The sequence below is a fragment of the Myxocyprinus asiaticus genome, chromosome 16 (assembly GCF_019703515.2).
Source record: "Myxocyprinus asiaticus isolate MX2 ecotype Aquarium Trade chromosome 16, UBuf_Myxa_2, whole genome shotgun sequence".
NCBI lineage: Eukaryota > Metazoa > Chordata > Actinopteri > Cypriniformes > Catostomidae > Myxocyprinus > Myxocyprinus asiaticus.
The window spans coordinates 35,473,317-35,735,448 of NC_059359.1; the positions used below are offsets into that span (position 1 = coordinate 35,473,317).

Consider the following 262,132-nt stretch of genomic DNA (forward strand, 5'->3'; position numbering starts at 1 on the left):
TTAAGTGTACTACAAGACACTTTTAATTGATTTATAAGGTGTGTTTTGTCTCTCTCTATATCTCCTGATGTCAAATCTGAAATGATAACTTAATACGTTCAAATAACAAATTTAATTCAAATACTCCACATAATGTCATCAAAATGAATATTATGAACACTCTGACTTCAATCCTTAATTCAGTCCAACTAAACAGCCAATAATTTTAGATTAAAAATGTCAGCATTACCATAGGAAACAGTGGCAAGCAGCCAGCCAACACCTGGAAAGCGCCCCATCAGTAACAAAATCTCCACATACTGTAGTTCCGGGCAGAAATGTAGCGAACTATCTGCACTTGAAACACAATAAATGATTGAATGTTTGCATGCACACAGAGGTGTATAATAACGAAGTACAAATACATCATTACTGTACTTAAGTACAGTTTTTTTATATTTGTACTTTACTTGAGTATAAATATTTCTTTGGACTTTACCTTCCCTTTCCTTTCCTGAAGAGAAAATTTATACTTTTACTCCGATAAACTTCTACAGACCCTTTTGTTACATTTACTACTGAGCACCGCAAAAAAATAAATAACAGCCGTACATGCAAAAATGCATGCAGATTGGGGATAGTGATGTGTGATTGGTTGAAAGAATTATTTGAGTCGAATCTTTTAAATTTGATTCATTTGAACTGAACAAAATGATTCAAAATGTGGTCTGAATGATTTGTTTTGCGAATCACGAATCTGAATCAAAATCACAAGCGAAGCGCGCGCCAGATTACGTGTTCCGTCGTCTCCACTTGGGAAGACAAGAAACTGCTCATATGAGTTTATTTATTTATTTATTGGACTAATTAATTTGACAAGTTTAGGCTTAAACATGATGAAAGATGTTAAATAATGAAGTTATGTTCGATCAGTCTCCCGCCTTTCCAGGAGACTTCTTCATATAAAAGTCAATCACATGCGTTTACATTTTACATTTAAACAAGGTATGATGTGTATGAATAAATTACCAGCACTCATGAAAATGTCCAACAATATTTATTTTTATATTTTATGAAGATGGATGAATGGTCTTTGCGTAAGCAAAACTAGTTTTCTGGTGGTTGCTAAAGTGTTATATTTGCATTGTAGCACATTTATGCTACAGTATGTGGTAACTAGGGTTTTCTGGATGGTTGCTAGGGCATGCTATGCAGTTGTCAAGGTGATTTCTGCTGTGTGTTTTGGCGCATTGCTACAGTGTGTGGTTGCCAGGTTGTTACCTGTAGACACAGGTTGCTGTGTTTTAACTGTGTTTCAGCACATTGCTGTGCAGTTGCCAGGGTGTTCTTGGTGGTTGCTGGGTGGTTGCTTATTGGCCCAAATGAAAAGAGCTCACCCCCACAAGTCTCTGTTCTGGTCACTAATATGACTCAACTCCCTCCATCAGTGTTCCAATTTTTATGGACTGTGGTGTTCATTTACACTTATTCCATATATATGATCATTCTGATGTGACTTGAGTGCACCATTAAAGGGATAGTTCATTTAAAAATGAAAATTCTAATAATTTTCTCACCCTCATTCGATCCAAGATGTGTGTCTTTCTTTTTCTTTTTTTTTCTTCTGCAGAACACAAACAAAAAAAGATTTTCAGAAGAATATCGCCGTTATGAAGGTCAATTCAATGTAAGTGAATGGTGGCCAGACCTTTGAAGCTCCAAAAAGCACATAAACACAGCATAAGAGTAATCCATAAGACTCCTGTGGTTTCACCAATGTCTTCTGAATGGATCCAGTTGGTTTTGGGTGAGAACAGACCAAAATAGAATTAATTTTTCATTTATAAATCTTGACATTAGCCGTCTCCTTGGCGATCAGGATTTCAAGCTCGATTACACTTCTTATAGCGCCATCTAGGGCTCTGCGCATGTTTCAAGCACTAGAAAGTGAAATTAAGCTTTAAGTCATGATCATGCCTAGAGATTGCAATGGCAAGATATACAGTGAAAATGAGTTACAATTTGGTTTGTTCTCACCCAAAACCAACTGAATCGCTTCAGAGGACATGGATTTAACCACTGTAGTAGTATGGATAACTTTATGCTCCCTTAATGTGTTTTTGTAGCTTGAAATGTCTGGCCACCATTCACTTGCATTGAATTGACCTATTGAGCTGAAATATTCTTCTAAAAATCTTTGTATGTGTTCTGCAGATGAAAGAAAGTCATTCACATCTGGGATGGCATGAGGGTGAGTAAATGATGAGCACCACCAATCAAATAAGCTGCTATGAGTTTAATGAACTGTTCCGTAATTTATGCAATTTACTTGTACTTTAATACTTAATTAAATTTAATATCAGTTACTTTAATACTTTTACTTAAGTCATTTTCTCATGAGCTACTTTAACTTTTACTTGAGTCAATTTCCATGAAGGTATCTTTACTTTTGCAACACTGCATGCACAAATGTCCACGAAAAAAAAAAAAAGAAAAAAAAAGAAATATATATATATATATATATATATATATATATATATATTATTAACAACAATGTTGAAGAAGAAGATGATGATGATGATGATGATGACCCAATCAATATCATCATTTTGAATTTTTATTATGAGTTCTGATGAAACTCACAAGGTAACCATGAAAAATATTGAGAAATATATATATATATATATATTAAAATGGCGGAATTATACTGTCACTCAATGACATTTGTGGCAAAAATGCAGACAGCTAAATGCATAAAATATTTAAATTATGTCAACATTAAATATGCATGTTTAATTCAAGGTTGAAATACTTCACATTCTTTCTAATAATGATTTAGTTTATTCCCTAATGTTAATTAATGCATTAACTATCAAACATATACTAACAAGTAATTAAGGTGGCTGTTATTAATGCATTAATTCATATAAGTCATTTTGTAGTTAATGTTAGCTCTTCATTAGTTCCTGGTTAGTCCTTTCCTTAACTCATCATTAATTTATGCAGAAGTAACTATTAATTCAGGGATTAATTTATGATTATTCATGTACTGTAATTATAAAGTGTTACCAAAGTTTTTCACATCGTAAAAATTACACACTTCAACTTTAAAAAATGAGGCTGAACGTGACATAAAATTAAACTCATAAATACATGAATTAAATGAAAATGAAATTGTAAATTTATTTTCTTATCATATTTGAATTTTTTTTAAAAAAATAAACAAATTCATTCAGCTAATCAATTCTTGCTTAATTTGAAACTCCTGCAATAAAAAATGTCAATGCAGAATTACGTTTTACAAAATGGTCTGCTACTAATACCAAAATTGTGACCATGTGGTTGCTCTAATGTATTCTCACAGTTTTGTTTGTGCAAATCTCACATTCATAATAGCAGCACTAATCCATCCTCTGTTCTCACTCATCTGCCCAGTGATTTTTTTTTTCTTCTCAAAGTGAGAAAGGCTCAGTGCTGTTTCAGTGTATGGGAATTTCACTAAGTGTTAAGTTGCCACCCCTGACCTTATTAGCAATTGTCACCAGCTCCTCTCCAGCTCCTACAAGCCTAGCTGGGCTCACCGGCTAATGATTTACTATCTTTTCTCAACACAAACGGCAATTACTGCAGTGGAATTATGGTGCTATTGATTGTGGAGACGGCTGGCTTTTTACTGGAAGCAGCAAAGTCTAGCACTCAGCCAAAGGAAGACTCCCTCTTCATTAGATGTGTTGTGCTCATCTCTTCTTCCCCTCCCTCTCTGAACATTTCTCTCCTTTTATATTCTCTCTAGTCCTTGCTTTTATTGTGTTAGTCCTTTGATAAGATGCCATTAGCTTTATTTAGCACTCTGAAATCCTTCAGTGGCTCGTTTGGAGCATTTTGGCTGCAGTAGTGTATAAGGTTGTACAGAGTCTGATGGTATTGACAGAAGGTGAAGAATTGCTGTGAGGTTTCACAGTTTTAGCATCTATTACAATCAGTGTTGTGTGAATGAACTGACCTAGTAAGGTTTTATTTATTTTTTTCACCCAGGCCACAATGTACACTGTAAAATGTGGAAACATGCACTTGTTACCTTAAAGAGCTATTTGTGCCTGGTCTAACCCTTAAAAAGGACACTGGTGTAGCCTAATATAGTCAGGTGGATTCAGTCATGAATAAAACCAATTTAATTTATATGTTGCCACATGAAACACATAGTCACCTTTGGTGCATGTACATTTCAGATGTAAGTTTTTTTGTATACAAAGTATACACTAACATGAATAGCCACATGTGTTGCTTAATCTTAATAATAGTGTATTATTGCACTCTTGAAAACTGAGATTTTGACATTATGCTGGTAACACTTTAAAGTAAGGTTCCATTTGTTAGCATTAGTTAACATAAGTTAACACGATCTAACAATGAACAACCCTTTTACAGCATTTATTAATCTTGGTTAATGATAATTTCAACATATACTAACACATTTTTAAAATCAAATGTTGTATATGTTAACATTAGTTAATGCACTATGAACGTGAACTAACAATGAACAATTGTATTTTTATTAATTACCATTAACAAAAATGTATATATACTGTAAAAAATATATTGTCCATTGTTAGTTCATGATACCTAATGCATTTACTAATGGTAACAAATGTAACCTTATTATAAAATGCTACCTTATTGCTATATTGTAAATAAATAGAGATACATGTTTTAACATTACTTTAAACATACTTTGGAGCTTTGTTTTGTTAGACAAAAAAAAAAAAGAAAAAATAGCTTAAAACCATATGACCCAAATTTGGTTTTCAACCATAGAAAAGGGTTATAACTGAGCAATTTATGCATGGAGACACATTGAGAGCCCCATATATCTGGTCATTTTCCATATAGAGCCTTGAAAATTAAGATACATAAAGATTCATAACCAGAATGTAAAAGTACATTAATACTTCTTGAGCTACAGTATAGGCGTGTGAAGTCAACTGATTTTAGTAATAGACAACCCATCTATGTGTAAAAATGAAATAATGCTACCTTTCTTAGGCTGAATGGCCGATGTCACCTCCAGTGTGTGTGATTTCTTTTTTATAACATAGATATTCAATTAAAGGTCACAGTATCATGACGTAATAGGGTGGATATTAAATCAAGGGACACACAAAAATCCTCCATTATAAGTGTTAACATGACACATTTACCACAAATGAATACATGTTAGTGAGAGAATGTAATACAAAACACTTAATTGTATGAAAATAAAAACATTTGAGATCCAATGATGTAGCACTTATTTTTGTCAAAGATGTTTGAAGTGCAGCTCTGGGGACATTTGGAAATTACACTGGTGCAATAATTGAAAATTATTTATAATCAGACGTTTAGGCCCACATGTAACGATGCTGGCAGTGACAGGCAGATGATGATGATGAAGTGTAGAACCCAAGGGTAGTGTTTATTTACATCAACGTGAAATCCAGAAACCGTGAACAGAAAACCTGGACTGGACTGGACTGGACTGGACTGGACTGGACTGGACTGGACTGGACTGGACTGGACTGGACTGGACTGCCAAACAACATTACATACACAATACCTGACAAAGAACCATGGCAAATATGAGGGTTTAAATACAAGGACATGGGTAACCACATGACATAAACAACCAATGACGAGACTGAACTAATAACAAGATAACTAGATACTAAAACATGAACCAATGACATGACAAGACTGATAATGAGTTAACAATACAATAAACCAATGAAAACAAGACACATGAACATGGAGGGAAAACAGGAAATCACATGACATCAAACCACATGACCTGAACAGGAACTAAACTTAAAAATAAAAGACATGAAAACAAGAACAAAACACATAAACATGACACCACAGCAGTGTGTAGCACTATAAATAATCTTTATTCTTTTTACCAAGCCTATTAAAATTGTAATCGGGTGAAATTAAACATTATAATTATCACAACTTGTACTGGGGATTCTGAAAACTGAAAAATTCTCTCATTATTTACTCACCCTCATGCCATCCCAGATGTCTATAACTTTTTTCTTCTGTGGAACACAAATGAAGATTTTAAGATGAATATTTCAGCTTTGTAGGTCCATATAATGCAAGTTATTGGTAACCAAAATTTTGAAACTCCAAAAAGCACATTAAGGCATCATAAAACTAATCCATACTACTCCTGTGTTTAAATACATGTCTTTTCAAGCGATATGAAAAATGCAGATGTAAATCACATCAATATTTAAGTCCTTTTTAACTATAAATTCTCTTCCCTGCCCAGGTGGCGATATGCACGAAGAATGCAAATCACCAAAAAACAAAAGAAGAATGTGAAAGTGAAAGTGGAGATTTATGGTAAAAAAAGGACTTAAATATTGATCTGTTTCTCACCCACACCAATTAACCGCTTCTGAAGGCATGGATTTAATGCTTTTATGCTGCCTTTATATGCATTTTGGAGCTTCAAAATTCTGGTACCCATTCATTTGCATTGTATGGACCTACAGAGCTGAAATATTCTTCTAAAAACCTTTGTGTTCAGCAGAAGAAGGAAAGTCATACACATCTGGAATGGCATGAGGGTGAGTAAACTATGAGAAAATTGTCATTTTCAACTTTCCCTTTAAAAGGAAACAAAACCAGGTTTTGTTTTTATTTGTTTGAAAAAGTCCCAAGAGTGTCCTGAAATGTTCAAATCACATTTTACAATACATTAGGGTTGCCCAAATACCACTTAAATGGGTGAAACTGTGTGAGACCCCAGTTTACCACAAAAGCCAGATAGGAACTGATTGGCTGTACCCACACACTATTGTATAATGCAAAGAAGCTGTGGGAAAAAAATGTGCCGAAGTAATTATCTCATCAGTCACGATGTGCCTAAATCATCTCTCAGATTCTCTCTTACACTCTCCACATTTCCCTCTTCAAATCTCTCATCTTCTAGTCTGCCCCCGTCTCTGTCTCTAAAACCCTCTTTCCTCATCTTGTGTATCTCTTCCTCGCCCATTCTATAATTCTATATATCCCTACATAAATTTCTTTGTGCCTCTTTCTTCTCTTAACTCTTCTTTCTTGCTTATTTTCTCCCTCAACCCTGAATTACTCCATTACCGTCCTCATGCACCCTCTCCCATGAAACTTCAACAGATGCATTTCCGCCCTCAGTAATGCAGTAATGCACCGATTTACCTTGCGAGTGCCGTGGGTGTGGCAGCTTGTCTGAGGGCCGTCTAAAGGAGTGCCGTTAGCTGATAACTCAATACCCCCTCCCCCCCCTCCCCCTTCCTGAAAATGCACTCTTACCAGCTATAATTGCATTGGGGAGATTAGAGGCTTGGTTTGGGACAGGATGCTGCGTGTGTTTGCAAGTGGTGGGGCTGGTCCGGTCCAGCTTCTTAGCTCTAAATCAATGAGCCCATCCAGACCTAATGCAGAGCTGGACAGCTCCTCCGGAAGCATTAGCCCTATTATTGCTGGCTTGGCAGGAACAACCCCCCCTCCCCCCCCCCACACACACACACAGTTGCACACTCTTGAACTAGAATTTATAGTGGCAAAGGGGTGTTCAAACTCAAGATAGTAGACACATGTGAACTGTATAAAGGTACAGTTTCTACACTGCAAAATTATATTCTTAACAAGTATTTTTGTCTTGTCCAAATATCGTTAAAACAACATAAATTCATCTAAATAGTAAAACTGCATATTTAAGGGACAGTTCACCCAAAAATGAAAATTCTGTAATCATTTACTCACCCTCGTGTCATTCCAAACCTATATTACGTTCTTTCTTCCATGGAACACAAAAAGAGATTTTAGGCACAATGTTAGAGACTGACAGCTTCAGTGAAAAAATTATATTCATAGACTTAATAATCATATTCTTAATGATACACTTGCAGTGTAGAGCTGCAAACATATACACACTTGCACACTAAAATCCCACCTGTCAGTAGGGGGTACCTGGGGGTTAGTAGCCAAATCAGCAGTTCAGTCTGTTCCGTACAGTGAGGTCAGCACAGCCAAAAAAGGAAAAAAGGAAATATTCAGCCTCTCTGTCTCTCTGCTGTCTCTAGTCCTGTAGCTGTTTCACAGTAGCTCTAACTCAGAGCGGCCTAACCAGCACAGGCAGAGCCAAGACCTTTTAATTTAAATTAAAATTTGAAGGATGTGGCCAGTGCTGAGACTGCTGGTTTATTTGCCGAAGTACAGTATCCAAGAGCAATGTGCACATTGGCCATGACATGTACCAACTGATGATCCAAATGCAGATTTCAAATTTTCTGATGTAAAATCAGAGTCTTATCATAAATCAAATGAAGCGTAATTAGAATTATAACTATTGTTAGGGATTTGAGTGATTCCCTACATCGAGAAGCTTGCTGTAGAGAGGTGTGCTAAAACTTTTCACTTAAATGACTGGACTTACAGTTTTCTCCTGGCAGACGATAGACAAAACAATCCCTTAGATTTACACTGAAGTAAAGACCCAAGCCATATCTTGGGACCAGTATAGAGGCTTGGGGGTGAGCTCTTTTGACTTAAGCCAGTATGTACACTAAACACCTAAAAACGTATTGGATGTAACTGTACTCTGATAGGGTTAGTAGTAGTAAAACACTGAAATCATGTTAACATGTATACAGTTTACATATTGTGGCTACACTTTTGAAACTATGTGTATTTTCCAGCCTGGTCTCTCACATTACTTGACTATGGCAACATTTTGCAAAATGAAATTATGTGCTTCATTACACGTTTTGCTGCATTTTCCAAGTGAAATTTCCGGGGGGGGGGGGGGGTGTTAAAAGCAAGTGAAATGGTGTCGTAATCAGATAAGGTTTTTTGAAAAGGATATTGATGCAGCCAGAGCACCAAAAAGGGGCAGGAGCTCGTAACCGCCAGCAAAGATATAGGGAGCCCTTAACTGAACACTGCGTTTCCACTGGTACAGAAGTTATCCGCTCAAAGCCACTCACAACACTAGAGAACAGCTTGCTCCGCACTGCTGTCAATCCCACAATCCACCTCGAGAGCGAGGCGTTCGACTTTCATAGGAGTTAATTGAAAACGCTTGCTCACCTTCGCTTACCACACGCCAGTAGAAACGTATGGTAACCCTTTCCCTAACGCTAACCGTGAGTGGAAGTGACGCCCCCCTTTTGGAGTTGGCACAACCCCCTTTTGGAGTAACCCTACCCGCTAATGGGGTAACCCCACCCTTTTTTGGAGATTCCACCCCCATTTGGAGGTCTCCGGCCTGTAGCTATACCTAGTTGGGTTTTTCAGGTGAATATTAGTTGGAGGTTTTAATGAGTAAAACAAACCTCCTTAATGTAAAACTTTAACCTAAACCTAACCAATATTATTTAAAAAAAGCAAATGAGAGGTAAAAAAACAAAAACAAACAGACATCCTTACCCTAAACCTAACCGATAGTGTCCAAAAATCAAATGCGATATGAAAAGCACATTTTCTGAAGCAACCATGTCATTTCCGTTGCTTTCATGACGCTTTCATTTCACGTGTAAGCTTGCGTGCTTGACTGGGCTTGAACCACAGTCTTCTGAGTGAGCTACCACAGAAGTTAATCACATTGAAATACAGTAAGTGTGTAAATGTAGGTGGGTCTGTAATACAAGTTTTTTTCAAATGATGCACTATAGTAAAAGTGTTTTGAAATAACACATAGCAGTGTGTGAGTAAAAGAGCGAAAAATAAGTGTTCATAAAGTCATAATCAGCCGTTGTAGTCGTCACTTGTGTGAAAGTGAATAAAACACACAGTTGTTACAGCCAGGGGCGTAGATTCCAGGGGGGATGAGGGCGAGGTAACCCCCCAAATAATCAAAACAAGTAAGTACAACCCCTCCCCAATATTTATACCATGATTAATGGAAACAAGTAAATGCTTCATGCTGCAACCCCCACAATGTTCAAGCCAAATCTACGCCCTTGGTTATAGCGCCTCTACAGTTAATTTCCCCAGGAAACTGCAGCAAAACGTAGAATTCGGCACGTAAAATGTAGTTTGCAAAAATTGAGTTATAGTAACGTTCATTCTGTGAGACTAAGTTGGTAATTTCCTGTTTATGGACTGGCCCCATTCACAACTACTTTTTTAAATAGCTTTTGGTTTTATTTGTTAGAAAAAGTCCTAAAAGACTGTAATGTAAAATCAGTTTATGTCACACTGAGTGAAGTTTTAGCACAGCAGGGATGCAGTGAGCGAGTGTTAGGTCATGGTCACCATGGCGACGGTTGTGCTGTTGTCTCACCTGAGTGGTTTCAGGCAGTTAGCAGTCGTGCAGCATTTCAGAAGAAGCATGCGTGACTTGTGTACTGTATACTGCCTAACCATAGGAATATGACCAAAAAACAACAGCAGCTGGAATCGAACACACATACAGTCCACACACTCATCAGCCATCATGTTTTATAGATTTTCTCTTTCTTTGCACGGATATATTTTTAGTGCATTTCCAGCCAGTCCAGAGGCTGACAACAAGCATGAAGGAAAGAGAGAATGCAGATGGGAACGACAGTGAGAGAGAAACGGTAGATTGATTCCTCCGCTGTCAGTTGCTCCAGCTGTGGCCTGCTGAGTATCATGTGCTGAACAGGAAGTGGTGGCACATTGACGGAGAGAGATGGCTGTGCCCGGGGGTCTGATCACCCTCTCTTTCTAAAATTATTTTATTCTCTCTCTCTCTATGGCCACGTACACACTGCAGCTAAATAATTTCAGTTCACCTTTGAGTGCTTAATCCTAGTGATATCCGCATTTTCAGAAATTCCACATAGTGTGTACCAAACCGGACTGAACAACTTTGTTAATGTGATTATTAGTGTGTGTGAGATGTGTCTGTATTCTTGTGCATGTGTCTTCACTCATTCGTATATTCCAGTTTCTCTCTCCACTGTAGATTCTCTCATCAGCCCTGCGGTCTCGGGGTAACCCATACATTACAGTCCAGAGAGAGTGTGCTGTTTAACAGCAGCCGCTTAGATGCGCATAAAGAAAACAATGACAAAGTCGACAACAGATAACTAAACATTGCCCGATGATAATACGTCTCTGCCGGATAATCTCTTTGCACAAATATAGCAAATACAAAACGGGTTAAACTGGTGGCATTCATGTTTCTTGTTCGCAGGTGCAAGACACATTGCTATGGTTATCTTGTCAATCACTGCAATTGCGTGAGTAACTCCTGTATACCGTACACACATGGAATGAAAATTAGGGGATTCACTGCAGCAATTAAATGCGGTTGTCACTCCTGAAATTTTATAGTGGGTACATGGCATATACTGTATATATATATATATATATATATATATATATATATATATATATATATATATATATATATATATATATTTGCAATTATTTAATCATTATATATTATATTATTGTTATTTGAAGGACTTTCTCAGCAAATATGTATATATGCGAATAATTTAATTAATCGGCATACCATGTAATTAAAAATTGTAATCGATTGACAGCCCTAATTAATAAATAAGTATTAGTACTAAGTACTGCAGCTGCGCAGAAACGGCGCTTTGAAGTGACACATGAGTGAGCAGGACATTCCAATTTACAAATACATCTTGCGTCAGTTCCTCCATCTTTGTTTCCTTTCCTTCCATCCTTTCCTCGTTTCCTAAGAGGGTGGAGCTTGGGAACGAGGAAAGGAAGCAAGGAAAGGAAACAAGGATGCACAGTTTAAGAAATGAGAAGCACGCCAGCAATGCTGGTCTTTTCAGCAGGGATGGCATTACTGTATTAATGTACTCTTCGATAACGGTCTCGAGGAAGGGACCTTCGTGAAAAGATTAATTTTCTAGTGGTGACTTCCAATAAAACAGCATATTAATACAAGGATAACCACTATAATTACCAAAAACAATGATTTATATTCACTGTATCAGAATCAGAAACATAGCTAAAAGTAATCAGAAAGCACTATTACACTATATACAGACTTTTCAAAACCAAATGAATTTTATCATTGTTGAAATAGTGTACTGACTTTCTGCACAATTATGGTTCTGTTTCTATTAGCCATGCAGTCATTTGTCATTTAACAGTACCTGAGAGACAAGATGTTATTTATTTATAATGGCACTGTGAAAGTGTAATGACCTGTCATCCATGTTGCTGTCTTGTTGAAACCAAACTAATAAGAACAAACTGCTCTGTAGTTGTGTGATTTATAAATGCATGTACTGTATTTTTTGACATGTAAAAGCAGCAGCTATGATTCTAAATTCATTCTCTTGAATTGGGAATGACAACTCCTTCTACTGCTACAAATACACAATACACTTTATGGGGTAAAGTGTATCTGTATGTTTAAGGAAATTCAATTTACTTTTTTAATCCTTTAATGCAAATAATAAAAAGTATAATCTTATATTAAGTCATAAAATGGTGAGGTTTAAAAAGATCTAATGCAAGAGCTAAAATACTCAAAGTATGTAGTTATGTCAAGGTATATCTAGTTATATTAAGATATGTTTTCAACATAGTTTTTCTCAAAACAAGTGCATGGTGGAGTAATATTTAATCATAGTTATATTTATTTATATTTGTATTTATATTTATATTTATATTTATATAAATACCCTGCTGACAAATTCCCCCAGCTAAAACCAGCCTAAGCTGGTTTAAGTTGGTTTCCATGCCTGGACAGCTGAAAAATGCCCCAAGCTGAACAACCTGACAAACCTGGTTGGAGACCAGCTTGTCAGCCTTGGCTGATTTGAGCTGTTTTTTAGCAGGGTACACATGAATAAAAAGCTTTATTTACCTGTACAAATTAAACTAAACTTTTAAATTCCCATAATTTAACACCTCTACAAACCACATCTCACAACATTTTTTCATATCAAACAGTATACAGTATATAAAACCTCTTTTTTTTTAACTGACTTTTAGTGTTCTTTAATTTTGATAAGTGAATTTAAGACATTTGAGTACTATTTAAGGACCGTTGACACCTTGTCCCACTATGTTACTAATGGCTGCTGTGTTTGAGAAGATGATTTTCAAAAATGTTGACATTTATTGCCTGTAATTTGCCTTGATCATGCATGGAGAGATGACAGGCAAAGATAAAAACAGACTCTACTTTGCATTCATTATTTCATTAATAAGAAAACAAACTCCCTGTGAACTCAAAGACACACAATAGTAAGAACAAAGAGACTGCTCTCTTTATGAAATATTATAGCTGTTATCCATATATTTTTTTTTTTTAAAACCCCTCACCTGACTCCACATTCTGTCCTTTCCTGTCTGTGATGCCTAATAATTGGCTCCTTGTGGACCACAGGATGCAATCACTGAGGCATTAACTAATGAGGAGCTAAATAAATGAATGAACACGAATACTGAAAAATTCCCAAACTCTCACATACTGTATACTCTGTCATCCATCTCATCACTCCCATGATCTTACTTTACATACATTTTATCTAATTAAAATGTTTTAAGTAAAAAAAATATTTCTTTTTTAGCAAGAAAATTGTGGCCATTTTTGTTAGTGGTGCACAGATTAGGAAATCTGAGGCAGATAACGATCACAGATATTTTAACACTGTGATCGGCCACACTGATCACACAATGAATTCGTAAAAAGTAGGTTAACTTTTCTAGCTAAAATCGGCCTGTGCTTACCGAAATTTTAAACACTGCCCCCAGTGGCCAAAGCATTACGTATCGTTGGGCGTTTTGGACATGTGAGCTAAATTGTCAGGGTGAAATGTCCACAGAGGGGCCCCAAAATCGAGTTGTTTTCAGCTGTACAGGATGTAATACAGTGAAGAGGAATGTATATTTTATAAACTGTACCCCCCAACCCAAACCTCTGAATTGTGCTTGTTGTCAATTACAAACATGATTACTTCCTGGTTTCAATGCAGGATCCAAACCCAGGTCTCCCACACTGCTGACGCAAGACGTTTCCGGTCGCACCACAGGGGAATGTAAACCTGCTTGAGCCAGTGCAATAATGTCTGATAGGAGATGGCGCTTGTCAGTGAGCCGGCATAATGTGGCCAATCCTAGGGTACTGGAACTTTCGGAAACAACATGCCGACTTCCCATGTGATCACACTGGATCGGCCGATACCGATGCAATCACTGATATTAGTTTTTAAAGTGCCCCTTGCCACGTTTTTGCAAGTTATATGCTGCAGCTACATATTTATGCCCCACACTGTAAAATTATATTAAATGTACATTAATTGTGAAATGCTAACATTTATTTGAATTGAAAACAGTTATGAATAGTTCTGTACCACTGTTAGTGGAGAGACCACTCGGGACACCATGGCAGTTACAGTCGGTAAGTTGTCATCGCTAACTCTTTCGAGGAATGAAACACCCGAGGAGACTTTTCCCTTGTTGCATTGACATTCACAAAAGTAACCCCCGTAATGACGTAATCTAGTATCGACCATTTTTCTTCTGATGCTGTTTGCACGTGATTCAATAGCAACAACATCAACAAAATCAACAACACCAATGGAGGAAGTCAGGATCATTTCACTTTTGATAGGGATTTTTTTACAAACTCATGCCATTCCAGATGTGAATGAATTTATTTCTTCTGATGAACACAAACAAAGATTTTTAGAAGAATATTTCAGCTCTATAGGTACATACAGTGCAAGTGAATGGTGACTAAAATTTTTAAGCTCTAAAAGGACATAAAGCAGGCTTCAAAAGCAATATGATCTGTGGGTGAGAAACAAATATTTAAGTCCTTTTTTTATTATAAATCTCCACTTTCACTTTCATTCTTCGTGCATATCGCCACCTACTGGGCAGGGAGGAGAATTTATAGTAAAAACTGACTTAAATATTGATTTGTCAAGTCTTTTGGATTACTTTTATGCTGTGTTTATGTGCATTTTGGAGCTTCAAAATTTTGGTCACCATTCACTTGCATTGTATGAACCTACAGAGCTGAAATATTCTTCTACAAATCTTCATTTGTGTTCTGCAGATTTTAAGCATTATGATATGGGCACTGGAGCCCGAGGGATCAGGGATATAGATTGAGTTCCTTTTAGGGGTAAACAACAAAGAATCTTTGCTGATAGTAGAGATGTATGAGTTTGTTAAAAACAGATGACTTAACACGGGCTTCCATATTAAGAATGTTTTACGTAAGTCTTTCTTTTGCTGCATAATTTTGTAAAAAAAAAAAACACAGGACATTTTAACATGGGTTTCCATCACAAGAATATTATAATGACAGCAACATGATTGCAAAGTTAACCTTGCATTTAAGGATGCACTTTTCTCATTCAAGATGGCTAAGGTGAGATCCATATACTGGGCATACGTTTCATATGGTGACCCCTAAACAAGCACAGTTCTTCCTGGCTTGACCTCATAAGGGGTTCCAGTCCCAGGCCTGTGTTGGTGGTATAGTGGTGAGCATAGCTGCCTTTATAATTAAAAGGCAACAAGCCACATAATTTAAGATATTATTCATGTCCATAGCACAAGTGTTGCAAGACAATTTACAATGTTTTTACACTTAGGGTTAGGGGTTTGTTCAGATCCCTAAAGCTAAGTACTGTATAAGCAATAGTTATAGTGATGCTTTAATCAATATCATAATTTGTTCTGCATGCACTTTACAGTATGTACAGTACAAATATAAAATGTAGCTTGCAATACTCTAAAAACTTGCGGAAGTTTGTATGTGAATTATTTTTCATGGCGGTGCAATACTGTTGCAGTTCTGTGTATGCTGTGTGTCTCTTTTTTCTCAGCCTATGCGGAGAAAAAGAGAGAGAGAGAGAGAGAGAAAGAAAGAGAGAGAGAGAAAGAGAGAGAGAGAGAGAATGCCTGAAAAGATAGTGAGAAAGCGTCTTGAGAGAAGGGGGAATTTAATAAATTAGATCTAATGTAGGTGCCGGGCTGGTCTCCTAGCAACCCAACAGAGCACTGTCTGCCAAGGGCTGTGTGAAGACCTCCTCTGGCCGTATGCTGAGACGACCCATGGAGCACTGCGCCTCCTCCCTCCCTGTTGCGCTCTCATAGATGTAGTTCTGCACCTCACAAAGCAAAACACACTCCTGGTCTCATATCTGTGTGTGTTGTAATGTAATGAACTCACAAGGTTGAGAAATTTGCAGTGTCTATGTGTATGACGCATCTCAGCTGCTTAAAAGTAAATAGTTCAACACCTTATAATATTGAAATCACCCCCAAAAGAGAGGTGCTATACGTGGAACAGTTGCAAGCAATGGCTATCTAAACAAGGGTGTTCAGACAAACACTTCTAACACAGAGAAAAAAGGTATTGCTCAGAAGTTGTGCTTTCAAAGCACAGGAGACTCAAATGAAATATTAACATTGTCTCAGATCTTTCTCCTAAAATTCCTTAGGTGGAAAAAAAAAAACTGAACAAATGAGACAACAGCTGACATACAGAAAGAGTAAAAATAATGAAGGAAACAATGAAAGCATACAGTAGTTCAAATAATTTAGTGGTTTGAGCTCATATTTAAATGTATGACTTTTGATTGTAGATCTTGATATCTTGGCAAAAAATGTCTGCACAGTTTGAGGCATTTCACTGTAAAAAGATAAAATAAAAATAGGTTGCATTTACAATTTCTAAATTAGTTCTGATTTGGTTTGGTGACAATACTGGGCTAAAATAGATATCTGCATTTTTTAAACAGATTTTGAAGTGGAAACAGCAAAGTAGTGTTTACATTTGTGCATTTAGCAACTTACATTCATGGAATACATTTGATGAATTTATGTGTTCTTAGGGAATCAAACCCATGATCTTGACATTGCTACCAGTTAAAGAAATATTCCAGGTTCAATACAAGTTAAGCTCAATCGACCGCCATTGTGTTTTTATTTATTTATTTATTTATTTTACCACAAAAATCTATCTTGACTTGTCCCTCCTTTAAAAAAAAAAATTAAATTGAGGTTACATCGAGGCACTTACAATGGAAGTGAATGGCGGCCAATACATAAATGTTAAAATACTCACTGTTTCAAAAGTATAGCCACAAAACGTAAACAATATGCATGTTAACATAATTTTAGAGTGATAGAATTGCTTACTAACTCTTTTCTGTTTAAAGTTAAATGCAGTTTTAAACTTTGTTGCCATGACTACATAACGCCATAAAAACCCCAATTCCCAATTTAAACAACTTTACAGCTCAAATCATACAAAATATGTTTTAACAGAAGAATTAATGTGTTTTTATAAAATTATAAGCTTCACATTTCTGCCTTTATACCCTCCAAAAATTCCATTCACTGCCCCATAAATTTCCATTGTAAGTGCCTCACTGTTACCTTGATTTTTGCCATTTTTTAAAGGAACGATTTTAAATAATTTTTTGTAATAAACGACATTATGCCGCAAATGCTGTCAATTGAGCATAACATCTATTATCCCAGAATATTCCTTTAAAACATAATAAGCATTATAGTACTACACTGTCACCAAAGTCAGATTTGCTGAGAAGTCTTTAAGTAAACCATTGTTCATTTGGAGAGTGAATCTGTATAGAGTTTTGCTCTCAAATATAGATTTTTGAGCTGAATTTACAATGTTGACTCAGCAAAGTAATTATAATGAACTGAATATAACCTCAGTACTTAAGTAGCAAAAATGACACAATGATTGGCAAAAAAAAAAAAAAAAAACATTGGCCAAAAATGTCTTTATTATTTTTGTCAACATAGATTATTACAATGTTGTTGATATTTCTTCTGAAACTCTAGAGGAGACACATTTTTTAGAAGACTTCAGCAGAAGTCTCCATTTGCTTTCCATTTAATCTCATTATAGTGATTTTTTTTCCAATGGATAGTGGAGTGGGCTGCTTTGGAAGTCTATATATCTCTATAACTGTGTGTAATCCAAAACCCTCTTTCAGATATGGACTTGTTCTTCTCATACAGTACTCCGACTGTCCATACACACATACAGTACATACAGTGTAGTGGGACTGAACCATACTGCAGACTAATCTGAGCTGAAATGCACTACTGAGGATAAAGCTGTTCTATCTAAACAGTGCTTTCACAGATGTCCGTATAATCAGATTCTTTATTAATACATAGTTAAAGAGACTTACAAATACGTTTTTTGTGCACATATCCTGTATGTACACCGATGAGCCAATAAATTATGACCACCTGCCTAATATACTGTTGGTCCTCCACATGCCACCAAAAACAGCGCCAACCTGTTGAGGCATGGACTTTACAAGACCCCTGAAGGTGTCCTGTGATATCTGGCACCAAGACATTAGCAGCAGATCCTTCAAGTCCTGTGGTGAGGTGGAGCCGCCGTGGATCAAGACTTGTTTGTCCAGCACATCCCATAGATGCTCAATCGCATTGAGATCTGGGGAATGTGGAGGCCAGGGCAACACCATGAACTCTTCGTCATGTTCCTCAAACCATTCCCGAACAATGTGTGCAGTGTGGCAGGGCGCATTATCCTGCTGAAAGAGGCCACTGCCATCAGGGAATACCGTTGTCATGAAGGGGTGTACCTGGTCTGCAACAATGTTTAGGTAGGTGGCACGTGTCAAATTGACGTTCACATGAATGGCCGGACCCAGGGTTTCCCAGCAGAACATTGCCCAGAGCATCACACTCCCTCCACCGGCTTGTCGTGTTCCCACAGTGCATCCTGGTGCCATCACTTCCCCAGGTAAATGGCATACACATACATGGCCATCCACGTGATTTAAAAGAAAACAGGACTCATTGGACCAGGCGACCTTCTTCCACTGCTCCGAGGTCCAGTTTCGATGCTCGTGTGCCCATTGTAGTTGCTTTCGATGGTGGAAAGGGGTCATCATAGGCACTCTGACCGGTCTGTGGCTACGCAGCCCCATATGCAGCAGGGTGCAATGCACCGTGCGTTGTGACAAATTCCTCCTGTAAACATCATTAACATTTTTTTGTGACGTGCCACAGTAGACCTTCTGTCGGTTCGGACAAGACTGGACAGCCTTCGTTGCCCTCGCTCATCGATAAGTCTTGGGTGCCCAACACCCTGTCACCGGTTTGTCCCTCCTCTGACCACTATCGGTAGGTACTCACCACTGCTGACTGGGAGTACCCCACAAGCCTTGCCGTTTCAGAGATGCTCTGACCCAGTCATCTGGCCATAACAATGTGGCCCTTGTCAGAGTTGCTCAGGTCTTTACTCCTGACTATTTCTCCTGCATTCAACATGTTGACTATGAGAACTGATTGTTTGCTTACCATCTAATCTACCCAGACCTTGTTATGTGGCCATGCTAGGAGATGATCAACGTTATTCGCTTCACCTGTGAGTGGTCATAACGTTCTAGCTCATCAGTGTATATGCATGTGCACTTTTCTGCGTACTGCACTTACCACACAGGGCCTGTTCACTTATGATACGTAGGGAAACAATTTCCAATATCTGCTATACAGAGGTTATTTGCAATATCTACTCTTTGTTTCTCTCATATAACATCTATTTTCATGACAGTCTGTCTGAAAACAGCCATTACCGTGCACACAGTTTGAATTCTCCAGTGTTAGAAATGCTAGATTTCTAAATTTTCTGAAGAAATTTTGGCTAAACTTTCCCCCACGGTGCTAGGGTGTTGCCAGGGCATTGATATGCAATTGATAAGCATTCTCATGGCTTTTTAGCTCTCTGCTACAGTATGCAGTAGCAATGTGTGATTACTGGTTGGTTACTGGCCCAAGTCTCTATGATATTCTGGTCCCTATATATTGCTTGGGTCTCTCTTTCAAAGTCAGTCTAAGGTATTTTTTCCACCAGTTTTATCGTCCACCAGACTGGTTTGAAAGTGATAGTACATCTCTCCTCAGCAAGCTGCGTGAACATACACTCACTGAGAACTTTATTAGGAACACTATGGTCCTAATAAAGTGCCTGACGTGGTCTTCTACTGTTGTAGCTCATTTGCCTCAAGGTTCGATGTGTTGTGCATTCTGAGATGCTGTTCTGCTCTCTACAATTGTACAGAGGGGTTACCTGAGTTACCAATCTGATCTCATGAAAAGTCGTACATAATTTACGAGTTGGCTATTTCGTATTGTTTCGCACGATGTTGTTCACATAAACCTATACGACTTCATCACGTGCAAATTCCCGGATGTCCAATGCGGAAGTAAGCGCGAGTTCTGAGCACGAGGCGTTAAGGACATACTTATTAATATTATGCCCTTACCCAAACACCTTATCTAAAATTAACCAATCAGTAGAGTGTGTAAATATGATAGGAAGCTGTTGTGTGTGACAAAAGCAAGTAATTGTCACGTATTAGATGGAAATGATGTCCAGCGATGTCATTGGCTGTAGTGAAAGTCGTAGGAATTCAAACGAGTGAAGTCGCACGATATCATATGAATTAGCCAAATTTAGAAAAGTCATACGAATCCTGACGATTTCGCCGTGAGAGTGCGTTGGAGTTACCGTTGCCTTTCTGTCAGCTCAAACCAGCCTGGCCACTCTCCGTTGTTCTCTCGCATCAACAAGGCGTTTGCGTGCGCAGAACTGCCGCTCACTGGATGTTTTATGTTTCTGGCACCATTCTGAGTAAATTCTAGAGACTGTTGTGTGTGAAAATCCCAGGAGATCAGCAGTTACAGAAATACTCAAACCGTCCCGTCTGGCACCAATCATCATACCACGGTCTAAATCACTTAGATCACATTTATTTCCCATTCTGATGGTTAATGTGAACATTATCTGAAGCCCCTGACCCATATCTGCATGATTTTATGCATTGCACTGCTGCCACATGATTGGTTGATTAAATTATCATATGAATAAGTAGGTGTACAGGTGTTCCTAATAAAGTGCTCAGTAAGTGCATCATTCATGTCCATAGCACAAATGGTGCAAGTTACATGCCAAAGTTCAATGCCTAGCCGGATTTGAATAAACCCCTTATGCTAAGTATGTGCAATAATAACAGTAGTGCTTTTCTGGGAAAAGTTTCCCAGAAAATGTTTACCAAGTCCTCCAATTATCACCAGTTATTTGTGATGCAGTTTAATGTATCTGAAACCTTATACTCCAAGCATCAAAGTGAAACCATTGAGTACATTCAGGTCTAAAATGTGCTTTTTACTTGATTTCAGCATTCTTGGTCATTCAGCATTACCACACGCACAGGAAGTTAAGTTGTAAAGTGCTTCCTGTGGGCTGTGGCTGGGAGTCATAATATTAATGTAGCGGATGTTATGAAGGCTTAACATTGCCCTTGATGCTTAACTGCATTGACTCTATAGTCTGTGTAAGTTAACTCCATGAACTCTATAGTGAATGTGTGTGTATGTGTGTGTTGGTGGAGGGTGGTGCAGGGCGGTGACATCCCTGCAGTGTAACATTGTGCCCTCTTGTGGATATGAATAGACATTACCTTCAGAACAGCTACACCTTGTGTCCTTCAGCTGAATTCTTATTAAGAACATATTGCACTCTGTGTTCATATTTTTTGTAGTCTAAGAAATATTTCATTAAACAGAGTCTACAAAAGAAGTGTTATGAATACTTCAACATTTATCATGTCATGAAAGACTGAAGCAAAAAATACCTTAAATGTAAACTGAAAATATGGAATAATGTAGATTATGACCTGAAAATCATAAGAGCATTCTCCGCCTGCTCTGTCATGTTGGTCTCCAGGCAACGTTTTGGCCAAAATGCGTCATATGACGAGGGCATTTGAAATGGCCTTTAGGACAGGGGACAGCTGTATTCAGAAGACTCAAAAAGAAGTTTATTATTATTATTAAAATTAACAATAATCATCTGATTTACACATGAAAAATAGATTTGTCAAAGGAGGAATAATGTTTTTCACAGACCATAAAATCTCACAAATGATATTTACAAATTATTTTTGACAGCCTCAATTTAATTTCAAATAATAATGATATTAAAATGCCTACTAAAAATGCCCATTAGCACTGAATGATTTAACAAGATATTGACTTAGTCCTGAGGCACGTGACAGTATTTACTCAGGCTTAACAGACTGTGACTTGAGACTCTGTACAATCTTCATATAAAATGTGTTAAAACGTAACCTCAGGCTGTGGGTGAAGATGAGGACAAGACCATTTTTACATTTATACAAATATAGGGGAATGTTTTAAAAATTGGGGCTCTTCTAAAAAAAAAAAAAAAAAAAAAATGTAAGCACTTAAGGAATTGTAATCTTACATGTAAATGTTACAGTAAACTGCTACCTGTGAACTGCATGACCAGAGAACATACAAGCTTGCTATGGCTCCACCCATCAGCCTCCCTTCTCAATCTCAATCTCTGTTACAATCTCATGAGGTAGAAAATAACAAAAACCTAAAAACAAATCCTCTGTTGTCTCAGATACTGATAATTGTTCATAAACATCTGGAAAATAAATAACCATTAACAAGTTATTTAATTTTTTTTTTTTTTTTTTAAATCCACATGGTTACTTGTGTGAGAAAATTAATTAAAATGCCTAATAGCTCTCACTTATTGCATTATGTCCATGGCTTCAACTTTAATGTTGTACATTAATAGTTTCATTTAAATAAAGCAAGCATGCATAAAATAACTGTCTATATGTGGAACAAAATATATTATTTAATCTGATGTTAATTTAAAACAATAAAATATACATAGGGCTTACTCATTTTATGGATGTTCTGTCTGCTCTCGGTAAGTGTGGTTTGGCAATGCTAGTTGCCTAATCCACTAAATGCCAGCTTGCAAAAGAATGAAGGTAGTACTTCAAGCTTTAATTGCTTTGATACTAGGAAAATTCCTTTTTACGGGATATACATACGGATGACGGGGCATGATAAATTGCTTTTTTTTTTCCTGCATAATTTTCTTTATAATTAATCACACTAAGATAACAAGTTAAATTGAAAGCCCTAATGTATCAAAATCTAAATCATAATATTTTTCACATTTAGTTTGCTTGCTTTCACCTCATCATTTTATCATCACAATTATGTGACATTCAGACTTATGAGTCACAAAAGTGGTTTAAAACATTAAGTAGTGGTGCAAAACAAACATCTGGTTTCCAAATCCAGCGGCTTCCAAACTGCTCAGGATGCAACATAGATGATTTGGTTGACATGATCCTAGCATCATAAAGAAGGCCATGAATGCCAAGTTTGGGATGATATGATTCCAGAAGGGAATGGACCTTTCATCATCAACCTTCAGCTAAGTGTTTCACAGACATGAAGAACCTTCTGGTTGAAGTCTTCTGGCTGGTCAGCATACACATAGTGCCCTGCACCTCGTATGGCCTAAAACCAATATAAGTCAATGGGAAGTTTAACATGAGAAAGGTACAGGTACACACTGACCAAGAATATCAAGTAAACAATCTATGTTTAAACTTTGGGTGTTTATTTTATCACCACCATTAATTATGTAAAATGTTAAAAGATATTTACTGGACTCTTTTCATTGCGTATATTAGCTTCCTTAATTACTCAAAAAGCAACAAGGGTTACACAACCGATTAGAATAACTTGACCAACTAGCTCAGTTTTTTTTGTGTTAAGAGGAGTCAATCTGAAAGGCAAGGACATTTTTTAAACACAGACCTCTGTTGGACTGCCTGCAAATTCAAGCAAGTTGAATCAATTGGAATTTATACAAATCTCTTATTCCCACTGGGAGTAAGAGGTTACTTCGGATACATCTTCTACAAGGAAAGCTCCCAGTATCTGTGAAAACCCATCACTACCATGCCATTTATTCTAAAAGGGTTAGTAAAAAAAACCAAAAAACAAATACATCTGTCATTTGCTCAACCTCATGCCAATCTGTGTGACTTTCTTTCTTGCGAAAAGGAGAAATTTAGCAGAATGTGCCATGTGCCACTTATGGGGACGGCTGCTATCAAGCTCCAAAAAAAGCGTCAAACGTCATTATTTCTTGTGTGCCTTGTAAAAAAACAAGCAGTGTGCCAGTTTGAATAAGTGAAAGTGTGCATGAGATTTGAGAGCTGTGGCAGAGCGGATTTTTCAGGAGCTAATGACTTCAATTGTGGACTTTTTTTCACACAAAGCAACTGTATGGTTTCAGAAGACTTGGAATATAACGCAAAATCATATGAACTTTTAATGATACTTCTATAGTGATTTTTTTGGGTCATTTTTTCATTCACTTTCAGTCTACAAAATAACAGCCAGGACATTCTGCAATATTATTGTCTTTTTGTTTAACACAGAAGACAAAATATGGGTTTGGAATGACACGAGGGTGAGTAAATGATAACAAAATTCCTTTTTGGGTAAACTAAACCTTTAAGCAATGCAAAACATTTCTTGAGAAGTCCTGTGTCAGTGGCAGTGTGTGGCAAGCAGTGAATGGAGAACTCACAATGATCTCTACATGGGAGTTTGGCCTCATTTCTTTGATTGAATTGCCAGAGTGGCCATCTATGCTGGAGCGTGAGCCATAGATCACCGTAATGGGGATGTCGCTGTGAATCAGGCCAATTCTCTGCAGCATGGGCCTCTTTGCCCAGCCATACGGTATGGTCATGTTTTTAAAGGCTGTTTCACCACTGAAACATTATAATAATAAAACAAAAACAGTTAGGAGATGGGTTTAAGAGTGAGCATTTCAAGATTCAAAAATGATCTTATATGATATAATTCATCAGAAAAGGAATGAGACAGACAGACAGATAGATAGATAGATAGATTGATATGGTGGTACCTTGGACTTTGGACATTAAGATGGTAGATATATTCTGTGACTCTATTGTCATTAAACATAGTGGCAAATTTCTTTTTGAAGTCTGGTCTCACAGTCTGCACAAGAGTAGGACCTTAAGGGATATACAAACACATATACAGTATAAAAAAAATTAAAAATACAAAAGTGAAAATCCACCGGAAATCGATCTATCCAAAAATGATGGATCACCCATAAATATTTAATCCTGTCATCAATTCTTTTCTGATATGTCACGTTCCCATAGTCAGAGAGATTAATGTCTGGTCATCTCTATTTTAAAACACTCGAGAGCCAGGGGACTTCTGGCTATGAAGGTACTGTATGCACTCAATTACCATTGGGCACTTTCTGCCCCGTGTTAAGTCTTGCACTCACCAAAGGATGCAGTACATACAGTATTACACCAACAACTGGCATTAATGGGAACAAATAAGACATCGTTTTTGGACATATCTGGCATTAAAAACAAACAAATGTATGCAATTAGTGTGAAAAATAGGAAAAATTAGAAATAGATATGAAATATCACAACAGATCAGTTATAAATATGGTTGGAACACACTTACAAAAATTATCATGGTACAAAAATATGGTTGTGGAGGTGGAGGCGTGGCAGAGCGCCATGCTGTTGAGAGTGAAGCAGAGGAGATGAGTGGTGAATGATTTCCACCTGTGCTTAACACCTGTCTTGTATTTCAGTGAGGAGTGATTGGGTCTTTTAAGGAGAGGAGAAAGCGGCAGTCAGGAGACAGCGGCCGACTGAGAAGCTGCTTGTGTGTTGGCTGCTGCTGTGTTGCAACTTTTTGAGTTTGTGAATTGAAGCTGCACCGTTGCGCTTTAAGTGAACGTGTTTATTTTTGTGAATAAAAGAGTTACATTCCTTAGTTGTAATTACCGTCTACAGCTTCCTCATTCCTGAACCTCGCTACACTGGTGCCGAAACCCGAGATTGAGGGAGATACGTTGTCGTGGAGTCCTCGCCATCGGCGGACATCATCAAGACCCTTCCTGGCTTCCACCAGACTCAACACCAGGACCTCCTGGAGCTTCGAGCGGAACAGGAGCAACATTTTGAGGTGCTCCTACAAGCCCAGGAGCTACTCCAGCAGTGACACCAGCCGTGGGACCCCCACCTCAGATCACTCTGGCCAAGATGGGTCCCCAGGACAACTCCAAAGCTTTCATTGAGCTGTTAGAGCAGGCCGCTGCGGGGTTGGGCCGGCCCCAGACGCAGTGGGTGGTTCGCCTGCTGCCGGCGGAGGCTCAGCTCGCGGCCCAACAACTGCCGGGGGCTAACCTGCTGGAGTACCTGAATCTGAAGCGGGCTATCCTACAGCGGGTCAGCCAGAACCCCAAGCATCATCGTCAGTGCATTTGGGCGCTGACCTATGGGGAACTTGCCAGCCCACGTGCTTTCGCCCAGCTGTTCCTGGATGCCTGCCGGAGGTGATTGCTAGCGGAGGGCCGCGATGCCGGGGGAATTGTCAACTTGGTGGTGCTGGAACAGTTCATTGACCAGCTGCCCAAAAGGTCCGTGGAATGGGTCTGGTGCCACCACCTGACATCGCTGGGGGATGCAGTCCACCTGGCTAAGGAACACTAGATGGGGTATCTGGGAGACGGCCAAGCTTTTTCTCTCTCCCTCTTCTCCTGCTGTCTCTTCCCTTCCCCTACCTTGCCCTGTTCCCATCCCTGCTCCCCGGAGATGGGGGTTTATTCCCCCAAACCATGCTCTGTGGTTCCGGGCACCTCTACCCCACTTTCTGTGTCGCTGCAGGTGCAGGGGGAAAGTATGGGCTGGTGTGCTGGCACTGCGAGGAGCCGGGCCACTTCCAGGACCAATATTCAGTGATTGATGTGGGCATGTCGGTCTGGGTCCCCGACGCGCCGCATACTGCCCCCGACCGAGTACGGACGTACAAGATACCTGTGAGTATTCAAGGGGAGGCATACAGAGCCTTAGTGGATTCGGGTTGTAATCAAACCTTGATTCACCAATTCTTGGTTCAACGGGAGCTTTGGGTACAGCACGTATGGTGAAGGTGAAGCGTGTCCATCGGGACGTTCACAAATATCCCTTTGTGCCTTTGGCTATTAAATTTCATGGGCAAAAATATAGAATAGAGGCAGCGGTTAGTCTTCATCTCACCCATCTGCTGATTTTGGGTACGAATTGGCCAGCATTTCAGTCATTATTGGGGAGATTATGTGCGGATGGGTCCGGCACCAAAGTGTCTCGGTGTGTGGTTTTTGATTCGCTGGCTGGGGAGTCGGAACTGGGGCCGTCTGTGTCAGTTCCGCATCAGGATGACGCAAGAAGGGGAAGTCCCGGCTTCCCCAGCCTTTAGAAGTTTCCCTGCTGGGGATTTCCCTCTGGAGCAGATGCGAGACGAGACCCATAGGCATGCCTTTGATCAAGTGAAAATTATTGATGGTCAATACCTCTGGCCAGACACTGCACTCGCATATCCGTACTTTCCTATTATAAATGATTGTTTGTATCGAGTGATGTAGGACGCTCAGACAAAAGAGGATACAACCCAGTTGTTCATACCGAAAAGCCGTCGGGAAATGTTATTCCAGACGGCTCATCAAAATCTGATGGCAGGACACTTAGGGCGAGAAAAAACACTAACCCGTCTAATGGCCCGTTTCTATCGGCCGGGCATTCACTGACATGTTCGCAGGTGGTGTGCGGCATGCCGTGAATGTCAGCTGGTGAATCCGCCGGCCACCCCAAGGGCGCCTTTGCGGCCACTTCTTTTTATCGATGTCCCCTTCGAAAGAATTGGAATGAACCTCATTGGGCCATTAGAGTGGACGCCATGCAGACATAACTTTGTGTTGGTTCTGGTGGACTACGCAACGCGATATCCAGAAGCAGTGACTCTATGCAACATTTCAGCATGTAGTGTTAAGGAGAATAATCTCCCGAGTGGGGATTCCGAAAGAAATCCTCAATGATCAAGGCACTACTTTCATGTCACGTACACTACGCGAACTGTACAAATTATTGGGTATTAAATAGATTCGGACAAGCGTGTACCACAAACAGACGGCTTGGTCAAACGGATTAATCAAACCTTGGTAGAGGTGTGACAAGCCACGAGATCTCGCGATATTAAAACGTGATGATATTTCTCGTTGAGGTGAAAAGCTGTCTCATGACATCAGCATGACGGAGTGTGAGGGTGCAATTAGCATAGAAGATGCCCCCGCCACATTTAAATCGTTTGTGTGGCAGCATTTTAGGTACCTGGTGGAAACAATAAAAGGTGACAGAGTGACAGACAATACACGAACAAAGGCTGTGTCTCATTTGGAAGGCTGCATCCTCCGGAGGTCGCATTTGTCGGCCGCATACGTCATCGAGGCTATCTCATTTAATTTTTTTTAAATTATTTTTTATCTATTGTCAATGCCTTTTATGTATATGCACTTACATTTATACAATTGTTAACCTTTTTTGCATTCCCAATCAAAAAATAAATAAAATAAAAAATGAAACGAGACAGCCTTGATGACGTATGCAGCTGACAAATGCGACCTCCAGAGGATGCAGCCTTCCAAACGAGACACAGCCAATATGTAAGCACTGTAAGAAAATAGTGCCGTACACTGAGGCTAACACAAGCACTATGCAAAGACACCTACAGAATCACCGCAGCTCTCAACTAAAATCAACCAGGTCTGAAGAGATTTATGTGAAATCATACACGAGAGAAGCCAGTCAGTTGAGTTTGTGGCAAAACATTTTACAGTGCTTACATATTGTTCTGTCTTTTACTGCATATGATCATTCATACTCAGAAAGCAGAACTGAAGTGACATTCATTACAAGATGATTAGTTAAAACATTTCAAAATGCACCTGCATTGTTTTGCATTTTGTGACATTCAGTCGAATAAAAGACATATACACTACCGGTCAAAAGTTTTGAAACACTTGCCTGAAATGTTTCATGATCTTAAAAATCTTTTGATCTGAAGGCGTATGCTTAAATGTTTGAAATTAGTTTTGTAGACAAAAATATAATTGTGCCACCATATTAATTTATTTCATTACAAAACTAAAATTTAATAAAATAAAAAAAAGTTTTTGAAATTGATGACTAATAAAGAAAAGCAGCCAATAAGTGCCCAACATAGATGGGAACTCCTTCAGTACTGTTTAAAAAGCATCCCAGGGTGATACCTCAAGAAGTTGGTCAAGAAAATGTCAAGAGTACATTTCGGCAAATTCTTGGCAAAGGGTGACTACTTTGAAGATGCTAAAATATAACACAGTTTTTATTTATTTTGGATTTTGGTTAGTCACAACATAATTCCCATAGTTCCATTTATGTTATTCCATAGTTCTGATGACTTTACTATTATTCTAAAATGTGAAAAAAAAAAAAAAAAAATTATAATAAAGAATGAGTGTTTCAAAGCTTTTGACTGGTAGTGTATATAGTGTTAAAATATCATCTCGTGAACCCAGTATCGTGTATCGTCTCGTCTCGTGAGCTAAGTGTATTGTCACACCCCGAAACCTTGGAAAACATGATTCGTAAGTTCGTGCACGAAGATGCTCAGAATTGGGATAAGTGGCTTTAACCCTTTTATTCACAGTGCGAGAGGTCCCATAAGCCTCCACAGGGTTCTCCCCGTTTGAATTATTGTATGGGCGTAAGTCTCGTGGTGTCTTAGACATCGTGAGGGAAAATTGGGAGGAGGGACCTTCAACCAGCAAAAACTAAATTCAATAAGTTCTTGGCCTGAGACCAAAACTCCACAGATTGGGGCAGTTATCAAAGGAGAATTTGCTACAGGCTCAAGAAGGTCAATCCCGGCTGTATAACATGGGCGCTCGGCTACGGGAATTTACACAGGGAGATAAAGTCCTTGTATTACTACCCACATCAAGCTCCAAATTACTTGCAAAGTGGCAAGGGCCCTTTGAGGTCACACGGCGAGTTGGGGAAGTCGATTATGAGGTGACATGTACGAACAGAGGCAGAACACGTCAGATTTACTACCTCAACCTCCTAAAACTATGGAGAGAGGCGGTCCCTGTGACATTGGCTATGGTGGTCCCGGAGAGGGAGGAGCTCGGTCCGGAGGTGAATTTAAAAATCACCGATTGAGTCACCCTGGTTCCCTGTGGAGACCACCTCTCACCGTCCCAAATCACGTAGGTTGCCAGGTTGCAAGGAGAATTCTCCGATGTGTTCTCGCCTCTTCCTGGACGTACGAATCTCATACAGCACCATATCGAAACGACCCCAGGGGTAGTGGTAAACAGTCATCCCTACCGTTTACCCGAACACAAAAAAAGGTAGTGCAGGAGGAATTGAGGGCTATGCTTGACATGGGGGTAATAGAAGAACCCCACTGTGATTGGGCCAGTCTGGTAGTCTTAGTCCCTAAGAGTGACATATCGGTCTGGTTTTGTGTGGATTATAGAAAAGTGAATGCGGTGTCTAAATTTTATGTGTACCCAATGCCTCGCATTGATGAACTGCTCGATCAGTTGGGTGTGGCTCATTTTTATGCGACACTGGATTTAACAAAGGGATATTGGCAGATTCCCTTGACTCCCATGTCTCGAGAAAAAAATTGACTTTTCCACTCCGTTCCACACCAATTCATTATTCTTCCGTTCGGTGTGTTTGGGGCCCTGGCGATGTTTCAGTGACTCATGGACAAAGTCCTTCACCCACACGCTGCCTATCTGGATGATATCATCATCTATAGCAGTGATTGCCAGCGGCACATCCAGCATCTGAGGGCTGTCTTGAGGTTGATGAGGCGGGCAGGACTCACGGTAAATCCGAAGTAGTGTGCAACTGGGTGGGTGGAAGTATGGTATTTGGGCTTCCACTTGGGTCATGGACAAGTGCGTCCCCAAATTGATAAGACAGCAGCCATTGCGGCTTGTTTGAGGCCCAAGTACAAAAAGGGGGTGAGATAGTTCCTGGGGTTGGCTGGCTATTATCGGAGGTTTTTGCATAATTTTTCAGACGTCACCAGCCCGCTGACTGATCACTAAAAAGGGAGTGCCCGACCCGGTCCAGTGGATGGAGCCGTGCCAACAGGCTTTCTTACAAGTAAAAGCCACATTCTCTTCCCCTGACTTTTTTAATTTAAAGCTGAACCATTGTGCTTTAAACAAATATGTTTATTTTTCTGAATAAAAGAGTGACATTACTGAGTTGTAATTGCTGTCTCTTGCTTCCTCATTCCTGAACCTCATTACAATGGTATTTTAGACTGTATTCTTTGCTGTACGTTGGAGTACCATGTAAATACTGTGGTACTGTATGAACATAATCCTTCTTTACCGTCTTTTGAGACCTTCTTTTGTTATATTGGTATATAACAAGGTATCATGGTATTACCATCTAAACCATGGTAAAGTTTAAGTGATTCTTGAGAGAGTATCATCATTATTAATCTATAAACTTAAAATGGAAACATGCATCGCATTTATACTTTTATCAGGTCTGATTAAGACTCAGATTAGAGTAAATCTTACCTAATGGACCAGCCAGTCTGAGACCAGCGAGGGGGTTGAATGGGCTCAGCATGGCCCCCAGAGCTTTGATCCACACTGGAATGGGTCGGTCTTGGTCTCCCGGGTCGGGCCGCTCTGGAAAACCCCACGGTTCCACCAGAATCAGGTGCTTTACTCTACAAAATCAGCAACGAGAAACGCTGTAATAGCAACACCTGTTAAATTAATAGAAAATATGTGTAGACTTTGTGATGTGAATTTCTGCCTGCCCAGAAGTATTAAGTAGATTATTAGGTAGAATACAGTATTTCACAGACCTAAATCTGAAAACAAAAAATTTTTTTGTCCTTCTTGACAATCTTTGCTACTTCCTCTTTGTTTATTTGCTATTAAGTGCATCAGAAAAATCTCTGAATACCTATGCCAAACTCAAAACTATGGTGCGAAATCTACATCACGGCTGTGCCACAACTCAACAGGAAATCTGACACAGTTTAGCATTGAATTCTGAGGCCAAACTGCCTCAGTTAAAGGAAATTGAGAAACCAAGGGAAAAAAACAAACAGGAAGGCTAAAGAAGGATGTTGAAAACAGTGGCCTGCTTCTAGAGTCCACATACAGTATAAGTCAACAGTGAGATTTTATGAATATGCATGAAAAGTAGGAAAACAGAAATGCAATATAAATGTACTGACCTCTAATCTACATGGATATCAATGTGTGCTGCAGTTACACATTTTTCATTATTTTCCCATACATTTAAATATAGAATTATAACAAACCATGTTTTCAACTGGACAAATACTGTGAATCTAAATGAAATATCTCAATATACTAAGTACCTAACATTTACTAACTAATAAAGAACATGTATCTTTATTTGCAAACCTGGTAGGGTATTTTATTGCATAGGAGGCTGCCAGATATCCTCCCAGGTTATGACCCAGCATAATCATACTCTCCAGGCCCAGTTTCTTCCTCCATTGCTCAATGGACTCCACAAACTGGAGCTCAGCCTCTTGGGTGTCTGTGCTGAAGTGAGGTCTGCTGCTCTGACCGAAGCCCAGCAGGTCAAAGGCATAGACGGGCCTCTGCTGAGACAGAGAGTCCAGGTTCAGGGCCCAAAGACCGACGCCGCCCCCAAATCCATGCAGCAGCACCAGAGGGGTCTTACTTTCCATGGGCCCCTTAAACACCAATGTCCATAGCATTTTGTTGTCTGATATGTGGACAAACTGCTTGAAGAACTTGCTTTTGATGTCTGATAGGAGTTAAGGGGTAAAGAGAGGGGAGACATTAACAGCATCAGCTTACATTTCTGCATTAGTAAACTTCAATTACACCTTTTAAGAACTTCATACTTCTACTAACAGACTTAGCAAAATAGTACTCATACAATTGTTATGATGTACACTACCGGTCAAATGTTTTGAAACACTTACTCATTCTTTATTATAAATTTTTTTATTTTTTTTTCACATTTTAGAATAATAGTAAAGTCATTAAAACTATGGAATAACATAAATGGAACTATGGGAATTATGTTGTGACTAAACAAAATCCAAAATAAATCAAAACTGTGTTATATTTTAGCATCTTCAAAGTAGTCACCCTTTGCCTAGAATTTTCAGAAATGTATTCTTGACATTTTCTTGACCAACTTCTTGAGGTATCACCCTGGGATGCTTTTTAAACAGTATTGGGAGTTCCCATCTATATGCTGGGCGCTCATTGGCTGCTTTTCTTTATTATTTGGTCCAAGTCATCAATTTCAAAAAAATTTTTTTTTTTTTTTTATTACATTTTAGATTTATAATGAAATAAATTAATATGGTGGCACAAATATATATAATTTTTTAATAAAACTAATTTCAAACATTTAAGCATATGCCCCCATGTCAAGCATAGCCCTCAATTCCTCCCGCACTACCTTTTTTTGTGTTCGGGTAAACGGTAGGGATGACTGTTTACCACTACCCCTGGGGTCGTTTCGACATGGTGCTGTATGAGATTCGTACGTCCAGGAAGAGGCGAGAACACATCGGAGAATTCTCCTTGCAACCTGGCAACCTACGTGATTTGGGACAGTGAGAGGTGGTCTCCACAGGGAACCAGGGTGACTCGATCGGTGATTTTTAAATTCACCTCCGGACCGAGCTCCTCCCTCTCCGGGACCACCATAGCCAATGTCACAGGGACCAACTCTCTCCATAGTTTTAGGAGGTTGAGGTAGTAAATCTGACGTGCTCCGCCTCTGTTCGTACATGTCACCTCATAATCGACTTCCCCAACTCGCCGTGTGACCTCAAAGGGCCCTTGCCACTTTGCAAGTAATTTAGAGCTTGATGTGGGTAGTAATACAAGACTTTATCTCCCTGCGTAAATTCCCGTAGCCGAGCTCCCATGTTATACAGCCGGGATTGACCTTCTTGAGCCTGTAGCATATTCTCCTTTGATAGCTGCCCCAATCTGTGGAGTTTTGGTCTCAGGCCAAGAACTTATTGAATTTAGTTTTTGCTGGTTGAAGGTCCCTCCTCCCAATTTTCCCTCACGATGTCTAAGACACCACGAGACTTACGCCCATACAATAATTCAAACGGGGAGAACCCTGTGGAGGCTTATGGGACCTCTCGCACTGTGAATAAAAGGGTTAAAGCCACTTATCCCAATTCTGAGCATCTTCGTGCACGAACTTACGAATCATGTTTTCCAAGGTTTAGGGGTGTGACGATACACTTAGCTCACGAGATGAGACGATACATGATACTGGGTTCACGAGACGATATTTTAACACTATATACACTACCAGTCAAAAGTTTTGAAACACACTCATTCTTTATTATAATTTTATTTTTTATTTTTTTCACATTTTAGAATAATAGTAAAGTCATCAGAACTATGGAATAACATAAATGGAACTATGGGAATTATGCTGTGACTAACCAAAGTCCAAAATAAATAAAAACTGTGTTATATTTCAGCATCTTCAAAGTAGTCACCCTTTGCCTAGAATTTTCAGAAATGTATTCTTGACATTTTCTTGACCAACTTCTTGAGGTATCACCCTGGGATGCTTTTTAAACAGTATAGGAGTTCCCATTTATATGCTGGGCACTTATTGGCTGCTTTTCTTTATTATTTGGTCTTTATTTTTATTTTTTTTTATTACATTTTAGATTTATAATGAAATAAATTAATATGGTGGCACAATTATATATATTTTTTTCTATAAAACTAATTTCAAACATTTAAGCATACGCCTTCAGATCAAAAGATTTTTAAGATCATGAGAAACATTTCGGTCAAGTGTTTCAAAACTTTTGACCGGTAGTGTACTTAAAAGGTGCACCCTGTAAAATTAGCAATATGTATTTGCATTTTATTTTCGTTTCAGTTTCCTATGTCATTGTACAATTGCGCTATTTGCAGTCAGCCATGACATGCAGTCAGAATTTATTACGCAAATAAAAGCGTCAAATTATAGGGGATTATTGAGGTAAAGCAAGTAATATCTGGCTGGTCATATGATCTCAACATGGCAACATGTTCATATATATATTATATATATATATATATATATATATATATACACAGTGCACAGGGTATCTTCTGTTTTTGTGTATATCTCATACTAAATTGTTTCAAAAATTCAAACAAAATCTACAGTTTTAAAATGATAATGTTATTTACTGAAGCAAAAACGTTATCCAATACCAACTGGTCCTGTGTGAAAAAGTATTCGCCCCCTTATTTACTAAATCTACGAAACTACATTCATAATGGAGTCCAGCTGGACAAGACACACCCAGGCCTGATTACTGCCAGCCAAATCAATCAAATCAACACCTAAATAGAACTTTTTCAGCAGCATGAAGTTGGCTAAAAGGTCTCACCCAGTAGCACACTATGCCAAAGTCAAAAGAAATTCCAGAAATTATGAGGGAAAAGGTGATTGAAATACATCAGTCTGGGAAGGGTTTCAAAGCTATTTTAAAGGCTCTGGGACTCCAAAGAACCACAGTAAGAGCCATTATCTCCATATGGAGAAAACTTGGCACAGTAGTGAACCTTCCCAAAAGTGGCCATCCTTCCAAAATTCCTTCGAGCACAGCGACGACTCATCCAGGAAGTCACAAAAAAGCCAAGGACAACATCCAAGGAACTGCAGGCCTCTTTCACATCATTAAAGGTCACTGTTCATGACTCCACTATCAGAAAGACACTGGCCAAAAATGGCATCCAGTGGAGAGGCGAAAACCACTACAAACCCAGAAGAACATTAATGCTTGTCTTAATTTTGCCAAAACACACCTTGATGATCCTCAAATCTTTTGGAGAATGTTTTGTGAACTGATGGGTTGAAAGTGGAACTGTTTGGAAGACAGGGGTCCCGTTACATCTGGCTTAAATCAAACACAGAATTCCACAAAAAGAACATCACATGGTGTAGGGATGCTTTGCTTCATAGCCAGGGTGACTTGCAATATTTGTGGGAAACATTAATTCTGCTCTCTACCAGAAAATCCTAAAGGAGAACGTCCAGTCATCAGTCCATGAGCTGAAGCGCAACTGGATTATGCAGCAAGACAATGATCCAAAGCATAGGAGTAAGTCCACCCCTGAATGGCTCAAAGAAGCTAAATTAAAATTTTGGAGTGGCCCAGTCAAAGTCCTGATGTGAACCCGATTGAGATGCTGTGGCAGGACCTTAAACAGGCAGCATGCTCGAAAACCCTCCAATGTGGCTGAACTAAAGCAGTTCTGCAAAGAAGAATGGGCCAAAATTCCACCACAGCGTTGTGAATGACTGATCTCCAGTTATCAGAAGCGTTTGGTTGTAGTTGTTGCTAGTAAAGGTGGCACAACCAGCTATTAAGTTTAAGGGGGCAGTTAGCTTTTCACATGGGTGATATAGGTGTTGGATAACTTTTTTGCCTCAAAACTACTTCAAAGAGTTCTCATCAAAAAAATCCTCCACGTGCAGCAATGACAGCTTTGCAGATCCTTAGCATTCCAGGTGTCAGTTTGTCCAGATACTCAGGTGACATTTCACCCCACACTTCCTGTAGCACTTGCCATAGATGTGGCTGTCTTGTCAGGCACCTCTCATGCACCTTACAGTCTAGCTGATCCCACAAAAGCTCAATGGGGTTAAGATCCATAACACTCATTTCCAAATATCTGTTGTCCAATGTCTGTGTTTCTTTGCCTACTCTAACCTTTTCTCTTTTTTTCTGTTTCAAAAGTGGCTTTTTCTTTGCAATTTTTCCCATAAGGCCTGCACCCCTGAGTCTTCTCTTTGCTGTTTGTGGAGCGGGATGTGGTCATGTGTCTGTCACTGGGGAAAGAGGAAGTGGTAAGGGCCATCACCTGGTGATTAATGATTCGTAACACCTGTGTCTCGTTACAGTGATGACGGAGATGGGCTTGAAAAGGCTGCCGAGAACACCAGTGAGGGAGAGGCAGTCGGGACCAAGGAAACCTTGAAGTAGTGAAGCTGAAGTATATTAAGTTGTGAAGCTAAAGCATATTAAGTTGAAGCTGAAGTGTATTCAGTTGTGAAGCTGAAGTGTATTTAGTTGTGAAGCTGAAGTGTATTATGCTGTGAAGCTAAAGTGCATGAAAACCATTAAACCTTGACTTACTTGGACTGCCACCCTGCTTCACGCTCCCTTCCTTATTCCTGGAACCTTCTACACTGGTGCCGAAACCTGGGAAAAATTCTGCGAAGACTGGTCACCATGGACACCTCACTGCTGGGCGAAGTCATCCCTGCCCTGGCTAGCATCCAGGAGACCCATCACCAAGCCCTGCTCGCCCAGGAGTGTCGTTTCCAGGAGCTCCTCCAGGCCCAGGCAGAGGATCAGCAGGCTCTACGGAGCTGGCTAGCTCCAGGCAGATCCTCCGGCACGACCCCGGAGGCAGCGATGAAGCCGCACCTTCTCCTCACGAAGATGGGCCCCCAGGACGATCCGGAGGCATTCGTGGGCCTCTTTGAACACTACGCCACCACCTCCGGCTGGCCTCAAGCCCAATGGGCCCTCCACTTGCTACCGCTGCTTTCCAGGGAGGCCCGACTCGTGGCACAACTGCCAGCTGAGGACCGCCTAGACTACACAAAGCTGAAGACCACTGTCCTGCAATGGGTGGGCCGCACCCCCGAACAGCACCGCCATTGGTTCCGCTCCCTTACGCTGAGTGACGTCAGTCGCCCGTTTGCATTTGCCCAACAGCTCTGGGACGCCTGCCGAAAATGGGTGCTAGACCGTTGTATCGAGTGACACAGAACACTCAAACCCATGAAAAAACAAGCCAGTTATTAGTCCCAAGGAGCCATCGGGAAACACTTTTCCAGGCGGCTCACCATAATCCTATGGCAGGTCACTTAGGACAAGAGAGAACATTACACCATTTAATGGTCCGCTTTTATTGGCTGGGCATTCATGGGGATGTACGCAGATGGTGTGCGGCATGCTGTGAATGTCAGCTGGTGAATCCACCCGCCACCCCAAGAGCACCATTGCATCCATTACCGTTAATCAAGGCCCCCTTCGAAAGAATCTGTATGGACCTTGTTGGGCCATTAGAATGGTCAGCACGCAGATACCGCTTTGTATTAGTCCTGGTGGATTATGCAACACGATATCCGGAAGCAGTGGGGATTCCGAAACAAATCTTCACCGACCAAGGCATGTTTATGTCATGAACACTATGCAAACTTTATGAATTGCTGGGGATTAAATCGATCCGCACCAGCGTTTATCACCCGCAAACTGGTGCTGGTTTAACGGTTTAATCGCACCCTGAAAAACATGATACGTAAGTTCGTACACGAGGACGCTAGAAAAAGTGCGCAATTGGGCGGGTGGAAGTACAGTATCTGGGCTTCAACTTGGGACATGGGCAGGTACAACCCCAAATTGATAAAACTGCAGCGATAGCGGCCTGCCCACGTTGGACGGAGGGGTGCCAACAGGCTTTCACAAGAGTGAAATCTGCACTCTGTGGTGGGCCGCTCCTACATGCTCTTAACTTCTCTCTCCCCTGACAGATGCATCAGAGAGGGGGTTGGGGGCCGTGCTCTCTCAGGAGGTGGAGGGGGTGGAGCGCCCCTTGCTGTACATTAGTCGTAAGCTCTCTTTGAGAGAGACTAAGTACAGCATGATCGAAAAAGAGTGTCTTGGGCGGTCCTAACCCTCCACTATTACCTGCTGGGGCGGGCCTTCATCCTCCACTCGGATCACGCCCTGCTTCGGTGGCTCCACCGCATGAAGGATACCAGTGTGTGGATCACTCGTTGGTACCTGGCACTTCAGCCCTTCAAATTCAAGGTGGTCCACAGGCCGGGGCCGCAGATGGTTGTGGGTGATTTCCTCTCCAGGAATGGGGGGTGGGGGGTGTTAGCAGGGTGGACGTTGCCCGGGCCTGAGTCGGGCAGTGGGGGTATGTGGAGTGGGACGTGGTCATGTGTCTGTCACTGGGGAGAGAGGAAGCGGTAAGGGCCATCACCTGGTGATTAATGATACGTAACACCTGTGTCTCATTACAGTGACGATGGAGATGGGCTTGAAAAGGCCGCCGAGAACACCAGTGAAGGAGAGACATTCGGGAACAAGGAAACCCCAAAGTAGAGAAGCTGAAGTATATTAAGTTGTGAAGCTGAAATATATTTAGTTGTGAAGCTGAAGTGTATTATGCTGTGAAGCTAAAGTGCATGAACTGTTGTCAAGCTGAAAAACCATTAAACCTTGACTTACTTGGACTGAAACTAGGCTTCACGCTCAGTTACTTATTCTTGGAACCTTCTACACTGTTGTACATGAAACTGGTGTTGAGCGGGTATTATTCAATGAAGCTGTCAGCTGAGGAAATGTGAGGCGTCTATTTCTCAAACTAGAGACTCTGATGTACTTATCCTCTTGTTTAGTTGTACATCTGGCCTTCCACATCTCTTTCTGTCCTTGTTAGAGCCAGTTGTCCTTTGACTTTAAGACTGTAGTGTACACCTTTGTATGAAATCTTCAGTTTTTTGTCAATTTCAAGCATTGTATAGCCTTCATTCTTCAAAACAATGATTGACTGATGAGTTTCTAGAGAAAGCTGCTTCTTTTTTGCCATTTTTGACCTACAATATTGACCTTAAGACATGCCAGTCTATTGCATACTGTGTCAACTCAAAAACAAACACAAAGACAATGTTAAGCTTCATTTAACGAACCAAAAAGCTTTCAGCAGTGTTTGATATAATGGCAAGTGATTTTCTAGTACCAAATTAGCAATTTAGCATGATAACTCAAGGATAAGGTGTTGGAGTGATGGCTGCTGGAAATGGGGCCTGTCTAGATTTGATCAAAAATGACTTTTTTCAAATAGTGATGGTGCTGTTTTTTACATCAGTAATGTCCTGACTATACTTTGTGATCAGCTGAATGCCACTTTGGTGAATTAAAGTACCGATTTCCTTCTGAAACAGCTAAATCTGTACATTATTCCAAACTTTTGGACGCCAGTGTATATGTACAGTATATACTGGATATATTAAGTGTACATTGAACTTGTTTATTATTTTGCCTAATTAAAACCCAAGGTAATTAAGAATAAAAAGACTTGTTTTTTAGTTAATTTTCAGTTTTAAAGGAATAAAAGTTGTTTCTGTGGTTCTTATACACATTGAGGGAAGAGTTGAAATGATTGCCAGTGGTAATTGACATCATCGCACAAATGTGTTACATAGATGTTAGATTGAAAATAATCTTCTACCACATGCCATTTATTAATGTTTCCCTGAATCAAAAGCAAATTCAGCATGGCAAATATCAACATTTCCTCACCAAAATTAAGAAAGGTCAGCTTAACTATATTTGCAAAGGTTATGGATAATCACAGGAATTCAAAATAACAATGCTCATGTTTCATCTTCATAAATAAAGAGTAATTTCAGAACAAGTTGGGTCTCTTATTCAGAACAGTCTGGATAGTATTCAGGATAATTTTGAATTGATTTGTCTTAACAAACTTTGCTAATAGTGATGAGCACTTAAACACTCACTGCCTTAATATAGAGATAAATCAAAGACAAAAACAATCAGGCATTCATTAATCAACAGAGAAAGTCCCATCAGGAACTGTGATTTGTAACATAATGACTCATATTGCTTTTTATATAGTTGAGCTGTATAAGGGCAGGGTGAAGCCAAACCTGAGTGAACTTTACAAACTTATACAAGAGAAGGACACAATGGTGGTTACTCACACTGCAGCATCCTCTCCTCTGCCTCCTTGAGTTGTCTTTGAGATGTCGGGCACCAGGAGGGCAGCCAGCTGGTGATCCACCATGACCTACAACACAACTTGTGAGCATCATTCTTCACTCATATCACTTAATTTTAATTAATTAATTTTAATTCACACACATACAGTGAAATTCTTTTTTTTTCACATATCCCAGCTAAGCTGGGGTCAGAGTGCAGGGTCAGCCATGATATGGCACCCCTGGAGCAGATAGGGTCAAGGGCCGTGCTCAAGGGCCCAACAGTGGCATCTTGGCAGTGCTGGGGTTTGAACCCCCAACCTTCTGATCAGTAACCCACATAACCATAACCACTGAGCCACCACTTACAGCAGATGACAGGCAGCCGTGGAAGACATGGCAGGAAGACGTGGGTGAGAAACAGATCAATATTTATGCCCTATATTACTATAAATCACTACTGTACAGCCCTCCTACAGTAAGAGTTCTTCTTTTTTTGTTTTTGGAGATTTGCATTCTTCGTGCATATCGCCACCTACAAGGTAGGGAGGAGAATTTATAGTAAAAAAAAGGAAATAAATACTGTATTAATCTGTTTCTCACCCACACCTATCATATCGCTTCAGAAGACCACTGGAGTCTTATGGATTACTTTTATGCTGTCTTTATGTGATTTTTGGAGTTTCAAAGTTTTGGTCACCATTCACTTGCATTGTGAGGACCTACAAAGCTGAAAAACTTCTAAAACTCTTCACTTGTGTTCTGCAGAAGAAAGAAAGTCACACATCTGGGATGGCATGAGGTTGAGTAAATGATGAGAGAATTTGCAATTTTGGTTAAACTATTCCTTTAACTTTAAGAGGACACAACAACCCTCAACCCTTCATGAGAAATGACCTTATAAACAGTTCAAAAATGAGGTAAAACATTACATTACAGTGTTCTTGTTACATATAATTCATGTTATTATTACTAACAGCAGAGTATTAAGTAGAACAATGTGCATTACATAATAAGTACATGTAGATGTTGTTCATTAGTATGACTAAGTGTTTACTATGTACTGACATAGTAACATGAACAGTAATGTGACCAAAACAGAACCTAAATTATACAGTGCATTGTAATGGTAAGAGTTCAGCTCAAGCAGGGATACATTTGAGTAAGTAGAGGTATGAGTAGTCTGTTAAGCACAGGTTTAAACTGCTGGACACAGATTACCTCGCTGTCTTGTCCAAGAAACAGACAACATTGTTGAAGAAACTATAAATACCGAAGAACATCAGTACACGCTGTGCCAGTCTAAAGTCAAGAGAATATGAGAGAGAGAGAGATCTGTCAATCAAACGACTGTCAATCAAATAATTAACCGTGTTAGATATTAGTTTAGTGTATTATTAAAGTATGTTATTACTAAACGTATCTATTAGTAGAGGGACGTTTTGTGCTCATTAAGACACACAAATATCTTAAGAAGTAACACAACACATTGTAACAACAGTGTCATGTTTTCTTGATCTACACCTACTATACACAAACAGTTCACTAACAGCGTGCCAACGACAACTGTTCACAACAATACGACTCACTAAAACAACAACATCAGTAACAATGAACAGACTGATAACACATAACATTATTATTGTACTAATAAAGCAGAGGGGATTTTTTAAGCAAATGTGTGTTTTGAGGGTGAATCTCACCCCGTGTCCGCTGACAGTGTATGCTCTGCCATGTTTCTGTCGGTTATTGCTCGGATCCATTTAATGAGCCAGTGAGTCAGTCATCCGTTCGATTCAGACTGATTCGCGAATCATTTCAGGACGAATATGCGCGGGTTGCAGCTAAACTGATTCGCGATTCAACTCCGAACCGGTTCAAAAGAGATTCACTCACAGTTCGGACAACCGTACCACTGATCATGTGACCCTGAACGTCATCCATGGACTATGATCCAGACATCCTACCTGATTCTATCAGCGCTGAATGTACAGTTCAGAAGTCATGTTCACTGCACACGTCTTGTTTAAATGCACAAATAACTGTATTTTCTTTCATGTTATAAACGCATTTATGTCATAAATAGCGATTATATATATATATATATATATATATATATATATATATATATATATATATATATTTAAAGCGTATTTGGGTTCATAGATGTCCATATGGTTAAATGACTCTCGATAAATGACTCACAATTGCATGAACATACTTCTCAGTTGTTCATTGTGGGTGGGTTTGGCCAGAGATTGTTTAGCATAGAAATTGGAACGCTCAACCAAGAAGCTCTGAGCGCCCAACGGTCAACGGATGTACAAAAGAAGTCCCGCCTTACAATTAAAAGAGCCAATCACCTTTCAGATACAGACATCGCCTGCCAATCATCTCGAAAATGCGCATGCGCATTAGCTATACAAGCCGGAAAAATTGCGTTTTTTAGCGCAATATGAGTTAAGCAAGCAAAAAAGTTTGATTCCAGTATTGTCATATTGTTTTTCTGATTTGAAATATATTCTTTGTACTTAATCTTGACCAACCGTTTTTGAGATTTTGGTCTTTCTGTATTCAAAAGGATAGGAGCTGCACTGGCATGACTGGAAATAGCCTCCCGATAGCGTTCCAAAGATGGCCGCCAGTGGACTGACTTGCTTGAAAGACTTTGGTGTGATCTAGCTGTGTCGTCTCGATGACGTGGAGGATCTCAAATCAAGGCTTAACTTTACACATCTCCGGCTCATTCGCTTGCATTAGAGGTCTATACATTCAATAAATCAATTTGCTTCAAATAGTCGGCCTCATATGGGCATTTAAACAGCAGGGCTGACATTTCTTTCGCTTTCCGGACAGCTGATCGACCGTGCAACTCTGTGAGTAGACAGTTTACATGTCAGTGGGGTTTTCAGGCCACGAATACGGCATGTATCATATATGCCATTTTATAAGCATTTAGGCTTTGCTAAGTGACAGTAAGAGTGTTCTTTGTTGGTTATTTATCCGTAAAAGTGTAAAAACTGGGATCACATATCGCACGTCTTTCGTGTGTTTTCTTAGCTGGGAGTGCATGTTAAGCTCCGCCCAGTGACGTGTCAATCAAACTCCTGTCAAACCCTTTTTATTAGTCAGGGCATAAACACGGAAATATGTTTACTGTAATGAGTATCACATACTGTGTTTATTGAGTTAATTACTGTATTGTTTTACATAGTCCTTTTGTAAAACAGGCTTTGTTATCCCCATGTTTACTTTGATATTAGCCTTCTTACCACACCTTTTTATGCAATGTTACTTTTCAGGTTTGTTTCTCAGTGGCACACATTTCAGGATTCATGCATCTTATTCAGATTGTTTATGTTATGTATAACATATACAGTACTACTTAATACATATTAGAAGATGAAGAGACAGGATGGGCTTCCATGTTATTGATGGATGGATGAATTTCTGTATAGCTGCACATCTTAAAGTATTAGCTACAAAAAACAAACAAACAAACAAACAAAAAAACTATTGAACATATGCCGCTGTCATCCCCTACCACCACTGTAACAAAATCTACATCTCTCTTTAAATCTACACAGGCTTTAAACAGCCTATAGACTAAACAGCAAAACATAATAAGTGAAACAATTATGAAGTGCAAAACAATTCATGAAACAGCAAAAAGTGAAAAGGTAATGTACAAAAATATCAAACCTTGACTGATAAATTGTATACATTTAAACCATAATAAAAATATGACAACTTGCTCCGACCTGATTTGTATGAAAAATACCCTTGTTCTGTGTTCTTCGTTTAAACTTTCGTTAAGATGTATTCAACTTTCATTTGGATAGTAGAATTCACAATTTTTTTTTTTTTTTTTTGAGTTTTGAGAAAGCACACATTGTGTAATTGGACTTTTGAATCACAACCTTATAGGCACCGACATATAACCCTTGTGACAACATCCATTTGTGACAACTAGCCCCGGTCTCCCCTATTTATTTATTTTTTCTTTTATAACATTTGACTGGGATATATTGGGAAAGAGATTCATTATTATATTTTACACACTGTAAAAATTAAATTGCATTTTATCCAGCTTATGGGGGTTTTTGATCACAGTTACATTATTTAAATTTCTTTTATCTACATAAAAACACATGTTAGTCCAACTATTTTCTCCCAAATGTTGTCCCAACTAGCCTAGCAGAGTTGTCTGAACAAATTATTTCATTTTAAACAATTTTGCTGATTTGAGAATTCCCAGAATGCGTTGCAACATGAATAAATTATGCGGTTTCATATTATAGGCTTCTGTTTTGCTGTTTATTTATTTTTATCCCCTTTTCTCCCCAATTTGGAATGCCCAATTCCCACTACTTAGTAGGTCTTGGTGGTGGCGCGGTTACTCACCTCAATCCGGGTGGGACAGCATTCTGAGACCGTCAATCTGCGCATCTTATCACGTGGCTCGTTGTACATGACACTGTGGAGACTCCCAGCATGTGGAGGCTCATGCGACTCTCCATGATCCACGCACAACTTACCACGTGCCCCATTGAGAGCGAGAACCACTAATCGCGACCACGAGGAGGTTACCCCATGTGACTCTACCATCCCCAGCGACCGGGCCAATTTGGTTGCTTAGGAGACCTGGCTGGAGTCACTCAGCACACCCTGGATTCAAGCTCGTGACTCCAGGGGTGGTGGTCAGCGTCAATACTCACTGAGCTACCCAAGCACCTATTTTTTGCTGTTTGATTACTTTATTTATGCTGTTATTGTTGTTGTTTTTTTGTTGTCACTGTTAGTCAGTTGTTGTGTGGTGATGTTAGGAGCTCATCTTTTACCTTAATGAGGTTTGTTGATTGTCACCTTTATTGAGGTTTGTGTGTTAAGGGTTGAGGTCTGTTGTGTGTCTATGTCAATCAACCATACCTTGCCTTGCAAGACGTAGCTTTCTTCAGAGGCAAAGATTGCAGTTTACTTCATGTAAAAGTAATTGAAATGGTGACAAAATGAAAGTTCTCGTGTAGTGAATTGATAATTGGCTGAACAAGTAATTAGTAGTTCTCTCAACAAGAATGTTTGCATTTAGTGAAGAAACAAATTTACATTGACTAAACAAAGCAATGCTACGGAGCACAGTTGTTGAGAGAACTCAAAAGACTAACTGCATCATGTTGCATTGATTTGTTTTTTAATTTTGCTCAACAGTTCTTTTTTACAGTGCATTGGATTTCATATAAAATATAATTGTATGCCTAGTAGGTATACAGAATTAAATAACATAATTATAAAGTCCTTATTCTTTTCAGTCAGCCCTATTAGAACTGTTATAAAGTGAAATATTGCATTATAAATGTTTTGCGGTAGCTTACTCATTTGCATAAGTCAACAGAAAACATTTTCATAAGCAGTTATGGATGCAAATAAGGTTTGATCTTTAAAATGTAAAAGGTTTGGTGTAACTTGAGCTTTTTCATCTGAGGCTTGAAGAGAGTGATATGTTTTATTTATGATTTGTTTCCCCTTTGCTTCTCTTCGTCTCTGTGTTACAAAGGGATCAGGAAAAATGCAAAGCGGCTTGTCGGTTTCTGACAGTGATGTCTTCTCGTTCACCCCTCTGGTGGTCCTGGAACTGGCTCATGACACTAAAGCAGAGGCCATCACATGGTTACTTAACAGGATCAGAGAAAAACAGCAGAATGGAGGTGAGACCCCTTGCATGTTACATCCAGGGATAGAGGTTGACAGGAACTGAACATTTTGTGAAATATCTACTTGCCTTTTGAGGTTGTCTCTGTCTGAAGTCCATTCTTTGTCCTTTGTGCCTCTGTCAGTGTTACTCAACCACTGATCCAACAATGTTTATGAACCCAGTCCTTCTGTATACTTCTTGCTTGCACCACTTGCCACTGATAAAAATGAACAACTTCATGTCAAAGGCAAGCTACACACTTCTATAAAGTCAAAGTCATTAGTCTAAGGCCATTTGGAAAAGATTGAGCACTTGGTACCCTAATTCTTTAAATAGTTCTAACAATACAGTGTTAAATAGAGACTGTAACTCACTCTATTTTTATTGTATTCAAACAATGAAACTTCCTAAAATGAAAAAAATACTTCTGTAAAGGTTCCTTCACCGAAAACGGAGACTTTTGAAAACACTCTCTATTACAGCACACTTTGAAAAACGATGATGTTAGGAAACTGAAAACGGAGTTTTCAGACAAAAATGGATTAGTGTGGATGTGGTCTTAGTCTACTATTTCATGCATACTTACTATACTATACTTTTTAGCTTGAAGTATTTACTTTAATTCAGAAAAGGATACTTTTTAATGCCAAATGTATGTAAGGATATCATTTATTAGTCAAATAAACCCATTCTTAGAGGTCAGTGAGGCTTTGCTAACATGTATGCTGTAATCTTTGACAGGAGCTGAGTTGTTGGTTGAGCAGCTCTTGTTTCCAGCTCAGGATGGTCAGAAGCCTAATCCAAATGTCTTTGTGGTGGGCTCCACGTTACAAAGGCTTTTAAATGGGGCTGAAGATGTAGGGATGTTTAAGGAGTTTCAAGATGGCACAATGCGAGGATTCACCTATGCCAACAGAGAAAGCTTCAAAGACTTTGAAGGTGAAGTTCAGTGATAACTGAATATGAAAACTGTTTTGTGTCTGGCTATATTGTTCATTTCACAATATAAAAAGCCATTTCTTTTGCGTTCTCAACTGCATATAAGAGATCCTCATAGCAGCTTTTAACAGATTTTTCTGACATAGGATATAGTATTCTGAATGAATTGGACAGTGCTGAACTCAGATGTGGTCCTGATTGTTGTATATCACTGTTGCTGTGCTCCCTGAGCTGTTGTTTTTTAATGTGTCTGCATTTAGGAGATGGTGATGGATTTCTCAGTGTTGCGGAGTGTCAATACATTATCAAACATGGGCTGGACACACTTAGGGCTAAGAGTGAAGAACATGTTCCAGGATACCCTAAACTAAAGCTGTACCCTGGAAAATCAGTTGGTATGCCAAGTCAAGTCAAGTCATTTTTATTTGTATAGCACTTTTCACAACACACATCATTTCAAAGCAGCTTTACAGAAGATCAGGCATTAACAGAAGATAAGTGTAATATCTATAATGTCTCAGAGTCATCATTGTGTAGTTTGATAAAATACGATTGTGTATTGTTTAAAAATAAGTAATTAAATAATAATTGTATTTATAACCCCAGTGAGCAAGCCGAAGTCGACGGTGGCAAGGAACACAAAACTCCATAAGATGTTGGTTAATGGAGAAAAATAACCTTGGGAGAAACCAGACTCACTGTGGGGGCCAGCTCCCCTCTAACTAACATCATGAATATAATGCCAATATTACTTATGTATAGTGCAAGTCATGGTTTAAAATTTGTAATCTAAGTGTTAAGGGCAAAAAAGATTTTGTTTGAACTGTAAGATTAATGACTAATGTCTTTGAAGTTCATCCTGGATTAACTGCAGAAGTTCACATAGATGCAATTGTCCTTGTTAGTTGGCTGATGAAAGGTTTTGTTGGCAATTAATTGATAGTCTATGTATTCCATTTCAAGAGTGTAGTCCATCATTAGACCGAGGTGATGTAGGCAGAGATCAGTTAGGCCCATTGCAGTTCAACCTGGCCAGTAATTTCGGTGAGGTCTATCCTAAGTCCAAGGTTCAGGCAATGGCATATGAAGTATTCCATGTTTTATGGTTGGAGTTGGCATCAGTTCATCCTCTGAAGTCCATCGTAATAGATTGAAGTGATGTTTGGCGGGCACCGGATGCTATTAGTCATCATCACAAAGCGACACGTAGCAGTGGAGTCCAACACGAAGCTGGATGGAGCTGGATTCAGCCGGTTCTGCTGACCTCAGGATAGGAGTCCTGAGGTTGAGACAAGGAAACAGATAGAATAATATTAGCATAGATGCCATTCAATTTATTGCAGAGTTATAGAATATTATCAATGTTTCTGGTTCCAGCAGACCTAACTAAAGCAGCCTAATTGTGAGTTGAAGGATAAATTAGGTGTAAGCCTGGCTAAATAGATGAGTCTTTAGTCAAGACTTAAACTGAGTGAGTGTGTCTGCATCTCGGACAGTGTTAGGGAGACTATTCCATAGTTTAGGAGCCAAATATGAAAAGGATCTCCTTTTGTGGATTTAAAGCGATTGGTAAGCGTGTTGTTGTAACCAACTGCATTAGGTCAATACATTAACTGCACAAAAATATTAACGTTCAAAAATATGCTTTTATTTGTATTGCTAAGTATCTAATGTTTGAAAACTAGTGCTCGACCGATATATAGGTCAGGACAATTAATCGGCCAATATTTGGCAATTATATAGCAATGATATTAACAAAACTGTTAGATTATTATTTCCAGTTCCAAAATGGACCAGAAAGTGTACTAAATCATCTTATTTATATTGATATAAAAGATTTTACACATTTTTGATTACTTGTGAAAAGGTTTACATTTATGATTTACTTAATTCAAAAAATCTGGGATTTAGATAAACAATATAAATATTGCTTTTGGTAATTTTAAAGTAATTGTTTGTTTGCTGGCTGATATGACAACCGAAAATGCCTGATAATACTGACATAAGATGAATAGGACACTGAGGAAAAAAAAAAGGAAAGCAGCTCTATTGAAAATACTAAACCGGTACCCTTGAAATCAACTTAATAAATGTATGTTTGAGATGGGAACATAATTATATTGCGTAAAGTCCAAGTAATATTCAACACAGTCATCTAAAAGTGATATGATCACATTGCAATGAAATGTTCAAATGGATTCAGACTTCTAACAGATGGTGTTCACTCAAAGTGATTTGTACTACATGCTCAGTTAACTTATTTAAAATGAGCTGATGCAACACAATTCTTTAGCATTTGTTCTCAACTTAATTTCATTGTGAACAATTCATCTATGTTCACTTAATCCAATTGTGTTTGGACTGTGTGAATAATATTTGTTGCAACAATGTATTGCTGAAACCAGGCAGGAGATTTCCAGTTCCCAGCATGCTTTGCACAGGACTGGATTAGGAGAGTACATTTAAAAATCAAGTGTTATTTTAATGTATTTCTACACAAAATGAAACAAGTAGGAGACTTGTTAGTGTTTAATGTTCTGTTATGTTGGGATTTTGAGGAGTTTCTGTCATGTTTATTTTTTTGGAGGTTACAATTGTGGAGAAGATTGGAGCTAATGGTTAGGTCAAGGTTGGATACATTACAATGGAAAATCATTGTGTATTGCTTTTCTCATAAATACTGAGTAATCACTAGTATAATGACTGATTTGTGATCTGAAAACTCTCAGCAGCACCATACCTGTCATACAGTACAAAAATATATACCATGTATAATATGCTAATGTGTTTGTTACTAGCTAGCTAGCTTCAAGTTTCAATAGAGTTATTTGAACAGATCAAATTTAAGTTAGGTTAACTCAGTTCATTTAGGTTATTCATTTAAGTATTTGAGTAGAGCCTAAATTTTAATTACATGTCAAATGAACTAATTCTCATTGTGTAGAACCATTGTCCATAGTTGAATGAAGTTAAACCAACAAAAACGAAATTTTCAGTATATTTGTTGTTAACAATAGTTCTGCTTTATTCACGTTTTTAAATGATTTTTAATTTTAAAGTGCAAGTTTAATGTTTGATTTAACTCTTTTCCAGTGCGGAGATTGCAGTCCAAAGGTGTCTTAGTCCAATATTTCCCTCTCCATGACAAAGAAGAGCTTAAGAGACTTTCTTTCTCTTGGTACAAAAAGATCAAATTGTCCCTCCAGCCACTGGGTGAGTCACTGTCTCTGTGTATGCTGGCAGCATGAACTTTAAACCCAACACTAGATCTTGTATCAGTTCTCTTGAGGTAATTTGCTGTTAAAAGAGTTTCACAAGAATTGTGGTTAAATAAGCAAGGATAAATAGATATTTGCCATATTTGGTTGATAGATATCATTTGTAGCAGTTCTTTTCTTGAATAAATGGGGGATTTCAAAGAATACTGTTGTCTTCTCTTTTGAATGCAAATTTTAAAAGCATAGGAGAGATGAACCTAAACCATACATTTGTTTTTGATTGCTAAAACCATGCAATACCATGATGCCCTGTAATATACTGAAGGTGTTCTCTTTGTGTCCATGATGTAGATGACATCAGGCATTACTTTGGTGAGGGTCTGGCACTCTACTTTGGGTTTCTGGAGTATTTCACGTTTGCCTTGGTACCCATGGCCTTTATTGGTATCCCTTACTACCTCTTTGACTGGGAGGACTATGATAAGTATGTACTGTTTGCTGTTTTCAACCTGGTGTGGTCTACGGTTTTCCTGGAAGTGTGGAAAAGATGCAGCGCTACATTAGCGTACGGTTGGGGGACGCTGAGCCGCAAGAAAGCGTTTGAAGAACCGAGGTCTGGATTTCATGGAGCTCTGGGCTTTAATCCAGTCACGGGCCGAGAGGAACCAGTCTACCCCAGCTCCAGGTACAATGTTGTGTTGTCAAAGTGTTGTCACAATGTATACTGGCAGAACAAATGGCATAGCTTCATTAAGACTGTATTAAAGGAATAGTTAACCCAAAAGTGAACATTTTGTAATCATTTACTCACTCTCAGGTCTCTCCAAACCTGATTTACTACAACTTTTGAACTCACAAGCAGAAATGTTGAAAAATGTGTAATAAAAGTGAATGGGGATTTGGGGGTTATTGAAAAAAAAAAAAAAAAAACTGTAATTAAAGCATCATAAATGCAGTCCTTACAGCTTGTGCACTATATTCCAAGTCTTTGTGTTCATCACGTAAAGCTATTGTAGAGACTCTTAGGAATATAGAGCATGAGTCTTATGCACTACTTTAATGATACGTTTATGTCCTTTTTTGTCATTTTAGACAGCCCTTAAAGGGGTCATGACATACCTTTTTTATAATTCTAATGTCACTTTTAATATTAGTATGTTTTTTGCACAAAAAACAGTGATATATTTGTAAAACATGATCATTTTCCACCCTCATTCTGACCCTCTGTCAGAGTGCTGCTTCTCCTTTAAGACTTGACAGTAAATGCCCACTGTTATGATTGGCTCTCTGCTCTTGACTGACCTGCTCTCTCTACTTGCCATCTCACTGCTTACTGCCACTGAGCAGGCTACGGAAGTGATTAAAAGTAAAGTAGGCATTGATGTGTTGTTGTGGAGGCGGTCAAATCCAATTGTCTACCACAGTGTGACATCACAAAATGGAGGATGTAGAGAACGAGTCATTTTGGCATCTTAGTTTCAACAAATGCTTTTTTTTTTCCGTGAAGAGGAAGTCTTGAGTTCTGAAACTTACCGTGTTTTTATAGTACAATGTCCTCTTATATGTCAAAAGATTCTTCATGTCATGACACATTTTAAGCTGAAGTATGTAACTTTTCCAGTGTTAAAATACTTTCTTCTATTCCAGCTTAAGCAGAGACAACTACAAGTAAGCCATTAAGTGGTGAATTTTTATCGAAAACTGTAAACAATGTCTTTGTGGCGCTATAAAAATGTGTGTGTTTGTTTTGAGTGACCCGCTTAGACCAGCCCCAACAACGTTACTCAACCAATGGTGTGAGTTGTGGGCAGCACTATCTGACTGTCTGAACAACAGCAGACGTGTGGAATATTCGAAATGCTGTTTTAAAAACATTGTTTATTTTTGCAATTCCGTCACCGAAATTACATACTTGAGCTTTAAACTCCATTTAGGTCCATTATATGCAAAAGAGTAGCCAGTACATTCTTCAACATTTCTCATTTTGTGTTCCTCAAGAAAGATATTCCAGGGATAGTTCACCCAAAAATGAACATTCTCTCATAATTTACTCGCCCTCATGCCATCCCAGATGTGTATGACTTTCTTTGTTCTGCTGAAGACAAACGAAAATGTTAAGAAGAACATTTCAACTCTGTAGGTCCATACAATGCAAGTGAATGGTGACCCAAATTTTGAAGCTCCAAAAAACAAACAAAGGCAGCATAAAAGTAATCAATATGACCCCAGTGGTTTAATCCATGTCTTCAGAAGTGATCTAATAAATGTTTTGTGAGAACAGACAAAAATATACTCCTTTTTTTACTGTATATTTTGCCCATTGCAGTCTCTAGGCATGATCATGATTTCAGGCTTGATTACACTTCTTAGTGCTTGACACATGAGCAGAGCGCTAGATGGCTCTAGGAAGTGTAATCAAGCTTGAAATCATGATCACCAAAGATTCAGGTTTTGTAGTGAAAAGGAGTTATATTTTGGTCTGTTCTCACCCAAAACAGATTGGATCTGTTCAGGAGGATTGGATTAAAACACTGGATTCTTATTATTAAGAGGGATTACATTTATGTGCTTTTTTGGAGCTTCAAAATTTGGGTCACCATTTACTTTCATTGTAAGGACCTACAGAGCTGAGATATTCTTCTAAAAATCTTAGTTTGTGTTCTGCAGGAGAAAGTAAGTCATACACATCTGGGATGGCATGAGGGTGAGTAAATGATGAGAGAATTTTTATTTTTGGGTGAACTATTCCTTTAAGCACATCTCTATTACTTTGGTTTGCTTGTTTTGTTGGCCTTCGGGATGCCATGATGGAGACTCATTTGATGTGTTCAGGTTTATTAAATTGACTGATAATCCATAGAAATACCTAGATTCAATCAACATTAGGAAACATGAGCATCACAGAAAATGAGTACATGCTAAGCTTGTTTTGACTGTGTTTGTGTTCCCACGACAGGCGTCAGTTGAGGATATATTTGGCATCGGTTCCTTTCGTACTGCTGTGCCTGTATTTGTCCTTTTACGTGATGATGGTCTACTTTGACATGGAGAACTGGGCCATAAGTATATACAATGAAAACCCAAACTTCGCGACCACCATTCTGCTGTTTGTTCCCAGTATCATCTACGCTGTTGTCATCGAGATCATGAACTTATTGTATCGCTATGCAGCGGAGTTTCTCACAAATTGGGGTGAGAATGGAATTCTGTAATTGTCTATAAATCATTTTTGTATGTGATTTTGCTGTAATATCATGTAAGTGCTATAAATGGCTCACAACAATTGTTATGTAACACTTAAAATTCATTTAAGATGTTGCATCTCATCATAGTGCTTAATTCATGTTTTTTTGTACTTCAGAAAACCACAGACTTGAGTCATCATTTCAAAATCACCTCGTGCTCAAGGTTTTAGTGGTATGCTATAAAGGTTTCTTTAGTGTCTTCATACTTTACATAGTCTTTTTAACGGCATGTGATGATAATTATTGTTGTTAATTAACTGAAGGTTCAGCTATTGAAGAATGATTTCCAAACATTTTGTTGGGTTTGGGAGATTGTCTTATAATTTAGCATAAAAATGTATAGTTTATTTTACCTTGTTCTTTGCTGAGATAGTTCACAGAGAACTTATTTCTGTCTGCAATATGAAAATTATGCTTTTTTTCAATGTGCACATTTAATCTAAATTTTTTTAATATCATCTCTTGTTTCCAGTTTAACTTCGTAAACTGCTTTGCCTCTCTTTTCTATATTGCTTTCGTCATGCAAGACATGGTGCTTTTGAGACAGGTAAGTGTTTCAGTCAGAGCGCAACTGCTTAGATGAGCAACAAATCACATGTAGCTTTAAACAGTGATTCATAAGAAGCCTTACTTGTGCTTTGGAAGTAATGTACTCTTGGATTTGGCCTGTGTTTGTGGACTTAGAGTTTGGCCACCCTGCTCATCACCTCTCAAATCCTGAACCAAGTGATGGAGGCCTTCCTGCCATACTGGTTGCAGAGGAGGAGGAACAAGAAGGTTCATAAGAGGATGAGGAGGCTGATGGGTGATAAAGAGCTCCCCCTCCTGGAACAAGTTCAGCTGGAGACTGACATGAACACATATCTGGTAAATTCCTGCTGAATGTCTTGACTTTCTCGACGTTTGAAATATGTTGAGGATATATTGTGCAATGAATGGGTAGTATCACCAAGAATAGATAGCTTACATATTATAGATGGAAGATTAAGAATTTGTGTGTAAACTCTTATGATATTCGCATATTTTTAGAATATTTATCTTCTCTTGGCTCATTGAAAGGCTGTGTTTTCTAAATGGACTCTACAGATGGTTTTTGTTCCCCTGAAGTTCTCAGATAATGTTAGTCAAGGTTTCTTGGACCAAAACAGTCATTTAGTTGTACATAACCATTTTCCACTAACTCTAACACTTAGATTAAAACCATCTATTTTCCCAATGTACGTTTAAGACTATACGTCTTATCCTTCACATGCTATCGGAATTATCTTAAATACGAGTTTCCCACTCGGAAGTTGAACATGAACAACCCCGCAAGTCCTAGTTACGACTGGGAAACTCTGAGATAATTTGGATACTCGAGTTTCCGATTTTGGAGGAGTCTTAAACTTTCAACATGGCGGAGGAGAGTACGGTTTCTGTAGAGAATGGCAGCTTTTATTCATTTTTCTACAAACAGCTCATTTTAAGCGCTTGCCATTTCGGTGATATTCATTTATGGTTTGGATGGATTTGGGAGGAGGCTTTGTGTTATGAACTTTGGACTACAGTGTGTACATAAAACTCTAATTTCAAAAGGGCAAGAAAAAAACTGTTTTACAAACTAAGTATATGATTTACTCACATATTGATATTCTGTGAGTGAACTGTTAGGATATTCATGGCATGGGTCAATTACATGACACTCATATTTTTGTGCTGATATATTACATTATTAGACTACAAATTCAATTTATACAAAAATGACTTAAATACACCTTCTATGATGAACATGTTTTCAATTTCAATTTAATAATAATTAATTTCGATATTTTTTGTGGGGCTTAATGTAAATAATTGTTTAGGTGATTTAACTGTACAGAGATAGGGGAAAAAATCAGATTAAAAATCTTAAATTATTGGACAAATAAAAGTAGGAATAAGTAGTTTTGCATAATTTATTGATTTATTTATTAAACAATGGAAAAATATATTTTTTAAATATTATACCCTTATATACAGTAATACCCTCATGACTGTGTATCTCAAGGTCATAATGTTTTTTTTAATTTTTTATCATATATTTTAACCTTTTTATTAAAAAGCACATTTTGTTCAGGTAAAATGAAGTAACCCTAAGAAAACGTCCTGATATTCATGACACCAAAATTCTTTATATACTTGTAAAAAAATATATATATATATATATTTGAATACTTTTTATTTATTTTTAAATAATGATTACATTGTTCACAGTCATGTACACAAGTCATCATGAATCATGTATTTAAGGTGCAAGTATTTCATTACTCTTTACTTGATGGTTACACCCAGGGCCATTTCTGAGCATATGGGGGCCCTATACGAATTCCTACAAGGGAGTCATTTATAAATGACTGTAAATGACAATAAATAACTATTTAAAAAAATAAAATAATAATATATATATATATTCTTTGTGGGGCCCCCTGGTGACTCGGGGGTCCTGAGCAGCCGCTTATATCGCTCGAAATGGCCCTGGTTACAAAAAATGATATTTGCATTTTTTTATAAATATAAAAAATTTAAACATTTGATGAAACGAACGATTACATTTCTAAGAACTTGGTACATGTGTTTTAAACTAGATTTGTAAAAGTTTTCTCCTATAAGCATTACAGACATACTTATTTGTCATTGAATCTCATACATTTGTTGAAGAATAATTGTGTTCTCTTTGCTCAATGAAAGGGCATTGTGTTTATTAAAGGCAAACCTGCTAATCCGTCTGAAATAACTTTGACCATCAGGGAACATTTGATGATTACCTCGAGCAGTTCCTGCTGTTCGGCTATGTGAGTCTGTTCTCCTGTGTGTACCCCCTGGCTGCTGTGCTGGTGGTGCTGAATAACATTACTGAGGTTTACTCTGACGGCTTCAAGATGTGCCACGTCTTCAAGCGTCCCTTCTCTGAACCAGCCTCAGACATCGGAGTGTGGCAGGTGAGAAAACCTCATGTGAAAGTCTCACATCCAGAAGAGCCGATAATGTATTGTGCTTTAAAGAAAGAGAAACGAACCAAAATAGAGAAAAAGAAAGAGAAACAGAAAGAAAGAAATAGAGAAATGTATAATTCTGTAAAACATGGTATAATCTGATAGACTTCACTAATTGTACAGAGGAAAAAAAAGCTTTGTTGAATCATAATAATAATGGGATTTGTCATCTGGATTTTTGTATTAATAAAAATCAATGGTAAAATAAAAGAAATATTTGGACACATCCAGAAAAGACCAAAGTGCTTTATAAAACTGTATTAATATCCAGTACCAGTAAAAGTTTGCACAGACTTACTCATTCCTTATTATTTAAGAAATAATGAATCCAAATATTAAAATGGTCATTTATTTATTCATCCTTATTTTATTCCTGTAGTATGTTCCACATTTAGAGTAAATGTCATCAAAACTATGAAATGACACAAATACAAGTGTAGAAATTATGTATTGACCAAAACAACCAAACATAATATCTTATAGACTTATATACAGTTGTGCTCAAAAGTTTGCATACCCTTGGAGAATTGGTAATATATGTACCATTTTTAAAGAAAACATGAGTGAGCAGGCAAAACACATTTCTTTTATTTCTTATGGGATTCATATTCAACTGTAGGTTATAACAGAATGGCACAATCATGAAACAAAACATGGCAACAATGAAAAAAATGAAATGACCCCTGTTCAAAAGTCTGCATACCCTTAGTTCTTAATACTGTGTATTGCCCCCTTTAGAATCAATGACAGCGTTCAGTCTTTTGTAATAGTTGTCTATGAGGCCCCACATTCTTGCAGGTGGTATAGCTGCCCATTCGTCTTGGCAAAATGCCTCCAGGTCATGCAAAGTCTTTGGTCGTCTTGCATGAACCGCACGTTTGAGATCTCCCCAGAGTGGCTCGATGATATTAAGGTCAGGAGACTGTGATGGCCACTCCAGAATCTTCACCTTTTTCTGCTGTAACCACTGGAGGGTCAACTTGGCCTTGTGCTTAGTGTCATTGTCGTGCTGGAAAGTCCAAGAGCGTCCCATGCGCAGCTTTCGTGCAGAAGAATGCAAATTGTCTGCCAGTATTTTCTGATAACATGCTGCATTCATCTTGCTATCAATTTTCACAAGGTTCCCCGTGCCTTTAGAGCTCACACACCCCCAAAACATCAGTGAGCCACCACCATGTTTCACAGTGGGGATGGTATTCTTTTCACCATAGGCCTTGTTGACCCCTCTCCAAACATAGCGCTTACGGTTGTGACCATAAAGCTCTGTTTTGGTCTTGTCACTCCAAATTACAATGTGCCAGAAGCTGTGTCAAGGTGTTGTCAGGCATATTGTAACCGGGCTTTTTTGTGGCATTGGCGCAGTAAAGGCTTTTTTCTGGCAACTCAACAATGCAGCTAATTTTTGTTCAAGTATCGTCGTATTGTGCTCCTTGAAACAACCACACCGTCTTGTTCCAGAGCAGCCTGTATTTTGCCTGAGGTTACCTATGGGTTTTTCTTTGTATCCACAACAATTCTTCTGGCAGTTGTGGCTGAAATCTTTCTTGGTCTACCTGACCTTGGCTTGGTATCAAGAGATCCCCGAATTCTCCACTTCTTAATAAGTGATTGAACATTACTGACTGGCATTTTCAAGGCTTTGGATATCTTTTTAAATCCTTTTCCATCTTTATAAAGTTCCATTACCTTGTTACGCAGGTCTTTTGACAGGTCTTTTCTGCTCCGCATGGTTCAGTATCTAGCCTGCTCAGTGCATCCACATGAGAGATAACAAACTCATTGACTATTTATACACAGACACTAATTGCAATTTAAAAAGCCACAGGTGTGGGGAATTAACATTTAATTGCCATTTAAACCTGTGTGTGTCACCTTGTGTGTCTGTAACAAAGCCAAACATTCAAGGGTATGTAAACTTTTGATCAGGGCCATTTGGATGATTTCTGTTATCATTATGATTTAAAAAGGAGCCAAACTACTATGTGTTAATAAATGGCTTCATATGATCACTATCCTTAAATAAAAGACTAAAGTTTTTTTGCATGATCAGTCATATTTTCAAAAACAAAGCCAAAATTTCACAATTTCTGCCAGGATATGCAAACTTTTGAGCACAACTGTATCTTATCTTTTATTGGTTTACAAAACTAATTTCAAGCATTTCAAGGGATAGTTCACCAAAAAATTTTCTATCATTATTTACTAACCATCATGTTGTTCCAAATCCATATGACTTGGAATCATGGAACATACAAGTTGAATGAAAGGGGAAACAAAAAAAAAAAGGAGATGTTAGGCAGAATATTAGACATCTTTAGACACCATTCAATTGTATTGAACATTGGGTCAAAAGGTCTTTAAGATCATAAGAAAGATGCAGTCAAGTCTGTCCAAACTTTTACATGGTAATGTATACAATAAAAATTCTTTAACATTTGGACTTTTTTTCTTTCAGCTGGCATTCGAGACGATGAGCATTATTGCTGTGGTGACCAACTGTGCCTTAATTGGTTTGTCCCCACAAGTCAAAGCATACTTCCCTGAATCAGAGACCCAGCTGATCCTCATTGTGGTGGCTATAGAGGTAATGATATGTTCTCTTTTCTCACACCCTTGAACTTATGGCTCCCTTATGCAATGGACTATTTGGTCCATAAGGTGGCATGAGTGAGCTGTTTGTCTGCTGTTTATGAGTATTAAAGAGTGCTAGCCTTGGCTGTAGTCCTTGTTTCCTTTACCACCATCCTGATGGTTTGGATAATGCAGGAAACCGAGAGTGTTGGACCTTGTCAGTTTGTGTAACTAAGTAAAACCCAGAACCTCACCACCGTGTAGATCCAGTCCATATGGGTTAACGTCAGAAGGAAACAGGAGGTTTAGTAAAGCTTTTCTGCTGGCCTTAGGAGACCCACTCAAAATAACTGACCCAAACACACACTCACGCACAAACACACTAGAGACTTGTGTTTTGGAGAGAGACAAACTAGAACTGCTGATATTCTGTGTGAATCTGGTGGGGATCTGGGGAGGAATTCATTGTGCCGTGTCTTGTTTTCCGCTAATTAAACTTCACAGTAATCACTGGAGTTGTAATTAGGCCGTTTATTATTATTATTATTATTATTTGCGCACAGCATTAGTGTTCCATGACAGAATTTTAAATAAAACTGAAAACCAGGAGTGTTGTGGGAATATGAAGGAATCAAGAAGAAGCAGAGGCTGTGGTCTTTCTGGTTAGTGTCTAGTTTTTATTTGCATTCTACAAAATTACTTCTACCAGAAAGACTCAGAAAACAAAAGTGAAACCTGTTTATTTTGTGACAGTATAATGAAGCGTTCTTGCTTAAACCGTTAGATCCTGCTGGAGTAAATTGGCCGGGGTGAGAAGCTTACCCCAGATCATTGGGACAGGGACCCAAACTGGTGGCCCTGGGGCAGTGGAGGGTGAATGTAAACGTTGGCACACAGAAAGCAGTAAAATTGCAGGCTGTTAGTGGATTTTTAAAACGGAAGCTACATTCAGGGTTCCCATGGACATGGAAAACCTAGAAATACCAGGGACTTTTTAAAATAGTTCATTACAGGCAAGGAAAAGTCATGGAAATTTCAATAGCAAATAGATATTCTTCTAGTTTTGCTCAGCTAAAAAAAATGTAATTGGCTAGAAATTGCTCATTGCTTGTCCAATCCCTGTAAAATTATTTGTAAAAATCCTAATCCATTAGTCACGAATGACTGGAAAAGTCACGGAAATTATTTATTAATTGGTCAAAAGGTGTAGGAACACTGTATATTATAATTGATTGAGAATGAATGAACGAATGGCTGGATCTATCCCAAAAATGATATTAATTACTTTTTTTCTTCCATTGAATACAATAGTAAATGTTAGGCAGAATGTTAGCCTCAGTCAACATTAACTTTCAAAGTAAGGAGAAAAGCTGCATTCAAAGTTAATGGTGACTAAGGCTTTCTTTTATGTTCCACAGAACAGAGGTTTGAAACAACATGGGTGAATAATCACAAAATTGTTATTTGTGGATGAAGTACTTTTTTTTTTTTTTTCATTGCATAGCTTATTTAAACACAAAACATCTCAGTTTTGTGTTTATATAAGCAGTTTCTTTATATGTCAGACTGAAGGTTATCTGGGCACAGTGGATATGGTCAGTGGAAGGATGTCCTACCTGCGATTTGAACCGGCAACATTTGAGTCCCTGAAGATGAGCAGTTATCTTGAGCTTCAAGACTTGGCCCCAATTACACCTTTCGTTAACATGTGTTTTATATCTGGGTAGTATCTGGATATATTGTAACTGGATTGCAGTCAAATGTGTCTCCACTGTGAATGGTAAGAGATCCAATCAAAGTTACACTTGCAAAATGGAAAACGCTACATACATATTACATCCATGGCTGTAGTAACAGAAAATACTCCATCTTTTAGTGACTTTTTAAAACTTTGATGGATAACTCAAATGCTTTGCATCACTTTGACAGTCAGGGTTTCTCCTTCATTGAAAATATTTTGGCGGCTACCAAAGCAAAATTTTGGGTCGGTGAAAGCAAATATAATAATATTAATTTTGCGTTCGGCACTTTGCAAGTGCTAAATATGCTTCTCATCTGAAACGCGTGAGTGAAGCCTGGTTTCACGTGAATGTTGCACATTCAATAAATAATTAAACTTTGCACAAGCCACGTAGTGATTAGAAAACAGGAGAGAGATGCGAGTGAGTGGAATTTGAGAAGAGAGACCATATGTTCCAAGTGTATTCCAGTGGAATAATCCATGGGATATTGTTCAATGTTGGGTGACAAGATTGCAGAATGGCTGTGTCTGTTGTGTTCTTCACATTGCGATGGCAGAATAAACAGAAAAAGGCAAGAAACAGCAATACAGCACTTTAGCAACAGATGACTGTAGCGTTAATAATGAACACTACTTAAATTTAACACCTTCTTTGAATGTGGTCAGAATCCGTTCCTCACCACCTCTGAATGTGGTTTCAGTGATTCAGTCACAATTCGATCACAATGCATTTGAGTGCATTTACACCTGTCATTTAATGCGGTCAAGTGCTACCCGATAACGCTTGATAAATCTTTAAGCTCTGAGGGTGTTTTTAAAGATTTCTTGTTCCAGTGGCATACCCAAAATTAAAGGCTTATAACTCGACAAAAAAACAAACAAAACAAAAACAAGGAGGCTCAAGTGTTGGCACCACTGTAAAGAAAACTTTAAAAAAGTTAAAGATATAGATTATGATATTCTGAGACTCTCAGCCTATGAAAGAAAAATCACACACAAAAAAACTTATTCCAAATACTTTTTTTTTATTATTATTTTTCTTATTTGACATTATATACCACTGGGTGTAAATAAGGTGGCTGCTTTTGTTTTGTTCCAAATCATGTCAGCTGTAAAATATACAATTTTCAGGTTGATATGACAAAGCAATAAAAAAAAAAAAGTTCTAGCATTGCAAAAATTTATCCTTGTGTACAAAAACATCTCCATGTGTCCAAAAGCCTCTCCAAACAATCAAAACATAATAATTGTAAGAACTAATTACACATGCAAAGACAACAATGTCTAAAGTTTTGCATAGCATGCAGACATGATTTTAGTAATGAGATTTCACAGAATGAGTGCCATTTGACTCTATGAATCTGCATCATTGAGTCTGTGTCATGTACTTTGCGCCATCTCCTGGTGGCCATATGTAACAGTCACCAATCACATGTCTCTCAGCCCAAATATGGATGATTTTTTGAAATGATCTGACCCCAATCTGATTGGTTTAGCGTCCATGACGCTACATCATTTCCGATGACATCATCTGATCCAGGAAAGCTAACGGGTTTTCAGCCAGATTGCCAGATAGCCAGATGCTGTGTGCACTTTGTGCTTTGTGTGGATTATCTAATGATCTATGCATCCGATTACCTTGTGTGGGCTCGTTTGAAAGATAATCGCCTCCTCTAAGTAATATGTGATCTTTTATGTTCTGTTTATTTTTTATGCCCATCTGAGCTTAAAGGTTAAATGCAAGATTAAATGGGGCCACATTGTGCCAATATATGGAGATTCTCTGTTATTAACACACTGTACTGTCTGTGAGTGTATGTTCACATTATTGTGTCTGTTAAATTTAGCTCACATTTTGAGTAGCAGATCACATTCTCTGTCTGTTATTCAGTGCTTCTCAAGGCTGTCTTTATACTTTGTATTGATCTGTTAGTTCATTAAGTGGAGTGAGCAGGGATTAGCATTGAAGAGTTGAGAGTGTTTGAGTATGGATCACTTCCAGAATCAGTAAAACAACATTACAGAGTCTTATCCATGACAACGTGATGTATAACAACAGAGGAGGTCAGGACAAACAATTAAATAGTTTATATTATTGCACAATATGGCAGGATGTTGATAATGTCTGATTAAAAACAAATGTCAGTTTAAAGATTTTTTGAAGATGATTCAAGGGGGTTTGGGATGGTTGCAATGTGTTGCTAAGTGGCTGGGAGGGTGTTCTTTGTGGTTACTAAGCCCAAGTCTAAAGAGCCACCCCCAAGTCTCTATGATGTTCTGGTCTCTAGATATGGCTCGTTCATATCATCATTTACTCACTCTCATGTTTTTCAAAACCCGTATGATTTTTTTTCTTCAATGGAACACAAAAGGAGATGTTAGGCAGAATGATAGCCTCAGTCAACATTCAATTTCACTTTTTCATAATGTACAATGAAAGTGAATGGTGAATGAGGCACACCAATGAACATTCTGCCTCCTTTGGTGTTCCACGTAACACAATTATTTTGGGTGTACTATCCCTTAAAATAGAGAGAAATATGAATTTGTTGTTTTTGTTGCATAAGTAAGCAAATGATCCAAAAAACAAATACAAAAATAATCTCTGTGATTTCAAAGGTCATCTTTGGATGATGGTTAATGCAAATGTCTCGACGCTTTGTTATCTCTGCTTTACTTTGCCTTTATGTGCACTGTCATGGGATAACGGCAGAATGAATCAGAGAGGTTTGTGATTGCACATGTGTGTGTGTGTCTTTGCTGGTATTTCTCAGAGCCGTGACTGCTGCCTATTTTTGGGCCATTCAATACTCAGGTAATTACATGATGACTTGCCTCAGAGAGCAGTAACTAGGCAACAGTGTAGCCACGGTGACAGAAGACGTTGAAGGATCAGGAAGAACTGAAAAGCTTGATAGAAGGGAGGCTGACTGTGACCTCAGAGAGAGAGAGAGAGAGAGAGAGAGAGAGAGAGACTTGTCTATTGGTTTAGTTGCACACTAAGGGGCAAATTCACTAAACAGTTGTCCTACTTTTGCGAGCCAAATTTCAGCACAGAAACCTGTCTTATTCACTAGCCACCCACAATACAGTTTAACTAGGCACTAAATGTGCTGAAAAGCGCTGTGCTGTATATAAGTCATTGTGATTCTTTTCAATGCAAATTCTGTGTAAATTGGGCTTGTTATATATTGCGCTTTATTCACAAAATTCTGTGCTGTTTTCCTGAACCAAATAAACTTGAGCTTATACCATCCGCAGAAAGCAGGTGGTACACAGAATTTAAATAATAAGATGTTTGTGTTGATCTTGGCAGCAGTAATTCATCAAATATTGAGTGTTTTAATGGCCATATATCCTTCTTTAATTTGTATGTTCACAGGAAATGCAGAACTACCCTCAAAAAAGGATTTTTACTGCTTGCTCAATTTACTTAATTAAAATTAACTAAAGCAATTACAGCACTGATGAAACTGAGTATTTCCATTTCCTAGCATGCTAAGCATGGGAATCGAGAGGGAGAGTAAATGTTAAATTTTAGTGTTATTTAATGTGTTTTTGTGCAAGATGAGTATGAAGGGGGATACTTGTTAGGGTTTAATGTTTTACTATGTTGAGATATAGAAGAGTTTCTGTTATTTTGGAGTTTTGGGGGTTATTGTAATGGTGAAGAGTGGAGCTTGAGCTAACGATGAGGATAGGTAGATGTCTTAAAAAATTGATTGATTGCTTCTGTGATCAAATATTGTGCTTACCATTACCATACAGTAGCATAGTTTCTAAACTTCACTCTGTAGTGCTTCCAACCAGTATGTATTTAGCATGCTAACATTCACTTTCACTAGTTGGTACATAAAAGAGATTTATTTGAGTTACATTGACATGTCTAATTTTGTTGGGTTTACCCAATTCAACTAGGTTTTTTCTACACAATGTTTTTGTGTTGAGATTACATAGTAATTTTAAGTTAAGAAAACTCATTTCAAACACGTGGAGCCACAAATTTTTAATGTACTGTAATATGGAGTGTGATTTTGTGCCAATGAGATTTTATAGTGGGTGGAGGTACCCAGTTCGACACCACAAAAATAGAAACTAAACCACTCCCAAAATGTCCTGTTGCTTCATTGAGTCACACCTGGTAAATACATAGTGTTATAGGGGACGAATCTCAGTTGCCTCCGCATCTGAGACCGTCAATCGACGCATTTTATCACGTGGCTTGTTGATCGCGTTACCGCGGAGACATAGCGCGTGTGGAGGCTTCATGCTATTCTCAAAGTCTCATCATTTGGCAATATCTGCAGCATGGCTTTGTACTGGTTATGTAAAGAACAAATATAGTTTTCATATAATCTGCCAAATAAGCAATTGGTCACCATGGCATGATTTTTGGTGCCAGACTGGCTGGTTTGAGTATTTCTGTAACTGCTGATCTCCTGGGATTTTCACGCACAACAGTCTTTAGAGTGAGAAAGGCTACGGTAACTCAGATCAACCTTGGGATTGTAAGAATAGATATCGAGATTGTTTAAATGAAGATCGTGATTAATCAGGAAATCTATATTTTTACCCAGCCCTAATTTATTTGAATCATACATTTTGTTTTATAGGTTAAACAAATAAAAATCCAATTCTTTTCGTGTACCCCCTGGAGCTGCTTAAGTACCCCCTGGGGTATGCATACCCCTGACTGGGAATCACGGCTCTATTTTATTCTATTTTGTTGTGTTATTCTATTCTATTCTATTTGGTAGTTGTTGTTTATTCCGTTCTGTTCTATTCCATTTTGTTATGTGTTTTTTATTTTTTATTTTTTGTATTGTTTCTCCATTTTGTTCTAATCTGTTGGTGTGCTCTATTCTATTTATTTTGCATTCTATTCAATTCTAAACTATTAAAATATGTTCTATTAAATTATATTCAATTGTGTTGTGATATTCTATTGTGTTGTTCTATTCTGTTGCTCTGTTTATTTTATTCATTTCTATTCTATTGTGTTGTTCTATTCTATTCTTTCATTTGTGTTTTTGAGTTTCTTTTCTGTCGGTGCACTTATATTTTATTTTAATTGATTTTATTTATTTTTTATTTTATTTTCTTATTACATTTTGTTGTTTTATTTTGTTGTTCTGTTTTTTTTTTGTTGTTGTTGTTGTTGTTTTTTCCATTCTGTTCTATTCTAATCTGTTGTTATTGTTTTTATTCTGTTGTTGTTTTTCTGTTTTGTTCTATTTTGTCATTGTGCTCTATTCTATTCTATTCTGTTCTGTTTTTTTTCTTTTTTTTTCTTTTGTTGTTTTTTCATTCAGTTCTAATCTGTTGGTATGGTCTATTCTATTTTGTTCTGTTTTATTCTATTCTTTTCTATTCTGTTTTGATGTTTTTTTTTTATTTATTATTATTATTATTATTGTTTTCCCGTTCTGTTCTATTCTGTCAGTGTGTTCTATTCTATTCCACTGTAATCAAAACGAGTCTCTGGATGCTTTTTGATACATTATAGCACCTTTAATAAAATATATATATATATATATATATATATATATATATATATATATATATATATTATTATTATTATTATTATATATTATATATATATATATATATATATATATATATATATATATATATATAATATTTATTTATTTATTTATTTTTTTGGAGCATTTTTGGATCTATTTTCAGAGTATCAGTATTTCCTTTTGGTCCATTTATTTACCTGTTTGATCAATTCTGTATTCGTCTGTATTTGTGGTGTGGCTACCCTTTGATGTACATCAGCAGTCTTTTATTTATTTAGCTGTTATGCTAACACTGGAGAGAAATGTGACAACACGAACAATAAGTGTGGTTTGTTCTCCCATTATATCAGAACTGTGATTCTCAGTCTCTGCATCACACTACGCTCTCTCTCAAGCAGCAATCACACTGAAGAGAGGCTGGCATCTAGCACAGTTTATGCTCAAATGCAACATCACTTTGAGTCACACTTCTGCACATGTTCTCAGTTTGTTTTAGGCAGCACCCTGCAGGAGAGAGTGCTTTGAAAGCTTGTCTATTGTCACTGAGGTACTGGTGTGAAAAATTACAGATGAATCATTCCAATCTTTCAGTCAGTATTGCGCTGTAATCTCACTGCAGTACTAAGTGTAGAACATTTCTCCAGGATTGCTAATGGGAATTTGATATTCATTTCATGTAAACACAGTTATGTTCCAAGAACTACTTTGCTATTTTAAAGCATTTTAAAAGCATCATTGATATGCTCCCAATGTGAAGGCTGCTACAAAAATGTTTCATCACATATGCCCTTCACAAAGAAGGCAATCCTTGAATACATTGCGGCAAGCTCAGTTAATAAAAAAATCCAAGATGTTAGACAAGTCGAAATGATACGTACATTTCATTCAATACTGGAAAATATGATTACAAAATGTATCTGTAAATGTCTCTTGTGTGCCTCACATGAGGAGCACAGCTTGCTTTGAAATAAGACTTATACTGCTGCCTAAGTAGAGCGTTTCAAAGCAATCACTTATGAGGCTTCATTTCAGTTAGGATGCTGCCCTAGAAGGTAGCTTGCAGTAAAACAGCTCACTAGGTTTTGGAACGGAACGAGTGTCTCTATAGCCTTGTGATCATTTGTTTTTTGTCAGTGTTATTGTGTAAGTGCATTATGTGATTGCTGCAATGAAATGAAGATAAACGAGTATAGGATTTCATATTTTAAAACTGTTGAGATCCATGCCAAGAGTCTTTAAGATTTACCACTTGTGTTTACTTGTCCTCTACTGTTGTAGCGGCTTTCTCTGCCGCTACAACAGGCCACACTAAACCTAATGCCCTGAACTGTAACCTCAACTCATAGAGAGCCAATTTTGGAAGTGTGTTACAATGCAGTGAGCGAGTCTTTAATAATTACTGTATTTTTTGTCTAGCAGGGTTTGTTGAGTTAATTTAACCTGTATGGTTTAGTCGTGCTATCTTCACCAGCTGGGCTGGAAAATGCCTGTGTATTTTAATGAAGTCTGGAATGCAAAAATTAAGTCAACCCGTGTGGTATTACTTGTGGGAAGGATAGAGCCAGACAGGCAAATTTGGAAGGAATTGAAGTAAATGGGTTCTTTATAGTGGTGGGAATTGACAGAGACCTGGTGATACAATATCATATCAAAACAGTTATATATTGCACTCTTTACTCTCTTGATTCTTGTTCATCTTCATTGGACTTTGGTGCTTTGTGCAATAAGTGCTAAACTTCCTGCCTTACTTTCATTGTAAAGCCATTGAAACGATGTGCATGATTAGCGTACACTGGATCCAGCATGTTTATCCTTACAGAAAAACCTCTGCAGTCTAGCTGTTCAGAGTATCTGTAAGGACATCCTTACAAATAAAACAAGCTATTGACTTTGACTTTGAGTGTGCATTTTGGTTGAATATAAAAAAAATTGTGTTCGGTGACAGCAATATGTTTAATCTCCTTAGACACTTGCTCTTAGTGGTGATCAGTGTCTTTTTTTATTTTACCAAAAATTTTATTTAATATTAAATATTGAAAAATTTAACTACATATATTGATTCTTGTCATTAGAATATTCATACAGATAAAATATGTGAAATATTATTGTTGTTTATTAGCAAAACAACTGGAGTAGCTTTTACACTCATGCATCATGGATGTAATTATTACTGACCATTAAATATTGGCATGCAATTCATATTTGGGTAATTGAAGTTCAGATTATGCATTATGTGACAGTTTGTGCATTATTTCTAGGAATGGGCATTTCTAATAATTTTGTAGTCGAGTACTATAACACATGACTTGAAATTAAGAATTTAAGTTCAAACTTCAACTTTTTAACTTTTTTTCTTTTGAAAAAATGAGCACTGTGCATAAACAACAAGATCTAGATTGAAAAATGCAACAACAAAACAAAAAATAAAACATTTGCACTCACACATGAAAACTTACTTTCCAAGTCTTCTGAAGCGATACAATCACTTAATGGCAGAATGTTTTTTATGGGAAAACTAACAGCAAGATTTAAGTGTGATAAGCAGTTTTATGTTGCCCAAGCAGGCAAAGGCACAAATGAAAATGAAATTGAAATATTCAAGTATGTTTTTATTATTGTTGTCAGTTGATTAAAATGTTTTATCGCGATTAATCGCATAATTTTTTGGTAGTTCATCGTGATTAATCGCAGATTTTAAAAGAGCTGAAATTTGACTAGATATACTTATTTTCCTTTCAAAATGCATTTATTTCCTTCTTAGGAAAGAAGACAAAACAATATGTAGCAATATAATGCTTTATTAACATTTCCTAAACAAAGTCTTCCACAGTATAAAGATAGAAATGCACTAAAATATCACCAATTCAAGTAACATTAAACATTTCCCAAAGTCTAAATGGGAGTTTGACTAATTGAAAGAACTAGTCCCCACAAAGGTGGCATATTCATTGCAATAGGCATCAAATCTCTTAAACTCTCATTCTCCACAACATTACTCTGCCGGTAGACTGTAGCTATCTGCTTTGTTACAGCAATTGTGAAGCCGCATTTATGATTTGTGTCAGGGCATCAGCGCAGCTTTGAACTAGATATGAAAAGCGCTTGCAGACAAAAACGTCTCATTCTGTGTTTTGGTGATAGTTAAGACTTGCCGTGCTTCTGCGGTCATTAAAATACACCTTACTTAGGCTGAAAAATACTTGTTTTCTGTCACAAGTTCCATTTGGGCTTGTTTTGTAGAACAAATAGTGTCGAGCTCCTTTCTCCATCATTTTATCACTGACACGGCTGTTGTGTGTGTTTGTGGTGAGGACACATCAGCACATTACAAAGGTTCGGCTCTTTCAACCAGTGTTTATGCTGGTTTATGCTGTATTAATGGTAAATGCGTTAATCGCAATTAAGAAAAATTATTGTGTTAAACCTTTAAAGTAATCACAAGCATTAATGCGTTAATTTTGACTGCTCTAGTTTTTACTAGTCAAATATTTAAAGCTGAACGAGTACTCGATTAATCGATTACTTGTGCACATCCCTTATTCTTTACCAACCAATGTCAAGAGGTCAAGAGTTTCAGCCTTTCACTACAACCTAAATTTTTATAGTTTATAATGTAATTTAAACTCTTGTAGGAATGAATCCTATGTGATTTACAGAAGTGGAGCAGATTGTGATTTAGTTTTCACAGAAATCTTCTCTCATGAGTCCCTGGGGTGCCTTTGTCTCCATCAGTCACAGCTTTGGCAAATGTCTCTGCCTCTCTCACTGACATTCAGAAGCGTTCAAACTGACAACTGTTCATTGATATCTGAGCTAAACTACTGCATCCAAAGCAGAGCTGGGACATTTTCCGCATTACACACCAATAACTGACTAACAGGGATGCTGAGATGGATACAATACTATATTGAATTTTGTAGACTCTCATCCAAATATTGCATGCTCATAAGTGCATGTTGTCACTGGCACTGCTTTACAACTCACATCCATCCACAGATAAATGATTAAGAAATGTTAAACAGCAACATGAAACAAAATTAACAAATCAAAATGTCCCTTTTATTATTGTGCATTAACATTTCAACAAAATTATAAATTATAGATCAACTAGATTTTTACATATTCTGGTTTAAATGTGAGTTTGGGATGGTTGCCAGAGCATTTGCTAGGTAGTTGCTTGCCTAGGTGTTCTAAGTGTTTTTTGTGTGTTGCTACAGTACAGTATGTGGTTTTAAGGTGTTCTGGGTGCTTGTTAGGTGGTTGCTAGATGTTCTGGGTGGTTGCTAGGTGGTTATGTCTTAAGGAGCCCAACTCCAAATCATTCTGACATTCTGCTCCACAGATATGGCTTGGGTCCCTCCTTTAATGTAAATCTGTTGGATTTTTCACCCATGTTATTGTCCACCAGGCAAATATCATAAGTAAAATTGCTTGGAAAAGTGCTGGACAAGTTAGTTCTTTGGGTTAGGGAATTTTAGCAAGCACCACTAATAATACCATATACTAACTAATAATACCATATACTAACCATATACAGAAATGCAAATGAAAATGCCATTTCATGTTTTCTTTAAAGCCAGAATACATAAATAGTGAGAACATCCAAATCTTTAATGGGTAAATGTGTGAGATATGCAGTTCTTCATTTTTACATTCACTTAAATTGTCAATAGTTCTCTCTAGTCAACACAGAGATGAATAGTGAGCCAATTTCAGAGGCATTGGTTATGTGGCTATCTAATACATTAGAGATAGTAGCAATGACAGCTGGCACTGTGCCAGCTACATATATCTCACTAATGTAGCCTTTGAACAAATAGAGAGTCATAAAGATCAACCAGCCATTAAATATTGCTGAAATATATTCCCTTTCTATTTTATATGTCTCATTTTGTAAGAGTGCATGTGGATTTGAGAGAGGTTAGGTGGATTGAAACTTTCACGTTGTAAAAAGCCTTTCCAATGACATTGAGCAATCTAGAATGTGCTTGAAAGTATAGACAAGACTTTTTTGCCAAAATATAACCTTATACACATAATAAAAAAATATATAATTTCATAGTGCAGTGGCTCTCAAACGGTAGGTCTTTACGCAAAAACTTATGAGAGGGTCATGGATAGCAAGGAAAAATCAATGTTACACTGCCAGAATTTTTTTTTTATCCTTAGGAGAACAACAGCTTGTCACTGGGGCAGTACCCTTAAAGGTACACCTACTGTACACTCTACATGTCAGCCGGTATGTATTTAAAAACACCACTTATCTGTTCCTAAAAGGTACATACTATTACCTTAAGGGTACTGCCCCAGTAACAAGCTGTCTAAAGGTAAAATGTTTCTGACAGTGTGAATGAAAATAAGAAAATTCAACTGACTGTATAATAAGTCATACAGTGGCAAGAAAATGTATGTGAATCCTTTGGAATTACCTGCATTTATGTATAAAGATTTGATGTCTTAAAATCTGATTTGATCTTCATCTAAGTTATATTTAATAAACAAACAATCTGTGTTAACTAATAATACACAAATTATTGTATTGTTCTTGTGCATATTGAATACATCATTAAAACATTCACAGTGTAGGTTGGAAAAAGTATGTGAACCCCTAAGCTAAAGACATCAACAAAAGCTCATTAGAGTCAGCAGTTGGCAAACCTGTCATCCAGTTAATGAAACGAGATTGGAGGTGTGGGTTACAGCTACTTTGACTTATAAAAAATGCTCAAATATTTTGAGTTTTCTATTCACAAGAAGCATCTGCTGACATGGACCATGCCTCGCAAAAAATAGATCTCAGAAGAACTATGATCAAGAATTGCTGCTTTGAATAAAGTTATCTCAAAGAGCTTAGCTATTCATCTGTCCATAGTTAGATCAATTATCTATAAATTGAGATGATTTAGTACTGTGGCTACTCTCCCTAGAAGTGGCCGTCCAGCCAAGATGACTCATAGGGCACACTGCAGAATGTTCAATGAGGTAAAAAAGAAACCTAGAGTGACAGCTAAAGACTTGAAGGATTTATTGGAACTGGTTAACATCTCTGTTAATGAGTCTGCTAACCGGAAAACATTAAACAGTCATGGTGTCCATGGCAGGACAACACGAAGGAAGCTGCTGCTTTCCAACAAAAACATTGCTGCATGCCTCAAGTTTGCCAAAGACCACCCTGACACTCCACAGTGCTACTGAGAAAATGTTTTGTGGACTTATTAAACTAAGATTGAATTGTTTGGGAAGAACACACAGCACTAAGTACAGTATGACGTAAAAAGTGCACTGCATACCAACATGAAAACATCATTCCAACTGTGAAGTACGGTGGAGAGAGCATCATGATTTGGGGCTGCTTCGGGGCCTGGACAGCTTGCCATCATCGAAAGAAAAATGAATTCCCAAATTTATCAAGATATCCTAAAGGATAATGTCATGGTGGTTGTGCACCAGCTAAAGCTCAGTAGAAGTTGGGTGATGCAGCAGGACAATGACCCTAAAAATCTATGTAAATTCACTACAGAAAGTTTTAAAAAAATAAAAACCATCTTTTGGAGTGGCACAGTAAGAGCACAGACCTTAACCCAATAGAGATGCTGTGAAATGACCTCAAGAGAGCCATTCACACCAGACATCCTAAGAATATGGCTGAGCTGAAGCAGTTCTATAAGGAAGAATGTTCCAAAATTCCTTCTGAATGTTGTGCAGTTCTAATCCGCAGCTACCAGAAATGCTTAGTTGAGGTTATTGCTGCCAAAGGAGGATCGACCAGTTACTAAATCCAAGGGTCCACTTACTTTTTCCACAGAACTGTGAAAGTTTAATGGGATGTGTTTGATAAAGACATGAAAGATTATAATTGTTTGTGTGTTGTTAGCTTAAGCACATTTTGTTAGTCTATACTTGTGACTTTAAGAAGATGAGATCACATTTTATGAGCAAATAATGCAGAAAACCAGCCAATTCCAAATGATTCACATACTTTTTCTTGCCACTGTAGTTATGATAGAGAAATAAATATTCATATGAACTTTAAAAAGGGTGGAGGAAATTTTTTCCATACCTTTTGTTGTTGACATCAAATGCTGAGCATCCTATCAAACTCTATGGTATTTTGCACAAATTCATCCATCACTTGGCTCGCCAAATTAAGCTGATGCCAACTCGGAAAGGTTGTGTGACATGCCATTATCTTTGCAAACAAAACAATGAAGTATAAAATAAAATACTCAATAAATATTACATTACATATGGGTTCATTTGAAAGGATAAAAATGGTTACATGTTGTGAATTATTATTGCCAGTGAGCATGAAAGCATCAAAATTCAACATTTAAAATTTAGAAACCATTGAGAAACCAGTAATAAACCAGAGTTTGATTTTAAGGACACCTTTGTATGACTTTATTTGATATATTTGCATGATAAACAATTTTGGTACTGTCTTGGGTGGCCACTTGATATCCAATGTAAAATCTGGGATCTGAAGCAGAACCAGTTGACAGCAACTGACATAAAGTACATAACTGTGTTGTGTTTCTCTGTTCCAGCATGTTCTCCTGGCCCTCAAATTCATCCTGGCATTCGTCATTCCAGATGTTCCAAAACAGATACAAATCCAACTAGCCAAGCTGGAGTTTCAGTCCTTAGAAGCACTTAAGAAAAGGGTGAGTACACATCTCTATGTGTGCATGTGTCGGTAGGGTCCCATGTTTCTATCTGACAGAGCCTGCAAACAGGAAATGTGGCCATCCATATGACAGTCCCCTCCAGGAAATACTTTAGTGCAAACAGTGACCTGCATACAGTATATACCTCTATAGACATTACAGAGTCAACAAATGCAGGTCTGGTCTGCATTAGCACAAGAAGTGATGCAGCAGCCATTATCTCTGGGCAGCTCAGGGAGGCCGAAAGCAGCATTTACATGCTTTCTGATCATTAAATGATCTGGAGAGACATGCTTAGATGCTCTGCTGACTTAGAGAGTGTGTGTTCAGGTACTGTTTGTTAATGAGGTTCAGCTATTTAGGCAGTTGTTTATCACCTTGTAAGCTGCACAAGAAGTAGGTCATTCTCAACGATACACACACACACTGCAGTCTTCCCTTAGCAGACTAGCAGACTTAATGATCCAAACAAATTATGTTTATTTTTCTTGAAAGTCAAAGGCTATGTTTACAATGGAATACTTGCATAGTGAGCAGTATATAGTGAATACTGTCTACTACTTAAAAAAAATAATAATAACATGAAACATTATGTATTATGCATTAATAAACATTTCAAACAGTAGAATGAAACACTGTGGTCACGTGACTGCATTACATTGCATGTTTAATTCACTAAGTGGCGTCTCGGAAATAAATATGGTTATTTAGCATTTTAATATGAAATGTATTCAAATGTATTGTATTTTTTGGTAGTTAGATGAAATAAGTCATGTCAAGAGTCAAGATGGAAATTTTAAAAATTACAGTGATGTTACTTTAATTTCATGTGGCACACTGGAAATGGAAGGCAAGATTAGTGAAAAGTAGTGTAAAGTATTACAGTTACTGACTTTCAATAAATTGTATTACTTTTAAGTACATTACTAGGTTTATACATATTTCTAAAATAAAATTATTTTTGTAGAATACATATAAAACATGAATTACATTATTATATTATTATATTTTGCATTTCTGTGACAGCTGAAGGTTGTGTCCCCATATCAAGTCAATGAACAAGGAGGAAATATAGACATTATTTTGAATTCGTTGAGCAGAAAAGTTTTAGAAAGTAACTTGAAAGTAAAATAATTAGTAATATGATTACTTTTTAATGAAGTAACAAGCATAATTTTCTGATTTCAATTTAAAAAAAGTAATTCGTAATATGTAGTGGATCCTTTTCAACTCCACGGACCCACCAGCGTGTCCAAAAGAGGGTGCTATGTTGCGAAAAGAGTTTAGAATCTGAACTTTTCAGTGATAACCATTTGCGTCGCAAATCAGCGCCACTCAGAGGTCATGTTGTAGAAATATTAATAAGAATATAGAAGTCTTTCACATAGCACTTAAATGGACTAATCATATATCAAATGAAAGCTCTCATTCTCAGTAATGTGACTGTATGATTTTCTTTGTTGCCCTTATACCACAGGTCAAAAGATTTTCAAAAGAATCACAAAGTGAAATATGATATTTGTAAGACATCAAATACAAATGTCTCTTTTATGTGCCGATCACTGCTGCTGTAAGCCACAAATAGCTAAAAACGTTATGTTTGCTTTTACCTTAAGTAGTTTTCTAAAAAAAGAGCCATTTTTTACTTGTCTGTGAGCTTGTGTGAATAATCCAATGTAATATCTTAAATGTCCAGAACAAAATATGCAGTTAATATAAAAGTTAAAAGTATGCTAAACAAATCATCTGAAATATATGTTATCAACTGTTGATGATAAAATGTTATACATCATCATGACACCTAGATTGAGCTTCTAGTCTACTCTGTACCACTATGGAAAATGGTACTATTTTTTCTTAAAGATTATTCATTTCTCCTAGTCCACTCAGAGGCCAAGATATTTTATGAACCAATGGGGGTGGTGCATGAACTGAAAATTAGACTGAATGTCCATGGACGAGTGTTAGAGCACCACCTATATTTCAGATAAGCATTTTGTGATGGAAGATGATAGAGGAAAAATAAATTTTTTTATTACTTGCTGCCATCTATTGGAATAAATCAAATGTTTTGGATGGAGCTGTAGTGAACAGAACCAGAATAACATGCTTACAAAGTTAGGAGTTTCTCAAAAATTCCTCAAAGTCGAAGATGATATTATTATTTATTATTATTTTTTTTAATAACTTACTCAACACTGACTATATAATATGTACTATTAATAGTACAAGTATTACAGAAGTATGCTATTCCAAACTTAGCCAAATGACATATTGTTCAGTTTTCATCAGTATATCCATGGATGGATTTTTTTAGTATTATAGTACAAAGGTCAAGGTAGGTGGTACCAGTGACAGTAATTTATTGTTTAAATAAATGAACCTTACTTAGCCTCACAGCCTCAGTTAGACTGAAACCGAGGATTCAACATTTGTGGTAAAAAATTCAGACCACTGTCCCACTTCTGATGAAGAAAAAGGAATGAAATATTACCTGAAACATTAATAATGCCTCAGAAAGGCACTGCCTCACTTTAACTGGATTCGATGGCTTTATTTCTACAGAGCCGAGCCCTCAGTCGGTAAGTCTGTTGCCATGGCTCTAGTGATATGGCACAGTTGGATTGTGAATGACAATGAGCTGATGTGTGCTGTTGGCATCCAGCGTTATCTGTAATGCGGCCTTGTGGTTACTCCCTTTACTAACAGCAGATAAGATGTGTGCGATATGGACCCCTTCAATTATAATGTTGTGGATTATAATGTAAGCAGTGAATTTGCGTACATTATGAGCACTACTTTAATGGTTTTGCATTTGCAAATTGCAACACTAGTATTTAACAACAAAACAACTGCTGATGGACTGTTAAATGTTTATCAATGCAGATATTGCTGTTGAATGTTCTTGAAGATTATGTGTGGATGACCTTAAATGGTAATTTCTAATAATGTAAACTAAAAAGAAGATTGTGCATTTTCTAACTCCTTTCTAGTCACCATCTCTTGCCCTGTATGGTACACATTATGTTCTATTGATGGAATATTTTTCTCATTTGATTTTCTGGCATAAAACAGCTCTAATAAAGAAAAAAAAAAATAGGCAAAAAAAGAAACTTTTGGAAAAACAGAAAAATAATATTTGTAATAAAAATTGGGAAATGTTGTCATATGGCAACGCTGTACCACAATGGAAAATGGTACTAGTTTTTCTTAAAAATGATAAATTTCTACTTTAATTAAATTATTATTATTATTATCTTAATTGAAATGATATGATATGATATGATATGAATTTATACATTTGGAACTCATACAAACTAAAATTGAGTGAATCATTATCATTTGCTCAGTATTCAGTATTGTCAATCATTTTCACTGTCACAATAGCCTATAGCTCTTCTTACCCTTTCCATAAAACATTGCCATGTTAATTTTAGTATGAAAGGAGAAATACGAAACCATAATTGTGTTATTTATGCATAAATTATATTATATATTATATTTAATTAACAAATCAAATATGTAGCAAAAAATACATAAATCATTATGTAGATGAAACATACCAAAATGTGTTTAAAAGAGCAATTTGTGGAGCACCTCAGCTGGTGTCTCCCCTGTAAGGGTGACCACAGGAAAAACAGTCTTGCATGACAAAATCAAAAATCATGCAGCTTAAAAATACCATATTATTGGTTATTTTAAAGACTGCTCTTTTATTTCCAACAATGCATTATGCTTTATCTTTTTCTGCAAGGTGAAAGGAAATAAATTGTTGCCATATGGCTACACCGTACCATACAGGGCTAGGAACTATCATTAATTTGTGCAAATCTTATCCCAACCAGTAATTAATACAAAAAAGAGATTCATTCTTGACCATTAATTTTCTATGTAAAGATGCCTATCCTGAAATGATTGTTAGTTGTAAATGAAAGCTCTAGAAAGGTGTTTTTTTTTTTTTAAGGAATCTGACTGTGGCCTACGTCTTAGGGAGCATCCACACTAATTGTTTCGAAACTCTTTTTTCAGTTTCCTAACGTCATCGTTTTCCAAAGTATGTGGTAATTGAGAGTTCCGTTACGTTTTTGGTGGAAGAAAACGCTGTTCTAGTGTGGATCAGAGGCATAAATGTTTTACTAAACCAAAATGTATTAGTGTGGACGTGGCCTAAGCCAATCAGAAAAATATAGGTTGTCAAAACATTACTGTTTGTTTGAGAGGTCTGACATGTCAATTTCTAGCTCCAGTGGTTTGAGATTAGGATCGGAGTACCTACAGTATTTGTTCCAATAATGGCAGACGGGGGAGTGTTTGGGAAACCTTTTTGGAAACATAAGTTATTATTGTAATTAAATTTTTTGCTGCAGATATTACACACAGCAGATTTTCGAAAGGACTGTGTAGTCAGAGAGCGATCTGTACACACAGTGAGAATGTAAGCACAGGAGAGGGAAGACCATCCTCGCAGCGAAATCAAGATGGCACCATCTATCGCAATTATGAAGCACTTAGCTGACGAGCTGTGATGAAGGGGGGACTCCATTGAAGTTCCATCCGCCTAACATTTCTTTTAATTTAGCAGAGAGATGCAGGTTGTAAAACAACTATTGATTATATTTCAGAATGACTGAAGATATGATGTCTTTAGACTGCTACCCCTCCACTTCTCTCTCTCAGACTTCACCTGACACCACCTCATTCCTCTGCCAGTGCTGGTGGTATGTCTTTTGGTCTCTCCATCAAGATGATGGACGTCAGCTAATCGTTTCAGTAGCCTCATCCGGATCTGTTAGAGTTTAAAAGTGCCAACTGCAGTAAAAAAAAACGCATTTGGTTGGTGGTATAGTACTATACACCTCGGGGAGGTGCTTGGTCCAGTGGTTTGAGAGCGCTAGTGATGAGCTATCATCACATGATGTTTAGCTGTATTTCCATGTGTTCAGCAGCTTGAAAGTCTGTAGACAGCTGTCAAGAGAAAAGCTCCCTCAGCTCTAGGGCAAAGGGACTCTGAAAATAGCCACCACTCGCAGTGGCAATGGAAACCCCCTGTTAGTGGGCAGTGTTTGGAAAGGATCCGGGGTAAACTCCAGGAAAAGGCCAAGTTGCCAAACCCAGCATGGAACTATTATTGCAACTGCCGATTTTAGCTTCCCACTTGGATGAACAATCTCTGTTGAATCTGCAGGATATATGAGCGGCTGATAGAAACGTAAAACAAACAAAGACGTTGGCATTGGAGATTAGAGATCCAATCTTAAGAGCCTGATCTAAAAAATTGCATAACTGTGGGGTCATTTTTGTTTCCTTAAATGTATCGCAGCAATTCCGATGTGAAATACCCACTAACTAGAGTTAATGCTCTATCAAGTTTTAAATAAACAAAACTGACCTCCCTACCCTAAACCTAAACCTCACCGATAGTGTCAAATGTGAGATGAAAAATGTGACAAAACGTTAGTGGGCCCCCGTCCTCACTTAGGTGTTTCGATTAGTGAACAGTTGGTATTGTCTGCTTTTCCTGCTAAACATCAATGGAAAACATCACACTATCTCCCATAAAGAAAAGGGACAAGGTGGGGAACTGCTGGGACTGTGTTGATACACATCTGTAAATTATCTTCCTTTACGTCAACACTTGAACTCAGTCAAAGTGTTCCCATGGAGATGGTTTGGACAAGGTGCAGTGGAGAGAAACAGTTGTCCTGAAAACATGCTGGAGTCTACATTTCCCATCTATGCGTGATCCATAAGCAGAATGCTCAACCCAATACAAATGGAGGAATTAAATCTTCATCAATTACTATGGTTTTAATATATCCATTCCACTCTGTTGAAGAAAGTTTGTATTATAAATTGATTTTGTGTCCCGGGTTTTGTTTTGCTTGGTTTCAAAATTGAGAATTAATACTTGATTAATTAAAAAATTCTTTGTTTATATCCAGCAGATGTAATTCAGCCAGGGCCACTTCCGTCAAATTAATACTTCGACTTGAATACTTGAATGAATACTTTAATTGACTTAAAGACAATTGTGCAGTCTGTTACTGTTGGCGGTATGGTTCTGTTCTGTGCAAACTCCCTGCCCATCTATGTGACCATGCATCCACAGAGAGGTTGATTTTCCATCAAACCCAAGTCAAGGTCAGTTTAATTCTAAAGCACATTTAAAAACAAGTGTATACCAAAGTGCTGTACAAAAACAAATAAAAACTGGGGTAACAGAAAAGTTTTTTTTTTTTTTATGACAGTGCAACATGGTACAATTGTTAATTTGCCTAATAGATTAAATGGACATTTGATAGGACTTCAGATATAACAAATTGGTAATTCAAGAACAAGGTGCACTTACTCATTGAAGTTTCATGACTGGCAATTAGTTGTAGTCTAAGAGCACAGAACAACAGGACATATATAGAGAAAACTAAAAGACATGCTATCATACAAGAGGTGGAGCTAAGGATGGAGGAGGGTGTTATGTGCAGCTTGTATCCATGCAATTGAAAGGCAGCGTTAGCCAACTGTGGTCACAAGTTTGATCATTACCAACATAGTTCAATGATTTGGTGTTTTCCGAAACCGTAGATCCAATGAACATTCGTAAACAGCATCCCAAAGTTGTGTGGTTGGAAGTACAGCCCTCCACCTGTAGTTAGAAGCATAGTTCCTTGTTAGTTTATTGTGTGGACATCATGTGATTTCGCTGAGGCTTCTATATCTTTTATTCCATAAACTGTATATCTTTCATTCTATCAAGACTTTGACTATGTTTACATGCATTTAAGAAAACTGTTTATTCCATGGTTTTGCAGAAAGCGGTGTTCCGAAATGTCATGTAAACACGAATGCAGCCGTTTAAGGGATTAAAGGCTGTTAAGAGAAAGCACTTTATCACACCCAGTTTCTGTTCGAGAACACAGCTTTTATGTAAGTTAATGCATAAGTGGCATTTATATGTTTTATGTGTTAATATGTTTGTGCTCAAGTGCATCGGGGGAACCCAGAAGTTTGATTTAGAGGGAAGCCCATCTATTACAGCGCATTTATCTACACAGTGCATGCAGCTTTCATGTCTCAGCTTTCTCGCATTAAACAGCTTTCTGGTGTATGTGTAGATGAGCTTTTATAATCTAATCTAAAGTTAATACTCCACTCCCCGCATAGCATCATTAACGACAGCTCTATGTTGTTGAACCGTGATTCGAACGATGGATGTGCGACATAGTTACTACGATTTCGGGAAACAGTCATGACTAGCTAGTTAATTTCTCCAACAATGCATCATACTATGGTGGTTAAGCAGTGAGATACTGCTGATAAGTGTCTGAATTGTATTGGTAGATATCATGAATCAGCTGAGCATCATTTGACTGCAAGCTTGACAACTGACTAATCATTCTTAGTGAAATCCCCCAGAAACTTTTGAAGAAACTTTTAGGAAAAAACAAAAAAAGGAACTACACATCCTTCTATGAGTGAAAAAATTGCACCGAAGCATGGTGGTGGCATGATTGACCTTGTCAGATTGTGTCTACTTTCGCATCATTGCCTGACCAACGTGACAGGAAGTGGAGCATGCCGGTCCTCTGAGGCCATCAGCCAACTTACTGCAGTCCATGAGAATGTGACATGTCCCCATACTAACCTTTAGTGCTGTTAGGAAATGAAGTCAACACTGTCAATACAGCCAACTTTGCTTGGAAAAGAGAGTGAACTGGCAAACTACGAGTCTGACACCGGACTGAAAGCTCTTGGCGCCTTGATGGTTTAATCATAAATTATAAGTCTAAAGAGATTAAGGCTGGACAGTATGACCAGTGTGTCAAGCGTTAGAGATTTTGCTGTGCTACCCTACAAAGCCAAAATGCCATAAATACAGTATGCCAACACTGAAATTTCAAAGAAAATTCTTCCAATTTTTGGCTTCAAAGATGATTGATTGTCCAGCCAAATATGGATTATAAAATAGCCTCACTTCTTTTTCCCATGAATCTAGACATAGTTAAGCCAAACCTGTCACAGGACAGATAGACTGAGGGTGCTTTCACACTTGGTTCGATTGCTTGGACTGAACCCCAGTTTGTTTCCTCCCCCTGCCCCGCTGGTCTCTGTCCACATAATATTATTTGGGTCCGAACCGTGGTCAGATTACGTCATCAATGTGAGTACAAGCGGCAGCTGTTTACTACTGTAACCAGGTAACAACTCAAGAAGACATCAGCTTGCCTGTGTTTAGTGAAGTATTTAAATTTGCGTTAAACGCAACTTGATTTACCACCATAACTTTACATGCACAGAACGACACATATGTTCATCTGCCAAGAATACATTGAATAGGCAATGATGTGATGAATGTTAGCATCTGTCTGCCACGAGCCCCCGGATGCATTGCAAGACATGTGAAGAATGTGAGCTGCTCTCTGAAGGGGATTTATTTGGACACAAGCAGGAATGAGAAATACATTATACCACAATAATTGAGATTGGGAGCCTTCAAAGACGCAAATTATACGTCATCGCAAGCGGCTCACTTCCACAATTTGGTACGATTGCATTCATATCAGCTGCGTACCATACTGGAGTTCACATGAACCGTTCCCCAGACCACCTTTTCAAGCGGACCCTGGTGCGGTTCGCAAGTGCACACCCGAGTTCGGAAAACAGTGTTCACATTATCCAAACGAACCGAACTTTGACATCATTCGAACCCGGGTGTGCACCATACAGTGCATCCAGAAAGTATTCACAGCGCTTCACTTTTTCCACATTTTGTTATGTTACAGCCTTATTCCAAAATGGATTAAATTCATTATTTTCCTCCAAATTCTACAAACAATACCCCATAATGACAACGTGAAAGAAGTTTGTTTGAAATCTTTGCAAATTTATTAAAAATAAATAAAAATCACATGTACATAAGTATTCACAGCCATTCACAGTGCATCCTGTTTCCACTGATCATCCTTGAGATGTTTCTACAAATTGACTGGAGTCGACCTGTGGTAAATTCAGTTGATTGGACATGATTTGGAAAGGCACACACACCTGTCTATATAAGGTACCACAGTTAACAGTGCATGTCAGAGCACAAACCAAGCCATGAAGTCCAAGGAACTGTCTGTAGACCTCCGAGACATGATTGTATCGAGGCACAGATCTGGGGAAGGGTACAGAAAAATTTCTGCAGCATTGAAGGTCCCAATGAGCACAGTGGCCTCCATCATCCGTAAATGGAAGAAGTTTGGAACCACCAGGACTCTTCCTAGAGCTGGCCGCCCGGCCAAACTGAGCGATCGGGGGAGAAGGGCCTTAGTCAGGGAGTTGACCAAGAACCTGATGGTCACTCTGACAGGGCTCCAGCATTTCTCTGTGGAGAGAGGAGAACCTTCCAGAAGAACAACCATCTCTGCAGCACTCCACCAATCAGGCCTGTATGGTAGAGTGGCCAGACGGAAGCCACTCCTCAGTAAAAGACACATGACAGCCTGCCTGGAGTTTGCCAAAAGGCACCTGAAGGACTCTCAGACCATGAGAAACAAAGATTGAACTCTTTGGCCTGAATGGCAAGTGTCATGCCTGGAGGAAATCAGGCATCGCTCATCACCTGGCCAATACCATCCCTACAGTGAAGCATGGTGGTGGCAGCATCATGCTGTGGGGATGTTTTTCAGCAGCAGGAACTGGGAGACTAGTCAGGATCGAGGGAAAGATGAATGCAGAAATGTACAGAGACATCCTTGATGAAAACCTGCTCCAGAGCGCTCTGGACCACAGACTGGGGCAAAGGTTCATCTTCCAACAGGACAACGACCCTAAGAACACAGCCAAGATAACAAAGGAGTGGCTACGGGACAACTCTGTGAATGTCCTTGAGTGGCCCAGCCAGAGCCCAGACTTGAACCTGATTGAACATCTCTGGAGAGATCTGAAAATGGCTGTGCACCGACGCTCCCCATCCAACCTGATGGAGCTTGAGAGGTCCTGCAAAGAAGAATGGGAGAAACTGCCCAAAAATAGGTATGCCAAGCTTGTAGCATCATACTTAAAAAGACTTGAGGCTGTAATTGATGCCAAAGGTGCTTCAACAAAGTATTGAGCAAAGGCTGTGAATACTTATGTACATGTGATTTTTTTTTTTTTTTTCGTTTTTTTATTTTTAATAAATTTGCAAAGATTTCAAACAAACTTCTTTCACGTTGTCATTATGGGGTATTGTTTGTAGAATTTTGAGGAAAATAATTAATTTAATCCATTTTGGAATAAGGCTGTAACATAACAAAATGTGGAAAAAGTGAAGCGCTGTGAATACTTTCCAGATGCACTGTATCTGCTAGTGTGAAAGCACCCTAAGAGACCTGACTTTGGTGTTAATCTATTTTGACAAAATGTGTAGTATCTACATTTTGCCTTTGCAGGGCAGTAAACTGTTTATACCGATTCATATATTTAAAAGTCAGAGTAACAAAAAAACATGGAGAAATGTAAAAATACAGAGCGGGGCTTGTCCCAAACAAGTCCAGACAAATAACTTTTTATTAAAACTGAGATAAGTCATTTAGGGTTACTTAGCAACATTCCATCTTGCCGCATTAATATAGAGTTCAACTGACCGGTAACAGATGTGTATATCAGCTTTTTTACAACGCCTTTTAAGGTGGCTCATCCAATCAGAATTTAGAGTTGGAACTATACACTTTAAAATATTAGTTTTACTTTTTTAAAGTTTTGTCACATAATTTGATACTGTTTTCACACTTATCATTCGTTATCAATAATCTTCTCTTTTGCTTTAAATCCATTTGAGTTCTACATAAAAAAAATTATAAATAATCAAATGAAATAAAGTACTTTTCATTTGTTAAGTATTTAATTCAGAGGATTAGCCAAAAGTAGGCATTGCTACATGACTATTTAATATACAAACCATTTTTGTTACATACAGTACAATTTATAAAAATTAAAATTTTTGGTCATGCTGCCCCCCTCTAATAGATGTGAAGCAGAGGATTCCACACAGCTATTCAGCCTCTTAATGATTCTTTGACCCTGAGATTACACCCGTATTTGATTGCATTTGTTAACATGAGTGATTGATAGTATGTTGGTGTTGCAGAAGCTTTAAAGCTTTTAAATCCCCCACTGCCGCCTCCTCACATAATCAATACTGACATGTCCAGTTAATTATCCCAGAATAACGATTAGGACCTCCCTCGAAATTCAATATTTGCTCCAGTTTGCTGCATACTGTAGAGCATATCAACCATGGTTGTTTAAACTTCAGCTCTCACTCTTGTTAATTCAAATTCAGCCCAGAGGAAGTAAAGGGAAGGATGTCTCCAGAGATGGGCTTCTTAAATCCAGGCTTCATGAGCATCCAAGAAAACTGTCTGTCTTTGTGAACAGAAATGTTGTTGTTTTAAGGAGAGGAGACTCATTTTGCGTATTAGATTATTTTAGAAGATAGACAGCACTGCTGGAAAAAAGTTTGGAATGATTGTCTTAAGTCGGAAATGTTCATAATTCATTATGAATTACCTAACAGGTTAATCGGATTGATGGAATATGCAAGATTTTACTATAATAACAAACGTTTTCCAAAGACATGGAAGTACTTCTATCTCTGTACTTGGTTGAATCTCATGAAACGTGTAAAGTACATTTCCAGGTGATTTTAGAAAGAAATAAGAAACTGTATTTTGTGTAAAGAAGCCTATATAGGAACATTGAGATGTGTTCAATGCTGATAAAAGAATCATCTTACAGTATTATTATAAAAAATGACTGTAACAGTAATGCGAATATATTAAGAATCACCATTATTAGAATCGGCACAATTATTTAATGAATTTTTTCTTGCACCACAGTCTAAGAGACTTCATATCTGGTGCTGGATAATAACCAATGTGCAGTTTTCTCAGAGGGGATCGGAGCTTGGACTCTGTGAATCCCACTACATGAACAGAATCACAGCATCAGCAATAGGGCTCCGGCCCTATTGATCTCTTTTGGATTGAAAAGTTAATTGCATCTAACACTTTTTCACTGAGAATGTAATTTGCTCTGGTTTGCTGCAGACAGTAAAATTAATTGATTAAATGAAACTCGGCACAGCCCAGAGTCTGTGAAGTGTGTGTGCCGCAGAGGAAAAGATCTGTTATGGGTGTATGGGTTCAATTTGATCATATTTTTCTTGATTTAGTAGCTTGCTTTGTTCTTATATTTTTAAAAGCTGCCAACATACTTTAGTGTAGATTTTAGTCCTATAATAGCAGTGTGTTTGCTCACTTCTGTCTCTGAAAGCACATTTGAGTGTCTAATATACTTGTTTTCTTTTGGTGTGCATTCAAAAATAATTTCCATGATTAATATTTTGTAGTGCTGTCAGTTGATTAATTTTTTTTAATCGCAATTAATCGTTTTTTTTTTTTTTTTTTTTTTGGTAGTTAATCGCGATTAATCGCAGATTTTGAAAGTGCTGAAATTTGACACTATATATATATATTTCTTTTCCTGTCAAAATTAATTTGTTTCCATCTTAGGAAAGAAAACAAAACAAGATATAACAATATCATGCTTTATTAACATTTTCCAAGCAAAGTCTTCTACAGTATTAAGATAGAAATGCACTAAAATCCTAAAAAAAGCACCAATTCAAGTAACATTAAACGTTTCCCAAAGTCTATGTGGGAGTTTGACTAATTGAAAGAACTAGTCTCCACATAGGTTGCATATTAATTGCAATGGGCATTAAACCTCTTAAACTCTCATCCTCCACAACGTTAGTCTCCTGGTAGACTGTGGCTATCCTTTTTGCTATTGCAATTGTGAAGCTGTGGTCATGATTCGTGCCAGGGCGTCAATGCCAGCGTCAAGCGGCACTTTGAACTCCACATGAAAAACACTTGCAGACAAAAACATCTCATTCTGCATTTTGGTGATAGTTAAGACTTGCCGTGCTTCTGCGGTCATTAAAGTATGCCTTACTTAGGCTGAAAAATGCTTGATTTCTGTCACAAGTTCCATCTGGGCTTGTTTTGTACAACAAATAGTGTTAAAAGGTCCTTTCTCCATCATTTGATCACTGACTCGGAAGCGCTGTTGTGTGTGTTGTGAAGTGTGCGTCAGTGTAATGACTCCTGGCAGACACATTACAAAGGATCCGCCCTTCCAACCAGTGTTTATGCTGGTTTATGCTGTATTAACGGTAAATGCGTTAATCGCAACTAAGAAAATTTAACGCGTTAAACTTTTAAATTAATCGCATACGTTAATGGGTTAATTCTGACAGCTCTAATATTTTTATCTTTTTTGTCTTTTCAGAAAATGCTGGAAGTCACGGAGACCTGAAATACTAATAAGTGGCATGTGACAACGACAGAAGAGGTGAAAAACATGAAAGTACATTACTCAAGGTGTGCACATACTGTACACTATAAAGTATTACTGACCTTAAATATGCACTCCTTGCCATGTTACTCTCAAAAAAACAAACTTCTGAATATGACACGTTTTATTATTATTATTATCTTTTCTTGGTATTGCATTTGAAGCATGCTTATATTATTTCATGATTTCTCAGTCATTATAACTGTATGATGAGAGATGGGTGGGAATGGGAATCCAATTGGTGCAGTGTTTGAGCTCAAGTGACTAGACTGTTTTTTGTTTTGCTAAATATATTGCATTATCACTGTCTGAATGTCTGAAGCTGTCTAAAATACATTTGTCTGTAAAGAATATGGTTAAAAGAAATTATTTATCAGATGTTGGGCCTGAAAGTACAAAACAGAAAGATGTGTTGTATTTTTTTCATTCTTTTTTGACAAATTGACAAATCGTTCACTTACAGTTCTACCAAAGATTTAGCAGTGCCTTTTAAATTCACTGTATTACATTTACCTGTTAAGGCTTTTGTTTACTGATGTCATGTTCACACAATGCTGTACTTGAAGATAAGCATATTCAATATTCTCTGCCTGAAAATAAACGTTTTAAATATTACAATAACATGTGTTTCTTGTCTTTGCCACATCTTTAAGAGATGCAAATGTTTGATTATGACTTTCAAAGGGTATATTCTGTAAAAAGGTTCACATGCTCTGGTATTTGAATTTATCTGTATACATGATAATCAGCATATTCTTAATACATAAACATTTCTTCTGAAAATAAGAACTGCATTTTTCTGGACAGTAATTTAAGTATCTCATTAGTTCTCATTCGTGTCTTTGACAACAGCACACGATGGCACAAAATGTAGGGCATGAGACTTTTGCGGTTTTAAATATTGTTTAAGAAAAACTCATGCTCATGCCACTGCCTTTATCTAGTAGCACCAAGGATGTTCCAACTAAGGTTTTTACATGGCACAGAATTCCTATTAATCCAGGCATATGCCAGCTGTCTCTTTTCTAGAAACCGGAATGTTGGGTTAATAAGTTTACATGACCCATATATAACCGACATTTCAGAAAATAACAGACTTTTCATGTGCTAACGCAGTCTGTAATAGCTTGACTTTTCTGCTATGTGTCTTAACACTCATGATTCCTTTTTGGAAATGGAAAGATGTACAGTAAATGAACAAAGGATATTCTGAATAAGGTGTTTTTATAACCGTGAATTATGAATAATACAGACATGCTGTATGCCAGCTCTCTTATTCAGGTTTCTAGAAACCACATAATAATAATCACAATGCATCCCAAATTGGAAAATAACCAAATACCAGTATTAATCATGGTTTGGGAGACAAAAGCCTCATGGGGACACTGTGTCTTTGCTCTCTAAGATGTTTCCTACAGTTGAGGATTGACCACACTGACAGTGTGACTAGCCTACTCAAGTCACACCAAAAGATTTGGTCTAATTAAGGAACAGCTTGTCACACTTTCTGACACTGAGGCTGTCTCAGCAGTTTCCAGAGACCATCGATGACACTGACAATATGCAGACTGTGTTTGTGTGCTCGCGAGGTGTTTGACCATTCAACGGATGCTGCACATGTACTTGGAGGGAAATGTGTATTTGAGACACCCTTGAAAAGCTCTTGGTTATTGGAGACACCTTGGCAGCACTAGTGGACAGTAAATCAGGAGAAATAGCTTTCAGCAGCTGGGGCTTGTGGGGAGCGGTACACTGTCATGATTAACTTCTTTCCACAAAGTGTCCAGTAAAACTCAAAAGTTTTATTTATTTATTTTTTTCATTGTACATAGAGCAAACAGACAAATATGTTTGCACAGAACACTTCATACATCTAACTCAATCTACCCACTGTAAGGATTAAGGAACTAAGCACATTTCCTCTTACCATTCTTTGCTTTTTAATACGACTTAAGTGAAATTATTGTTGTTCACTAGGGTGAACCTGAAAATAATAATAATAATAATTAATATATATATATATATAGAGAGAGAGAGAGAAGAAAAAGTATGTGAACCCTTTGTAATTAGCTGGTTTTCTGCATTAAGGTCATAAAATTTGATCCCATCTTCATAAGTCACAAATATAGACAAACACAAAGCTTAAGTTAACAACACACAAACAATTATAATCTTTCATGTCTTTATTGAACACATCCCATTAAACATTCACAATGCTGTGGAAAAATTAAGTGAACCCTTGGATTGAAAACTGGTCGATCCTCCTGTGGCAACAATAACCTCAACAAAGCGATTCCGGTAGCTGCGAATTAAGACCTGCTCAACGTTCAGAAGGAATTTTGTACCATTCTTCCATACAGAACTGCTTCAGCTCAACCATATTCTTAGGATGCCTGGTGTGAACGGCTCTCGAGGTCATTTCACAGCATCTCTATTGGGTTAAGGTCTGTGCTCTGACTGGGCCACCCCAAAAGGTGTTTTTTTTTTTTTTTTAAACCATTCTGTAGTGGATTTACTTTGATGTTTAAAGTCATTGTCCTGCTGCATCACCCAACTTCTACTGAGCGTCAGCTGGTGCACACCCTACAGCCCTGGCCACAGCACTAAATCGTCTCCATAAACTGTGGACAAATGAATATCTAAGCTCTTTGAGATAACTTTGTAACCCTTTCCAGCTTATTATGCAAAGCAACAATTCTTGATCGTAGGTCTTCTGAGATCTCTTTTTGTGAGGCATGGTCCACGTCAGCAGATGTTTCTTGTGAATAGCAAACTCAAAATGTTTGAGTGCTTTTTATAAGTCAAAGTAGCTCTAGCCCACACCTCCAATCTCATTTCATTAACTGGATGCCAGGTTTGCCAACTCCTGACTTTAATTAGCTTTTGTTGACATCATTACCCTAGGGGTTCACATACTTTTCCCAACCTACACTGTGAATGTTTGAATGATGTATTTAATATGTACAAGAACATAATAATGCTCAAAATAATGCATGTTATTAGTTAAAACAGATTGTGTTTGTTCAGTATTGTAACTTAGAAGGTCAGACCAGATTTTAAGACAAATTTACATAAATCCAGGTAATGCAAAAAGGGTTCAAATACTTTTTCTTGCCACTGTATGTATGTGTGTGTATAATATATATATATATATATATACACACACACACACACACACAGTGCCTTGCAAAAGTATTCAGACCCCTAACCAATTATCTCATATTACTGAATTAGAAATGGTGCAATGAAATTCAATTCTGTTTGATATTTTATTTTAAAACACTGGAACTCTAAATCAATTATTGTTAGGTGACATTGGTTTTATGTTGGGAAATATATCTTGCTTGCATAAGTATTCAACCCCTGTGCTGTGGAAGATGCCAGGTTACACAGATGAAAGAAATTGTCCTAATTACTTTACCATTGGCATCCACCTGTGAATCATTAAAGTTGCAATCACATTTTATGGATAAAAAACCCATTGTTGAAGGATCATTAGTCAGGCTGTGAATCTGAAGGAAAATGAAGACCAAAGAGCATTCCACAGAAGTTAAAGTAATAAAAATGCATAGATTAGGGAAAGGGTACAAAATAATATCAAAATGTTTGGATATCCCAGTGAGCACGGTTGGATCAATAATCAGGAAGTGGAAGTTGCACCACACCACCCAGGCACTGCCAAGAAAAGGCCGTCCCTCAAAAGTCAGCACTCTAACAAGACAGAGACTTGTGAGAGAAGCCACAGAGAGGCCAACAGTTACTTTGAAGGAGCTACAGAGTTCAGTGGCTGGGAGTGGAGTAATGGTGCACCAGTCAACCATATCAAGAGCACTGCATAACGCTTGCCTGTATGGGAGGTGGCAAGAAAGAAGCCGTTACTCAAAAAGTTACCACCTGAAAGGATGTGAGTGACCCAGCTGCGATGTGGGAGAAGGTTTTGTGGTCAGATGAGACCAAGATGGAACTTTTTGGCCAAAACTCAAAGTACAATGTGTGGCGCAAACCTAACACTTCCTATGCCTCAAGACACACCATCCCTACAGTGAAGTATGGTGGTGGCAGCATCATGCTGTGGGAATGCTTCTCATCAGCAGGGACTGGGCATCTTGTTCGAACTGAAGGAAGAATGGATGGAGCAAAATATAGGGAAATACTGCAAGAGAACCTGCTGCAGTCTGCTAAAAAACTGAAGCTTGGGAGGAAATTCACCTTTAAGATGACAATGATCCCAAGCACAAGGCCAAAGCAACATTGGAATGGCTCAAGAACAAAAAGATAAATGTCCTACAGTGGCCCAGTCAAAGTCCTGATCTCAGTCCTATTGAGAATCTCTGGCACTACTTGAAAATTGCAGTCCACAAGCATCACACAACCAACCTGAACAACCTGGAGCAAATCTGCCAAGAAGAATGGGCTAAAATCACTTTGTCACTGTGTGCAAAGCTGGTACATATGTACCCCAAAAGACTTAAAGCAGTTATTGCAGCAAAAAGTGGCTCGACCAAATATTAATGTGTGTTAACTTTTACAAGCAAGATATTTAAGTTTTTTATTTTTCATAAAAAATATTTCCCAATAAAGTCACCTTACAATAATTGATTTTGAGTTTGTGTTTTAAAATAAAATATCAATCAAAATGAAATTTCAGTGTACCATTTGTAATTCGGTAATAAGACAGAATTGGTCAGGGGACTGAATACTTTTGCAAGGCACTGTATATATAAAATATTTTCTAGATTTTTATATTTTACATTAAGAAATTAAGCCTATTTTAGGACCATTTAGATTATTATTCCCAATGGGGATGTGTAGAGGGGATGCTCATTACTGTAATGCATTTTTTTTTTTTTAAAGAAAATTATTAAGTTTAATAAAAGGCATAAATCAGCCTACATAACTTTCAATTAAGTTCTGATCATTCATTTTGTGCAAACATTTTGCGCTAACAGTACGATAACCCCCCATTAAATAAAAAGACAAAAGTCAAGGTTTAAAGACAAATTTCACATTTAATTTTGAACATCACCATAGCTATATGTAACTTTAAAGGACAAGTTTCAGCAACAGAACATTTATTCATTTTGCTTCTTCAAAGTTGTTTTTTTTCTTTCTTTTGACGTCAGTACATGGTTTGGTCCTGTAACGTTTTGTGGTGGTTCTTTTCCTCTGAATGTACATGGATCAATAATGTCAAATGCACAACACATGCACATGTCGTTTAGTTGTTTACATTAGGGAAGGACAAAGTCAGAGACGGACATTATGCATATAGCACTATTTTCTTTTCAACCTCCCTTGCTCTGTATGACACTCATATCTAATAAGGCTATATTACAGCTATGAACAAGTCCAAGTCCAACACTGCATTTCTAAGAATAGAGCACCATATGTACACCTATATTTACAGACTTTATTCTTAAAACAAAAAGACAAAACAAACAGAAATACTTAAGATAAATTTTCGGTCAAGTGAGACATTTAAAGGATGTACAGGTTTGAAATATAAAAACGAAAAATTATATTTACATATAGCTGCAACTTATAGCTTAGCTTATTGCAAATGCCCTTAAAATATCTCACACCCAATTTCGGTTCACTCTCACAGTTCTGCAGAGCTTTGACTTCTTTCTATACCAGGTCATGGTCACCCAATGGCTAACTCTTAATGCCATATTTCCTGAAAAAGTGGCCATGCACTCAGTGTAAGATATACCATTTATTCATCCATTATGAGGTGGCTAGGTGACAAAATTGCCCTGTTTGATCCCAACTGGAAGTCAACATAAGGCCTGCACCCAACACAGCATAAAACAGCAGTCCTTTCAAAAAATAAACTTTTAAAAATATATGTACATACTTATATAAACAGCCCCTAAGGCCAGTCCTTTCTGAGACTGGTACATACAGTAACTCAATGCTGAACAGCACAAGAACAACAGGGGTGAGTGAGACTGAAAGTCCTTAATGACAAAGTCATTTATCTATTTAAATTCTGTATTTTAAAAATGACATTGAAAAAAAAATAGCTACTGGCTCAACGGTTCTCATTAATCTTAAAAACATTCAGTACTACAAAGGCCTGATGGTGTACGTAGGTTTGATTTAACTCTAGCAGAAACAGCATTCTAATTATCCCCGCTCTGATTTGTTTGTTCACAGTATTCTAATTGTAGACTATACTTTGTAGACTACACTTACACAATAGTGCAATGGTAATTTTATCATTTAACAAAAACTATGAACACATTTAGATCTGGGTATAAAAACAGTGCTCTCTGGGATGCAAATTTGGCAAACAATATTACTTAGTAGGGCATTTCACAGAGGGGGTTACCAAATTAATCAGCTTTAACTTGTATAAATTGCACTTAAACCTCCAAAAATATTTCCTTAAATTCACACAATTAAAACACAACTGGTGTGGTGTGAATCATGAATTTGGTGAACGTGTGACAATATAATTCAAACAAAACAATTAAACGTCCAAGTTATCTGGGTTATCCTGTAAACCCCTTTAAGGAAATTATCTATTAAGAACTTCACTTGCAAATTAATTGCAACTGATTGTCAGTAACCTCAAAAGTTTAGTTAAACTGAAAATGTATTAACAATGAAATTGTGAATAAAAAACAGATTGTGTGCAAAATGGTACTTTAGTTTAAGACTCATCAAAGAGCACTGTGAATTAAACAAGGTTGGTTCTTTACTCTCACTATTGCTTTTACTGTATTACCATTCAAACTGTCTCTTTACAATGATAATGACACTTTTAATTTACAAAACCAGTAGCAATACTTATATTTAGGTTGAGACTTGTTAAGTGCTTGTTTTATGAATTGCCATGTTCTGCTCTATCATAAGTTTGGCCTTAATTTAAATATCTGACTTTATTAAAGGTAATTTTATTGTACATAAACAGTTGCCACAACTCTTCTTGATTGATTGGGCTGTCAAAACCATGGAATTCACTGTAAGAGCAATTAATTTAGAGGGCTATAAAAGCAAAATAAACAAGACTTTACAATGGATATTGAATTAAAGTGTAATGGGGCAAAAGAAAAAAAAAAGAAAAAAGAAGAAAGGATAGCAGCGTGCACTTCATTAAAAACAAATGGGTCCAAGAGTAGAAACTTAATAAATAAGTTGTAAGAATGATTAAGACAACATAGAAGGCAGGTTTAAAGGTCAGGTTGGGGTTAGAGAGAGGTCACATACAGCTACTGATGGAGTACTCAAGTCATAGTTATGCTACAAATGTGGCAATAGGAACAAACCACTCTAAGAACCAACCATGTGATGCACCATCATATGACCTGACAGCAGCTGGCCTGGGCTGAGGCACAGAGCAGTCCGTCCCTAGGGCTTCGCTGGATGTTCACGGAGAGGGTCTTTTCACACAGAGGTAGCTGGAGAACACTATTTTTCAAGTTCAGGTTATTCTCCTTGACCAGGCCAAGTTCATTTAGCATGACTGCTGTTTGGTCTGGATAATGCTCCATTGTCCCAACACCACCATTCAAGGCAGGGTTGATCACTTTGTCTAGACTGCTGTTGGATCCAATGCACATCTTCCAGGAGGATTTCTCCTGGACTTTAATGCTGGACAGGCTCTGAGGATCAAGGATGAATCGTCCTCCTCCCCCTCCTCCAGAGCTGCGATGCTGAAACTGAGAACTCAAGCAGAGACCCATGAGCTTGAGACTTTCTACCAGCTCCCCTGCACTCCGAGTTGCACTACGCGTTGAGCCAGATGAAACGTTGTTGCTACGGGAACAACTGGAAGGGCCACCCTGTCCTTTTGTTCCTCCACCACCTTCCCCACCCCCTCCGGTACTACCACTATTCCCTCCTCCTCCTGGAGGACTGCCCTTGTCTGGTCCTGAGTTACCCTCCCCAGGTGGTTTACTCTGTCCTCCACTGCTACCACCCCCATTGCCCCCCGAGTTTCCAGGTGGACCCTCACTACTGTCCCTGCGGTTCCAGCTGTAGGTGAACCCCGTGTCTTTGTCTAGACGCCGAAGGTGACTCTCCGAATCGTCATCGCTGGTCTCTGAGCTAGAGCAGCTTGAACCACGGCCCTGACTCTTGCGCCGGTGGTAGCGCTTTTGGGCCGTACCAGGAGATGCCATGTTCATCTTCAACCGGCTAAGCTTGGGCGGAAGACTCTCATCCATGTCGAAGTCATCATCTGATTCGCCTTCCTCTTCGAAGATCTGATTGAGCACCGGGGCACTCTTGCGAGATGTAAGCCGGTTGGTGATGGACAGTGGTTTGCGCCGCAGCACCACTTGGGTGGGTAGTGGTGAAGGCTCCTGTTCTTCCTCCTCCTCCTCATCCTCTTCAACTCGAAAAAGGCAGGTTCGTTGCTTGGCTGAAGTGGACGCAAGAGGTGCCATGACCCCGGTCTTGAGGGGGTTTGATGGTAGAGTGGTAGTTGCAGTAGAGCTGCAAGAGGCTTCACTGGCATCCTCTCTTCGGCCCAATTCCATAAGCCCCTTATTTCGGTGACCATTCAGCAAGTTCTCTGCACTGCGAGCTGGAGACTGAGGACCCCCGGCATGAGAGATGGACGAAGATGCTAAGCTGTCCTCAATGTCCTGATGCATGTCGATTTTGGTCGGCCATGACTGCCTGCAAAAAGAAAAGGACATAGGCTTTGATATAAGTAACCTTTTCCAGACATGAAGCAGGCTACTGAAAACAAAGAACAATGACAGTTTCTCCCTTAAACAGAAACAGGGCATGCTCCCTCAAAGTCAAAAGTAAAGGTGGACATTGCCATACAATTTTTAAAAGACAGAAGCTTTGGAGATTGCCTTATAAAAACAAACCAAACATTCATGCTAGAGAAAGCCCTTGACAAAAGCCAGACTTGCTTCTCATGCCAAGCATTCAACAAAGGAACATGGCAATTCACAAGATAATTCAGACCTGATGCTGCACCTTGCCTTTAATGTACCAACTTGTATCCTTTGCTACATGCTGGGATATCATTTACACAATATGTGCACTTTCTTGTAAGTCACTATGGAAAGAAATAACCTGTCAAGAAGATACATTAGACTGTTGAAGCAGAGCTAATCAGTGGAACAGAGCTCTGGCACATCCTACCTGGTTGTCATAACTATACTAACACTCCATAACACTCCATGTTGATATAACGACAAGCCAAATAGTGAAACAATATGAATAACAATGCAAACACAAAATGTTTTTGTTAAAGCCACATTTATGTTTTTTTCTTCTTCTGCCAGAGACCAGAATTTCTCAGCAACAAAATATTAAACTTGTTTCAAGCTTGGGAAAATACTGCCCAAGGAAGCCTGTTTATTGTATGTTTCTGTTATTAGTGTGACACTTGATACTATCTCTGGTATAATTTGTCTAATTTATGAAATTACAGGTGTGTTTATAAGTTTGTTGAGAAAGACACTAAAACATCAAGTGTGGGAATTCCTGCATAACATTAGCAAGATATAACAGTCATCCCTTTTACAGCAAAATAATTTTCCAGTCAGAATTTCTTCCCTATATTCAGAAAAATGTTGGACTACAATTCTGAGTATATAAGGTAGAATATAAACAATTCCTGAAATATATACATCTTCTATCTACAGAGGGCACACTAAAGTGAATCCACCTTTTCCTGAACATTAAAGTGCTACACGATTCATAATGGATGCCCGTTTTTGTTTTCCGGTCTCCAGTGTTTTCACTCGCACCGACATATATTCTTAGTGGATAATGTGATGTTTAGCATATTAAATTTGTAAAAATGGTCAAAAAAAGATTTCATGGCCCTCACATGATCCTGTGACTCATTGAACATTGACAGACGGTAAATACAATGACTTTATGAGCCTGAGGAATCTTTCCTCTCTTCCCCTTCCTACACCTTTCTCTCCTACTTCTCTTTGCCACCACATTCTCTAATTTCTACCAATTCTTGCTCCTCTCAGAAAACATCTGCAGCCTCACTGCTTTTCTAGGTCAGTCCAAACCAATTTTTAGCCTCATCTCTTAAACACATTTGTCACCCGGTACAGGGCTCAGAGGATGTGCTGGAAGTCCACACACACCACTAAGGGCAGACAGGGATCCTGACATCAAGCAGAACTGGCCCCTCATGGGCTCGGATAGTGAATCCGGCCCCTCTTCAAGCACTGTTTTTATTCCTGTTACATATGTCAATATAGGGCAGACTGAACTGAGACAACTACAAAATTTGACAACTAAACTAAGAGAAGTAGTGTAAAGGTAGACCAACAATATATTAAGTGGCTACAATGCCTTTTAGATAGAACAGAATCGTAAGAATAACAAAAAGACATTAATAAATTAATTTACTTCTTTCAACCAACCGCTGAACTGCACATACAGGATTTTGGGTTATCACTGACAGTGAAGAGTAACTCAGTAAACAGGATATAACACAAACATTGGACCTTCCTACCTCTGGATAATGCCTAAGAAAGGCATTTCAGGTTTTGGACAAATCAGGTTTTGGATAAATCAGGTTTTGGACATAACCATTGCTCCTCAATTGGGAGTTTGGCAATCGTTAAATATTTTTGTTGGTACTTGTGTTTTGTCTGATTTGCGATGGCCTGCACCAATTAATTCCTTGGCAAATAAAATTATTCTTGTCCTAAATTCCTCTAAATTAAACCAATTTTGCAAAGGTCTTATTTATGTTAACAATCCACTGTCTGACCTTTCTAGAAGAATAAATCTAATTTAAAGCTGAATAACTAAAGACATTCCAATGGGTGACCATGGAATAATGCTCTAAAACTAGTTTATTTCAGAAGAGATTAATGTTCTGAACTCCTGCTAAGAGAGATCTTAACATTCTTTACAACATGGCATCACAGTGCTTTCCTCTCCAATTTTACTTTCTATTCTGCCCTTAAGTCATAATGTTAGCAAGTGGCTTGACACAACAAACCAATTGGGTGAAATTGAGAATGTTTAGTTATCCAAAAACTAACAGTGATTTTTGCATTTTGTCTTTTGCACCAAAACTAAGAAACCTAGGAGGGCTTATCAATCCATAACTATGCAGGATTCTCATCAAGACAAGACGAGTGTCCACATGAAACACAGAGACTGAGTAAACTGCACAGGGGACTGGAGCCCTGGGGGGACAGCCATACCTGAAGTGGGCCTTGATGTTACTGGGGCTGGAAGAACGAGGTTGCACCTCCTTCTCCTGCTTTTCCCTCAGGATCCGTTCAGCCAGCAGGAAGTAAGTAGCAGTGATGTGGTTATACTTGTTTGTCTCCAGGGCTCTAAAGAGAGAGCAAAGAGAATGGACAAGTGAGGAGTAGATACAGACAGTGTGAGAGAAACCTGCAAATCAATGCGTGAACAAGAGTTCAAGGTTTGGCTGTTTGGCAATGCCCAGTTAGCTGGCAGATGCCATAACTATACTATTTTTCTCCCTTGACGGCCATTCAAAAGTAGCTGTGCATTCTGTGATTTTTTTGCAAGCAACATGTAAAATCACAAATATTTAATTACAGTAAATTAATTAAATATAGATGTTTTGCCACTGACAATTTTTTTGGACGGCTCTTTAAAAAGCATGAATAGCTCAGGATAGTTACTAGTAAATGGCTTAAAGCTGTGCCTGTTCTTGTGGTGCAATCAGTCAATTAGTGTTGTCATGATGTCATTTACCTGTGGTTTGAAAGTGACAAGTTACGTGGCATTTAGAGCTCAGTTGATTGGCTCAAAAAACAAACACACACAAAAAAAAAAAAAAAAAAAACCCTGGCTGCAGAACTGATTGCCCATGAGCAAAATGTTTAGATTTCAAATCACGTACTTCCAGGGGGTCATGCTCCAGAAGAGCCAGTACCTTTGAGATGGGAATGCAAATGGATAGCTTTCTCAGAGTATTATAGACCTCCTTGAACTACAGAACCAAGTGGCCTCTATCAGCTCAAAAGGTCTTGATCAGTATATTGCCCTACACTGTGAAAACTTAAGACTAAAATAGGCATGAAGAATCATCTACTGGCTCATTACAAGTAGGACATTCTGCAGTTAACTTATCAAGATGGTTAGTCTGGGCATTTTAGCCGAGACTACACTGCTTCCTCAGGGATTACATGCTACCAATTGAACAAATGAGGTCTCAGAGGCCACAAAATCATGCAGCGATAATAATCTTTTGGAAAGGCTTGAATCCACTGTTGTGGCTTGTGTTCAGGGCCCAGGAGTCCAATTCTATTATTTCAGAGCTCTTAGGAGTAGAGTAGTGCCACAAATCTGTTTTATTTAGCTTCCACCTCCTTGTGTGTGAAACAAGGAAATTGTGAGTATTTTGGAAATGAAAGAATGAGACTTGTACGTGGGATTTTAATTCAATCATACTATCACAGGACACTAGGGATGCTCCAATCGATCGGCCACCGATCGGTATCAGACGATAATCACATCCTATGACTCGATTGGTAATCGGTAATTTGGCCAATCGCATAAACCATGTTGCAAAAGATGCGCGGCTCCTTTAAGACTTGAGCAGCAGTCATGACATCACAGAATGTGGGGAATACTGGCATAGTGCTGTAAGACAACAAACTTGATTCAGCAGTTAAGAACGATGCAGTGGGAGAGGTATGACGAATATGAAAAGCTTGTGTACTGTACTGTTAATGGGGCGTTTCACACGTGACAAGGCAAAGGGAAAACAGCACGAGCTGTGAAATGGTTCTTATTATCGTTCATGGCGGCAGCTTCTCAGTCTCCACCAGGCATATGCATCTCAGTAATGACGCGAGTTACAAGATGTGGTGTAGTTCAAACATCTCTATTAAATATCTCCCGATTAAACGGCATTAACAACAGTAGCACCCGTAGAGTCCAGAAACATGCACTCATTCTCCGCTTTCCTTTCATCTCTTGCCCTCATGAGAGAGCGCGTGTTCCCCTCATTGAAGTTCCAGAAGCAACAAGTGAAAAATTAACTATTAATATAGCCATTCAACTAAATGAAAAGGCAGGGAAGGAATATATATTTAAATTTAATAATTCTTTATAAAATATTGAGATGCCATAATATAATGTATTAAATATAATGCAAAAATAAAATAAGGAATAATAATAATTATATGAAATAATGACAATGAATCAATAACCAAAAATGTCACATTAAGTTTAATTGCACCTGAGTTATCAGTTTGTCTTCACATTTAACTTTTTAAACTTTTTTTTGTCAGCAAAATCTAGGCAAAGTAATATTACTGGGAGGAGGAAAATTCTATTAATTGTGACAGTGTGCAGAAAGCTTACACATAGCCAGTTATGACAGAGATCCTGATAAAAGGTTAAATTATCGGTATTGGGATCGTATCGGCTGATCAGGTGACAAGAAGATCGGTGATCGGTTTCGGCTGAAAAAACCTGATCGGAGCATCCCTACAGGACACCTTCTCCTGAGGGTTCCTTTGAGGCGGGTTGACTGCATTTTCTCACAGTGGGGTTCCCCAGCTGCCGGAGAGTGCTATCAAAGACAGAGAGGAGTGACTGATGGGTTCTTTGAACTGAATCTCACTACAAGACTGTACAGCAGGAGTCTACAGCACTGTGTCCATTTCATGCTCCACTGACACTGAGATGAACTTATTTTTTTCAGCACTTATGAAAAATGGTATTTGTACTGATGTGAAAAAATAAAAGCCATGTAATCATTTCTATGTGACAGTTCATAATAGGCTACATGGAGGTTTCCGGCAGCTTGCTTCCTCACTAAATTCATCTTGAGCACTATGAGTGAAGGACTAGCTTTTCGTCAGAATTCAATATTGCTACAGAAGACATGGATAAAACCACTTGAGTCGTATAAATTACCTTTATGTCTTTCTTGGAGCTTGAAAGTCACTGGCATTGTATAAATATAAACATATCATATCTTTTAGAAAATATCTTTGTTTGTGTTCCACAGAAGATAGAAAGTCATAGGAGTTTGAGATGGCATAAGGGTGAGTAAATGATAAGAGAATTATAATTTTGGGGTGAACTATTCCTTTAACTAATGTGCCAAGCAAAACTATCTTCAAACCGACAGAGAAAACTGCCTGTAGATGACAGTTAAGGCTAATGCTAGCCCCTTAACATACTTTAATGCATAATGAATTACGTTCTGACACATTTCAGAATGCAACAATTTGTGATATCGAGATTGCATTCACATAATTGCATAGAGTATGTTTCAGGCCTAAGATGTTAGCTAAGACTTATCACTAGACAAGAGTATCACTAAAGCTGGAGTAAAACCACTACAACATTCCTTATGGTTTGTTACAACATGCTATGAATGTTGTCTCCAGCTACTGATTTTCAAGCAAAGAGCTTTGACAGTCTGAACAACAAAAGCTTGAAACTGATTACATGGAAACATGGAGACACTGCCCTTTATAACTCAGTCTTTCATTTCGAGACAGTTCTTCTTAAAGAAAACAAAATAATGACAGACGGGTACTTGAAAGCTTCTTCTGTGGAAAATGATGTGCATTAGCCTGAGGACATCAGAGGTTGAGCTTCTTTAAATTTGTATTGATTCAACTAATGTGTTAACTAATGTGCAATTATGGCTCATGGTTATGTCTTACTCGATGATGGCTTCTCTATCTGCGATATCTCCCAGGACCATGCGTTGGATGATGCTGTTGTGTTCTTCTTCAGACAGGTTCTTGTGGGACACCAGTGGGGTGTTGTACTTGGTGGCAGGAGATGGATCCACCCCTTGAAGCCACGCATGACTCTCAATCTCTTCCAGTGATGCTCGCCTCTTTGGATCCCTTTGAAGCATCCGGTTTATTAGGCTGAAAAACAGAGAGAGAAGAAGGATGCCCATCAGAAACATCTTGAAAATGTGAGCCTAGTTCAAGACACTATTTAGGCCTTAACCCTGGGCTGTGTTATGGCAATATAGGTGAATCTCTTCTGATAACTCAGAATTAGCTCAGGACTACTATCATATTGACTATCAGCTATATATATATATATATATATAATTATCCGTAACAGCCAAAATTTCTATAACGGTGCATTTTCAGTAGACATTGTGTTAATGAACTTTTAAATAAATACTGCATACTACATCATTAAAAGTCTTGAAAGCACTCAACAGCTCAAGTACTTAATCTTTTGCCTAACTCGACTGGTAATGTCCTTGCTGTCACTCAAACAACAGAAGAGCTAGGCAAAAGGTGTGGATGTGGTCCACATTATTTCTGTTATGGTCAGTTTCTTTTCAAACAGAAGAACCCTACAGAAAAGCAGCAGCCACAGAGGAACATCCTATCATTAGCTAAAGAGAAGCCAATAACACTTGTGTTAGTTGAGGGAAAATGACTTGAGTTGCTGTTGCTGTGAACCTAAACTGAAACTAAGTTCGACCAGGGTGCATCAGCATTCAGTGCACGCACGCAGCAAAATTACAGCCCAACCACCATGAAAGAGCAGTGGAGACTCAGCGGGCTTACAGCGGCAGCCTGAAAATCATCACCACTGAGCCACTAAAGCGACCAGCCTGCTCTAGCTATTATCTGCAAGCAAGAAATTTGTTAAGGCAGGCAGAAAATAAATAGATATGAGAACTGGCAAAAGAATAAGCCTGTTTGTCTCCTCCTCTTGACTATGCTGCCAGACTCTTATCAGCAGACAGTAGCCTATATGTGAAATTTCCATTACGTAGGGTTGGGAATTGAGAGCCAGTCCTTATTCCGAACCGGCTCCATTTCTAAGAAATACTAGAACCAAGGGCTGCACAATTATTCCAATAATAGGCATCATAATTGCTGATTGTTTCCCTTGATATTGTAATTGCAGTTTATAATTTATATTAAATGGAATTTACATAAAAAATATTTATTTATTTAAACAAGTATTTTGCACATCTTATTTTCAGCGCAACTCTTATTTTCTTTTCGGCTATGCATGCGAATCAATCAAATTTCAAGCACTGAATCATTGTGATTGATTGTTTTCTGCGATTAAAAAATTGTGTAATCATGCTTTTTTTGTGGTAAACATGCCACTTAGGGACTGTCTTTGTTGTGGGAAAATTCCTTTGAACATTTTTGCATAGATTTGATGCACAAGACATGCCTTACAAAAAAGAACAAGGTACAGCCTAGGTTTAGGAGAGATAATGGCAGCTAGACAGTGCTAAAAGTTGCTAGATATTAATGGGTAAAAATATGAACGGGAACAAATAGGGCTGGGTGACATGGCCAAAAATAATGATCACGATATTTTTTTCATATCATTCGATATCGGTATTTATCACAATGTACATTTCATACCATGAATGGGGGCGGAACTGCATTCCACATGTTTCTTTGACCTCAAGAATGAATTAAACATAACTTGTTTGTTTACAAGTATACTCCAGAGGGCGAGCTACCTTTAAATTGTACTCTGTTTAGGATTTAATCCTACATAAGTTGTGTGACCTCTTTTTGATTAAATTTAGCCAATTTCATAATTTTCAACTGACGTTCGACTCCACTGAAAGACTTTGTCTCCACACTCCAGCTCAGTAGGTGGCGTAATGCACCAAATGCCAGCCACTAATAAACAAAAAAAGAAGAAAAAACACTTTCTTGGGTCGTGTCTAGAAGGTAACCCCCCCCAGTTACCTAAAGTCTCGCGAGAGCATGGTGTTGATGTCGGAGTTGTTGTTGAGTTCAGTCGATAGCTGTGTTGCATTGTCAGTGCTGTCTTGTTCGGTACACATCGATACACAAATTAGCCGGCTAGCCGCTAGCTAGCAGCTACTGAGCCTCATTGCTGGTTTCCATGACAGCAGGGCTGCCTGTTAATACTTCAGAACAGGCTGATATTAATGACTGTGATTCAGTCAACTAGTTGTGTGCATTACTTTGCCACACTGCTTGAGTTTTTAGCGACACATACCTAATTCGATTGTCTAGATGTAGAACATATGCTAAATATAGAAAATTACGTTTATCATCGATATACATTTTTTTTTTATAAATATCGATATTGTTTTATCGCCCAGCCCTAGGTTCAAAATATTTCAGATTTGTTATTACTGTTCTGTTCAAATCTAAAACCATCACAAACAGGCTGCCGAGGATAGTAAAAGCAATAAGAATTGTTTCCAAACATAGTCCATTCTTAAAACTGAAAAAAATTACAGAAAGAATCGTTAATGTAATTATTAAGGAACTGGAATCATTAGGTAGAAACGGAATTGGAACCAGAATCCCGTCCCTACCATTATAGTGGCGAAAATGGGATTTGGAACAGCAGGATGCTTTTAGAACAGAACTGAAGTAATTAAAGCCACCATTTTTCCCTGTCGACAATTTGATAGGGGACAAGACTGCAGGCTGTTGTGATGACGTTTCCTCTCCAGGGTCTCAGAAATAACCACAGTCATTGGCCATTTTGGCAACAGCAGCTGTCATTAGGGTAACATAATAAGACTGTAATTATCAAAGACTGTGGGACAAAGTAATGGCGTCCAGATGTAACCTTCCGATGTCAACATAAAAAGTCCTGAAGAACTATATACTGCATCTGACATATCAACGGCTGGGTCTAAATTATGTCTCGGTATTCCAGTCATCAAGGAATGGCTGCTTGAGTATATTAATATGCTTCTGAAAATTTTAAAAGGTGAAGTGTTTTTGTTATATTTCTCCTATACCAGATGAATGTGAGAACTAAGTATAAGCTATTCGTAGGTTGATTTCCCTGAAGGCTAGGGTATAGCCTTTTCATTTTTCCATGTGCTGTTATGTCTTGCGCATGATCGAGTGTTCTTGCCTTTTAAAGTATACAAATTCTGACTGCTTTAGAAATCTTTGCACTCACACTCCTGGCTCTTTATGGCAACTGAGGAAACATACTTGAGCCTCCAAAACAACATCTGTCACTAGGAAAAAGGACATCACTTAGATGCATAGCCAGTTATTTACTTTCAATCCACGGCTGTTTTTAACACGTTCGGCCATGAAATATTCATGCTATGGTAGAGCTTTCAATTTCTGCACTCCACATTAAAAAACAGCTTCAGCTGCAGGAAGAAGAGGCTTTAGGGCTTTATCTAAAACACATTTATTTCTTTTCTGTATGGATTTATGTCCCTCCTGCAATCTAGGAATGACGCCTGAGGTAACAGCTAACTTAGTCCTCGGCCAGTTGCAGAGGACCATTTTATTGCGTAAATTATTCTAATCAACAGAAGACAATCCAAGATTTCACGACAGTTCAGGGTTTTAGCTGCTTGATGTTGGTGAGGTGGAGGGCCGTCTCTCAGCTCAATAGCTTGAATTTCACATGCAAATGAAATGTGTGAAAATAGAGGTAGTTGTTTAAAGAGAGTGAGAATATTACGCAGGAACAACCATTTTGGAATGCTTGTGCTCTTCCTGAAGTTTCCGAGGACAACAAAAACAAGACAACATTCAGTACACAAGTGTAGGCTGAACATTAGCTCTAGGTCTATTTTTTGTGTCGTCTAATCTGAGAAAAGGACGCGGCTGAAATTCACAGGAAATTAATTCAACACCCCCCCCCTCAGGAATGCAAGAATTGGAGGCAAAAAGTGACAGAACGATGATTAATTATTCACTATGCTGATGACTGACATGTGAAACATGGCAGATGGATGCACAGCAATGTTGATGAGCCAACCACTGGCTTGTACATGAATTAACCACATGGTGTGTTGCATTGCTTATCAAATTCATGTGATTCTGCAGCGCAGAGAGAGATGGCAATCTGGCAGCCATCACAGGTGTACGGAGAGGGTTGAATCAGACAGCTGGCTGTATTTTGAGCCACAGTACATCCTGACAGAGCTTACAGACCAGACTGCGCCTCCAGCCTGTGTCTTGTCCACTGGAAGTTTACACAACACAGACCAAACTAAACAGAAACGGAAAGTGGCACTGCGGGAGGAATTTGCAAAAGTGGTTAGAAGCAAAGCAGGGCACTCCCTGATGAGAAAAGATATTCAGACAATATAACACACAAACACACACAAACTACACACATCACCTCTAAAAGCAAGTTCCATTATTTACTGAAAAGTAGATGTGTGTGGTTTATGCAAAACAATGTAATTGGACTTACTTTAAATTAGGGTTGGGTTAAAAAATGGATTTTCAGATGCATTGCTATCTGCATGTAAACAATCTCAACATCTATTCTTAAATCAATAAATCGATCATATACTCCATGCGCAACCCTGTGTGCAATATGTGAGTAAATTACTCACATATGTGATCAAATTTCACCCATTGCAACTTAAAATGACTGAATTGCCATTGGCTGGTAAATTTACAATTGAAACTTTGTAATGCAGCATTTTCGTGTTACTGTCTCCTTAAGATGAATCGCTTGTGACGTATCCCTCCTCACTTTGTAAGTCGTTTTGGATAAAAGCATCTGCTAAATGAATAAATGTAAAATGTAAACATTTTATTTTCAGATTTCACTCACCAGTGTTTGAGTAGAATAGGGGCGAAGAAGTTCAGCACAGAGATCTTTTTACTGCATGTTGAGAGTAAACGTTTGCTTTGACTCGTTCTCTGTGTGTACAAATATGCAACCCATTTGTCATTGACTAATGTCTCTTTTAATAATCATTCTGTTCTTTACATTCAGGTGTTGATCAAAAACAAAACAAAAATAAAAATGTAATTCCAATCACATGAACACGGATGAGATAAAGAAGCCATGTGACTTCACTCTCGTTAATTTGCACTAACCAATATGCGACCCTCGCCGAACTGCTGCTATTCTTAAAGACACAGTACCGTTTTAACACGTTCTACCAATCAATTTTAATACTTGTAAATAGTACACATTATGCATGTAATTAATAAAAAAAATCTATATGCAATATATGCAATTTCAAGACATCTTGTTTATTAAAGGAATACATGGAATTTGTACATTTTTAAAAAGTCAAAATCTGACAAATAATGAAAAACTAATGATAAAATAAAATTTGTAAAATTAATATTTTCACAGTGTACAAAGTTAAAAGGTGCCTTTATAAAATTTACAGCATTAGCTGAGAGAATTTCTTTCATATTTAAGCAAAATGGAAATTAAAACTGAAATATACCCAAATGAATTGGAATCAAATCAAAATCAAACCGGGAAATCACTATCCATACCTAGTCCTCCCTTAAATGCTATAGAAATAACCAAAAGGGTCAGGGAAATCAGTCCAGAGAAACCTATAATTCCATGTAACAGTTTGCTGATTAATTCATAGTTCACATTTACTATGCTACACTGTAAAAGCGAGTATGTTTGTGCAGCAGATGCAACACTATAATGATGTCAAAATGAGCCAGACCAAGCACAAAGAGAAAGAATAAATCAGGGGGTAAAAAGCACAGGACGAAAAAAGGAAAAAAAAGAGAAAAGGAACAAACAAAATATCTAATGGAGTGTGCTGCAGTTTTTCATGCATCACTCGCTCACATCTGAACATGCTGAGAGAGCCACATGATGACAAAAATTACCATTTTTATTAAACTCCCAGACAATAACAACATTTTTATTGTGTTAAAAATGAATTTGGGGACTATGAAATGCAAAGACCCGAGAAGTATTAACACACAAACTAAATTCATCTAGCAAGATACAAACCCCCCCCCCCCCCCAAAAAAAAACAAAGCATTAAAAAATGTAAATCTAGGGCAAACTATCAAATTCAGAAAGCTAGAGCCTAAGTGTCACGTGATACTGCCCAAGTCCAACAAAAATCGCGAATTAAAATAACAGAGATGCAAAGAGAATGTCATTGAAATGCTTGAGCCGATCAAACCCGTGATAAAAGCGAGACCCAGGAGCTGTTGTACTATAGTTTGCTTTGCTGACTACAGGAGATTCAGCTTGGACTCCCACAGAAAGTTCAATCACATGCCGACAGCAAATTGGCACAATAATCTCCACATGAGCGTTTCCTCAGCTTGCCATGCAAACCTTATTAACGTGTAGAAAATGTTCGCTTTATAAGTCTAACAGGTACAGGTTGTATAGTCACCCTGCTTAACAACACATACAAACAAATAGTAATACAGTCTTACGATATTACAGTGTCTCAACCAGCACTAAGTAGTAGTATCTCGTAGTGTGTGCTTGGTTTTACGCGTGCGGTGTAAAACAGGTTTTATTTTTTCAATAAAGCAGGGCACAGGCAGCTAGCTAAAGTAAGCCAGTCTGAATTTACTAGGACTGGGTAAAAATATTGCATTTCTGATGCATAACGATCTTTGTTTGTACGATATCCATTCTTAAAAACCCTGTGAAGTCAAAATGAAAGTTTTGCTGCTTTTAGTCCATATCTATTAGCTTTAGGGTCATCTATATGCCAGTGTACTTTTAAAGGTTGACCAAATTCTACCATTTCCAGAAGATATAAGCATTTCAATTCTGCAGTCCTGCTCTTCCAGCTAGAAAGACAGAATCAAATCATGACGTCAAACTGTACTAGAGAAACTTTGTCCAATCAAATGCATTCTAGAAAGAGAAGGCAACCACCTCATTAATCTACTCACCGCACATGGCTGTGTTTTCACCTGCGCTGATGATTCCTCCGCAGAGCACTTCAAAGAGAGCACAATCCATGATGTGGGGTATTTCCAAACAGAATGTCCAACAGTAATCACTGTTGAAGTGAGTTGTGACTGATCGTCATCACCTTTTCAGCCCCCTGAAGCCCTCAGAGTGGAGGATAATTGTCTTTGAAGGGAATAGGGCATAGGGACTGTCACTTCTGATTGGACATGCTCGCAGGAGTTAGACGCAATGAAAGTGTCTGGAGTTTTTATTTAATGCAGCCGTTTTTCAGAGTTTTCTTGGGATGTACATCACGAGAGTACATTTTCTTTGCTCTTTCTATTTAGTGTAGTGTGATTCAAAACATTGATATGTTGTAATGTTTTATTCGCTTGTTCCTGATTCATCTTCATGACTTGCACAATAGCTCCTGCCTCATCATTAGTGAAGTCGGCGATGCATTGGTTTTGTTTGTAACGGGGTCAGTTTGATAATTATTCGAATCTCAAGTCAGTGTAAAAGCGGCCGAACTAGGTTGAGATCGCTCAAGTTTCTGTACAGTTTCACTCTCTAACAGCAGCACGGTGGACAGAGGAATATGTGTGTGTCTGTATGACAGCGCTTATTGGCTATTTAAAAAAAAACAAGTCCCACCCCAACTTTATGTTTCAGTAGGAAATGTCTCTTTTAATACCCTTTATGTTCTCTACTGTCAGTTGTTGATTACACACAACAAAAAAGAAAAATCAAATCCCACATAGCACAGATGCGCTAAAGAAATGCATCCTCTCTCGTTAAAATGCGCCCACTTGCTGATGCCGGTAGTCTTAAAGGAGACAGTACTGATTTAGCATGTGTTCTACGTATCAAAGTACATACAGTACTTGTACATAGTACAAATATGCATGTAAATAATACAAATGTAACAAAAAATATATATGCTATGTAATAAATGCAATTTCAAGACATTTATTTATGGAATGCACTGAATTTGAAAATTTTTCAATAGCTAAAATGTGACCAATGTGATGAAAAACTGATGGAAATATAATATGTAAAATAATATTTTTGAATTATACCTAAATGGTTAGAAGGTCCCCTGTATAATTAACTGCATTAGCTGAGAGAGAATTTCTTTCATATTAAGTAAAATGAACATTGTAACCGAAATATACCCATACGAATCGATATTGAATCAAATATTGAATTAATAATTTAATAATAATAATTAATAATTTTCTTTATTCATCACACATTATACATTTGCACATATACAGTGAAATTCTTCTTTTTCACATATCCCAGCTAGGCTGGGGTCAGAGTGCAGGGTCAGCCATGATACGGCGCCCCTGGAGCAGATAGGGTCAAGGGCCTTGCTCAAGGGCCCAACAGTGGCATCTTGGCAGTGCTGGGGCTTGAACCCCCGACCTTCTGATCAGTAACCCAGAGCCTTAACCGCTGAGCTACCACTGCCCCTCTGATTGAAATCTGTATCAATACCCAGCCCTAGAATTTACACTTACACAGCTTTGAATGCTCAACACCTTTGTAATAGGTTACAATGTGTCAGCTTTTCAAAGACAAAACCTAAAATACCTTTCATTCCAACTGTCTTTAGCATTTATCAATAAGCAACTTGATCTTTACGCACATATGCACTGAAATATTTGGCACTGGTCAAACAGGTTTTTGTCTGTACTAAACTGGCCCAACTGTTCATCTCATTTCCAACAGAGCATTGTGTCATACTCTTAACAGCCCAACAATGGCGTCCCGCAGAGAACCGATGTCAAGACCAAACACATTTCCTTACCCCACCTCTCAGTTTCCACACTGTTTTCCTTAAAAGTGATAATGACAGGATGATGTCTGCAGCTTTTTCACAATACATTTTTTACTTTTTTGTAAGTGCTTGAAAATCTTTTTGTACTTGAAATGATGACAAATAAAGACTGCAGTCAGGCAAGGTTATTTCTGTAAATATCACTGCCAATAAGCAGGCTTGGACAGACCTCGTCATGAAGTGAGTGTAAGTTGAGTTATATAGCCAATATTTTCCAGCCTTTGACAATATTCATACAGTATATCTCAATATGTATGTATTTGCTCTGTAATCACATTATTTTAACCAAACAGCTATTGTTGCCAAACTGATTAAAATCCTTAGATTTAACAGAAAGTAAAAATCTATTTAAAAATAATTAAGAATTTGTTTCCACACTGTTTGTATACTAAATGAAGTACACTATATTGCCAAAAGTATTCGCTCATCTGCCTTTAGACGCATATGAACTTAAGTGACATCCCATTCTTAATCCATAGGGTTTAATATGACGTCGGCCCACCCTTTGCAGCTATAACAGCTTCAACTCTTCTGGGAAGGCTTTCCACAAGGTTTAGGAGTGTGTTTATGGGAATTTTTGACCATTCTTCCAGAAGCGCATTTGTGAGGTCAGACACTAATGTTGGACGAGAAGGGCTGGCTCGCAGTCTTCACTCTAATTCATCCCAAAGGTGCTCTATCAGGTTGAGGTCAGGATTCTGTGCAGGCCAGTCAAGTTCTTCCACACCAAACTCGCTCATCCATGTCTTTATGGACCTTGCTTTGTGCACTGGTGCGCAGTCATGTTGGAACAGGAAGGGGCCATCCCCAAACTGTTCCCACAAAGTTGGGAGCATGGAATTGTCCAAAATCTCTTGGTATGCTGAAGCATTCAGAGTTCCTTTCACTGGAACTAAGGGGCCAAGCCCAGCTCCTGAAAAACAACCCCACACCATAATCCCCCTCCACCAAACTTCACAGTTGGCACAATGCAGTCGGACAAGTACCATTCTCCTGGCAACCGCCAAACCCAGACTCGTCCATCAGATTGCCAGATGGAGAAGCGTGATTCGTCACTCCAGAGAACGCGTCTCCACTGCTCTAGAGTCCAGTGGCGGCGTGCTTTACACCACTGCATCCGACGCTTTGCATTGCACTTGGTGATGTATGGCTTGGATGCAGCTGCTCGGCCATGGAAACCCATTCCATGAAGCTCTCTACGCACTGTTCTTGAGCTAATCTGAAGGCCACATGAACTTTGGAGGTCTGTAGCGACTGACTCTGCAGAAAGTTGGCGACCTCTGCGCACTATGCGCCTCAGCATCCGCTGACCCCTCTCTGTCATTTTACGTGGCCTACCACTTCGTGGCGGAGTTGCTGTCATTCCCAATCGCTTCCACTTTGTTATAATACCACTGACAGTTGACTGTGGAATATTTAGTAGCGAGGAAATTTCACGACTGGACTTGTTGCACAGGTGGCATCCTATCACAGTACCACGCTGGAATTCACTGAGCTCCTGAGAGCGGCCCATTCTTTCACAAATGTTTGTAGAAGCAGTCTGCATGCCTAGGTGCTTCATTTTATACACCTGTGGCCATGGAAGTGATTGGAACACCTGAATTAAATTATTTGGATGGGTGAGCGAATACTTTTGGCAATATAGTGTATAATTACTTCAAAAAAATATATAATTAATTTCCATTTATATGCACCCATACAACTATACATAGCTATAAATAGCAATATTTACCAACATATATTTTTACTAAAACATTCATTTATATAAAATGCTGCACTGAAACTTGTATGGCCATTCCTGAGTAATGATGTAATCAAATCGTTAAAGTTTTGAATCAATTAACTAAAACAGACAGTTAAAATTGATCAAACCATCTCCAATGCCATTTTTGCAACTGGAGTTTAAATTAAGGATATTAAAACATCTGCCTTAAGGCTCTTATACTTGCAAGAAGGAAGGATCTCAAAAACAGTCTAATTGCGTAGGGAACTTAACGGCCAAATAAAAGCAAATTAATATCACTACAATATTCACAATGTTGCTTAATTTTATATTGGCAGCAAAATCTTGAATATTCAATATATCACCAAGCCCTAGCTGGAAAAAAATAGCTATAGCTAGAGAGACCGTTCAAAAGGATGTCTCCAAGATAAATTTCTGCTCAAATGGTGGCAGGGAATGCAAATCCAAATAACCATTTTAGACCAGATTGTAGAGTGTCCACCAGCTGGAGGTGCGCATATGTGTGTCTGTTCTACGTAGATTCTTGTGAACAGGCTTTCTATTTAAGCTATGATATAAGCAGTCTAATTTTAGCTGTTGGCAGTAGTTCTGAAAGATGTTAACACTAAACATGTGTGCTGACAAAGCCATGAAGAACTTGGAAACAAACACACACACTGGACTGACATGCAAGAGACAGCTAGTGTGAGACAAATGATAGTTTTGAGCGAAGGGAGGGAAATAGGGTGAGTGAATGAGAGAAAGGTTAGATCTAGCTTCGATAAAGATGCCTGGAGCTTATTGGTTACATAACCTTACCGTTTCACACATTGCGATCAGTTTGTCGCAAACTCTGACCCTGGGTCAACCAATTACAAGCGTTCCATAAGACCAAACCTGTCACAATTATTGCCGTGTTATTTTTTGTGCATGTTAAATTCCAATCTTAAACTGCCATCCAAACAAGGGAATTTTTTTTTTCTCCCCAATTTTGGAATGTCCAATTACTAGGTCCTCATGGTGGTGCAGTTACTCACCTCAATCTGGGTGGCAGAGGACAAGTCTCAGTTGCCTCCGCTTCTGAGACAGTCAATCTGTGCATCTTATCATGTGGCTCGCTGTGCATGACACCACGGAGACTCACAGCATGTGGAGGCTCATGCTACCCTCCACGATCCAAGCACAATTTACCATGCGCCCCACTGAGACTTGATGGCAAACCTGAAATCGAAACTTTATGTGCATTTTGGCTTTTTGCCTTAACCCGGCAGTTGGGAGTAAACTAAAGTACTGCGTAACACGACAAACCTCCATTTACCAGTACACATGTCAAGATCAAGCTGTGATATGTGCTTCTTTCACTCTCAACCAAGGAATGAAATTAACTGCTGTACTTTTTGAACCATGGCAGGTAATTTAGCTCCCTTTCCTGCCGACCTCTATGTTTCGGACACCATTCGCACTTGTATTTAGCACTGCCCACTTGTAATCGGATCTCCCAGGTCTGAACAGGGCAAGAGTAATTTGATGAGATGTTGTTGCTTAGACACTAAGATGCATGCTTGAAGGAACACATATGATTATATTTTGAAGAACAGATGAAAGAAAATTGGCCAGTGAACATGTCTGATTTGCTGTTTGTTGAGATGTTCAATGGTGCTCTGTCGCTAAATAGTACAGCGGGAGCACTTCTTAAAGAACGCGCATATAATGGGGGCCTGGGTAGCTCAGCGAGTATTGCCACTGTCTACCACCCCGAGTCGCGAGCTCGAATCCAGGGTGTGCTGAATGTCTCCTAAGCAACCAATTTGGCCCGGTTGCTAGAGAGGGTAGAGTCACATGGGGTAACCTCCTTGTGGTTATGATTATTGCTTCTCGCTCTCAATGGGGCGCGTGGTAAATTGTGCGTGGATCACGGCGAGTAGCATGAGCCTCCACATGCGGAGTCTCCGCGGTGTCATGTACGACGAGCCACGTGATAAGATGCACGGATTGACGGTCTCAGAAGTGGAGGCAACTGAGTCTTGTCCTCGGCACCCGGATTGAGGTGAGTAACTGTGCCACCACGAGGACCTACTAAGTAGTGGGAATTGGGCATACAAAATTGGGAGAAAAGGGGATAAAAAAATATATATATTTTTAAAAAAAGAACACGCATATAACCAGTTTTCTTTCTTTTCTATGTTATTGGTACATTGTGAACATTTAGAAGTATACTAGAAGTAGATGACCACAAAGCTAATAGATACTACAAGCAGCAAAACTTTAATTTTGATTTCACAGGACTTTAAGTTTACACTGTAACTGACGTAAACAAAATTACATTGTTAGCCAAAATTATCCATATGACAATTAACCGCCAACAAAAATTTCATAATCATGACAGTCCTACAGAAGCCCTTTTCAAACTTGTCATGGAAGGAAAAAAGTAAAGCCCGACAGATGCCCAGATCGAGGGAAGGTCACTGCGGTAGCTTTTTAACATCCACCTGTCCATATTACTGCATCTGCCTCTCAAGATAATGAATGTTCAGAGAAAGGATCCATTAAGCTATTGTGTCTCTATAGCCCAAGGGGAAAAACTGTTGACATGCAAGCTGCAGAAAATTCCACAGATGGTCCAACTAGGGCTGAAGCAGAGGTTAAGGCGATGACTTACTCTTTGCAGGCGTTGGAGACGTGGGTAGGTACAGTGTATTTGCAGTCCATGATCATAGTGAGTGTCTCGCTGTCGTTGGCCTCCTGGAAGGGAGGCTGACCACATACCAGCATGAAGAGGATGACTCCTAGACTCCAGATATCTGCAAAGAAGGTTAAAATGTAATCAGCTTTTCCAGAGAGAGTTTCATTCATTAGAATTGTGAGGGAAAAAACTATGCCATCAGAACGACATTTATTGTCTCCGGTATAAAACAAACTAACGTAGTGCACATCACACATTTTTGCAGATGACACCTTAAACCTGGTCAATGATAAGTGTGAATGAGTCAATGCGAGACCTTTGTTTGTTGATATTTAAACCTACATTGACTAGCACAGTTTGGCAGAGAGTAACATCTGGGACAACATTCGCATAAGAGCTTGCTCCATTTATGATCAGTATTGATTTCTGCTTCTAAATGAGTCGGTCTGAAAAGTGTTTCCTTGTTCCTGTGAATCTCTGTATGGTTAATTGTTGATATTAAAACAATTCAAAAGTCAACTGCTTTTGAATTGGCAATTTCAAGCAAATAATGTAACAGTACTCTACAAAAGGCAAAACACAGTAACTGCACATTTTGTCAAAACTGAATTATGACAGAAGAAGTCTCAGACTATGATGGCCTTGTGACAGACATGGTTGGCTCAGCCATCTTTAGACCCTGTTTCCACCTGGTATTAAAGGATTAGTTCCCAGATGTTTATGTCTTTCTTTCTTCAGCAGAACCGAAATCAAGATCTTTATAATCACATTTTAGCTCTGTTAGTCCATAAAATGAAAGTGAATAGGTGCCATGAGGCTGCTGGCTGTATGACGGTCCAAAAGGTATATTTAGTCAGCATAAAATTAATCCACATGACTCCAGTCGATCAATTAATGTCTTCTGAAGCAAATAGGTTTGTGTAAGAAACAAATTGATAATTAAAATGTTATAAACTTTAAATCGTTGCTTCCGCCCACCGCAGTATTGCTTTTGAAATGACCTAACTCTCGCGTGACGCTTGTTCCTCTGTTGTAAACAAAGCGCGCGCGCTTCCGACTTCTTGCGTGAACGTGCCATCACGCATTTGTCACGCAACAGCTCTGTGATGGGTCGACTGGTAGCATAAAGCATTTTTTTAAAAGTTAATAAAGTTTTAATTATCGATTTATTTTTTACACAAATCTATCGATTTGCTTCAGAAGACATTCATTGATCAACTGGATTCGTGTTGACTACTTTTATGCTTCCTAAATATGCCTTTTGGACCGTCAAACAGCCAGCAGCATCTGGACATACTGAGCTGAAATGTGCTTATAAAAATCTTAATTTTGGTTATGCTGAAGAAGGAAAGACATACACATCTGGGATGGCTTAAAGATGAGTAAATCATGAGATAATTATCATTTTTGGGTGAACTAATCCTTTAAGATGCGTTTCAGGTGATAATCACATGTGGTCAGCCCAAAATGCAGGTCTAAACGGGGTCTAAAAACGTTTTGTGATCGGATCACAAAAACCAAATACGAATGTGGTCAAAAATGCATGTGACCAGATCGCATTTGAGGTGTAAACGCTAATCCGGCACGTCCTGGCAGCAGTGAAGCGCCACCCCTCATCTTTCAATCAACCGCTGCTCTTAAACAAGAGTTTAAACTTTACAGTTTATGAGCAGCTTTAAAAGGAAATAACCGTCCGATCGGGAAATTTTAAAAAGCGGATACATACACAATCACGAGAGCTTCACGGATCTTCTTTAGTGTGTCTGACATAAACACAGATGACAGGCATGAACACCTGAAGCTTCTTTAATACACATAATCCACTGAATTAACAGATAATTCTGCTTGACATGTTGCGTTTGTGCTTAGATTAAATTTCAACAGCACCTGGGAGAAACAGTGTGGCTTTTTTTTTTTTTTTTTGCGCATTGTCTTTTATGACATTGTTGCGATTTAATATCATGCAGTAACATAGTGACAGTGATTAATGTATATCGTCATGAAACAGACCCTCCCCTCCAAATCTGAACACAAGTGGTCACAGGAGATGCATTTAAGTGAACAGTGATGTGTCTCGTCTAACCACATGTGATCAGATCACGCGAGATTAATCTTTATACCAGGTGAAAACAGTCATAGATTCACAGAAAATGAAGTGAGTTGCATATGGCTAAACAATCAAAAAACTTTGAAGCCATTTTTCTGTTTCAGTGTTGTAGTAACTGTGTTTTGGCTTTGTAGGGCAGTATTCTCAATTTCTAATTTATCTCTACTTTCAGATTTCACTCTTTGTTGTTTGTCAATGGAACTAAACAGCTTCTGGTGGTCCGTTTAATAAAAAAAGCATTTCCCGTGGTTTGGAGGAACTATGCTGCTTTTATACTTTACACAGAAGCGTTGCTAAGTCCGATTCATTTTAGCAAATCGATTCATTAATCCAGTTTAAAAATAAAAAAATGCCTAATCTCACTAAAATTATGTGACTGTGGCAACATTTATAAATGATATTTTGTGGTTCATTACACATATAGCTGCAGTTTCAAGGTGAAATGTCCAGTGAGAGGCACTAAAAGCAAGTTTAATGTTCTCCCAAAAAATGGAGTTTTAAATGAATGCAACCTGCCTCCCTAACCTAGACCTTTAACATAAACCTAACCAATAGTGTCATAAAAAGAAAATGTGAGATTCTATTTTTTCAATTTTGAAATGAACAAAACCAACGTCCCTAACCTAAACCCAACACCTAAACCTAACTGATAATATCAAAAGCAAATGTGAGATGAAAAACGCAATAGCTGAAGCAGCCAGGTCTTTTCATGGCGTTTCTTTGACACTTGGGGCTCACATGTCAACTTGCGTGTTTTGCTGGTCTTGAACCCCAGCCTTCCAGGTTCAAAGCCAAATGCTATATCAGTAGTCATGCTTGAGTAAGCTTGTAATATATATATATATATATATATATATATATATATATATATATATATATATATATATATACACACACACACACACACATACATATACACACACACCCGGTCAAAAGTTTTGAAACACTTGACTGAAATGTTTCTCATGATCTTCAAATTCTTTTGATCTGAAGGCATATGCTTAAATGTTTGAAATTAGTTTTGTAGACAAAAATATAGTTGTGCCACCATATTAATTTTTTTCATTATAAAACTAAAATTTTATTAAAAAAAAAATTGATGTTTTTAAAACTGATGACTTGGACCAAATAATAAAGAAAAGCAGCCAATAAGTGCCCAACATAGATGGGAACTCCTTCAATACTGTTTAAAAAGCATCCCAGGGTGATACCTCAAGAAGTTGGTTGAGAAAATGTCAAGAGTACATGTCTGCAAATTCTAGGCAAAGGGTGACTACTTTGAAGATGCTAAAATATAACACAGTTCTGATTTATTTTGGATTTTGTTTAGTCACAACATAATTCCTATAGTTCCATTTATGTTATTCCATAGTTCTGATGACTTTACTATTATTCTAAAATGTGAAAATAAAATTATAATAAAGAATGAGTGTTTCAAAACTTTTGACCGGTAGTGTATATTATGTAATGCAATCGTTATATAGATTGTCTTTCAAATCATGCATTCAAGTAAGTGTATCAATGCAACAGGATTGTACTATAAGAAAAAATATTTCTTTTCAATATTTATCTATTTTTTTATTCAATTTGAATTATTTGTTTAAAAGTCTTGTTGCTGTTTTTGTGTTGTTGTACACTGGAAGCTCCTGTCACCAAGACAAATTCCTTGTATGTGTAAGCATACTTGGCAATAAAGCTCATTCTGATTCTGTGTGAGGAACAGAGCAAAAAAAGTGTTTATGAACTGTTAATCTGCTGTTTCACTCATGATTTGTGTGAAAGTAAATCAAAATCATTGCTGTTGAAGCGCTTGTGTTTATTTCACCAGAAAACTGCAACGATATGTAAAACGAGGCACGTAAAAGTGATTTTGCAAAAATGTAGTTACAGTAATGTTTTTACAATGAGACCAGGTAAAAAGAAATTAAAAAAATGCATATTTTGAACAATGAATAACCGAGTAAAACAGAATGTGGTTGTCTAGAGACACGATTTAAAGGCTGAATTTCCATTGAAATTGACACAGCGTCTGAAAAAATGCATTGTTACTGCACGAGACTGAAAAAAACAGTGACACATGACACAATGGTCAAAGATGTCTACCTAGCACATGCTTATATAGAAAATAAGGAAGTGTTCGGAGTGAAAGGCCCCCCAGAGGTGTAGGTCTTTGGTGGTTTTGTCTTGACTATGCCTTGGCTTGCTCTAACAACCGTCTCACTGCATAAGCATTAGGCACGCAAGCACGCACATATAACATAATTGAATGAAAAACGCTGTGGTACCACTGGTATTATGAACCTTGAGTCTGTGGTAGTACTATGGCACCGGTATAGGCTAATGTGCAACACAAAGTTAACATAGAACCGTCAATTGAAGCGTTTCTTTTCTTGTTTTACCTTTTTTTTTTCCTGTGAATCAGATCTAGCTAAATCTTTTGACTTTATCATTTTATGCATATTAGTAACAGCCAGATATATTCTTTGCAATAAACAAATCGCTATAATACCCTGCTGATTTTGCTCGTCAAAATTGACAATGTCGGTTGAGTGAATTTGTTTTTTTTTATATATAGTTTCTTAGCCCTGTTGACAGCCCTTATTAAAGTAGCTGTTTATCACTGTATTTTCACGATTAGGTTCTGTATATAGTGTCAAATGTTGTTTATTTTTCCAACATTGTTAACAACATCGCTAGGCTAACAATAGTGTTACCAATATTGATAATGTTAATTATTACCAATAATAATAATTCTTTCCTTCTTCCCCCCGCATTGTTCCCATTCGATTTGTTTGCGAATCAGACATTACACAGTGTAAAATCAGCCTTGCGAAGGCAGGAAGAGGGGAGAAAATCAATTCAGATGTTTAGGTGTGTAAAACATTTCATAATTACAAAAAACACCCATGCTGCAGCTTTAAAAGTAGATTACTCCATTGATTACAAGGACATAGCAGTTTTCTCTGTAAACATCCAGAACAAATAAGTGGGTAAGGAGTTTCTCACTGACTTCTGTGCTCTGGTGGTAATAGCAGTAAAAGTGAGCAGAATTTGAGAGAAGTAGACATGCCCATTAGCAAACATTTAATCAATTTAGCTGTGTGGGTGGCCCACAGGCTGAGCAAAATTGGTTTGTCACAGCCAAAAACTGCCCCATGAGCCTGCCAGTCAAAACACATGTGAGGTAATTAACAAGAGCTATGGAATGCTCAATAAACAGCTAAATAAATAAATAAATAAAAAACTGTAAGTACAAAAATTAAGCAAAACTTTCCAATAGCCCCTCTGTCTCCGGGGATGTCACCACAACTCCAGCAACAGTTCGGAGTAGGGCTGGGTGATATGACTGAAATCTTGCATTACAGTATTTTACATCATGGTAACAGTGTACCTCACAATAGTCATTTTTTTTGATAATCTTAGTTGCTTAAACTTCAAGAATATTCTGGGTTCCACAAAAACTAATTTGGACTTTTCCTTCTTTAAACAAAAGGGACAAATCTGAGTAACAGTAGCTGCGCTTCCACTGTCGGACCAAATGAGGGCATGCTAGAGCATACCAGGGCCAGTTGCATTCCCACTGCCACTACCAGGGCTTCATCGTGCCTCCTCGCCGATTACCCTTGGCTAAAGAAAGCCAACTGGGGATTAAGGCAGGGTCAATGTCAACGGCGGAGTTTAGCTGAGTCAGGTCTGACGGTTCTGGTGCTCAGTAGCGTCGGCCAGAAGGCAACAGTTCAAAAAGGTGGTGGCCTGGGTGAGTGGGGACCAGAGTGATTTTACCAGCCATTTTCCTCACTCTGGAAGTGTACAGTTCTTGAAATGAGGGCAAGGGGCAACCAATAATCCACTCAGCAGTCCAAACTGTCCTTTATAGTCTTCTGATGTCCGATTTCATAGCTGAACCAAACCAGACAGTTATTGAAGTGCAGAGGACAGACTCAATAACTGCTGAGTAAAACTGGATTAGCAGCACCTGTGGCAGGTTGAACTTCCTTAACTGATGAAGGAAGTACAACCTCTGCTGGGCCTTTTTCACAATGGAGTCAATGTGGGTCTCCCACTTCAGGTCCTGTGAGATGGTAGTGCCCAGGAACCTGAATGACCCCACTGCTGCCACAGTGCTGTTTAAAATGGTGAGTGGGGTCAATGTTGGCGTGTTCCTCCTAAAGTCCACAATCATCACCACTGTTTTGAGAGTGTTGAGCTCCAGGATGTTATTAATGCACCTGTGAGCCAGCCATTCATCCTCCCTTCTGTATGCAGACTCATCATCATCTTGCAAACTTCAGGAGCTTGACTGGGTGTCCTTGGTATTTCAGTCATTGGTATACAGTGAGAAGAGTAGTGGGAAGAGCACACATCCCTTGGGGGCACCAGTGCTGATCGTACATGTGCTGGAAGTGAATTTTCCCAGTCTTACTAGCTGCTGCCTGTGCGTCAGAAAGCTGGTGATACAATGACAGATGTGGGAACAGAGAGCTGGGTTAATTTATTCCATAGGAGAGCTATGAAGGAAGTACAACCTCTGCTGGGCCTTTTTCACAATGGAGTCAATGTGGGTCTCCCACTTCAGGTCCTGTGAGATGGCAGTGCCCAGGAGCCTAAATGACTCCGCTGCTGCCACAGTGCTGTTTAGAATGGTGAGCGGGGTCAGTGTTGGAGTGTTCCGCCTAAAGTCCACAATCATCTCCACTGTTTTGAGCGTGTTGAGCTCCAGGTTGTTATGACTACACTAGTGAGTCAGAGAAGGGAGAACCTCCCTTCTGTATGCAGACTCATCATCATCTTGGATGAGGCCAATGACAGTAGTGTCATCTGCAAACTTCAAGAGCTTGACAGAGGAGTCCTTGGCGGGGCAGGGACTGTGTTGGCCACCAGGGGAAGTGGTGGCTCAGCGGTAAAGGCTCTGGGTTACTGATCAGAAGGTCGGGGGTTCAAGCCCCAGCACTGCCAAGATGTCACTGTTGGGCCCTTAAGCAAGGCCCTTGACCCTATCTGCTCCAGGGGTGCCGTATCATGGCTGACCCTGCACTCTGACCCCAGCTTAGCTGGGATATGTGAAAACAAATAAATTGCACTGTGTATATGTATAATGTGTAACCAGAAATAAAGTCTTCTATTCTATACAGATAGATGTGGGAACATTTATTCCATAGGAGAGCTGGGATGATGGTGTTGAAAGCCAAACTGAAGTCCACAAAAAGGATCATGCATATGTCCCTGGTCTGTCCAGACCTGTTTGCTCGATAAGCAAATTGAAGAGGAAAGGGTTCAGTGATGTCCTTAAGGGTGGGTTTTATGGCAATGCTGTGGGGCTACTGGCCCAATGGTGGGAATGCCTTGTGGCTCGAGGTCTGAGGTTATTGGTTACCGGCTGATAGCCCTGGCTCACACTGGCCCGATGGTGGAAAAGTGGCTAGTGAGGCCTTTACAAATGGAAGTAGATGGGGCCAAACCATAAATGTTAAAAGACTCAAGTTTCAAAAGTATATCTACAAGATGTAAACAACATGCGTGTTAACCAGAACGAGAGCGGAGGGTTGAGTGGTGATAATGCCACCTGATCGAAGAGCGCAGAAGAATTGTTTGGGATACAAAGAAAAACCAACAGGTAACCTCAGGAGAAATACAGGCTGCTCTGGAAAAAGACGGTGTGGTTGTTTCAAGGAGCACAATACTTGTTGACCCCTCTCCAAACATAGCACTTACGGTTGTGACCATAAAGCTCTATTTTGGTCTCGTCACTCCAAATTACAGTGTGCCAGAAGATGTGAGGCGTGTCAAGGTGTTGTCGGGCATATTGTAACCGGGCTTTTTTGTGGCATTGGCTTCTTTCTGGCAACTCGATCATGCAGCTAATTTTTGTTCAAATATCGTCATATTGTGCTCCTTGAAACAACCACACCGTCTTTTTCCAGAGCAGCCTGTATTTCTCCTGAGGTTACCTGTGGGTTTTTCTTTGTATCCTGAACAATTTCTTCTGGCAGTTGTAGCTGAAATCTTTCTTGGTCTACCTGACCTTGGCTTGGTATCAAGAGATCCCCAAATGTTCCACTTCTTAAGTGATTGAACAGTACTGACTGGCATTTTCAAGGCATTGGATATCTTTTTATATCCTTTTCCATCTTTATAAAGTTCCATTACCATTTTCTGCTCCCCATGGCTCAGTATCTAGCCTGCTCAGTGCATCCACGTGACAGCTAACAAACTCATTGATTATTTATACACAGACACTAATTGCAATTTAAAAAACCACAGGTGTGGGAAATTAACCTTTAATTGCCGTTTAAACCTGTGTGTGTCACCTTGTGTGTCTGTAACAAGGCCAAACATTCAAGGGTATGTAAACTTGTGATCAGGGCCATTTGGGTGATTTCTGTTACCATTATGATTTAAAAAGGAGCCAAACAACTATGTGATAATAAATGGCTTCATATGATCACTATCCTTAAATAAAAGACCATAATCAGTCATATTTTCAAAATCAATGCCAAAATGTCACAATTTCTGCCAGGGTATGCAAACTTTTGAGCACAACTGTATAAAGAGTGCATGCATAATACATGATCTTTTGACACATATAAAGTCCAGGTTCACTTTATGCTGCTTTAAAAATATCAAGGAAAAACAAAGGGGGCACATGCTATTTACTATGCTTTTCTGGGTCGGTTGTGTCACTCAGATCAAGTTTAAATCTAAAAGCGTGAATTTGTGCATATGTGAGTTTCTGCGCCACCACACGTTTTATCACTTGTAGAGGCATGTTTGATGACTTGTTTAAAGTAAATAAAGGTAATTTAAAACTGAAAAAAGGTGTTCAATGGCATGTGCACTACAGAGAAATATTTGACTGATTACAAATGATAACGAAGGTCTGGTAGACCTGATTATCTAACAGCCGTTATAAACCATTACAAAATAAACAGCGAGACTTACAATCATATAATTTCAGATGTGTGTGTTACCAAGCATTTGATAATTTAACAAATGTCAGCCTATAGACTAGCCTCTATTTCACCCAAAGGGGCACCTCAGCCCATGTGGGCAAAGGGGCAGTTGCTCAGGCCACTGAACTCTATCCCCCTCCTCCCTTCTGTGTAGGTGCCAGGAAACAAGTACACTACAGAAAAATTTCATGTCGGAGCGGGAATTGAGCGAACCTTTTTTTTTACCGGTGAGCGTGAGCGGTATTTGAGCGGAGCGTGAAAGGTATTTGAGCGGAGCGTTAGCTTGGGCCATGAACGGTTGACAGAGCGTATGCGCATGAAGTGGGTTATTGAGAGAAGTGGCACACCACTCTGCTCACATGCTCTGGTGTTAATATGATTTTAGTGTAATAAAATTGCTTATTAAACATTTCTGTGTAAATTTATATCCAATTTTACAACTTTGTTGCCATTACAACGTAACACTGTACACCCTAAAACAACCATAAGATTTAAACAACTTTACAGCTCAAACAACTCAAATGTTTTACAGAAGAATTAATGTGTGCTTTTATAAAATTATAAGCTTTACATTTCTACCTTTAAACCCTCCAAAAACTGTCCATAGTCACTTCAGTTGTAAGTGCCTCACTCTGACCTTGATTTTTGCTTTTTCTTTTATGAAAAGGAGAAACGGATAACTTTATCTGGTGATCAACATTTTGTCACAAATACAATTGATTGTTGTCTGAATTTTCCTTTAAATACGTACAAAATGAATGACATCATCTCTCTCTCTCTCTCTCTCTCTCTCTCTCTCTCTCTCTCTCTCTCTATATATATACACACACACACACACACACACACACACACACACACACACACACACACACACACACACACAGGTGGCCAAAATTTTGGAATAATGTACAGATTTAGCAGTTTCACAAGGAAATTGGTACTTAATTCACCAAAGTGGCATTCAACTGATCATTAATTATAGTCAGGATATTACTGATGTAAAAAACAGCACCATCACTATTTGAAAAAGTAATTTTTGATCAAATCTAGACACGCCCCATTTCCAGCAGCCATCACTCCAACACCTTATCCTTGAGTAATCATGCTAAATTGCTAATTTGGTACTAGAAAAATCACATGGCATTATATCAGCTGAAAGCTATTTGGTTTGTTAAATGAAGCTTAACATTGTCTTTGTGTTTGTTTTTGAGTTGACACAGTATGCAATAGACTGGCATGTCTTAAGGTCAATATTAGGTCAAAAATGGCAAAAAAGAAAAAAAGTTCTCTAGAAACTCGTCAGTCAATCATTGTTTTGAGGAATGAAGGCTATACAATGCTTGAAATTGCAAAAAAGATTTCATAAGGTGTTCACTACAGCTATACAGTGCATGTGTGTGTGTGTGTGTAGACACACACACCAGTTAGTTACAGTCCTTTTCTGCTTGGTGTAGGATTTGTTAAAGGGATAGTTCACCCAAAAATGAAAATTCTCTCATCATTTACTCACCTTGATATCATCCCAGATATGTGTGAGTCAAATCAAATAAAGACAGCATAAAAGTAATCACTTCTAAAGACAGATTTAACCACTGGAATCTTATGGATTACTTTTATGCTGCCTTAATATGATTTTTGGAGCTTGAAAGGTCTGGTCACCATTCACTTGAATTGTATGGACCTACAGAGCTGAGATATTCTTCTAAAAATCTTCTTTTGTGTTCAGCAGAAGAAAAAAAGTCATACACATCTGGAATGGCATGAGTAAATAAAATAACGTTTTGCGGCGGGCCCACCGGAAAAAGTTCTCACTATGGCCAGTCCGCCCCTGCTGACACCTTTCTACCGTTGCACAATATATACTATCATACCGCCCAGCCCTAGTTTGCAGTGGCAAAAAGCAAACCACTTTAACAGGCCTATTTTAAGCAATTGACAACACATTTGAGAAAATGGAAGATGTATGATTTCTTGCTCTAGCTCGCACGGATGGCGGAGGTGCATTTCTTGGAGGTAATGAGAGATGATTTAACTGATAATGGCCCCTCGGAGAGCTCCAATCTGCTGGAGTGTGCAGCAGTACACCTGAGGCACTGAGCAGACACGGTTATGCACTGTGCCAGTGGCTCTGGACCGTTTCCATTCCTGCTGGGACTGTTCCACTGTAATGACCTGTACATCCACGAGCAGCAAGTTCTTCTCTGACAACTGATTGACATAATTCTGGCCCAGAGAGGTCATTGTATGGCCACAGTTGCTACAGTCTGTTAAACTATGCCATTCATGCCAGGGTAAACACACAGCATGCTCAACAGTATTCTAGACAATGCCAGAGCTTAAGAGTTTTACTTATTCATTTCATGATTATTATGATCACATTTCATTACTTATCTTAAGTCAAGTGGGTGGTTCATTGGCTAATTAGCCGCTGCATTCAGAACATACATTATATCAGTGTGTTCTCTGGGAATCTAACCCATGGCACTGGCATTGCTAGATCCATTTGAGCAACAGGAAATATGTGAAAGGGCATTTATATACTTGATGGCTTCCTTTAGTCATGGAGCAACACAAGATTGATCACAAGTAGCATGTTATAATGATCTTAATCAGGCTATTGATGTATTCACATAGACATGCCTCCACTGACTTTGTTTGAGAAAAGAAATTGTGACATTGAAATTTATCAATATAATACTGACATCGTAACAATATGAAGACATCCAGAGACAACATCTATGACAATCACAGCTCTTTGGCACATCAAAAAGACCAACCCAAGCAAACAAATCAAATACAATTCATTTTCACACCAGAGCAATTCAAATATACATGCATTTGGCAACAGAACAATGCCTCACATACTCTCTCTCTCTCTCTCTCTCTCTAGCTCCAGACTAACGGGTCATAGCTACACAAAGGGCTGCTTTGATGCACAAGTCCATCTGTGACACTTTGTCAGTTGTGGATGAACTTCAAATGTAGTTGCTTTATAATCAAACAATGCCTCAATTTGTGAAGTGTGCAGTAGATCTGTAGCAAGCCAACAACAGATGTTGTCACCACTACACCCTCGCTGGCTGAAGAGCTGTTCTTTGTGTCAAGCCATCAGATGCAGCTCAATCCATGGTTTGTTGTCACCGTGCACTTGACGCTTGGACTTTACAGTCGTTATGCAAAAACTGTGTTATTATTTTGACCTGAGGACTGGACAGTTCCCCTGCAGGATGTCTGCAAGACTAAAACATTGGCACTGCAACAAAATTCACTGAACATAAAATATTTACAACTTAATGTAATCTAAGATCAGTTTGGTAGTATGGTGTGCACAGTTCAGTCCAAGTAAACTTCAACATCTCAAATGGCTTGGTTGAACCTCCCAAAAGGCCTGCTGCACACCTTTGTGTGCTCTAGATTTTAGTTTCTTGGAAAACCTTGACAAAAAAAAAACTACTGAGGGTCATGCCCCAATGAAGTATTACCTTCAAGTGAACTCTCCATCTATTAAGTGAAGTCCACATCCACTTCTGATCATGGCCGTGGTGAGTGTGTTTACATGCACAGCAATACGATAAGTAAAATCAGCTTATTCAAAGAAAACGACAACTCAGGAAACCTACATTTATATGAGATTTGAAATCATTTACCTATTCTCAGCTTTTGACGTCAAAACCTAAACTGTCATGTGCACAACACTTGTGGACAGGCAAGCACACATTGAATAAGCCAGTAAGAATTCTGGTAAAACATGAAATCGGGATAAAATATTTAAGGCGTTGACATGACCTTATACACCAAGGGTCAGCAACCTATGGCACACGTGCCAGCATTGGCATGCAGAGGGGGAAATCACTGGCACGCCAGCAATGTCGAGAGAGCAGTAGAATATTTTATTCATATGAAATTCCGCACCTGCATTCCAATCTATATCTTGATGTAATCCGTCCTCATAATCACACAGCATGTTTTCTTGAGCTGAATGAGAGGCTAAACAAAAAGTTCAAATGAGACGAGACTGCAGTATACCCGACACACTCGTGCAGCATGTGCAAGCCATTCACGCATCACAAGCCGGCAGCGCTTCACTTTTGGTTAACCGCGAGAGTAAACACGCCTGCTTTGCTTCGGTCAAGCTGTGAGGATGACAGCCCACATTCCGTGTTCCATTTGTTTCTTTTTGCTTTCAAAACAACATGTCGTGTAATAAGGAAAACGCCACTACTAATCCTTTAGATTTCCAACCCAGCATACAGGTACACCATCCTTAAACCATAGTCACACTCAAAATTACATTAAACGATTAAAAGAGAAAACATAAACCCAAATTGTGGGGTTAAAAAATCTGAGTCTATTCAAAATATAAATTAAACCTGGAAATAATGTTTTAGGATTTTGCAGGTGTGATTCACCGAAAAGGGCTAAATAGTTTATCGGCTTGTGATGCACGAATGGCTTGCACGTGCAGTGTGAGTCTCGTCACACTCCCATTCAGCTGATGAAAACACACTGTGTGATCATGAGGAAGGATTACATCAAGATGTAGATTCAAATGCAGGTCACATGCGAAAAACTTAAAATAAAATAGACTGCTCCTCTCTCGCTGTTGCTTGCGTACTAGTGATTACCATTCTGTGTGATTTTGAAAAATGTGTGACATAATATAAGAAATATTTAAGATTCCACACAATTTCGCAATAAGTGATAAAATAAGCAAATTTGTGACATTGTTGTTGGCACAGCCATTGACCAGGAAAATAAAGAAAATGGCTCTCCATATCAAAAAGTTTGCCGACCCCTGTTATACAATGTCGGCTTACAGGCTAAACGGTGTAAGATCTTCCATGTAAACATGCTCAGTGTTAACTAGTCATCCAATAACCAACAAGTCTATTAGTGAGCTCAACTTTTTTCAATTTGTCCTTTAGTACTGATATTTTTAGTGGTGGTGCTTTAGAGTGCTGACAGCATGTTTTAGCTGTTAGCAGGGCTCCAGACTGCGACTAAATGGTCAAATTTTGCAACCATAAATTTTGTACAAGGTCGCGCTGGTGCGACTACAAAGTTGGCTGACTCTCTTTTATGCACTGCCATTTTCTGTTGGGTATGAGAAATATCAAACGGCAAACGCTCCAAAATCGAAACGAAACACGCTACGTGCTATACCGGATTCATTGTCAGCACGGTTCAACAGACAGAGCATTGCGAGCGTAGAGCAGGTGCGTTTACTTGCTTATTGGTCTCGAGCTCTCAACCGTGCAGTGGTTTATAATCATAAACAGTGCTGCGAGAAGTACAGGGTGGGTCTCGGAATTCAGTACTGAATTATTTGTTGAAACCCCCAAATGTGTCTGTGATTAAACTAGTTTAAAGTCATATTAAACAGCCCCGCCATTATAAATAGCACTGGCAAGGTAAACAGAAGCAATTTGTGCCATGAATAGACATAAATTGTAAGGCTTTTAAATCCACACATCACAACGCCTAAAAAAAAAGACCATAAATTTACCAAAGTACCAATAACAGTATTAACTATGGTAAATGGGCAGAAATGTGATATATTAAAACTAAATATTATATCAATACAGTTCTATATATCAGGGGAGTGAGCTAATTTATATATCTTATTTACAACTATTGCAGTTTTCATATTTTTTTTAGATTTGGCATTTATATTTTATATATGTGTTTAGGCTACTGTTTTTGTTGTGAAAAATGCCATAGATTGTTTTATGGAACCACAGTTACTGTACATTTAACCATGATAGAGAGGAGCCATGCATGGTTTTACATTTACCTGTGGTTACTATGGTCTTCTTGCAAGTAACACAGTTAAAACTATGGATACTATGGAAGAACTGTATGGTAAATTTCCATACAAGCAAAGTTGAATCAAGCGCTTTACAGCTCTGACCTTTGTAAATTATGGACCAAGCTATCAATTGTCCTGTAAAATGTGTTCTAATGCTCTCTGGTTGTAGGAAAAAGTAACTGGCATTGTCTGTCTTTAGATGGATGTATTTAATTCAGTAAGAGCCTGATGAAAGGAAACTGTTAAGGAGTCCTAACTCATTCCCACTGTCAGAATATTTAAATTTTTCCCAATATATATTAGGTGTTAAAGTTTTACAGACTACTGTTGTTAATTCAGTAAATTTACATTTGCATCAAATCAAAATCAAAACTCAAAATCAATGCTTTACTGTTGAGTGGCATTTCAATGGGACAAAATATGCAATATAATTGGCAATTGTACTTATGTGTGCAATGTATAATTTATTAATTTAAAATAATTTATATAAATGATTCACTATTATTATTAGTTGTTAAATATTAGTATTTTCCTTATACTTTTAATTTTTTAGCCCCCAAACCACTGTCGATGTTCACCAATTCATGTGCTGGTGCCAGCTTGGTGGCACCGGTACTACACCTCTCGAATATTAGCCTAAAGCCCTGTGTTAGACAGTTTGCACAGAAGTTGCATCTCTGAATTCATCCCAGTTTTAAAAATGCAGACGGACATCTTTTGCTGTTGTGTCATGACTCGTGACATAAGTCTGTCTTCATTTGTAAGTTGCTTTGGATAAAAATGTCTGCTAAATGAAGAAATGTAAATGTCATGAACATGCCACACAACTGCTTGTCCAGTCACTTGTCATAACTAGACTGGACTACTGTAACACTCTCATTGCAGGCCTCCCTGCATGTGCAATTAGACCCCTGCAAATGATCCAGAATGCAGCAGCACGTCTGGTCTTTAATGAACCAAAGAGAGCACATGTTACACCACTCCTTGTCTCTGTTCACTGGCTGCCAGTTGATGCACGTATCAAATTCAAGGCTCTGATGCTGGCATACAAAACAGTCACTGGGTCTGCTCCAGCATACCTAAAATCATTTCTGCAGAGCTACGCACCCACTAGAAGCCTGCGGTCGGCTAAGGAACGTCGCCTTGTTGTACCAACACAAAGAGGCACCAAAACACTTTCCCGGACTTTCAGCTTCATCATGCCACGTTGGTGGAACGATCTTCCCAACTCCATCCGTGAAGCTGACTCACTCTCTGTCTTCAAAAAATGACTAAAAACACATCTTTTCCATGAGCACTTAACCAGTCATTTTAAAAAAATGTTTTCCTGTTGCACTTTAGTCTGTTTTGAATACTATTCTGATGCTAGTAAAACTTTGTAATACAGCACTTTTCATACCACTGTCTCCTTAAGATGTTTCGCTTATGTTTTCCTCTTTTGTAAGTCGCTTTGGATAAAAGCATCTGCCAAATGAATAAATGTAAATGTAATGTAAATGTCATGACTTTTTTTTGAGCATCTTCTTGGGGTTGGGTGAACACGAAGCCAGCCTAATTCTACAGGACTTTAAGACCGATTAGTTGACCGTTCAGGTAACCCACCAAAAAATGTACTTGAAAATATATAGTTTTGCACATCCCTACTAAAAACATCTGCACTAAACAAAAGATTAACATCATAACACAATATGAGATCAAATTGGTAGCAAGGCGTACACAGATACAATCCAGCATTAAAATTCAACATCTCATCTTAAACCTCTCACTGCCCTGCTGAACTCCTTTGTGAGTTAGAGATTTTAGTGTCTGGCACTGAATAACTTTGAAAAAATGCCTACAGAGGGCAACATGCTAACAATCTTGTTCTCCATCCAACTCCATCATAGACTCAAAATGATGTAAATTCAGCAATCAATCTAGAATTCGACAGCTTGAGTTTCAAAATGTGTAAGATGCATCTATCCTTCATCTACATGAAAGCAAAAGCATACATCCCTAACGCGCATCCTTCATTGTCTCCCACAGTCTTCTCATGCTGTTCTTCGACTGCACTCCACTGCTCCATACATGCATAATGCGAGTGAAAATCAGCACGTTAGACCTCTGGGGTTTGCCGTAAACTAGAGCTCTCTATAATTCAGAGGGAAACAGCTCACAGAGAAAAGTACAAAGGCCTAATATTCCCAACCATGAATCTGATTACTACAAGAAGAGCTTAACTTTACTTCTGAAGAAAACAAACTCATTCAGTTCAGTATATCCAGTGAGTTGAAATACAGTAAGACAGCTTTGAGGAGTGACAGTCGGTCAAACAAAGCAAGCAATGTGGTAAGATTGCGTATGCTAATTAATGACATGACAGACCATTATTAAATAACACAGGTGTCTGAATCCAGGTGGTATAACTTTACGACCTCACAAATGAAAACAAGCCTAGATCTTTACATTTCATTGAAGAAAATGGGCTTGTCCTTGCAAAACTCACCACCACAATGCTAGGGTGTTTTTGGTGGCTGTCATGGTATTCTTATTTGCTTTCTTCTTTTAGGTGTTCTGAATGGTTTTTATCTCTTTATGACATATATATATATATGATATGATATTCTGGTCCATCGGTATGGCTTGGGTACCTCCTTCAATCTATTTATATGGCATTTCTTTCACCTATTTTATCATCTGTCAGGCAAAAACCATATGTCCATTCGTTTAAAAAAGTAATAGCACAGCTTTCCTCAATAAGCGCCATGATTTAAGGTACATAAGGTACACTAAACAAAGCTTTGGTGTCTAACTTTACCATCACCGTTTGTGCTACCGAGATGAATGATACCTTAAATCATGGTGTTTTTTGAGGAAAGCTGTGCTATTACTTTTTTAAACGATTGGACACATGGTTTAAAAAAGTAATAGCACAGCTTTCCTCAATAAGCGCCATGATTTAAGGTATCGTTCATCTCGGTAGCACAAACGGTGATGGTAAAGTTAGACACCAAAGCTTTGTTTAGTGATTTATGCCTTAGCAAGAGCCATTCCACTTACAGGAATAATGCATTATAGAAAGCATGGCAACTGTTGCTGAACTATGACATAAAACTGGTTTAAATAAAGTCATAAAGTGAAAGGAAACTAGGCTATATTTATCTGGAGATGTTCATCAAGCTAACTATATCGAATGTCTGTAATTACCATTTACACAAAATACTTTCCAGCAAAATTTTATTAAAGGTTAGGTACCCAAAGATTACCCAATGATTATATAATGTCAAGACCGTTTCGTAGTTATATATACAGTGGCCCCAAAAAGTATCTGGATACTTCTGCCAGACTTAAAAATGTTTGAATGTCATAGAATTAGATGAAAAATTATCAAACCAAGTGGTATTTCAAAGAAAGCACATTTAAAAAAAAAAAAAAATTCACAAAATGAATGAGGTTTTAAATGATAAAACAATAGAACTAAATTCACAGTTCACATTTTGCAGACACCTACTGACCTGTTTCATGTGACATCACTGTATGACCACACTGCCATGTTTGTGAGCAAAATTCCATATTTCTTCATTGTGCTTCTTCATTTCAATTAACTTTTATCTTTTAACTGACACGGCTTCATTTCGCCAAAGAAAAACAGCGATGAAGGGGGAGAGTGGGGATAAAAACACTTGTGGGGTCTTTTGCTCATTTATTCAGACATGTCAGATGTCTGACATGTGTCAATACACGTGTCAATTATATTTATACCATTATCGATTCAGATACAATTAAACTGGAAATGCACTTAGGACAGTGATTCCGAACCTTTTTTTTTTTTTATGAATGCCCCCCTACTTCATATCCCAATTATGTTACATAATTTGAAACCGGAGGCTTTGTTGTACCAAAAAATAAATAAATACAGTACTGATGTTTATTTAGCTATTTATTGTATTTTTATTCTTTATTTTCTCAGTGTTCATTTCTAGAATTTGTTGACAATGTATAATAATAATGTCAAATATTCTTTGATAAAAATGTTTAAGAAAGCAGCCTACTGAGTACCTTTGCATAGTCATATCGGTGCAAAATCGGCGAACAATCCACATAGAAAAGGTCTGTTTTCATTCCAGCTCAAAAATGAACTATATCGGCCACCATATCGGTAATCTGTGAATTTTCCTCCTCAAAAATCGGTATCGGTCAGGCTCTAGTTTACAGTGATGTACCGGTAGGCATGTGCACTTGCCGGGCACACATCAGACACGTGGGCATACAGAGATGAAACGTGGATAAAATATATTTAAATGTCTGCAAAAGTTAAATGTAGCAATATATTTGTGCTGACTTCAGACCTTTCCTTGGACTCTGCTTGGATAAAAAGCATTTTTTGATGTTTTTCTTGAGATCGTTTTATGGTAGTTTTTCCATTCACCACAATTGTTTCCTCCCGCTGATGGTCACAAATATGGCGGCTGCGGGGAAAAAAGTGACGTCACTGAAACAGGTCAATTGATTTGATATTTTGTTATCTAAATGTAATGACATGCATACATTTTTTTAAGTGCAGCTTAAGTTTCCAAATAATTTTTGGGACCACTGTATTAAATTAAAAGTGACAAGAGTTTACACTAGGGATGTGCACAAGTAATCGAGTACTCGTTCAGCTTTAAATATTACACTAGTAAAAACACTACTCGAAAACTGCAATTTAATTATCCTTTGTGCTTTTGCCTGCTATGGGCAACATTGAAACAGCTTCTCTCACCTAAATCTTGCTGTTAGTTCTCCTAAAAAGAAAATTCTGTCATTCTTTAAAGTGAATGTATCACGTCAGAAGACTTCGAAAGTATGTTTTTATGTCTGAGTGCAATTTTTTCTCTCCACTTTTTATTTAGATCTTGTTTATGCATTATGCTAATTTTTTCATAATACAAACATAATAAAAATGTCCTCATTATAAAAGTTTAACTCCTAAAGACATGAATTCTAATTTTGTAATATATGTAGGAAATCATGACCATTCACATTAAAATGAAGACTCCAGTCATATCAGTAACCTTATAAAAGCTGTTTTATTCTACATGGAGAGGGTCCGCACATGGGGGCTGCCATGTTAGAATCACATGACCAGCCAAATACTACTCGCTTAATCTCAGTAACCGTCCTGTTATTGGACACTTTCACTCATTGATTAAAGTAATCATGTCTGACTGTGAAAACTACATTTCTACAAAGGCATCTGAAACTGAAAACTATTGATTTTAAATGATGCTGCATCCAAGCCGCTAGGTGTCAGTGTATGTCCAAGATGACACAAAGACAAAAGTTACTGAGTGCACCTTTAAATTCAAAATTTCAATTAATTGACTACTCTTTGTGTGCGTTTGTTAGAGTACTTGACTACAAACTAGTTTACACATTAATTGAAATACAAGGCCTTTGCCTTAACTCATGATTTGTGAGAATGAGTGTGTCAGGACAGATATTTTAATAGCATTTATAACTAGATTTTTGCTGTATTTTAGATGCCACATGTGACATTTTAACATAGGTCTTTGTCATATAATGACACACAAAAGCCATTCAATGGCCTAATAACATCCTATGACTGCTGACCTGAACCCAAGGGGACAAAAACAATGAGGACCATTTGTAATTTAGGGAAGGGCTCTGGTTTTTTGTATTGTGTGGTTTCTGCATGCTGTAGCAGACTCCATTTAACCGATGTTCCAGCAGGAACCGAAAGGGACATATTTGTAGCTACATCCTTGTCTGAGGGCAGCAAGTTGACTGGGAAAAGAGAAGTTTTCACTTTACTCTTCCCATCACCTTTAAGGATTGTGTTCACTCCTTTCATGTTTTTACATGAAAAAAGGAGTCGAGTCAGAGGTCAGACCTCACCGTCTGAGGGAAAAGGTGCGTGTCTGAAGAAGGAATCTGCATATAAATCCATGCACAGACTCACAAAATATAGGTCAAAATACAGGATTTAATCATTACTGTACGTATTAGTGTTCTCAGAATACCAATATTTCTGTAGCTGATAATGTATAGGCATTAAAGGCCCTATTAAATCAATATTGATAGCTTTTAAGCCTTGAGGCCATCTATATACTAATGTCATCTTCAACATTAATTCACTTGATTCAACAAAATTCCCTTTTAGCAGAAATAAGCATTCAAAATGTACAATCTTTCTCTTCTAGGACAATGGACCAAAATATTGATGGCTCATGTTGCACTACACATATTTTCCAATCAAATGCTCTCTAGAATGAAAATGCCCCTGTCCCTGCAACCGACCAGCAAGTAGCAAATCATGGTTCATGATGAAACTAAAGCCTATTGGCTATGACAAACAAAGGATTGAGCCGTTCAATATGTACCACCTAAACTTCCTGTTTCAATAGGAAAAGCGTCAGCACAGGACAGAAAACTGTGCTGCTCCTCAAGCCATTTCATGAGGTCTTTAACAGAGACAGACTGGCACATAATGAAGCTCAAGCAGCCAGACACCAGTTTTTGTTTCCTCATATTAACCAAGCATGAAGCGTAAAAACATTATCATGCAAAAACAAATTATTTGAAATCATGTGAAAAAGCACCATAAGGAAAACCAATGTGTATCTATGGAGCGCTGAAGGAAAAAACCTGCCATCAAAAAAAGAGCTAGATGCACCTGGATTGTTTGGTTTATTTGTGCTGCTGTCAGTTCTGATGAGTGATCTGAGCCAAGGGCATGTCTCTGAAAAAGCACAAACACACACCTGGCTCAACAACAGCAGCAGGTGTAACCATAGCAACCAGCGGCCTGGATTTATGGCCCTCTGGGTGGACTTCACGTTGTACACCTGTCTCAGGCAAGATCAGGAAGATATTACTCTAAACATAGTTCCCCCTTTTCCTTTAACAGCTAGAACTATTCATCACTCTCATTTATTTTCTGCTCTCTCCCTCTCTGTTCCAAAACCTAGCTAGCTGTTGTGCTGCCTGCTGCCCACATAGGCATTTGGCTTCTAGGCAGCATCCTCCTAACTGTCTTGATAGAAAATCCCAACTGATTAGCTCCGCCTACTGGACCTCCAGGTGTTAGCAATTCTTGTAATTGCCTTTGTGGAATATTTAAGAGCTCCTTTTTCTGTGCTCTGAGTGTTGCTGGTGAGTTCCTGTCCTTACAGTGATTTTTCTCTCTAGGAAGTGTTGCATTGATGATATATTTTATATTCCAGGTTTTTTTTTTTTTTTGTCATCTTGTGCCAGATTGTGTATGAATTTGATTTAGTATCTAATAAGAATGTTTGATTATTTCATGTTTGTTTATTAATAGAGTTCACGTATCATGTGTTCCCTAACTTGTATCTTTTTTTCCATTAAGACACCAATGACTTCCAAGTCTTCCTCCCAACATTCCGACCATCACACCATGTCCAACTCCATAACATTCAATGACCTGTAATGTCCCCAATTCCTGATAGCAACTGAATGGAATGTCTATTATGCTGCTGAGAAGATACATAAATTGGCATTGGAATTGAGAACTGGATTCATTGTGTTTTAAATGGACACAACATCCTGGTAGTACCTCTCCAAACCAACCACCAATTCCAATATTTTACAGTCCGATTTGAAAAGCTCTTCAGGCAGCCATTCCACACACCACAAATAGTGCTCCACACATTAAACTCGAGCAATTCATTTACAGTAGAGTTTAGATAGCATGTTGCTAAGCTAATGGTGCGTTTCTCTAAAAAAAAAAGACACGACCAGACTAAAAATACATAGCACATTCATATTGGTAAATTTCTGTTTTATTTACACAGAACTACTTAAGCAATACTTTTAGGTATTGATTGAATAAAAAGTTTTATTTCTAATACACTTTTCACTTGACTCATCTGCCATGTTGGATTTGTTGCCCTATTTGCCATCTTAGATTTGTTGCCCCAGTGCACGCTGCCTTGAAATTCAGCAAAAATAAGGCATCTTAAGGCTAGGGTATTATACACCGCTTTTCCACATGCCATTCTGTCTCGCGCACGGTCAAGCACTAGGCCTTTCAAAGTATACTCTTTTGACCGTGAGCCCATACGTATGTGTTCGACACATGCACAAAACGAATGCTTTGTGATCCTCTTTTGGCACAGTCAACGACAGGCAGATGTGCCGATGATGCACAAAAACACAGACTGCCCACGTGTCTAGAAAAACTAGGCTAAACACGGAGAGTCCACATCTTCTGTCTGTCGATAACTGTGCCAAAAAAGGATCACAAAGCATTAGTAGTGTAGTAGTAGTAGTGCATCTGTATGAGCTTGTGCATACTATGCAAATTATGAAATTTGTGTTACATGCACTGTGCCAGACGTACCAGTACACTGAAAACCAAAATATACTTTGGCCTTTAGGAGGCAGCATAATTAAGTTGCAGACCTTATGGAACAGAGTTTGCATCTGGAGAGCCTATGATGTCTTAAAATGCTGCCTCTGTACACCGCTCATTAGGTTTTGAAACAGAGCATCTCTCTCCATTCCTGATCAACAGAGCAAGAAGTGCTGGGAGGAGAAGAGGAAGAGGAGGGTAGGAAATACACCCCCCTGCCATCCCCCAATGTGATTCCAGTGCAACAGAAGTGGTAGGACTTGCACAGGCGTGCAGCGAGCATATGTGCCTCACTGGTGCTTTAATTAGTGATTGGGGGATTTGTCACTTGGCAACTTTTTGAGCCAATTCTACTCTGCAGTAAGCAGCTTCAGAGCGGCCCATGGAGGAGCAGAGCAGTGCTGTGAAGGAGGGTATGCATCAATTCCTCTTCTGAAGCATATGAATAATAAGTCCTTTTCTAATATTCATCCAAGACTGGTGACAGGTGGACTAGTTAGATCAGTCCTGATTTAGATCATCTTTCTGAGATTAATATTCACAGTAGGCGTAGTCACAGTAACCTGGTGATTCTCAACTGGTGGGTCACGAACCAGAATTGTGGTGCCTGAAAGGTCTGGACAACAGGAAAAAAAAAATATGCGAAATTCAAATAAACTACAACTTACCATATAATCATGCATATTTAGGAAAGGAAAACAATTAGGCTTATTAACTTTTAAAAGGGAAGGAGAAAACGCTTCACATATCTTCTGATGTTGATGTCAAAGGCCATGTATCCCATCAAACTATACAGTATTTTGGAAATTCATCCGTCACTTGGTAGAAGCTAGCCAAATTACACAGATGGCAACGCAGACAGATGAACAAAACTAAACAAGGTAATAGAAAACACAACCCAGACTACATTAAATATGATTTCACTCTTATGTGCCAACCCCAATGTATTTTGTGCTGTGAAATGTTGGCTGCAGACAGCATGAAACATTAAAGATTCAATTCTGTGCAACAGACAATTTAGGTACTGTGTTGGGTTGCCACTTGATGTCCAATGTAAAATCTGGGCCTTGAAGCAAAACCACTGGAGAACCACTGCTCTAAACTTTGTTTTATTCACTTCCATTTACACCATTCAAACACAGAAGAGCAGAAACAAATGTGTACATTTGGCTATAGTTTGATGATAAGTGTAAAAAAAAAAAAAAAATAATCCTGTTAAATTTACGGTAAAAAAAAAACTGGCAGCTGTGGTTGCCAGAAATTCACAATACAAAATACGGTAATCACGCTTCAGGCTTTATGGGATGTAATTTTAATGGCTGTATATTTCACGGAGCAATACCGTTTTTTATTTTTAAATGATATAAACTTAATACTTTAACCTTCTGAAACTATAAAAATCTGCTTTTCACTTTATAATGTATTGTTACTCACCTTAGTAATTACCAAAAGGCACATGATGGCATGAAGTTCAGGGTAACAAATGTCAATCAGGGTAACAAATGTCAAATTTAAATAATGCAATAAACATTAACTAAACTGCATCAAATATAACACAGAACACCCTAATGTAGATAAGTGATATCAAAGATAAGAAGAATCATAACTATTCCCATAAAATATAATGAAATGTGATGAGTCACGCAAGGAATTCTGGGAAAGCCCGGTTATTGTTTCTTTTATCGTAATTTTAACAATAATTTACCGTAAAAAGTATATGTACTCTCGTTAAAAATAATATACATTTTTACCGTTAATTATACGGTAAAAATCACACATTTTACATCTAAAAAAAAGGTAATTTAAAACATTTTACCATAAAATTAAATGTATTTTATTTATTTTTATATTTTATAAATTTTTACCATATATTTTAACCAATTAAAGTTTTTATACTGTAGCATTTTTACATTCTTTTACTGTTAAAATTACAGATTTTTTTTTTTTTACAGTGTACATAATTGCACTAATTACTAGGGCTGCCCCCGACCAAAGACTTTCCTAGTCGACTAGTAGGTGTTAGTTTTAGCCAATAGTTGACTAGTTTATGATATTAATTTAATTACTTAAATATGTATACATTGGGGGGGGGGGCATCAGAAAATGGTTTGAGTTCCAGGGCTGAGAAAGAATATTATAAGTAACATTGCAAACACTGTTCTACATTACAGAGAAATACTAATGCAAGTGCATGCACGAAGCGAGCCGCAGCGCAAAAGCGGTAATGATTGTGAATGTGTCGTACAAACCAGCAAGTAGACTGTCTGAACGTTTTGTTAATTTATAGAGAAAAAGCACATTAGGGTTGTGCCGACAGACAATGATTTCGGGGATCGACGATGGTCAGAGTGATCGCCAATAGCTGATGCCTTTGACGATGTCAAGACGATATTTGGCTCGTTTTCCCATGAATGTATTAAATTATTATTATTAGGCTATTATTATCAAATTAATATTAAAAATAATTTGCCCATAGACACACAGACACGTGCTTGAAGAAACACTATTATATTATTAAGAACAGATGACAGAAAAGCCGTCTATGCGCATGTATGGCACGCTGTTTGTATGGAGGCGTGCAGTCTCGTGGAACACGCACATGTAAAAGGTTCTCACTCTTTCTTTGTTTCTGTCTTCTGAATTGGTTTTTGCAAGAACAGTATCATCTATGAGTGCTGCAAATGACCTCAGATTTCTCAGCTCAGGAGGTTCTTTGAGTTCAGTTTGCTTTATTTCCACAGAGCAGTTCATTGTGAAAGCAACTCTGCAGTAAACATAAAATAAATACAAAAACACGTTCACCTCAAACCATGATTTATATTTCAGTGTGTATTATCATCATTATAATTATTATTTTTACATTTATAATTGTTTCCATGTCTTCATTTGTGTAAGTAATTTTCCACCTGCATGTTTAGATGGATACTGATACTGGTAAATGGAAAGGTGGTTACTTATATATATAAGTAACCACCTTTCCATTTACCAGTATCAGTATCCGTCTAAACATGCAGGTGGAAAATTATTTTTATTATAATTATTAGTTTTTCAATCACTTCATTATTTTAACTGCTGTTTCGTTTGGAGTGCAATTTGAATTTAGAAATGTATTTGATTTAAGTTTTTCATTTTTTTAAATAATTTAATTTTCAATGCAAAATAACTAAATCAAGAATATTCACCGATCCCTCAGCCCGAGTGTTGCCAATGTAATTGGATATTGTGATAATATATACAGTATATATAACTCACCAAAAAAAGAAACGTCCCTTTTTCAGGACACTGTATTTTAACGATAATTTTGTAAAAATCCAAATAACTTTACAGATCTTTATTGTAAAGGGTTTAAACAATGTTTTCCATACTTGTTCAATGAACCATAAACAATTAATGAATATGCACCTGTGGAACGGTCATTAAGACACTAACAGCTTACAGATGGTAGGCAATTAAGGTCACAGTTATAAAAACTTAGGACACTAAAGAGACCTTTGTACTGACTCTGAAAAACACCAAATGAAAGATGCCCAGGGTCCCTGCTCATCTGCGTGAACGTGCCTTAGGCATGCTGCATGGAGGCATGAGGACTGCAGATGTGGCCAGGGCAATAAATTGCAATGTCCGTACAGTGAGACGCCTAAGACAGCACTACAGGGAGACAGGAAGGACAGCCGATCGTCCTCGCAGTGGCAGACCACCTGTCTCCCTGTAGCGCTGTCTTAGGCAAACCACAGTACGGACATAGCAATTCATTGCAATATATCTATCTATCTCTCTCTCTCTCTCATATATATATATATATATATATATATATATATATATATATATATATATATATATATATATATATATTTATTTGACACCAGCTGTGATTGATCAGTCAGAACCAAGTACACCAGAGAGCCATGTAATAAGCCTCTATATCATAGCCTTTATACGTTATGAAAAAAAACTACAGACTGGCTTTCATAACACATCATATCGACACAGAATCAATACTATGCACCCACAGTCTCTATGACCTGTAGTGCATAAATAATGTAAGAACAGTAGATCTAGTGAACAAGATGTTTCATTAGAGCTCTGATAAAAGTTAACATCACAAAAAGTCATTTATAGCAAGCGCGAGACACTTTGCTGGGTGGTGAACCTGAGCTGTCGACTTGAGCTCAGGGACTCTGCTGTAAGTGAGAACATTCACACACACCCTGCATTTCACACTTCAGTCTTTCGATGTGTGTGTGTGTGTGTGTGTGTGTGTGTGTGTGTGTGTGCTTGCATGACTGCCTTAGGTGATGGTTTTCACATTTCTGAATGGACAGATTTCTAGGTGGCTGGGCTGTAAAAGTAACATCACAAGGCAACAACAAGGTGTTTGGACAGTGGCTTTCTGAACTGGCAGAGACACATTTTCTAGATGTCTGACAAGCCACATATTCATTTGGCAGATGCTTTCATCTACAGTGCATTCAAGGTATACTTTTTATCAGTATATATAATCCTTGGGAACTAAACCCATGACCTTGACATTGCTAGTGCCATGCTCTACCAATTAAACTACAGCAACTAGATGTTGTCAGGTTGGATGGTTAACCCGAAGTTGACCAATCCAGAGAAGGCGTTACAACCTGTATAATCTATGAAAATGGAGTGTTCATGAAGCTTTTACACATTTGAATAAAACGGCTGTGTTACAACTGTTTTCCCCTATATCATTCATGACCACGTTAATAAGGATTCTACAGAAAGGCCATGCTGTTCTCTGCTCAAACAAATCCTCTGCCATACCCAGAGGTTGTGCTAGAAAAAAAAAACAAATCTCTGACAGACTGTGCTGTAAAAATCATGAAATCAGACCTCTCCTCAGAATCTATCATATGTCAGATAGTATTTTGAATAATAATCCATAATTGTAAAAAAAAAAAAAAAAAAAAGAACATAGGTAAATGAAGAGTTTTCCATTAACGCAGCCCCTAGCCATACCAGTCTTTTATTTCTAAATCTTAAGCTATAACTGGCACAAGGAATTAAATCTCCTTTTCTGGCTTCATGTTTTATAATGAAAAATAGGGTGAAAATTCATGCGGTAAGGAATTTGCCACTTCGTAAAGTCGTATTGTGTACCACTGTATCTGTACGATTATCAGATAAATGGACTCCTAACGTGCTGGGGCTCACAACCTCCCGGGTGTCAAGACTCGCACCGTGTACGCCGGTTTAAGAATGTACATTTGAGACCTAAAATCTGAAGAACATAATGCAAGAATGTAGCGTTCCAAACAACCAAGAGTCTTGCAAACTTTGCTGCCAAAGCACCACTAAACCCGTCAAAAACTTTGGCTCAAGACTGATATTAAAGACATGAATGAGTGTCCTGAAATTCAGCCTGTGTTTCCTGTGTTTACATTAACAGACAACCGATTGAAACACAAGACAACAATCCAGCTACACAATAATAATACAAATTTAAGATGAAAAGGACATAATATTGAGGCAATGAAAAAGCTAGTGTGTGCTCTTGATGGTTTGCTATCACATAATGAGGACAATTATTTAGGAGAATTCCAAATTAACAACATCTAAGCACACAATTTACCATGTGCTACCCTTTACACAGTCTTCAGTGAACTCAATTTGATTTTTAAACCACAGAAGCAATGCTAATCCTTAGAGGCCAATATTTAAGACAAAAGCCCTGGTTTGTTTTTCTGATAAGGCATGTCAATCTGTGCCCTACATAAGCCCCGTGACCATATGAAATAAAAAAATAAATGCATGGAAGTCTAATTATCACATTGACTTTGCCTGAGACCAGAAATTAAAAAATGTTAAGATACGGCTAAACACAAACAACACTAGTCTATTCTTATCATGAATCCAATGAAACAGTGTTTCCAAACCTTTTTTGCCGCAAGTACCCCCAAAGCAAACAACACTAAATTATCTTTTTGGGAACTTTTTTTTTTTTTTTTTTTAAATTGTAATAAAAATAAACAACCTTTCTTCCAAATGATAAAAAAAGAAAAGAAAATTGCAGTACAATGTTTTGGATTTGATGAGCTCATAGACATGTATTGTTTTGTATTCAAATATTGAATCATGCATATTCGTGATGAAAATTCAGATCTGTGCAGGTGTGAATATGCTAACTGATGTTTAGGCTCTGGTGACATTTGAAGTGAGACCAACAAGAACAAAAATGGTTCAATTAGGGCTGTACAGTTAATCGTATTTTAACCAGGACCAAATCACTTGCTCTTTCGAAGTCTGTTTTTAACTCAACTGACCCTTTATGCCATCTTCAGAAGTTTTCTACTAACCAATCACTGTTTCACTTTCAAGCATGTTCTGAATATGTAGCCGTGAATGTTTACGAGTATGGCTTGTCTTGTATGCTCAAAGCTCTAATCTGTAGTGTGTTACACATACTTGGAACACACACAAGGTTAATGATACATTGTTTCAGCGGTCTCAGAGCGGTTCTATGCTCGATATACATAAAATTAATCTCTGATTATGTGTTATATACAGACAGGGTTGGGGAGTAACGAAATACATGTACCGGGATTACGTTTTTAAATACGTATTCCACTACAGTTACAATTTAAATCACTGGTATTTAGAATACAGTTACATTCAAAAAGTATTTTGATTACTGAAGAGATTACTTTGCATTTTATTGTCATTTGTTTCATTTCATATTTAGTCCTTTCAGATGGAAAACATTTATGCATATAAATGATGCGATCAAAAGTGAAACACTTTCTTATGATGTGTTACATTCAAATGAGCAGACAGAGAAGTACGTTTGAAGTAAGTTTGGAGCAGAAGAAATAGAAATAAACCTTGTGTAAATTGTGAGCTTTACGCTAAGCTAAAATGCTATTTCTAGCCATTTTACTTGCACATTACCAGACACGATCATATTTTCAAGAACATTCACGTTGGATCATAATTTCTTTTTTCTAGTAAGACCTTTGATATAAGGGCAAAAATCGTATTGTTGATAATTTTTTTATTGTTTTCCTGTAAAAATATCTAAAAATCTTTCAAACATGATCAATTTGATTGAGCTTGTTTTAGAAACAACACTACATAAGATATTTAGGTTTTTCAGAGAATGTATTTTTAACGTGTATTTTGTCTTACTGTACTGACAGAGTTTTTATAGTCAAAACAAGTGAAAAAAATCTACCAGTGCTGAAGAAGTAATCCAAAGTATTTAGAACACATTACTGACCTTGAGTAATCTAACGAAATGTTACAAATTACATTTTACAGCTTGTATTCTGTAATCTGTAGTGGAATACATTTAAAAAGTAACCCTCCCAACCCTGTATACAGTACAGTTGCGCTCCGAGTTCGGTTTGTGTGAGTCGCTAGTAGGGATGCACTGATCCGTTACCTGGATCGGTATCGGCTCCGATACTGCCGTTTTTAAATGGATCGGGTATCCGTCCGACGAGCCCGATCCAAATCCGATACTGTGTGTTAGTCATTCGTTACGGTCAAGCTCCAAAAATGACATAAAGAACCATAAAACCAACATTAAAGCAGTTCATATGACACATGTTTATTTTATTCAAAGCCACTGCTTTTGCAAGCCAAGACGTGCGATAGCTCTGTGAATCACAAAAGGCTGTGTTTAAAAAGTAAATATATAGTTTGCGCAGCGGCAGTGCGTTAGTGAATGGTGCTGCTCAGTTGACAAACTCACGCACAGGCTGGTGATGCACTCGCGGCTATTTTTAGCCTTCACGCGGTACGCAATATTTGAGCGCTACTCAAGAACAACATCTCGGATGTAGATGATCAATAGTTCGGTTCACTTATAAAATGCATTTAGAATGGCACCGGAGGTGTATTTTACCAGAATCGGAATAAGAATTAAACTGTTGTGAACTTGCCTACAAACAGACACATACAAGACTTCTTGGAGAGTTTAAAATGTCAAAATAAAAGCATGAGGGTTTAAAAAAGTGCACGACTTAAATATATTACTCTTGTATTTAAAAAAGTCAATAATAATAATATTAATAACAATTTATTATTATTATTGTAATCATTAGTATTTGTTTACAATATTTAAGTTGAATGGGTTCCAAAAAATAACTGTGAATGAAAAGTGAACTGATGTCTTACAACTAAATTGAACAAAAGAGAGATCTGAATCCTTTAAAGTCCAGATACAATTTGAAACACTTAAAAAAAATAAAAAATAAAACAAAACAAAAATTATTAAAAAAAAATAAAAAACACTGGTTTCTTTTCTACAGAAGACTTGAAGACTGGAATTACTGTTAATTTTGCTGCTACATTATCCAGTATACTAGTTAATAATAAAGTGTTTCTTAATAAGCTATACATTTATATTGAAATAATGTGTAGTTAGAGGTGTGTTTCTTTACATATTAAAGAGTACTCCCAATTAGTTCCACACAATAATGTAAAGATATTTTAAACTGATTATGCAAAAAAACAACACTGGTATCAGCTTGGGATCGGCATCGGCTGATACTGAGATTTTCTGATATCGGAAATCGGACTAGCATCTCTAGTCGCTAGTGTCAATGGTGCTAAATTATTAATATGATCATCACAGTAATAATTTTAAAAATAAATCTCTTCGAGAGAACTCAAGTGCAAACATCATATAGGGCAACTTTTTACTGGCAGTAAAGCATGGGCAAAACAAGACAAAAATGTTGTCAAAAGGAATCATTTACTGGTTTGTAGTTTTAACACCTTGTTTAACATGAGCGCTGGTGTATACTGTAATTTTACGTTTTTTATTATTATTATTATTATTATTATTATTATTATTATGAAGAATTGATATCCAAGCAGTGGCAACAGTTATTTTTTTGCCCAAATTGTGCCGCCCTGTAATAATAAAAAAAAAAATGTTCAAACAATTGGGATTAATAATCGCGATCAAATTTGAGCAAAACAGTCGACATCATTTAAGTAACAAGTATTCACAGGCCTGCAGTTGTCATGTATATGTATGGATATATGTATGTACATTTCTGCTAATTCTAGGCAAAAAGTGGCTACTTTGAAGATACTTAAATATAACATAGCTTTGATTTATTTAGGAATTTTTTTTGTCAACATAATTCCCATAGTTCCATTTCTGTTATCCCAAAGATTATGACTTTCCTATTATTCTTCGCAAAAAAATAAAAAATAATAATAATAAGTAAGTGAGGGTGACCCTAAACTTTTGACCAGTAGTGCAAGTATGAATGCTAAATAAATCTGTTTTTGTTTGTAATTCCTGGAATTACTACTAGTTGTCTGATTCAAGGACAAATGAGGACGAGGCAGGAGGACAGACTGTAAATGTCATTCCAATAAATATATCCATCTATAATCCATTAACATTCTCACCCATCCACAACACACCCCAAACATCAGTCTACTCTTCATCATTGACAACACCAATAATCAAGAGATGACAGAGGCAGCAGCTGCGATTACATCTAGACTTGTCAATGGTACAAAAACTGTTTGGCATTAAAAATAAAAGGCATATCTATTCAATATCGAGCTCCAACTGAAAATATATTTGGTTGAAACCTTTGCTGGAGTTTCCAAATAAACACTTGAAATTATTTAATTATTTTTTTTAATGAATTCTGCTGCTCATCATCATTACAACGATGGAAAGAGCAAGGTTAGGACAGCCTGACACATGTGTCCCTTAAGCCTGGCCCTGTTCCAATATTTCTCCCTTTGACAGCGATTCCTACATGAGCAATTTAATGCTGAGGGTCTTTATCGGTCATAAGTATTGTGTCCATCCTGGTACACTAAATTGCTATTTTTCATTAATGAAGAGCATTTAAAATATAAACAAAAAACAAAAAAAAAACAAAAAAAACTGCCATCTTTTAGACACCCTTTGGGCTAGGGTGTAATTTGGGTGCCGTTACTTATTTTGCCACACCAATGGAAGAACAGTACAACAAATCAGCATAAATACTCCATGATTATAGGGCCCTAATGTTCGGGTCCAAGTGGTAATAATTGGGGTCCAAAATACGCCCTGCTCCAGGCTCTCGTCAGTTACATCTGTCCAGTTGCACAATAAGGTAATAAACAGATGTGCAAACCAAACTCTGGGCGTATTTGATCAATCTGACAGTGTCAATAAAGTGTGTTTAAGGGCTCCAGTAGGGAAGCTGAGCTCAAACAAAGAGCGGATTAGCTGTCCCACGACCTACCTGTATAAGGGCTGGAAATACAATTAACCAAAGCTGTCGGATGCCTGATTGCTCTGCTCTGATGCTGACAGACAGTTACAAAGCAGACCTGTACCGAGATGCACTGACTTCATGATATTTAAACAATAACAAAATGTGCCCAGGTAATAAATGTAGAGTAAAGGCTGCCATACACTGCACAATTTTAACTCGAAGTCCTTGGATATCAAACATGTTTGATATTATATAGCTGGCTTTCCACGAATATTAAGAAAATCTTATGAAACTCCACGAATTGTTTTATTATTTTTTTTAATCCAAGATGGCGGCGTGGTAGCATGCAGCGGCCGCTCTGGATCCAAAATAGTGCTATTTTTTGTTTCTTAGCCCAACTTGTACGGCACACGGACATTGGAGCAACCGGTGTTCGTGTTTACTATCGCCAGACACTGCTCAAATATAAGAATCATGCAACAACCACTGCTCATCGCTGGTGGAGTTTGTGACTGTTAGATGCAGACCTTTTTATTTACCACGGGAATTCACCACTGTCATTATAACCGGAGTTTACATTTCCCCCAGTGCTAATGCTAAGGAAGTGCTCTGTGAACTGTATGGGGCTATTAGCGAACTGCAGAATGCTCACCCTGACAGACTGTTTATTGTTGCCGGAGATTTCAACCATGCGAATCTCAAGACAGTGCTCCCTAAATTCCATCAGTATGTGGACTTTGCAATAAGAGGGGCTAACACACTGGATCTTGTTTACACAAACATCCCAGGTGCGTACCGGGCGGAGCCCCGCCCCCACCTCGGCTACTCAGACCACATCTCTGTTATGCTAATCCCAGCATACAGACCACTCGTCAGGCACACAAAACCGCTTCTGAAGCAGGTGAAAACCTGGCCAGCAGGAGCCATCTCTGCTCTTCAGGACTGTTTTGAGTATACTGACTGGCACATGTTCAGGGAGGCTGCAACATATGGCGACTCTACCAACTTGGAGGAATACACAGCATCAGTGACCAGCTACATCAGCAAGTGCATTGATGATGTCACTTTCTCCAAGACCATCACCACACGCTCCAACCAGAAGCCAGGGATGACTGCGGAGGTGCGTGCGCTGCTGAGGACCCGGGACTCCACCTTCAGAGCAGGCAACAAGGAGGCCCTAAGAACAGTGAGGGCCAAACTGTCCCGGGCCATCAGAGAGGCAAAGCGCACACACGCCCAGAGAATCCACAGTCACTTTCAGGACAGCGGCGACACGCGGCACATGTGGCAGGGCATCCAGGCCATAACCAACTACAGGACAACATCAGTTGCCTGTGACAATGATGCCTCCCTTCCAGATGCGCTGAACGACTTCTACGCTCGGTTTGAGGCACAGAAGGATGTGGCGGCGAGGAAGACCACCCCTCCTCCCAATGACCAGGTGCTATGTCTTACCACGGCTGATGTGAGGAAAACTCTACGTAGAGTCAACCCAAGGAAGGCTGCTGGACCAGACAACATTCCTGGCAGAGTGCTCAGAGGATGTGCAGACCAGCTGGCGGATGTTCTTACCGACATCTCTGAGCAGCGCCGTAATTCCAACGTGCTTCAAGGCCACCACCATCGTCCCCATGCTGAAGAAGTCTTCAGTGTCCTGCCTCAATGACTACCATCCCGTCGCACTCACACCCAACGTCATGAAGTGCTTCGAGAGGCTCGTCATGAGGCACATCAAGACCCAGCTGCCCCCCTCACTAGACCCACGGCATCGCCACCACCCTCCATCTGGCCCTCACCCACCTGGATAAAAGGACTCACACATTCGAATGCTGTTCATAGACTTCAGTTCAGCATTCAACAATCATTCCTCAGCATCTGATTGGAAAGCTGAACCTGTTGGGCCTGGACACGTCCCTCTGCAATTGGATCCTGGACTTCCTGACTGGGAGACCTCAGTCAGTCCGGATCGGGAACAGCATCTCCACCGCCACCACACTGAGCACTGGGGCCCCCCAGGGCTGTGTGCTCAGTCCTCTGCTGTTCACTTTGCTGACTCACGACTGTGCAGCAATGCACAGCTCGAACCACATCATCAAGTTCGCCGATGACACAACCGTGGTGGGTCTCATCAGCAAGAACGTTGAGTCAGCATACAGAGAGGAAGTGCAGCGGCTGACGGACTGGTGCAGAGCCAACAACCTGTCTCTGAATGTGGACAAAACAAAAGAGATGGTTGTTAACTTCAGGAGAGCACAGAGTGACCACTCTCCGCTGAACATCGACGGCTCCTCTGTGGAGATCGACAATACAAAAACAATACAAAAACAGCAGCGAGGCAAAGATAATAATAAAAAATAAAACTAATTATACACATACGTACAGACACACACACACACACATACATACACACATACAGTGTGTATGTATGTACATTCAGCATTTTTAGAAAGTGTCATCTTTTTGCACTACTCAGATTAGAAATGTGTACTGGTCGGCGCTGCACTGTCTCTCACTGTCTCTTACTGTGCCTATTGTCCTGTTTCCTTTTTAGTAATTATTGTACATGTTTGCACATGCACTTTATGTAGGAATGTGTAGGTCTTATTCAGTCTGTGTAGTCTCATGTGGTTCTGTGTTTGTCCTAAGCTGTTTTATGTAGCACCATGGTCCTGGAGGAACGTTGTCTCGTTTCTCTGTGTACTGTACTAACTGTATATGGTTGAATGACAATAAAAAAAACACTTGAACACTTGAATCAAACCTGAAGTCAAACAGTGACTAGCTAAACGAAATCGAGCAAGCGGGATCATAAAGCTTAAGATATGAGATGGCAAACAAGCACTCAAAGTGTAGTTTAACTTTTAAATGCCATTCACCTAGCGTTGCAGTCTCTAGTGGCCATACTGTCTGCGTCTTCTTGCCAAAGACCATGCCCAAATGCACTTACCCGCTTCTGCGTAACTTGGAACACAGAGTAGCAGGAAAGGAAATGGCAGCCTCCCCGTACATTCACGTGTGTTTACACATGTACAGGACGGTGATACACACAAGTTTGTGATTGGATTGGACTTGACAGTCGGGTAATGTTTGATCCTCAGTCGTTCGATGTGTGATGATCTGCAACCATTTAGTTGTGTGATACCTAGTATTTTTTTAAATCTACTCAGATATTTAGTCATGTATTGTAATCCACACTCAAAGATTCAGGAACAAACTTACTAAACAGTTTTACATAGAGATAATTCAAATGCCTATGTCACAGTTGTGGAGTGATGCTGTACAGTCCCAGCATAGTATGCTAGAATGTGGTACTTTGCTGCATCCGCCTCAACCTAGCAATCAAAACCAACTTGCATGATGAGAAATTTATGGGGGATGTTTAACCCGTTCTTTGATTTGCATAATTCATTTAGTAAATTGGATGCTATGCTAAATACAACACAGACAGCATAATCTTTGTGAATTTCCACCTCACTATCCTAACTTAGAAAATAAAAGATAACTATAAAAGGCTATGTGAGTTGATGGTGCAATAAAAGCAGAGGATGTCTTCCATGGAATATCTCTCTTTATAGGCCCGTTTGCATGCCCCGACATGCTCAATCCTCTACCACCACTTCCCCTTAGAAAAGGTCAGGCCTCAACCTGTAGCAACCTGCACACTTGCATTTGTTATATCGGTGAGTTAATTCGACAATGATGACAGGAATCCATGGCCTAATGATCCACAACTTGTGGCTGTCAAATGACTGATAAAAACTGCATTTTTAGTATCTATGGTTTGTTCTGGCATGTTGTCTAATGAAGAGGTTGAGCTGTGTTTTTGACAGCAGTATGAAGCTCAATACAATCAATACATAATCTTACTGAACAGCTGATCAGTCCTGTAGCATCAACGGTTTTTCCATTTTTAAGGGGGTTTCTTAAACCCAACACCCATTACAAAGGGTAAAATCACTGTAACGCATGGCCTCTTGTGGCTTAGTCCTTTTATAAACAGTTTTCCAAGCTCTGCAATAATGGTTTAAAAAGAAAAAGTGCTTGGTTAATACCTTGAATCTTCTGGTTTGCACTGTGGAGTCTGAATTACTGAGCTGAGTTACTATTACTCCATAGTTGCACAAGTATACACACTTACCCACAGCAGGTGCATCATACTCATCACCCAGTAGGATCTCTGGGGCAGAGTAAGCCAGTGATCCACAGCTGGTGGTCAGCTTCTTTCCAGGCTGAAACTTATTGCTGAAGCCAAAGTCGGTGAGCTTGACGAGGCCCTGCTTCTCAAAGAACACAACATTCTCTGGCTTCAGGTCGCGGTGAACCACGTGCAGCCGGTGACAGTACGAGATGGCGTGCACAATCTGGGCAAAATATTTCTTCGCCAGCTCCTCATTTAGTCCCTCCTCGTGTTTCATGATGTAATCAAACATATCGCCCCCGTCGCCGAGCTCCAGGATTAGGTACAGCTTGGTCTGTGTGTCAATGACCTCATAGAGCCGAACGATGTTGGGGTGCTGGACCAGTTTCATACAGCGGACTTCCTGGAAGAGGTGGCCGGTCGCAACCGTGTCGAGCTTGGTCTTGTCAATCACCTTGACTGCCACTTTCTCACCGGTGAAGACATGCCGCGCTAGTTTGACCACAGCAAAATGGCCGCGACCGAGCGTCTTGTCCAGGTCATACAGTCCGGCGATCTTACCGTCGTACCCGCGCTTGATTCCCGCCATGATTGCTCGTCCACCGGTGGGACAAAGGGGTGGACTGGCCCCTGGCGGAGGGGTGGGGCTTAAACCGGAGGTAAAATCCAGCTCACTTCAGCACATTTGCTGGTAATAGCAAACCCATGATGGCAGGTTCCTGTTAATCAGAGAGATACAAAATCAGTCATAAGGACATAATCAGCCATAAATCAATTATGTCACAATGTTTGTTTATTTTTTATATTGTTTGCAATTCCATGCATTCCATCAATAAATGAGGTCTTAAAACCACACACACACACACATATAGAGAGAGAGAGAGAGAGAGAGAGAGAGAGAGAGAGACTAGGGCTGCATGATAATGGTGAAAATGATGATCACAATTTTAATCACAATTATTATACACGATTATTCTGTCATTTGAGACGATACACGTAAACATCTATGGCTACGTATTGTAAGAGCATGCTCAAACGTGAAACTGGTCAGTGGCGAATTTCTGAAGACAGCGAGAAGGGTCAGTTGAATTGAAAATAGACTTCAAATGAGCTTGTGATTTTGTCTATCAACCGAAGACAGCCTATAATGAACAACAATTTGCAACTTTACATGGCTGATAATTTCAGCTTGCTAGCTCACTGATACCGCAGATGGTTATGCTTAATTAACCGTGTGAGGCAGAAACTGTGATCGTGGTTAAAATATGGTTATTTGTGCAGCCCAAATATAGGCTACACATTTTGTAATGTTTATATTTATCAAGTTTATTGCAGAGGGCTGTGCATAGAGTTAAAGATTGATCTTGGAATTTAAAGCTGATGTAATTTCTGCGACACTAGCGCCACCAAACTGAACTGCAAAAATAAGCAATGTTTTCAAAACTGCTTTCTGAATATGCCCCTTGTCTTCAAATGGTACTGAACCATTGGTTCAGTAACGTTGTTGGTCTGGGTCTAAGCGGGTAGCTCAAAAACAACACTGACACCCTTTTTTACACTGTTTACAGTTTTTTAGAAAATTAACCTTTGAATGGCTTACTTATACATTAGTTGTCTCTGCATATTAAGCTGTGATAGAATAAAGTATTTCAACACTGAAAAGTTATATAGGCCTACTTCAGCTTTATGAATCAATATCGTGATTGTTTAAATGAAGATCACGATTAATTATGAAATCTATATTTTTACCCAGCACTTGTAGATTACACTGAAAATCGGAATACTCCCATAATGCTAAGCTACACATTGGTTGCACTGCCGCAGGCCGTCAACATGGATCATTATAGATTTGTACTGATCTGCTCTTGTTAGTGAAAATTCAAAGCCACAGGTCTGGCTGGTAAGCTGGTGCTCCAGAGGAGAGGCTGCCTCCTAAAAGGGCTGATTCAATTTCAGTGGCATTAACTTCAGGCCAGCACTGAGAGCTACTATGAATTTCACATGTTCTTAACATCCTGTTTATTCTCCAAATCACCAAGAATACAATTGTCACTCGTCAGGAAGGGATGAAGAGTACAATGAATAAGCGTGCTAAACCACACATTTGAAAGAAAGACTATTATTATAAAGAAATCAATTTTTACATTATCTGAAGAAAATGTGAGAAGTGATTTAGAATTAGGTGCTAAATTTACTAATACTTTTGTTTAGGGCTTTGCTCAAATCCCTGAGCCTAAATATGAGCAAACGTGTGATGCTGTCCTTCATTTTATAATGGTGTGTTCATATGAAGCAGTAAACAAATTAAAGCCTGCTTCATTAACAATGAACCCAACAGGCCACTTCAACAGCTTTTGTTTGATAGAAAGAAATGTCCTTCTCTTTTCATCAAACAGAGCTTATTGCGTTTAAGAGGAGCTAGGATTAGTATGACTGTTCAGCCCATCGGCCTAATGATTATGTTGTCATCATAAACAGCTGATCATACAGATATTAATTCCTAAGCTCAAATTCAAATGTTGACAATTTATGAGGATGATATTAGCGTATGCATTTATAAAACATGGATTTCTTCCAAACAAGGGGGCCCAGATGCCTCAAACCCTGCTTTCCCAACCAAGGTGGGAAACCCAAAACAGCATTTCAGTTTTCAGCTTGGCCAACAGCGCAGCTTAAATAAACCATATCCCACTGTAATGCTTAATACTGTCTGGCCACCAATTACCAAGCAGCTGTAATGGATTCAAATGACCCCAGCTGCACAGCAAACCCTACCTTGAATATTCAATGCCAGAATACTGAAATCTGAATACATTTACAGTGCTTCGCTTTTGCAATTACACACCAGCAGCTCCACCTTTTTTTTGTGGAAAATTCCTGCTACACAAGCATGTGAGCCAACAATCTGCAAGTGAATGGCCATGAATGTCCTGTAACTATTGTATAATGTACAGTTTCTCTGATTACAAGGGTGAGGGCAAGGTTCAAGTCTGAGCCCTGTGCTTGAGTCATTCTCTAGGTTTAGCATCACTAGACCAAAGCATAGTTTGTTTTTACATATTAATGTCACTTTCTAACTACAAATTATAAGAAGACCATGCCAGATCTGTCCCTCACTGTTAGGCTCTAGGCCCAGTTTTACCTTTGAGGTTGCGTAACATGATTACAGTACACACTAGATCAAAGGAATGTGTTCCACACCTTAAACATTCCAGAGTGACTAAAAGGCCAAAGTAGCCTACTTGATTCTTCTGAATTCTGGATCGTGTCCAGTCAACTGTTATACTCTTTTGACCGTGAATGAATATGACAGTCAGAACCCGTCTACATAGGGGAGACTACAAGCTTAGCATAAAATAGCATAATGCCGCCCATAGACATTCAATGGGCGGTACACTGACGAGGAGACGAGAGGCCATTTTTTTAATTGACGTCTATGGAGGCAATAAACTGCTTTTGTGAGGAAACAGCTTATCACTTAATGAACTGACTGCCTGTCCTTTCAACATGTTTTACACTAAACAATACTTTGAGTGAACTATGTGTTTATTTTTCTACGATAAAATTGCTGTTTTATAAGAGAAGACATGGACTATTTAGCGACAGGTGGTGTCAATTTATGGCTCTCCCCTTTCATTGTATGGTTTCCGCAAACGGTGACTAAAGGCCAAAGTATACTTAGGGTGTGCGCGTTGCAGATCCCTCCACGCACAGTATGCGTTACGCAAATTGCGTCATCAAGACAGCCGCGCTGCTTGACCGCGCGCCGCCTAGATTTTCTTGACTCGTCTGTGCGTGTCGTCTGCGCATGTGCTGGCCATTGACTGTACTAAAAGAGTCATAAAGCAGTTGAAGCACGCATGCGTTGAACACGTTCCTATTCATTCGCGGTCAGGAAAGTATACTCACAAAGGCAACATGGCTGACCGAGCACGAGGCAATCTGGAACGTGCAAAAACAAAGTACCTGAGCCTTTAATGTAGCAACACACTAGTTGACCGTTACGCTCTCTCCTGTGGCAAAAGCGTGGAGGTTGTTGTCTCTGTGTAATAATAAAATAATAAATAAAAGGATCTCTGGTACAGTCAACGGAAGACACATGCAGCGACAATGCGCAGAGATGAGGACTGTCCGCGTGCATCCAGATTTTCAGTCCGTGCAGAATGTGCTGATGATAAAATTTGCATCATGCATACTGTGCATGGAGCAATCAGCAACCGAAGTATACTTCGGCCTTAAAAAGAGTGGGCATATTTTGACAAGGCTACACTACATTACTATAAACCTTTAAGAAACAATCCGGGTTTAACACAAGTTAACCTCAAATCGACAGAATTTTTGGCATAATGTTGGTTACCAAAAAATAAAATAAATATTTTGACTCGTCCCTCCTTTTCTCGAAAAAGAAAAGCAAAAAAAACGAGGTTACGGTAAGGCACTTACAATGGAAGTGAATGGGGACAATCTTTGGAGAGTTTAAAGGCAGAAATGTGATGCTTATAATTTTATAAATACAATTACATCAATTCTTTTGTTGAAACTTGTGTATTACTTGAGTTGTAAAGTTGCTTAAATTGTAGTTTTTGCAGTCATTGTAGGGTTTACACCGTTACGCAACGAAGTTGTAAAATTGGATATAATTTTACACATAAAAGGTTAGTAGATGATTTTATCACACTAAAATCACGTTAACACGCATATTGTTTATGTCTAGTGGCTATACTTTGGAAACAGTGAGTATTTTAACATTTACAGATTGGCCCCATTCACATCTATTATATGTGCGGAAGTGTAACCCCGATTGTTTTTTTGTTTTGTGTGTGGTTTTCTTTCATTTTTTTTTTTTAAGAAAATGAAAAACAAGTTGAATTTAATTTTTGGTAATCAACATTATGCCACAAATGCTGTCGATTAAGATTAACTTGTATTGAACCCGGAATATTCCTTTAAGGAAGTATTTTGAGCCAGATTTTCCTTTGAATTCTTTTGTACGCTTCTGCAATGTAGTATGAAAGGCACTGACTGAACCTCAAAAGCGAAGACTATATAACAGTGATGGCTTTCAGGAAACCATCAAGTTGACCAAAGTACACCTAGCAATGTTTATAGTGCCAGCAGACAGTAGCAAATAATAAATAATGTGATCACAATAGTGTTAATCTACAATACAACCTTTACTACTGACAGCTTTAAACCACAGTAACCAAGATCCACAATTCTAAGAAACACTAAAGTATGCAAAACCACATCCATCTGCATAACATGATGCTTTAATGAAGCTTCAAGACCAAACCAGACCAGTTTAAGTCCAACATCATGAGACATTCCCCTAGCATCAGTGCTCGCAAAACCACGTGCAAATAAGAGTGTGAGGATGAAATGGTGAAAAAAGGCATCTATAGTTTCCTCTGAGCCATCATATGAATACAAACAGAGAGCTGATATGCCCATGCATGACAGGCCTGATTTAGCCCTTAAGCTTCTTATGAGCCCCATACATCCATAGAGGAAGATGGTTTAATTAATAGCTAAATGGCTACACACTCCTAACACATCCCGTGATGATCAAATGCACTGAGACAAAGTCGATCCGAAGTCGATGCATCATAGAGCATGCATACTGCTGTCAGATCTGAACTAGACTAACGAAAGATGTTTAATGCACGTTTATTGTGTCTTAAAGCAGATGCTAGCCGGCTAACTATGTTAGCATTCTAACGCACTATCACTCAAAGCTTTGACTTACCGCTCGCTCCGGCGAACATTAAAACAACTTAAATCTCCTAAATGTTCCGACGGTTGTAGATCCAAAGACGCCGGAGGTAAAGGCCCGGCTGAGTGTGAGTGTGTAACGATGATGGTGGAAGTGCCACTCTCAGCGCTTTTCGCTCTCCGCCCTGAAACCAGTGAACTGCACGAAAACACTGGATGAGTCGGTCACACTCTTCATACTGCAATGAACATTATCATCAGCAGGGGGCGCAACACGGCACAAGACATTACAACAGTTCTCTGAAGGTCATTTTTTTTTTTAAACGTAACTTTTTAAAAAGTTATCTTTTTCCAAACTACACAAACACAATACTGCATCAAAAATAAAAATAAATAGATAGACACTTAAATAATAAATGCTTAAATAATAAATACATACATAAATAAAAAAATAAATAAATACAAATAATATGACGATTTTGGGGGGGGGGCGCGCCTCAATGAAGGCTTTTTGACATCGTTGTCCTAAGCTCAGGCAAATAACACTTTGTATAAGTATCTAAAACCACGAATGATGCATGAATACATTGGCACCGGGTGTTAATATGCATGTACATAAATTCAAATAATATGATAAGTATATAAATCATGCTACTGAGTATCCAAACACATGATTTGTATTTATTTTTCACCGATATTTGGCTAAAGAGCTGTTTGTCAACATCACATGACACATATTTGACCAATCGGTGTTCACTTTAACTGCCTGGAAATAGTGACTGGTTCAGACTTGTTTGTCTTTTCTAGGTCTGTTGGTGCATTTCTAATATTAAACAGCCGCATTCTTGTACGTCACTAGGATACTTTTATAGCGTGTAGAGGGCCATGCAATTCACCGAGCTTTGCATTCTCTGATAGCTTTCATTGTCTCGGCTAGGCTGATTCATATGAGCCATTTGACAGTTATTTTTATTCTGCCAGTTATTGCTCAATGCATAATTTTCCATGCTTTCTAAACACATGGGATTATGAAAGCATGCAGTAAATTGACTCCAAATGCAGTCAGGGATAACGCTTGCTTTTTATAGTTACCTCTCTCTTATCTTTTTATATGTTTGATGCCCCGCGTCCTCCTCACCGAGAAAACAGATTTTTTATATTAATTGAAACAACATCTTATTTCAGTGGGCAAGAACCTGCCCTTCATTGAAGTAGTAACTGCATATGGCATCGTTCTAGCTGAAAATACTACATCATCTATGGCACAATAAACTAAGACACTGCGATATGGCAACAGCAATGTTACGTGACAATAAATTTGACAGTGCTTAAAGGATTAGTTAATTGTTCATATCATCGGAGGGGGGTGGTTACTGGTGTAGAAAGACTAACTAAATTGTGCTCAACACAAAAAATGACCAAAACAGCAATTGCGAGTGGGGTGGCCAATGGGGTCACGGCCACCCCTGGCCACCCCCTAGCTCCGCCACTGCATCCCAGATGTGTATGGTTTTCTTTCTTCTGTGAAACACAAATGAAGATTTTCAGAAGAATATCTCCGCTCTGTAGGTCCATACAATGCAAGTGAATGGTGATCAAAACTTTGAAGTTCCAAAAATCATATAAAGGCAACATAAAAGTAATCTATGCAACTCCAGTGGTTAAATCCATGTGTTCAGAAGTGATATGATAGGCGTGGGTGAGAAACAGATCAATATTTAAGTCCTTTATGACTATAAATCTCCACTTTCACATTCTTTTTCTTTTGTTTTTGGCGATTCACATTCTTTGTGCATATCGCCACCTACTGGGCAGGGAGGAGAATTTATAGTTAAAAAAAAGACTTCAATATTGATCTGTTTCTTACCCACACCTATCATATCACTTCAGAAGACATAGATTACTTTTATGCTGCCTAAATGTGCATTTTGGAGCTTCAAAGTTTTGGTCACCATTCACTTGCATTGTATGGACATACAGAGCGGAGATATTCTTCTAAAAATCTTTATTTGTGTTCTGCAGAAGAAAGAAAGTAATACATCTGGGATGGCATGAGTAAATGATGAGAATATTCATTGTTGGGTGAACTATCCCTTTAAGCACTGTCAAATTTAGTGTCACGTCACATTATTGTTGCCAAATCTCAGTGACTTAGTTTATTGTGCCATAGATAATGTAGTATTATCAACTATAACAGTGCCATATTTAGTTACTTCAAACATTTTCATTGTTGGGTGAACTATCCCTTTAAGGGATACAGATTGCAGTTGCAGAGCAGCTATGAAGATTAATAAAGGCCCAGAAAATAGTTTGGAAATATATAGAACTACATTGGCTTTCATCAGAGATATGTTAAAACATTGAGTAAGATGCAATCCAATGCCACATGAACACAGAGAATATGAGCATTGAAATTACCATTAGTTTCTTTGAAAGAAGCAAGAAATCACAAAGAATATATGTTAAATCCATCATTTATTGTCCAATTTCACTTTCATAACGTTAAAAAGAATGGCTTTTAAATGTTTCGACTTCCATCTAGTGGTCATTTGTGGTACTGGAAGGTTTCCCTCCAAATAAATGTCGATCAAACTCATGATGATGTATGAAAGCATATGCATACAGAGGAACAGACAAGTCATGAGAGTGGTTAAAAAATAGAAATGTGCTGGTTTAATCTCTGAACACTTTTTCAATAATGAGTGCTTTTCCTTAATGTACTCTAGATGGCGATGTATTACCGCTTTATTTATGATCACCTTCGATTCAAGATGAATGAGTGATCTGCGATTGCAAGTGGTAGGCTTGGTCAGGTCACACCATTGTGAAAATGTATTTCCACTTGCATTTTGGGTACAGTACAGGTATGCAGCCCTATGTGTTCGCTCATCTGGTTGCTACTGAAAAGATGAATGTCTTCTGTTAATCATAGTTTAATCTCCCACACAGGTTTCTGTTTCAATATCAACTTACAATATAACATTTCAACAACACGCCAAGCTTCATCTGTAAGTTACCTTTACATACTTTAACATACACACTTTAACCAAGTTGATGTCGTTAAGTTACTCTCCTACAGTGATCAATTAGCATATATCTACATACAAAGCCACTGTTTCACCTTTTACTCTTATAATGGTTGTGTAATAATATTTACCGTGTTAGTGAGTGATATATCATTGTATTTCTGTCTGCATTTACCATTTTAACATTTCACCATTTATATTTATGATTAAAATGAGCTAAAATTGTCTAGAAAAAGGGTCTGATATCATTTGATTTTATTTCATTTCATTCCTGTGTGCTCTCAAATGGGGTTCTCAAATATGCTGCGATGTTCTCGCGATAGGTCACGACTGTACACGTCAGAGTGATTAGCGTCGATAAGATCTCGCGAGGTTTTCTCGTCTGCGCTCTGTCATCGCTGTGGGTGGAGACTTCTCCTGCAGCTGGGTAAATGTTCGCAGGATACGCGCGATCGAGTCGAATTTGCGCCACATAACGGTGCAATTAAAGCGTGATTATATCAGTTAATCACAGTGGTGAATGAAAACGTCGCGGATTAAGCGCGATAACCCTGGAAACGCTGCATTTGTTCGCTGCAAAGTTGTAAATGATCATTGGCACTGGTTTGCTGGAGCTGCTGTTGAAACATTGGATCCGCAGTGAATGTACATCAGCTCGTCTTGTTTCACCTTTTACCACAGGTATGATATTCGTTTGCTTTTTGCAAGGTGTTTGTGATGCATCAGTGTCTGTAGGGTTTGAGAAACTTGCTGCAGAAAGTTTTTTTTTTTCTTTTTTTTTTCTTTTTTTTTTTCTTCCTCCTCTCACCAGCTGTCCTCGTGAAAAGGTAGATGCTCTCTTCTTCTGGACTTCTGTATGATGTCAGATCACCCACACAATCTGTACTCTAGCAATATCAAACCATACATCATATCGTGATTTGGTCACTTTCCTAAAACATAAGAAATCCATTGCATCAGAGAAATAACTGAAAAGTGTCTAATATTATTTGCTACCTGTTGGGTTGCAGGGAGCATTTAGATGGTTCATAAGCCACATATTGCATACTTTTATTTCTGCATTTATAAGAGTGTTATTATTCTACTTATGTGCATAAAACACAAGGTCAGTATTATTTCAGCTTGTCATTGCTAGACAGTTGTATAGAGCTGACACCAGAAATACAAGAAGATGCAGAACCAAAGGACAATTCTGGACCAGAACATTGGATGTGATGCTGCCACTGTTATGAATAATAAGACCGGAAGTGTAATGCCCATACATACTGCACATACTGCACATGCCCACTCAGATTTTTGAGCTAAGTGGATTTTAAACGGAATGTCCAGAAAAAAACAATTCATATCTTTGAAAATTAAGATGCACAAAAATGTTTTAGTCTATAACAATGTGGCAGAAATCAAACATTCACATGTCTAAATTTGGTTAGTCTTTTACACTAAACAAAAATGGTACAACTAGACTATCCCGTTTTATGCCCCTACATAGAACTACCAAGTAGTTAAAAAGGGGTTTGTCCCATTGGGCATTTCTTATCTTGTCTAGACCACCAAGTTAGCCAGAACTGCTACTGGTATCCCCTAAAAAAAATAAAATAAAAAAAAAATTAAAAAAAGGAAATGGTGCAAGACGACCCAGGAATAGACTATTGCATAAACTTGAAAAAAAGCCTGCCTGCTTTGAATGCTGTGACTGGAAGGTGCATGGAAAGTTGATCTAGGTTTTGTATTAAAGGAATAGTTCACCCAAAAATGAAAATTCTCTCATTATTCACTTACCCTGATGCCATCCCAGATGGGTATGTCTGTCTTTCTTCAGCAGAACACAAATTAAGATTTTTAGAAGAAGATAGAACTCCGTAAGGTCCTTATAATGGAAGTACATGGGGGCCAGCACTTTGACAGTCCAAAAGTCATATTTTGGCAGCATAAAAGTAATCCACACGACCCTAGTCGATCAATAACCATTGATAACCAACTAAATTTCACAGACTACATCTCAAAGACAGCATGATCATGTAGATTTACACTCTACAATATCAGGAAGATAAAACCCTTCTTCTCTGAACATGCCACACAACTGCTTGTCCAGTCACTTGTCATAACTAGACTGGACTACTGTAACGCTCTCATTGCAGGCCTCTCTGCATGTGCAATTAGACCCCTGCAAATGATCCAGAATGCAGCAGCACGTCTGGTCTTTAATGAACCAAAGAGAGCACGTTACACCACTCCTTGTCTCTGTTCACTGGCTGCCGGTTGATGCACGTATCAAGTTCAAGGCTCTGATGCTGGCATACAAAACTGTCACTGGGTCTGCTCCAGCATACCTAAAATCATCTCTGCAGAGCTACATTCCCACCAGAAGCCTGCGATCGGCTAAGGAACGTCGCCTTGTTGTACCAACACAAAGAGGCACCAAAACACTTTCCCGGACTTTCAGCTTCATCATACCACGTTGGTGGAACGATCTTCCCAACTCCATCCTTGAAGCTGACTCAGTTTCTGTCTTCAAAAAACAACTTAAAACATCTTTTCCACAAGTACTTAACCAGTCACTAAAATATATATTGTTGCACTTTAATCTGTCTTGAATACTACTATTCTGATGCTAGTGAAACTTTGTAATACAGCACTTTTCGTACTACTGTCTCCTAAAGATGAATCGCTTGTGGTGTATTATTCCTCTTTTGTAAGTCACTTTGGATATAAGTGTCTGCCAAATGAATAAATGTAAATATAAATGTCTTCTGAAGCGAATTGATAGGTTTATGTAAGAATTCAATAATTAAAATGGTTTTAACTTTAAATCAGTGCTTCCAACCATGGTTCTGATGCTGTTTAAAATGGCAGAACTCTCACGTGACGTTCCTTCTTCTGTCGTAAATAAACGTGCTTCCAAATTCTAGCGTGAACTCACCGACGTGTTTACGTCATGCTTCGCGTCAGCTGCTGGCAGCAAACGCTTTTTAAAAGTTAATAACGTTTTAATTATTGATTTATTTTTTTACACAAACATATCGATTTGCTTCAGAAGACATTCATTGATCGACTGGAGTCACATGGATTACTTTTATGCTATCTAAATATGACTTTTGGACCTTCAAAGTGCTGGCACCCATGTACTTCCATTATAAGGACCTGGTAGAGCTCTAACTTCTTCTAAAAATCTTCATTTGTGCTCTGCTGAAGAGAGACAGACATACACATCTGGGATGGCATCAGGGTAAGTGAATAATGAGAAAATTTTCATTTTTGGATGAACTATTCCTTTAAGTTAGAACATGCTTTTTTTTTCTCCAGGCAGTCTGGCTAAGCAGCCTGACTGACAGTTACACTCTTTGTCAAGAACCAGGGGCCTGATGTATAAAAATTGCGTACACACATTTCAATGCCCATTTTGCGTGTACGCAATTTTCAAAGCACACTTCTGAATTTATAAAATAAATAAACTTAACGTAAGAGTAAAAATGTGCGCACCCGTCCACTCACTCTTGACTGTGCATACAATCAAATATCGGTATATCACCATACTTTTTCTCACAGTATTGTATTGATACTTAAAATCAATGTAATGATATTTCTATTGAAAGGTTTGTGTATTTATATCATGTTCAGCATTTCAGTAAAGAAATAGGTCATCTAAATAAGTGCAAACTCTGAAAGCGGTGTTCCTCAGTGCATTTAGAGATGCTTCTATGAGGAGCGAGTGAGATGGAAACCGAGCCTGTTTCTCTCGCTGACTCACTTGGTCTCTCTCACTCGTATGGCTCTTGGGCTGGGCAAAAATATTGATTTTCCGCTTAAAGGAATAGTTCACCCAAACATAAAAATTCTCTCATCATTTGCTCATCCTCATGCCATCCCAGATGTGTATGACTTTCTTTGTTCTGCTGAACACAAACTAAGATTTTAAGAATATCTCAGCTCTGTTGGTCCATACAATGCAAGTGAATGGTGACCAGAACTTTGAAGCTCCAAAAAGCAAATAAAGGCAGCATAAAAGTAATCCGTATGACTTGATATGAAAGGTGTGGATGAGAAACAAATCAATATTTAAGGTCCTCCTTACTATAGTTCTGACATGCACGAAGAATGCAAATTGCCTAAAACAAAAGAAGAATGTGAAAATGAAAGTGGAGATTGATAGTAAAAAAGGACTTAAATATTGATCTTTCTCACCCACACCTATCATAATTCTTCTGAATTAATTATACTAACTAATTCACATTAGGGGTTTCTGCCTGTTAGGTGCATAATCTTGTCAGTTTATACAAAATAAGTTGTTTAGTTCCTGGTATTATTGTAAATGACTCCTCAGTGCACACTTTTCCAAAGAAAATAAGTGTTTTCCTCCAATCTTTCATCAAAATGTAATAATAGCTTTGCTTGGCCTCTGAAACAACTTTGCTTTTTGGCTGCCATCACCAAGCCCTTTTATTTTTCAACACCTTCCCTCCAACCACTTGGCTATATTCTGTCATTTTTTAATGATCAGTTCCCAACAGATAAAATCAAATCATGTCATACCTTAATTTTCTTCTAAATATCCTGTTTTACACATTGTGTTACAGAAGTAAAATGGTTTGTGAATGCTGTGTTGACTATAAATCTCTGCTCGCACTGTATCCGAGGGCCAGTGTTGGGTTGATTACTTCTTAAATGTAATGTGGTAATGATTACAAATTTTACAATTCAAATTGATAAGTAACATAATCTTTTAAATTACACTTTTTAGGTGATCTAATCCGATTATTACGGGCACCGCTTTTAAAGTCCAGACAGATAGATGTAATTCTCATGTAATCCATACAAAGTAGCTGTAATCTGATTGCCAATATTTTAAAATCTATTGTAATTAAACACAATTGATTTGTGTAATCTGAATATGTAATCCATGTACATGAAGTACTTTACCTCTCAACACTGCAGACAGACATTTAGGCATAAAAAGGAACATAGACTCCTTTCAAAATTTTAACGCATTTAGTTACTCCAAAAAAATAATGAATGTTCTCTTGTCATCAAAGAGCATCAGCTAAGGAAATTCCGATTAGTCTTACTATATTTATGTTGGAACCAATATCTCTATCACACAAGCCAGTGGGGAAAAACACTAGCCTCCATTCTAGGCACACTCGTATATATATATTCTGCTTTTTTGTTTTACTCCCTGTCCTTCTCCTGCTCCAGTGTTTTGTAATTTCGCTGTCCTCAACATAGCTCTGCAGTGTTTCGTACAGTCTTTTTTCCCAGGAGGAAGCTGACATTGTTTCCTGTAACCCCCGCTGAAAAGCTCTTTCAGACCCATTCTTCATCTGAACAGAGGGGCGCTGAAGACGTCTGCCTGCTTCAGTGCTCTCTGTATCTATCAGCATGACATTTATTAAGGTTAAAAACTCTTGGTGGATACAGGAACATACTTCACATAGTAAGGTCAAGAAAGATGGATATTGTGTGGACAACATAATTAGCAGGAGCAGTTGTTATTGTCTAATAAAAGCTAAAAATGTGTTATATTCTCAATGCTAAAATACTTTCTCTTGTTTAATATGCAGAGACGGCTGTAAGACAGCTAAGCCAAAAATTTTACACACTGTGGATTTGTGGTGCAATTAGTACATTGCTGTTTGTTTGAGCATCCAAACATAGTGACATTGGCTCGACCAATGGTGTTAGTTTGGATCTGTTTGTATAACCAATGGATAACGGGCGCAACAAAAGAGCGCAACAGTGTGGTTCCGGAAGAAAAAATCCCATTCCTTTTTTTTTTTTTTCATAGGGGAATTGATTATTAGCGATAACTTATGAACCTTTAAGAACAGACCTACTGTAAGCTATAAAGAGTTTGTTAAATGCTAGTATATGCTTCTGCTGAAGCCATCAGTCCACTTTCTTACAACTTTTAATGGCAGATTTCCTGAAATAACTACACTATCCATAATTCTGATCCACAAAACACAGAATCCCAGCAAAAGAGCTCAGCAGTGTCCGCCCACTTCCATTATGCGCTACGAATTATGCGGCCGATTCGGTCCGTTACAGTGTTTCAACAGCAGCTCCAGCAAACCAGTGCCAATTATTATTTACAACTTTGCAGCAAACAAATGCAGCGTTTCCAGGGTTATCGCGCTTAATACGTGACGTTTTCATTCACCACTGTGATAAACTGATATAATTTCGCTTTGATTGTACCGTTATGTGGCGCAAATTCGACTCGGTCGCTTATTTAGTTACATCATTCACAATGCTTCATGGGTTTGTTGTTCATTCCCTCATTAAAGGGATAGTTCACTCAAAAATGAAAATTCTCAAATCATTTGCTCACCCTCATGCCATCCCAGATGTGTTTGACTTTTTTTCTTCTGCTGATTTTTAGAAGAATATTTCAGCTCTGTAGGTCCATACAATGCAGCTGAAAGGTGACCAAAATGTTGAAGCTCCAAAAAGCACATAAAGGCAGCATAAAAGTAATCCATATGACTGCAATGGTCTAATGCATGTCTTCAAATGTGATATGATATTTCTGGTTGAGAAATAGATCAATATTTAAGTCCTTTTTTACTATAAATTCTCCTCCCTTCCTAGTAGGTGGTGATATGCACAAAGTATGTGAATCTCCAAAACAAAAAATTAAGAATGGGAAAGTGAATGTGAATATTTAGTAAAAAAATGAGGATCTAAAAAACCAATACAAAATAAGATAATTATTCTTTTTCCATGTTACAAAACAAATTATTCTGATGATAGTTGCATGCAACACTTTCCACAGTTCATCGGCCAGACAGCTATATGAATATAGTGAGTCACAGATCAGACCACTTTATACACAAATGTTCAATTAAAAATAAAAAAAAAGGACTTAAATATTGATCTGTTTCTCACCCACACCTATCATACCGCTTCTAAAGACATGGATTAAACCACTGGAGTCGTATGGATTACTTTTATGCTGCCTTTATGTGCTTTAGGAGCTTCAAAATTTTGGTTACCATTCACTTGCAATGTATGGACCTACAGAGCTGAAATATTCTTCTGAAAATCTTCATTTGTGTTCTGCAGAAGAAAGACAGTCATACACATCTGGGATGGCATGAGGGTGAGTAAATGATGAGAGAATTTTCAATTTTGGGTGAACTATCCCTTTAAAGACATTAAGAAAGTCTTGTCTTTTTATCCAATTTCAAATACTTTTTTTGGTTAAAATCAAAGTTTTTAATGTTGTGATTAACCTTGGAGCTAGTTGGTTTGGTTCATGAATTAGAATGCTTATAAAGGATTTTATGAAATCTCTTTGGAAAACAATTATGGGGGAAAATACTTCTGAAACCAGGTTGACTGAAAAAGTGGGCGGGCACTGTTGCGCTTTATTGTTGTAATTCTGATTGATGAAGATAAATTGGAACAAAAATTCCACACTACAGTTTGAAGCATTAGGAGCTTGAAAAAGGATTCATGAATAATTAGTGTTGTTCTTTTTTCAAAATGAGTAGATTAGATTAAATTGTACCCTTTAAACTCTGTAATGCCAAAGATGATTGTTTTACTAACAGTTTCTTGTTATATCTGACATCCCTGTGCACTCAGTAGAAGATGCAGATCAGATCTGTCATCAGCAATACATACAGAATTGTGAAATGAAGTCCAAGTTGGTTCATTCAACCCTACAAATAAAACAATTTAGCAGGAGAGGCAGAAAGGACAATCGGGTAGGCGATGCGGAGAGGCATAATGATTGTGTTTCTTCAGCCTGAGAGTTTCTGTCATGGGCAGGGAGCCGAGCAGGGAATCTCCTTGGCTATCCTGAAGGGACTCGTCGGAGAAGAAAGCCACTGAAAAACTGAGAGCGGTGTCTTTCCAGGAGCCTTATTAAAATGCATTAGAAGCACTAGGCTGCCTTCCCCCATCATCGTGGTGCTTATCATCCACATAGCAAACAGCCCAGCTGTACACAAGGGAGCTGGGCAAGCTCCATCAGCCAGGCACATATCCTACTCTTACATTCATAGACCCAGCCTCTCGGAAAACCATCTCTTGCATGATGTCACCCTCAGCTTTCACTCTTCATATGTATTGAATTGAGAATGTTTCAAGGACATGAGCTCTGCTCTTGCTCTCTGAGCGATTTAGATCTGGACAGCTCAGATAGACTGAGGCTCTTTGGTACCCTGAGTCTTTACTCTCTCCAGCATATTAGTGCAAATAAACTCACAACTTTGTCTCTTTAATGTGTTTGCAAATCGCTTCACCAAACAAATCAGTTTTAAAAACCTTTTTCCCCCATGGTAAGAGCTCGGAACGTTAATATGCGTAAATGTCCTAGGTTTAGCGTGGATGTTTTATTTCTTTTTTGTTGCGGTGAATAAACCTCCCGTAACCAGATCCATATCACACTGCGATACATGCAAGTAGTGTAACATCTTCCCACTGTGTTTCACCATCAGTTTTGCTCATAGCATTAGTAAACACATGCAAGATCTGAGCATTAGAAAAGCATTGAAGCATGAGAAGCACGTGTGCTCACACACATAAGAGCAGATTCACAATTGCATGCTCAGCTAGCAGAAGGACTTGTGCCGCAGCCCAACAGGAACAAATGAACCGTATCAGCTGCTAGTACAAGTATTGGTCATTTGGCTGAGTTAAATGGTCATTTGTAATATTTGTCATTGGGAGTCATATCCAGAAACAGAATGTTGAATATTTAATATTTAATTTCAATAAGAAAGTGGCAAATGTACAGTAGTAGGTCAGCTGGGTAGGCAAGCATACTGAAAATGTCCATACTGTGCGCAGCATACATACTGAATACTAGTGATGGCCATTTTCAAGTAATTTTGTAGTCGAGGACCCTAACCCACACAAAAACGAGTAATCAATTGCTCATTAATTAAAATGCAAGTTAAAAATAATGTTCATGAAATGTATATTTTGTTTTATACACAAACGTTACAGTTTCAAAATAAGGTAACTATGCTTTTTGGAAAAAAAAAAAAATGAACAATATACATCATAAAGATTAAAATATCAGTAAAAAAACATTTGCATTCACCCGGAGCTTACATAGAAACCAGTACTGATGGCATTAGGGTAACGCACACATAAAGTCCACATAAGGCTACAAAAAGGCTATCGCATTTTTATAATTTCACATTTTATTATTCAGAAAAACAAGTTTTCAAAGTTTTTATAAAATGCGCTTTGTCTGTGTTCAGATATTTAACACACATACATACTGATCTGATAAGCTTCAGAGTTTCTCGTACCACTTTGCGCTTTCTTTCCCTCATAAAAGCAGATCCTTGTTAGTTTGCATGATTCCAAACAAGAATGGAATACAAATAGAGTAGAATTCAATAAGTCAAAATATTACAAGGATTTCCAGACTTGGCTTTGCTTGAAAGCACACAAAAGATGCCATCATGTCTCCTTGTCTCATCCAACACCCGACAACAAACATCCATAGCGCCCCCCAGTGTACTCAATTGTAACTGCGTGATATGGTGATAATTCAGCGTTGCCCACGGCAGGCAGATGTGCAAAGGAAAATCAATTAACGATATCCAAGTAATATTTTTAATTGTCAACTAGCTGGTGCAGAAAGAGTACTCAAATACTCGTGCACATCCCTACTAAATACTGCAGAAATAGTACGAGCAGTATGTAAGTGAGCGATTCCCAATATACTGTAGCTTTAATGGGATAGTTTTTCATGTTGTACCAAACCTATATGACTTTCGTTCTTCCGTGGAATACAAAAGGACGTGTTATGGAGTAGGGACTGACATCCTCAGTCACCGTTTGCTTTCATTGTATGAAAAAAACAAGGCAAGATGGAGGGAAAGTTCATATTACTATGAGCAGTTTCACTCTTCTGTTTGATTTCTCTCTGCCCACATAAAGGGATATTATTAAATAATGAAAGAAAAATTCATGGAAATCTGTGTCATATGGTGATAATTGTTCATCTTGTTCAGGATTTAAAAATCTGGGTCCCTTCGTATGCTGCTTAATACATCTGAGGTGATAAGACGGATTCCAGAACTTCTAATCGTCATAATTCCTCTAGCTAATTCTGTTCTTCAAACGCATGAGCAGATTTGATTAAAATATCTGGCTTGAGTTGACTGAGATAATTGAGCAATCCTGTGAGATAACTGAGATAATCCTGTGGTTACTGAAAAGGGCACATGTATTGATAACGAAAATATGATCAGCAATACAGCGATTGGTTGGTGACGCAGACCATGTAATGACGTCATACACTTCAGTAATAATTTGAATATAATACAAATAATTACATTTATTTATTTATTAATATACACTTATATAAGGGATTTGCTATTTGTATATATGTATTGTAAATTTATGCATAAAATATATAGGCCTATACAGTAGGTACATTTATACTACTAGATATTTCTGTATAAATTAATTCATAGACTGCCATCAACGTAAATGTTTGCTCTGGCCAATCAGAAAGTAAGGATCTTAAGGAAACAGCCAAAGCGGCTAAAATAAAGAGATACGGCTGAAGAGTTGTGAATAAATCCATCTTTAGCAGTAACATACTTTTTTTTTCTGATAACATTTTTTTTATTGATTCATAGATATATATAACAAAGAAAAACACAACATATATACATTGAATCAACATTTAACCCCCACTATTACCCCTCTCCAATCACCAACCCCACCCTGACCCCCAACGAACAGCCCTGTGGTCACATATAAGAATACACAAAAAAGAAAACAAAAAAGAAAATATAATCATCATACATAATTAAAACTATACTTCTCTCTCCACAGCCCCTCTCCGAGAGTCCTGCAAAAATGCTAAATAACTGCCCCATTTCCTATCAAACAAATCCCAAAACCCCAGCCTTCTACATGACCCCTCCTCAAAAGCTGCCACCCTCCCCATCTCTGCACATCACTCCGGAAATGAGGGTGCTCCAGCCGACTTTCATCCGCTTAAAATAAGCTGTCTGCCAATCATAACACTGGTCAGAACCCAATTTTCTATGTGTTTATCCCTCATATTGAAGACTGCCCCATCCCCCAAAATACAGAGTCTGGGGCAAAATGAAACTTAAGTGCCCAATATGTCACACATAAAACTCTGAACCTTCGACCAAAATTCTTGGATCTTAACACACCACCAAAAAACATGAGTTGTGTCTCCATCTTCTGATTGGCATCGCCAGCAGTTGGGTGTGTCTTTAAGACCAAGCCTATACAATCTAGAGGGGGTCCAATAAAATCTATGTAAAATCTTGAATTGCATAAGGCGCACCCTTGCATCTCTAAATACAGACTTGATATTTTTTAGAATCCTAGCCCACACTCCCTCCTCCAATACCAAGTTTAAATCTTTCTCCCATAATCTCTTGATAGAAGTTAAAACTCCTTCCCCCAGACTCTGAATTAGCAGGGAGTAATACAGTGATGCCTCATGACCTTTTCCAAAAGCAGTAATCACCTCTCCCAGAGTGTCTGCTGCTTTAGGTGGGTGTGTTCTACTCCCAAAAATAGTACAGAGCAGGTGGCGCAGCTGTAAATACCTAAAGAACTGAGATCTGGGAATCTGAAAATGTCTAACCAAATTTTCAAAGGATCTCAACACTCCACTCTCGTATAGGCAACAGAGTGTAGTAACCCCCCTCACAATCCACTCTGACCAGCAGAAAGGGGACTTATTAATACATCATTTGGGGTTCTGCCATATGCTCGAGGCAACATTTAAATAAATGTCTGAATTAAACACTCTGGACACTTTTGTCCATACCGAGTGCAAATAAGAGTTAATGGGGTGTAACTTAACTTCTCTGATTATTTTGATAGAAAGGCTTTGCAATGGCGAAATAGGGGCAAGAACTTCCTGTTCAATACAAAACCAGGGAGGGGCTCTCTTAGGAAGCGAACAATGAGCCAAATGTCTGAGACCGAATGCATAATAATAAAACAAAATCTTGAGTAGGCCTAGCCCACTTTTGTCAATCGGCTTATGTAACTTATTGAAATGTAATCTAGGACGCTTACCATTCCAAATGAAGGACTTCGCTATGGTATCAAATTGCTTGAAATAAGAGAGGGGGACATCTACAGGGCGTGATCTGAGACTAAGATGTTTCCAATTGAGCAATCAACAACAGATGCAATGAGGGACTTAGATATATATTTATATATATATATAAAAGCTATTCTAGAATAAATCTTATGGACTGATGAAAAAAATGTATAGTCCCTACCAGATATGTTCAAAAGTCTCCAAATATCTGTAAGACCAAGATGTTTACACATCCTGTGAAGCGTCAGTGTTGCTCTAGAGGGCTTACACACTTTTGCTTCACTATGATCAAGGACTGAGTCCATCAATAGATTAAAGTCTCCTCCCAATATTATATCATAAGGGGTGCCAGTGGCTTGCAACATCCCTTCAAGATCGATAAAAAAGCCCTGATCATCAGCATTAGGTTAGAAAATATTAGACAAAATCAACCTTTGCCCCTGAATTTTTGCTAAAACAATAGTAACTCTTCCTAATTTATCTTTAATCTGTTTGAGACATTTGAACTGTAGATGTTTACTTATCAATGTAATGACTCCCCTGCTCTTACTTGAGCCAGCACTAAAGAAAACATGTCCATCCCATATTTTCCCATATTTTTCAGCTTTCTGCAGGGAAAGATGCATTTCTTGAAGAAACACTATATCATATTTCTTACATTTAAGAAGAGAAATAACCTTCCTTTTTTTTTATAGGGTGCCCCAACCCATTCACATTTCACGTGGAGATAGACAATCCACTCATATTAACATTTGACATTTTGACATATTAGGAAAAATTTATTGTGTCAAAAATACAATTATAAAGACCACATTCCAACATTAGTGCAACAATCAAACCCCAAACTTCCCCCTGAACCAAACAAACAGAAAAAATAAAAACCTGCACATTAACCCTATGCACGACAGCGCCAACTGGCGTCCATCCCTCTAAACTCAAATAGTCCATGTACGCCTACGAGAGCCCTCGCGACAACTTTGCCGTCAGAATGCTCAAATGCTGTGGTTCTTCCAAGAAAGCCTTCCTTTACTCTTTGCCTCACGTAACGTGAGATCTTTATCGGATGATCTCAGAAATTTGGCCAGAATTGATTGGGGCCTGTCTCTGTCAGTGGATCGCTGATCCGGAACCCTGTGAACTCGCTCGATTTCCAGCTTATGGCCTGTTATGTCGAGCAGACTCTGGAAGAACCCATCCAGGAATTTCACCATATCCCGACCTTCTTCTTCCAACAATTCGGACATTATTCTGGCAGTTACGATTCTCCAAATCCTCCATCTTCTCCCAGACGTGCTCCAAAGCCACCCTGGTCGCTAGCAGATTAGCAGCTAATTCCCTCTCTGATGACTCCAGATAATCGATCCATTTCTCGACATCCCCCACTCTTGTAACCACCTCAATGAATTTTGTCTCCATGGCAGTAATCGATCAACATACTACAGCAAGATCCTCCAAGTCAGCAACAAACTTTGTCAGCATTGCCAACACGTTCAACAATTCTCGCCGAATTTCCTCCACTTCACCGGCCAAATCACCTCCCGGGCTTGCGGCCTGCTGCTCAGGGGTGTCAGCTTGAGCACGTAAGTGTCTTTTAATGTCTCCAGAGCCCGATTTTGAATTCTTTGACATATTGTCTTCTTAGACCAGTTAAGAATCAGGGTGTATCTAATCTCACCGGTTTATGACACAAAAAGGATTAAAACTAGCAAAGTGCGTAGAGCTCGCTGTTCACACGTCCGAACCTTGCATGGCGCCACATGACTCTTCGCTGTAACTTATTTTTAATTTGCAACAATTTTTTAGTTTATTTTAATGTCACATACAGGTATGTTAAATTATTTGTAATTGTATATCCTGACTTTTGATTTGAATTTTTTAAATTATTATTTCAATGTAATTGTTCAAAAACACAAGGGCATAAAAGCTCTTTTTTAAAGCCTGTGTTTTTACATGGCCAAAAGTCATAAAAGATTGTTTTATTATATAAGGTGTGCACCTTTCTAATGGCACAATGCAGACATCGCTCTTTTATTTAGTTCTCTTGAGCTGTAGAGGGCAGTAAGAACCAAGGTCAATGCAGACAGACTTCCCTGAAGTTAATGCAGAAAAAGTTGTTACCAAATTTAAGACTCGATGAAAAATTAATGAGCAAAATGGACGTTACCTACTATTATCTACAATATTACTATTATTATTTTGGTCTATTTTTTTAAAATCATAAGTATACTAAATTATCATTGCCTCTGCTTCAAAAGGGTGCTCTCACAGCCTGATCTCACAGTGAAATCGGAAAGAGTAGACCGACTTTTCTTTCGTCAAAATCGGTATATGTTGACAGAAATTTCGAAACACTGCCCCCAGTGGCCAAAGTGGTAAATGTTGTAGGGCGTATGGGCACGTGTGAGCTCCATTTATGTCCAGGAGAGGTCACCAAAAGCTAGTATTGAAGCAAGTTGTTTTCAGCTTTACAGGATGTTATACAATGAAGAGAAAAGCATATATTTATAGATTCTATCCCGCAACCCAAACACAAACCTTACCTTAATCATTGGTGGAGTAAAAAAGTAATGTTAGAGGGAAAAGTGAAACCTCCGAATCATGCTTGTCATTGATTATTCAAACATGGTTACTGTCGGCAAACAGTCGCTGATCCTAGGGTACCGAAACTATCGGAAACATCATGCCGACTTCACGTGTGATCTTGTTGACTCTCTTATGAGTAATGCAGTGGCTTGTGACAGACTTCCAGGATCATATCTGCGTATAAAGGTGCGATCTAATCCTGTTTACGTTAAAGAAGCCTGCTTCCAATCAGGTTTGAGCTTACAGACCTGTTGCCATGACAGCAACTCCAAGATGTTCTTCGAAGAACGTAACAATCCAGGATCAGGTCAAATCGTCAACTATGAAATCCAGATAACTCCCTAATCAACATACGAAGAACGGGGAACTGATCTGATTATGCACTGCTGCAGTTTATATACAGTCATCATCCCTTGCAAAATGTTAATTTTAAGCAGCAAGAAAAACGATTCCTTGTCAAAAAAAGAATTGCATCTTATTTTCACTGGAAATAAATCTAATTTGTGATCAGATTTTCAAAAGTTATGGACAGCTATGCAACCTGATGACCTCCAGTGATTAAAATCACTGTCAGTGATTCAGTGGAACAGGGTTTTAGTCTTAAGAGTCTATGAGAGTCCTGCCTATTCTTTCTTTTAAACATGTCTTTGAGCGAATATGTCAAAAGAAGCCATTGTTGGTTTATTTTTAATCAAGGCTATGCTTTCTTTAAGTGATGATTGTGCAGAATCATTGAGTTGAGTGAGGTTATTTTGAATAATCACTGGCAGAATAGTGTGGGCGAATCGGCTCTGAAGCACTGTGGGTATTAAGTCCCAGGAGAGACAGACAGACAGACTGAACACAGAAATGGATGTAAATATTACTTCACACCAAAATAGACTCAATTGGAAATGGACTGAGCTAGAGCTCATCACAGTTCTTACTTTTTTAAAAGCTATTTTTACACTCCTAATTTGCTGTTTTTCATTAAATAAAAAAGTGTGATGTAATTATCACCTATAAGCTGAATTTAGGCATATAAGACTTATGGTTTTAATAATTTGATAATGGTTTTTAATTGGGACTAGCTAATCAGGGCTGTTTTACGAGATGTGTGGGGAAAAAATGGGAAATTGTGTCAACATCTTGGGCAGTACACCCAGGGGTGTGTCTGGCAAGTTATACGGGTTTGTAACCATTAATTCTTCAGTTTATAGTTAAAAATTTCCCAGCAGAGACATCAAAGGCATTTCAGTCTGAAACCGTTATGTTTGCTGAGATGGTACCTCTAGGTCTTTCCCAGTAATTTCAACGTGTAGCTGACATTTTGCAGACTTTCGTTAGTTGGTAGAGCCTTTTTACTTATCCCTCTGGATTGTCTATAACTGGCAACAGTGCTAACAGTTTGCTGCAGCTCATATCCTTGTGGAGTGGACTTCAATGCTGCTTAAGTCTCAAAACATGAACATACAAGCAAGATTGTCCTTTCCATCCTGAAATTCAGCATTTATTTTCTCATACACAGTATGTGACCGCAAGAAGCCCTGCCAGCCTCTTAATGTGTAGTTTGATAAAGCTTATGCTATTGCTAAAATGTGGTCTCTCGTGATATGTTTACTCATTACAAATTTCAGTAGGAAGAGCTGTCTATTTAAGGGAGCTGAAGCTGGTGCTTTATCTTTTCCCACATTTCCCTTCAACTAAAAAGTTGCACAGTTAAAGCATTAGCCTGTAGGCAGTTGTTTAAATGCTGCACTGATGGCAGCTGAGGACATCTGTCATGCATAGAATCTTAGTTGTGCCAAATTCTTTAAGTGTGTGGATGCGGGTAGGCATCTTTGGCCACAATGTGGTCTCCATGGCTTAACTGGCTACCCTAGAGTGCCAGCACCTCAGATGAGTTGAGATACAGTATTATGCCAAGGAAATGGATAAATCTCAGGGACAGTTTGCTTGAAATGTTTACAGCTTAAATTCACTGGTTTGGCTTATACAGACTTCCTGCTGTAAATCAGATTTGGTGGCTAAAATGTTTATTTATATAATAAATACAATTGTTAGGTGTTATTGGAGAAGATTCTTCATGTAACATCCTTGGTTGTACTTTCTACTAATGTGGAAATATAATATGTAGAGGATAATGTACAGTAAACAGGATGATCAGGTCACAAATGTGAATCAGTCTTGTATTATCTTGAAGGGGTTTATTTTAATTGTATTATATCACCTTGTAGGCAAAGATGACTGTCTGGCTGTATATTATCCCACTTAGTACACTGCTATTTGGCAATAAAATCGTTTGCTCAAATCAATGTAGTTCATGTCATTTTATTTATTATGTGAGAATAAAGGCAGCTGAGGACAAAGTACCAAAATATTCACCACAGAATGCCACGACTGACCAATCAGAATATAGAATTCCAGAGAGCTGTGTAATAAATAAAAGTTCACTATATTTAGCACTATGTTCCGGTATCAAATTTTCATATTGTGATTATGGCTTTTACTGTGGTAAACGGTATTATCAATTAGGGCTGCAACTAACGATTATTTTGATAATCGACTAATCTAACAATTATTCGACTATTCGGGTGATTATTGTAACGATTAATCATTAGCTCTTAACCGACTATTCTGCTTGTGCCCTGAGTTAAAAGGTTGTATTAAACGTGCTTGCTAACAATAAAGAGGACAAAATCATCTTTTAAAAATACCTCTAAATGACATTCACTGAATTAAAGGGAAAAATACCTTTTATTAAGTTTAATTCAGTAAAGAAATTCACTGCAAAATATCCTATTGTTAAAAATCCTTATAAGAAGAAACATTTACTTGAGAAGCAGCATAGAAGATATTTAGACTTGCTTTCAGAGAATGTATCTTGAATAGGCCTGTAAGTGTATTTTGTATATAAGTGTATTTTTTTCTCTCATTCATACTTCTGCCAGTGCAGTAAAGACAAAATATACTTATATTCAAGACACATCTTCTGAAAGCATGTCTAAATATCTTATAGGACACATTTTACTGTGAATATAGATAGTTGTCTAACTGTTTCCTCCAGCATTTTCACAAGGTCATTTGCTGTTGTTCTGGGATTGATTTGCACTTTTCGCACCAAACTACGTTCATCTCTAGGAGACAGAATGCGTCTCCTTCCTGAGCGGTATGATGGCAGCGTGGTCCCATGGTGTTTGTACTGCGTACTATTGTTTGTACAGATGAACGCGGTACCTTCAGGTGTTTGGAAATTGCTCCAAAGGATGAACCAGACATGTGGAGGTCCACAATTTTTGGCTGATTTCTTTTGATTTTCACATGATGTCAAGCAAAGAGGCACTGAGTTTGAAGGTATGCCTTAACCACAGGTACACCTACAATTCAGTACACCTCCTATCAGAAGCTAATTGTCTAAAGGAATTTTCCAAGCTGCTTAAAGGCACAGTTAACTTAGTGTATGTAAACTTCTGACCCACTGGAATTGTGATATAGTCAATTAAAAGTCAATCAACAATCTGTCTGTAAACAATTGTTGGAAAAATGTCTCATGTCATGCACAAAGTAGATCCTAAATTACCTGCCAAAACTAAGGTTGGCTAATATGAAATCTGTGGAGTGGATAAAAAATGAGTTTTAATGACTTAAGTGTATGTAAACTTCTGACTTCAACTGTATGTATTATGATTCACTACGTCGCGATCCATCACGTTGTAATCTAGCTGCAGCAAGCGCGCTCGAGGGATGAGCGTCTCCGCGCTAGACAATGTATCAGCCACGAGAAGTTTGAAACTCTCTCAGAGTTTGTGCTTATTTATACAAACCGCTTCCTTATTATTTTAACTTGAATAAAGGATGCATTAAAGATATAATGCAGGGGTGTTTCCTTTTTTAGAGGCTCTGACAGGCAAGTTTTGCTTCAGTGAAATGCCATGTATGGCCCTGCTTTATTTCACGTCATGACAGCACTGTTTTTGTATTTACTTATTTAGCATTTTTGCATTATAATTCCTTCATACTCTGCGATTCTACATCACCTTAATCTGTTTGGAACGTTTGGAGTGCGTTTGGACTGTGAGCTGTTCTTTCTTCCACAATCAAGCGCAAGCTGAAATGCTGCTCTCCCATGCCATCATTAGCATTTCAAATGTTAAAAAAAATTTTTGTCGAAATTTTTTATTGTCGACATTGTCGACAACGCCGACTAATCATTTCAGCCCTATTATCAATGTATTGTATTAGGCAAGGTGAGGCAAGTTATATAGCACATTTCAAACACAATGGCAATTCAAAGTGCTTTACATAAAAATGTTAAAGAAAATACAAGATACATAAAAATTATTATTTTAAAATCAATTAAGAACAAGAAATAAGAATATAAATTAATAAAATAAATTGTAAAAAATAAAAATTATTAAAATGAGTACAAATTTAAAAGAATACAGAAATAAAACATTTTCAATGTTTTACATTTAAAAAAACAGGTTAAAAGATCAACAAACTTTATTGTTGGTCTTAATCACATAATGATTATTTTTTTTAAATATTTATATACAGTGCATCCAGAAAGTATTCACAGTGCTTCACTTTTTCCACATTTAGTTATGTTACAGCCTTATTCCAAAATGGATTAAATTCATTATTTTCCTCAAAATTCTACAAACAATACCCCATAATGACAACATGAAAGAAGTTTATTTGAAATCTTTGCAAATTTATTAAAAATAAAAAACGAAAACAAATCACATGTACATAAGTATTCACAGCCTTTGCCATGACACTCAAAATTGAGCTCAGGTGCATCCTGTTTCCACTGATCATCCTTGAGATGTTTCTACAACTTGATTGGAGTCCACCTGTGGTAAATTCAGTTGATTGGACATGATTTGGAAAGGCACACACCTGTCTATATAAGGTCCCACAGTTAACAGTGCATGTCAGAGCACAAACCAAGCCATGAAGTCCAAGGAATTGTCTGTAGACCTCCGAGACAGGATTGTATTGAGGCACAGATCTGGGGAAGGGTACAGAAACATTTCTGCAGCATTGAAGTTCCCAATGAGCACAGTGGCCTCCATCATCTGTAAATGGAAGAAGTTTGGAACCACCAGGACTCTTCCTAGAGCTGGCCGCCTGGCCAAACTGAGTAATCGGGGGAGAAGGGCCTTAGTCAGGGAGGTGACCAAGAACCCGATGGTCACTTTGACAGAGCTCCAGCATTTCTCTGTGGAGAGAGGAGAAACTTCCAGAAGAACAACCATCTCTGCAGCACTCCACCAATCAGGCCTGTATGGTAGAGTGGCCAGACGGAAGCCACTCCTCAGTAAAAGGCACATGACAGCCTGCCTGGAGTTTGCCAAAAGGCACCTGAAGGACTCTCAGACCATAAGAAACAAAGATTGAACTCTTTGGCCTGAATGGCAAGCGTCATGTCTGGAGGAAACCAGGCACCGCTCATCACCTGGCCAATACCATCCCTACAGTGAAGCACAGTGGTGGCAGCATCATGCTGTGGGGATGTTTTTCAGCGGCAGGAACTGGGAGACAAGTCAGGATCGAGGGAAAGATGAATGCAGCTATGTACAGAGACATCCTTGATGAAAACCTGCTCCAGAGCGCTCTGGACCTCAGACTGGGGCGAAGGTTCATCTTCCAGCAGGACATTGACCCTAAGCACACAGCCAAGATAACAAAGGAGTGGCTACGGGACAACTCTGTGAATGTTCTTGAGTGGCCCAGCCAGAGCCCAGACTTGAACCCGATTGAACTTCTCTGGAGAGATCTGAAAATGGCTGTGCACCGACGCTCCCCATCCAACCTGATAGAAGAATGGGAGAAACTGCCCAAAAATAGGTGTGCCAAGCTTGTAGCATCATACTCAAAAAGACTTGAGGCTGTAATTGGTGCCAAAGGTGCTTCAACAAAGTATTGAACAAAGGCTGTGAAAACTTATGTACATGTGATTTTATATTTTTTATTTTTTATTTTTAATAAATTTGCAAAGATTTCAAACAAACTTCTTTCACATTGTCATTATGGGGTATTGTTTGTAGAATTTTGAGGAAAATAATGAATTTAATCCATTTTGGAATAAGGCTGTAACATAACAAAATGTGGAAAAAGTGAAGCTCTTTGAATACTTTCCGGATGCACTGTATGTATATGTGTGTGTGTATATATATATATATATATAACAAATTTGCGTTTTAAATTGTATGAAAAAAGTAACTTTGAGAAGAGCCATGAAAACAGTTGATTAAATGCACGGATAAAACGAAAATAAATAATCATTAAATATAGAAAGATTAAAAAATATACAGGTGCATCTCGATAAATTAGAATGTCGTGGAAAAGTTCATTTATTTCAGTAATTCAACTCAAATTGTGAAACTCGTGTATTAAATAAATTCAGTGCACACAGACTGAAGTAGTTTAAGTCTCTGGTTCTTTTAATTGTGATGATTTTGGCTCACATTTAACAAAAACCCACCAATTCACTATCTCAACAAATTAGAATACATCATAAGACCAATAAAAAAAACATTTTTAGTGAATTGTTGGCCTTCTGGAAAGTGTGTTCATTTACTGTATATGTACTCAGTACTTGGTAGGGGCTCCTTTTGCTTTAATTACTGCCTCAATTCTGCGTGGCATGGAGGTGATCAGTTTGTGGCACTGCTGAGGTGGTATGGAAGCCCAGGTTTCTTTGACAGTGGCCTTCAGCTAATCTGCATTTTTTGGTCTCTTGTTTCTCATTTTCCTCTTGACAATACCCCATAGATTCTCTATGGGGTTCAGGTCTGGTGAGTTTGCTGGCCAGTCAAGCACACCAACACCATGGTCATTTAACCAACTTTTGGTGCTTTTGGCAGTGTGGGCAGGTGCCAAATCCTGCTGGAAAATGAAATCAGCATCTTTAAAAAGCTGGTCAGCAGAAGGAAGCATGAAGTGCTCCAAAATTTCTTGGTAAACGGGTGCAGTGACTTTGGTTTTCAAAAAACACAATGGACCAACACCAGCAGATGACATTGCACCCCAAATCATCACAGACTGTGGAAACTTAACACTGGACTTCAAGCAACTTGGGCTATGAGCTTCTCCACCCTTCCTCCAGACTCTAGGACCTTGGTTTCCAAATGAAATACAAAACTTGCTCTCATCTGAAAAGAGGACTTTGGACCACTGGGCAACAGTCCAGTTCTTCTTCTCCTTAGCCCAGGTAAGACGCCTCTGACGTTGTCTGTGGTTCAGGAGTGGCTTAACAAGAGAAATACGACAACTGTAGCCAAATTCCTTGACACGTCTGTGTGTGGTGGCTCTTGATGCCTTGACCCCAGCCTCAGTCCATTCCTTGTGAAGTTCACCCAAATTCTTGAATCGATTTTGCTTGACAATCCTCATAAGGCTGCGGTTCTCTCGGTTGGTTGTGCATCTTTTTCTTCCACACTTTTTCCTCCCACTCAACTTTCTGTTAACATGCTTGGATACAGCACTCTGTGAACAGCCAGCTTCTTTGGCAATGAATGTTTCTGGCTTACCCTCCTTGTGAAGGGTGTCAATGATTGTCTTCTGGACAACTGTCAGATCAGCAGTCTTCCCCATGATTGTGTAGCCTAGTGAACCAAACTGAGAGACCATTTTGAAGGCTCAGGAAACCTTTGCAGGTGTTTTGAGTTGATTAGCTGATTGGCATGTCACCATATTCTAATTTGTTGAGATAGTGAATTGGTGGGTTTTTGTTAAATGTGAGCCAAAATCATCACAATTAAAAGAACCAGAGACTTAAACTACTTCAGTCTGTGTGCATTGAATTTATTTAATACACGAGTTTCACAATTTGAGTTGAATTACTGAAATAAATGAACTTTTCCTCGACATTCTAATTTATTGAGATGCACCTGTATATATAAAGTAGTAACTATGTCTTAAAATATTTCTACACGTCAGACTTAACCCTTTAAGAAGGGAAAAAGGGATCGGAAGCATTCCTGCTTCAGGATTGTACACAGTGGTTTTTTTTTTGGTTTTTTTTCGTTCAGAACAATCGCTCCGAAAAAACAGACTTGGTGTGAAGAGGTACTCGTAGCTTCTACACGGTTCAATTTACTGTCATCTGGTGGTCAAAAAAATGAAGCAGACCAAGTAAGCCGCTGTTGCTGACAACTTTTGAAGCAATAAAATGTGTTATCAGTGCTATTATGTTGTTTTAATATATTGATGACACTTTAATACTTACATTTGCCCTTAACAATATATAGGTCATTCTTAACTGAGCAGTAGTTCATCAACATTTAAATCTATTAAATCAAATTTTTATGACACAAATAACTACAGTATATGAATATATTTTCAGTTTTAACTATCTGTTAAGCATTGTATAATGCAATAATGCTTAATGTTAAGGTTATTTATATTCATGAAAGTTATAAAATGTTAATATATTTTCACACACACATGCACGCATTTCTGCATCCATAGGCCAATATGCTGTTTGTTTGTTTTTTTTGTTTTGTTTTTTTTCTACAAAAATATGCGCAAGACCAGTGGTTCTCAAGCGTGTGCGAGAGCGCACTGTCATCCAAGGCTGTGAGGAATGCAACACATTTTTCTTTGCAGAAGTATAATGACGGATAAATATAATATGAGGATTATAATACAATGAGTTTTCGGAATGTGCATTGTCTGCCATTCGGTGGGTTTTTGCATTACCACCATAGACATGATACTTAATACATTTCTAGTAGGTATGTAACGATACACAAATTTCACGATACGATGCAAAGTCTCACGATATGAAAAAAAAAAACAGCACCCACAAATGTTTCGCTCAAACTCATTCAAGGATTCAACATAAATGTCTTTTAAATCATAAATGCCTGACATTGGGCACAAAAAGCAGAGCTCTATAATAAAGTACCATAAACAATAGCACTTAATTTATTTTGTTTGATTGTAATGAGAAAGACTCATATGAACTCACAATTTTCATGTTTTTCTTGAGAAAAATTAGTTTGTCTACATTCAAGTCAATTGTATTTGTATAGCACTTTTCACAATACACGTTGTTTCAAAGCAGCTTTATAGAAAATCATGCCTTATTGTATTAAAGCCCCAAGTGATCAAGCTAAAGTGACTGTAGCAAGGAAAAAACTTCTTTCAATGTTATTTAGTGGTGGAAAAAAAACTCGAGAGGAACCTGACCTCTGGTTTTATGATACATGTACATAATCCAATATTATTTTGCGAATTGAGCAAAAAACGATCGGCACACGTAAATTTTTTGGCCTCTTCCCCCATTTCACTTTGCATGTAAACATTACCGGCATTATTACCGGCATATAACGTGCACAAGTGTTGTGCTCATACCCGTTTACATTTCGCCGTCAAAAGCAGAGAATAATAAGTGTCATGTTGGTTTCTTACGCTGTCAGATTTTTGAATAAGTTTGTGTTGTGATGGGGGCGTGGACAGGCAACGTCTGTGGAGAGCGAGGCCGAGAGAGTGAGTGCAGTAAGTGTTGGCACCTTTTGGGAAATTGCCTCTAACAGCTGCTTTTTGTTTGCAGTGAGAGCAGTGAGTGATGTAAAGGGCGATCCAGACCGCCGGAGGAGAGAAAGAGCCAAGCCTGCACATGTGTGTGTCAGTGCAGCTAACATTTGAGTGTTAAGCTATGAGTGAGAGAAAATAAAAATACCTTTTGAGTTTGATTCGCTGTCTCCCGCTTCCTCCTCCACTGTTTGCCACAGTGGTTCCAAAACCCGGGAGGAGGGCGGATATGCTGCCTTCAAGTCCCTCGTCAGCATCCACCAAGCACAACACCAGGGCTTTCATGGAGCTGCGGATGGAGCAGGAGAAGCGCAAGCGAAGATGACTCCGCAGGACGACCCAGAGGCCTTCATAGAGCTCTTCGAGCACACAGCCAGAGCCCTGAAGTGGCCACGCTCACAGTGGGCGGTCCATCTGCTACTGCTGCTGTCTGGGAAAGCCCAACTGGTGGCACACCAGCGTCCGGTGGTCAACTGCCTGGGGTATTCTGATTTGAAGAAAGCCATCCTGCAACGGATCGGCCACAGCCTGGAACAGCATTGCCAGTGGTTCAGCACTCTGACGCTGAGCGAGGCCGGCCGCCCGTATGCCTTCGCACAACAGCTCCGTGACGCCTGCCAGCAGTGGTTGCTGGCTGAGGAGTAGGGCGACGCTGACAACGTCATCAACATTGTGGTGCTAGAGCAGTTCGTCTCCCGGCTGCAGAAGGGGACGGCAGAGTGGATCCATTGCCACCGTCAAGCTTTGCTTGAGGAGGCAATCTAGTTGTCTGAGGACTATATAGCGGCGTATTCAGGGAATGGCGAGCCATTTTCTTCTCTCTCTCTCTCTCTCTCTCTCTCTCTCCCACTTTCTCCCTTCCCTCCCCTTCCCCGTATCCTGTTCCTATTTCCCAGAAATGGGGAATGCCTTCTCCAAAACCGGTCCCCTGGTCCTGTGGGCGTTCATCACTCTGGCTTCCCCTAACCCTCTCTGCTCTTCCCCACAGGCTAGTGAATCTGCTGCCACGGGTGTGGGTGTGAAGCCTGGGCTGGTCTGTTGGAGCTGCGGGGGTCCTGGGCATTTCCAGGGCCGATGCTCAACGATGAAGGTGGAGACATTGGTCCGGGTCCCTGACGCGCCACAGGCCGCCCCAAAGGCACTTGTGAAAAATGTTGCATAGTGAGGATATCTTCAAAAATAATTACATAAATAGTTTTCATTTATCACTTAATGTCATACAAAGTCCAGTAAACATAAAAAAGCTAAATTAATATTCGGTGTGACCACCTTTGCCTTTAAAACAGCACCAATTCTCCTAGGTACACCTGCACACAGTTTTTCTTGGTTGTTGACAGATAGGATGTTCCAAGCTTCTTGGAGAATTCGTCACAGTTCTTCTATCTGTTTAGGCAGTCTCAATTGCTTCTGTCTCTTTATGTAATCTCAGACTGACACGATGTTCAGTGGGGGGTTTTGTGGGGGCCACGACATCTGTTGCAGGACTCCCTGTTCTTCTATTCTAATCTTTTCTATTTGCAAAAGTAATGTTTGGGAGTCTAACATTTATATTTCCTATTGACACACTAAAGCTGAAGATATAAATAACCATCTTAAGACATGCTTTTGTGAAACATCTTATGTGCCTAAGACTTTTGCATAGTACTGTATATTTGACTCGCTATTTTTTTGCAATGGGAACAGTGTAATCTGTTAATATGGGTGCCGAAATGAAAACGTGCCGCTCATGGAGGATGTGTGAACCCGTCGTAACATGCTTTTAAAAGTACTTGGTATATGATCAAGATGCATATTGGGTCTTGGGTGTTAGATCCGCTGTCACTTGAACTGGAACAGCCAAATAATTTTCAACATTTGCATTTTTACTCACAAATGCGAGTGAAACACTTGCTCTGTAGAGCCCTGAAGCGTCGAAGCTTCGGTGTTGCAAGTAACATCACTAGCTAATAGGTTATCTAGATATTTTCACAGTATTTTGAAGTGTTCCTGATAACATAACCATGCATGTTAATTATCGCAGTATATGGATATTACAGAAAACCGTCACATGTCTTTTACCCTCTGTGTTTATTGTGTACTGTATGTTTATGGTGTATTATAGTGTTCTATGTTGGTAGCAACAGACATCTTTTCAAACTTTGCATTCTGATTCTCTGTTGTAGGTGGAGTATGAGTGTGGAGTCGAAGTTCTGCTGCGATGCGTGCTATTGGCTGTAGGATGAACCTGCCTGCAGTGCTGAATGGCTTGCTGGTGTCAGTGGTGGCAGCCTTGCTCTGGAAGTACGTTCGCCTGATTGAACACACGTCACAGTTGGAAGAAGAGCTACATCTCACACGCCAATCACAGGAGTTCTCACAGGTACAAATCGACTACCACGGCGCCCTGTTAGCACTCCAAGAGCATGGCACCAGAATGGTCTGCACTGGCAAGATGCACACCGACCGCATCTGCCGCTTTGACTACCTCTGCTACTGCACAGAGGCAGAGGAGTTTGTATTCTTCCACAGTAATGCCTCTGTGATGCTGCCCAATCTTGGACCTCGTCGTTTCCAGCCTGCCCTTCTAGACCTCTCATCTGTTGAGGATCACAACACTCAGTACTTCAACTTTCTGGAGCTCCCTGCTGCAGCTCTAAAGTTCATGCCTAAACCTGTGTTTGTGCCAGACGTCACTCTCATTCTGAACCGATTCAACCCTGATAACCTCATGCACATCTTCCATGATGATCTTCTGCCTATTTACTACACCATGCAGCAGTATTCAGACTTGAATGATGAGGGCAGGCTTGTCTTCATGGAGGGCTGGGGTGAGGGAGCTCACTTTGATCTCTACCGCTTGCTGAGCAGTAAGCAACCACTACTCAAGGAACAATTGAAAGCCTTTGGCAAACTCATGTGCTTCACCAAATCCTATGTGGGATTGTCAAAGATAACAACGTGGTACCAATATGGCTTTGTACAACCGCAAGGACCCAAAGCCAACATTCTGATTTCAGGCAATGAAATTCGTCAATTTGCTTCGTTTTTTATGGAGAGGCTTAACATCTCGAGACAGGAGAAGATGGACGATGATGATTACATTGTAGTTTTTAAACGTACCACTAACAGGCTCATTCTTAATGAGGCCGAACTTATTCTGGCTTTAGCCCAAGATTTTCAGATGAGGACTGTCACTGTGTCTTTGGAGGAGCAGTCATTTGATAACATTATCCAAATTATTAGTGGGGCATCTATGTTGGTCAGCATGCACGGAGCCCAGATGATCACCTCCATGTTCTTGCCACGTGGTGCTGCTGTGGTGGAGCTCTTCCCATATGCTGTAAACCCAGAGCAGTACACGCCCTACAAAACCTTAGCCTCTTTACCTGGCATGGACCTTCAGTATGTCACATGGAGGAATACCTTTGAAGAGAACACTGTTACATATCCTGATCGCCCCTGGGACCAAGGTGGCATCATCCACTTGGAGAAAGAGGAACAAGAACGTATCCTCGCCAGCAAGGAGGTGCCCAGACATCTCTGTTGTCGTAATCCAGAGTGGCTTTTTCGCATTTACCAGGACACTACAGTGGACATTCCCTCCTTTCTGGATGTACTCAGAGAGGCTCTAAAAACCAAGACTAATCTCAAGAAGGCCAAAGTGGCTAGCACAGTACATCCTGGTCGTGTCAGAGAGCCCAAGTGCCAGACGTCAGTACAGGCCACTAATGAAGCAAAGCTCTCAGTATCGTGGCAGATCCCTTGGAACCTGAAGTACCTGAAAGTTAAAGAGGTGAAATATGAAGTGTGGATCCAGGAGCAGGGAGAGAACACATATATGCCTTACATCCTTCCCCAACAAAACTATACCTTTTCAGAGAACATCAAACCCTTTACCACTTATCTAGTATGGGTGCGGTGTATCTTTAATAAGAACCTTCTGGGCCCGTTTGCAGATGTTCTTATATGTAAAACCTGATTCAGTAATCAGAACTCAAATGTTACACTGTTGTTAACGAACCCAGTGGAGAATTAATCATAGGATTATTTCTATGGAGCTTTCCTGAGAATGAAATGGTGTGACATGGGTGATTTTTCAACCTTGGTTGATTATTTTCACTTGATTTTTCTTCATGGTCCTTATGAAGCATTACAGAACTGAGTGAAAATAAGTAACTGCACTGCAATGAAGGTCAGAAGGGAATGCAATCTACAGAACTGCCAACCCATTTAAATTTCAGTTCACCATCCAAGGAAAGTTCTCATTGGTTTTATTTATTTAGAAATGTAGTGTATTATGTGGTTTCTATTTGTATTTATAAGTCCTTGACACCTGCTTTTGTTGACTGAGAGACTGCAAACTTTGACATATTTTCTGCGACTCAATTGACTTGAACTGGATTGTATGTGACTGAGTGTGCCCTCTCGTTCCCAAGGTTTTGCATTTTTTTTTTTTTTTTTCACATTTATTTGGATTAGGAAATATAGTGTGGAGTAATTGCAAACTATTCAGAACAGGAAATAAAGAAAGTCCATTTGTAGATATCTGCTACTTAAAAATAGGCTGCTTATAGCTAGTTTCGTTATCTTTAAAAAAAAAATAAATAAATAAAATCCCACTAGCCTCAAAACCATTAATTATTATTTATTAGAATAAAATGGAATATTATTGATTGTTTGCCTGTGAGATAAGGAATTTAGATAATTCATTGAAGGTCTGAATTCAGTAGATCTTTGATGATTGGGTGAAGTTTTGGTGGCATGTCAATAAGTAGCTGTATATTTTGTGCAATAATAGTATGGATGGTGTTAGCAGTGTAGTGGTTACAGATTTTGGCTGGTAATGCAAAGGAAATGGATTCCAACCTTGGAAAGGTCAATCCACAAATTGTAGAGTTACTGAGTTGTACTGATAGTTGGTTGTGGTTAAAAGCATTTGCTAAATGTCAACTAAAGAAGTAACATTACTTCAATAAAACCCTCTATGAATGCATAAGCCTTACAGAATTCCAAATTTAAGATGTTTACTGAGTAGTTGTTTCATATGCTGTGCAAAGAATCCACTGTTCAAATGTGCTTCTTATGTCCTTTCATTTAACAAAATAATGAACTTATACAAAATCTACACCAATGAGCTAAAACATTATGATCACCTGCCTAATATGCTGTTGGTCCTCCATTGCCTCCAAAACAGCCCGACCCGCAGAGGCATGGAGTCTATAAGAGCCCTGAAGGTGTCCAGTGGTATCTGGCACCAAGACAGTGTGCTGTGTGGCAGGGCGCATTATCCTGCTGAAAGAGGCCATTGCCATCAGGGAATACCATTGCCATGAAATGGTGTGCCTGGTCTGCAACAATGTTTAGGTAGGTGGTACATGTCAAATTGATGCCCACATGAATGGCCAGACCCAGGGTTTCCCAGCAGAACATTGCCCAGAGCATCATACACTCTCCACCGGTTTGTCATCTTCCCACAGTGCATCCTGGTTCCTTCACTTCCCCAGGTAAATGGCGCATATTTACACGGCCGTCCAGGTAATGTAAAAGAAAACGGACTCATCGTACCAGGTGACCTTCTTCCACTGCTCCAAGGTCCAGTTCCGACGCTCGCATGGCCATTTTAGGCGCTTTCGACAGTGGACAGGGGTCATCATGGGCACTCTGACAGGTCTGCTGCTACGTAGTGGCCCCATACGCAGCAGGGTGAGATGCACTATGTGTTGTGACATATTTCTCCCATAGCACTCATTAAAATTTTCTGTGACTTGTGCCACAGTAGACCTTCTGCCGGTTCGGACCAGACGAGATAGCTTTTGTTGCCCTCGCACATCGATGAGTCTTATGCGCCCAACAATCTGTCGCCGGGTTGTGGTTTGTCCCTCCTCGGACCACTGTCGGTAGGTTCTTACCACTGCTGACTGGGAGCACCCCACAAGCCTAGCAGTTTCAGAGATGCTCTGACCCAGTCGTCTGGCCATAACAATTTGGCCCTTGTAGCTCAGGTCTTTACTTCTGCCCAATTCTCCTGCATCTAACATGTTCCTGTGAGTGGTCATAATGTTTTGGCTCTGTGTATATCGCAGACATCTCTAGTGAAGGACCACAAACCAATTTCTGTTGCTTTAGATACTGTGCATGTCTTTTATATGTCTTAAATGCACAAAGACGAGCTGTGTTGTGCTGGTGAAAAAAGAAGAATGAAAAATGTACTTTATTTCTGCAAATTATTTATCAAAGAAGTCTCTGGAATGCTTTACATACTGTAACCCAGATTTGTCAAGGGTTCCACTGTGTGTTTGAAATATTCAAATTCACTGCTGTGATCAATGAATGAAACATAAAATTCAGCAACCATCCACATTATTTTTTTCTTTTTTTTCTTTGTTGATCTATATTGCCTGTTAAGTAACCTGTATTGAGGTTTCTCTTTGTCCTTCGCTTTAAGGGTGTACGGCTTAACATGGAAATCAATTAAATTGATGCTTAAATGCATTAAACCAAGAACATTTCTAATTGAAATTTGCAAGCTTCAGCCATGCTTTTTATTAGCATTCCTGTTTTGATAGTAATTATATTCATGTTAAAAATTAGCATAATTCATTTAATCTGTGTATAATATAAAATAGCAGAAATGGCCTGTGCATATGATCAGAGAGAAAAGTTATCTACAATTTTCTGGTTTCTTCTCTCATTTCAATAATTTGAAGGTAGTTTAGACATAGAAAGGGAAGGATGTATGTCGAATTGGAGACTTTAGTCTTAATTATTCCTGTAAACTTTCCCGTTCCCTGTGCCAGTTGATGAAATTTACCATTATGTGCCACTGGAATGTCATACATCATTTTTGTCACTTTTTAATAGGGCTGGGGGATATGGCTGCAAAACATTCCCCATATTTTTCAGCTTATTGACATTATTCAATAAATATATTGATAATGATGTATTTGTATTGAAATGGCATTAAAAGTTGTTGTTTTTTTAATCTGAGGAACTATCATTTTAACCAAACAGCAATTGTAGCCAAGTATTCTCAAAATGTTTAATGCATGAAATTAAAAAGGCATGTTTTCCACAGTTTTTCACTAAATTAACACAAGGTAGAATGTTATTTAATAATTTTCATTTAGATGCACCAGTACAACAATACAGTAATAAAAAGCAATAATTACATATATTTTACTAAAACATTTCTTGTGAATTAACATGGTGTGCAAAAACTAAGTTCGCTCACTTTTTGAAACCTAGTTGAATTTTATTATGAGACAATATAATACTGAATTATTAATATTATAATTGTTATTATTCTGGTTATATTTGATTTGTACAATAGTATTATATTTTTGTCGTGTTTACTGCACTTGGAGCTTTTATTTTGGTGGAAAGCAGAAAGTGCTGTCGTATTTAGTGCATCTTCACCTAGAGCTTTTATTTTGGTTGAAAGTGCTGTCGTATTTACTGAATCTTTACCTGGAGCTTTTATTTTGGCAGAAAGCAGAAAGTGCTGTCATATTTACTGAACATTCACCTAGAGCTTTTATTATGGCAGAAAGCTGAAAGTGCTGCCGTATTTACTGAATCTTTACCTGGAGCTTTTATTTTGGCAGAAAGTGCTGTCGTATTTAGTGCGCCTTCACCTAAAGCTTTTATTTTGGCGGAAAGCTGAAAGTGCTGTCGTATTTATTGAACCTTCACCTGGAGCTTTTAAATTGGCGGAAAGCTGAAAGTGCTTTCGTATTTACTTCACCTTCAGTAATGGCTTATATTTTGGCGGAACATGGGAAGTGCAGTGTGTATTTGACCGTTTCCAAAGATTCTCACTAAAAACCTTGTGAAATGCTGTCACCTTTTCTGTGATACTGTGTCCCGTTTTTAGGTTTGTATTATATCTTGAAGCCGTTATAAATGTTTGGAATTGCGTGTATGTGTAAACCTGCAGTGCTCTGCTTTTTACAGTGCACGCAAACTGCTCCGAGACCGCTTAAAAAAAGCATATTATGATCCCGTTTACACTGACCATGTATTTGTAAAAATTTAATTGCAGCCTTTTTTATAATCTCATATGAAAATACTGAGATTTTGATGTTATTTAATCATTTTGCAGCCATGAAGGATCATGAAATGGGTCTAAAGACACAATTCACGCAATTGCTTAATTTTATATCGCCAGCAAAATCACTGTGATAATATCGTGAATTTTCTATGTATCGCCCAGCCCTACTTTTTAAATGTGCAATTTCTCAGATGTCTCTGTAATGTCTTGCTTTAATTCTTCACAATGTCTCAATGCTTAAAACATAATTTATTATTGTTATTATCTAAAGTAAACAAATTCAAATTTATTTTCTTTTATTTATTTAATGTATTATTTTATTCATATATGTTTTATTTTATTCTGAACAGTGCAGAAGTGCTGCGTTTCCATATCTTGACTTGTTAGCAGCATATCACTCCAGCGGTCATGATTATAAGAATAAAAGCTTGTTTTTGGATTTTATCTCATTTCATGTTTTGTGGAGCTTTGTTTTGTGTTGTGATCTCTGTGTCCTCAAGCTTTGAACCTGAAGATTAGATTGTGATTTTAACCTACCATTTTTAGCTCCAGCAAATAACATTAGCCTAATTTCCAATACTGCACTACGATACAGATACGGTGTGTACAGAAATGTATTACTCTCATAGTAGAGTAATTATTTATGACGCACCTACTGTCTCTTGGAGGATGCTTTCCTCTATATAGTAACTCATATTTTCCCCATCTTTGAAATCAGAATTGCTGTGACACTCTAGAGACAGACTTGTGTATGAATGCTATATCTGCCCACAGAATGGAACTTGAAAGAATAGTGAATCTGATCATATGCACATCATCTCCATGTAGGGCAGTGTCAGTTCAAGGTTTTATGTATAGCCGAAGGGGATACTGCTGAACTGCAGTGATCTGATGCAGTGACTGCATTGTGTACCACATGTAAAGACCAATTCAAGCCAGGTTACAGGTATAAAGTACAAATGATTTCAGCTTGCGTGGTTATATAAACATTATGTATATAAATAAGGTAAGGAATTAATTAGGGTGTTACACCGTTACTACAGTGGCCAATCTGTCAGTTTCTGGGACCTGAATCATCTTATTGATTTAATTTTCTTTTTATGTTGGATGGGATGAAAGCAGTACTTGAGCTATCGTTATGTTACCCAAAAATTAAGCTTTACGGTTATGCTGACTGTATTCGAAAAAGGTTAAAATCAGATCAAACAGATGTGTTCAATTCTGAGGGGATTATCATCATAAAGTACGTCTGTAAAACATGCATTTAATAAACCTACTCAGGGAACACTAATCCTATCTGAATAATGCTTAAGACCTGGAATTGGCATTCATCGGTGGAAATTTCTTTTTGATGTATTTTTAAATTGGTAGTGCTTTTTTATGTGACTCATTAATTAGACTTTATGCTTTTAAAAATAACCCATTTGAAAAAGAGGGGGAGATGTTTAAGCTCACAGCATTTGAAGTCAGGGTTAGGTTTCATTTACTTCAACTCTGGCTACCCTTTGTTCTCTTAGTTTTGGATGTGCAGGGTTCTCTACAAAGGAAAGCATCATTATTTTTATTTTATTTTTTTATTTTTACCCCCTTTTCTCCCAATTTGGAATGCCCAATTCCCACTACTTAGAAGGTCCTCATGGTGGCGCAGTTCAATCCAGGTGGCGAAGGACAAGTCTCAGTTGCCTCCGCTTCTGAGACCTTCAATCCGTGCATCTTATCACGTGGCTCGTCGTGCATGACACTGCGGAGACTCTGCATGTGGAGACTCATGCTACTCTCCGCGATCCACGCACAACTTACCACACACCCCATTGAGAGCGAGAGCCACTAATCGCAACCACGAGGAGGTTACCCCTTGTGACTCTACCCTCCCTAGCAACCGGGCCAATTTGGTTGCTTAGGAGACCTGGCTGGAGTCACTCAGCATGCCCTGGATTCCAACTCGCGACTCCAGGGGTGGTAGTCAATGTCAATACTCGCTGAGTTACACAGGCCCACCTGGAAAGCATCATTATTAACCTTCCATTTCTTCACAGATAAAAAGGTAGGAAAGTTATTTTGCAAAACAGAAGTTTTATGTATATAGTGCCTTTCTCAAACTCAAGGTTGCTTTCCAATGAGCATCACTGAAACAATTAGGTACAATACAAAAAAAAAAAAAATGTGCAGAAGGCTATTCACATGCAATGAAACTGTACATATCAATCTTCAAGAAAAAGCTACTTTTTCCACATGGTGCTCGGCACACTTTCGCCACCATGTTGAGCTTCTGTCTAAGCTGTTTCATATGAACAGCTTAGACAGACAACAGACCAATTTCCAGAAAATGATTATTATGATTATTTTCTGTAATTACAGTAATGTCATTACTTAATGCATTTTGGTGAATAAAAGTATCAATAGTGATTTCAAACTTTTTAACTATATTGCAGGTGAGCTTCCCTCTTGTATCTGTTACAGTGCATCCGGAAAGTATTCACAGCGCTTCACTTTTTCCACATTTTGTTATGTTACAGCCTTATTCCAAAATGGATTAAATTCATTATTTTCCTCCAAATTCTACAAACAATACCCCATAATGACAACGTGAAAGAAGTTTGTTTGAAATCTTTGCAAATTTATTAAAAATAAAAAACGAAAAAAAATCACATGCACATAAGTATTCACAGCCTTTGCCATGACACTCAAAATTGAGCTCAGGTGCATCCTGTTTCCATTGATCATCCTTGAGATGTTTCTACAACTTGATTGGAGTCCACCTGCGGTAAATTCAGTTGATTGGACATGATTTGGAAAGGCACACACCTGTCTATATAAGGTCCCACAGTTAACAGTGCATGTCAGAGCACAAACCAAGCCATGAAGTCCAAGGAATTGTCTGTAGACCTCCGAGACAGGATTGTATCGAGGCACAGATCTGGGGAAGGGTACAGAAAAATTTCTGCAGCATTGAAGGTCCCAATGAGCACAGTGGCCTCCATCATCCGTAAACGGAAGAAGTTTGGAACCACCAGGACTCTTCCTAGAGCTGGCCGCCTGGCCAAACTGAGCGATCGGGGGAGAAGGGCCTTAGTCAGGGAGGTGACCAAGAACACGATGGTCACTTTGACAGAGCACCAGCGTTTCTCTGTGGAGAGAGGAGAACCTTCCAGAAGAACAACCATCTCTGCAGCACTCCACCTATCAGGCCTGTATGGTAGAGTGGCCAGACGGAAACCACTCCTCAGTAAAAGGCACATGACAGCCCGCCTGGTGTTTGCCAAAAGGCACCTGAAGGACTCTCAGACCATGAGAAACAAAATTCTCTGGTCTGATGAAACAAAGATTGAACTCTTTGGCCTGAATGGCAAGCGTCATGTCTGGAGGAAACCAGGCACCGCTCATCACCTGGCCAATACCATCCCTACAGTGAAGCATGGTGGTGGCAGCATCATGCTGTGGGGATGTTTTTCAGTGGCAGGAACTGGGAGACTAGTCAGGATCGAGGGAAAGATGAATGCAGCAATGTACAGAGACATCCTTGATGAAAACCTGCTCCAGAGCGCTCTGGACCTCAGACTGGGGCGAAGGTTCATCTTCCAGCAGGACAACGACCCTAAGCACACAGCCAAGATAACAAAGGAGTGGCTCTGGGACAACTCTGTGAATGTCCTTGAGTGGCCCAGCCAGAGCCAAGATTTGAACCCAATTGAACATCTCTGGAGAGATCTGAAAATGGCTGTGCACCGACGCTCCCCATCCAACCTGATGGAGCTTGAGAGGTCCTGCAAAGAAGAATGGGAGAAACTGCCCCAAAATAGGTGTGCCAAGCTTGTAGCATCATACTCAAAAAGACTTGAGGCTGTAATTGGTGCCAAAGGTGCTTCAACAAAGTATTGAGCAAAGGCTGTGAATACTTATGTACATGTGATGTTTTTTATTTTTAATAAATTTGCAAAGATTTCAAACAAACTTCTTTCACATTGTCATTATGGGGTATTGTTTGTAGAATTTTGAGGAAAATAATGAATTTAATCAATTTTGGAATAAGGCTGTAACATAACAAAATGTGGAAAAAGTGAAGCTCTTTGAATACTTTCCGGATGCACTGTACATCTTGTTCTGAGACCCTGGTTTAAACTGAGCCTCTGCTAGCTGTGAGCTAGCTGTGTAAACTCCAATTTACCATACACCCAAATTCCGTGTATGTGTAAGCATACTTGGCAGTAAAGCTGATTCTGAAAGAGAGAGAGCAAGAGCAGGCAAATGGCTCTCTCACCTGTTACTGTCACCCTTACACCTAAGACAACGCCCCATAAAGTGGGATCTGTCAATCACATTGGCACAATAAACCTGAGAGGAAGCCTGGAGCTGACTGCTCATTGTCATGGCAACACTCTAAGGTAAAGGACCTTATGGACTCTCATTTGCATCAGTGAGAATCACCAGAGGGCAGAGCTCATGAAATGTTTTATGGAACCATAATGTCGGGGTATTGTACAGCATTGTTATCCCTTTAAATACCATACAAAATGTTTATCAAATACTAAAACAATGAGCAACTGGGAGTATATTGTCTTAGTCTCAAAGGGTAAAGAGCTTCATGTTTAATTCCAAATGACCATTTAAACAGCTTTTAACTGGGAGACATGGGACCTACCTTGTCAGTGTGTAGTAGGCTGAATAAAACTGATTTGAGGTGAATTCTATGAATTACATTAAAAAATAGTGGGTAAATATGGCAAAAAAATAAATTATCATGCCGTTCCAAACCTGTGTGCTCTTATTTTTTTCAATAAACCCAAAAGTAGATTTTTTTTTGTTATGGAATCACTGCACATTTTTTGCCATACGAAATTTCATTATCACCAGGAGCTGTCAAGCTCCAAAAAAGGACAAAAGGCCCACAAAAAGCAGCATAAAAGTTTTATTTATGACTTATGCTATACAGTTTATTTCAAATCATCAACCATCATCACCAATACCGGTGCCCCTTAGGGCTGTGTCCTCAATCCCTTTCTGTACACCCTCTACACAAATGATGGCATTAGTCAGACACCCATCACCAAATACTCTGATGACACTGCCATACTGGGACTACTCAAAGAAAAGAACTCTGTTACAGCCTAACAACACTCAATCTCTCACTTCACAAAGTGGTGCTCTGACAACTACCTCCAATTGAATGTGGATAAAACAAAAGAACTGGTCATTCATACATCAAACGCATCCCACTATTATCACATTATCCACAGACAGCCAGTTGAACAGATCAGCAGTTCAAATATCTTGGATTCATCATAGATGACGTTTCGATGAACATATCACTGCCATCCAAAAGCGTTCACAGCAAAGACTTTACGTAATATGCAAACTCAGAGCTCTGTCTGTTGCCCCCCACCTTCTGCTGCTGCTTAATAAAAGCCTAATTCAATCCATCTTGTTGCACTGCTCCTCTTGTTTCTTCACAGTGTTAACCATTTCCAACAAAAGCAAACTCACTAAGATAACACATATTGCCTCCAAAATCATCAGCCTATCTACTCCCAGCCTTTCAGATATGAATGACAGAGCCACGGCACATCTTGCAAAAGTAATAGCAAATTACACTGATCACCCCCTGAATTGATTTTTTTACACTGCTACACTCCAGTCCTAGACACAGGACTCTAAGATGAAAACGAGCTCGCTTTGGCAGAAGTTTTGTCCCATTAGCCATTGCTGCTCTGAATAAATTAACTCAATAGCACTGATCTTTTGTATGCATGTAAATGGATTGGGGCAGGGGAATTTATGTTATATGTCATTTGATGTAATGTGGGTATCTGTATGTTTTGTGTTTGTGGGGCAGACTGGTGAAAACAAAATTCCTTCTGGGACAATAAAGACCATCTATCTAAATCTTCTGAAGCACAGACTCAAATTTACATCATCATTCCAAACCTAAGGGTTTCAAACAAAATGAGGGTAAGTAAATGACAGAATTTTCATTTTTGCAATACCTTTAAATGATGAGCTCTAATAGTAGATAGAGTGACAGTTCAACCCAGTCTCAGGAAAAGTCAAACATATTTTACAAGTTGACTATTTCGTATGAGTTTGTTTGTATGAATTTGTACGATATTATCACGTACAAATGGCTGGATGTCTAATGCGGAAGTAAGTGCGAGTGTCGCGCACGAGGCGTTAAGGACATGCCTATTAATTTTATGCCCTTACCCAAATCCCTTATCTAAACTTAACTGGTCAGTAGAGTGTGTAATCATGATAGGAAGCTGTTGTGTGTGACAGAAGTAAATACTTGTCGCGTATTAGATGGAAACGATGTCCAGCGACATCATTGGCTGTAGAGAAAGTCAGTGCAGTCGCACGATATCATACAAATTTGCCAAATTTAGGAAAGTCATATGAAACCTTACAATTTCACTGTGAGAGTGTGTAGGACAGTTAGGTAAATGTGTCTCCTGACTAGGGTTAATAGGATAACCATGTCTTAAATAAAACACCAGCAACAAGGAAAGTGGAGACAGCAGAGAGATAGCAGCCTACTCATTGAGATCTATGTGTTCTAGGAACAAAACATTTGGGCTACTTTTAAATCTTAAATATTCTGACGATGTTTGTCATAAACATCAACGGGGAAAATAAAATCACTTTTTTTAAAGGACTAGTACACAAAAAGGGAAATTATTTCATTTATTTAGTTCCCCTCATGTCGTTCCAAACCCGTATGACTTTCTTTGGAAGAATATCCTGGTCACTCTTGAAAGTGAATGAGAATTGGGGCTGTCAAGCTCCAAAATTACAAAAAAGCACTGAGTACCTTAACCTCATGCGACCCCGCGGACGCATGCGTGGGCGTGGTATTTTGTCTTCGCTATACTCAACACATTATTTAATTTCATTAACTAACTGATGGGCTGTCAGTAAAGGGATAAACTTTCGACGTACGGATTCATGTGACAAATCAAAATGCCGCCGATCACAGCTGAGATTTTCTTTAGGAGAAACGCCAACAAAACTACATCTAGTAAGAAACCTAATTAAGTTTTTTACACTGAAACCTGTTTGACTCAAAAGATTAGAGTCTCTAGTTTCATCTGATATGCCATTTTTAAACTTTGAGAGATTTATCGCGAAACGCCACGCTGCTAAACACAATGTACACTATAGTGTACAATAGCACAAGGTTTTCATTAGAAATCCTATATTTACTGTGCATTGTCATATTAAGAAAAAAAATTGCTTTCAGAGGCTTTATATGGAGTTAGGATGAAATAAGGTGCATTTTGAACTATTCTGAGACCAGTGCAGACAGACAGCACACTGGAGTTTAAGTCATTCACTAAATAGGGAGCAAGGGAGCATCCTTTAGCTTTATTTATTTATTAATTTATTTATTTTTGAAAGTGCATTCAATCCAAATGTCCTATCAAAAGTTCAGTTTCAGGCTGCAGATGATGTTTGGACCACTCAACATGGTTGGCAAGCATGGGACAATGATGATCAGTACATAGATTCAGAATTTATAATTTTATTTTAACATGGTTGCAGTGATTGGATGATGCTGACCATTATTTGTGTCATAAGTAATTATGCTAATTTCTGATTGGTAAAATGCTTCAGCACTGGTTATCACTTGTTTGTTTGACAGTGCAAAGAGAAAACATTGAGATTTTGTTGCCAAAGTAGAAAAAAACATTGTAACATAAAAGTCAAATATAGTCAAATAATTTTTATTTGTATATTTTTTTATTTGTGCTTTTCCCGATATACATTGTTCCAAAGCTGCTTTATAGAAAATCAGCTGTAATATCTCTAATGTCTCAAAAACATTAATAACCAACACTCCTGGAAATATAGTAAACAATTTGATTTAAAAAAAAAAAAAAAAATCTGACTTTCTATAGCATGGTATTATTTAGAAACTTCACAACTTAGTCCCTCTGTTCACATATGTGGACATCAATTTTTAGGAAAACTATTGCTCTATATAAATATATATATATATATATATATATATATTTGCCATGTTTATTAGGTACGGGAATGTCTTCTCATGTGCACGGGAAAGTTTCTCATGCTCGCGCAACAATTTTCCGGTGATTTATGCATGCGCACGAGAAACTTTCATTTGCATACGCATAAATCTCTGGATTTTCCCCCCGCAAAGGTCACTTAAGGGCTCCATATTTAGGTGCTACTAGTTACAAATCAAAAAGGAAATTGGAAAATGCACACAGCAGTCATGTTTGGGTCTCAGGACGATAAAGTGGTCAATATGACTTGCATGTTATAGGACATGAATTTTAAAGGAATAGTTAACCAAAAAATAACATTTAATGAAATCATTTAAAAAGAGTTGAAATCAAAGCGGCTACACTGATAACGTCAATCCTCATTGGTTCTTGTTACATGAATGTCATGACATTTGATCACAAAACACAATGAGAACCAATGAGGTTTGATGTTATCAACATAGCCGCCATATTTGATCTCAGGGATGGTTTAATTTGATTATCGTATCGTAAAGTTTTCGTATTGCTTCATACTTGGAATGTAGTACAGCGCCAAGCAGTGGTTTTGGAATTCATCACATACTGTGTGACACATTTTAACATTGTATCTATAAATAATGTATGATAAATGTGAATTTTGGACTATCTTCAATAACAGGAAAACTCCTTTGCCAGGGCAGTGGTTGATTCGACCAGTCATAACTGCTTTCTGCCTCAAAGCTGGCAAATGAAGGAGTTAGTTAATTCTTTCCAGAGAGCAATGAATCCAAGATTTAATGAGCTGTACTGCTAATAAAAATAACATTTTGGTCCCTCGTACTTTCCAGAGGAATACACACTCTCATCACTGATGCGCTAGCAACTTATTTTTCTTATTTTTCCAAGCACATGATTGTTTTTATGGCAGAATTTCAAGTTCTAATGATAGAACAATAAATAGAAATACGAGTGTTGGTGATTCACAGCTAAGATCCTCTAAGATCCCATGTATTTACAAAATTACAAAATTATAATTAAGTTACAACTAGATTTTTACATTTCCTGGAGAAAAACGGTGGCGGGACTTGGCCGTGTAAAATTGCCACTACAGTGGTAGGGGGTTGTGAGTGGTTCCTAGGGCATTGCTATGCGGTTATTAGTGTGTTGTGGGTGTCTGCAAAATCAAAACCCCACTCTCAAGTGTCTATGATATTCTGGTCCCTTGATATTGCTTCAGTCCTTTCTTCAATGTAAGTCTATGGGTGTGTGTTTTTATTTATAATTTTTTTAATAGCCTGTTGTATGGTCCAATGTGGGTGAAAATTGTCCAATTCTGGGGCATTGCTAGACTTCAGTGACATCTGGGGCTTAGCCCACAGGGCATATTAAAATATAAAAATAAGAAGAATCCTTCCTTTCATGACTTAAAAAGTGACACCCTACCTGTCAAATAACAATTATGGCCTATATTAAGCACACAACACTGACACCGGTTAAGAACTTTATATGACCAAACGTAAGGCGCACAATAAATGGATCAATCACGTTTTTAATTTAAACTGCAGATCAAAGTGAAAATTCAACCCGATCTCATGAAAATTCTTACATTTATTACGAGTTAGCTATTTCGTATGATTTCGTATGATTACATTTGCAATTATCATTTATCACAATATTTTGAGAATAAAGTAAAAAATTACAAGAAGAAATTTGAAGCAGTATGAGATTAAATTCGTAATATTTTGAGAATAAATTGGAAGGAAAGTAACATCAAAGTGATGTAGTGGACAACAGCAAAGTGGAGCATCTGGGTCTTACATACAACACCACTAACCAAGGAGATAACTTGGCTATGCCACTGAGCTGAATTTGTGGACGTTTTTGCGAGCTCTCTGATCATGAATGAGGTGCGCATTAGTACAGGAGTTTTCAACATGTGGGCGCCTGCCAAGGGAGGCGCAAGAAATAGGCTCACACGCAAGTGAAGCGAAAAATAATTGGAACTACTGTGAATTATATAGGTCCATTTTAAGACGTTGTATGTGGTAACATCCCCTCAGTTACAGTACTGTTCAGAGAGGAAAACCCAATAACAACACCGAGCGGGACTGCGTGAATCTGTCTGGTTCTTTCTCCTGAATAAATTTAATTTCCTACGTAACCGCTGCAGAGTCCGGATACTAATAACTCTGTGCTGATGAGCCAAAAGACCAAGGATTTCTTTATTGCTATATCCTAAAGTAGGACTATGATTTATTTACATCCTCCACATCCATCTCTTGCATTAATGAAGCTGCAGGCTCGACGTCTGTTCTATCGTTGTGATAATGATGCTCTGTTTAGCCTAATATTGAGATTTTTTCCCTCCAATATACTACTTTATTCTCACGATGCAACGACTTTATTCTAATAATTTTGACTTTATTCTCATACGAAATTTAATATCATAATGCTACAACTTTATTCTCGGAATATTTACTTTATTCACGAAATATTATGACTTTATTATCGAAATCTATTTTTTTTTTTTTTTACGTGACAATAAAACGGCATCATGGGATCACTGAGTAAAGTTAAAATTACATTTATTTTTTAAAAACGCATCTCGAATCACCCGCATTGGGTTTCATGATTCCAGGTTGTTTTTAAGAAAGCAAAGTTTCAACACTTGATAAATGGTAAGTGTTTTTTCCATTTTGCTCTGGTGTGCAGACTTAAGTACAATAATTAGACAAGTTCAATGTTGTTTGATTTTAAACCATTTAAAAATCAAGGCACCCCTAAAAGGCTATTTAAATGAAACAGTTTAACTCTACCCACACGACATGGAAATGTGAACCAGAACGGGCAGAGCGCATATACAGGCACTGACAGTTTGATCACTTTTGTTTGACTTTATTGTGAGATTTATCATTTTAAAATCTTTGTATTGTGCTATTTAGGCTTATGCTGTGCTGCTATTTTGAGTTACGTTTGAGGAAATTCCATTGCAATAAACATTCTTTATTCCCGCGACTCCCAACAAAACCTGAATAACCGAACAAGCTGACTGGTGCATGGATTAAAATCTACTTGGTGTGTGGATTGTTAAAAACAAATGAAGATCAGAAATGAGGCTTATAGATTATACAGGTGCATCTCAATAAATTAGAATGTCGTGGAAAAGTTCATTTATTTCAGTAATTCAACTCAAATTGTGAAACTCGTGTATTAAATAAATTCAGTGCACACAGACTGAAGTAGTTTAAGTCTTTGGTTCTTTTAATTGTGATGATTTTGGCTCACATTTAACAAAAACCCACCAATTCACCATCTCAAAAAATTAGAATACATCATGAGACCAATAAAAAAAACATTTTTAGTGAATTGTTGGCCTTCTGGAAAGTATGTTCATTTACTGTATATGTACTCAATACTTGGTAGGGGATCCTTTTGCTTTAAATATTGCCTCAATTCGGAGTGGCATGGAGGTGATCAGTTTGTGGCACTGCTGAGGTGGTATGGAAGCCCAGGTTTCTTTGACAGTGGCCTTCAGCTCATCTGCATTTTTTGGTCTCTTGTTTCTCATTTTCCTCTTGACAATACCCCATAGATTCTCTATGGGGTTCAGGTCTGGTGAGTTTGCTGGCCAGTCAAGTACACCAACACCATGGTCATTTAACCAACTTTTGGTGCTTTTGGCAGTGTGGGCAGGTGCCAAATTCTGCTGGAAAATGAAATCAGCATCTTTAAAAAGCTGGTCAGCAGAAGGAAGCATGAAGTGCTCCAAAATTTCTTGGTAAACGGATGCAGTGACTTTGGTTTTCAAAAAACACAATGGACCAATACCAGCAGATGACATTGCACCCCAAATCATCACAGACTGTGGAAACTTAACACTGGACTTCAAGCAACTTGTGCTATGAGCTTCTCCACCCTTCCTCCAGACTCTAGGACCTTGGTTTCCAAATGAAATACAAAACTTGCTCTCATCTGAAAAGAGGACTTTGGACCACTGGGCAACAGTCCAGTTCTTCTTCTCCTTAGCCCAGGTAAGACGCCTCTGACATTGTCTGTGTTTCAGGAGTGGCTTAACAAGAGGAATACGACAACTGTAGCCAAATTCCTTGACATGTCTGTGTGTGGTGGCTCTTATTGCCTTGACCCCAGCCTCAGTCCATTCATTGTGAAGTTCACCCAAATTTTTGAATCGATTTTGCTTGACAATCATAAGGCTGCGGTTCTCTTGGTTGGTTGTGCATCTTTTTCTTCCACACTTTTTCCTTCCACTCAACTTTCTGTTAACATGCTCAGATACAGCACTCTGTGAACAGCCAGCTTCTTTGGCAAGGAATGTTTGTGGCTTACCCTCCTTGTGAAGGGTGTCAATGATTGTCTTCTGGACAACTGTCAGATCAGCAGTCTTCCCCATGATTGTGTAGCCTAGTGAACCAAACTGAGAGACCATTTTGAAGGCTCAGGAAACCTTTGCAGGTGTTTTGAGTTGATTAGCTGATTGGCATGTCACCATATTCTAATTTTTTGAGATAGTGAATTGGTGGGTTTTTGTTAAATGTGAGCCAAAATCATCACAATTAAAAGAACCAAAGACTTAAACTACTTCAGTCTGTGTGCAATGAATTTATTTAATACACGTGTTTCACAATTTGAGTTGAATTACTGAAATAAATGAACTTTTCCACGACATTCTAATTTATTGAGATGCACCTGTATATTTAGAAATCAGGCTTGCATGATAAAACCTCAGTGCCTCTGATACAGAAAAGCTGCACACCTGTGAGAGAAAATAGAAAGCTCCCACTTGAGGCATTCATAATGTGTCTGATGAACTTGAGCATGAACAGCAGGTAAAAGTTAAAGTGCGAACTGTCAGTTAATGCAAGTTGGGCTCACTGATTGGAATTAATTTACATTTGAAGCCAGAATTGCGGCCTGCCTTGTTGCTTTTGTACCCTGATGTAATGAACATTAAGCCATTCATCACAAAAAAACATTTTAGGCTACTAACAAAAGATCCTGGGCTTCAGCCCTATCAGCCAGGGTCTAGCTATGCCACAATTACATAAAAAAGTAACTGGATACCTCTTGTCAATAAGCTGCAATTTGAGGTAGTGTCGACATATTTGGGGGAATAAACCAATTGAATACTTACTGTTGTCTCTGCATATTAAGCTAGAATTTAAGAACATTTTAAACAGTTAAAAATGTTTGCCTTAGCAAGCAATACTAATAACAAATGGTCATTATTGAGTATTGGTGTAGTAGTAAGTATTACAATAAAAGACTACACTGGGTAATATTATAATATGTATTATTGTATGCTAATATCTACTGGCATTTCTTCCTTGAGATAAGCTGAGATAAAGCTGCCCTTTTTAACAAGCTATAACTTCTCTGAGAAATTCTTGTAAAAACACAACTGTGGATTTACTGTGTGAGGCATGGATCAAGCTTTTATCTACACCCAGGGGAAAAGAATGCATCATGTGCTTTCTTGTCAACAGACACATTAATAAAAAAAGAGGTTAGAAAGGTGCACACTTTCATCTGGGTAATTGCATTCTCTTTTTCTTCCTTATGCTCACATTTATATTATTTTAATCACTCCCTTGTTAAATATGAATTAAAAATGATGTTACGATTAAAATGGATCCAGTTCGGGTAACACATGGCAGAGAATTATACTTTCCACTCACATGTTCTTCTGAAAAACCATCCTGCAATAATGGCTTGATCGTCTCCAGTCTAATGGTGAGAGTGCTTGTAGTTTTATATTTCATGCTTTTCATCCTGACCTTGTAAGATGAAGGCAATCAAGTTGACCTCATTTATAATTTGCAAAACCATTGAGTGGAGACTTAGAGAAGTGGGTGGACTAACTCATTTGCTCAGGGACTCAGACCAACCTGAGCTGCAGAAACTGCATAATTACTAGAAAATATTTTGTATTTTGTTAAATAATTATTCTTTTGAGCCAGTAACCGAGCAAAATTGAACACTTTGATTCGTTTTACAGTTGTTATTATTTATTAACACCCCCCCCCCCCACCCCAAATAATTATAGTCAAAAACTATATATAGCATGCACAAAACAACTTAGTCATTAAAAACAGGGATTAAAACTAAATGTTTTGCATTTAGTGTGTTCTAAGCAGAATTTTTTTTTTTCGTTCCGGCGCCGGTGTTCCACAGCCTACTTTCCAAATGATAACCGATTAATTCACTCAGTTGGCCTCAGTTTAACAGTCTTGCGTAATAGTGTTGGGAGACCACAAGAGGGTGATATAACATTTACTGAAGAACACACACATACACGAGCTGATGCAGCGCAGCAGGTTACATTCCAAAGTTATGAACGTTTTGGTACTTCTTCAAGAATGAACAAAGTGACATTGATGAGTTTGCAGGTTAGTGTATGAAACTGCACAAACTGAAAGATTAGATATGGCGATGTTTATTATGCAATTATTTTGTATGTAGCCTTGAATAGGTCTTTCATTCAAGCTGTCAAACCACAAAACGACATACTTGTAACTGCAAATACATTGTGTAGGCTACATGAAAGATTCATATAAACAATATATCATCCAGCGATTGCTAGAGTAAATAATCTTTGTCCTTTCATAATGATTTGGGTCAAATTTAATGGAAGTGTTGCTGATGTGTTCGTACCTTTGCAGAAAATGAATAATTGTTTCTAATTATAGAACGTGTCATGTCTGCCAGAGGCGTCTGCTGTGTGACCCCCTTTAAGTGACCCTGTCGCTCACACTTTACCAAAGTTGTGTTGAGAAATATGTTTGAAAAGACAATGACTATTGTGCAACGAGCTGATATCTGAAAAAAAAAATAATAATCCCAATATATACTGATAATCATCGGGAAAATCTTCCAATTATTGATGCATGAAAAAGGCATCGATCCCAAACCTAGTTGCTTGTGTTGTTTGTAAATTATGTCCCTACAGTAGTAAATGGGTGATCTGGAGAGGCTGGAAACCTACTGTATAGTGGATCGATATTGATATGATAGTAAATTTATAACACTGATTATTAAGACAAAACAAACCATAACATTTAAACTTCTAAAATTATTTGGCCATTAGAATGTTCTTACCATTACAAATGTACCATTTCGGAGAAACGGGTTTGCTGCTACTAATGTTAGGGTTAGGTTTAGGGGTAGGATTAAGGTTAGGGTTAGGTAAAAGGGTTAGGTCCCAGTTTCAGTGGGACTCCAAAAAGAAATAAAAAACAAAGTGTATGAATGTCCAACCAGATCCATGACAAATCATAAGAATAGTACGAGATGGCGAAATCATAAGACATTGTACGAGTTGGCTTGTACAAAACGCACAATTTTGTTGTGTCTCATAGAAAAGAAACTGCTGTATTTTGAAGTATTGTTCAGGCGATTTATCATAAGTTTAACCCCTAACCCACATCTCAAACCAAAATCTATAAACTGGCTTGTTATTATTGCACAATGAGTAACAAATTTTATTCACAGACGTTTCCTTTTTTAAAGGAAAGTTTTGGATAGGAGGCCAGCAAAACGTTGATGCGTGGATTGGATCGCTTTGAAATAGTTTTTGTTGATTGGTTGGTGTATATGTGAATAAAAGTTGTATGTTTTCATATGAGGCAAGTCGTATGATATAATACAATTATGCCATGTAGTACGAATTAATACGAATTGTCTTGAGACCGTGTTGGAATGTTGCATGTGACTCTCGCCAGACGTTTCTCAGATCAAGGGTTCCCTTCTAGACCATGTTGTCTTACTATAAAATTGACCTGCAGTTTTAGATATAATATTGGCATGTTACTTTTTTAAAGATATGAAAAAAAAGATATGAAACATCTATGCGTTCTGCATCTATGTAAGTCAAATATGATGTTTTCAGGGTTTAGAAATCTCTGCTGTTTGGTGAACTCTCTTAAAAGGAAGCAGTTACTGAAGTGAAATTGGAAGCAGAACACAGGCAGGAGTTTCTGGCCCACATTAGGCAAATGTAACTGAGGCTTGTGGGATTTGAAAGGGGGATCTAATGTTTTGCCGGTATCATTTATTTTTTCTCCCTCTGCATGACTATAATCTCCAAATGTGTGATCGAGTATGAGGCTTATAGAAAGTGACAAGATCATCAGATGGGCTGGATATAGCTCCTCTAAACTCTGCTCCAAGACTCACACTATTCATTTGATTTTAGGAACTGATATCTGGTGGATGTCTCTGGGTTATTTTAAAGTTTGCAATTGTGTTCAGACAAAGTAAAACTCAAAAAGACACATCCAAGTACTGGAGTCAGCAATGTTGCCATTGAGATTTTTACCATTCTTGAAATACTTCATAAATATCATTTCTTGAGGACAAATCTCAAATTCAGACATTATAAACAAAACACACATTTAAAAATGGCACAGCACTGTTTCAGCACATGGTTAAACTGGATTGCGCTCATATACAGCACACAAAAGTGTGCAACTGTGATGTGAATTTGCCTCCGATTCTACTCAGGAACTCAGTAACCAAAGCTCTTTGACTTATGTATGATCATAATAGAACAGATGAGAGCACAAATTCAGACTTCAGTTTTGTGTATAACTGTGCCTTTGGGCTCAGCATAAGTTTACCTGGAGAGGGCTTAGTTTCATTCCACACCGCAGTTTCATAGTCCTCTACCGCCCTTCTTTGCCTGTAAAGCAGACTTCATTAAAGATTTAGCTTTTATCTCTGCATGGAATTTCTTGGTTTTGAAGGTTTGCAAAATAAACTCCACAATTATGTTTCAGAAGTAAGTTCATTTCACTTCAGAAAGAGAAGCAAGATGGTTTACATCTGAATTAAAGCACCAGTTGTGGAGTAAGTCTCTTACAGTGACAGGCCCTTGCATTAGTCCTGCTTTGCAAATGACCATCTGGATTCTCTTCTCTCAGATGTTGTGAGCACCTCATAAATTAATCACAGTTCAAGGATTGTCAACCCTGATCAGCCAAATTGACTCAAAAAACTATAAAACTCACTGCCTCCATTCATTTTAGCTGTCTTGTTTAATTTGTATGCCATTCTTAATCTTAACAGCAAAACAAATGCACTTCGAGACACCCACATAAATTAATCTGGACAGTTTATATCAATCAACTGAAAGGAATTTCTGTGCATAGACTTTTTGTACATAGATTAATGCATATTTATATTATACATACAGTGGCCCCAAAAAGTATTTGAATACTTAGGTTAAAAAAATCTATGAATTTCAATGCATTAGAAAACAAAATATAAAAGCAAAGTGGTACCTGCAAACATTAAAGCTTTCTAAACCATTTTTGCAATGACTTTCAGCCAGCTGGTCTCAAGGTCATTTTAACTGGACATATAAAGTCAGTTCATCTCAAGTTCACACAGGTGTCTAACCAGAGTAACCTATTTATAACTATGTTCCACTAAGCTTGTCAGCCAGAAAGTGTCCAAATACTGCTTAGTTTAAAAAGTGTGTTTGTGGTACCTTCCTTTAAAATAAATGCTACTTGATTTGATATTTTGTTATTTAATACAAAGATATTCAAGTCAAACATATTGATTTTTTGAGATTGAGATTTTTAAGTTTGGCTTAAGTGTCCAAGTGCCGTTTTGCGACAACTGTATTATAGTTTTTTAGTATACGTTTTTGTGATTGTGTCAACTTTTTCCCTGACAGTGAAAAGTCATACTGGCATAGAGTTCATAGCAATGCATGATTTTCTAAACAGAAAAACAAACACACATTGAAACACCCACATAAATGAATATGGACAATTCAAATCAACCAGAGCAAAAGATTTCTGTAAACCTTTCATTCAGTAATTTTTTTTTTTTTGTTTGTTTGTTTTTTTACAGTATAAGAGAATCTCTTCATGAGAGAGTCATATGTCTGTGTTGAGTTTCAGTTTCTTCTCTTGTATATGTTGCAGCAAGGCCTTGGCTCTTTGCTCCACATGCTGGATGAGAGATCTGAGTTTGGATGGTCCTCCTCTGCTCACCCAGAATTCACGATCCACAGAAAGGGACCGCAGGAGCATCTTCTCTAGACAGCCTGACTGTAGCACTGAAATGGCCTGCTCTGGAAACCTGCCAATCATCAAATACACTGTTACAGTATACACTACAAATGGGTCAAATTCTCTTCACATTTAAAAGCTGGATGAGTATTTTTGTATATGGTGATCAGTCAGAGAGGAAGAAAACTGATTCTAAACCAACATCCTTGCGCTGCAATTTGTATATGTAAACATAATGGAAGGATTCACTGATCCCTCAATTGACCGCTGATAGCATTGTTTATTTGCAAGCGCTGTCTGTGTTGTTTTGGCACACTGTTCACTGAAGAAATCATGCAAATCAGTTTATGATGCAAACACACCCAAAAAATAGTGCATGCTGCAACTTTCAGTTTTCCATTGGTGGTTATAGCAAGGCAAATAGTGCTGACTTTTGTGAATAAGGCACATTCTAAATAAGCCTAATTTACAGAAAGTAGGTGTAACATTTTATTCAGATTATTTAACCGATTACTTCATCAAAAAGTAATCACATTAAGACTTTTAAATGTAATATATAACACTACTTTTTCTGTTAAAAAGTAATTAGATTACAGTTACTTGGGTAGGCTACACCACCCCACCCATATGTACATGCAATAACAATGTAAAAAAGTCTAGTTGATTAAAAAAAAGCATAAATATTTACAATTATTTGTACTTACTCATCAATACCTTTAACCAGTCTGAAGTTGAGGTTGTCTTGTGGTTGATGAGGTCTGCCAGCATTGTCAATAAAGACCAATCTTGATGGATCTGTCTTCCGAACCTATAGATAGATGTTGCTCACTTTACTTACAGGGTTTCATGTATAAGGGAAATTTATGTTTGAGTGGGGACTTAAACTTCATGATCTCAAGAGCTGTTAGAAAGATATTACTTTTGATATTGGAAAGCTACTACACAGAATGAGAGAAAATTTGTACTACATTCTTTTGGTAGGAAACCAATACTTGCCAGCTATGTGATCTTGTTGTGAGGCCAGTCAATATAACTTGATGATAACTTGAAGCATATTATCCTTCTACAGAGCTTAATGCCATAATAAACAGCACTGCCTCTCTGAAGAGCAGATTTACTGGTACAGCTTAGAAAAATGTATTTTATATACAGTATGTTAAAACAGATGAAAGCCACTGTTATGCATTTCCTGAAGAAAACAAGTGCTTATAAGGCAATGTTTGATGAATCACAATTCAGAATGCAATATTACAAGGACATCATCATTGTTGGTTACATTTTGAATGGTGAATTCGCTATCGGTATAAGACAATGGGAGATTCTAAAATGGATAGTTCAGATGGTAATTTATAAGGCAGAGGCTATTTGCTTAAGAGGCTATGGGTAAATAGCAACCAAAAGTGTCTTCTTTGCACTAAGTGCAAATAGTATTAGATGCTATTTGCCCCTCTAATTCATTAACATGCAGTATAATGGCATCACTGCAGCCTGTTAATTGTGTTTATTTAGAGTCCCACAGACACCCTACACCAACCCCTACCCTTAAACCTAACCTTACCTTACAAACAATAACCATGGTTTTACTACAAAAACCATAGTATGACCATGGTATTTTCTAGTAAAATCATAGTAACCACAAAATTAAACATGGTTACTATATTAACACCATATTACTGTAGTAACACCATGGTTAATTGCATTAAAACTATGGCTTCCGACAAAAAACTAGAACTAAAATGTATTCCACTACAGATTACAGAATACATGCTGTAAAATGTAATTTGTAATGTATTCCGTTAGATTACTCAAAGTCAGTAATGCAATCTGAATATTTTGGATTACTGCTTCAGCACTGGCAGATTTTTTTTCATTTGTTTTGACTATAAGTGAGAGAAAAACAACCATCTGCCAGTACAGTTAAGACAAAATACACTTACATTAAAAATACATTTTGTGATATTCTGATAAAATATATGTATGATTGAACATGGATTTTCTTGATAAAAAAAAAAAAATGTAATCGTGGCTGGTAATGTGCATGTAAAAGGGATAGAAATAGCATTTTAGCTTAGCATAAAGCTAAATGTTCACATGACAATTTACACAAGGCTAACTATTTCTGCTGCTCCAAACTTACTTCAAACCCCACAGAGTGTACACAACCACATCTTTTTGCTCAATGACATCATATCCGCCTTTAAAACAATGTAAAAGTGCCTTCTGTCTGCTCATAAGAATGTAACACATAAGAAAGTGTTTCACTTTGGATCGTATCATTTATACAGATAAATGTTTTCCAACTGAATAGACTAAATATTAAATGAAACAAAATAGACTCTTCAGTAATCAAAGTACTTTTTGAATGTAACTGTATTCTGATTACCAATGATTTAAATTGTAACTGAAGTGGAATACAGTTACTAATATTTTGTATATTAAATACGTAATCCCGTTACATGTATTCCGTTACTCCCCAACCCTGATTATTATAGCAAAACCATGGTTATATTTACATGGATCAAACCTTTCTCTCAACTCCCCGATCTTCACTGTAACCAAATCACTGCAGGGGAAATCAACCTTTATATTGATTTTGTATTTATTATTATAAGTAGTATTAAAGGAAATATTAAGAGTGGAGACAGGAAACAGGATGGGGAAAAAGTGGGACAAAAAGCAGAATCGAACCCGGGTCGTCCGCACGTAAAAAGCACATCCACGCCGTCGTTACACCCCACGCCATTGCATCAATACTGGGGTGCAGTATGTCTTCAAATGTTGTTTCTACTAGACTATTAGGGTGCAAATAGCCTTGCTGTGTGGCTGGTGCTATTTACACCTATAGTGCAAATAGTCACTCCAAATTTCTAATGGGATGAGCTGCGTTCAAAGCCAATACAGATAAAGCACGCCTGTGACCTGTGATGAGGCTGTGCATTACAGTGATTTTACCATAGTTAAGGTTTAAAATTGTATTTCACAAGAACAAGAAATATGTGGGATTTAAATACAGTGCTCGCCAATAACTTTCTTACAGGCATATGCTGGTAATTGACAACAGAGTTATTTTTGTCAGTGTTATTGAACATTATTTTAATGTCAGTGTTATTATCAGATGAATATCAAAAAATTTTATTTACCAGAATGTGCACCAGATTTAAGTCCCTTGGGTTTCCACATTTAATATGCAGCATGTTTTCTACACACAGTTCTGATGGGTCTGGTCTGAATCCACAACAGTACCGGTCAAGTCTGTCATTCACCTGGAGAAAACAACAACAAATTAATCACACATTGAAAGAGACGAGCCTTTTATAATTAATCTATGAAAGTTGCAGAATTCATATATTATGGGGTCCAAATATCTGTACAAATGGTCAGATTTCCTTGCTTCTATTAATGCACACAAAATGCTCTTTGAATCATTCTCAGATCATGCTGGATAACATGGATCATCAGGTTTTGCACAAACTTGTGGAGTTCATGCCAGCTCGAGTGCATGTTGTCATTAAGTAAAAGGGGGACATACCAAATACTAAGCAATTCTCAAATTCATCAACTTTTCACTCAAATTACTATGTTGATTATATAATTTGTAATAAAAACACGTATTAAATTATAGCTAAACATGCAAAACAGAAGCATTAGTGGTCTCAGTGGTCTCACTGTACGTCATGTAGATAAATACTGCATCTTGGCACATTTCACATGAGGGTAATAGGTGGTGGCACAAAGGCACAGGTTCAAACATGACACCAACTCACTTTCCTTTTCACAAGTCACATGTCAAGCCGCTAACCTTGCAGGGCAGAGAGAGGTAATACTGTGGTTTACCTCTACAAACAGTATTCCTATTTGGTTCATCTGTGTGCTGAGAAGGCCACAGAGTGAAGATACCATGTTGTGTGTGTGCAATTAAGGTGAGATGTAACCTTGTTGTGCTGTAGGTGTATGTTTTACCACCTCATTTTCAGTTAGCACGCTCTCTCGCTTCCAAACTACACAGGCCTCAATGACACATCACTGCTATATTTCACACTTTAAAGCGAACTGGGTCTGAATTCAGAACAGCTCTGTTTATCCACTGATGATAGTTAAGCGTATGATTTCAGTAGCTGGGTCCTGATTTTGGATAAGCAATAAAAGGGACAAGATTGCTTGAAGGAATAGTTCATCCAAACATTTAAATTCTGCCATAATTTACTTGCCCTCATGTTGTTCAAAACATGACTTTCTTTCTTTCTTTCTCAAGCAGAACACAAAAGGAGATGTTGTAATGAATATTGAGGTCCATCTTTTTAATATAATGGCAGTAAACAGTGCCTCACTTAAAAGCTTAAAAATGGACCCAAAAGTATCATAAAAGTAGTCCATATGGCTCGTGCTTCATATTCCAAGTCTTCCAAAGGCATCCAATTGATGACCACTGTGCATTCTTGAGCGCTATGAGAGAAGCTCATTCAGAGTTGTCATTAGGTGTTGAATTGTTACCAAATTAAATTTTAGTGCTTGAGTGGAGGGGAAGATTTTCAGCAACTAACGGCAAAATAACTATTGTATGACTTCAGAAGACTTGGAATTTTGCACACAATTTGAATGAACAACTTTTATCCCCTTAAACTTTGGTGCATTTTTGGGCTGGTGTCTGCAATTTTTCACATTTTCTAAAATTTAAAAGCTCAGTATTTACACATACTGTGGACTAATTGCAAAACATTAGTCAAGTTTTTTCAGAACACACTCCAAATAATAAAAAAAGACATAAAAAAATATTGTATAAGTTTACAATCTTATGATGATCAGAAATAAAAACAAAAATTGTTTTCCTAAATTTGTAAGAATGTAATTCTGGTTCTTTTCATTCTATTTCCCTTAAAAAGTCTTATTTTATTCCACTAGATGGCAGCAAGTACTAGGAAAAATAAACCTTCCAACACAAAATGCCGATCTGAAATAGGTGGCGCTCTAACACATTTCAGCCCTCACAGATGTGGTCGTCAATAGACATTCAGTCTAATGTTCAGTTAATTTACCACCCCGTTGTTTTAGCGAATATCTCGGCCTCTGAGTGGACTAGAAGCTCAATCTAGTTGTCATTAGAAACCTTAGATTCTCTTCTTTGTGGTGATGGAAAACATTTTAACACTGATAGTTGATAACATACTTTCCGATGATTTATTTAGCATGCTTTTCCTGCTGGACTGCATATTTTGTTTTGGACATCTTAGATATAACATTCACCCAAGCAAGCTCACAGACAAGTAAAAAATGGCAAATATTCTAGAAAACTAGCTAAGGTAAAAGCAGATATAAAGCTTTTGGGTGCTTGGGGCTTACAACCAGGGGTGGGCTGGGACTAATAAGTGGCCCTGGCCTTTCTGGCCCAGAGCGACCAACCAAACCCAATTCGCAACACACATACACCGGCTCACTGATTTAATTTTCCGGCTCAGTTTCAAATTTCGGTGTAAAAAAAAGAAGAAAAAAAAGACATTCCTATTGACTGCTAGTCATGACAATGGGCTTTACCAGTGCAAAAATTGTCATAACTTTAAAACATATAAAACCACTGTAAATGTGATGTGGATTTTTTAGAGAAAGCACTAAAATAAGCATTTTGTAGCTCAGACAAATAACGTCCGAAAACTGAAAATGTTTTTTAGGTGCTGTGACAAGTCAACATTTCTTCAAAGTTTTTAAAGATCTTGATCACCTTTCAACTTTTTTTTAGAAGTGCAAATAAACTATTGTATTAGTTAATATTAGGCTATGGAAACAACAAGTATTATAATAATATATTATATATGTATATATAGCTATACAAGATAATAAAATGTTCAAAACAGTTAGATGAAAAAAATGTCAAACAGCAGGACACTGATGTTAATGCTTAAAATTTCATGTCAATTACCCACATCTATGTGTAAATTTTTATTTCTAAAAAATCAATGAAAACAAAGTTGGCCAGAATATGTACACATATAAATATATATATAAAAAAAAAAAGAAAAAAAGAAAACTCTGCTCATATTTTCACTCTAAGAGAGTTTGTTGCATCTTAATATCGGCAGTTTTTTAATGCCATCCTAGATTATTCTTGAGAAAAAAGTGAAAAGCCCAATGCTTTCACGGGTGCTGTTTCTGCTATCCTTTAAACAAAGTAAACCTCAAATACTCAAATAGCCACAAAATAATATTTTTCATGACTTATTTTCTTTATTTTTATCAGGTGTGAGCATTATTCAGCAAGCCGCACTTGGTATGAATAAATTATGTAAATGACTATGTACTGCTCATAGCTTTACTGTTTGGCGATTTTATTTATGGTGCTGTTATTGTATTTGTTGTAACTATTTTGTGATTATGCAGAGCTCATCTTATACTTAAAATGTTGACATGTGTTCTGATGTGTAAGAAATTTTAAAATAAAAGCCATTGCATACCTTACAGAGTTTATTGAATATTCGCTCTGCAATGGAGTCCACGTGGGCATGTTGGAACTCAGTGCAGCCGCCTATATCGCCTGTAGGACGGGCCGGTTCTTGCGCAGCAGGGGGCCGGCCCAAATTACCTAGCTGCCCACAGGGAAAATGCCCGGTGCTCCCAATGGCCAGTCTGCCCTAATCCTAACCTTCGAAACAGCCAGGAATGATGCTTCAGACACGTGTATATATGCTGATATTATACTTGGAATAATAATATTTTTAACATCAGATCAATGTCTGTGACAGCTGCTGTCAGAAGGCAGTATCCGCAGCAGACAGTTGTCAACACACACTGTGTTCCTCACGCACATCAGCCTCAAATCCAGCTCTCTTTTCTCACCCTGCCAGTACTGTGATAACCTTAGGACTTGCTTACATAATGTCCTTACTAATCTCTGCCAATGAACCTTAGTGAATGCCACAGAGCATTTCTGTTCAAGATATTTCCATGCCGCAGCCCCTGAATATTGTATTCTGAACCATGAGAGAATCATAATCACCAGTGGGTTGGGTATTTTATATTCAATGGCAATAACATAAGTATTTAGAATCTTAATCAAAAAGGCAAAATATGCTGTTTGCATAACTGTTCAGTTTCTGTGTAGCAGAATGTCAGTTTAAATACAGTAAATAAAAAACAACTGGCTACAAGTTTACCTCAAAATTTTGTGTGTTTGGATGAATCTCACAAAGCCTGTCCAGGTAATTTTTACCATCAAACCATACAATTACAACATACAAATGGAACATTAATGGAATTTTAATGGTCCTAAAAATAATTTTCTTTATGCAAAATAGAATTTCTTAAATGATAGTACATTGTAATTGTTGTCATGCCCCACTGAAAAGTTTGTGACCTGTTAGAATTAAAATAAAACCCAATACCACATAATTAAACTTATTACATTGTTAAAATTTTCATGAGCTCATAGAAAGTGTATAAAGCTGTATAACAGCAGCCATGACACATCTTTGTCTAGATTTCATGGAGCCACACAGAAGGTCTTGTGGTGACTGTGAGCATGTCCTTCACACTGTTCTGTGCTTATGGGTGTGAGGTTTCACATCAGTGCCATCAGAGGTACTAAATGAATAGAGAGGAACAAGTGTTCAGGGGTCCCAGTCAGCAATTTTAGCAAATCAATACAAAGCTATTAGCTCTTGGCCATGTTACAGCTATTGACTTTTCTTCTAAGATCTAATGTATTATTCATGGGTCATCCGTACCCCGACTTTTACATAGTTCACACACACACACACACACACACACACACACACACACACACACACACACACACACACACACACACACGCATATTATTCTCACAAATCCATAGAGCACAATCATGAACACATGCAATTACACTTGCACACACACGCATGGGTGCACAAAACTAGTCTATATTTGCCTGATTTTCCACACTTGATTTGGCCTAGCTTTTAATCAAGGGAGAAGATCAAAGGTGTGAGGGGTCTTCGGTATTGCTTAAACACAGTTTGATCAAATATAATACTTGCAAAAGACACTCAAGGTGAATTCACTAAAGTTGTGCCACTTTTACATGTGGTATTATTTACTAACCACTTATAATCCAGTTCAATGTAGTAGTTCACCCAAAAATGAAAATTCTCTCATTTACTCACCCTCATGCCATCCCAGATGTGTATGACTTTCTTTCTTTTACTGAACAAAAACTTTTTAAGATTTTTATAAAAATATCTCAGCAGTGTAGATTCTTACAATGCAAGTGAATGATGGCTAGAACTTTGAAGCTCCAAAAGAATATAAAGGCAGCATAAAAGTAATCCATATGACTCCAGTGGTTAACTCTATATCTTCTGATGCCATTTGATAGGTGTGGGTGGGAAACAGATCAATATTTAAGACCTTTTTTGCAATACATTTTCCTCCCTGCCCAGTAGATGGTGATATTCACAAAGAATGCGAATCGCCAAAAACACAAGAAGAATGTGAAAGTGAAAGTGGAGATTTATAATAAAAAAAGGACTTAAATATTGATCTGTTTCTCACCCACACCTATCATATTGCTTCTCAAGACATGGATTTAACCACTGGAGTAATATAGATGACTTTTATGCTGCTTTTATATGCCTTCAAAGGTCTGGTCACCATTCACTTGCATTGTATGGACCTACAGAGCTGAGATATTTTTCTAAAAATATTTGTGTTCTGCAGAAGAAAGTAAGTCATACACATCTGGGATGGCATGAGGGTAAAATGATGAAAGAATTATCATTTTTGGGTGAACTATCTCTTCAGTATAGCGCTGGTATAGTGCTGTACAATTTCTTTACTATAGATTGGGCCTTATTTTAAAAAGTCAGTCCTATTACCACCCATGGAAAGAAGACAGTAAACAAAATTTTATTTAAAAGAGAGGTCTGTGTACATTTTATTTTGATCATGCCAGCAGCAATTCAGCAAATGACAGAGTTTTATAACTGGGCATAATATATGCAGAGGCATGATGTAGTCATGCTCACTTTAAAAAGCTGCCCAGTTATTTGGCTGTTTTTGTGCCATTATCTGATATGCAATTACTTCAGTAAATTGGATGCTAAAACAATGCAGAGAGTGCATGTAAATATGACACTATCAGTTGGTGCAATTCTTACTTGGTGAATTCCACCCACGTCCCAGTACATTAATGATATTTTTGTGTAAAAAGTCCTGTAAAACAGAGAAAATGCTGCCAGCAGGCCATAACAAGAGGAAGAAAACCATGTCCTGTGTTAATAAAAGAGGTGTTGTTCATAAGTGAAGTGAGTAAGAAACAGCGATTCAGGTTTTTACATGAGGTAAATGGCTTCAGGCTACTGTTTTAATAGTACAAGTTTCAATGTCAGTGTATAAAGAATTTGTAAAAATGGTCATAAAAATCACATATCCACAAAGTAAGTTACTTTGTATTACTTTCAACCTTTTAACAAATGATGCATGCAGTTTCTTGCATTTGTCTGTACTTAGTATGTTCACAATTTTAATTAAGTGTTGCTATGGCAACAATGGTTCTTGAAGCAAGACAAAATACAAAGTGCAACTATAAAGGGAGAAAAAGTGGGAAAAGGAAGAGAAGAAAGTAAGTGTAAAAAACACCTCTACCTCTAAGCATGAATCAATAATCCTCACATGCTCTTTCAGATTAGAGATGTAATCATTTACACAGTGTGTAAAAGTCTCTGGGGGCAGTCCTGTTACTGTTCTAACTTTGCCAACAAAATATTTTCACCTGCACGTATATCCACGATTAGGTCATCTTCATTTTTGCTTGAAAATTTCCCATATTTCCCATAGTTGTTTTCATCATTTAATTTCCTCATTTACTGCTTAAGATCTTGTGCCTCATAATCACCATAGTTATTGAGGGACCACCAATATTCAAATTAGTCGTCATTAAAAAATGAGGTTTTCAATGGTAATTTTTTAAATCTATTACCCCAATCCTAAATATGTGGTTGGAAATTTGTGTAAAAAAGAACAAAATTATTCAGTACATCAGCACTGAATTTTGTGTGATGTTGCTTAAAGGGATAGTTCACCCAAAAATGAAAATTCTCTCATCATTTACTCACCCTCATGCCATCCCAGATGTGTATGACTTCTTTCTTCTGCTGAACACAAATTAAGATTTTTAGAAGAATTACTCAGCTCTTTTCATCCATACAATGCAAGTAAATGGGTGTCAAAATTTTGAAGTTCCAAAAATCACATAAGTCAGCATAAAAGTAATCCATATGACTCCAGTGGTTAAATCAATGTCTTCAGATGTGATATGATACGTGTGGGTGAGAAACTGATCAATATTTAAGTATATTTTTACTATACAATTATCCTCTCTGCTCAGTCAGTCTCCACTTTAACTTTCACTTTCTTCTTCTTGTGTGTTTGGTGATTCACATTCTTCATGCATATGCCCCCTACTGAGCAGGGAGGAGAATTTCTAGCAAAAATTTACTTAAATATAGATCTGTTTCTCTCCCACACCTATATTATCACTTCTTAAGACATGGCTTTAACCACTGGAGTGGTATGGATTACTTTGCCTTTATGTGCTTTTTGGAGTGTCAAAATTTTGGCACCCATTCACTTGCATTGTGAGGACCTACAGAGCTGAGATATTCTTCTAAAAATCTTAATTTGTGCTCTGCAGAAGAAAGTAAGTTATACACATCTGGGATGGTATGAGAGTGAGTAAATGAGAAGAGAATTATAATTTTTTGGTGAACTATTCCTTTAATTAAAATGTGATGGTGATGAATGGGGACATGCAAATTGTCTGAATTTCCGAATGTAAAATTAATATTTGTGACAAGTTCAAAATCCTGTTTATTATAGTAAGTCATACGGAAACAAATGGCCCCACTTCCTGAGAAAGAGCCGTTTGCATTCCTCTGCCAAGTCTTTGATTGCAGGCTATAAAATCTCAAATCATTTAAATAAAATGATTAAAAGATGGATTGATAACATGCTTGCCCATAACTGTAAAATCACTTAAGAAGGCCACGTGGAGATGAAAATTAAACTAAGCTAAACATTTAATTAATTACTTGCCAAACACACACACATTTAATTAGGCACAGCCCTCCTGTATTTTGAACCTGTCAGTGATTCACCAGGGAATTAAATGCTGGGCTATCAATTACCATCATTCTCTAACATAACTTGGGTCATGAACCAAAGTGATTATATTCTTTTAATTAAAAACAATTCTAAGACTTATGATATGGAAGCAGACTAGAAAGAGAACAAAAGCAGGCTCATTATATGACTCTACTTATGAAGAACTATTTTGAGCAGGCTTAAAAGTGGAAAACATTCCATTTTTTTTTTTTTTTTTATATATCAGGCTTGGCTGATTAGCCATAATGTACTTGGCAGCACCTGTAATTTTGTGAAAGCCATAGACATAATTTGAATTCCTATAACCTAGAGTCATTTAGCCTGGCAACATTGCTTACTTTCTTTCTACATATCCCAATGTTTTTTTTATATATTTTTTTAAAACCTCAGGAAATCATATTTTCTATGTTGTTTGTGATAAACATCTAATCTGTACTCTTGTAAAATATGCTTATGTGTCAATTTTTTAACCATTAGGGTGAGATTTCATAACCAAACCATGAGTGATTACTAGGGCTGTCGATTTAACATGTTTGAAGTACCACCATGTTTTCTGACTGCCCACTTGCAGTCAGCATGTGGCAGTCAGCGCAGCTTTAGCTGTACAGATGATGCATAGCTGTGGATGGAGCACAGCAGGATGCAGAGGTCTTGAGACAAAAAAAAATAAATAAATAAATTTCAAATTACATTTAACTTGGCACAATGTCTTAAAACTCAGCTTATATGGTGTGAGATGCTGAAAACCTGTTAGAGTCGACGCTACCAAAGTGAGTTGATACAAAAGCATCTGTCAGATGCATGTGTAGACGCATAGTGCAAGAACGTGTTCTGTGAGCCCTTAAATACAGTATACTACCTCAGAAAGAGCTAAATGGATTGTAGGCCAGCAAAATGCTTAAGTTCAATGATATGGAAATAAAACAAACAATATAGTGACCTAAAGCCACTTTTTGTATTGTCTAATCAATGCTTTACTTGTCTGCCACAATAATATAATGTATTAGGATTACCGGAATTATATTTATTATATATAATAGTGTAGTTACAATTATTTTAATTATTATATATTAAATGATCTTTTTGGGGGGGACTTTTCTCAGCAAATATTGATTCATACGATTACTTGTGATTAATTTGATTAATTCTTAAGTACCAATCTAAATATATATCTAAATATATATATATATATATATATATATGTATATCGAGGTGTTTGGTGCATAAATGTATATATAATATTCTATATATACTGATATATAATTATCAGTAAAAAATTTACTTTATTAAAAAACCTTTAGTGGGGGGGGTCCCCCAACATATATATATATGTTTCACATGATCTTAAAAATCTTTTGATCTGAAGGCGTATGCTTAAAATGTTTGAAATTAGTTTTGAAGACAAAAATATAATTGTGCCAACATTTTAATTTATTTCATTATAAAAGTAACATTTAATTTAAAATAAAAACATTTTTGAAATTGATGACTTGGACCAAATAATAAAGAAAAGCAGCCAATAAGTGCCCAACATAGATGGGAACTCCTTCAATACTGTTTAAAAAGCATCCCAGGGTGATACCTCAAGAAGTTGGTTGAGAAAATGTCAAGAGTACATGTCTGCAAATTCTAGGCAAAGGGTGACTACTTTGAAGATGCTAAAATATAACACAGTTCTGATTATTTTGGATTTTGTTTAGTCACAACATAATTCCCATAGTTCCATTTATGTTATTCCATAGTTTTGATATATTTACTATTATTCAAAAATGTAAAAAAAATTATAATAAAGAATGAGTAAGTGTTTTTAAAACTTTTGACCGGTAGTGTATATATATATATATATATTAGTAAAAAATTAACTTTATTAAAAAAACTTTTAGTGGGGGGTCTGGGTAGCTCAGCCAGTAAAGACGCTGACTGCCACCCCTGGAGTGGCGAGTTCGAATCCAGGGTATGCTGAGTGAATCCAGCCAGGTCTCCTAAGCAACCAAATTGGCCCGGTTGCTAGGGAGGGTAGGGTCACATGGGGTAACCTCCTTGTGGTTGCTGTAATGTGGTTCTCGCTCTTGGTTGGGCGCGTGGATGCCACGGAGAATAGCGTAAAGCCTCCACACGTGCTATGTCTCCGCGGATTGACGGTCTCAGATGCAGAGGCAACTGAGATTCGTCCACCGCCACCCAGATTGAGGCGAGTCACTACGCCACCACGAGGACTTAGAGCACATTGGGAATTGGGCATTCCAAATTGGGGAGAAAAATAAATAAAATTGTTTGTCATTTAATAGTAGTGAGCGAATACTGATTTAAAAATTCATGCATTATATTAAACTAATTTTGTTGAAACAGTATTTGCAGTGCCTCTTACCTGCAGCAGAAAGTCAAACAAGGCCAGCCGCCCCCATTCTGAGTGATGAACTCCCACACAGCTAGTGGAGTTTAAAGGCACCTGAGTACCACACTTGCTCTGCAGTAAAGTCTGGTATTGAGGCCAGGTGAGTAAGAAAGAGTTCTGGTCATTCTCAGCATCAGACAAGTGCCGAATGTTGGGATCCCACCACACCACAGGTCTGGGAGCCCCATTGGTGTACTTATATGGTAAAATATCACTGTGGAATTTCCTCAAGACAGCAGGCAAGCTCCGGTTTAGACCCAAAACCCTGTCCAGGTGAAAGGCAAACACCTCAAACCAGTCATTGGGATGTTTAATGAGCGCACAGCCTCCCATTTGACAATGTTTGATATGATTGCCCTCTGCAAAAGCATTTCTATCACTGAATCCAACCTGAAGCACTTGTCCATGGCCTGGAAGCCTGGCTTTACTCAACACACTGTTTCTGGAGAGAAGCGTCATCTTTTTAATATCATCCTCGTTAAGCCAGGGCAGAGATTCGGCTTTGGTTTGGTTCCAGTCTTCAGTGAAAGCCTCATTGGGTGCAGTCATACACCAGTCAGTGGCAAAATCACTCATGCCAGCCCCTGCTAGAATCCTACCCTTGATTTCAGCTCCAGAATGGGAACTCTTCCTCTCAGAGGGCTCTGCTTGTCTTTCATGTGTCGCTGCTTCTCCAGGGGACTGTTTCAGATTTACCACCTGCTGTGCTTGAGTGAACTGCCCCAAAAGGCTCTTTGCTTTCACCCCATCTGGAGTGCATTTGTGCCTGCATGTCTTGTTGTTTGGGTGGAGGCTTTGCATGCTGGCGGACTGAGGCAATGCTGGGTCATGTCTGGAGTGGAGAAGATGGATGGTTTGGTTAAAGTTTCTGCTATTGCCTGGTTTAATGGCTTGCCCTCTGTTGCCAGTGGCCACAAATGGCTGGAATAGATGCTTGTTTATGTTCTGCAGATACACTTCTTTCTTGTTTGCTCTATTTTTTGGAGAATTTTTACTTGATACTTGAACTTTTTCCTCTGCTGTTTTCCCAGAGGAAAATGATAGTTGATGATGATTGATCATGAGGAGATGTTTGGTGGAATCCTTCACTTCAGGGTTTTTCCGGGTTCCACTCTGTCTATTTGAAGGCATCTGAAGATGAGGTCTAAGGGAACGCCTCTCCACCAGCCTGCTGGGTTTGTTATTGAGGGGCCCCAGTAGGTGCACAGTGCTCTGCTCAGATGGGAAGTTTGGAAGGGTGTATATCATCACCACTGACAGAATGAAGAGACACAGGAAGGCCACCACACAACGACACTTCAGTCTGAACTTAATCAACACTCTCAGAGCCTGCCAGACACAAAGCAGAGAAGCTGGTGGTTAAGATAATCAGTACAATATCCTCAGCAAGCAAGTCGTACTCTAAACCACAAAGAGAATAAAGACTCTTTCAACTTGCTGAAAACAACAGCATTGCTGGTCATCACCATATTTTGTGTTCTGGATGTTGGTGTCCATAAAATTTTTTAGACTAGCTTAACCAGCAAGACTTCCATGCTCAATCAGCTTAATCAAAAAGACCATGCTGGTGACTAGCATTTCTTTGCTGGTGAACTACATGGCTATACTTTTCCACCAGCTAGACCAGCACCAAACCAGCATAAGCCATCATGGACATTCTGTCTGCCTAGCATTGTTTGCTGGTGAACAACATGACTATGCTGGTCCACCAGAAAGAACAGCACCAAACCAGCATAAACCAGCTTAGATCAGCATGTAAATTCTAATTGTCCAGCATTTTCTTGCTGGTGAACAACATTGCTATACTGGTTGTCCCGCTAAACCAGCACCAAGCCAGCACTAACCTGCATAAATCAGGTTAGACCAGCATGAAAATTCTGGTTATACTACTAGACCAGCACCACGCCAGCACTTACCATTATTAAACGTCTTAGACAAGCATGGAAATTCTGGTTGTCCAGCAATTTTTTTTTTTTTTGATGGTGAACAACATGGCTACGCTGGTCCATCACTTAGACCAGCACCAAACCAGCACTAACCAGCATGGAATTCATGCTGGTCTAAGATGGTCTTTTTAGCAGGGTGAAAAAATAAATAATAAATACAGTTGGTATTTCTGGGAGGGTAGGGAAATCAAAATGAGCAAATGTTTTTAGAAGAAATTCCATTCAGAGGTTGGGACTTTGAACATACAGTATTGAGATTGATTTCACCCTTTTCCATATGTGGTGGTGATTTACATTATGCCAGGAGGTTTTCCATATATGTTCATTCCATTGTGCACGCAGGTTCAACACTGTCTGACTGGAATGTGAATGGGATCTTTCACAGCTGTTAGTTTTACATGCAATTACACTGAGACCTACTCAGGCTGAGCAAAGTTTGATTTGAGATTATTCTTAACATACAAAACATAGATCTTGGATCTACTACAAAAAATACAGTAAGTGAATGCATAAACAGCATCTGGAGGATGTTGCTGTATTTGGCTTGTTTCTTACTTCTAATTCCCTAATTTTCCTGCCCTAGCCATGAACCATGCTAAAATGGGTAAAGCTTGTCATTTAAGGTTAGAAGAAGTACCAATCATCCCAAAAGCGCTACACAAAAATGTAAGTAAATATAGCTTCAAAAGACCTTGAAATGTTGCCGTAAATGACAGCATTTAACTAAAAATTCTAGAATTTTGTTGACTCACAAAATACTAACAATTTTGAATACTTGCTTCCATTTTCCCTCAAATAAATATAACCTACAGTATATACATTCACTATGGTCATAATAAAGTGCCTGACGTGGTCTTCTGCTGTTGCAGCCCATCTGCTTCAGGGTTCGACGTGTTGTGCATTCTGAGATGCTGTTCTGCTCACTACAATTGTACAGAGTGGTTATCTGAGTTACCGTAGACTTTCTGTCAGTCTGACCATTTTCTGTTGACCTCTGTCATCAACAAGACGTTTCTGTCTGCTCACTGGATGTTTTTTGTTTTTGGCACCATTCTGAGTAAACTGTTGTGTGTGAAAATCCCAGGAGATCAGCAGTTACAGAAATACTCAAACCAGCCCATCTGGCACCAACAATAATGTCATGGTCGAAATCACAGAGAGCACATTTTTCCCCATTCTGATGGTTGATGTGAACATTAACTGAAGCTCCTAACCTGTATCTGCATGAATTTATGCATTACACTGCTGCCACATGATTGGCTGATTAGATTATTGCATGAATAAGTAGGTGTATGGATGTTCCTAATAAAGTGCTCAGTGAGTGTATATATATATATATATATATATATATATATATATATATATATATATATATATATATATAAACAGTATATTATATGATATATCTTCATAATACTATATTATATGTTTGAAGACATTAACAGGTCAATATAAATAATAATTTTATAAAAGAGTATTCATTAAAACAAGTACATGAATAAATACATAGCATAATACAAGGATGCCACATAGTGTATCTGTGTGCTGCGCATGAAAAAAATTTATCAATACTGTGAGATCTCTCCCAACTGGCTGATGTTTTATGACTTGAGCGCCTGTGAAGGTCTTCCATTATGCTCCAGGTTAAAGAATGTCTTGCATGCAGTTTCACTAGGCTGAGCTTCTCAAAAGTGGAGCTTCTGAGGTAAAACACAGTCTGCAACAGGTTAGGGCCTGCTTGACTGCAGACTTATGCTAAAAAGTAAATATTTCTATGAAGGTAAGTACGTATTTAGGTCACGATTAAGCATCTATAAAATAAAAATCTCTCCTGAAATCTCTTCCTCTGAGAGAATCTTGCTGATTTTTGCCTGCTGCCTATTAAATGTAGCTATGTTTTAATTACAATTCAGTTAGATTTCCAGTGGCCCCATAAAGTATTTGGACCCTTAAGCCACACTTTAATTAACAATCTTGCACAAACACTCTTTTCAAGCAAAACATTTTGCAACAAGATGTTTTTAGGTTTCAAACTATATTGTGGACAGTCTGTACTGTATATTGTCCATAGTTAATATATAATGATCTACACCTGTGGTTACTCTGCTAGGACTCCTGTGCGAGAAATGGTTTCCATTAAATAAGTCAGTTAAAAATAATTTCAAAAATGGCTGAGAAAAGTGAAAGTAGTTTAGTAGTAGTAGTAGAAAGTAAATGGTTGATAAAAGGTCTAGCATCATTGCTGGTGCCACTTGGTTTAATATTTTGTTATACACTCACAGAGAACTTTATTAGGAACACCTGTACATGCAATTATTTAATCAGCATATCATGTGGCAGCAGTGCAGTGCATAAAATCATGCAGATATGAGTAAGGAGCTTCAGTTAATGTTCACATCAACCATCAGAATGGGGAAAAAATTTGAAATGTGGCATGATTGTTAAAGCCAGACGGGCTGGTTTGAGTATTTCTGTAGCTACTGATCTCCTGGGTTATTCACACACAACAGTCTCTAGAATTTACTCAAATAGTGGCAAAAACAATAAACATCCAGCGAGCGGCAGTTCTGCGGACTGAAACGCTTTGTTGATTTGAGAGGTCAACGGAAAATGGCCAGACTGGTTCGAGCTGACAGAAAGTCTACGGTAACTCAGATAACCACTCTGTATAATTGTAGTGAGCAGAATAGCATCTCAGAATGCACAACACGTTGAACCTTGAAGTGGATGGGCTTCAACAGCAGAAGACCACATCGGGCACTTTATTAAGACCACAGTGTTCCAATAAAGTACTCAGTGCTCACACCAGGGCGTGATCTGAGACTAAAATGTTTCCAATTGAGCAATCAACAACAGATGAAATGAGGGACTTAGATTTCCAAAAAAAATCTATTCTAGAGTAAATCTTATGGACTGATGAAAAAAATGAATAGTCCCTACCAGATGGGTTCAAAAGTCTCCAAATATCTGTAAGACCAAGATTACACATCCTGTGAAGCATCAATGTTGCTCTAGTGGGCTTGCACACTTCTGCTTCACTATGATCAAGAACTGAGTCCATCAAAAGATTAAAGTCTTCTCCCAATAGTATTTCATGAGGGGTGCCAGCGGCTTGCAACATCCCTTCAAGATCTATAAAAAAGCCCTGATCATCAATGTTAGGTGCATAAATATTAGCCAAAATAAGACTTTGTTCCTGAATTTCAGCTAAAACAATAATGACTCTTCCTAATTTATCTTTAATCTGTTTGAGACATTTGAATTGGAGATGTTTAATTATCAGTGTAATGCAGTGGTGATTTCTCAGGGCCAGCAAAGCCTTCTCTGCTGGCCTAACATGCCAAATAAATATTTTTCATCCTTTCATTCTCAATCACCTTTTTGCCTATATATTTTTAATCACTTTCGACTCTTAATTAATCTACAAACAAATAGAGAAAAATGAAAAGTTTATCCAGTCAGAATTTATTCCTTGATGCTTACAAGCAAAGTGTGACAACTGTTTCACAAATTGCATGCCCAAAGTAGCGCGTGAATTTGAGCTCCACCCTGTCAGGCCTTCAGAATTTCTACAGAATCCCTCAACAGTGCAAATGAATGAGCATCTAATGTCAGATTGTCAGATTCATCAGCCAATCAGATTGATTTATTTGTTCTTGGTGGGTGTGATCTTTAGGATATGTCCCAGTCCAGCCCTTCTAGCTGGCCTTGAGTGACGCAATCACGCTTTAAGTGATGTACGTAATTCGAGAGCGAAAAGCATAAGATCAAGCTGTCTGACGAGTTGGTTATCATCACTGCCGCTATTGCCATTGAGAAAGAGATCTTTATGGATTTAAAAACCTGAGATGTTCTGCATGACCGTGTGATTGCTTAATTTATTAAACAGGAAAGGAGGACTGATTTTCACTTCAAGCAAATTGGTAAGTGCTTTTTCATTGTTATAGCAACATCAGGAGTTTTCTAAGTGTAAATTAGGCTGCTTGAGCATTCAGTGTCAGATCAAGTTTTGAAAAGTAGTGCTGCGTTCCATTCAACTCGGAAAGTCGGATTTTACAACTTCCTACTAGGAAAAGTGCAATGGAATGCATCTTGAAGTCAGAATTACAACTTATTGGCTCATGCAGAAATTGTCAACTTCGATTTTGCCGAGATGCAGGTGCATGATGTCACACAAACATGTCGACACCCAGGGAGATAATAAGTGATAAATATTGAGTAATATCAATAAATGAGTTTGTTTCCACATGACATGATATTAAAGCTTGAGGAAACGAAATTTATTGCAAGCAACATTTAAATAGAAAATATTATTAGACAGATTTTTCCAGGTATTATAGACCTCCTTGGTAGATTCATATGAAAAATTATGATTTTTGAATGTCTGTTCGGGAGACGTTCATTTCACAGAACAGTCATGCTGCAGTTAAAATTAGGCTTGCTTGAGCATTAACTGTCATTTCAAGTTCTGGCTTTCGTGCTTGGACGTGTTTTTAAAATGTCAGTTGGTATTATTAGTTAGCTGCGACATAATGTATGATGCCCAAAGGCATAGGGTATCTTATTCATTGTGAAACTGTGTTTTTTTTTAATGTCATGAATCACACTGAAGGCCTAGATTTTAGATGCACGGCCCGCCACTGGTGTAATGACTCCCATGCTCTTACTCGAGCCAGCACTATAAAAAAAATGCCCACCCCATATCTTTCCACATTTTTCAGCTCTGAGAAAACATATTTTCGGAGAAAGGTGTGTTTCTTGAAGAAACACTATATCACATTTCTTTTTCTTTTTTTTCTTTTTTTTTAATGTTTTTTTTTTCAATTAAAATTGTTTTATTGATTCAACCATTAAATATATACATAGCAGAACACACATATACAGAATCAATATACAACCCCCACTATCCCCCCCAATCCCCCACCCGACCCCCAACAACACCCCAGTGGTCACACAACCATCGACACACAACAAAAATAAAGAAATTAATTAATAAAAAAATAAAAATAAAATAAAATAAATAAAACAACCACAAACATAAAACGCCTACACCTCTCTCTCCACTGACCCTCCCCGAGAGCCCTCCAAAAAAGACAGATATCTGCCCCACTTCTTCGCAAACATGTCCAGACTCCCCAGTCTTCTGGATACCCCCTCCTCAAGAGCTGCCACTCTGGCCATCTCTGAACACCACTCCTGAAAAGGGGGTGCTCCAGCCGACTTCCAACTCCTCAAAGTGATCTGTCTGGTGATCATAACACTAGATAGGACCCAGTTTTTCATATGCTTATTCTCCAAATTAATGACTGCCCCATCTCCCAAGATACAGAGTCTGGGTCAAAATAAAATTTGAGAGGCCAAAACCTCGCACATAAAACTCTGAATCCTCATCCAAAATTCCTGCATCTTAACACATCCCCAAAAGACATGGGTTGTGTCTCCATCTTCTAATTGACATCGCCAGCAGGTCGGTGTGTCTTTAAGACCAATCCTATGCAATCTAGAGGGGGTCCAATAGACTCTATGTAAGATCTTAAATTGCATGAGGCGAACCCTTGCATCTCTGGATGCAGATTTGACATTTGTTTAAATCCCAGCCCACTCTCCCTCCTCCAATACCAAATTTAGATCTTTCTCCCATAATCTCTTAAGAGCAGTTGAAGTTCCTTCTCCCAGACTCTGAATTAGTAGGGAATAAAACACTGATGCCTCATGACCTTTTCCAAAAGCAGTAATCACCTCTCTCAGAGTGTCTGCCGCTTTAGGAGGGTGTAAACCACTCCCAAAAACAGTACAGAGCAGGTAGCGCAGCTGTAAATACTTATAGAACTGAGATCTAGGAATCCCAAAAAGTTGAACCAAATTTTGAAAGGATCTTAACATTCCATTCTCATACAGGTCACTGAGTGTAGTAATCCCCCTCCCAATCCACTCTGACCAGCAAAAAGGGGACTTGTTGATGCATAGTTTGGGGTTCAGCCATATGTTCGAGGCAACATTTAAAAAAATGTCAGAATTAAACAGTCTGGACACTTTAGTCCATACCGAGTTCAAGTGCGAGATAACGGGATGTAACTTAGCTTCTCCGATTAATTTGATAGAAAGGCTCTGCAGTGGTGAAATAAGGGCAAGAACTTCCTGTTCTATACAGAACCAGGGAGGGGCTCTCTCAGGTGGAAGCGACCAATGAGCCAAATGTCTGAGACCGAATGCAAAATAATAAAATAAAATCTTGGGTAGGCCTAGCCCACCTTTGTCAATTGGCCTATGTAACTTATTGAAATGTAATTTGGGACGCTTACCATTCCAAATGAAAGACTTTGCTATGCTATCAAATCACTTGAAATAAGAGAGGGGGACATCTACAGGGAGAGACTGCAGTAAGTAATTGAATTTTGGAATACAATTAATTTTAATAACATTAACCTTCCCAATCATCGATAAATGTAATGAAGCCCACCTGCCTACATTGCTCGAAAACCGTTTTATTAAGGGGTCAAAATTAACTCAATCAAATCACACAAATTTGCTGGAAATAAAATACCCAAATACTTAATGCCCTGTTTGGGCCACTGGAAAGTACCCGGCTGGAAAGCCGTTTCTGGACAGTACGCTGTCAGAGCCAAAGCTTCGGATTTAGACCAACTGACTCTATATCCTGAAAACGTAGAAAAGGAATTAATAATTCTGTGGAGGCAAGGCATAGATCTACTGGGGTCAGAGACAAATCCTAAAATATAATCTGCGTAAAGCAAGAGTTTATGCGCCATACCTCCCACCACCACCCCTGGAAAATCATCCGCCTTTCTTATCGCGGTTGCTAATGGTTCCAGGGCAAGACAAAACAATAATGGGGAAAGAGGGCAACCCTGCCGGGTGCCCCTATCCAAAGTAAAATAATCTGAAATTAGTCCATTTGTTTGTACCACCGCTACTGGGTGTCTATAAAGTAACTTAATCCATCCAATAAACGTACTCCCGAACCCATATATTTCCAAAACCTTAAAAAGATAATCCCATTCTACCATATCAAACGCCTTTTCTGCGTCAAGTGAGGTGGCAGTGACCGGAGATTGTTCATTCGCTACTGACCACATGATATTGATGAGACGCCTAATGTTATCAGAAGAGCTACGGCCTCAAATAAACCCCACCTGATCTATATGTATAAGTGATGTCATAACTTTACTTAATCGGTTAGCCAGAATTTTTGACAAAATTTTTACATCTAACTGGATCAGGGAAATTGGACGGTAACTTTTACAATCGTTTGGATCTTTGTCCTTTTTAAGAATCAGACTGATCCGGGCTTGTGTCATGGTTGGCGGAAGCTTTCCATTCTTTAATGATTCAGTATAAACTTCTAACAAAAGTGGAGCCAGTTCTGTAGCATAAGATTTGAAAAACTCAGCAGCAAAGCCATCAGGCCCCGGAGACTTGCCTGTAGGTAAGGCCTTAATAACCTTGCCAAGCTCCTCCAAGGTTATCTCAGAATCAAGAGAATGTTTTGGCTCAGTCGTCAGTTTAGGGAGATCTAATGGTTCCACAAAGTTTCTAATATTTTCATCAGTAGACGAAGACGTGGAACTATAGAGATCAAAGTAGAATTCTTTAAAAGCATTATTAATATCAATGGCAATGAGGTAAATATTTCACTACCAGCAGATTTCACTGAGGAAATGGTAGAAAAAGACTCTCTCTGCTTTATATATCTAGCCAAAAGTTTTCCTGCTTTGTCCCCCGACTCAAAGTATGACTGTCTTGCTCTAAATAACCAAAACTCCACTTTCTGCAACAAAATAGTATTATATCTGTATTTCAATCGAGTCAATTCTCTGAGGCCATCGGATGACAAACGGCACTTCAGCTCTGCTGTGGCATTTTTAATATTTCCTTCCAACTCCACGAGTTCTCGTGCTTTGGATTTTTTGATGAATGAGGCATACTGTATGATCCGACCCCTAAGAACCGTCTTAAGTGCCTCCCAAGCCATGGCAACAGTGGGCACTGAGGACCAATTGGTCTCCATATAAACACTGATTTCAGCCTTTAGCATTTGTTGGAAATCAGAATTTTGCAAAAGGGACACATTAAGGCGACAACTATATGATTTCTTTTTCTCCGTATGTGGCACCACTTCTAAACTCACCAGGGCGTGATCCGAGACTAAGATATTTCCAATTGAGCAATCAACAACAGATGAAATGAGGGATTTGGATATATATAAAAAATCTATTCTAGAATAAATTTTATGGACTGATGAAAAAAATGTATAGTCCCTACCAGATGGGTTCAAAAGTCTCCAAATATCTGCAAGACCAAGATTTTTACACATCCTGTGAAGCGTCAGTGTTGCTCTAGGGGGTTTACACACTTTTGCTTCACTGTGATCTAGGACTGAGTCCATCAAAAGATTAAAGTCTCCTCCCAATATTATATCATGAGGGGTGCCAGCAGCTTGCAGCATCCCTTCAAGATCTATAAAAAAGCCCTGATCATCAGCGTTAGGTGCGTAAATATTAGCCAAATCAACCTTTGCCCTTGAATTTCAGCTAAAACAATAATGACTCTTCCTAATTTATCTTTAATCTGTTTGAGAAATTTGAATTGTAAATGTTTATTTACCAATATAATGACTCCCTTGCTCTTACTTGAGCCAGCACTAAAGAAAACATGTCCACCCCATATCTTCCCAAATTGTTCAGCTTCCTGCGGGGAAAGATGCGTTTCTTGAAGAAACACTATATCATATTTCTTATGTTTAAAAAAGTAATAACCTTCCTTCTTTTTATGGGGTGCCCCAACCCATTTACATTCCATGTGGAGAGAGATAGTACACTCATATTAACAACTGACATATTGATATAATAAAAAAAATAAACTGTGTGTCAAAAACAAAATTATACAGACCACATTCTCCATTAGTGAAACAATCAAACCCCGAACTTCCCCCCGAACAAAACAAACAGACAAAAGGAAAACATGCGCATTAACCCCGTGCATGGAAGCGCCAACCGGCAACAATCCCTCTAAACTCAAAAGGTCCACGAATGCCCATGAGCCCCCACGATAACAAAATTACATAACAGAAAATACTTTGTAAAATAACCCCCAGCCAAAAGGAAGAATGAACACAGAACATGTAGATTAATTCACAGAATTGTTTTAAAGGTGTGATCCTCCACAAAACAAATTTCAGCTGATATAAAACCGTTCAGTTTCACAGATAGACAAACAAATATTCAGTGAGCCAGCTGTTATTAGTGCAGCAGATGATGTAATCATTCCAGTGTCCCGTAAACGGCAAAAGTTCCAGCCGCTAGGCGGAGCCAACACAAAAATAAGCAAAACCGACCTCCCGGTTCCCCGGATGGTCAAGTCAATTCACTCGGAGGCCACATAAAGTATAAACCATGACTTACTCAATCCATCAACTTTATAAAAGACATCCTTTGTGTGAGCATGTAGATATTTTGCGGTCAACTGTAGTGTTCACTGGCCAGGAACTTCAATGCAAAAGTAATCTTTCATCAATGCAAAAACTTCTTTAAGGAAAGTGTTATTCACAAAACAAACTCCAGCCGCTAGGCGGAGCCAACGCAAAAAGAAACCAAAATGTCGCCCAGCTTCCTCAAAAGCCAGAGTAAGTACAGCGAGTCAGACCCACTCATATGAGAAACATCCAATGGTTTACTCACCCATTGATTCAATAAAAGACATTGACTGATTGGGACATGTAAATACTTTGCGACCATTCTTCGTTTCTATTCTCAGTTTGGCCGGAAACATTAGAGCAAACGAGATCTTTTGCGGATGTAAGAGTTTCTTGCATTCCTTGAACCGATCACGTTTATCTCTTGTCGAACTCGCAAAGTCCGGGAACAAGAAAATATTATGATTCCTCCAAGAAAGTTTCCCTTTGCTCCTCGCCTGGCGCAACACGAGATCATTATCGGATGACCTCAGAAATTTGGCCAGAATCGATCGGGGCCTGTCTCCCTCAGCAGATCTGTGAGCTGGGACTCTGTGAGCTCGCTCGATTTCCAGCTTGTGGCCTGTTATGTCGAGCAGACTCGGGAAGAGCTCATCTAGAAATTTCACCATATCTCTGCACTCCTCATGCTCAGGAATTCCAACAATTCTGACGTTATTCCTGTGGTTTCTATTCTCAAGATCTTCAAGCTTTTCAAGAATACGTTCCAGATCAACTTTGGTCGCGGGCGGATTAGTGGTTAATTCCCTCTCCGAAGACTCCAAATAATCGATTCGTTTCTCAGCATCCGACACTCTTGTAACTAACTCAGAGAATTTTATTTCCATCACCATAATCGATCGATGTATTACAGCGAGATCCTCCAAGTCAGCAAGAACCTTTGTCAACATCACCGACATGTTGGACAACTGACGCTGGATCTCCTCTCCCGCTGCGCCATCCAAATCGAGTCCCCGGTCAGTAGGTCTGTCGGGGCTTTCATCCTGAACACGTAAGTGTCTTTTAATGTCTCCAGAGCCTGATGATTTTGACTTCTTTGCCATGTTTTACCTCAAAGAGCAAATGTGTAACTGAGTGTATCGAATTTCACCAGATTATAACATGAGAATAATAAACAATTTAGCAAAGTGTGCGGAGCTCGTCGTTCATACGTCTGCTTCTTGCATGCCGTCACGTGACCTCACTATACCACATTTCTTATGCTTAAGAAGAGAAATAACCTTCCTTCATTTTATGGGGTGCCCTAACCCATTCACATTCCACATGGAGAGAGACAATCCACTGATATTAACATTTGACATTTTGACATATAAGAAAAAATAGACTGTGTAGACCACATTCCAACATTAGTGCAACAATCAAACCCCGAACATCTCCTTGAACAAAAAAAAGCAGAAAAAACACGACAGCGCCAAATGGCGTCCATCCCACCAAACTCAAACAGTTCAGGTACGCCTACGAGAACCCCTGCGACAAATTTGTCGTCGGGTTGCTCAAGTCTGGTGTTTCAATACAAATTTTGTGAGACAGAATTACACAGTAAAAGATAATCTATAAAACAAACTCCAGCCAATAGGTAGAATAAACACAAAGAGCATGTAGATTCATCCACAAAACTGTCCTGAAGGTGTGTTATTCTACAAAATAAACTCCAGCTGATAAGCGGGACCAGCACAAAAGAGTGCCCAGATTCTTCAAACAGTCAAGCAAATGTTCAGTGACCCAGTCCACTCGGCTGTAACATGAGTGCAAGCAAATGACTTAACTCACTCTAATTACTTTGCAAGAAATACTCCACAAAATAAACTCCAGCCGATAGGCGGAACCAGCACAAAAAGAGCATGCGGATTCTTCAAACAGTCAAGCGAATATTCAGTAAGCCGGTCCACTCGGCTGCAACGCGAGTACAACAAAATGACTTCATTGACTTTATGAAGAACACCGCTTGCTGTGGGCATGTGAATGTTTTACAGCCATCCTTAGCATCTATTCTCAATTTGGCCAGGAATATCAGTGCAAAAGTGATCTTTCATTGATGTAAAAGTTTATTGCATTCCTTGAATCGATCACGTTTCTCTCTTGTCGAGTTCGCAAAGTCTGTGAACAAGAAAATGCTGTGGTTCTTCCAAGAAAGCCTTCCTTTACACCTCGCCTCGCATAACACAAGATTTTATCGGATGATCTCAGAAATTTGGTCAGAATTGATCGGGGCCTGTCTCCCTCTGTGGATTGCCGAGCCAGAATCCTGTCCCTCCACTCCCTCCGGGACTCCCACGATACAAATGTTGTTCCACCGGCTACGGTTTTCCAAGTTCTCCAACTTCTCCCAGACATGCTTCAAATCCACCTTGGTTGCTAGCAGATTAGCAGATAATTCCCTCTCCGATGACTCCAGGTAATTGATCTGTTTCTCAACATCCCCCGCTCTTGGAACCATATCAGTAAACTTCGCCTCCTTGGCGGTGATCGATTTACATATCACACCAAGATCCTCCAAGTCAGCAACGACCTTTGTCAGCATTGCTGACATATTCAGCATCTCCCGCCACATTTCCCGCATTTCTCTGACCAAATCGACTCTCAGGCCCGTGGCCTGCTCGGGGGTGTCAGCTTGAGCACGTAAGTGTCGTTTAATGTTTCCAGGGCCCGAGGAGTTTTAATCCTTTGACATATTGTCCTCCTAGAACTGTTATGGAACAGAGTGTATCGGATCTCACCGGTTTATGTCATAAAAAGTATTAAAACTAGCAAAGTGCGCAGAGCTCACCGTTCACAAGTCCAATCCTCGCATGGCATCACGTGACTAGGAAAGAAAACAAAACAATATATAACAATATAATACTTTATTAACATTTTCCAAACAAAGCCTTCCATAGTATTAAGATAGAAATGCACTAAAATAGCAACAATTCAAGTAACATTAAACATTTCCCAAAGTCTAAGTGGGAGTTTGACTAATTAAAAGAACTATTCCCCACATAGGTTGCATTTTCTTTGCAGTGGGCATTAAAACTCTCATCGTCCACAATATTAATCTATCGGTAGACTGTGGCTATCTACTTTGCTACATCAATCATGTAGCCGTGTTCATAATTGGCATTAGGGTGTCAACACTATTAAAAACACATTTGGCACTGTATTTAAATAAGAAAACAGTTCAGTTTCAAAGGGAAAATCTTTAAATCCAGGACAGTGTTAGAAATGAGTCAGAACTCAAACCTTTCAGCAAAACACATTATCAAAACAAGCTGTTAGAAAATCACACAGTCCACCAGAAACAAAACAAATATAACTAAATCTAATCTTAAAATATCAAATTTGGCTGATTTCCCCATTGGTGAGTGAAGGGATCAGACATCCAGATGGTTAAAAGAAGGGTTGAAGGTGTAAGTAGTATTTATGCAAGCAAGCATATTGACACCATGGTTAAGCAAAACTGGCAAATACACCACAAACAAGAATGGCAAAGACATCACACTGTTACACAAGGCAACAACCCAAGCACAACAAACACAAGAAGACAGACCAAGAACATGTGGATTAATCAGTCAGACAAGGAGAACTTTTTTGGGAAAACATGCTCCCCTAAAAGCTATCGTGTTCCAAAAGTTTTAATAACTAATTAGTCTTGCACAGACTACAGCTTAATGACCCAAGCATAGTGTATAAATCAGCTGTTGATGAAATAATGAAATAATGTAATAATTGTTGGATACCAAATGTATCCAACAAAACACATGTGCAGGTAATGTCACATTCTGTCTCCCTCCTGTCTCTAAGGACTCTTATTTTGAAGTTTCCCCCTGGATGCCATTTCCCAAAGTGCACTGCCCTTATCACTACCAGCTGTTCCTCATCATCCTCACCTGTCTGCCATCCCCTCATTAGTTCTGTTGTGTATAAATCCTCCTGTGTTATTCATTCTCTGTCAGTTCTCGTCCATGTAATAGTTGTGATGGTTTGTTTATTTAGTTTATGGCACATCATGTTATTATATTTCTCCATCTTCATTTAAGTTTGCAAATAGATCCATCGCCTCTCACCTCATCATCATCACTAACACAACGCGTGACAGAAGAACTGACCCAACAAGATGGATCTACTGGCAGTTCGCCGCCTCCTCCTCACACAGGAGGATTGTTCCCTTGAGGACCATACTCGTGAATTTTTAGATCTGGCTCAGCTAACCCACTACCCAGATGATTGCCTATGCACTTTTTACTATGTCGGACTCAGCATCGCGACTAAGGCAAAGTTGTCTGGGGAGGGTCCTCGAGGGAACTTCGCCAAATATGTGGAATGGGTACTAGTAAGCTGTGACTCGCCATTCACCGTCTGCCCTGCTAATGAGGACAATGCAAGCCCCACTCCAGACCCAGAGCCCAGCCAGCCATCAGCCTTGCCTGAAACAGACCAACAGCCTGAGCCCACCGCAGACTCAGAGCCCGAGCCCATCGCGGAGTCTGACCAGGTGCGAGAGCCAGCACTAATGTCCATCCCAGAGGGCATTTTAGTGGAGTTCGAGGGCATTAAGTGGAGCCCTGCCCATACTCCCACCACTGAGGGTGAGCTGAGCCCAGTCCCTATTAAAATACTTGATGTTTTTGAAATAACCTTCAGCCCCTCGACACCTTCCTTGGATCCTCCTCTTCTGATCAGCCGGTTCCCCTCAAGTCACCGGCTCGACCATCAGCCCCGGTGACTCCACAGACAAGGGGATCTGCCTACCCTCCGCCTTCACCCTCTGAACCCTGGACTCTGCCTTGGCCCTCCGATCCCTCTTTGTCACCTTGGCCCTATGTCCCCTCATCTCCACCGTGGGCCGTCAGCCTGTTGGCATCACCGGGGTCCTTCGTCCCTCCAGCTCTACATTGGTCAGTTGGTCACCTGGCTCCACCTTCGGCTCTACCAGGGACCTCCTTCCCCCCAGCTCCGCCTCTGTCCTCCGATCCCCCAGCTCCGCCTCTGTCCTCCGAGTCTCCGGCTCCGCCCTGGTCCTACGAGCCTTCGGCTATGCTCCAGGCACTAGGATCTCAAGTTCTGCCCCTCGAGCCTCTTACGGCTCCACCTTCCATGACTCTGCCTTCCACGGCTCCGCCCCTTGAACCTCTCACGGCTCCGCCTTCCATGGCTCCGCCCCCAGGGTCTTCCACTGCTCTGCCTTTCATGGCTCTGCCCCCAGAGTCTTCCACGGCTCCTCCTTCCCTGGCTCCGCCTCAGAGTCATCCACGGTTCTGCCTTCCATGACTCCGTCCCTCGAGCTTTCCATGGCTTCACCTTCCTTGGCTCTGCCTCTCATGACTCAATCTCCCAGGCCTCCTGATCCCGTCCCTGCTCTGTGGCCTCCTCCCAGGCCTCCTGATCCCGTCCCTACCCTGTGGCCTCCTCCCAGGCCTCCTGATCCCATCCCTACTCCGTGGCCGCCCCCCAAACCTCCTGACTCCACCCCGTCCTTTGGTCACCTGTTTCCTCCTGCCCCTCTCCATCTTTAGGCACCAGGATTTGCCTTTTGGGGGGGGGGGGGGTAGGTAATGTCACGTTCTGTCTCCCTGTTTCTGTGGACTCATTTTCAAAATACCGTTTCTATGGACTCATTCATTCAACGCATGACAGGTAATTATTAATTGGAAATTATTTCTAACTGCAGATTATAAACTCTGTCTATATTATTATAAACTCTACTGACAGCAAACAAACAAAACTACAGTAGGGTACAGTGTGTTCAGTAATATACTTACAAAGTGAATGGGGCAAGGCATTGCATTGGGATAAATGTCTAAAATATACACTTTCAAAAGTATAGCCACATGATGAAAATTCACACAGGCCAATGTCGATAAAGCATAACTAGAAGTTCATCCACCAAGAACAGTAGTCTCAATGCTAAAAGGATTATTTAGAGAACTTTATAGTGGAAATGACACATTTCAGTAAAAAAAAAGAAATAATTTAAGCACTTAAACAAAAATACGAGCTGCAAGTTTCTGCTTTTAAACTCTCCAGAATGCCTTGCCACATAGACTTCCATTATTTCTGCATTTCTGTAAACGCTATTTTTGTTTTAACAAACTGAGGGACGAGGCTAAATTATTGTCTGTATCACAAATAATGTTGATAGAGCTGAATTTGTATTACTGTAAAACCATTTAAATTCCTTAAATACAGATTTGATTCTTTTCTTTTTTTTATCATAGTAATATAGGTAATTTCCATGTTTGGTAGTAAAATATGAAATGCCTCAAGTCTACCAACACAAACACATACATATACTGTAAGTACAACGGACTAGGATAATATATATATATTTTCTACATAAGTCAACTAAGTTAAGTGCATTAAATACCATAGTAAACACATATGGGACATACAATCCACATATGCATCCTATAGGCAGTGTTGCAAACTCTCTCTTATGTAAAAAAAAAAAAAAAAAAAAGTCAGTTCACATGATCCAAGACACCCTAATTAAGGAATACCTGGGGTGTCAGATGAAAAAAACACTTCATGTAAAAATTTGTCTTAAAAACTAAATGCTGGGTCATTTTTGACCCACATATTTTAGGGTTAAAATGGACATCAGTCCAGCACATACACATAAGGAACTGCACTGACAGCTCACTAGCATCCAGAGAGAAGTGACTGGTTTCTTGACAGTCATGTTTCCTTAGATTTATTCTAGCTCAAAATCAAGAGTGTATAGAAATGCCAAAGTACTTCATAACTTCTATCTCTGCCAAGACAAGACAAAGAAAACAAATAAACTGCCAGCAGCTGAATGTTTGTTTATGATGGGTGCAGTAGAGATGTGAATGAATGTCTTCTCATGACAGGAGAGAACAAAGACTCACTCAATGCTGAGAGGTAATTGGGCGAGATGGTGCTCTGGGCTCCTCCAGCTGCAGTGTTTGTCTGTCTTTTTCAGGTAATCATTTTACAGTATATGTCAAATTCTATAATGAAGGGAAATCTTTAACTGCTGGTCTAGCATAGGAAAGTAGGCTAATTATTGGTGCATTACGTAGGTGCAAGTGTGGTCAATTTTTGATTTTTATTTGGTGGTGTGTTGGGGGTGGGAGCTTACAACTGTTTCATAATGGAATGAGTGAAACATACTTTAAGAAAGGGGCAAATTGTGAACCTAGACCTACATTTGACAAATAGGCCCTGCTTAAACCTGGTATTAACATCCTTCTTGGGTTATACACACATACTGTAACCAACAGTGTTTAAAATGCTTATTTGTTTAAAAGGCGAGTAGCTGGTCCTTCACTGCTGTCTGGGACCCATTAGGACGTATTAATGTTTACACTACAAATGCAATGTTGTCACATGCATTTATCAGTAATGTAATTTAAGTGATCAATTACAAAACATTTTGGACCCATATACACCTGTTTTAGTGCTGGCCATCATAGATAACAACAGAAGTGATAGATCTGGTTCTGTTTGTGCAAGTGTACAAGTGCTCTGCATATGCGTCAAGTGTGAGGAAGTGTAATTGTGGTCATCAAGGAGACTGCAGATGGCAAGATTTAGCCTATAGTGAAAAAGGAGTTACATTTTGGTCTGTTTCTCACCCAAAAGCAATTGGTTCACTTCAGAAGACATGGATTAAACCACATGAGCCGTATGGATTCCTTTTATGGTGCCGTTATGTCCTTTTTGGAGCTTGAAAGTTTTGAACCCCATAGACTTACATTGTATGGACAAAAACATCTCAAATCTCAATTAAAAGAAGGTAATTCTGAGTTTCTGATGGCATAAAGGTGAGTAAATTATTAGAGAATTTTCATTTTTGGTTGAACTATTCCTTTAAGTTCTGCAAGTTATAGTTCAGTGTGAACAGAAAAAGATCTTAGGTCAAGATGCCTGCATTAAGAAACATTGTATCCCCCCAAGACTAAACAAAAATGGCAGTGCCATCATAACAAGATCTTCCTGACCATAACCAGCTGCAAGAAAACTCATCCATTTGATCTGTGATCTTTCTTGCACTGCGCAAAGGTCAGCAATACCCTTTATCCATTTAGGAGGATCAGCTATATTTACCATTCCCAGCAGAAGGCAAATGTTTGGGAGGATGGAATGTTATAGTAGGGAAAGTGTGATAAAGATAAGAAGAAGATCCTGAGAGAGAACCCAGAGATGCTGCTGTCTGACTACAGTGGACCAGAACCCAACAGAGTCCAGTGTAACCTGCTCTTCTTGACTGATCAGCCATCAGCCTGGCACAGCACTCTCTGCACTGCCATGAACTGCAGCAGAAAAGGTGGCATCAGTAAAGGTAGACAAATCACTCTGGAAGGTGAAAAAGAGATAAAGCTGACTTTAAACTTGTATCAAAACGGTACAGTCATGGTCCAGGGGTCAGAACCCAGCCTTGATGAACTTCAGAAGAGTTTCATGAACTTTAAAATGGAGGCTCAGAAGTTAAATAAAGATCCTGAGGTGAAGAGCAGTGTAGAGGCCTGCACCATAATAGTCACAAACGGAACCCTCAGCTTGAGCACCTCTGTAGCACACAGACACCCTGTCTCTCCTGCATCTCCAAAGATCAAGACCTTGAGAGACAACATCGCTGAGCTGGAGCAGGACTACTTCCTGTTTAAAGTGGAAACTACCAACAACCTTTTTCAGCTCCAAAACCAGACTAGCCACCTTAGCATACAACAACTTCATCAGCTCTGCTCTACTAGCTGGAGGAGAACAACCAGCTGGAGGAGAACAACCAGGAGTTGCGAGAGGAGTTGAGGAGGGTGAGAGATGAGCTGGTCAAGAGAGATCAACACAGCAATATGCTTGAAAACAACTGGAGGAGATGAGACAACAGCTACACACAAACTCTGAACACATCACAATCACAGAACAACAGCAACAGTGTGCCAGGACACAAACACTCAACACCTCTCCTCTTGAACACATCACAAACACAACACAACACCAGCAGTGTCAACACACAAACACACACCATATCATCCCCTGCAACCCTGCAGGTTTCTCAGGTCTCTTCTCAGAACTTCTCAGAACTCCAAGAGAAAACACATCAGCACCAGACAGAGAAATCCACAGACCACAACAACATCCAACAGAGAACAGAAGAGACAACACAACATCATCATCCTCTGTGACTCTGTGCAACCACCTGGACCAGAGACTGGAGAACCAGGAGAACTGTGAGGAAACTCTGGTGTCCCACCTCTCACTCTGCTTTGAAACTGCTGAGAGAGGATGCTTTGGGAACACCATAACACATATTACTGCACACTGGGACAAACGACCTCAGCACCAGAAGAGTGGATGTTGCCAAAGCTCTCATCATCATGGCAAAATCAGCAAGAGGAATCTACCTCAGAGCCAAAGTCATCATCTCTACACTGCTGCCTCGCACAGACATTCCACAAAACATCATCAATACCAATAATGCAGAGACAGCCGATGTGTGTGCACTCATACTGAATGTACATATAGCAAATCATCAGCGCATCACTCATGAGCACCTTTATGACCGTCTCCACATTCATCGAAGGGCATGAGAATATTTGCTAAAACAATCAAGGATGTAACACTGAAAAGCTCTGAGGACACACCCCCTGACTATGAGGAAAGGGTGAGACAGCATGCCAGCAGACAGACAGACAACTACGCTGCTGTTGTGATTGGAAGAGGTAGTGCAGACACAAGCGACATCAGCCAGATAAAAACATGCTGAAACTTATATGTGAAAATGTATTAGGTTGATTAGCAACAGCTTAATTTAAGCTTATTCTTTATTATTTTTGTTATATTTATTTTACTGTATCTCCTCTTTTTGTTATACAGTTGATATTCTAAGGTATTTTAGTAATGTTTTCTGCTACTTTTGGAGAAAAAAGCAAGAACCCTGGTTTTGTAAATATTGTATATGGTTCAGATATCATAATATTACTTGAGACATGGAGTCGATTAGAGTCTAAAACCTACACTCTTTTAAACTACAGAGAATTACGTATACCATCAGTGAAACACCCACATGTTAAAAATGGAAGAGATTCAGGAGGAATTATTGCTATACAGATATTTGGATTAAAATGAAAAAGTAACTTGTTTGTACAGATGAGGATACTTACCTCTGTGCCACCTACATCACCCAACATGAGTCACCCTATTATAGTGAGGAGATCTTCAACACATTACAATCTAAGATCATTCAGTTTCAGTCTCTTGACTCAGTCCTGATAATGGGGGATCTGAATACAAGAACTGGGAAAGAACTAGATTATATTAGTTCAGTTGGTGATACATTTATTATTAATAATACAAATATACATCTAAACAAACATCTTACTAAACCACGTCTGACCTATGACAACACGATAAACAAAAATGGAAAGCAGATTCTGCAGCTTTGTAAAAGCCTGGGTCTCTATATAGTTAACGGCAGAAGAATGGGTGATTCTCTGGGTTGATTTACCTACTGCTCCTCTCTAGGCAGCAGCACAGTGGACTATGCCATCACAGATCTAGACCAAAACAAGATAAATTACTTCAGTGATGCCACAGCTACCTTTCTCAGACAACTGTCACATTGTCATTAGTCTGAACAAGTCAGCCAGTCTTCTACCATCTTCAGATCAGAAGTCTAAACTGTATACCCTCCCAACCAGCCCAGTATGAAGCTGAACTCCACAGCACTCAGGTTGAGAACATGATAGATGTGTTTCTCTTCACCACATTTGGAGAAGATGCGAAAAGCACTAACATGGCAACAAAACAATTAAATAAAATCTTTTTCACAACTGCCAGCAAATCACTGAAAAAAAATCTAAATGAACAGGAGTAAAAAGAAAATTGTCAAAAGACAAAGAATGTAAAATGTCAAGAAAAGAACTACGATTGTTATCAAATAAAACACAGAGACCCCTCAAACCAACAAACATGTGCCACCTATCAACAAACTCTTAAAAAGTACAAGTCACTGCTAAAAAGCAAAGGAGCTGAACATAAGACAACAAAGCTTAACAAGATTGAGGAAGCAGTTGATACAAATTTATTCTGGGAATTATGGAACAATTTAAATAAGTCCACAAAAGAAAAACAAATTCCCATCTGTGACCCAAACACCACATTTTGGAAACCTTTATACACAAAGAGAGCTAAACTCCCCCCAAAAATGTGACCTCCCAACTACATCAACTAGAATACACAATAAAGGGTCAGTTAAATAATTTGGACACCCCCTTATCAAAACAGGAACTCAAATCCCTCAAAAAATAAAAAGTCTACTGGATCCAATGGAATTTGCAAAGAGATGTTGAAACATGGCAGCCACAAACTGAACGAGGCCTTTCTCAATTTATTCAATTGTCTCTTAAAATCAGGACACTTTCCTGAGAATTGGAAAGAAAATCAAATCACCCCAATCCTCAAACAAGGTGACACATTTAACCTAAACATATATAGGGACAATTCATTGAGCAGCAACCTTGGGAAACTATTCAGAATCAGAAGAATCAGAATGAGCTTTATTGCCAAGTATGCTTACATATACAAGGAATTTGTCTCGGTGACAGAAGCTTCCAGTGCACAAACAAAACAGCAACAAAACAGAGATAATAATAAAAAAATATATAATAAAAAGGTGAATAGAAAATAAAGTATATATACAGTATATATATATATAAGTACAATATACAAAGCTGTTATATACAGAAGCAAGGGAATGTAATGGCAGAAGAGGTATGGTAAGTTGGATAAATATAAATAGACTAAGCTGTGTATTGCACATTAATTATTGCTTAATGGGGCAGTTTTAACTGTTCATGAGATGGATAGCCTGAGGGAAAAAACTGTTCCTGTGCCTGATGGTTCTGGTGCTCAGTGCTCTGTAGTGCCTGCCAGAAGGCAACAGTTCAAAAGGGTAGTGTGCTGGGTGAGTGGGGTCCAGAGTGATTTTTCCAGCCCTTTTCCTCACTCTGGAGGTCTACAGTTCTTGAAGGGGGGCAGGGGGCAACCAATAATCCTCTCAGCAGTCCAAACTGTCCTTTGTAGTCTTCTGATATCTGATTTTGTAGCTGAACCAAACCAGACAGATACTGAAGTGCAGAGGACAGACTCAATGACTGCAGAGTAGAACTGTATCAGCAGCGCCTGTGGCAGGTTGAACTTCCTCAGCTGGTGTAGGAAGTACAACCTCTGCTGGGCCTGCCATGAGCCAATGTGGGTCTCCCACTTCAGGTCCTGTGAGATGGTAGTGCCCAGGAACCTGAATGACTCCACTGCTGCCACAGTGCTGTTTAGAATGGTGTCAATGTTGGGGTGTTCCTTCTAAAGTCCACAATCATCTCCACTGTTTTGAGCGTGTTCAGCTCCAGGTTGTTTTGACTACACCAGTGAGCCAGCCGTTCAACTTCCCTTCTGTATAAAGACTCATCATCATCTTGGATGAGGCCGATAACAGTAGTGTCGTCTGCAAACTTTATGAGCTTGACAGAGGGGTCCTTGGTGGTGCAGTCATTTGTATACAGGGAGAAGAGTAGTGGGGAGAGCACACATCCCTGGGGGGCACAAGTGCTGATTGTACATGTGCTGGAAGTGAACTTCCCCTGTCTCACTATCTGCTGCCTGTCCGTCAGAAAGCTGGTGATCCATTGACAGATAGACGTGGGAACAGCGAATTGGTGTAATTTAGTCTGGAGAATAGCTGGGATGATGGTGTTGAAAGCTGAACTGAAGTCCACAAAAAGGATCCTTGAATATGTCCCTGGTCTGTCCAGATGTTGCAGGATATGATGCAATCCCATGTTTACTGCATCATCCACAGACCTGTTTGCTCGATAAGCAAATTGAAGGGGATCTAGAAAGGGTCCAGTGATGTCCTTCAGGTGGGCCAACATCTCAAATGATTTCATGACCACAGACGTCAGAGTGACGGATCTGTAGTCATTAATCCTGTGATTTTGGGTTTCTTTTTGACAGGAATGATGATTAAGCATTTGAAGCAGCATGGGACTTCACACTGCTCCAGTGATCTATTGAAGATCAGTGTGAAGATGGGGACCAGCTGGTTAGCACAGGATTTTAGACAAGTGGGTGAAACACCATCTGGGCCTTGTGCTTTCCTTGTCTTTTGTTTCCGGAAGGCACGGCACACCTCCTCTTCACAGATCTTAAGTGCAGGTTGAGTTGCAGGAGGGGGGTTGCAGGAGGTTTTGATGTTTGTGTGAAGTGAAGGTCAGAGCGGGTGTGGGGTCTGAGATTGGGCTTTTCAAATCTACAGTAGAACACATTCAAGTCATCAGCCAGTTGTTGGTCCACTACAGTGTTGTGGGTAGGAGTCTTGTAGTTAGTAAGTTGTTTCAATCCACACTGATGCAGGGTCGTTAGCTGAAAACTTGTTTCTCAGCTTATCAGAATAGCTTCTTTTAGCCACTCTGATTTCCTTATTCAGTGTGTTCCTGGCCTGATTGTAAAAAATTTTATCCCCACCTCTGTAAGCATCCTCTTTTTCCTGACAAAGCTGCCTGAGTTTTGCTGTAAACCATGGTTTGTCATTGTTTTATGTTAAATTAGTCCTAGCAGGCATGCACATATCCTCACAGAAATTGATATATGATGTCACTGTATCTGTGAGCTCCAGATACAGTGACATCATATATCAATTTCTGTGAGGATATGTATAGAGCCTCAAAAACTGTCCAATCAGTGCAGTCAATGCAAGCTTGTAGTTTCAGCTTACTATTTTCAGACATCGTAATATGGCTGCTGCCACTTTAATGTAGTAAGTGGTTTTTCAGGCTTGTAGTTCCAGCTCACTATTTTCAGACATCGTAATATGGCGGCTGCCACTTTAACGTAGTAGGTGGTTTTTCTACTCTGCCTTTCTCCCTTTCTAACCATTACTCGCTGAAGAAGATCCAATTGCGTCAAGGCAGCCTCCACAAGACTGGCCACTGCTTCACCATATACCAGTGCTACCGTTTCATAAGGCCGTGCTCAGGTCCTTTTATCGGAACTGTCCCTATTTATTCCCACACGCCTGATTGTTTTATTCCCATTCTAGCGCACAGGTGGTTCCTTTTAGCTTAATTGCAGCACTTCAGCTGTCTCCTCTCTCACTCTCTTGCAAGCGGAGTACTTCCTCCTCACAAAACTATTGCCGTGCATTACCATGCAAAATGTATATTGTACAGCAGGTGGCAGACATACTCCTAAAGGAGTGAATGGCCACAAGTGAATCCGTCAATAATGATCGCAAGTCCATTTCTCCTGCATTTCAGAATGCAGCGCTCTTTATTTCTCAGATCATTTTATGCTGTTTTATCACATTGTTTATTAAGATGTATATCCCAGCACATATCTCCTACACTTCAGTATGCAGTGCAGAGCCAAAGCTCATTATTTCTCAGATCATTTTATGCTGTTTTTTCACATTGTTTATTAAGATGTATTTCCCAGCACATTTCTCCTGCATTTCCATATGCAGTGCAGAGCTGCAACTCTATCCTAGATAGTTTATGCTGTTGGTCACATTATTGTTTCTAAATGCTACTAATATTTATTTTATTTTCTCTCTAGACTCATGTCCCCGAAATGTCAAATGCATGCTTTCCCCTCTAATAAGCATTAGCAGTTTGCATGTTTTCTCCTCAAATAAGCATTAGCAGTCTGAGGTTACCCCTCTGTACAAGTGCATCCCACACTCCAGTGGCCATGGATCTAACTTTCCACAGATTTCTTAGGGTTGTGAAATGTGTATAAGTTTCACGTAAATATGAATATTTTGTTGTTTCTACAGAAATGCCTGAAATTGCACCATCCGCAAGGGTTTCACCAATATTACTTCCAAATTCCTTCCACGGGATTGTTCACAGGTTTTCCTCTTGCTTTCGCTATCTAGGTATCATCCCAAGACTTCACCGTTACCTTCCAAGGAGCCAAAGACAGCAAACATTTAAGTTGCTAGAAAGCACAACTGTGATGCTCCAACCATTGCCTCAAAACATCCCTATGCAGCACAAATGGGCTGTCCAGGTACCAATACCACAGTGTCTTTCTGGCCATATGACAAACTCCCCTGACACTGCAAAGTAGCACAAAGTGCTGTATTTGTGTCACAACTGCGCCGTCATCCCTGCAAACGGTGCAAATGCACTGTCCAAGCACCGCATTCATGGGCCTGTTTTCCTCTTATAAAAAATCTAGGGGCGTAGCTCATAAATATATATATACACATCGCAAACCACAATTCTGCAAGATTCTCTACTCGGCACCACCTGCCATTCGAACGCAATTTGCTCTCCCGTTCGAGTGCAGTGGTGGTGCAGTAATCTTAAGAGCCTTTTAGCATTTCCCATTAACCTTCGCACTGACATTTCCTTCGCCCATGGTTGAAACGAGCCCAACACATAAGGCATGCATAAATGTAATAAAACCATGTGTGTCCTACTTGATACTGCAGCTGCAGTGCCCCACCAGATAATGTGCCACAGCGCCCGCCCACGCTCGAGACTGCTGCAGCATCACCCCCATACTCTCGATAATGCCACAGCAGCACCCCTTTCACATTTTGATACTGCTGCAGTAGTGCCCCGCCATGACAATGTAATAAAGTTGTATTCTTAACTAAACTTTTGCTCTCCTTAAAGCTGCATATAAACATAATTGACATGTTTTCTATAACTAACCTTTTGCTTCCCTTACAGATGTGTGTAAAGGTAATACATTTACGTATTCCTAACTAACCATTTGCTTCCCCTATAGTTAAGTACAAACTAACCTTTGCTTCCCTTACGGGTGTTGATAAATTTAATTAAGTCATTTGTGCCCTACTTGATAGCGCAGCAACAGTGCCCCACCTGACACTGCCGCAGCAGTGCACCGCCCATGCCAAATGTAATCAAGCTATGTATTCCTATCTAACCACTTGCCTCCTTTACATGCATGTACAAACATATTCGTCATGTTTATCTTAAGTAACCTTTGGCTTTCCTTGCAGGTGTGTATAAATATAATGGCTAGGTTTCCAAACTAACCTTTCGCTTCCCTTACAGGTGTGTATACACAGAGTTATTTCTATTTTCTCCACAGGCACTTTCAATTCCTAAGTTCTATAAATTTATAGATGTGCATCTACAGCAATGGAAACACAGCAGCGCACCCACAGTAGCCCCTTTACCATGCCCCCAAATACTCAATCCACTGCGGCAACAGTACTTTAAACTCAGCTCCCACAGGAGACAGCCACAGCAGCATTTTACCATGCTTCCGCTGAAGCCCTTTGTCTTCACTCCTCAGCAGCTGCAACGAGCATTACAGGAGATGGTGGTCACCACCTCCTCCTATTCATTTCAAGCACCATATTTCCCTGTCTCTGTGTAGACTTCTGAGTGAGGCCACCTCCGTAAGCCAGCCAATCTGACAGTATACCTATGGTACAACTCCCTATGGCCATACACAGGTCCTTTAATCTAAACCGTCCACCCGGATTGGGCCCTTACGAGAGTCTGCCCCTGTAACCTGGCTGATTAGATGCAAAATATCATGGTACAGCCACCTATAGCCGCATAAATGTCCTTCGTCCAAACCTTCCACCCAGAGCATAACCTTGCGTGAGGCTGCCTCCGAAAGCTGGCTTTTCCAATGCAGTTTACCACGATCTAGCACTTCTGTCAGCCTTCAATTTGGCGTTTCCTTCACCCAATTTGGGGGGTTATATATATTGCGCTTAATAATCATTCTTCTACAGCAAATTATCCATTTCACCATTCGTTTCATTCCTATACCAATTCAAAGGCATTTAACCAGGTACCACCAAAGGCTATCTGAGCTGTGTCCTTTTTCCATAAATCAATATTCGGCAAGTCCGCCCCAGCAGTCAATAACCCCCAAATATCTCTGCTCATTAAATGCTCAGGCATCAGAATGCCTCTAACCATCGATATCTTAACAAAATGCCTAACAACCCTCCCAGTTGGTTACCATTCAGTAAACACAGCTTGCACGCTCAACGCTATTTTTACCTTTCGAACGTAGCACGAGCCAACTCTTGTTTTCACCTTCCCTGTCCGAATGCCGTGAGCCCATCCACTTCTATGATGAGTTGTGGTCTCCCATTCTAAGCGCAGTGTAGCCCCCCTCGACCAGCTATCATACAAGAACACAGCTTCAAACAAATGCGTAAAGCACTCCCTCTATATAGATTTTTTTGGGGGGGAAGAACAAATTTTCAGATGTATCCTCCAAGCCAATTTACCACATAGAATTGTTGCCAGCTTGCTGTCCTTAATATTTCCTGTCGTTGTCATGGTGCTGATTTTCCACCTTAATGCCATTTTGGGGTAATCAGGACTCGAGTCAAGTCTCGAGCTCTGAGCCCTCCAGTATACGGACACCAAGCCAAATAAGTTTACCTCTTCTATACAAGATTACATTAACATACAAACTACTGAACTGGCCACAATGCTTCAAACCTCTTCTAGCCCTGGACTCAATCTAGAGGACAGAGAAATCAAATGTCTTCTATACGCAGATGACCTGCTGCTTTTGTCACCTACTGAAGAGGGATTATGTGAAAGCTTCTCAATTCTAGAAAATTACTGCAGTAACTGGGCCTTACCAATAAACATGGACAAGTCATAATTTTTCAAAAGAAAAATCATCTTAAAGACAAAAAAATATGTCTTTTACATTTGGGGAATAAATTCTTAGCCATGTAACCAGTTACAATTATTTAGGTCTGACAATCTCGGCTTCTGGACAATTTGACATGGCTGTAAAAGACCTAACAGACAAAGATCGTAGGGCATTTAACAGTGTAAGAAAAATATTATTCAAATTTAACCCCCCAATAAAACTGTGGCTGAAAATATTTGACAGTGTCATCAAACCCATCCTTCTGTATGGTAGTGAAATCTGGGGACCCAAGTATAAACTAAATTATGAATCCTGGGACAAAAGTTCAATTGAAACTTTCCACCCTGAATTTTGTAAAAAATATCCAGGGAGTTCACAGAAGTGCTTCTAACCTGGGTTGTATGGCAGAACTGAGCAGATTCCCTCTCTTGACTGTAAGGGTGTAGATTTGGCTTGAACATTGTGGTGGTTGCAGTGTGAAGCATTTACATATTTCCACTGATCATGGTGTAAATAATGGGGGGGGGGGGGGGTTGTGCTTACAATGTCATTGCCATTATTACAATGTCGCTACTTCCTCAAACAATCCTTTCTTATTCCCTTGATGGCTATCCCACTCTACCATGCTCATACACTCTCACTGCTTATTGGCTGCCTCTGATTAACATGAAGGCCAAATACTTGGCAGACATGGCTTCAAGTTAATGTTGTGTGAGTCAGAGACAAATCTTAAGTTGTGATAAAAAAACAAAAACATGAATCAGCTCTTACAGTAGGTTTATGTCATGCAGATTTCGATTTTAAGGCCTCAAGCCCTTCAGTATTACTATGTCACCACATCACTAGTGGATGATGGTCACAGGGTGTTAGATCCAATAGATAAATAAGCTTACAAAACTGCACTTAGACAATTACACTTCAAAAAGTACTTTGGTACCATGGTACAGTTTCGGTTGGTAATGCCATGGTACTTTGATTTAGCCATATAATGGTAAATGGTTACCATATTTGTGTACTATGGTATTTACAAGATACTCTGAGGCACTTCAAGGAATCCCATGGTATTATCATGATACCATGTCATAATGACCATTGTAACACCATGGCACTTTTTGCAACTTTTTTGTTATTCTACTACTGCTGCTACAGAAGTGATTTTTTACAGATTTTGTACAGATACAGATGGTACAAAAAAAAAAAAAAACAAAAAACAAAAACAAAAAAAAACAAATGCAATACATCTGATGTTATTGGATGTGTCCAAATCCTAAACTGTCTTGTTGCCTTACTGACTTATCACTCAATGACTTAACAGACAGCGTTTGCATATGAAGGTACCTCTAAAAACTGTTTTCAGACAGGCTTCCGAGGCAGCACTACGTCTCATCGTTGCTAGGATACCAGCATTCATTCAGTATAAATGACAAAGGTCTAATAATCTGAAAAACATAATCAAGAAAGTTTTGGCCAAAACCAAGTGTATAATTAATAACTAATCGACCACCGGAGCTTGTAGAGGGTGAGCCCCCCCTGAAAATTTCTTTAGTGGGAATGTATGGAGAGGAATTACCTTGGAAACACAGGCCGTGGAAGGCTTGGAGCAAGGAGCCGTGGAAGGCTTGGAGCAGTTGTCCTCATCCTCCCTTCCCACAGTGAAGGGTGAGCCACAGAGTTGCAGAGCCACCTCCACATAGTCGGCCAGCATCCAGTGAGGATCTGCCGGAGGCATCAGTTCCTTCAGTGCACTATTCAGACCAGCTCCGAAGAAAGCCACCAGAGAGCGGTCTTCATAGTGCACTAAATTCGCCAGTTGGAAAAACCCACGGACATGATCCTCAACTGGACGGTCCCCTTGGTTGAGGAGGATAATCCTAATCCTAATAATCCTAACTGTATATCCATTTTGTTTTTGGTCAGTTCTTCTGTCATGTTTAACATAGATGAGGCGAGAAAGCAGGATCCAAGTGCAGCAGTCCTTTAATTCACAATGACAAGAAGGCAAGGATACACAGAAGATGATGGCTAGGGTTACAAAACAAAACAGTCATTGAGTTAACATAAACTATGCCACTACGAACAACGAACAAGAGCTGACAGTGATGGAACTGAACTAGAGGGTATTTATACACAAGGTGCTGATGAGGGAATGGAGAACAGGTGGCTGTGGTGAGGGCAGTGAATCCTGGGAAATGTAGTTTGGGGACAAGACAAAAACTATTTCAAAATAAGAGTCCTTGGAACAATGGTGACTGTGACACTTTGGCCGTCATTTTCTTTCTTGAGTTCAACCGCTATGGATCCGCACGCACAGGATTTTGGTATTTCAATGGCAGCCAAGGATAAATCTATGCTGCTTTAAAAAATGTATCAGATGAAGGTATCTCAGTAGACAGGATGTGATGCAAACATTGTATTCGGATGTGCCTTGATCCCTTTTTTCATTTTCCAGTTTTCGGACACAGCAACTAACAGCAGTGTTGCCAGATGGGTGGGATCCTGCCCAGTTGGGCTAGTTTTGAATGAATTGTGCGGGGAAAAATTTGCTTGGGCAGGTGGACAAAATTTAGGCTGGTTTGGAATAGGGGTGGGTAAAAATAATGATTTTCCAATGTTTCACGATACTCACCAGTGAATGAATTGTGTAGTATAGTGGTGGAGTATTCAGCAGCGAGATCCTTTCACTACGTGTTGAGAGTAAAATTTGTTCCATGTAATGTGTGTCCAAAGACGAGATCCACGACCCATCTGTCATTGAATAATGTCTCTTTTAATACCCTTTCTGTTCTCAACAGTCAGTTGTTGATCTAAATCAACAAAATAAAATATATATTTAATTCTAATCATGCATAGCACAAATGAGATTTAACCAATCGAGTCTCTGACCTTAACATGCGCTCAGAAATGCCGGTGTTGTTAAAGAGACAGTACCGGTTTTAGCACAGTTTTAGCACGTGTTCAACAAATCAATGTAAACTGAACATGTAAATAACTGTAAATAGTAAAAATTGCACAAATAAACAATAAACATTGAACAAAAAATAATATATTAAATATTATGTCTTATTTATTGATTGAATACATGGATTTGTTCATTTTTAAAAAGCCAAAATGTAACCGAAATGATGAAAAACAAATAAATATAATTAGTAAAATTCATATTTTTGTAATGTAACTAGTTAGAAGGTCCCCTGTATAATTAACAACATTAGTTGGGAGAGAATTTCTTTCATATGTAAAAGCAAAAGGGACATCTTAACTGAAATATACCAATACGAATCGATATCAAAGCGAATTGAATTGTGAATAGGAATCGAATCGGGACATCTGTACTAATACCCAGCCCTAGATTGGCATGATTTGGGAAGGTTTTAAAAATTATAAAATTAAGAAATTCTATTGGTCATGTGACTGAAATAAAGCGTCTGCACACACAATCATTCAATCAAATAACCCAAACATTAATTTACAGAAAATGTGTTCAATCCTGTTCAGAGGAGCTACACCCACTAGTATTTTCTAAATGAGCGCAATCTGCAGGTGTTGTTGTGGATTTTAGGGATAGAAGTTAGGCAGTCTTAATAATAACAAAGTGGTGAAAATGTAAGAGAACAAGTCGAAAAAGGGGAAAATGACAGTGAACCTCAAGCCGTGATTTATGCCAGAACTTATCTGTGGCGTTTTTCTCATGCATGTTTGACGCTTTTGCAACCTAATGAGGAAATTACCCCTGAGAGTTTCTCTCTTGGCCAGCCCATTGATGCCTTTTTGCTAGAAGTTTAATGATGCAGTATGAGACCACAGCAGGATATTTAGAGATTTTAGCACTCATGGTCATCATCATATTACTCAGTCTTCCCACATTTAATAATAATAGTGTGGATAGAGCGTTTTCACCAATGAAATGTTATATTTATGACATATTCCGAAAATATCGAATAGCAAAAAATGGCACTCTCTGCTTTTAGAGTATGTTCCCTTCATACAAGTGAATTCAAGATGTTCAGAAATGAGTCACACTTAGCAGATGTTACAGCTTCAATTCTGAATAAAACTCTGTTTCAACTTCATCTGCAAACACTTTTAAGATTGCACTAAAATGGCAGTGATGCATTGATTTGGTGGTGCATTTTCTTATATTTTTCATGCAAGGGGAGTGACTAACAGGTTTAAGGATGGGAATAGTATGTGGGTTTTCATAATCCATAAATCTGTGACAAACCTGGGTTTGTTTGGACAGAGCTGCACAGTTATCCAATGTCATCAAGAATCTAACTTCAGACTTAAAGTGCACACACAGTTTTGCTTTTCTAATCTCATGGAAATGTCAACTGTCACAAAAAGAAATACATACATACTCCATACTGTACAAATAAACCTCCACAAATTAATAGAACCCTTGGTAAAGATGAGTATTAGAAACATGACTGTATCATTGAATGACTTTCACTAAAAACGTGAGAAATCTGACCACTTCATAAGATAAATATCACAAACCATAGGTTCACATTGGTGTAGTAAAGGAGGTTATATGAGTTTTCACAGGCAAAAACCCTTAGCTACTCAAGAATCAACACTGTAAAAATGTTTTGTCAGGCCACCTGCACTGTATAAATTGGTAACCCGCAATTGTTACCTATGTCACCCTTAAAATTAATTTTATTTTTGTAACCTAATCATGTATTCAGGTTAATTCATGATGACTTGATTAAAACCAGATGTTACCACATGAAGCACACTTATATATATATATAAATTTACCTAAAAGTGTGCTTCATGTGGTAACATCTAAAATAACTGGTTTTATGCCAATACAAATTGTATTTAATCTGACTAAATCAACCCGATAAAATAGATTACATCGATGACAGTAATTTGTCTTCGTTTGATCAAGTATAAAAATATCCTTGAGGTTAAATGAAATAGAATATATATTTAATCAGACAAAAGGTTGTAAAACTTTATAAACGAGACAATGGCTTAAAAACACAGTCACGGCTGAAACTTCCATCCCCACTATTATTTATTTACTAACAACTTCAGCAGTGATAAATGAATGTATCTCGTCACCACATACAGCATGTTCTAAGAAGCAAAACTTTCACCAAAGATCACAGTTGGACAATTGCAAGAGCTTTTAGTATCCTGGTGTCAACAAACCTACAATTAGACATCACCTCCATGCCAGCAAAACCATCTGGAAGGCATGCCAAAATAAAACTTATTTGATCTCGCCAAACTAAAATGGTAAGTGCCTTAAAATCACTGCTGGAATTCTTTCAATGCAAATGGGTGCAGTGAGACAAAAACAGACAACAAGCATTAGAGTTTTTGTGCAAAACGACTGAATGCCATGCAGAAATTCACCAAATCTCCATGTGTGGCATGATTGTTGTTATTTATTTCAAAAGAACGGGTAATCTTGTTAAAATACCTCCAGATGGAACCTAGATTAAAGTCCAGATCAACATCTGGCCGCCACTGCCAGGAGGCATTCAATATTTTATCTCCTTTTCTGCAAATAATTGCTACACAATACATGGTAACTGAAAAACAATCTCTCATAGGCAGAATGCACTGAACTTGGGGTTTGTTGAGTCAGAGATTTTAGTCAGGTCTCTCCTGATGGGAAGGGTTGGAGCTGGCACGAATGCTATGGAGAATTTCCAATGCTGAAAAACATTAAGCACTGTTGTTGAACAACTCTCAGACGCATCGGCAGGGCATTGTTGACAGAGTCTTGACTCTTGTAGATTTCTGCAGAGTATAAAAGCATACTGTACTTCAAAACATCTGATCTCAATATAAACAATGTGCTGTACTGCTTTACCTTGCAAAGAGCTCAGACACTCAAGCAAATTCTTTTCATCTGTCTCAGAACTATTATCTTCCATTGAATTCAGATACATAACCCCATGCATTTATATTCTAACAGCAATACTTTTTAATTCAGTGGTATCTCTGGGTTCAGTCCCATGCATCTCACAAAATATATATTCTGCATTTATTATTATGCATTTAATGCATTACATTTTTATGCATTTTATGCATACAGGACCTGTGCAAAGTACCATGTGGTTCTAAGTGGTCAATATTGCGAACGCAGTTCATGTGCAAAAGCAATTTAAGTTCAAATATTTTGAACTGAATTGGAATGAGCTGAAAAGGATAGGCTTCTAACTTACCATTGTAAACACAATGCCTTTGGCTGTGCACTCGCAGCATCAGCGCCACATCATCTTCATTCCTGTGCTGCACATCTATGCCAACACACTTTTATTTCAGGTTGTAAACTTCATGCTACTCCCATGTTAACTGCACCAGTGCATGCATGCGATACATGCAGAGTCACATTGTTCCGTAGTTTTGTGTTTTCCTGGGTTTATTCTTTAGTTTCCAATGCAAAGTTTCTTATGTCTCAGAACAAAACTCTGAAAGCAACACGTTGCAAGAGGATGGTAGACTTGAGAAGCGGAGAGGAGGTTTGGAGAGGAATGCGATGTGTAACATGAGAACAGACTTAAAAAAAAAAAAAAAAAAACATACTGAGGAGAGTTATTGTACTGAGCAGAGTGCTTCTGCTTATGCCGTATTCCTGATGAAAATACTTGTTTATACAAAAATCGTGGTAAGTTATTGTCTCATTTTTGATCTGTTAGAAAATGAACTTTCGTCACTCTATTCAGCTGCAATCTTAATTCTTGTGTTCACAAGCCACAAACTGCACATTCAAAAGACCCTTAAATGTACCATATGGTTACCGCTAAAATACTTTAATAAATAATACAATAAAACTGAGGCAAACTTGTATAAGCCTCCACAAAGATAGGGGGAGGGGGGAGCAAACCAAGCAAACAAACAAAAAAATCCAAAAGCTTCTTACACTGTTTAAAGGGGATCACATATTAATGTATTATGACAGAAGTAGGCAAACGTATGACGGAAATTGTAGTGTCATGGTAGATTTTTGTATGGAGAAGTCGGCTATCGTTGGACTTTGAAAACTGTATCGCTTTAATTTTACAAAGCAAATTATACATCAGGTATTCAAACAACAATTTGCGTTTCACAGTCCTCAAAGAGTCTGGAAATGATTTATCGCTACTAGAGTACATATAATATGACTGTACTGACATCTGCTGGTAGAATGTGGGATTTAAGGGTTGAGTTATGAGGTTAGTGCACTTGTGTAGTCTACATACTCACTTTGTTCCGGATGTCACACGTGCCGTTTCCTCCTTTTTAAAGCAACATTTTAGTCTACAGGTGGGAAAGTAATTTTGAACCAAGTTAAGCCTAAAGTACAGGGGTGTGGCAAGTTAGAACACTTCAGTAGTAGGGTACAACAAGGCTAAAGGCACACCATAAGGAAAATGTGCTTTTTTTCTGGTCACAAAGTGTATCAAGATTGGAAAAATACATTTATTTTTATTGTAGGCCCTATATTGATGGAGCAACATAATTTAGAAGGTTATTTCGATTAAAATTATTTTTAAAGGTGGTGAGGGAGGGTAAAAGGCCCCCACATTTTGGGTAAAAGGTCCTCAGGGGGGTTAAATTAGACTATAGTGTAAACATTTTCAACTTACGAAAATACTTTTGAGACAGCAAATAATAATTGTTAAAAATAACATTTGGCATTTCAGAGCATTTCAAGTATTCTGTAAACAAATTAGTCTCCATTGTGAT

General features: G+C 38.5%; 5 protein-coding genes across 7 annotated transcripts; 2 read left to right on the plus strand and 3 right to left on the minus strand.

Annotated features, from left to right (window-relative positions):
• Positions 1-21,796: 21,796 nt before the first annotated feature.
• abhd5a (abhydrolase domain containing 5a) lies at positions 21,797-42,443 on the minus strand. Of its 2 annotated transcripts, XM_051721366.1 has the most exons (8): positions 42,251-42,443; positions 41,769-41,849; positions 40,551-40,636; positions 32,186-32,558; positions 31,319-31,473; positions 24,779-24,890; positions 24,437-24,623; positions 21,797-23,352 (listed from the first exon to the last, which is right to left on the minus strand). In XM_051721366.1, exons 1-8 carry the CDS (start codon positions 42,280-42,282, stop codon positions 23,263-23,265), a joined length of 1,116 nt encoding a protein of 371 aa, XP_051577326.1. In that variant the 5' UTR covers positions 42,283-42,443; the 3' UTR covers positions 21,797-23,262. The 2 variants fall into 2 exon arrangements, with proteins under 2 accessions (XP_051577326.1, XP_051577327.1); XM_051721367.1 differs by lacking the exon at positions 41,769-41,849 and having other exon boundaries at positions 42,251-42,439.
• A 777-nt stretch (positions 42,444-43,220) lies between these two features.
• Positions 43,221-88,154, plus strand: ano10a (anoctamin 10a). Its single transcript, XM_051721350.1, has 14 exons — positions 43,221-43,423; positions 46,102-46,252; positions 46,981-47,178; positions 47,439-47,573; positions 50,272-50,391; positions 50,748-51,081; positions 53,353-53,588; positions 53,758-53,813; positions 54,114-54,188; positions 54,326-54,508; positions 56,407-56,598; positions 59,108-59,236; positions 74,037-74,153; positions 87,474-88,154. Exons 2-14 carry the CDS (start codon positions 46,114-46,116, stop codon positions 87,498-87,500), a joined length of 1,941 nt encoding a protein of 646 aa, XP_051577310.1. The 5' UTR covers positions 43,221-43,423; positions 46,102-46,113; the 3' UTR covers positions 87,501-88,154.
• Positions 88,155-92,229: 4,075 nt separating this feature from the next.
• Positions 92,230-158,812, minus strand: snrka (SNF related kinase a). The gene is made up of 6 exons (XM_051721340.1): positions 158,661-158,812; positions 152,915-153,633; positions 115,329-115,470; positions 102,158-102,370; positions 98,696-98,830; positions 92,230-96,170 (listed from the first exon to the last, which is right to left on the minus strand). Exons 2-6 carry the CDS (start codon positions 153,501-153,503, stop codon positions 94,844-94,846), a joined length of 2,406 nt encoding a protein of 801 aa, XP_051577300.1. The 5' UTR covers positions 153,504-153,633; positions 158,661-158,812; the 3' UTR covers positions 92,230-94,843.
• A 3,257-nt stretch (positions 158,813-162,069) lies between these two features.
• On the plus strand, positions 162,070-194,281 carry LOC127454265 (protein O-linked-mannose beta-1,4-N-acetylglucosaminyltransferase 2). Its single transcript, XM_051721352.1, has 2 exons — positions 162,070-162,333; positions 187,993-194,281. Exon 2 carries the CDS (start codon positions 188,028-188,030, stop codon positions 189,786-189,788), a length of 1,761 nt encoding a protein of 586 aa, XP_051577312.1. The 5' UTR covers positions 162,070-162,333; positions 187,993-188,027; the 3' UTR covers positions 189,789-194,281.
• A 16,611-nt stretch (positions 194,282-210,892) lies between these two features.
• gask1a (golgi associated kinase 1A) lies at positions 210,893-260,867 on the minus strand. 2 transcript variants are annotated; one of them, XM_051721141.1, is made up of 5 exons: positions 257,073-257,200; positions 225,371-226,726; positions 215,016-215,138; positions 212,580-212,683; positions 210,893-211,945 (listed from the first exon to the last, which is right to left on the minus strand). In XM_051721141.1, the coding sequence occupies exons 1-5, from the start codon at positions 257,196-257,198 to the stop codon at positions 211,741-211,743; spliced, it is 1,914 nt and encodes a 637-aa protein (XP_051577101.1). In that variant the 5' UTR covers positions 257,199-257,200; the 3' UTR covers positions 210,893-211,740. The 2 variants fall into 2 exon arrangements, with proteins under 2 accessions (XP_051577101.1, XP_051577104.1); XM_051721144.1 differs by lacking the exon at positions 257,073-257,200 and adding an exon at positions 260,629-260,867 and having other exon boundaries at positions 210,894-211,945.
• Positions 260,868-262,132: the final 1,265 nt, after the last annotated feature.

What these genes read in the sequence shown, in the direction of transcription:
- abhd5a (XM_051721366.1), bottom strand. Translation starts at nt 42,282, where the DNA reads ATGGCAGAGCATACACTGTCAGCGGACACGGG. An exon ending in ACACTGTCAGCGGACACGGG is followed by an intron (nt 41,850 to 42,250) that starts GTGAGATTCACC and finishes TCTTGACTTTAG; the next exon opens with ACTGGCACAGCGTGTACTGA. An exon ending in ACTCCCATGTAGAGATCATT is followed by an intron (nt 23,353 to 24,436) that starts GTGAGTTCTCCA and finishes TATTGGTTTTAG; the next exon opens with GCCATACGAGGTGCAGGGCA.
- snrka (XM_051721340.1), bottom strand. Translation starts at nt 153,503, where the DNA reads ATGGCGGGAATCAAGCGCGGGTACGACGGTAAGATCGCCGGACTGTAT. An exon ending in GTATGATGCACCTGCTGTGG is followed by an intron (nt 115,471 to 152,914) that starts GTAAGTGTGTAT and finishes CCTTCTTTGCAG; the next exon opens with ATATCTGGAGTCTAGGAGTC. An exon ending in AACATCAAGGCCCACTTCAG is followed by an intron (nt 96,171 to 98,695) that starts GTATGGCTGTCC and finishes TTCTTTTTGCAG; the next exon opens with GCAGTCATGGCCGACCAAAA.
- ano10a (XM_051721350.1), top strand. Translation starts at nt 46,114, where the DNA reads ATGCAAAGCGGCTTGTCGGTTTCTGACAGTGATGTCTTCTCGTTCACC. An exon ending in CCAGTCTACCCCAGCTCCAG is followed by an intron (nt 51,082 to 53,352) that starts GTACAATGTTGT and finishes TTCCCACGACAG; the next exon opens with GCGTCAGTTGAGGATATATT. An exon ending in CAGACATCGGAGTGTGGCAG is followed by an intron (nt 56,599 to 59,107) that starts GTGAGAAAACCT and finishes TTTTTCTTTCAG; the next exon opens with CTGGCATTCGAGACGATGAG.
- LOC127454265 (XM_051721352.1), top strand. Translation starts at nt 188,028, where the DNA reads ATGCGTGCTATTGGCTGTAGGATGAACCTGCCTGCAGTGCTGAATGGC.
- gask1a (XM_051721141.1), bottom strand. Translation starts at nt 257,198, where the DNA reads ATGACAGATGGGTCGTGGATCTCGTCTTTGGACACACATTACATGGAA. An exon ending in TGTTTGACTTTCTGCTGCAG is followed by an intron (nt 215,139 to 225,370) that starts GTAAGAGGCACT and finishes TGTTTTCTCCAG; the next exon opens with GTGAATGACAGACTTGACCG. An exon ending in TAAATCTGGTGCACATTCTG is followed by an intron (nt 212,684 to 215,015) that starts GTAAATAAAATT and finishes ATCTATCTATAG; the next exon opens with GTTCGGAAGACAGATCCATC.